Genomic DNA, 202,500 nt, shown 5'->3' with positions numbered 1-202,500 from the left:
ACACACACACACACACACACACACACACTCGCTCCTCCTCTTTCTTTCTCTCGTTGCTCTGCCTCCCAATTATTGTGACCATGGCAACTATCTTCAAATATGGCCTGTGGATACATTCACTATTACCAGGTCACTGCCTTGCAGCCTATCTATCGCGCAATTGACACACACGCACACACACACACACACACAGACACACACGCGCACACACACACACACACACACACACACACACACAGACTCCTTCTAGCTGCTGTCGGCTCTAATCATCGGCCACTGAGGAGGCACAAAGCTTAAAAGAGAGAGGAGAGAAAAATAACCATGGCAACAAATTTGAGGCAATTTCAGTAATAATATGAATTAGGTGCCAAGCTGAATTATGTTGGACAGGGAAGAAAAAGCTCTCAGCTCTTCTTTTGAAGTGATAGGAATAAGAAAACACTGCAGCGCCTGTGTCTGTGTTTGTATTTGCAGTTTTACGTGGAAAAAGTGAGTTTTACTTTGTCTTTGAAGTGGCCCTGATGATAACGCTCCGCTATGATGACACTGTTTCTATTTTAAGCTGGATGCCACATTATGCTGGCCAAAATAGGACACACACACAATCTCTCTCTCACACACACACACACACACACACACACACACACACACACACACACACACACACACACACACACACACACACACACACACACACACACACACACACACACACACACACACACACACACACACACACACACACACACACACACACACATTCACACACAGTCACTCATACAGAATGAATGTCTGAGCATAAATGGCAGCTGGCAAAACAGGCTTAGCCAAGCATGAAAATCAACATGAATCCCCACTCGGCTGGAGCTCGATGCCCTGATGTGGCGCTGCCTGCGACCAGTGTCCACGTCCCCAGACAGCCCTTCACACAGCGGAGTGGAGAGCCATGCCACTTCATGGGGCGGAAATAATCTTAGAGCGTTTGAGAACAGAACGGATCTCAGATGACGGCAGTATATGTGAGACAATGAGCAGATAAACTGAGCTTCCCTCCATGTCCGCCACTAGATTTTATTTATATTCGAACTCGACATCCCTTTTTTTCTTACGTATTATAGGAGCTTCTGAAAATGCTGCATATTTGTGACTCTGTTTAATTCTTTTGCTTGTTTTACTTAATGTTCGATAAGAAAAGCTTGCAGTTTTTCAAAGAGGATGGAAGCAAAAAGCAACAATATTAACACAAAATGTTTTACCTGCATGAAAATAGAGCAGCTTCACTTTAAGATGAAATCTAAAATATATGTGAGTATTTACATTTCGTTGGTTGTGCTTAATATGAGAATTTGAAGAAGTTAAAACAAATTTATTGAGGTTTTTATAAGAAATTTAGCCTTTTAGCCAGGTTGCTTGTGTTAAATCTTGCTGTCAACGAGAAAGCCATCATCTTACTTCTTGAATAGTTGTAAATAAATTCCAATACCAAATAAAAAAATATATTTGATCAAATGATAGGCAATGTAGTGGGGAAAAGGGGGAAAGCTATCACACTGACTGTGTTTCTGTGACTGTCGGGACGGTGAAAACGGTCATATGCACACTCTACACTCAACAAACAGACCTCCTCCTTCTGCTCTCCTGTTGAGTGATGCAGGTGCATTATGGGGGGTAAAACGGAAAAAGCGATTCCCATGAGCGGGAGTTCAGCCGGCAGACACACACATGCAGTCAGGAGCAAAGAAAATCACAACAGTTGTGTAATCATTTCACATCAGTGAGTCATCTGTTGTTTTTTTCCTTCTCTGACTGCCAACAGGAGCATCAGCTGCAATCTAAACACAGTGCGCTGTTTGACAGGGAGAAACGGTTTCCATGTACACTGAAGAGCTCAGTGCAAAACTGTGAGCTTTCAGAGGTATCCGCTGCACAGACACATGCAGAACTGATCAATCAATCAACAGAAAATAATCTATTTCTCATGAAAACGCCCAATTTCAGCTTCATAGACATTGATATTTCTGGTCTATTTGGCATTTAATGGAATATATTTCTCTTATTGTGTCGATAAGACCGAACAAAACATGTCACACTTGTCTTCAGAGAAGCTGTGTCAAATATTTTTCAACAATTTTCTGACATTTTGTAGAGCAAAAGATAAAATTAAGAGATTAATCGCCAAAGTAATCGATAATGACAATGATCATTAGTTACAGCCTTCAGGATACATGAGTTTTTGTATAGCAAAGTGGGTATTTATACATTTAAACATTATTCAAAATGAAATATAAAAGTCAGTTTTCTCTACTATTCTACTACATGAATCTCCAAATTTGTTGTTTTAGATTCTAGTTGTCTAAACAATTGAAAGATTAAATGGTGAGACGTACTTCTTAAGCTACACAGATGATCTAACCTACAGAATTACCTGAAAAATGCATCACCAGTGCTGCTTTTCTTGGCTTCATGATTTTCACAGGATTGCAATGATACATTTATTTAACTTTTTTAAAAAAATGTAACCTTTATTTAACCAGATAAAAGACCCACTGAGATCAAGACCTCTTTTACAAGGGTGACCTGGCTAAGAGCGGTAGTAGCAAACATCAAAGTAAACAAAAAAACAGACAGATGACAAAAACAAAAAACATTAAAATATGAAATACAGGCAGTTAGATACATAAAATACAGGAGTTATTTCAGTAAAAATTTAAGAACACAGGCACTGTTCGAAGGATTTCCGTTGTCGATATCTTAAGATAGAGCGGAAGGCTTCCAATGAAACAAATTTTGAGACCAGGAAGCTAAAGTTGACAAAATAATCAAACTGAATTAACATCAGTGGACAAAACTGAAGCTCAAACTATTTCTAAAGTTGTAATACTGCACAGTAATATAAAGTTGTATATTGAGCTTTACACACACTACTCTAAAAGCTTAGTAAGTCCCAACACTTGAAAGATTGTTAAGATAGTTTGCATCAATATCCTTTCAATCAATTTGATGTTATTAGCAGAGGTAGAATAAACCGAAAAGATGCTGTTGCTATTCCTGTTTGACGTTTGCAGAAAAAAGACAAGGGGTCAGTACAGGTTATAGCCCGGATCTGTTCTGTCTCCTTTCCTGTCTGGGCCAAAGCAAAGTGTTTTTGTTCAACCTGCCAGTGTGCCATTTACGCAGAGCCTCCAAACCACTCCTCCCCTCTGCCATTTAAATCACACTGTGAGCTGCGCTGCCTTGGGTCAAAATTGTCCTTTTCGTAATTGCAAGAGAAAACGGCTCTTTTAATAGCACCTCGCTTCTCTTACCACCACTTAAAGCAGCTTTGGAGCACCGCACTTGAGTTTTTCTGTGAAGAAAGTTTCTTAAACTACTTCTATCAGATGAATTTAAAATGTGAGCAATTGTACCACTCTGAAGTCCATTTTATGAAATTAAAGAAATAAGTGAAATATCAAAGGGGGGACACTTTGTCAGCCTGCAGAATCTAGTATGCAACTTCATTTGTAACATGATCATCTTCTTCTCCTATAAAAGCCCATCATTTATAGCTGCTGTTCAGAAAATTCAAAATGAAGCATTCAGATGGAGCTTTTCACCCTTCAGAAAGCACCAGCTGTAGGAGAAAGCACTGACAGAAAGTGGAGGAAAGGGAAAAAAAAGGGAGATGGAGAGAGTGAGGGGGTGCTATTAATCTCTCTCCGTCATTCAGCCCTCTACAATGAATTGCAGCTGTGGCTGCAGATAAAAACTGAGTGTTTTTTTCTTTCTTCTTATGGGGTGATTATCTGCAGTCAGGTGCCTGGGTGGAGGTATGATCACAACAGAGCGAGAGAGGACACAGCCAGGGAGGGAGGAGGAGAGGAAGAGGAGGGCAAGTGGCGGGAAATAGGAGGATGAAGTTAAAATAATAGAACAATGGTGAAGGCTGAAGGACAGAGGAGATATGACGGAGACAAAGAGAGAGAAAAAGAGAGTTCACACCGTATGAAACTCACACTGTTCAATAGCCAGTCCCTCGACAATAGAAGCGAAATTTTTAGTAAATTTGTATTGGACATTAAACTGGATTTTCTTTGTCTTACTGATATATGACAACAACCACTGGAATATCGCTCACTCATACTGATCACACCAAATGGATACGTCAGCAGACCATGTTCCAAAAGCTAAAGCGGTGGCATCAGCGGGATACATTAACAGGACATATAGACCTGCCTCATATCCATCCCATCTGCTCCGTCATTTGAACACCTGGCTTCCAAACCCTCTTAGCCTACACTCCTAGTTATGACTGCTGTCGACTGCCCTACCAAACCAAACCCATCTTTCCTTTCTGACTTCCTGACTCCACTCTGCTCTCTCTCCCCTTCTATCCTTCTCCTTGGTGACTCTACAGACTCCACATCAACCATCGACTTCATGAAAATACTCAACTGCCTCAACTTTGCTCAACATGTCAACCGTCTGTTCCACTGGTTTCACTTTACATCAACTCTCCGGCTCCAGTCTCACTGTTTCTGACCACCTAGACCCAGCTGCTGCAACATTCGTCTCTACGGTACATCATCCGAAATACTCAAGAAACTTCAATACATTCAGAATTCTGCAGCAGAATCCTCAGTTTACTCTCCATATTCATTTAGATGCATCTATTCAACACTGCCTACAACTCACAATTCCTGCTTTTATAGGCTCCTTTCCCCGTTTTATTTATTTTTTGCATCCCTGTCTACTTTGTAAAGCTTCTTTGAGCGACTTGAAAAGTGCTAAATAAGTATTATGTATTATTACTATAAGTAAAGAGGCAGAGTTGTCAATGACTGTCAGTGGCCAATGATTATTTTCATAATTGGCTTATGCGATGATTCATTTTTAAAGTAACTGCTTAGTCATTGGTCCATTGGTGATTTTGTCACATTTCTTGTATTACACAAACACTGCAACAGACTAAGATATTTGATTTGTAGTAAAGTAAGAAAAGAAAAGCAACTAATTTTCACATGAGAAGCTGGAACCAGAAAACATTTGTCTCTGTGGCTCGAAAATGTAATTGAACCCTTTCTGCAGTAACCCTGGTGTGTCGATGCTGACACTTACAATTCGTACATGTAAAGCAAGTTGCTCATTAACGAAAACAAAGCCTCTGTCATTATATCTACTGGTGTTTTGTTATTAAAACTGAATGCATTTTTTAAATTATAGTCTTGTGCATCACATGTACTTCAGAATCCTAGTATTTCTTCGTACTAACTTGAAACTTGGTGCACTTGTGGATAGCAAGTGCAGGAAGCAGCAGTTAAGAAGTTTGATGGGTTTTCTAATTTATATTTGATGAGGTTCACTGTAAGACAACAAAAATGTGCAAAAGTGCAAATTAGCATTTGAAGTGTTTGTAATATCATTTTATGTAATTTTTTTTAAACTTTCAGTGTCTTACATCTTTCCTGTAAATTAAATAATTTATGCTTAAAAATGTAATGCTGACAGTGTCTTTTTAAATTTCAAACCATCAACCACAGTTGAGAAATAAGCCCAAAAGAGATACTTCAGAAAAAGTTTAAATGATTAATCGATTATCGAAGTCTAAAGAGTTGCCAATTAATTGGATCAGGCAGGAAAATTAACATTGTAAAGTGAAAGACTGTTCCAACAGTAGCTCGTCCCACCATCCATGCATCTACAGGGGGTCCTCGGTTTACGACATCCTCGGCCTATGGCGTTTCATCTGTACGTCGGAACTGGTTTCGTGGAACTAGTTGGCGAGCAGAGCGGATGAATTCATCATCACGCAGTGCTATAAGACAGCTTTGTTTACATCCGTTGGTTGTACGCCGTCTTGGATTGTGCTACATTTGCTAACTTTTTGCTCTTCATTATGGCTTCCAAACGTATTATGTTATCTTCTTGTAAAATGACTCATACATGCATGAAAAGTTATTGGTATTCATGACTTTTCCAAAGAACTGATCGTGATGCACGCAACGGCTTCGTTTACATTTTCACTGGAGTTCCGAAATCGACTTACGTTGGGCCATAGGAAGGGATCTCTGATGCAAGTCAACCCCCGTATTCATTTTCTGCTTACCCGGAGTTTGATCACAAAAGCAGCAGGGCAGTCCACACACCCTCTCCCCTGTAATGTTTTCTAGGTCCTTATAGGGAATCCCAAGGCGAGATGAGATATGTAATCCCTCAAGCTTCTTCTGGGTCTACCCTTAAGTCTCCTCCCAGTTGGATGCCTAGAGAACCACCAAAGGAAGTCGCCCAGGAGGCATCTTAGTCTGATACCTGAACCACCTCAGTTGGCTCCTTACAACACAAAGGAGCAGCGACTCCACTCCAAACGCCTCACCTATCTGTAAAGCTGATCCCAGACCTTTTTCAATAGTTTGTATCTGCCAATCTCAATCCTTCAGTCAGTGCACAGAGCTCATGACCAATGGTGATGGATGGACTGTAGATCAACTGGTAATCTGTGGGTAATTGTGGTGCACATAAACATAAACTAGAAGTGTAGCAGCTCTTTGGGGCTGTCGTGTTGTGCTTCAAGCTAAATGCTCACAATGATAATGGTAACATGCTGATGTTCAGTAGTTATAATGTTTACAAAGGTCTTTGTTTAGTGTATTGGCATGTTAGCCTTTCCTAACTGACTCTTAATAGAAAGTGCAGTTGACGCTGAGGGAAATGTTATTCAGATTGGAGGTAATGAGTCATAAACCAAACTATTAGGGAAGTTTAATATTGGCCCGATGGTGCTACATGGAAATGTTGAAGATCACCAGCATTCATCCTGATGGAAACATGAAGATCGGAACCAAATTCCTTAGTAATCCTAACAGTTCCTGACTAGGTATATTTTAAACTTTTGCAAACACTCTCTGATAAATCACAGCAAAAATTTATGACTCAATAATCTGGCAAAATAACCCATCTTGTCAAACACAAACATCATGTGACCAAACCCAGCAGGAGTCATCCTCTGGGGACAATGAATGTCTATTTCATGGGAATGTATCTAGTAGTTGTTGAGATTTTTCAGTCTGACCCAATCATCTGCCCAAAAACAAGAGGTGGGAAAAGGCACACTTACTGGACACCCAACTACACCAACACTGGTGGGAGATACTACTAAACACAAGGTGGAGGGGAGCCACTTAACAGGAGAATACAGAGAACCGTGAGATTGAAATGCAATAAGGCAGCAGTGAGGGTGATGGCTGGATTGTGTGAGAGGAGAGGAAGGGTAAGGAGCAGATACAGAGGTGCTTAATATTGTTTGCTCTTTATCTCAACTAAACAGAAGCGCACAATAGAGATGCTATCTCGCTCACCAAAGGGGTGAGATCGCAGTGGAAATGTGATACACTACATTCGAGATTGAATTAGGCAGAGGAGCGATCTGATAGCCTGACTTGTGTTGCTGCAGAAATGGCCTGAAGAACATTTACTTGTTTTTAAAGGAATGCGAAAGACACGATGAACTGATGAAAGAGCAGAAGCGCTTTATATCCTGTGAATTTTAACAAATAAAGAGGATTCAAACAATACAAATGAATTGCTTTAGAGCACTAGCTTACCGTTTTTATCTTATAATCTTGTGAAAAAAAATGTAAACGCAGCCTCACATGTGCTACTGTCTGCATGCAGGTTTGTTAGCTGGGAACCAACAGTCCACTGGAGACCAGAACAAGAAGCTGTGGTCAGACTGATTTGTGTTTCTGTCGAAACCCAAAGATAGAGGGGGTGAAGAAAAACGAGTGTGGGAATGGAGGCGTCCTGCTTTGCATATCACAGGTCGCAGATATTTTAAGCCCGTGACAGACAGTAATCACTAAAATCAACCTCCCTCTATACATATCTATCATTTCCCTGTTGTCATTTCACCATTAATTCCTGCTGGGATCTAATGCAGCGTTGCACATTTATCTGTAAATGTGAAATGTTGGTGCAATAACCCAGCAAATGTACGGTATTTTGTACTAAATCAAGTGCATATTTTTCATTATTCTGTGGTCTACATACAAACATCTATCCACTAACTTTTAAAGGACTCTTTGGAGGCGTAGAAAATTCTCAAACATCTGAAAATGTGTGTGTGTGAATGTATGTTCCTTGTGTGTCTGGTTTGCCCTCTGCAGCCGTGCATGTGTTCCTCAATGTTCTGCTTAAACAGTACAAGAGGGAGATCAGAAAGCAATCGGTGGCGAACTGTAGCCACACGGGGAGGAAACGCCTGAGGGCCGATGTCGAGGGGAGTCGCAGAAGTTGAGCTTATTGACAGGTTTGTATGAGACGTGTTACTGCAGTCGCCCTCAGGGATGCAGCTCAGTGGAACACAGCTCAGGCAGAAAACAAAAGGATAGATTAACCTCCAGTGTGTCAATGAAGGTGAATGAAAGATGCACTCAAGAGAATGACAGAAACACAAGTGTGCGAGGTATTGATCAGTGCTGGTTTTCACAGTCTTTCAGTGTAACTTCGTTTTCTCAACTGGCTGCTGTACTGCTATATCAAGTTTCACACACAAGTTTTCTGAATTTCTTTCTTTACGGTGTGCTGAACGACGCCCAAACTGTGTTTTAACGTTACACATTTGATAAAAATAATCTGATTAGGTGCTTATTTTAACTTTGCTTGTTTCTTATGATTTATTTTTCATGTTTTAGAGGAGAACTTAGAAATAATTTGTGAATTTTTAAATGGCTGAATGGATGAATACAGTTTGATGAGTCTGTTGTGTGTCAGAAATTGGTCTACATCCGTTTCCTCTGCTCTGACATAAAACTAAGGAGGCTGGAAAACATTTAACACCTCAACCCTCGTGTCGTCCTGCAGGTCAAAATTGACCCATTTTAAAGTTTGAAAATGGGGGGAAAAAATATATTTTCATAGTGAAACTTCTGATGTCCACATTTTTAAAATTTTTGGGAAATCTTTGAACATTTTTTGGTGGGGGGGGGAAAGAAATGTTAAAAATGTTTCTTAAGAACTTGTTTTTGGTAAGATTGGTAAAATTGTTGAAATTGAGTGTTAATAGCCTTGGACCCTGATAGTAGGATGAAATTTCAATTGAATTTATGAAAAATCACCAGATGTCTCCTGTAAAGCCTTTAAAGAAAACTATATTTTATAGAAGTCAAGATGTCTGGCACAGAACAGACCGTTTCCATCAGAATATTTGATTTGTGAACTCCACTTTGGCTCTACAGAAGGCAGGAGTGTCATATTAATCTGAGGACTGGTGTGATGTAGCGTTTCTGTGTTCTTCACGGCTGTATCGACCCCACGTTTAAACACAGAGCCAGTCATTGGCCTGGTGTTGCAGAACGATTATAGCTCTCGAAAGACAAAAACACCTTTTGTGGCCAGGCTTCTGTATTTGTGCAACGTCTCGCACATCAGCCCAGAAATCAATAGTAACATCTATTCTCCTGGTGTACGTTTTTGTGTTGCGTTCCTGTTTGTGTGCTTGTGGGTGCTGTAGCTGAGCTCATAATAAGTGCTGGAGTATTTTTTTTTCCTCTCTCCTGCTCTTGATTGTGCTGCTGACAATAGCAGTTAATGACATCCCAGAGTGGCTGCACGATTTGACGGTGGGGGATGGGAGGACGCAGAGGGAAAAACCCATTTTCAAAGGCATACGTGGTTTTTATTCATAAACCTGGATGCAACATGGCCGGCAGTTGCCTTTTCTTTCCAAGCACTCTCTGTGAGCGCCATGAGTTTCAATTAAATCAAAGCTGTTTGAAGGCCTGCCGACATCACAGGGACAGAACAAAAAGCTTTCAGCAGGTTGTGAATGTAGTCAATTGCAAACAAGATGTGCATTTCAATGAATCATTCAGACTGGATGGGGAGAGGAAATGGAGGGGTTACACTAATAAAAACACAGCGAAGCGGTAGAATAAACAAAGCATCACGGCTAATTCGAAAAAAGGGATTCCCTGTATTGCTCAGCTATATTTGTTTCATCTCATCTTTTGATCCAGCGTTTAGTTAAAAGACTTTATGCAAGTAAAAGAAGCACTTGTCGTATTTTTAGAAACATATAGGGTAGGGAATGCAAGCATCTCAAGGGAATTACATATGGGCCTTTGAGAGATATGAAGACTTTACATGCAGATAGATGCAATCAGTATCCTGCTCTGTGATTTCAGTCTGTACTTGAGCACCTAATGGGTCACAGTTTTAGCTAATTTTAGGAACTTTAAAAAAAAAAAAGAATAGACTAAACACACCAATTTACAGCATTAAATGTGCACCTGGGTGTGAACAAAACCTGTGAAACTGTAAAGTTCAGACATTAGTGATGACTTTTACCTTTAGAAACGTTAAACGGGAGCAAATAAAAGCACTAAAACATTTTTTTGCATTAGTTTTTCAGTACAAACTATATTTATTTTATTTATTGGGCAATAAGTGTCACCTGGATGACTCAGGTAGGGCTGAAAATGAAATATTCCAGGTTGTGTGAGAAAGTAAATATCGCAAGTGATGAACTTCAGTTGCTATGTGTGCTTTGATTTGTTAAAGAAATAATATGACAATAAATAGAATAATTTCTTTGTGTGCCAAGAATTAAAGACGAGGACTGAAACTAATTTAATGCCAGCATGGTATTATAGCTAGCTTAGCATAAAGACTAGAAACAGGAGGACATTTCTGACCTGGTTCTGTCCAACAGAATCTGATTATTTGCATCCAAAGCTCACTAATTTATACACATTTTTTTAAAGTAGTTGTTTTGTTACTTGATTTTTTGTTTGACAAAGTTTAAGTGACTTTCCCGCCAGTTCAGCTTGGCATCATTAAACACACCATGGCACTTTGTGTGTTAGCAGAACGCATTTTTAGCATTTACTGTTTTATTTCAATACCTTACCCTAACCTTAACATCTCATGTGTCATGTACAAGCATGAAATAACATGCAGATATCATAAAATGTATAGAAATGACACATTAAATCTGCTAGAAATGGTGCGCAATTTATACACTGTTTCAGGATATCGCATTTTTAGTCTCCATGCTAAGCTACGTTAACTATCTGCTGGCCATAGCTAATGTAATGTAGTTATATACACTACTATTCAAACGTTTGGGGTCACCCAGACAATTTCATGTTTTCCATGAAAACTCACACTTTTATTCATGTGCTAACATAATTGCACAAGGGTTTTCTAATCATCAATTAGCCTTTCAACACCATTAGCTAACACAATGTAGCATTAGAACACAGGAGTGATGGTTGCTGGAAATGTTCCTCTGTACCCCTATGGAGATATTCCATTAAAAATCAGCCGTTTCCAGCTACAATAGTCATTTACCACATTAACAATGTCTAGACTGTAATTTAATGTTATCTTCATTGAAAAAAACGCTTTCAAAAATAACAACATTTCTAAGCTACCCTAAACTTTTGAACGGTAGTGTGCAATAACATAGAGATATAATAATGCATAGACATAAAAAGTGCCTCAGTTTTCTTATCTAACTCTTGTATGTTTCAGAAAATACCTAATTATTCCTGTAAGAGCTCACTATCTTTGTTTAACAGTGTTGGATGTACATTTATGCCTGTTTTTGGATGCATTAGTTCCATATGTTTGCCTGTGCGCCTATATGCAAACACATGCTTTTTTAAGGGTCCTTCTGCATGTGTGTTTGTTGTTTTGACTTTGACTAAGGTAGTAAGTGTGGTGGGCTTTAGGATGTATGATAACTGCAAAAAAACACCAAACAAAATTAGATATTTTTGGCCGTTAATTCACTCCAAAAGATGGCTACATGAAAGCAAGTCTGGACTGAACACTTGAGAGGTCACGACTACATGACCTGAGCGTGTCAGACAGGCCTGAACCCCTCAGCATGAGTGCTGTACTGCAGGATGAAACAACACTGGGAACCTCTCAGTGTCTCTCAGTCAAAGCGCAGCCTGATTCAACGTGGGAATCCCTGAGAGAGCTGACAAGATGTCGCAGCTTCCATGACATAAAACTTTAATGAGAACAAAACTGTTACACATCAGCTAAGCAGCCGCCAAGGTCTGCTCTTTTATTGACTCCACTCTGGGTGACCACACACACACACACACACACACACACAGGCACACACACAGTTATACATTTACACATATGCAGACACACACCATTGCACATGTTCTGACTGACACAATCTCTAACACACACTTATGTCTCCTCTATTGAATATATGAACTGTTTGTTCACGTGCGCGCACACACACAAACACAAACACAAACACACACACACACACACACACACACACACACACACACACACACACACTACAAATGGCAGCAGTTTTTACTGTAGTAGATTAGGTGTGATAGATACTGCTTTTCCATCACTTAAAGCTCTAATCAATACAGGAGACATACATCTTACTTTGCACTTCCACCTACATTCTATGTCTCAAAAAACAACAACAAATCCTGTTTTAAATCATCAATAGGCCACTTAAAGTAATAATTATCTCTCTCTCTCTATGCGTGCTATTAGACTATTCATTTATTTGCCCTGAGGTTAGTGTCAGATGTACACCAGACAGACTGTTCTCCATCATCTGCAGACTTTCAGCTACAAAACGCGCATGTCCAGGTCAGGCCTGTGTATGTTGATGGCTGAGATAGTTTTTTTTTTATGCTGGCAGTGTGTGAAAAATCGATGGCATAGCTTTGTGCCAGCCCCGGGCCGTGCAGGTCCCCGCGGACTGGCTCCGTTTATTGTGCTCAAAAAAAAGGCAATTACAATGTTAATGTGTCGCAGCAGGAGAGTGAACCCGACCCGCGTCGAGGAAGGAAGGCGGCGGAGGTTGATGGAGAGAGCGGAGTCACCGTGGGTTAACAGCAAAACGGCGTCTGGGGAGCGTTTTGTATCAAACACAGCGGAGGAAAGTCACCGAAACGCACAGTCTGGGCGAAATATGGTGCTAGTTTGCATAGATAGATGATAGATTGTGATTAAAATGCGCAGATTAAGAACTTTTACGCACGATAGATAGATCGATAGATAGATAGATAGATAGATAGATAGATCGATAGATCGATAGATAGATAGATAGATAGATAGATAGATAGATAGATAGATAGATAGATAGATAGATAGATAGATAGATAGATAGATAGATAGATAGATAGATAGATAGATAGATAGATAGATAGATAGATAGATAGATAGATAGAGTGGAAGAATGTCTCCTGCTATTTGTCATTGTTCTCATGCACACAGACGCCACCATGCAGGACTAATACAAACCTCCTCTCTATGGAAGTCTCTCGGGAGCCCATAATAAGCCATTAAACAGGCGCATTAGGAGTAATGAAAAGGCTCTTAGTGGTTTACCACTGCGGGCCACCTGGATTTCTCTCCGTGGAAGTGGGCGGCGGCTGTGATTCTGCCAGCGAGGGGAGGAAAATGTATGAAAATGTCTGTATCTAAGGCTGTTTTTGAGGTGTAGTTTTCAACAGTCCAGCTCGTTGTTTCACTCTGGAGTGGACGAAACGTGTCTTTAAAAATGTGCCCATTCGCCTTTCAAATGTGGGTCTGATCTGGCACAAAGTTTTAGATTGGATGAAATAAACCTTATTTGTGGTTCGTAATGCAGTCAAATTAGACCTGTTTTGTTGAGGACCTCCATTCAGACCATTAACCCACTTTGGAAACCACTTGTCCAGGCCATCAGCTGAGATGATTGCTGGTTCTGGTTTGTGTATTTGTGTCATTAAAATCTCAAAATTAAAAAAAAAAACCCAACTAATCAACCCTGAATTTTATTTTACATCTATTGTCTGAAATGCTATCTAAACACAAATCCTGGAGTCATATACAGTAAACAACTGAAACTAAGAAATCGTGGAGACAATCAGCGGATGTGCATTTTCTGATTCACAAACAGAAATGTAAATGATCTCCTCACATCTCTCACTAGGATAAACGAATTAGTCTCTACTGCACAACCCTAAAAGATATCACACTTTGAAGTTGTGGAGCTGTGAGTCTTCCATTTTTGAAGTTAGGTTATCATCTGTCAGTGATGGGTTGCTTCCATGTTTGCTCATTTTAAGTGAAACAGAACAGTCAGGGTTACAGGCTGACAAAGGACTATGGTCACAAAAAGGGACTTGGGGCATATAAGCTATGGAGAAATTCACTTCTTAGTGTGGAAAAACATGTGTCAGAGTTTCTTACATGCATTCAACCCTTGTGATAGGAGCCTATTTACACTGAGCCAATGGTAAAATAGCTGTTACACGTTGTATATGATTTGTTATTAATAAGCTGTCATCCTTGTTCTTCTCCGAAAGACAACAAGAAGCTTGACAGATTTTCTCTCTTTCCAAGCAGCTGGATGAATTTTCAAAACATAGTGTTTGGTTTGTTTGTTAATGTAATCAGAGGCTTGGCAGTTTTTCTACAACAATATTGGCATTACAGTTTAAAAACACTGGAACAAAACAGCAAACACCTCCAACAACTGAGGACTTTGTGTTCCCAATGTCAAGAAAAAAAACAGAAGCAGCATGGATGGAGCTGGAGGCCCTTTGGCTGAACTCAGACTCTGTCCGTGGTGCTGAAATCTGGACTCAACGCCCTCAACTGTATCTGAAATATTTTCCCCTCTGCACCCAAACCGCTCCTCGCAGACGACATACAACCTAGTCGCTAACACAGTCAGCGCGCTACCTGTGATTGTGATGCAAATGTTAATGGACTCTGAGATCCTCCGATTAGCCTGATGCGGGCTAATTTCCCTCCTCTCCAGTCCCCAGAGAGCGCAGAGTGCCTTTTCACTGTCCCTTCTTAATTGAGGAGCGCTGGGTTGGCATTTTCTGCTTCGCTGGGCCGGCAGAAAGACGCAGCAGGCCAGACAATCACGGGTTAAATTGCAGGTAATGTGGCGCGGGATGAGTGCCTCAGCTTCCAGATTTTTTTTTTTAACCATTTCTTCACCAAAAATCCTCTTGCAGTCTGTGCGTTTCATTTGCACTTAATTCCCTGCCTCAGATACTCTCTTATCTTGGCTCGATCTGGGTCGTGCGTCAAACGATTCCAGTAACGCACTTCTTTTTCACTGCCTCAAACACACAGAGACACACACAGAGACTGCCATGCCATTACCTTGTCTCACTGAAAGCATGTAATGGGTGAGGTAAAGATAGCATACGAGGAAAGGCATCATTTCAGTGGAAGACGCCATGGAAACATAAAACCCAGTTGTTCTTGAACACTGAAGTCTACATTTATTTATGTTCCCTTTTCATGCTGTTGTGTTATTTATGTTAATCACTGAAAAGCAGATGCCGGTTTGTCCAGCTCTTTATTTTATTAAGCTGTGTTATCAGACTGCTCTTTCCAGGAGGGAAAAAAATATCCCTTGCTTTCGAAAAAAATATTTTGTGAATCGAGGAAAAGATTGGTGGTGGAGGGGTTGGATTGCTGGCGGAGGGAGTGATGTGGAGGTGGTGGTGGAAGAGTGGGGGGGTTACATGAAGGCGGAGAACCTTGTGCCAGCTCACCCATGTGTGTAATGCGAAAAAGGAGAGCCGGGGGGTGAAATACTGAGAAGAGAGGAGGGGGGGAGGAAGGAAAATGTGCGTGGAGACAGAAGGGGGGAGAGTGTGGGCACAGAGGAGGAAATGAATTTGAGGACAAACTGATCTCACAATGCCATTTTAGATTTGTCTACCCACCCCAAAAAAGCAACAACAACAAAAAAAGCCTCATCGCACCGGTGGGTCAAACAGAAACGCACTGATAAAGAGCTTGGACTGGTCATATCTGCATGGACAGAGATGAAGATCCTCCTGGGACGTGGCGCCCTGACCCCCTGATGACTCTCAGGATGGGTGATAAACTGGGAAAATCACTTTCACGAAGGTTAACAATGCAGCTCCCATACATGAGAGACGCCCCATGCACGATGATAACGCACAGAATGCAAAGAGTGTTGGTGTGCATGAAAAAAAAAAATCTGTAAACCTGCAGATTCCGCCAGTAGAAGACATCTTCTATTTACTATAATATGGAACTCAGCGCATTTTAGTATGAGAGGCTTTTATACAAACACATTAAGACATGTTATCCTTATGCACATGTGGGATTCGCCATTATGATCAGAATAAGGCTACATCTCATTGCACATTAATGAACTTTTATGTTATTATTATTATTGTCTCATAGCAGGTCGTGAAAAGGTCTGCAGCCGCTGTAACCTGCTGGCTGCTGGTGTCAGAGCTGCTCTTTTCATCTTGCAGCACACTCCATCAGACAGCGCAGATCAGAGTAGGGCTGCAGCCCGCTGATAACAGCCTCTGTCATTAACTCTTTCATTCGAGGCGCAGAATGCAGCCATTTCCATCCCCACAACTGCAAGTTTAAAAAAACGCACAAAGCAAAGGCGCGTCGGAGGGAGCGGTTTATTTGCCTCCTTGTTTTATGATTCAGCGCGTATCTGTGCGGATGGTTGATGCAGGCCTGATACAGCTCGGCCTGCACTCCCACCTGAGCCTGTCGGTGAGATCATCGTGATGCAGTTTGGATTTGGGGTGAATGTAGCTTCAGATCATTCAGTTTTGTAAAAAAAAAAAAATAATAATAATAATAACGAACAATACAACAGACAGCGTTTTCTCTCCGTCTTTGTGTTCATTTGCCAGCAGACGCACGTATTAATCGTGGGATTAATAATTGTTAAATGAAGAGTTACAGATTTAATATTTTTAACAGAGCCAAACAAGCACTTAGAGTTTATTTGCAAGATTTTGGGGGCACTTAAAGTTATCCAAATTCAAATGTTTCATTAATTAATGATCATCTCAAAAGAAATGAAATGATACTTCACCAAAAAAAGAACAAACACAGCAGAGTTTCTGGTCTCGCTGTTTGCTGTATCATGATGTCTCCCATCACTGATCAGGTTACAGGCTATTGAAGAAACCAGACTCGGAGCTTTTAATAGGTCATATTAATATTTTTTTTCCCTCTCTAGTTCTAAGCAAACAGCGTGAATGGATACATCGTCATACTGTATGTTCGTTCAGCCTATTTTATTGTACTGCAGGCCTCGGTTTTGTGTCATAGTGATGAACTCTGATACTGCTGCCTGAGGAAACGCTGAACATGGTGGAGGCAGACTACTAGTGACAAGGCAATGTCAACAAACTGTTCACAGCGATTTGGGCCTTTGTTACTAACTCACTTAAAGCTGCATTTAAACAAACAAAAATGACCGCAATTAAAGCTTTTTTTTATTGTTGTTATTCTACAAAGACAAATAAAATGTGGCAGGGACACCATGCTGCTTGAATATGTTCGATTCTTCTCTAGCAAAACTATACTTTAAAACATCCTAGTCAATGTATATTTTAAGTATGGTTAATGTGGTAAAAACAAAAGCTAAAATACATATTTTGGACTTATATTGAATAAAAACTAGCACGAGGAAACATGTCCTGTGTCCACTTTTCTTCCCAGTGTGTCCTCTACATTGTTTCCCCCTAAAATAATACATGTCCTAACATAATAGTACAGTTTTTTATCCTCAACAGGAATACCGCCCTGGGTCAGACTGTCGCATAATCTTCACAGATACTACCACAGTCATGAATGAGTGAATGAATGCGCATTCCTGAATGAAGCCTCACAACACAGCCGCTGGAATAAAAGTAGATCGAAGTTCAGTTTCTACGAAACAACAAGCTGCATTCTTTTTTTTAAAAAAATGCGCAATCTATATCTTACCATAATTTAGCAAAGATAAAATTCACGAAAATATTTTTCTCCCCCTGATCATCAGCAAACCCAACGCAGTTATCAAACCCGATCCGCGTAATCCCAGAGGCGGTTTGGTTACTATCGTGATGCTCCACGTCCTCTTCTTCTTTCTTAAAAGAAATAAATGGCGCAACATTAGATTTTTTTTTTCTTTTTTAGAAAAAAATAATAGCAAATCCTAAACTGTTTGTTATATAATCTGGTCCAAAGAGCTTGGGTTTTCGTCAAAATTCAGCCTCCTTTTATACGCGTAAAGTTATGCAAGACTTGAGGCCCCCGGAATGTCATTGGATGTTAGAATGAGGTATTATAGATTATGGGTTGGGGAAGAGATGGTGGGGGTACTGCAAGCACCTCCCCTAGAAATGCAGCAAATCTCTCCCGTTTTCTCCTGGTGGGGCACTGGGAGGGCTGGAGACGTGCTTTGCATTGGCAGGCTGATGAGGACACGTGTCTCCTCCCTGCCTCCCCCTGCGGGCTCCACGGTACCGCATTGGCATCAGTAAACGCACCTGAAAACCGACAAGCAACTCCTGGAAACGCTGCCTGCCACCTTATAACCCAAAAAGAAAGCGATAGCACAGGCCCCGCAAGAACCTGTGGCTCGCCTTCTGTCGTGCGTAAAGCTTTTGCGCACACCGCCGAACCGCCTCAGAGACTGAATAGGTGCGCTACTCGTCGAGCATCAGAGCGCAGTGCCAAGATGCAGAAACGGAGCAGCGACGTCTGAAGGTGACATGAACCTGGGGATAATCGAGAGCAGCAGGCGTACAGTGAACAAGAAGTGGAGATAGCAACTGAAAACCGTCGGTGTCTTGAAACTTAAAAAAAAAAAAAAAAAAAAAAAAAAAAAACTTGCGCTTTTCCTTCGTGGCTTTATCTAATGCAGAGAACCAAGAGCTGCAATCCAAAGTAGCCTCATTTTTTTACTGACTTGACTGGAGGAGAGAATCTCTAATTAAGCTGCAGACAGGTTAAGAGTCGACAGAGGAGCGAAAAATGGCGACGTTAATCAGAAGCAAGCTTTCTAATAAACTGACAAATGCAGCCAACGCTGTGTCCAACAAATCCCAGGCAAAGGTGAGCGGGATGTTCGCCAGGATGGGCTTCCAGGCCGCCACCGACGAAGAGGCGCTGGGCTTCGCCGCCTGCGATGACCTGGACTACGACCACCGGCAAGGCATGCAGATGGACATTTTGACATCCGATGAGATGGGAGGAGAAGGGAGCGGAGATGGAGGCGTCCTGGACGGGGACAGCCACTACCAGAGGGACGGCACCGGACCACCGCACTCTGCCTCAAAGGACGGAGGTCCGACGAACGAGTTGTCTGAAGTCAGACCACAAATCACCGCTTGGGAGGCGGGCTGGAACGTCACGAACGCAATCCAGGTAAAGAGCACTTCACGGATTAGAAAACGGGCGGCTCCGGTGCTCGGTTCTAATTGGCTGAGCCGCCTCCGAAGCGACTGTGAAATTCGAGATAAATGCGCACCTGCGACCGCGTAAAATGTTCATTAAAATACTCATACATAAACCAAAAGTCACCCAGGCGTTGTCCATTTGAAGCAACTTTGTCAAGTTGCTGTTTAAAAAAAAAATATGAATGTGAAAAAATATTCCCCTTATTGTTTTTGACAGAAAATGTATTTTTAATTCTGATAATATTGTCATCATATCTTATCAGATCAATGCAGAAATTTAAGAGGCGCTTAGGTGTTATAATGCGCTGAAAAAGGGAGGTAGTTGATGCCCTGTGCCCCCTCCTCCCATAAACACACATTCTTTGTCTGTGGTGATGTCCAATGTCACCGATGAACGTCCCTGATAACTGGTAACATAATACTCCGCATGGCAATGAATAAATGCATAAGATTCCGTAGCCTTTGAGTTTATAGGAAGCCTTTATGTATTAAAAACCTATTATTTTGGAGTTGGCATTCAACTGCTAAATTCACCTAAAATATATTACAGCTACAACATGTGGGGAAATGGGCTAAGCTGTCTGGAGACAGATTTGTACGCAACATATTATAAAGTCACATATGCTCCAATATTGCAGCAGAAACGTATCCAAATATGCACAGACAATCTTGCCTGCGCGCGGCTGTTTCCCCACCAAAAATACGGTGATTTTTGGATGTCAGGACATCGCTTAAAGTGCAAGGATTTTTACTCGAGAGGGGAGTCTGTGTGTGGAGACTGCGACAAAAAAAAAAAAAAAAAAAAAAAAATCCCTAGACGCAATCCCCTTTATGCCTTATCAGGGCTGTGGTCACGGCAGCCACCCTGACGTCACAGTGTGTCTCCTCCAGCTCGTGATGGCGTCAGAGGCGGGCGGATGCGCTCAAAGCGAAGTGGAAAACCCACATCATGAAAAGAAGAGTGACATCCATTCAAGCCGAGCAACCCCAAAGCCCGCATTATGATATGATCCGGTTACGCAAAGAATAATAAAAACCAGAATATATTCAGAAAAGCATAAATGATTAACACTTAATGAGCATGTTTTGGCATTATGGGGCAAATAATATTCGCAATGTGCTCTTTTTTTTCTGTGTTTGTAGGGGATGTTTGTTCTCGGGTTGCCCTACGCCATCCTGCACGGAGGATACCTCGGACTCTTTCTCATTATTTTCGCCGCCGTGGTGTGCTGTTACACGGGGAAAATCCTCATTGCCTGCCTGTACGAGGAGGACGAAGACGGGCAGCTGGTCCGTGTGAGGGACTCCTATGTGGACATTGCCAACGCCTGCTGCGCGCCCAGGTTCCCGTCTTTAGGAGGCCATATCGTGAATGTAGCCCAAATCATAGAGCTAGTGATGACTTGCATCCTGTACGTGGTGGTCAGCGGGAATCTCATGTACAACAGCTTCCCCAGCATGCCAATCTCCCAGAAGTCGTGGGCCATCATCGCCACCGCCGCTCTCCTCCCCTGCGCCTTCCTCAAGAACCTGAAAGCCGTCTCCAAGTTCAGCTTGCTGTGCACGCTGGCCCACTTTGTCATCAACATCCTGGTGATCGCGTACTGCCTCTCCAGAGCGAGGGACTGGGCCTGGGACAAGGTCAAGTTTTACATCGATGTCAAGAAGTTTCCCATCTCCATTGGGATTATCGTGTTCAGCTACACCTCGCAGATCTTCCTGCCGTCTCTGGAGGGGAACATGCAGAACCGGGCCGAGTTCCACTGCATGATGAACTGGACTCACATCGCTGCCTGCATCCTCAAGGGCCTGTTCGCCTTGGTGGCCTACTTGACCTGGGCCGACGAAACCAAGGAGGTCATCACAGACAACCTGCCCCCGACCATCCGAGCCGTCGTCAACATCTTCCTCGTGGCCAAAGCTTTGCTGTCGTACCCGCTGCCGTTTTTCGCCGCCGTCGAGGTATTGGAGAAAACGTTTTTCCAGGAAGGGGCACGCGCGTACTTTCCAGATTGCTACGGAGGCGATGGACGCCTAAAATCCTGGGGACTCACTCTGCGATGCGTCCTCGTTGTGTTCACCTTGCTCATGGCGATCTACGTGCCACATTTCGCCCTCCTCATGGGTCTCACCGGCAGCCTGACAGGCGCAGGCCTTTGCTTTCTGCTTCCCAGTCTCTTCCACCTCAAGCTTTTATGGAGAAAGCTGCTATGGCACCAGGTTTTCTTTGATGTCGCCATCTTTGTAATAGGAGGTATATGCAGCATATCTGGTTTCATCCATTCAATGGAGGGGCTCATAGAGGCTTTCAAATATAACATAGAAGAGTAGATGCAAGCCATTGCTGGAAGTAGATGTTAACTGCAAATCCCCCATTTAGTGAAAAAAAAGAATTAAAAAAAAAAGCAAACGACTTCCCAGCGAGCGCAGCCCCTCTGCTTAATTCATGCGTAAAAGCGCGCACACAGCACACGTTTTTCTCATACAGTACTTGCATCTACACACGCGCGCGCGGTGAGAGTGAGGGAATCTAATGCATCCACAACAAACACACTATACGGACAAATACATGTTGTATAAATATGCGAACACAAGTACGTATACATATCTTCCAGTGGAGTGAACGTTTACAATATTGACAAACTAAATTCGCAAAAAGTGGCATTCTGCCTTTTCGTCTCTCTTGTGGTGCTTCACCACATGAGACTTCACTTCATGTAACGCTCGAGTTTGTGATGGACGGACATAATGTGACATAACGATGATCAAGATTTATTTTAAAGGGAAAAAATAGGAATAAGAACTCAACAAATGCCACTTTCTTCTAGGTAATTTGCAATATGACGATGGGCTCTGAATGTGGAGTTAATCCCCAGAATAAAAAAAACATGACAGAAAATAACACAGTGGCAATAATAGGTAGAAAATCCTTGACTTGCGTTTAGAAATATTTTAAAGAATAGTGGAGTTTCGCTGGAAATGAGAAAATTGGACCTTTCCCCCCCGATCAGTTTTAAATACTGGCAAAGCAAAAATATCAGACACACAGCAGCTATACAAACTATGCATTGAATGTATGATATTTCAGACACACAAACATAATGAAACTGGGAAGTGAAAATTAAAAAAAAAAAAAAAAAAAAAAAATCTTCGAAATTGCGGTTCCTCTGCGTGATGCTTTCATAGGCCTTTTGTTTATTTGTTCGATATTTGGCATTTGTTCTTACTTTTCAATCGGCAATAATCTAAAAAAAAAAAAAAAAAAAAAGAATCACCATGAGTTCAGCCCCAAATTCCAGCTAGATGGGGACCCCAAAATGAAATAATTCTGCACGTTCAATTCTAACATAATGCATTAAGATAAACACACATGGCCTGGTTTTAATTTGAAACGACTCCTGTCTCGAAAATTCGGTGTCTGAAAATCTTCTTTAAAAAAAGAGATCATTAGAGAGGAAAATGTGCATACAGACATTTTTCATTCTGTGCAATCCAATGGGTCCTGTGGAAATGTTATAAAACCGTATGTGTAGTGTGTTATTGTGGTTTCAAAAAGATGGAATGTATATCTCAAAGTCGTTCTCATATATCGTGAAATTAATATTAAAGAATAAAGAAATAAGTGAAATTATATTGTAAAAATGTGTGTGGTTTTATGTAAAACGAAAAACGGTCAGAACATGTATTTTTTTTCTCTCTATAATAAAAGACAAAAAATGATGGATAATCGCAGTCATATTTATTTATCTATCTATGGAAACTGAGGTGAACTGACAGTGAAAGGCTGCACAGGCCCAAGGCTTGGAAAAGGAATAATGTGAGAATATGTGTCTGGGGTGTGAGGAGGGAGGGATGGGGGTTCATACTGTCTGCTGAAAATCCGATTACAAATTGTGCTGTATTCATTCCAGGCCTGCTGGAGAGAAACTCGGAGCATGCGTGTTTTTCCGCTGGGCCTCACATTCCTGCATGCTCACGTCAAAAAAAAAGGGGGAAAAAAGCGTTTCAACAGATTTTCTGCTGCAGGCTGCATCAGGCCTTATGGCCGACCTGTTCATCCACTCTGTTGATTTCCTCCTGCTCGGGCAACATCTGGACAAACTATTTATTTCCGAGTGGCATCATCTGAAGCTGAAATAGGGCGCTAGCAGGTGCAAAATGAATACACGGAGGTACCTTAAAGCGCAGTCCACCTAAACACTTCTCAGACTTAAGGGCCAGTTCTGATGCAGTAAAACTGCAAACAGTAATGCGAGAACAGCACTTGAACTGCTGCATAAAATTCACTGCAAAACTTGGGTAACACGCAAAATAAAGCTCATCTGGACTGAAATAACTCTATTTTCCTAAAAGCGTCAGTATGTTATGTCAACCTCTCACAGTGAGAATTTTATGGACATAAATCAAGGCATTTTATGCATCTATTTTTTTTACCTAAAGCAACGAATTTTGGTATAAAAACGAGTCCTGACAGGATTCTTTTCCTCCCAAAAGAGTTTTTCTCCATATCATTGTGCCTGGGGAGGCACCTAGTGGCTAAGACAGTTAATTGTATAAAACATTTAGGCCTACTGGCAGGACATTTGTACCTAATGAGATGATCTTAATTATTTTCACAACATAATGCTCGTTCTGTTTATTTCCTTCAGACAATTTCCCTCCAACATACGCTTGAATAGTTGATGTTTGTAGGTGTATTTCAAAGATTTATTGTTATAGTCAATGTGTGTTCATTGAAAGTCCACAGCTTTTATGACTATCACTGTTTAACCCACATTTCTCCACTTTAAAAACCCAATGCATATTATTTACTCTCCTCTAAATACAGTTTTAACTGCAGAAACAGACATTTAATCCCCGCACCTGCTTAAAAAAACATTAATACTAGACTGGATAATCTCACTCTGATTAACTCCCACAGGTGTTCTTACTTTATCCCAGGGTACAACTTTAAACCATACAGCAGCTTTTAAACAACCTCAACCTGAACATATAAAAGTAACATTTTCCAATTTAAATACTCTTATTTGTGGGGCAACTCGTTACATTCAAAATACAAGAAGTTTAAGACAAACAGCCCACCGAAAAGTATTACTTTCTTTACAGTCTAAAATTTTATTTTGCTAGCAGAAAATCATTTCCAATTCACTAAAGGTGTAGCATAATCCCAGTTCCAGAGGTTTTCTAGCGCCCTCTGCTGACATCTCACCACTAGAGGCTCCTGATAAAACAGTAAAGTGATGGAAGCATCTCACTCTACCAGCATTAGTGCAAAGTCCGTTTTACCAAATGCTACAGACCACTCCCAGCGTTTGAAATGCAAACACAACAAACAACAAAAACTGATGAAGACATTTAGGTTATTTTCAAAGTGACGTATTCGATGAACGATCATTTTTATTTCAAGTAATAGCATTTTAGAAAAGCTCAATAAAATATTCATAATTATGCAAAAACGGTGAAATATTTACAGGCTGGACTATGCCATTTGTAAGAGAGGAACTCAAAAGAGAAGAAGGTAAAAGAAAACAAATATAACCAAGTGGCTCAAGATGTCTGCAGACAGAAAACATCCACGTGAAGTGATTTTGTAGTCAGATTAGTAGAGGCAGACTCAGCTGCACACCGGTGTTCATGTTGCATACCTTTGTACAGCCTGCACTCGGCAATACTCCACCCTCTCATGTACAGCCCTCAGATGCTAAGTGGAGAGCAGTCCCTGGCTGAGCTCTTCGTTGCTCAAGGTTGTGGGCTTCTTGGTGGAGTTTTCGACCACCCAGGGGTGGGAAATGACCCCCTGGATGGGCAGTCTGTGCATGGGATTGTGCTTCAGCAGCCTGGCAACCAAGTCTTTAGCTCCAGCACTGATATTGGACTGTGCAGGGTAACTGTACTCCACCTGGATGATAAAGACAGAAAACACAAAGATTTAGGCTGCGTTCAAGTGCTACAGCTTCTCATTCCAAAATGTGTACCGATTCATGTGTACAACGGGGACAAACTGCTTTGTCATAAAATTGCACCTTTCCTCACATCTGTTGCGGTTTGTAGGACAAAATGAGCTCTCATGTGCCTGTGCACTTTCAACAAATCAAGCTTGTTTATACCTGCGTGAGAGACAGTGATATAGCGGAGCAGACAATTATGGGTCAGAATGGTCAGAAAACTATATTGGCTTACAAATTGCCAAATCAGACTGGCTTACATACAAGAAAAAAATAGTTTATGCGTATTACATTTGACATGCTTTGTATGGGACATACAAAATCTTTTTGTGACAAGGTATGTAGCATGGTAGTATGGATACTGGAACAAGGGAGTACTGCAGGCATAGAAACTCTAGTTGTATGAAAAGAGCAAGCAGCTCTATGTTAAATGCTTGTTGTCGTGGGGTCATACCCTTGAAATCCTGCGGTAGGTCTCCTCGTGAGTTTTTGCTTCAAAGGGGGGTTTTCCAACCAGAAACTCAAAGCAAAGGACACCAAGACTCCACAGGTCCACTTTTTCATCGTGAGTTTTCCCCTCAATCATCTCTGGAGGCAAGTAGTCAAGAGTTCCACACAGAGTGGATCTCCTAAATGAGAAAAGAAGAGGACAAAATAAGGCATTGTGTCATAAAACCAGGGGGGAAAAAAACAACTACCATAATAATATGTACCTACTCACACAAAATTTTGAGTACTGCAAAGCTTGAGCAGAATTTGCAACCAACAAGTAAATTGCAGATGCAACCCGAAACATTCTTCTCTCAATGTGAGAACAATTTTACATAAAGATTCCCCAAATACAACACTTCATTACAAGGGAACAAACAACAACAAAAAAAACAAGATTACAAAGGTGCTTTACAGGTATATGCACTTACCTGGAGGAAGGGGTGTGAACTGACCAGCCAAAATCCGCAATCTTTAGCTCACCATTAGCCCCCAGTAACAGGTTCTCGGGCTTGATGTCTCTGTGGATCACGTTCTTGGTGTGGCAATAAATGAGGGCATCTGCCAGCTCCATGATGTACTAGTACAGCACAAAAAGCATAAATCACTGTCAATACAACACACCATACTTATGTCAATATCCTCAAAGTTTTGCAACGATCAAGTCTTTGAAGGAAAACTACTGAACATTTGTCTGCTGGTTTATACACTTACATTAATTTTAGTAATAGTTTGCTCAATATAAGCACATGCATACATTGAAATTGTGGATGTCAATTGGTAATTAATTAGAATGGTGATTTTTGTAAAAAGGTCTTAAACTGGTGCACTTACTGTGGCACTTTGGCTCTCTGGAAAATGTCCATTGCGTTGCAGCTCGCTGTACAGCTCTCCTTTGGGTGCAAACTCAAGGATGAGATACACACGAGATGCATCATGGAAGTACCCATAGAGGCGCAGGATATTAGGATGCCTGTCGAACGCCAACACAGAGGACTATTCTCAGAAATCTTCTTGACATACCCAACTTTTAATTAGAAACAGCAAATACTGGCTGAACTAAATGACTATCTCCATTTAAAAAAAAAAAAACATCTAAGACTCAAAAAAATGCAATCACTCCAGCATGAACTTTTATACTACAGTAAAATCTTGATGTATCAGAAATCACATTTTCAGAAAGTGGCATGGGCAAAACAGATATTAACATACAAAATAATAAATATAAAAAAAACAACAACAAAAAAGATGTAGCCACTGCCAGTTAATAAAAAACACTGTAAAGTATGCTGTCTTGGTCTTGCTGCTTTGCAACACTCCTACCTAATAAAGTGGTCAGTGAGTGTAGGTATGCAGCATGTGGTTCTGTTAATCTCTATTACATCAAATTGGGGGTGCCTCAGTTAGTTAGAATACCATCAACTGATATAAATCAGATGGATAAGTGTAATAGTACAATGAGTGCAATACTATAAATAAGCAGCAGCAAAACCTTATCCTGCTGACATCCAGTTTTGTACTAGCGAACATTAATCAAGTCTGACTCACATAAATCTTTATAACTGAATATATTCTGAACAACATTTTACCTGAGGTGAGACTGGATCTCCACTTCTCTCCTCAGCTGGTGCTCCACCCCAGCCTTCTCCAGCTGCTTCTTGAAAAGCACCTTCAGGGCCAAGATGAACTTAGATTGTCGCTCTCTGGCCAGGTAGACATTACCAAACTTCCCCTTTCCTAAGGGACGCCCAATGTCAAAATTTTCCAGACTCCATTTCTGTCTGCACAAGCACAGTAGCACATAGTTACAAACAATTGCAACATAAATCATTCATCTCAGGGAATGTCATATGAATAGTATAGGAAATCCCAATTGACATACTTTGATGAAGATACACGTGCATTATCATTCTTCGCTGGTTTGTCTGACAAAAAGAAAAACAGAGACATGTTATAGCATCTACAGATGAACACTATGAACCTGTTTGCCTAGTATAATCTTATATTTACTTTGTGGCTTCTCCAGCTTTGCTGATTCTGATGTTGATGTGGTCGACTCTGGTTTCACCTTGGGCACATGCGTTTTTGGCTGGTGTTGCTGGGAAACAGATTTGGGCTGTGGTGCCGGATTCTGAGTAGCAGGGTTCACGTTCTGATCAGCAGTATGCGTGGACTTGACAGCAAAAGGGACATGAGATACTGGTTTCTGATGGCTCACAGGCCGCTGAATGCGTTGAGGTCCATTTGACATGCCTAGGACCCGCTGATGCTGAGTTGGTGTGACCACAGACCTCTGAACCGTCTGTGACTGTTGTGACACAGGAACCCGTTTCGGCCCATCGCCATTTGACTGCAGTTTAAAAAAAATGCGAAAACACTTAATAAACTGACTTTTAGGGGTCTTTCTGATCATTTTTTCACAAGCTGGGTAAACACTAAAGCTGTATTGATTTTATTATTTATTATTCTTAGCTGTATGTGGGCAACTTTACCTCTGTGTATGTATACATGTTAACTCTTAACTTATGTGTCTGATTATCTCTCTAACCTGTAAAACGCCCATAGTGATGTGCTCTAGAAATAAACAGAAGCTCAAAGCTAAACAACAGTGTCCAAAAATAAAAGCTCAGAAAAGCTAGCCCACAGCTGACAAGTGATCTCACATTCAACGTTATGGGAACACTGTATATTACCTTCACTTCAGGCCTGAAGGCTTGAAGTTTCGTCCCCTTTGGTACCTTGACAGAAGAGGCCATACCCTGAGAAAAAGCAAGGAGGGTTTTAATGAAACAAATCACACTTAATCGAAAAATAGGCCTGTATAAATACGTAAAATTCCATATTCATTGAAATATTTTAGTCGATTAGATTTGCTCTGGCTAAATTACCACACTATTAAAACAGTTGAGTTGGTAGCATTATCGCTTTTACAACAAAGTATTGGAAAAACGGTTGCACATCACTGATGCATTCTTGTATTATGTAAAAGACAAGTATCCAAAAATTTATACGAACTAAAAAGTATACAGTCGCATTAGGGGGTCAAATGTTAGCCATCGTCCTCTCGTGGCTAACTAACGTTTATAGACAACCGCTAATATTAGCTTGGAAACCAACTCAACACATCACACACAATACTCTTTTAGTTGGTCTTAATAAGAAAACATGACTTACCTAAATATGTTATTGCACAATGACCGAAAACAACCACTGCTGGATAATTTATCACAGTTTGAACAGGTCGAGAGCTGCTCTCAAGCAGCCAACGTTACCCCAGCTAGCTAGCAGCTACGTCGGCCAATTGACGCTGATATTTGTGGCCAGCTACATACGTAAGGAATATCCACGGCAACGTTACGATGAGGCTTCTATTTCCACCACGCTCTAGCCACACAAGTCCTGTTGGTGTTGTAAACGGGTCTATAAACCTTAAAAAATGTGTAAATTCAAGTTACAGAAAGGTAGGAGTTCTGACTTTAACTACAAGCGGCTAAGTCTTTTCCTAAACGCTGCCTGTTAGATTTCAAACGTCCCTCCGTTCACAACCTTTAAACTCACCACGGGCTCCAATTGGCTGAAAGAATGCTCCGTTCTCGCTATTCATTGGCTGATGCGAAGTACGGTAATGACGACAAAGGAAATCCTCCAAAATAGAAGAGGGCAGCGCATGCTCAGTACCGACATGAAATGTGCACATCAAATCTTCTTCAGACATGAAGAGTAAACACAACTAAAATCACTGTTTAAATAGGTTGCATTTTTAGGAGATAAGAACATTTACTATTAGATCAAATTTGTAGAATTCCCATATCAATAAATAACTGACTTTACTAGCACGTTAACTTTTGAGCACAGTAATTTTTTTGCATGGTGCATATTAATATTATGCTTCTACGGTCTTTTCTAGCATGTATCCAGTTTTATGATTTTTTTTAAGATTTAAATTTGCTATAGTTTTACTCTATTATGCTTCATTTTATTTTATCATATTTTTTGTCTTTTGTGCAGTTTTAGAGTGTGTTATTTAAATACCACTGTGGTTCTTTTTGTTTGCTGACCGGTTTTGTTGTCCTCAAATTTCCCCTTGGGAATAACAAAACCGAAAGGTCAGAAAATGCAAGGTACCTCTGACACCCATCTATTAAATACTGTCTATCAACTGGTTATCAATGTGGCAGGACTGAAAACAAAGTCTGCTGTATGAATGGTTGAAATGAGAAGGCGAAAAAGATAGACACTGCTTAACAGTAATTGTGATTACTGTGATGAAAACATTTTTGGTAGAACCAGACCAATAACATTATATATTCACTGGTAATTAGCTTTACAAGCTTACAATTTCTCACAAGTTAAATAGAAGCACAGCTTGCTAAATCAATAAACCTATAGCAAACACATTTTAAAGTCCCTCTCTGGTTATTAATTTAACCACTGAAAACCCTCCACCTTTTATTTAGCTCATAATGTGTCTTCTTGCACATAACAAACACCAAATGGACATGTTTACTAGGGGGAAATATAGATTTTCACTGGAGGACATATTTAAAACAAGTTGCCACAAGCTTTGACAGAAATCCAATTCAATTTAAAACATGGGGTGAATATTCAACTGGACACATGTTCACAGGTAATCAGTAAGTGAGATAAGATAAGAAATCATGTTAATGTTTATTTTCAGCCTAAAATATAGACTGCTAAAATAATATCACAATACTCTGAAATGCTCTAAAAAAAGCAAGTTGGACATTAAAATGCAGATGAAAATCCTTTTAGGAGCCAGCTGTTCTGCAAAATATATTAGTACTTTACCTTCTTTGCGTCCACCGTTAGTTAACTGCATCATAAAGCTTCACCGCTCTGTGGCTACATCATCAAAGTGCATCTTTACATACAGAATAAGATGATTTGTGTTTTTTTTTTCTTTTACAGTAGATTAAAACAATGTCCTGGTGTTGCACATTTCACATTAGGTTTCAGAAAGCAGAAACATGCCAGAAGTTCAGGACAGCAGTCTGATGTTCTGAAGAGTTCAGAGGTCACATGGATACTTCATCGAGTTCAGAGCTGAGTTGTCACCCAGGTCATCATGTGATTCAGGTCAAAGCGTAGTCACACGAAGAGACTGATACGGCTGCTGCAAACTGCAAATCAATGCCTGGATTCTGAGAACTTAGAAAGTCCAGTCCCTTCAGTGTCCCAGTTGTGGAAAGACATCTGCTGCTGTGGTTGTAAACCAGGACAATGACATCACAGTTACACGCATGCAGCTCCTGAACCTGAAAGGATCAAGAAATAACACTCATTAGACACTGTGGGATCAATGATGGCCCACATGTAGCTTTCATACAGTTAAATAAGCATTTGTTTATGAGTACACGTACGCTGACATACTTTTCCCTCAACAACTTGTATGAGGCTAGCAGCTGCTCCTTGTTGACTGTCTTTGTCTGAGTCCTGGACAGACGGATCTGTTTCCGTGGTTCTGTTCACATATTCATCAGACGATGATGAGTCCTGGCTCGGACCTTCCTGTCCCTGCCTGCTGCACTCAGAGTCAGCCTCCTCAGTCCTATCTTGATTTTGTGTGACATCTGGAATGAAGATAATTTCACAGAATATGCGTAAAACCATCTTTTTCATGTTGAGCTCATCAAGCAAAACATAGAAAAAGCTCACCACTGATACTCTAAAGTATTAGATATAAAATCGTGATGTTGAAATAATGCTTACTTCTTACTCTCCCACCTACTTGCATTTTCCCACATTTTGTACACTGATTTTTTTTATCGCTTGTTTATGTGACATATTGTGACGACATTACAATATGGTTTATAACTGTTTCTGTCCATGAAAAAATAAGTATCTCTGCCTCTTTTAAAACTACCCTGTAGGACTATACTAAAACATGAAAGACATTTGAGAAGATTTTTTGTACATTTCAGCTCTCTATTTCTGCTACACAGGCATGGCAACAGCAAATTTTGATTTCAGCTGAAAATGCTTGGTATACAATCTTCAGGGGGGTCCAGGGGGGCGCAGCCCCCTGAAGCCGAGAGGTTTTCAGTAAAATAGAGGTGATTTAGAATGAAAAACATGCATAGATTTACAGAAGACTAGATTGTAATGAATAAGTTAATTCAATGAAAAGTTAACTTACTTTTTCTTCAATGTTGTCTCTGCATTTAGTCCTACAATTTTTACAGTTCTATAGGTCTTTTAACACTATTTACACTGGAGTTCTACACTGGTCACAAAGTCACTTCTAATGTCACAGTTTCCTCTATGGAGTTAGCTGTGTCAGTTTTTTTTTTTTTACATTTCCAGAACACTCTTTAAACACTATCAGGGATTCATTTTGCCCTGAGTCATGAGTCAAATACCCAATGTTTTGTTAAATGACTCAAATGACTTTTCTCTCAAGCCAATTCCATCGGAACTTGTTTTTGACACTTTTATCTATTTCTAGCACCGATGACTCTTGATCTTTCGATAAAAACCTCATGATTCCACCGAAAACGATCCCAATAGCTCAAAATTCCAACACGAACATGCCGCCATGAATTGTAACAAAAGAATGCATCAAGCAATTTGATTGGTCCAATCGTTGGCAGCTAACCAATTTCGACCAATCGCAAGGCCTTTTACAATGCAGCAGGAGCTAGACTGGTTCTTTGTTTTGCAGTCTGTCAGATGTAAAGGTGTTCAGTGAAGAGTTGGGTATTTAGTCTTTTCCTAAAGACTGAGAGACACTGCAGATCGAACAGAATTTGGTAACTCGTTCCACCATTGAGGAACCACAGAGAAGAAGAGTCTAGCTATAGACTGGCCTTGTTGTGGTGGTTGGACCAGGAGCCTTTTGTTGGCCGAGCGTAGTGAGCTGGAGGGAGTGTAGACCTGAATGAGAGTTCAGCGGGCAGCAACTGGAAGCCAGTGAAGTGATCTGAACAGTGGGGTGACATGCTTTTTTTGGCTGGTTGAAAATCAGACGCTCTGCTGCATTCTGGATCGTCTGCAGAGGTTTGACGATGTGTGTCGGGAGAGCCTGTACCAGGAGTTGTGCTGCATGTTCAGACAGCAATGGTCTGATCTTCCTGATGTTGTACAGGACGAATCGACACGACCAAGCAACAGAGGCCACATGAGCCTTAAAGGTTAGCTGGTCATCGATGATGACACCCAGGTTTCTGGCAGACTTTGTGGGTTTCAGTTGGGTTGATTCAAGCTGGATGTTGATTTCCTGTTGTATAGAGGGACTGGCTGGAATGACAAGGAGCTCAGTCTTGGAGAAGTTTAGTTGAAGGTGGGTTTTTTTTTTTCATCCATGCTGAGATATCTGCAAGTCATGATGAGACTGGGGGAGAGACCATGTGATTGTCCGGGGGGAACATCGTGAAAATATGGGTATCATCAGCATAGCAATGACATGAGAAACCATGGGGGTGGATTATTGCACCAAGTGGGGTTGGATATATTGAGGAGGGGATTGAGCACTGACCTTCGAGGAACCCCTGTGGATAGGCTGTCCAGTTCAGGCACTTCTCCCCACCAAGATACTCTGAAGTATGTTCTTGAGAGGAAGGGCATGTACCAACAGAGGGCTGATCCTGAGATGCTGGGTACAGAGAGTATGGACAGGTATACAACTAAGAACTGGGAGCTCAGTATAAAAGCTTGGTTTGTATTTCATTCTGGTGTACAGTGGATGCTGCAACAACATTTATGCGGTTTAACCAAAAACTGAAAGAAAGACATGACATTATACATTATACATTATAGGGCAGCATTTCTGCAACAACATTAATATTTTTTTTAAAAAATCTCTCACATGTGCAATATGTATAATTCTGAAGCCGTCCAAAATTGCATAAAATCGGTGAGTCTTGGAATACGAATACAATGTGTTGAACAGGAGATAAGGAGAATGAAGATCGAATAGAAGACACATAATGGCATCATGGTATCTGTTGATGTGTAAAAGTAATGCCTGGTGACTCGTCGATGGTTGAGAAGGAATCGCCCCACCGCAAACAAAACAGAAAGTGCTACCAACACACACACGCCAAACAACAAAGACCCCAAGTGAATAAACAAAAATACGAGCTAATTCCCTCCCAAGCCACCCCGTGTAACTAAACCCACTAAACCAAAAACTAAACACCCGGGGACATCAATAAAATAAAACACGGTGCAGAGAAATTAGGATTAGAACAAACCAATTAAAGTAACCGAATTGAGTTAATCAACAGCCAACTGAAATTCTAAAACCCCAAAACACTTTAAAGCACTCTAAAACAGTAGCAGGCTAAAATCTGTGGGTTAAAAGAGACAGATGTCAAAACCGATTGTAAATAGTACTAAAAAAACAAACAATTTAAACTTCCATCTCACCGTGTAGATTAAAACCACAGATCCAGGGGATAAAAGCTGCCACCGGAGTATCTCTGCACTAAACACCAGTTAAAACCAGACTTTAAAAAAAGCATAAAAGGAGGGAGAACTAAAAACACCTACCTGCCTCCAGCCAGCCCGAGTTGAGACCGACTGAAGGCAGCGGGAGCTATTTAAAGGCCACTTCCGGAAACAAGAGGGAAGTAATGCTACCCTATGTCTTGAGTGAGTGGGGACCCCTACTGGCCGCTACAAGTGCATCCTGTACATCTCTGTCCTCCTCCTCTACACCTTGTGCCACTGCAGGCTCATGTGCTGCTGCTTCAGGTAAATCCCATGAAGTCTCATCAGAGAGCATCTGAAACACATACACAGCATACATAATAGCGATAAACTGCAGCCATTACAGGGTCGTTCACAGGACTGATACACGATAGCTAGCGAACTAGCATTAGCTTACCCTCATATGTCGTCCAGTTCATATCCTCTTGTCTTCAGCTTGATACTGCTGCATCGCCTCCCAAACTCTCCTGTGTGTCTCCTGAGTGTTCCGACTCGCCACTCTCAGCTTTCTCCGACTCTTCTATTACTTTGAATCTGACAGAAAGCCACAGACTGAGCAGCAGGTGAACCATCGTCTCCGTTATGTTGCGTTTGTGTCGCACGCAAATGACGTTAAGGGACTTTCGGCTCGCTGCGCTATGACGACTCCACCCACGATGAGGCTATATGGAAAAACAACTAAACCGAGACGAGCCGAGTCAGATACAATAGTGGCGAACCGTACCGCGCCGAGTAGATGCTTGTGAAATCGCGGCTTTTGTCTGTTACGCTGCGGGAGAAACGCCGAGCGCTTCTCAAAAACCGGGAGCAAGAGTAACAAAAACATACCTCACCTCCCCTAAAATTTTCTCAACGGATTTGGACGATTCACAGAAATGATCAATTTGAAAATTAAAACGGCGGATTTCCGCGGAACGGCGGAAAATTGCCATGCCTGGTTACAATATCAATGTAACAACAACACATGCTAACATTTTCCCTTAGTCTTCAGCTTCACGTATTAGTTGAAATCATAGTCAGTGAACTGATATTAAGCTCACTTCTGATCAGTGAAGTTCTCTTTGCATTAGCAGATTAACTACACTGCTTTTTAAAGTAGAGCTTTTGGATTACTGTAAGATTGTGCACAACACACCAAGTGACAAAACATTAGTGAAATCATGACCTGCTTTAAAAAAAATTACCTTCAGTAGAAATTCTTGCATTTGATGCAGTAGAGCATGACTTTTTTGCCTTTGACTGCCCTTCATCATCCCTCTTCTTCTTTCGGTTCCTGGAGTAAATCCAACTCTTTTACCAAAGAAAACAAACAATTAGTATACAGTTTATAAACAAAAACAATGCAAGATGCTTTGACTATCTGTCAGCAAACTTGTCCACAGTATATCAAACAATGTATAGTTGCACCTTTGACATATCTGTGTTAATATCACTGAAATGCTCCAAGTAAAAACTATTTAAGTGTGTACATAGTTGTTTTTTGGCAATAGATCATGCTGACTTTTACCGTCATGATTTTATTTCTTAATCTGAATAACAAGGGGCAGCAGTGTGAAATTTAACAAGTCTATTATACCTTTATTCTCTCATCCACAAGGCCTGTTGCCACAGATGCCTGCTGGATTTTCAGTTTGTTCTCATCTGTGCTGCAATTCTGCATTCCCTGTGTCCAGAGAGATTCAAGAATCCTGAAACCGCAGCGGCACACAGGGATCAATCTCTCTTACTCAAGTGAAGGGTAGTTAAAATGTAAATAAAGAAACTGTACAGTAATAATCAGCTATTTATACAGCTTGAAGTTTGTGTGGGCAGATTTTAAAATACGTTACTAAAAAAAAACTGTGCAAACAGTTACAACTTTAGTTACTTGTAGTCATGATAACGCAGCTAAATTTAATGCAGTCAGACACCTTTTTCTGAGTGCAGAGTAACATTTTGTTAGAGAGATACTACTGTGATACTACTTACCAAAACATCTGAGAATTTGTGCAAATTTATGTAAACTACAATATCTTGCATAATGGAAAATCCTATTTAAAAGCATGATAAAATAAGTCAATGCATGATTTTTGAAATCTGTCAAATTTCTCTCGTTGTTTTTAAATCCTGTGTTTGGTGACTTCCTCACCAAAACATCCAGTAGTTTCCTGAACAGAAAATGTGGATAAGAGTGGAACATGAACTAATGGGTGAAAGTATTCTGTTTCCATAAACAGGTTCTATCTGTTGAAAACTGGCTTACAAACACAAAATTACCTAAATAAAATCTACATATGGTATAATAGATCAAAATCTCATTATGATGTAAATGGTTTATGAATTGCACTCTACTGACTGAACAGTTTCTTACAGTTTAAAGGTTTTGTTGAGACAATAGACATTAAAAAAAGCTTGAACATGTCAAACTTGCTTCGTAGCACACCACTAGAGATTTTCATTTTCCCTGCAAAAGCAAACAAAAATGTTATATCGATGTCATCGATTATTAATAATCTGTATTGGTCCTGAAACAAACAAACAAACAAAAACATGTAGGCCAATTCCTAATGCATATGGTAGCTTGTTAACATCTAATAATTTCCTTTCTGTCTCAAAAGAACATGTTGTATTTGACTTTGAATTTGAAGGATTATTATCTTTTACAAAACTCTGCAATAGACAGTTCAGTTATTGGAATATTTGAGGTGAAATAGGGTTAACTACTGAGGAAGTAACATATGGGGCAGACTTATTCCACTGCAAGATGTTTTGGGCCTCTGTTTATGAAGAATGAAAGTCAAACAGAATATGCTGAACTGGTGATGAATACTCAGTACTGGGGACACAATAGTAGGTGGGGTTAAAATAAGTTGAGTCAGTTCAGCAGCATGACACTAACACCTTGTCATTGTAGTCATGCACATTTATCCGTAATGCTTTTTTCTAGTAAATGAAGAACTTAATCAGCCCCAGCTTTATGAACCTGCATGTAAAGCTGTAAGAGTTGTAGTTCATGCGGATAAATTCACCGCCACGCATCAATAACAGCAGTTTTGTGACGATACAAATAGCTTTAAATTCTTGCGAAATTATATACTTACTGCAGTGTTTCGGGAGGGTAGGCGTATTTCTTCGGCATGTTGTGATTTCAACGTGTTACCGCCGCTGTTGGTTTGGTCTGAATTGTGTCTCCATTCAGTTCCTGATGACAGACTTTGTAATCTCGCGATATTTGCAGAAGATGGCACTTTGGTGTGATTTCAGCGGATTTCTACATTCATTTGTAGAAACTGTTACTTTCATCAGTCAGAATTAAACGCGTGTCCAGTCCAACTTTTTGTTTTATGAACAAGCTGTTCATTTTTTGTTTATTTTTTTTGTGTGCTTATTTCACTCAAACATGCTAAACTATCAGTCCCCCCAGGATGAGACACCATATATGCTGTATTTACTTTGTACATGTTGAGAGCTTTAGCAATCTAAACTCTATATTTGCACATTTTCTGACCCTCAGTTCATTCCTTTACCTGGATTTAAACTCAACGTAAAGTGAGATATGGAGGCCTCGTTCAAAATGTGTAATGAAATGATGCATGCACACATATAAGACAAGAATAACAATTAAAATATCAAAAGGGGGCATTAGTAAAATAATATCAATCAATCAATCAATCTTTATTGGTCATTGCACACTTTCATATACAACGAAATTTCATTTCATTTGAGCTGCATTTGAGCTGCTAATAACAACATTAATTAGAGAATTTAATATTTTAAAATCAACTAACCACATAAAGCAAGAACAGCTGGATGTAATGAAAGATAAAATTAAGTAAGGGTGAAAATGAGTGAAGCTTTAGATGGTTTTACATGTTTTTACAGGTCACAAATGCACAGTGAGTAAAATGCATTTTCCAAGCTCAGTGAAGACAGCCTGAGCTGCAGCGTAACCCAATCATACACTGCATGCACAATTATTAGGCAAGTTGTATTCTTGAGGATTTTATTTTTTTATTTTTGAAAAAACACAGTGCTCTCAGTCAATCCAAAATGTAAATAAACCTCAAACCTGAGAATTTAACAAAGGAAAGGTGAATTTTGGGTTTCTCAGGAGAATATCTATGTGTGCACAATTAATATCCAACTATTAGTGTGCAGAATTATTATGCAACTAAATGAAAAACAAAAAAACCCCATCTCATTTTTTCATTTTCCTTTTAGAGTAACTTTTTTTTCTGATATTTCAACAAATATTCAGTGACCAATATAGCCATCCTCCTTTTCAATAACTGTCATGAGCCTTTCATCCATGGAGTATGTTAGTTTCTTGATCTGTTGATGAGCGACTTTTCGTGCAGCAGCACCTCAGGTTCAAGAAGGGCCCAAAGTTCTCCGTAGGGTTTAGATAGGTGAGGATGTCATTATTCTGTCATATTCAAGGTCTTTGCTGGCTAGCCATACAGTGGAGTACCTGGATGCATGTGATGGAGCATTGTCCTGCATAAAAATCATGGCCTTCTTGAATTATGTAGACTTTTTCCTTTACTGCTGCTTGAAGAAAGCATCTTCTAAAAATAGGCAGTAGGCTTCGGAGTCCATCTTCAACCGGAAAAGGTCCACCTAGCTCATCCTTAATAATAGCAGCCATTACCAGAACCCCACCTCCACCTGTGGAGCTCTGTGCCCATTTGTGATTCATCCATCCATCCATCCATCTGGCCCTTCAAGAATCACTCTCAATTCATCCGTTCATAAAACCTTCGGAAAATCTGTTTTCAGATGTCTCTTGGCCCAGTGCTGACATTTCAACTTGAGTCTTTGTTAGAAGAAAATTGAGTGTTCACATGATCATATACCTCTGTGCTAAGTTTCAGTAGTTTTCTACTTGCCTGTACACTCGCAAGAATGTATGTTGTAACCACATTGCCACACATGCAGCTTACAGTCACAGCACACACACACCTCACCTGTATGACATTAAACATTCTCATGAGAGAATTCTTCTTCTCACACCACACATATGTTTTGTCTCAGAGCGTGGGACCGCCCCACCCTCTGCTGTTCTGTAACCTATGCTTTATTATAAATAAAGGAACAAGGAACTGCTCGGCGCGTCTCTGCCTCAGAACGTGAGCTGAGCAGGGTGCCCTTGTACAAGAAATCTCTTTGCATGTGTTTGATCTGTTTCTCTCCTCTCAGTTCTGTGATCTAGGTTGGAGTCAGCCCGCTGGAGGCGGTAATCCTCTGACAGTCTTGTTCAGCTGTGGTCGTGTTTCAGCCTTCCTTACCTGGGCCATGTCTCTGAGCACCAAACCTTGTACTTCTGGACCCTCCAGGTAGGTTGCTTTTCTGGAATATGGCAGCACTGGAGGTTAATGAGTTCCTTGGAGCTTCACCTTTAATTCTTCTCAAGCCTTTAGCAGTTAATTTGCATCTTCTTTTTCTCCACGTTTCTTGTGACTCTGTTGACTATTTGCAACAAAACGCTGGATTGTTCGGTGATCACGCCTCAATAGCTTCGCCACATCAACAGTGCTGCATCCCTCTGAAAGGCATTGTACAATCTTTGACTTTTCAGAGTCTGTTAAATTTCTTCTTCGGCCCATTTTGTCCAAAGTAAAGAAGCTGCATAATAATTATGCATACTTTGATATAGGGTGTTGATCACTTTAGGCCACAACCTCCCTCATTACAAAAGTACACATCCCCTGAAAATGATTAAAACCAATTAGCATTCAAGTTTATATTGCTCTGAGTTAGAAAATACACATGAAAACGATGATAAGGTCAAAATACTCACTTGCCTAATAATTGTGCATGCAGTGTAGTGTGTATGGTAAGAGCCCATGTTAAAAGACAGTACTAAAGTGATGTAATGTGTAAATAAAATAGTCAAGGTCTCATAAATAAATGAGCCCCAGTTTCTGTCACTGCTTACATAGAGTTAGGGCCACCTAGCCTTAGTGTTATAACATATCATATCATCACCTATGATCATTTGTAATGCAGAGATAAACAGTGTCTAAGGGCTGATGCATGCATGAAGAAAATGTCACCATAATCCAGCACTGATAGAAAAGTTCCCTCAGTAAATGTTTTTCTACAGTGGAGCAGGAAACATGATATATTCTGAGAGAAGAAACTTCACCAGATTGGACACTATTATTTAAACGTCAGCTTCTTGTCAATGTATTTTGACTCTGTGACTCTCACTATTTGGACCACACACAGTAAACATGACAGAGTTGTCCCAGTCCCAACGTGTGACAGCGACAATCATGTCCAATAAAATGCACTTTGTCAGCTACAATCACAAAACAACGGCACAAATAACTGACACATTTTTATTTTTAACCGTTCATGTCACGTGGCTGAGCAGTAATTTTAAAAAGAGAAGCATTTATTTCACTTTTTCTAAAGATGAAGTTGCAGGTCTGGCATTTGGCCACCAGATGGCATCATGTGGCTCCTGCAGTTCAAAGATGCAACATTTATGCATCTTATCAAGTGAACAAAGTCACTTATGTCTGCAGAGTAACAGCCTCAGTGTCTGAACTCTGATATGATAATATTTGCATACATTCATGAGTGTTTGTCAAGTGAACCTCCCAAAGACAGTCTGGTGACTTGAAAGCACATTGGACATTTTGTAACTTAAATAAAGCAATGCTGGAATTAAATATCTAGCTCCATATTAAACACTTTATAACTTGTCTAGAATGCTTACTCAAGACAAAAAAAGCAGCTGATTCCATAATACTTTATGTTCTATTTGACATGCTTAAGCTTAATTGAATTCCCAGGGTATATAAGAGGCCATTTCATGTCATAAGCTGCACTGCACATGTAAAGGCCTAGAGTGGTTTCCTGTTCTCACATAATACCTAAAGCAAAAGAATTATGTGAAGCCACAAAGGCAGACATCTTGGCACTGCTGGAAATTGGCATGAAGGAGAGACAGGTAGCGAAAAAAATGAAGATCTCCAAGACGCCGTTCATTACACCAAGAAAAAACAAGCCAAACATGGTACTATCAATTTGCAAGCTGGTCGTGGCAGGAAACATCTTTCTACCCAACGAGATGATCGTGCACTCATCCGTTCCTATGTCAGGAATCGTGGTCAGACCTCTAGGGACCTTCAATATGAGTGGGCACTGTTGAGAAACGGGACTTGTTTGGCAAGGACAGTTGGAAACCAACTTCTTGAAGCTGGTCTGAAGTCACACAGGACATGGAAGAACAATGAAAGGCAGAGGAAAGCCCGGTTACTCTTTGCTGGAGTTGGACTGCTGATGATTGGGCTAAGGTTCTCTTCAGTGCTGAATCCAATTTTCAGTTGATGCCCACTCCAGCCAACTTACTGGTTAGGAGGAAGCCTGGAGAAGCTACAAACCAGACTGTCTGCCCCTACAGTAGAACATGGAGGTGGATCAGTGATGATCTGGGGTTGTTTCAGTCTGGATGGATCAGGGCAAATGCAACTGTGTGAAGAGCGAATAAACCAGGTCATGTACAGGACTACTCTTGAAAACAGTCTTCTTCCATCAGCTGGAAAACTCTTTCCTGCCTCAAATGACTGGATTTTCCAACAAGACAATGCCCCTTGCCACATGACAATGTCAGTTAAAGCCTGGATGGAGAACCAGAACACTGGAACCATGCCTTAATCACCAGATCTAAATCCAATTGAAAACCTGTGGAAAATCATCAAACGCAAAATGGAGAATCACAAGCCCAAAAACAAGCAAATTTGTGCAACAGGAATGGGCTGCTGTGGCAGCAGAACAATGTCAGCAGCTGGTGGAGAGCATCCCAAACGCATGGCTGCAGTTATCAAAAACAATGGTTATGCAATCAAGTGCTAATTCCTGTGTGTATGATGAGACTCAAACAGACAGAAAAGAAAACACGGAGTGTGTGAAAGCACTGTTTTTAGCAGTGCAATGCCACAGTTATTGATGTAAGAACTTAAGTGATTTTGGTTATTATCAAGAAAACCATGGAAAATGGATAGATATTGGCTCTTAACCCTTTGATGCACAACATGGGTCAAAAGTGACCCAAATCCAATGGAAAATGGGTATCTCCTGCCCAATGCTGCGAATCAAATGGTTAAATTAAACTCTTATGAGCTATTTTTGTTGCTATCATTTTTTTTTTGTCCAAACAAATGTACCTTTAGTTGTACCAGGCTTTAAAATGAACAAGAAATTGAAGAACACAAGGGTGGTCTAATAATTTTTTTCCATGACTGTGTATCTCCAAATAAAACTGATTTCCTTTTTAACGGTATCCAGGCTCATTTTACTGTAAAGTATACATTAAAAAACAATCACCAGCAATTCTTGACAATTTAACAAGTTAAAATATTGTATTTATTGCCACAATCTGCATTTGCTGAGAACATTTCTTCCTCACAGGCACCCAGTCAAAACGCACAAATTACACTTTCTGGCTGAGCATGTGACATCACATTTTTTTTAACAATCAAGCAAACTCATAGCTCAATTCTTCAAAACAAACCAATTCCCTAAATAAATATTCCTTTTACAGGTAAAAAAAAAAAGTTTATATATTAAAGAAACTAGTGTTTTCACCATCACCACGCTGCTGTCCACTGTTTTAAAAGACCCCCTCAAATACACAGTGTAACCACTCAAACAGTAATACCCACATCTTCATGTTATCAGCTACATCAGCATGTCTAGCAGCTTTTCTTTGTTAAATTCTGTTAATTTGAGTGTGCAAGTAAGTCACTGCAGCTGTACAGTGACAGCACATGCTGACAGGATTATGAGGGTGTTGATAAAACACTTAAGTGCAACAAAGATGTTCGGGTTCAGTGTGTAAATAAAGGTTTTCACGATTTTTCTTTACATCAGACAGATTTATATCTACAGTAATGCAGCATTTGTGAGGGTCTTTTATATCAAAAACATAAATATGGCAAATATTTTTGATCCCTTCATTTCACTTAAATACCTTAACAACAATATTACTTATGACATAATAACAACACAGTTCAGAATCAGGCTTGTGTATGCTGCCTGTTACAGTGTCTTGTTATCACGGAGGTCCCACAGGAAAACATTGTTCAGATGACTCTCATACCCAAATAAACCCGACTGTGAAACACATCATTGACATTCTGCGGTCGTTAAACCAACCATTCAGTCCGACCTGCTGTCTTGTACCCTTAACATGTGTTGAACTTGACCCCTGCCTCAACAAGGTTATTGTTTTCTTTCCTTACATGTGAACATGACTATTCCTCAATTCTCACTATCACTATTTTTTTTTGACTCTGAGTTCACACCAGAGGAGACTTGCTGGCATTCTGAGGTCTTCTGCCAGATGAAAACTGGCAAAGGTGTTTGAAAGAGGCCGGACAAAAAGCAGCATCTGCTTTGGCACTTTTCTGGTGTTTCCAGCTCGTCTGTTGCCTCTGATACTTTTGTGCCGATGCTACATGCTTCCGTGCACACAAATGATGGTGATGTTTAAACTTGTCTGAGCGTGCCACCCGCTTTTCAGCCTCAGATCCCCCGCCACTGCGGCCCTGCCAGGCAGCGTCCTCAGAAAACAATCAACAGATTCCCTTTATGCTGCAGTCTGCTGCCTACAATATATCTAATGTAGATAGTAAATCATAAGAGATGGTGGGATTTGACCCTTAAATAATACAAAAACCCAGAGCACCGAAGCAGCAGCAGAGCATCATAAAGGGAGGCTGGTTGTACTGATGTGCAGCCTCTCTCAGACTGTCCTGAACGGCAGAGGCGGGTGTCATTTCTCGGTTACCGCAGCAGCCATCGGGGTGCGTATGGTCCCGCGTGCCGTCGCTGCCAGCTCCTCGATCTCAGCGTTCAGTCGCCTGATTACCCATTCCATGGCTTCACGACCCTGATCGAGGACAAAATGAGACCTTAGCCCAGAGGAAAAGATTTATAACAAGTAGAATATGCAACAAGGACGAGTGCGTGAAAGCAGTGCAACAACACTTCGTGCAGCAACTGGCCAGATGTGCAGTGAAGAGAAAATGGAGATTTTAACTTCTCTCTTGCACTTTTCAAAGATTTTTTTTCTTTTAGGATGCAACTTCTGGTGCATTTTCAGAGTACAAACAAGTGGCAGACATTGGTATATTTTACGTGAAGTATGTTGGGAACAATTCAATTCTAAAACACAGTTGTATTATTTTCTTAATTGAAAAAACTAAGCAGATTTCATAATTTACATCTGAAAATTAGGTGAACAATATGACCAGTTGTACCCTAACAGAAAACGTAGCTCATCACTGTGGAACTTTAACAAAGAGGTTTGACAAATGTCTGCTCAAAATACACTTTAAACTGATCTCTTACCTTCCCAGCATTCGTAGAGATGGTGCTGGCCATAACTCCCTCCAGGTAACTGCTGAGACTGACCCCTTTCACAGAGATGATAGCCTCCTGAGTCAGTATTGTTCTAGAAATGGCAGGTTTAAAAGGAATCGGTGGTCAAAATTTGCCTTGAACATTATTATAGCACTTAAAAAATAGCAGTGCATTAGTGCAACAACGATGTAAAAACGTACCTGTTTGGATCTTCAGGGTGGGGTTTGTATGTTAACCTTTCATCCACAGACACCATGTTTGTGAACGTGATCTGAAAAAAGGCATTACAAATGGTGGATCAGTAAATGTGGAGACATGTACAGGTCAGGTCTGTCACAGTGAAAGCTGTCGAGACCAGGTAGACAGCAGCACTGTAAACACTCTGTTGAAACACGAGCTATTGACCTGCGTAACAAGCAGAACCTCATTCGTGGAACAGTTCACCATAAAGAACATTGAGTTATGCTTTCAGTCAGGTGGAACTCTGAGAGTCAAAGGGTTGTAAGTGTTTGTAGTTGACACATCCAAAACAGAACAAGTTTTGTAAACACATTCCATTTGAATGTCTGTATGTATATGTATATATGTATATACAGTCAGCTATCCCCGGTTGAGATAAATTCCAAGGCAGTTTTTTTTTTTTAAAAGCCATCTCTGATAAAGCACAAACCCATATTTACATCATACACAGAGCTCTTTCTGGTGGCTGCTATTCATCCATTAACAGTTAGATGTCGACATGAACCCTGAAGTATCAGTGTTTTGTTTTAAGTACTCACATTTGAGGATTGAAGTTCAAAAGTTTTCTCCATGGGATCCACAACCGAGTGTTCCTGAACATATGTGTACGTCCGTGCATTGCCAATGATCTGAGGAAAAAGAAAGAAACACACTTTATTACACACTGAAATAAAAACAACTTACAAATATTGCTCCTTTGAAATGGTGCCTTTGTGTATGATACACGTGTATGATAGCTCTTTGACCCTCTCCAGCAGACCCTATTTGGCTCGTGTGGCCTTTGTGTATTTGTCTATTTCTCATAGTTTATTGTTGCCTCTGAAAAGGCATTAAGTATACAACTTCCTATTCTGCATACAACAACTCATAAATTATCTGGAGACCTTGTTTATTTTAGACAAAGCCACAACTTCATGTTAAAAAAAAAAATTACTCAATCCGTGTTATCAGTAGAAACAGTAAGATTGTAGTTGAATAACATACAGAGCAGATGTCATGCTCACAGAGAACTGCTACTTAGTTGAACAAAGTCTCACACATTTTCTATTTGAAACCTTGAAACTTCATCTGTTTAAAATCTGATCTAAAATTGCATTTAAGTCAGATTTAAATGTAAGTTTTAATCACCCATATGCAGCTTTTTCAAGCAGGCCTTCATGTAACAAGATGGAAAACATACCGAAGTCATGAAAATTAACAATCAAATGGTCATAAACACATCTAAACAAGCTTCTCTTCTGCTAGCTTGAGCTTTAAAATGAAACAGGGATTTTCTCTCAGCATTTCTTCTCAGTGTGCCTCATCTAAAGTTCCGATGAGGCCTTGACAGCATCACTTTGTCCTAAACCAACAGTACAGAACTAAACAGACGTCACAGGAAGATGTCTGCATGATACATCTGGTTTATATGCAAATGCTGAGGCTCAGAAGTGATTTGCTTTGACACAATCTGATTAAGGGCTACGTTAATATGCTATCAATCACGGGGACAGTCTGTGTCATAGGTTGCCCTTGGAATTAAAGGGGCTATTCATAGATGTCATCAGCAACTACAATCCCATCTCCAAATATATGAGCAAAGGTCAGCGCTAAAGAACAGCAGCTGATTGGTCAATGTTTGCAAAAGTCAATACAAGACAGATTAGGATATTAGTGTTCTTCAGCCTTATCATTACTCAGTTCAGGAATTCACAGATACAAGGGTAAAGTTCAAATGACATGTTCCTGAATTACAGAGGCCTCACTGCTCTGCATTCAAGTGACCTCTAGATTCAACTGAGCCGACTGACACGGAAAGTTACATCACACGCCGTCATGGGTTACATCTCAGCAATGACAGAAATGGCACTACCGTGTTCAGTACAGCACGAGCCAGGGCACATAGCCATGAACTCGACTTTGCTCCGGTCAGTGACCAGGACTGCTGCTGCTGCTACCCCTGGACAGAAATAGCCCTGTGGGTTAAGGTCATGTTCGCTGAATGGAAAGCATTAACTTCTCACTGGTGATGAACTTCTAAAGACTATAACTGGATTCTTGTGTTGTGTTTCATAGTCTGACTTTTAAAGTCATTTTAGGTCTGTGTTTCACCACAATATGAGAGGATGATGCGTTTAGGTTTTGACACTTACAGATTTCACTATAGATGGAAGACCCCACTCTGTGCTGAGCAGTCTTTTACTGTGGAGGCGTCCCTGCTTGTCAATGCCTCTGTCCAGAACGTCCACGCCGATGACACTGGGGTTCATGGGGTTGGGGTATTTCTGCATAGCAGCCTTGGTCACCGTCTCCCAAGGGTGGCTATTGAGGCAAAGTCAAAAAACACCACTATTATTGTAACATAGCAGTAAAAACACACTACTGTTTATTTTAAGTACATCTTTGGCACTTAACTAACATAATTTCAAGCAAAAACAATGTAAAAGATATTCAAATAAGATTACTTTTTTGTTTTCAATGACAAAAGCTCCATTCTGATATAACAAATCAGCTATGTATAGTTGACATACAATGAAGTGTTGCACTTTTTTTAGTTAATACTACTTTACACTTATTTTATGCTACATCACAGGGAAATATAGTCTTTACCCTATTACATTTACCTGACATATACAGTTTCAGCTATTTTACAAATTACAATTTCACACAGGTTACAACACAGCAATCCAAAAATATGTTATAGATTGAATCATTGAACCATCTGTAGCTCCACTGAGGTCCACTGCACCAGTAAGCTAGTATTTAAACATATTAATCCATTAATATACTACATAACAGTACAACGCTAACAGTGGCAATCCATTCTGTATTGAGTACTTCTACTTTTGATATGTACTTTACACTGTGGGATTGCTGTTATGACTTAAGAAAATGAATTCCTAATAAAATAAATAAATCATTTGGCAATTATTTGGAATGGTTTCAATGATTGTAAAGAGTCACAATTGGTCATTTTTAAAATTTGATTTTCCACTGAAAAAATACGAAATGATGATGTGATTTTTGCTGTGGTCTACAGGCATCCTCCCTTGTGTCTGGAGATTATAATTTGTAGGCCAGGGCATCTCCATAGCACCACAATGTTTAATTTATTTATATGGTATTTGTGACACATTTTCACTGTGTCAGAAAAATGCCACTCCTGCGACTGAGATATTGGGATTTTGATAATATTTCAATTATTTGTTCAGGTCAATCTTCAAATAAGTATAAATCGTAACAGTATAAAACACGTATTTTTAAATGAAGATGGTGGATAAATCAATTAGTTCATTAGTCAGTTATCAAAAAACGAATAAACCATGGCTTGAATATCTTGTTATAAAAAACAAACAAAAAACATCATTAAAAACAACTGTAAAAAGGCAAACATCTTCGTTCAGACACCAAACTGAGGTGCTAAAATTGCCGAATTAATCTGTCAAATATTTTCAGGAACTCTAAAAATCACTGCCAACAACTCCGATTTTTTTTTTTTTTTTTTTTTTTTTTTTTTAACATAAATTCACAAGAAGCGAGTTTATAGCTTAATTTTTGGTTAACGTCACTAAAAACCCAGACTTCCGTGTTGGAGCAGAAACGCGGCAGAACGTAGTGTTGAATGGTTGCCACGGAGACGCGTGAACGCGCCGGCGTTGCTCGGTGACGCAGACAGCTACGATAGAATGTAGGGGAAAGGTCGCGTGCCGGGGATTGGACCTGACCGGCGCGTTACGCAATTTAGAATAAAGAAATGTGGAACCAGACAAAGAACTACATTCATATTTGTTAGTTTTTACGCTTGTTTTTTTTCTTTTTTAGAGCACATTATTGACATTACTGGCGTTTGAATGCCTGCTTGCCGTGCGCTATTCATACAAAAAAGGACGCCGACTGGTAGCATCCGTCTGCGTTTGTAGTTTCTGCTGCTAGCATACAAGCTAATGACACTAATGTTTGAACAAGCTGCGTTTTCTCGTTAGTTTTCTGTCTCAAACCCTGCAGTATGCTGCTCGCCGGATTAAATAAGATGCCAGTTGGTGTTACATAAGTGTCAGTGGACCTCTGACAGTCGGGCTATCTTTAAACGCGGTGTACAATTTGTGTAGCGAGAAGCTGTACTCACTTAAATATGTGCTCGGAGGTCCAGATCTTCATGGTTTCGGTAGCTGATCGGTGCGGGTGACAAAGGAGGCGACGCGTGGATAAGCCGGTAAGTAAGTTGGCACAGTCACACTGACAGAAATCACTGAAGCGCCTTTCAGACAACCGCGAGTCTCCTCCCCTCGAGCTGAGCAGTCACATGAGCGCATTACGCACATCCGCTAGTCTGGGACATGCCGCATCGGTCGTCTGACCCTGAATAGAAGTTATATTACGTTGTAAAAGTCGAGAGTTGAGGAGCAAACCTAACTAAATATAGCAACATATACGATTGTAGCGTTTCAGCTTAGCATGCAGCATTGTTCCTTTGATTGTGCATGCAGCGCTGCGTGGCTGCAGGAGAAATCCGCCATGTAACCTTTGGTGAAGGTTGCAGGTTCTCCTGAGCTGACGCAACATGGTCACATCTCTGTCAAACTAACAGCACCTTGTCAGTACTGCCCTTGGTTATGTCTCTACAGGTTCTTTGGGTGCAGTACTTAATGATTATTATTTTTCTTTCTGCAGCTATGAAGTTATAGAAACATAATTTGATGGTTTTCAAATTATTAGTTCCCATAAAGGGTGACAAGACAAACCTGGGGAGTCATGAGATAATAAAGTAGAAATCCAAATAGGAAAATGTAACTGTTACAGAAAATTCTACTTTTTTTTTTATATTTGCCTGTTGTTTTTTTTCTTATAGACTTTGGGAGAAAAAATACTGATATTGGTCACAATCTGGAGGTACTATACAGTGCGTGATGAGGGGTCACAAGTACACATTGCTTCATTTTAAGTCAAGACATGTTTCAAAGGTTGGGAGTCACAGTCCTGCTCAAACTATCGGAAGGCAAAAATAATGACTCTCTTTGTTAACAATTTGTAAATCATACTAATTTCACTTCCTTAAATTTGAGAACTTTTTCCTTACTGGCCTCATTGCTACCTTATAATGTGTAATTTTCCTTTATAGGGCAATGCTGTGTTTGTCACCATACCCTATATTCACATGTGAGTTACATGCATCTCCTTTAACCCTGTACATGAGTCTGGCCGACTTTGTCTCTGTCTGAGTAGTGCTGGGACATCTCCACGTCACGTGGGCTTATCTCAGAGTGCAGACACACTGGCCAAGTTATGTATAATCTCTGTGTCCCAGACTCGTACAAGTGGGAGGAAACTGTGACAGCCTTGAACGGTATCGCTGTGAGTGTGCTGTCAGAGTAATGTCCATCACTGCAGATAAAAGTTTGTTTCAGTTTAACTTGATGAAAAAGGACATTTTAAAAAAAATGTAATAAATAAACCCTCATTTGTTTAAAATCGTCACTCTTTGCATTTTACTCTTTTTAATTACCGTCATAACTTATACAAACAGTGTAAACATCCCAATTTTATTTTTAAAGCTGTAGATTATAATAAGCTGGTAAAATAATGTAATATATATGTATATACACATGCAAAAAAGTTCCTGATCAAAAATTTACTGTATAAGAAGAACTATTTCTCCAAATCAAACATATAAACACACAAGTCATCTGAAGAATACAAATTAGACAATTAGCATTATTGAAATATGATGCACTATTTTTAAAAAATAACTAACTACAAATTAAGAGTTCTCTTTTTGGACCAACGATCCCACATATGTTTTCTTCATCCATGCCACAAAAAGTCACACCAACATGCCACACTGTGCCCCTTTGTTTTCTACTCATCTACAGTTTCTGTGATCGTTTCTGTCACTGTTTCCAGTTTAACCTCCACCTGAGACTGACCCTGTCTGGTCACTGATGATGAGGGTCCCTCTTCCTCTTCCTCCTCTGGTTCCCAATCTAGATCAGCAGTGGCGTCTTGGTACTGCTGGTACTCTGACACCAGGTCGTTGAGGTTGCTCTCTGCCTCAGTGAACTCCATTTCATCCATACCTTCCCCTGTGTACCAGTGGAGGAAAGCCTTGCGTCGGAACATCAGGGAGAACTGCTCGCCCACTCTGCGGAATATCTCCTGAATGGCTGTGTTATTGCCGATGAACGTCGAGGCCATTCTGAGGCCTCGGGGTGGGATGTCACACACGGCAACCTTCACGTTATGGGGGATCCAGTCCACAAAGTAGTTGCTGTTTTTCTGCTGGATTGCAAGCATCTGTTCGTCTACCTCTTTGGTGGACATCTTACCACGGAAGACACCGGCGACCGTGAGGTAGCGCCCCCGCCTCGGGTCGCAGGCCGTCATCATGTTGCGGGCATCAAACATCTGCTGGGTGAGCTCGGGCACAGTGAGGGCGTTGTACTGCTGGCTGCCACGTGCTGTCAGAGGAGCGAAGCCTGGCATGAAGAAGTGGAGGCGAGGGAAGGGCACCATGTTGACAGCAAGCTTCCTCAAGTCTGCGTTGAGCTGTCCCGGAAATCTCAGTGAGGTCGTGACCCCGCTCATGGTCATGGACACCAAGTGGTTGAGATCGCCGTAAGTCGGTGTGGTCAGTTTTAACGTGCGGAAACAGATGTCATACAGGGCTTCGTTGTCGATGCAGAAGGTCTCGTCTGTGTTCTCCAGGAGTTGGTGGACTGACAGCGTAGCGTTGTACGGCTCCACCACCGTGTCAGAGACTTTGGGCGATGGCATGATGCTGAAGCTGTTCATGATGCGGTCGGGGTACTCCTCACGAATCTTGTTGATGAGGAGGGTTCCCATGCCGGAGCCAGTGCCGCCCCCCAATGAGTGAACCAGCTGGAAACCCTGGAGGCAGTCACAGCTTTCACTCTCATTCCTCACTCTGTCAATCACCTGCTCCACCAGCTCGGCTCCCTCGGTGTAGTGGCCCTTCGCCCAGTTGTTCCCGGCTCCTGAGTTCCCTGTAAGCCAAAATCAAGGTGTGTAGGTAAGGGAAATATGAAAGACAAAAATACATAAAGCACATATTTTGTGCCATTTCTTGATTGCTGTGCTGGTTGCCTATTAATCAGGGAGGTTGGTGGTGTCCTTGTGGAAGACACGGAACCTAAAGGTTCTCCAGAAGGCCTTACTCGGCATCTGTGCTGCAATATTTGTGTGTGTGTTTTTATGAATTGATGAAGGAGAACATAGCAAAGTGCTTTGAGTATAAAAAAGGTAGAAAAACTCTATTTAAGAGCAAAACATTCACCATTTACTTCTTTGCATTAAATTTTCTCAATTCCATGTTGCCAATAAATACATGTTCACAGATTGACATATTCCATTTCTTTTGTGTGTTATGATTATTTTCCACACTCATATTTATGAAACATTTGCAACCTTTCCATTAAGTGTGATATATGTTGTACAGCTGAAAACACTCATGTTTTCTCACTCAAATTTTTGCATTACAAATATAAATGCGAACTTTTAAACCAACATTGGGAACTCCGATTTGGAGCCATCTGTATCCAAAGCAGAAAGTATATAGATGTGTAAATCATCTTAATATAACCAGATAAATATGAAGCAGCCTCATGAGATGTTTGAAAGCATGAACATTTATCTGTCTCACCATGGATGAAGTTGTCTGGTCTAAAAAGGGCCCCAATGCGACTTCCTCTGACACTGTCCATGGTGCCAGGCTCCAGGTCCACAAGCAGGGCCCTGGGGACATATTTACCACCTGCGAACACATTGGAAATGTGTTACTAATATAGCAGGAAATGGACATCCTCAACTTACCTATGTCCCTTCTTTGTGTCAAACTTTAAGAACAGCACTTAAAAAGAGCAGTAATGATTAACTGACGAACAACATCTTAAGACGTCCGGACAAGCAACGTAACTTCTTCATTACCGAATGCTTCATTGAAGTAGACGTTGACCCTCTCCAGTTGGAGGTCACTCTCTCCTTCGTAGAGTCCTACTGCATTGATCCCATGTTCCTCACTGATCACTTCCCAAAACTACAAAGAAGGAAATCATCACTGAAATATCAACAGAACTCAAGCTGTTTGCAGAAAAATGTGGGTTAGATCAAGTGCTAAAAATTTTGCTGCTTAGAGACATTGTTGGTGATTTCCCCAGAACAATGATACTTATCTTTTTCATCTTTACATCTTTATATGATTAATTCTCAGTAAACATGACTGTGGCTACTCATGATCTCGTGCTGATCAGATGAATGAATGAGTTGTTGATATACACAATAAAATATCTGAATTATATCTGAAATAACCGCTAGATTTTTTTTGACCGCCATATTTTCCAGTATCAAAAACAATATGTGACTCAAGCTTTGGCTGAATTATCTTGTGGTCTTTCTCTCTTGTTTTGTGGTCACAATGATAAAAATGTCCCACCCATGCCGCTCTCGCTTTGGCTCTTATCTTGTCTGTGAGTGCTTGACAGGGAACACCCTGTGTCACTAGCAACTGTTGGTGGCAACATTCAAAAAACCAGTATACACCAAAATATACACCACAGTGAAAAACACTGTAACTAAGTAGCCTGTTATACGCAGTTAAGACATAAGTTACAAGATTTTATTTCAGCCAATGTGACAAACGCTTTAATTATAATCAGAAATGCTCATAGTAGCTTCAATTCAAATAGATGTGTCATTAACCTTTTTCTCAAAAGTATGGAAGCAGTTTTGATATGAGTCAAGGAGACAGAACATTTTTGCACATTTTAACTTCAACAATGGAGAAGGGTTTAGTTTTATTACCTTTGAGCCGATCTGGTTGCCACATTGTCCAATTTGCAGATGTACAATTTCACGCATGATGATCGGGCTACAGTACGCAGAACAGCTGGGGGTCTGTGATAGTCTTCAGTCCGCTAACTGGGCTTTTATACCGGACCAGAAATGATGTCACCAGCGATCCTAGGGAGCCACCCCAGTTGTTAATATGTTGGGGACACGTAATGAATAATAGACATAAAAATAAATAGAGAAGCAGGTTGTAAATATTGTTTCAGTGTATTATATGAGTGAGTTTTCATTAGTTCCTTTTACTTACTTCCTGTTTTATTGTTGTTGTATATCTGTATGTTTCACTTTGAATAGTGTATTAGTTGTAAATAATGTACAAATGCATCAAAAAGTATTTGTTCAAAATGGAAAAAGCACACAGTAATTCTTATCCTGTAAAATTGTGCAAACTTATATCAGTACTACATGATTCTCTACCGTCATAAATGAATGATCTGCTGGTACAGATAAAAAAAAGCAGTTGGTGCAATGATGCACAACAAAACAGCATCATTATGTTGGCTGTACAATGGCCATCTGTGAGCAGTGAAACTAAGCAAAAACGGGAAGGAAATGTGCAAAAGGGCAAAGATGAATGGAAGCTGTTTGTTTCTCTGGTCAGTGTCAGATAAGACTCGTTTCTTTGACCACATCATTATGACTACCTTTTTACACACACACATAGAGTTTAATCATGTTGTCTGGAGTCAGCTTATGTGTTGTAACAATAGTTTTAAATGGACAAATATTTGGAGATTATGTAGACGAGATGCTACCATCTAGAGGACTAACACTGGCATAGCATGGTATCCAGTTGGATTTTAGAATATGGTGGTAGTTGATTAAATTGGATCATTTTAAGTTCTTCATTTTTGGGATTTTTTAGGAGATTGAAATTATAGGTCAAGTTGTTTTTAAACTCCAAAAGGATGATATTCAAAACTGTGTACTAATCAAACTGATGCTTATGCGTGCTGCCCAAAACTTACTGAACTCACATTAAAGTCCAGGAATGAACTGCTGTTTCATTTTGGATCAAGCAATAAAGATAGGAATGTAACTTTCACAAGACGACTCAACAACTTTTCACTGTCTAATCCTAACCCTCCCCAGTCTGGAAGTATCCGGACTAGGCTGCATCTGTTACTGAAATGAAACTTTATGCCACAATCAAGACTGGCAGGTATTTCTAAAATTAAAGTGGATGATATGCTTTTACTTGGTAGATTCACAATTGTCATAGAAGGGAAAGCACGAGTGTTAGTAATGGCGACAGAAGCATCTCTTGTACTGTGATGAACCGGCATAGGACCTAAAAACTGAAGCGGCTAAATAGAATTCAGTGTACCTTCTTAATATAATATTTCAAAATGTCTGGTGTTTGACCACACATGAACTGATTTTACTCTGAAGGGTTTTTGTCAGTGTTTGTGTGCTCTGTTGCCAGGTTTAAAGACTATCCAGGGTATAGGCTTACATCCTGGGTTTTGCAATGTAGTCTTGTTTTCAAAACTTGCCTCTAAGTGTTTTTTTAAATTTCTCCTGCAATGAATACTGTAACATAATGCAGTTAATTATTTAATATAAAAAGAAGTTCACGAGTTCACTGAGGCCTCCAGTTTAACCTGACATTCCTGTACCTGCCTGAGTGATACAACACTGGCACGATATAAAGACAAAGGATCTATTGCTCGCTCTCACAGAAATACCACATGCAGTCACATGATTATCATTTGTCAGTATGATCATGGTAATATTTTCCACTACCACCCGAGCTGACAGTTAGCAATCATTGCACAAAGGTCTGATGTATACATACCAGTATACCAGTGAAACTGTTTGGGAATTTACCAGATAGCATGGCTTTTAGAAAATAAAAAAGACCTACTTCCTGGCCTGAGCGCACAAAGTTTATTTAGAGGAAACTATGGTGAAGTAAAGAGGAGCATTGTGTTAAGAGATTGGGATTTTACTGCAAACTTGTTTCTGGGATTTAGGTCATTAGTTCTTTCTTCAGTTGTCTGCTGGGGTTCATTAGAACGCCACAGTAGCATTTAGTTGTCATTGATGACCTTTATGTGTTTTGCCCTGAGCTTCTTTCCCCTGCCTCTTGACGCATTTATGGAGGGGAGGTGTTTGGGTGTGTGTGTGCGTGTGTGTGTGTGTGTGTGTGTGTGTGTGTGTGTGTGTGTGTGTGTGTGTGTGTGTGTGTGTTCATGCCAGTTTGTCTGCTAATGTATGATTTGTGATGCACACAGTGTTTACATGAATGCATGTGAGAGCTGAAGGGCAAAGAGCCCTTTAGATCACCATCAGGTGAGTTGAGATGATGAGATCTGGCATTCATTCTGTCTCTCAGGCTGTGCTGAGGTAATCATTCACACTCGAATACTACAGTCCTCTATAAAAGCAAACATTTTTGGAACCGAGAATGAGTGCGTCAAGTTTTACTTATTTATTTTTAACCGCATCTCGTGGCCTTTTTTCAGCTAATTAAAGCACTCAGTTGTCATGGAAATGGTTTAGTTTGTTATCACATCTTCTAAAGTTTTGGTCACACGATTAACAGTGATAACAGTGCATTTGTTGTCAGTAGAATGAAAATTAGACGTTACTGCAGTTTGCTCTTGTTGGATGCATTACTTTATACATTTTGCATGACTATGGGTTTAAAGCTACAGCATCCTGTTATGACATAAGATAAAATGGGTATATTGTGATCGATGCCACAAGTTTTAATGTTCTTTTTGGCCTGTAAGTCGTGACAACCCCTGAAAATTAGTTCAGACCTCTTTTGGGCTTGTCTGTTCACAGAAGGACACTGAATTAAAGGACACCCAACTAAACATATATGAAAAATTGAAGTTTCTGAGGTCTGCTGGAGGGGTGACCAGCTGAAAGAATGTATATTCTTCTTGTGACACCGTCTAAATCTCATTAAGGTGTTCGGTTAGTTTGAGATTTGGTGACTGTGAAGAGGAAAGGTTTAACATCAATTATCAAGCAATTCAGATCCTTGTGCACTGTGTGTGCATTCACGTTCGTCAAATATCCCCACTAATTTTTCAGGTTTTATCCAGCTTTTAAAAATGTAGTAACATTTGTTTTACAGTATATGAAATATACCACAACTAGACTGTTTCCTCATTGTTTTTGGCCCACACTGAAATACCTGAAGATACTACCTTGACTTTTAGGATTCTTCATTTATTGTGCTGTAACTTTTTATTCTCAATACTTTATGGTCTTCTTTTATTCACACGTCTTTTACCCATTGTGTTTTATTGTGTTTTTGTGGTCTTCTGACTCGTGACTTTGAAGCGAAGACATCCTCCCCAAGTATTCAAATGTCTGCTATAAAAGGAGCTGTTTTAAACTTTTGCTACAAGGATTCAATGCTCTGAATTTGCATTTGATGAAAATGTCTATGTACTCTCATGTGATAATCTTGCTTTAGAATGTTCCACATGCCTTTAAAAATAAGAAATGAAACAATCTGAATCAATTATTTCTTCATATTTCCTGACACCGTGCTTATACGGTGCTTAACGACCTGTGTAGAGCTTGAAAAAAAAAGTTCATACTTGACTTAGGACTTGTTATTTGTGACCTGTGGCTTGACATCAGCCTTTAGAGCAAAGGAATATACTTAAACATTGGTTTTAGCCACCTGAAGAGGTTTGGTGAACAAGTTTCAGTCCTCCACCAGTTACTATCAGTTCTATTAGAATATTACTAAAATTTGTAGTGTTGCTGTTATTCAGTATATGTGATGGAATTCATTCTTTCTGTTTACACGTGCAGATGAATTTTAAAACTTGTTTTAGATTTTTTTTTTCGTCGTTATTGATCAATCTTTTAGTGAGAGGAGGCTGATAATCGTTTAGCTTCAAAGAGGGCGCCTCTCCCGTTCTGTACCTCTGCTTCATGACGCTCCGGGCAGTCATGTGATCCGACCTGCTTCATTCCAGAAGCGTCAAGTTGCAGCAAAGCAGAAATCTGAAGCGCTCTGATCTCAACTTCAAACTAAAAGCATGAATCTCTCGTCTGGGCAAGAAATGATCCATTCAAAACTGTGACTTTGGGACTGGATTTTTTTTTTTTTTTAAATCTGTATATATTCTGCTGTCATTATGTGCTGCGTTAATAATGTTTCTGACATGTTTACAGTGACAGGGATGTTTACTTAAAACAGTTCAGCTTTGACACCACTTTAATTCATAGCTATAGCTTCATACCAAACCACTCTCTCAAGTTGGGGGCTGCAACCAATATCGTTGCCATTACTACTGGATCCACTTTAGGCATTTGAATCTGACACACTTTCTACACTATATGCATGCACATTGACTGCATAGTGGGCTGGATTCTTTTTAATTGTTATTATTTCATTTTATCTACTTATGTACACCAATCAGCCACATTGATCATCTTGGGAAACTTTTGATTCTGCCATTCATGTGGAAGTTACTCTGACATATACTACCAAACAAAACATCAACTCTCCAGCAGGACCACACTGCAAAGTGGCACGAGGAGCACGGAAAAGACCTCAAGGTCTGGTCTACAAACTCCCCAGACCCCAATCTGAACCAGAATCTGTGAGATGATTCTTGAACAGCCCAATCTGCACATGGCCCACCCTGCAACCTACAAGACCCAGAGAATCAGCTGCTTAATATTCTGGTGTTAGACACTGCAGAACACCCTCCTGTGTCCACACCCCGGTGGGTCAGATCTATTTTTGCAGCATCAGGGGGACATACAGAAGTTTAGACAGGTAGTTTTAATGTTTTGATTGTTCATTTTTTGAGTGTTGCTTGCTGTTTAAACTCAGTAAAATTTACTACCTAAAAAGGACAGTACTTTTAACACCTGGCTTATAGATTGGTTTGTGAGTTGCTCCAGACTAAAGGTGCAATGATCGATTATAACTGTCTGCTATATTATTATTTGTTTTTTTGTTTTTTTTAAAAGAAAAAAAGTCAAAGTGTTAAGATTAAATTTTCTTAAATTCAAACACTTTCCAGTTTATTTACTCTTATGTGGCAGTAAACAGAACATTGTTGGGTTGTGGCCAAAACAAGACATTTGAGGACGCCATCTTGGGCTAAAAGAACCACTGATCAACATTTTTAACCATTTTCTAATATTTAACAGATCAAACAACTAATCAATTAATGAAGCATCAAGTGGGTATGTATTAAAACTTCTCTGCCCCCTACTACACATCGAGGCCTCTTCAGCCTTTAGAACAACAGTTTTTAACAGTTCCATGATCTAGTGATTAAGGAAGACTGTGGCAGCTACCATAACTTTAGATAAGCCTTTGTCTTTCAATCAGATATTACATCTCCATTGACATTTGAAAGAAAAAATCTCAAGACATACATGTTGTCAATGGCTTTTGGTTGTTCTTGCTTATCTGAACATTTTCATATTATGTTAGTTCAGCATTTGATCTTACAAGCTGTTACCCTGTCAAGCCTGTTTTTTCCCCCATGGATCAGATTAGATTAGACATTTTATTGTCATTATGCCGCAGTGCAAGACAGCAATGCAACAATATTTCGAAGGCACTCCCTGAGTAAAACAAGTTCAAAACAAACAAAAACTATTTGAAAAACACAACAACAACCTTTGTCAATCAAAGTGTTATGCATGGTATACGACAGTCAGAACAAAAATGTGTGCAAAAAGCAAGACAGGATAGACTAATGACTAGCAAATGGCCTATCCTGTATATGTACAGGATAGGCCTGCCCTATGTACACTACCAGTCAAAAGTTTGGACATACTTTCTCATTCGAAGCTGTTTATTTATTTGTATAATTTTCTACATTGTAGATTAATACTAAAGATTAACACTTTTTTGTTTACAACGTAATTCCATATTTATTCTTTTATAGTTTTGATGTCTTCAGTATTAACCGATAATGTATAAAATAATTAAATAAAAACCATTGAATGAGAAGATGCGTCGAAACTTTTGACTGGTTGTATGTGTCGCTTTTAAAGCGACATTATAATGTTATAATGTGGCTTTAAAAGCAAAGGAAAAGTGCATTTCTTCTTATTTTTTTAAAAATTATTTTATTTATTTGTCTTTATGTTTCTACTTTTATTAGCCTTTTCTTTTATGGATTTAATTTTTGGCTAAAATTGCTTTATTTTGCCACACTATTAATTTTTTATTTTATTTATAACCACATTTCTTCATATTTATAAAAATTATTTTATTTATTTGTCTTTATATTTCTACTTTTAATAGTTTTTTTCTTTTATGGATTCATTTTTGGATTAAAATTGCTTTATATTGCCACATTATTTATTTTATTTTTAAGCATATTTCTTCTTACTTTATAAAAATATTTTATTTATTTGTCTTTATGTTTCTACTTTTATTATCCTTTTCTTTTATGATTTTTTTGACTAAAATTGCTTTATATTGCAACGTTATTTATTTTTTATTTCATCTATAAGCACATTTCTTGGTATTTTTAAAAAAATAATTTTATTTATTTGTATTTATATTTCTATGTTTATTAGCCTTTTCTTTTATGGATTCATGTTTTGATTAAAACTGCTTTATACTGACACATTATTTGGTTTTCATTTTATTTTTAAGCACATTTCTTCTTATTTGACAAAAACATTTTGTTTATTTGTCTTTATGTTTCTACTTTTATTATCCTTTTATTTTATGATTTTTTTGACTAAAATTGCTTTATATCGCAACGTTATTTATTTTTTATTTCATCTATAAGCACATTTCTTGGTATTTTGAAAAAACTAATTTTATTTATTTGTCTTTACATTTCTACTTTTATTAGTCTTTTCTTTTATGAATACATTTTTTGATTAAAATTGCTTTATATTACCACATTATTTATTATTTATTTTATTTATGAGTGCATTTCATCTAATTTAGAAATTTTTTCATTTGTCTTTATATTTTTACTTTTGTTAGCCTTTTCTATTATGAATTAATTTTTGATTAATATTGCTTTATATTGCCACATTATTTTTTAAATTTAATTTATATGTGCATTTCATCTTTTTTTAAATTAGTTATTTGTCTTTATAGTTCTACTTTTGCTAGCCTTTTCTTTTATGAATTATTTTTAAATTAATATTGCTTTATATTACATTATTTATTTTTTATTTTATTTATAAGCGCATTTCATCTTGTTTTTTAAAATTATTTTATTTATTTGTATTTATATTTCTACATTTATTAGCCTTTTATTTTATGGATGCATAATTTGCTTAAAATTGCTCTATATTGCCACATTATTTTTTTTCTTTTATTTCCAAGTGCATTTCATCTTATTTTTTAAAATTATTTTATTTGTCTTTATATTTCTACTTTTATTAGCATTTCTGATGAATTATTTTTTTTTATTAATATTGCCACATTATTTATTTTTTATTTATACACGCACTTTATCTTTTTTTAAATTATTTTATTTATTTGTATTTATATTTCTACTTTTATTTGCCTTTTCTTTTATGAATTAATTTTTGAGTGATATTGCTTTATATAGCATCATTGTTTATTTTAGATTTTATTTATTCTTCTTTATATTTCCATTTTTATTTTTATTATTCTTTTATAGATTTATTTTTAATATATATTTTAGCACTCTTGCTATTCCATACATTACAAAAGACTTTCAAAAAATAAAATAAAAATCGTCACTCTGAGCCCAAAGCAGAACTCAGCCATTTGTATTTGGGGCATGAAGCCTCCATTCGTGCTTTATTGTGACAGTTGCAACCAGAAGTTGAGTTCGTGGAAAACTTGACAAGGTTTTTCGTTCCCAGGGTTCCGTGAGAGCCGTTTGCCCCACCCCACCTCTTCAACGCTATCTATCTCAATGTACAATTCTGAGAGGAAAAAAGGGGGCAAAAATAATTCAGAGTAACACTGCAAAGGAACGATTCTCAGCTCCCCGACCGGTTCATCGGAGCCGCCGCGGCCTGTCGGCGGTCCAAAGAGGTGTCTCGCCGTTGGACCAGTGATTGAAAACACCGCGGTATGTTCATGTATCATGCACATGTAACCATAATCTACCATACGGATTCAAAGGGAATACAAAAAGCTGAGAGACTTGACAGCGGGCTGTACCTGCGCCAAACGGGAAAATAACGGAGGATTTTCCACCAATATCGCCCGGATATAGCGTTATATTCAAGGACATCCAGTTGCCAAAAAGCGCCTTTGCTCGGCCCAGAGAAGCTTTTCCGATGTGAGGAGAATTACAAATTACGGAGAGAAAAAGGACGGAGAAGGGGCCTTTTTCTTGGGTCTGATCAAACCCTCCGAAAAAAAGCGAGCACCAGCATCTGTTGACGGAGGGGACAGGGAATCGTTTTGACATCGGCTAAAAGCAGGATATTATCGATAAGGTTGCTAACATCTGCGACGACGACGACCCTGCGGAGAAAAAAACGGTGTATAATGTGACGGATTTGAGATAGAGAAAGAAGCCCCGGTGCAGCCTGATGATTCACATGCCGTCATTTTAAGAGGAAATATTTATTTTTTAATTTTTTTTGTTGCCTTCTTCCCACCCGCCCTCTAATGTGCTTTTGGCTAGAACGAATCGCATAAAAATAATAATACGAAATTTATATTTAAAAGGGGGGTAAAAACGGGGGGTGTCGAGCAAAAAAAAAAAAAAATCAGGCTTTTGGTTGTGAGTGGAAATGAATTGAATGGCAGTGGGAGATATCTGCCGAAGATGGGCTCCGGAGGAGACATTTACTGAGAACATTTAACATCAAAGCGTGAAAATATACGTGTTATTTTTTGTTTTTATTTTTTGTTTTTGGAAACAAAAAAGCCAGCCTTTGATTTGACGCCACCTTTAAAGGAAACTGGACCACCGACGTTCATTCATGTGCGGCGAGAAGCTGGAAATTTCACATCCACTCTCATATCAATGTTGATGACTTCATTGCGGATTTACAGTGAAAAACACAGGAATCAAGCGTCTGAGAGGGCGGCATCGTTGCTCTGCTCCTTTTCTCGCTGAGCCCTTTGCTGATAAATCGCCAGTAAATACCCACATCCATCCCATACATATCGTGCCAAAGCCTGGTGGAGGCCAGCTACTACCTGACATCTGCTTCATCTGCATCTGGCCACATAAATGTCACCCATTTTGAGCCAGGTGTGGGCCAGTCTAGGAATTTAGGATTGATTGATTCTTCTTTTTTTTTTTCCTTTACCCCCCTCCCCTCCTTCGTAATCAACAACCCTCCCCTCCTTCCTCTCTTTCCTTACACCCAAACCGACCAACCACCCTGCCTCCCCCCTGAACCTATCGCGGGGTTTTTGGGAAGATGGGCTGTCTGGGCAATAGTAAGACTGAAGACCAACGAAATGAGGAGAAGGCACAGAGGGAAGCCAACAAAAAGATAGAGAAGCAGCTCCAAAAAGACAAACAGATATACCGGGCGACTCACCGGCTACTACTATTAGGTAGGTTGTGTGAAATTTCTCATTTATGCATGTGTGTGAAGGCCTCGAGGCCCATTTTGTGGCCACAAACTCAGCATTTTTCCACTGTTTGAACCCATGTGATAACCATTGTTTCAGATCGTACCCGTGAAGAAGTGTTTTACGACCACTTCCTCGGCCTGCAACAGTCAAGCATCAACAAATGATGCAATGACATGATGTCACTACGCCACCGGTTCACAGTGTCTTGACACGAGACGGTTGAAAAGGCAGGCCCGTCTGCATTCATGGGTTATTGTGGAGCCAGATTACAGAACATGTGAGAGTCGGGGGAGCGGGCAGACACCACCATCTGTGTGAAGGCAGCACACGCAGGCACCGTGCAGATAGGCACTTTGCATGGTCGTGTTTCAGCTCCACACGCATGTAAAACCTGTGACCTGTCTGTGTGCAACCTGGATGCCTTCACCTTGACTTATTAAAGCCTGTTTTCCCGACTCCTCGCTCACCCAATCCTCCCCACGCCAGCCGCTCTGGATGGGAATATTCTCCGATCGGCCATTGAAAACTCTGCTATTTTTGTTTTGATAAAGCTATTTTTGGCTTTATCATGAGGGCCTCCATGTCATGATACACTGTGAACCTTCAGGCTAGCGCTAGTATCCTGCTAAACCTCTTGAAGAGCGGAGTGTAAATTAGGATTACTATTGGGATTACTAGCTTCCCCTCAACGCCTCCTGCCTCGCTTATTCTAATCTGAAATTGATCCGAGATTTGTAGGCTCACGCTCTGGCTCTAAATAGTAGCTTTGTAGCCTAGCTAGCTCCCAGCTAGGACACATTTAGGACTGTTTAGTCATGCCAGAATCGTAGGACAGGATATTTTCTTCATTCTTTATATCATAATCAAACAGTTTTTGTCCACAAGTACACATAGAAAAAAAAGTATTTGTATATATTTAAAGTGGATTCTTCCTCTCTTCGTCTCTGGTGCTGAGAGGCCTTTGCACATCTGGAAGCAGATACAAATACAACAGTGTAAAAATATTCCATTACTAGTCTCCTGCATGAACCTGCTCCTTAAATGAAAGTACAGCAAAATGTAAAAGCAGCCACGTTATTAGATGGTTCAGACTGATGCATGAATGCACCTGTAGCATTTTACTGCTGCAGCTGGTTGGAGTGGTTAGTATAACTTTATGTTGAGTTAGGTAGTTTCCCCCGGTGGTTTCCAACACAGGGGTCAGGGTATCTAGAGCGGGTCACAGAGTAAATCTGAAAGATCATGGGATAAATAGGAAGAAACAACAAAGCTGCACTCCACGGTGTTTTTGCTTTTTGTGAAGTAATGTATCTGGAATTGTCATTTAAATGAGAAGTTTATAAGGGAAATGACTCTTTGGAGGAACTGCTTTTGTAAGAGGTCATAACCCAGAACAAGTGGGAACCACTGGTTTAATATTTAACAGCACATTGTATATTGTAAGTGTACCGTAGCTTTTTAAAATGTTAAATCCGCAATGCAACTAGTAAGTACATTTGTGACACATTTACAGTGAAGTGAAAACCACAAATTTGTCATCCAATGTAGTATAATAGTGTAGAGTATAAGTGAATTGGAGCATTAAAATGGAAATACTTATATAAAAGGAAAATCTCTTGGTACTTAAATGCAGTATTTGTGAGCAGTGAAGGATTTCAGCCTCGCTCTCCTCTTTGATTGGATGTATTGAGGTCTCACCATTGTGATCGGAGCTGTATTGTTTCTGTGTCTCGTAAATACAGCAACTAATAAAGGTTTGTTAGTTAAGAAACCATCCATGCTGCATTGGGCAGGACCTCTGTGTGTACGCAAAACACTTAAACCTGCGTCCTTCGCTGATCCATCCGGGATGTTTTGATTGTTGCCTTTGATGGAGGTTTGTACCACTTTAATGAACTCTTCCTTGACTTCTTTTTCTCTGCTTTCTTTGCTTTCAGGGGCCGGTGAATCCGGGAAAAGTACGATAGTGAAACAGATGCGAATATTGCACGTTAATGGCTTCAATGCAGAGTAAGTGTTGCTGGTTTCCCTCCTGCTTTATTCTGAATACCTAAATGAACGCAGAAGGTTTCAGTGGGTTTATTCTCCGCATATAAATGATACGTAGATATTTGCTCACCATATATCCTAATAATGTTTTGTGGTGCACTAGTAATGAATTAAAGAGATACAAATTGAAGAGGAATTGGATTCAGAACTTAACTGCAACTGCATTTGTGAGGAACTAGTTATATTTAAGTTAAAAATGATTTAATTTTACTGCTGTGTGACAAGAGCTACATTGCACCACTGATGAAACAAAGATTCAAATAAGTCACTAGTCAATGAGCAGAAAACTTAACTCAACTTTTTAAAATGTGATTATTTATATAATATTTATTCAGTGTATGTCTTAGTAAGCTACTTTTCTGTGGGTTTTACACAACTGGTCTGACACAACAAAACATTTAACGGCATTATTTTGGGCTCAGAGGATTTGTGATGGGTTCTTTTCAGTATTTTTACGCTGAATTGTAATTGATCATTGGGGAAAATGATCAACAGATTAATCAAGATTGAAAATCCTGTTATAATCTTGAAGCCTAGTCAGTATTTTGGCCTCTACTTCACTGTATTCTTGACAACGAAATTCTCTCACTAGCTGTAATGTCACAATAAAAGTATTTTTAAAAATCCCCTAAAATGTTTATTAGTTGTATAACTGTAATAAATTTGTGTTTACTTAGACAGTATTTATTTTAAATTTTAACACTCACTGGCCTGAATATCTGTCGAGTCAAAATTGTGCCTGTGTGTTATGAAAGGCATCGACCCTGATGGTACAACTTTTGGAAACACAAAAACCTCACGATTCAAATAGTATAATCTATTTTAAGATACCAAAACCGCAGCAGCAGCAGAAGTTCTTTACTTTGTAACAGGACTGTGCAAACACAAAAAAGGTAGCTTCATACCTTTTGTACCTTCTGTCTATAGGAGCACATTGTTGAATCGCAGTCTGGTGGACAGTTTTTGTGCTGCAGTAGTGCAATAAAAACATTTTGAGTCCTGTTTATTAAAAAATCAAAAGCACCAAATTACTGTTTGCAGGTGCTTTTTGTTCGTATAATAAATTAAGATATTTTTAACTTTTTGTTTTTTTATATTCTTCCTGTCAAGTGACTGCTTATTGTATTCAGAACTTTCCTCTTCAGGCAGGAAGAAGAGAAAAATTAATTCTGCCCCGATTAGTAACAACACATTAATACTAAGTTAGTTCTGATTATCAATAAGACAAATCAGGAGGAATTTCTAGATGAGTCTTGCTTCAAACGGATGGCCAGGCTAATGTGCAAATATTTATTTTTGCCGTTTCCGCTGGCATTGAGGGATGAGCTCTTGTCACTTGTTTTAACAAACCGTCTCGAGGAAAATATAGTTGAACGTTTTGGGCAGATGTTTGTGATACTGGGAGTGGAGTAGTGAAGTTACATGCAGCGATATTTGCATGATACAGGAAGAGTGCTCAGGTTTTCATGGAAACACTGCACTGGGTGTTTTCAGCCACTCTCTCTTGTGAATTTCCTAAATCTTAATCCAAAGTAGTTGATGCAATGGAAACAAAAGTCACATTTTTCTATTCTTAATCATTTGTTTCCTAGAAAGGGGTTTTGGGGGTAGGAGCATCGCCGTGTGCTTATTTTTGGGTCACGTCAAACAGATGCTCTTCACAAACCCAGACGCTCTGGTGCGCTGACAAATCCACAGTCAGCTGCGACTCTCCGGCCTGCTTTTAGTTGCTGGGTTTGTTTGAGCCTTTGGGTCTCGTTTTGGTTTTTCCCCTCTGGGTGCAGGGCAGTGCCAGTCAGTGCAAGGTGCAGGGAGGATGATGATGGTGAGTGACACAGTAGTATAAGAGAGGGAGAAGAGGAAGGGCAGTATGGCTGAGGTGAGATTGGTGGGTGTGGGTGTTCCGTTTTTTTTTTTTCTTTTGTTTTTTTTTTATGTGGAGGTCCCAGTGTGAGGAATGTAGTCTTTGTCTTCTTGGCCGTACTTCGCTCGATCTGAATGAAATAAAAGGACTGAGAGGCCAAGAGGGAGGCAGATTAAATTTAAAACTCTCCACCCTTTGAAGAAACAGTCACACTCATGAGCGTTTTTTTGTTTTGTTTTGATAATTTAATTTTGTTTAAGTGCGATCACCAGTTTCCCTAAGTCAGACAAGTTAGCTGAGTCGAGTCGGTGCTGATACACAGAAAGGCTTCGTCCCAGCGGCTGTAACCAGACACTCACTGTTTCCTACCGTCTTCATTTCCAATGCACAACTCAGAGCATCTCTGTAGAGAATAGAAATCTATTTCTGCTTTGGTTTAACATGTCATATAATGAAAATTGTCCAAGACGATATCTTTATGTTGCTCGCTTTGTCCGACCAAAAATCCCAAATCCAAAGTTACAAAACTAGCATTACTCTTCTTCCCATATGAGGAGGAGAGTTTATAACATTTTTATTATTTTTTTTTGTAAATTCTGTCTATTACATTTTTTATTTGTTTTTAAAAAACAACACAAAGCAGTACACAGTAAACAAACGTCGACATTACAGGAACAATGCTGCGAAACTGGTCCATATGATGGAGGAGCTGGTGGCATTAATAGCACAGACTGCACTAGGCTATATCATGTGGTATAATATAACAATAAAAATAAAATATAAATCAAACACATGCTCTGAAAAATATGGCAGTTGACCATCATATTACAAATTTTAGTCCAGGTTATAATCAACTCCCAAAAGTTTCAATGGTTTCCTCCATTTCTGCAGGAAAAAAATAGTTCTTCCATTAATATAATATCCAATGTTTTCCAGAGTGTTTACAAGAGTTTCTAATAATAGTAGAAAATTACATATTTCAGAAAAAAAAGTGAAAAATATTATGAGTAGCTTCAAAACAGCAAATACATGACGCATTTTAAGGAGTTTCTCTGAAGTAACTGAACTAAGTAATTGTTTACTCAAATTATTTCCCATTAATATATTTATATTCTGCCTTTCTGTAAATGGATTCATTGGCTCATCATTTTATCAGCTGAAACTGACCTTCCGAAAGAGTTTCAGGTCCAGTCTTATAATTTTCATGATTAAATTTTCTTGAATAATTAAAATAGTGAGTACAGCATCAGATCTGATGTTGATTAAAAATGTAGCAGGAAAAAAAAAAGATTCAGTTTCTAAACTTAAATTATGGATATGATATGAACCAAAGTTAATTGTTAACTGTCAATTAGCAACAACTGATGACGCTTCATGTCGATTTAAACTGTGTAACTGTGAGAAGCTGCTTCCTGGATGTGCTGTGCCCTGTTATGTCGCAGCTAATGAGTAAATAGAAATGAGACGTAATGGATTTGTTTGGGAATTTAGTTTTTTGTTGTCAGAGCAAATCAAACAAAAATGTGGCTAAATAATTTTTCAGATCCGCAAACTGTATTTTTGCTTTTGAATGCAACATTTGCTAGGTCAAGGTGGACAACATACAGTAGAATACAATAATGCATGGGTTGTGATATTTTAGCCAATCCGATGTGCTCAGCTAGCAGCACATAACATATGGGCTTAACAGGTGAAGTAGTGCAGTATGTAAAAATACTGTACAATGTCAGGATGCAGTATGAAATATCAAGGATTTCCACTTTTTAGAAAAAATATATGATCTGGCTTGGCTGTAAGGACTAAGTGATGAAATTTTCTAGCCTTTTCTTTGATCTTAGTTTTCATTTTCACATTTTATTCATCTTGGCAATCTGTTTCAAATGTTTTTTTTCTCAGTAGCTGGTCACAAAAATGTTCAGTAGCAGTATGTAGAGCCTGCTAAATGTTTTTTTTTCGCGTCATTCAAAGAAAAATGTAGATATACAGTAAGAGTCATCAATTCTTTAAGTAGACCAACAATTTGTGCAGCACTTTTAGTTTTGAAGCTTTGGAGAAACATGGTCTGGAACAAGTCTAACGTCTATTTCAACATGCAAATCTGTTTTGTTTTTTTAAAATGTCAAAAAAAATCCCAGAAATGTTTTACGTGATCAGCATTGCGATATTGGTTTAGAATTTTGAGTTATTTCTCTTCATCACCCAGTAATAACTGATGATTAAACGCTGAGGAAGTGTCCGTTTTTAAAAGGCATTTCAAAGCTGAAACTCGGTGTCGTCCTCCACAGCATCCTTAGTCAGAGGGAAGGTTCGATTACAGCAGCGTGCTGGGATGCTGATAGTGTTTTTTCACCAAAGTCACTTACGACAGGACACATTTGTTTTCATTAGATACATATGTCCATGCTTTAAATTTGAAACATTTTGCCCAACCCAAGCAGCGCAGGCCTCATTTTAGGGCTGAAATGTAGCCTGTGCTTCTGACATTTGTGGAATTTCAGTATCAAATCTGAATTTCGACAGCCAAACTTTTGTCTTTTGTCCGGACATTTGAAAGAATTGAACAATTGCACTGGCAGACCTGGTTTCTGAAAGACCTGTGTGATGTTAAAGCTGACCTGCTGCTATCAGCGGAGCCACAGATTGCACAAACTGCCAATGCTGTGTGGTGATGCTGAAATTCTGTTTGTCTTTGTAGCAATGAAAGAACAAAATAGGGGAGCCTATCACTACGTTTGCTAATACTTTGGATTCCGCTCGGTGCCCATGATAGGTGAAAACTGGGCCTGAAACTTAAAATGCCCAGTAATGTTCGCTCTGCTGGTTAATAAATGCCATCGTCAGAATTAAAACAAGTTCTGCTGTTCTCATTTGGTTTTCTGCAAGTACACAAAATTCAGGAGTTGCATTTGGTCAGCAAAATAAAGGTATCTGTGTGTCTGGAGCAGCCATAATACTGATGTCAGATATAATTTACCTCCAGGCCGACAAAGATCCCGGAGAAGTTTGTTCCGCAGCACATTCCCATAGAAGAAACAAACCATCTCTTTACAGTTATTCTGGAATATTTACTGTTTTTGAAGCTGTAGAACAAACTATCCCATTGTGTTGTTGTTCATATTTTTTGGATTTATAGTTGAGATCTTTTCAAATAACTAAAATAAAATCGAAATAATCTTACTTTTTTAGTTGGCAGAGTGAACAGTTGTTCAGACTCACTGTTAACCTTCATGTTTAAATCGCATGAGGCTCAGTTCATGTCATTTATATTTGTATTTGAAGGGGGAAAAAAGCTCACACTAACTGTTGTCTTCTGTGTTCTTCACAGGGAGAAAAAGCAGAAAATTCATGATATTAAAAACAACATTAAAGAAGCCATAGAGGTAAGAAGTTGATCTTGAACCCCTTTTTGAAAATGGTCTTAAGTTTGTGATTTTTTTTAAGGCTACTAAAAATGCATGCAATAGTCTTATGAGTATAAAAGTCACAGTAATGATGAGTAATTACCTGGTGACTGTTTTCTGAACACCTTTGAAATATAAACTCAACAACACTACGCAATGGTCTTTAGGTAAAGCAGCTTTAACTGCAAGTAAATTCTTTGTTTTCAACTTTTTAAGATATGATTATTTATATAATATTTATTCAGTATATGTCTTAGTAAGCTACTTTTGTGTGGATTTTACACTACTGGTCTGACAAAACAAAACATTTAACGGCATTATGTTGGGCTCTGATGACCCTGTTGTGTTAAATGAATGGTCGTATTCATTCTTCTTGCTCTGATCTGTCCGTCCAGACGATTGTGGCTGCCATGAGTACACTCACACCTCCCTGCCAGTTAGCCTGTCCTGCAAACCAATCCCGGATCGATTACGTCCTGAACCAAGCAAACCAGAAGGATTTTGAGTTTCCGTCGGTAAGTCACTTCCTTCAGATACGTCGACTCTTCAGTAGCTGTTTGTTTCCTTCTGCTTTCAGTTGCAGAACATATTCTATACCAATATATGTTGGCGAACATCACTAAGGTCCTTAAAAAAAAAACACTGTGCACTTTCACCACATTTGTTTTACACTGAATCATCTACAATGAAACAAATCTTTAAGTGTAATCCTGCTAATTGCTCTGACAGTTTGTGGACAATAATTTAAAGAAGTTTTTAAAAGCAGATATTGGGATACCAGCAGCTGACTTGTGTGTTTTATTTGCATTTGATTAAATTAAAGGTGAAACAGTTGAATTATCGACAAGCCAGTCCACAGAAAATTATCAGAAGCAATTTTGATCATCAGTTATTTGGTGGTGTGCACAAAATTCTCTGGTTCCAGCTTTTTAGATCTCAGTCTTCTAAATGATTTTCTTATTCAATACAATAAACAATTAATAGTGAAAATAATCAGCAGGATAACTGTGATAAAGTTGATCATTGATAATTGCGGACTTTTTATTAATTCACCAAGCGGATAAAGCAAATCTACTTTTTCATGCTTTTAATAGGTTTTAACTGATCTAATAGGTATTTCCTTCAGTGTTTTATTGTGAAATTGATCCTAAAATCTTGCCGTAATGCGTATAAATGGCATTTTAGTTTCAAATGTCGCCTGCTGAATCCTGCAGGTGCCCTGGCTAGTTGTGCCGTAGGTGAGTAAGGTGCTTCCCTCGGCAGCCTTTATGAGTTGGCCTGCTGTGTTTGCGCCGCGATTCAGTAATTAGCAGGTGTGCTTCCGCTTGGGAGGCTGTCAATTGAATGAGCCTCTCACCTGAGAGATCCACGCCGCCTATTAACACTGATTGTCTGTAATAAACCTAAATGTGTCTGGAGGGACGTGTCCTCCAGAAACACAGAGGCTCCAAGGGATTCCCCCTGAGCTGCAGTCTGCTCCCGGCGGCCTATCGGGAAGCTGCTGTGGGTCCCACGGCTGGACCATGTATTTATTTATTTATTCATTTAAAGACATCTTCTGGACCAGTTTAAGCGTTTAAAAATGATGTTACAAATCAGTCGATAAAACAAAGTTTACTAAGTAGTGCTCATTCTACTTTACATTTCAAGGCATGCAGCCTGGAGCTGCAAAATCTTTTTTTGTTGGTCTGTTTGTTGTTGTTTTGAAATTATTTACTCACGTGTTGTTCCTAATTTCTGATATAAAATGCGTGTGATTTATAACTAAAGCAGGTCCTATAGATTTGTTAGTAAGGAGGTCCCAGAAGATTCATGGATTTGAGCTCATTAAGCTCCTGCATACAAAAAATTTAAATGTACTCCTATGGAACAACATACATTGAAGAATTTGCTGCTACATATGATAATAAGACCACAACTGAGGCCCATTGCAGTGAAAAATGATTCCTTCATCTATGTGATGCTAACTATAAAAAATGAACTCTTTGATTTGAGCCGAAATGATTATTCGAACAGTCAATTACTTGACAGAATATTCATCAAGAAAAGCACTCAGAGAGCGGGCTGCCCAGTTGTTGACGTAGTGTTCACTTGTTGTCATAGTTACAGTGATGCTGTGCCACCATCTTGCAATGATACAGAAATCTTTAACAAATCCATGGATCTACACTATAAGCCGCATCACTGCCAACATCTGATCACTTGGTCCTTGTGTCATTTCTGACCTTCTCTGAAAATTTCATCCAAATCCGTTTTTCCGCTTTTGAGGAATATTGCACACAGACAGATTAACAGACAGAAGGACAAATGTATGCCGATCATCACATGACTCCGTTCTATTTATTTTGAAGTGAAAATGCTACAAACATCCTGGTTCCAGCTTCTTAAATGTGAGGATTTGCTGCTTTTCTTTGCTTTATATGATTGTAAATTGAATAGTTCTGGTGTTTGAGTCACTGTTTGACCACAAGACATTGATATACACAGGATCATGTTTGAGTTAAAAAACTGTGCCATTTTCACTTTTTTTTGAGATTTTGTAGACAATGGATCAAGAGATGATAATCGACAAATTAATTGATAATAAAAAGTATCTTGAGTTGCAGCTCGATTTTTTTAAAAAGTAAAATGGTCATTTTCAGTATTTTAGCAAAAAGTGCTGTTTAGTGCTTGAATAAATGTAATGCAAATGATTTTTAATGTTTTTAATCTCTCAAATCAAGTTTTTTTTGAAAGACTGTTTTCAGAAAAATGCTGATAAATGATGTGACATATTTAGAAATTTTTACTTGTTAAAACAGTCAAAAATGCTTTATGGTTTTGTTTATTCTACAAATGTAAAGACTAATTTTCTGTTTAAATTAAGCCTGTCTTTGTATTTATTGCAGTGTGATGCTACTTCAGTTGTTCAGTTCCGTTGCGGTTGTTTTGTGTCAGATGAACGGTTACGTAGAGGAAGAACACTGTCTTCCCTGTGTTTTTCCAGTGCTACGGCCTCTGTGTTTAAACTGGTCGTCTCTGTCGTGTACATTTGTCATTTACAGTTGAGTTTCCACTGAAGAGTGAGCGTATTTGTATGTAAGCAAAAGGAAGTCTCCTGATATTGTCTCTGTTGCGTCATGGCAAATTTAGTATGTGGGCCTATCTGGAGCTGACCCTTCCCTCGGGCTGTCAGTCCAACACTAGACTTCCACTGCAGGCCTGCCGGGTCTCGATGGAGGCAAAGACTCGTATGCTCTTTCATGTGGGGCGTGGAGGATTAGAGCAGGTACAAACGTGGTGATAGTGTTGGTTTAAAGAGTGAATACAGCACAATGATAGCTGGTGACATAAAGCAGCATTTAAAGAAGCAGCAGAAAGTTGAGCGTAGTTACGGCCAATCTGCCTGTTGAATGTGTGGCTGAACAAAGCGAATAGATTAGAAAACTATCTGATAGGCCCAGTTTCTTTTCCTCCTCCTCCTCAGCTGCCTACTCCTCCTCTTCCCGCTCCCCTCGCCTGGCCTGAGGGCCTACTGGAAACCAGTTGGACTGGTTGACTCTGCCTTCAGCAGGGGAGGAAGAGAGAGACAGAGAGAGACAATAAGCACAGGGCCTGCGTTGAAAATCTGTAGTCTTTTCTTGATTTCCTTTGGAGCTCTATGTCCAATCAATAACCGATAGTTGTTATTCAGCAAAGGTATTTTCCTCTCTAGAATCTTAGTAATAAAACAGACCACACCTTTATGAAACACTGACAGTATTCACTCCGGCCTTTAATACTGATTGTTGCACACCTGTATTCAGGCTTCCTGCCTCACAGGACTTTACTTGCGACAGACAACACACTGTTCTTAAGGTCCTCTATTTTATAAAAATCCTTTGATACCATCAAAGGATTTTTATAAAATAGAAAAGAGGCAGAATGTCCATGAAAACAACAGACAAGGGGTCTCTTCCAGGATTGTTTTTAAATTCTTGAATGTTCTGTTGGTTGTAGTGAATGTGCAGATATTTACTCCGCCAAGGAATGCGACGGAGTTATGTGACCATTGGCGTATGGTTGTCTGTCCGTCTGTTGTTCCGTCTGTGTGCAACATTACTCAAAAACAGACCAGCGGATTTGGATTAAATTTTCAGGGAAGGTCAGAAATGACACAAGGACCAATTGATTTGATTTTGGCAGTGATGCGGCTTATAGTCTGGATCCATGGATTTGTTCAAGATTTCTGTATCATTGCGAGATAGCGATACAGCGTCACTGTAACTATAACTACAAGTGACGATCCCATGATTGTGATCTTACTACGAATCGATCGCTGCGAACTTATCAGGACTTGTCCGTTGGAAATCATACAAGGAACAATTGATTTAATTGTGGTGGTGTTTCGGGGTCTCATCGATTCCCGCCGCCCACTACATATTTAGGTCACGTGATTCGGTATCCGTACATAACATACACATGCATAACACACACCCTGTGCTCAGCGCAAGGTCAATTTGTTTGTGGGTACAGCTACACTACCGTTTAGAAGTTTGGGGTCACCCAGACAATTTCATGTTTTCCATGAAAACACACACTTTTATTCATGTGCTAACATAATTGCACGAGGGTTTTCTAATCATCAATTAGCCTTTCAACACCATTAGCTAGCACAATGTAGCATTAGAACACAGGAGTGATGGTTGCTGGAAATGTTCCTCTGTACCCCTATGTAGATATTCCATTAAAAATCAGCCGTTTCCAGCTAGAACAGTCATTTACCACATTAATAATGTCTAGACTGTATTTCTGATTCATTTAATGTTATCTTCATTGAAAAAAATGCTTTTCTTTCAAAAATAAGGACATTTCTAAGTGACCCCAAACTTTTGAATGGTAGTTAAATTAAATGGCCACATTCTATGTTGCCATGATTTCTAATCATCAATAACTAAAAAATAAATGTTGAAAATCTGATGATGCCATATTGTGGAATGAACAGCCTTGGTGGAGTACTGCGCTTTTCTTGTTTGTAAATGCAATGTCTGAAAAAGTTAAAAAACAAAAAAAGAGATGTCAGCAAAATGCATGCAGTGTAAAAACAGTACATATTAATACACAGGGTAAGTGATATTATAGCTGCGCTGTGTCAGCTGGTGGATTACTCAGAATCCTTTTCCTCAGTGTAATTCTATAAATACAGTTTAATTCTAAGTAAATCATATAACTGTGCAGCACTTTACACAGGATCTCAAAGTAGGTCTATCCTCAGGTCACAGCCATTCCTGTTCTTAAAATGAAAACTCTGCACACAGCTGAATACTATAAAAGGCATCATGAAATAGCTTTTTTTTTTTGTCACACCCCTCTGAATTTTACATGTAGCCATGAATAAACTTTAAGATGGGAAAACTTTTCTTCTAAAACTCAAGAGGTTATGAAGAGAAAACTATAGAACAACCTGGAGTTGACCCTGATGAGAATCCACCACATGCTCCATGTCTGTATTAATTTTACCAGAAAATTAAAAAAAAAAAAAAAGGAAAAGCCACATTTGATTTGAGCTGTAAATAACTACTATTTTCATTCTCAATTCATTTGACAGTTATTTTCAGCGATTTTTAAGTTAAGAAATTACCTATAAACATTCAATTCAAACTCCTCGACCCCAGTGTGACGTCGCCAAATTGCTTGTTTTATCTGATTGAGAGAACCAAATCCGAAAATATATTACAGGTAAAGTCATGCCAAATATATAAAAGCAGCAATTCCACTGCCAAAACTGATGTTAATTCTTGGAGTTGATTGATTAGTCACATCTTGTACAGTCTGGTCCTTACTGTACATTTACTCTCCTCGCTCATGTCTGTATATTAAACCACAAACTTTGAATTATCATCATCTGTAAGATGCTGCCTATCTGTCCCTTAATTTTACTTTTACTAGTTGATTCTCATTTTTTTGTGCATTAGAAAAAGTGCCTTTCAGTGACATGAAAACCTTCTGCTCTGGCTGCTTTTATATAATACACAGCTAAAAAAAATCACACATGAAAACATACGGCATGCGTACACCCACTTCTTCATGTGTTTGTGCACAAACTGACCTGATTGTAATCTTTTAAACACCGTAAAGTACACATAATGAATACACTCAAAAATAAAAACTTCATCAGCAGCTGCATAACTTTGATCTATAAAGTGTAAGACCAGTTAGTTCTCAGCTGTCTTCCTGTAACGTCACGTGAAAAAGTAGACAACCTGGCTGGTTTGCATCCTTGACTTTACCCCGTGCCCTCTTCCTGCAGCCGCTACTATGGATCTCTTCCAGGTGTGACAGCTGTCTGTAATCCTGGATGCGTGTTAACAACCCTGTTAAACCACCTCCGATCTTTTTGAGGCGTGTCACCAAACTATGGCAGCTGTATGCATCACTCGTGAAAAAAAAAAAAAAAGGTCTATAATACTGCAGCAGTGAAAATTCCCCGTGGTATCTGAGGACATTCAGCCCCTCACAGTGACATGAGTTTAACCTGCGCCGGGGATCTATCTGTCAGCAGACCCTCCTTCCCAACAAGGACCTGACGTGGGTTGATTTTTGCATGAATAGGCTCCTCGTGTGGACTGCTGTTGCTGGCAATCTGGTGGAATTGTTTGAGCGCAACAATGATCACAATAGAAAAACGGCAAGAAGAGTGTATTGGCCAGGTTCATACCTCAGAGTGGAGATAACATCCACTTTTAATGACGTCACATGCAACAGGAACGTGTGTGGAAACACTGTAACAGACTTGTGACAATGCAGGTTTGACCAGTGTCCAACAGTACAGTATGAATGAATACAACTCCCACTGCCAAACCTTTGTCACCACCAGAAGTAAGAATTATCGGTCTAGTTCAGACTGTATGTTAGCCCAGTAGGTAAAGAGGAATGGTGGATGTTATGCCTCCTGATTGGGAATTGACAGCTCTCTCTATCCCATATTTGTCATGAATTAAGCAATCACTGTTTTGTCATTACACTCAGACATAATTGTAAATGAACAAAGTGTAGAGGGCTTAGTCAGCGTCCCTGTGGTCTGCCAGATAAAGAAAAAATAAATCATAGGTCTAAGTTGAAATAACAGTTTTGTTGACATGCTGGTATTCAAGGCAGAGCTTGCATCTATTAAGCAAAGCAGTCTTACATACTCCAAGTGTTTTTCCCTGAAAAAGAGCAAGAACAGAGTAAACTGCCTTCAAATTGTACTTTGGATCCCCTCTTTTCTTCTGATTTATTTCTTTCACTCGTCACAGGCAGTTACTGTGAGGATGTAAATGATAGTATTGGTGGTGTCAGTGATTATTAGCGTTACTCCAGTTTGACAACTTTATGTTGTGGTTAAAACAAAAAAAGCATGACGAAGAGCACTGCAAGGTCTAAATTAACATCACCTCGGCCATCGTGTCCAGTTTGTCGGACCTATTTGGGAGGCAAACAAGACTTCAAATCGTGCTCGCTCTCAGCTGTGTTAGGTATTTTTAAGAGTTAACAGTTTAACTCAGTGGCGCATAATGGCTTATTTGTGTTTGGCTGCATTGTACGCGACCAAATGAAGATCGTCGTGAAGAGATAGGCCCCTCTGCAGTGACAGCCAAGCCTTGTGTCAGTACAAAGATCTCCGTTTCTTCATGAACTCGGTGAACTCTTCTGTTTCCTGCCTCTGTCAGAGTCGACTCTCCGAGCCGGCCTTTAACTCCAAACTAAGTTATGGAGTGTCACCGCCTCCCTCCATCTGTCCTGAAACGCTTTCACCCATCGGGACCCAGGCGACAAATACGGTTGGAAGCCAAGGACTCATGCTTGTCCAAAAATACAACTTTTTCTCATAAAACCATCCACCGATGTGTTGTTGATCATTAGTTACTTGCCGCATTTAGCAACAAATCCTCAAATAGTGTTTCAAAAAATTATTATTCGATTCTCAGAATAGTTGCTGGTTAAAGTTCTGCTGATCAAATTGTAAAAAAAAGCAACACAAATTCTTTTCTCTTCTTGAAAAAAAAAGCTATAAATAAGAATAATTGCATTTTGTTAGGATGCTGTATTTTGAATCAAAGCTGCATTCTTGTTTTACTCACGTGCCGGACGCTTTTTGTGGGCTATAATGAGAGTCTTGACTTGCAGTTATTTCTAGGTGTAGTATGTTGTTGATCAAGACCCTTCTTTTTCTTTCTAGGAGTTTTATGACCATGCAAGGATCCTCTGGCAGGACGAGGGTGTGCGGGCATGCTGGGAAAGGTCCAATGAATATCAACTCATCGACTGTGCACAGTAGTAAGTCTTTGTTTCCTTCCCCTTTAGTTTTTTCCACTTCTATACATGCAGTTAAACATAAACGCATTTCACCAGTGCTTCGTTTTTCTCTTTGGCTTTAAGTTCACACATAGATACAAACATCCACCGCTCAGCGTGCACTCTGTAGGGGGGTTTTGGGTGTGTTCCCATGTGGTTTTTGTGAGCGCAAGGTGTCAAGGATTGTGAGGCGACAATGAAAGCAGACAGTGTGTTTATTCTGACTGGTTGGTATTAGCATCAAGTTGACAAGAAGTTCTCATGAAACTGAGGGTTAAACTCTGGTGTACTTTAAGGGACACGTCTTTTTTTTTTTCAATCCCCTTAAGATGTAATAACTTTAAAATTCATCGACTACTTTTCTATCGTGTATTTTATGTTTAGTGCTACTTAGCAACCTTACATAAGCATTGTCATTGTGAGCATGTTAGCATTTAGCTCAAAGTGCTTTGGTGCCTCACTGAGCCGCTAGCGTGGCTGTAAACTTGACAGACTGTAGTTGTTCATAGGTTCTGTTAATTGTTGGTTTTGCTCAGAGATGTTAACAGTCAGACAAATGTTTAATATCAGCTGACTCATCCCAAACTTTTCGTGATGCTTGAATGCAGATTGTTCTGTTTGCACTTCCGTGTATGAGCATATGTGTGTTTCCAAATAAGTCAGATTTTTCTGTCAGGTGACTTTCTAGTTAGTCTTGCTGAACAACCAAGATACAAACTTTGCGGTGATGGTATCTGGTGGCTTGATAGCATCTCTGTGCGGTTGCTCACATTCAAAGAGTTTGGCACAGCTCCATCTTGTATGTTTTGATTGACATATCTAAATTGTTTGTCACTAATTCTGAGGCCTTTTAGCTTCACCTTCCCTTCTCAACTCAGTTCTCCAAACATGTTTTTGGTTGTTTGATCTTGCACAAGCCTTCGTTGTGAGGCACACAGTGGTCAAATGATGTTAGAGTTTTGGAAGTTTGAGGCTGATGCTCTTTTTCATGTGCACATGGGTGTGCTGGTGTGTTGACTTATGTTTTATTAATATGACCATGTACAGATTTTTGGTGAAAAAGTATACAAATCCTTTACTAAAGTGAAATTAGCAAGGAATTAAATTTATACTTGAATAATTTTTACCAGAATTGACAAAAGAAGCAGCCCTCGGTCTTCAAAAAAATGGCCTCTGTGACGGATATTAGTACATGAATGTATCATTTTACTGTGGTCGATGGTTGAGTTGAAGTTAATTTTACTTTCTTTACATACATTTACGAAAGGTATTCAGTGGTTCTTCACTTTGGGATTGACTCCCTCTAAGGGTTAAAAAATTAAATTGAGGGCGTAAGATGATTAGTGGGATAGCAGAAAACAAAAATCAAAGTTCGGCTACATGAACATGTATTCAAAATTGTGGAGGTTTTAGGTCACGTGATTCTGCTACATATTTATGTCACACGATTCAGTATCCGTACATAACGTACATATGCATAGCACACACCTGTGCTCACCGCAAGGTCATTTTGTTTGTGGGTACATCTATTTTAAATAGATGTATATTAATTTAAATTCTATGCGCCAGGATTTCTGTCACAAATTTTCTCAATTTTTTCAAGATTTCAGCCGTCCGAAAAGATGCAGTGACTGAGCACTCTGAGTGCTTTTCTTCTTTTATTGTTGCTGTGGATGTTGGATAGTCATTTGAATGAAATCAGCTATGTTTAGAGGAGAAATCACTTTTTGGTGGAACTGCTTGTTGGGGCCCCAAGTAGTCACTGCTTTCATTTAAGTGGCCACAAGCGAAAAAATGTAAAATTGTAAGTATATATTGCATTTTAAAAGCTCATCAATTTCTTTTTTTTTGTAAAATCTCCATCTAGGAACTGTAGCGATCTAATAAATGCGTCCAAAAAATGTATTAAATGTACAAGGGCAGGAGTATAAAGTAGCATTAAATAGTAGCATGAAGTTGAGTGTTCTTGTCATTGTGGGTGTGTGTGTGTCTTTGTCCTGTTGCATGCATGGCTACAGGTGTTTGTTGCTTATGTGTGTGTGGTTCTACGTGTTTGTAGATTGTCGGAGGCCGTCGGTAAGACGATGATAAGAAAAGCTTTGTTGGAAGAAGTGTGATTGTAGACAGAGTTTCAGGCAACTGGAGGAGAAATATCGAAGAGAGATACTTAAACGAAGACAGGAGAGGCTTTCCCTGCATTGTGGGACCTCTCCTCTCATCTTCTCTTCCTCCTCCTCTCCTCTCCTCTCCTCTTCCTCCTCGTCTTCCTCCTCGTCTTCCTCCTCCTCTCCTCTCCTCTTCCTCCTCGTCTTCCTCCTCGTCTTCCTCCTCCTCTCCTCTTCTCTTCCTCCTCCTCTCCTCTCCTCTCCTCTTCCTCCTCGTCTTCCTCCTCGTCTTCCTCCTCCTCTCCTCTCCTCTTCCTCCTCGTCTTCCTCCTCGTCTTCCTCCTCGTCTTCCTCCTCGTCTCCTCTCCTCTTCCTCCTCGTCTTCCTCCTCGTCTTCCTCCTCCTCTCCTCTTCCTCCTCGTCTTCCTCCTCGTCTTCCTCCTCCTCTCCTCTCCCTACTCCTCTTCCTCCTCGTCTTCCTCCTCCTCTCCTCTTCCTCCTCCTCTCCTCTCCTCTTCCTCCTCGTCTTCCTCCTCCTCTCCTCTCCTCTTCCTCCTCGTCTTCCTCTCCTCTCCTCTCCCTCCTCGTCTTTCTCCTCCTCTCCTCTCCTCTCCTCTCCTCTCCTCTTCCTCCTCGTCTTCCTCCTCGTCTTCCTCCTCCTCTCCTCTTCTCTTCCTCCTCCTCTCCTCTCTTCTCCTCTTCCTCCTCGTCTTCCTCCTCGTCTTCCTCCTCCTCTCCTCTCCTCTTCCTCCTCCTCTCCTCTCCCTACTCCGCTTCCTACTCCTCTTCCTCCTCGTCTTCCTCCTCCTCTCCTCTTCTCTTCCTCCTCCTCTCCTCTCCTCTCCTCTTCCTCCTCGTCTTCCTCCTCGTCTTCCTCCTCCTCTCCTCTCCTCTCCTCTCCTCTTCCTCCTCATCTTCCTCCTCCTCTCCTCTCCTCTTCCTCCTCCTCTCCTCTCCTCTCCCTACTCCTCTTCCTACTCCTCTTCCTCCTCGTCTTCCTCCTCCTCTCCTCTCCCTCCTCCTCTTCCTCCTCGTCTTCCTCCTCGTCTTCCTCCTCCTCTCCTCTCCCTACTCCTCTTCCTACTCCTCTTCCTCCTCGTCTTCCTCCTCCTCTCCCTCCTCGTCTTCCTCTTCCTCTCCTCTCCCTCCTCCTCTCCTCTCCTCTCCTCTTCCTCCTCGTCTTCCTCCTCGTCTTCCTCCTTCTCTCCTCTTCTCTTCCTCCTCCTCTCCTCTCTTCTCCTCTTCCTCCTCGTCTTCCTCCTCCTCTCCTCTCCTCTTCCTCCTCGTCTTCCTCCTCCTCTCCTCTCCTCTTCCTCCTCCTCTCCTCTCCCTACTCCTCTTCCTACTCCTCTTCCTCCTCGTCTTCCTCCTCCTCTCCTCTTCTCTTCCTCCTCCTCTCCTCTCCTCTTCCTCCTCCTCTCCTCTCCCTACTCCTCTCCTCTCCTCTTCCTCCTCGTCTTCCTCCTCCTCTCCTCTCCTCTTCCTCCTCGTCTTCCTCCTCCTCTTCTCTCCTCTTCCTCCTCCTCTCCTCTCCTCTCCCTACTCCTCTTCCTACTCCTCTTCCTCCTCGTCTTCCTCCTCCTCTCCTCTTCCTCTTCCTCCTCCTCCTTCTCTCCTCTCCTCTCCTCTCCCTCCTCCTCTCCTCTCCTCTCCTCTCCTCTCCTCTCCTCTCCTCTCCTCTCCTCTCCTCTTCGTCCTCGTCTTCCTCCTCCTCTCCTCCCCTCTCTCCCACACCCAGCAGCCCCAGTGTTATGGATCAGATGCTGGGCTGGGTGGCCAGACCGGAAGTGCTCCCCTCCCCCCTCAGTGTGCTTATGTAAACGGAGAAGCAGAGAAAGAGAGAGGGGAGAGCTATTTTTAACCCAGGCAGGCTGCAGAAGGAGAGAGAATGAGCGAGTGTGTTCGGAGAGAGACAACTTCAGCATTATTGATGAAGGTTGTTAGCATTAAATCAAAATGTCAGCCCCGGATCGGCATGGAAAAAGTCAGGCCCACCCCACGAACGCCCCAGCCGCCTCTCTCTTTAAAAAAAAAAAGAATAAAAATTTTTTAAAAATGACATCACCCAATTCATATCATGATGAAAATCAAAAAAGGGAAGAAGAAGTTGGCCAGGGCGGTGATGCTTTGTTGTCTCTGTGTGATAAGAAGGAAGTCACTGAAGCTTCCCCGACTGTCTTTTTTTTTTTTTTTTTTTTTTTGCTCCGTCATGCGCCTCTGTGATGTGTTCTTCTTGTTGTTGTTTTTTTATTAACACTTCCTGATGCTTTATATGGTCACGGATTTGCGAGGATGTTGTTGTCCTTGGTTTCACGTGGCTGTGTGGAGTTGAGTGGCCGTTGATCGGGCTGCTATAACTGTATTTTCACATATGAGGTCCGCACAGTGCGACAGTGTCCCCTTACAGGGCTGAGGCGGAGGGTTTGTTCTGTCTCAGAAGGCCTGTTTGTCAGGTTTCTGTGGTTTCATCCATACAGAGATCATGGAGTTGTAAACTTTATCCTGAAGTATTTGCAGATTGTAAATCACTTCGGAGATCTTGTGAAGAACTGTGTTTATTACCAGAAGTTATTCCTAATATGTCTCTACATGTACACATTGAAATGAAAGTCTCTTAAAACGTTAATATATGACATTTAATCCTTAATCTTAATTAAGTGTGCTGCTCATAGTAGAATGGATAGTTAGGAAACCCCATTTTAAAAATTGATTATAGCAATTTTAGCATGAATAAATATAGAAGTTCAGTATTGCTTTGGAGTGATATAAAAGATGATGGCCTGGTTTGGAAATATATGTGACAACAAGTGTTTTTACACTTTCCATAAGACTTAAAGGCAAGTTTTGGGACACACCGTTTTCAGTCTAAGCTGAGCTAACTTACGCTGCTTGTCCTCTGTCCTGCTTGGTGGCATTGACTTCATCCTCTTATCACTACTAAGCCCGTTCCTTCAGATTCTGAACTGTTCCTTAAACTGAGAAGATTAAATAACATGTAAATGAAATGTGGCTTAAAGAAAGAAAATGAATGCAATCATACAGCCCAAAAGAACTCATGAAAAAACAAGCCAATCGTTAACACTGCTGACCAATTAATAGTTTAGAACCAGCAAACAAAGCCATGCAAAAGGAGTCCTTTCCATGTCGTAGTTTCCTTTCTGCCTCATGCACCGTCTCTACATTTTTGGGATGCAGTAACACATAAGTATGTTTATTTATAACGCAGCGTGTCAATGATATAGAAATCATCCAATTGGTGTCCTTTTGGTTGCCTCATTGATTAACCTATCGACTATTTTATTAGTTAGTCAGTTACTCTATATAATTCATTTTCCTGAAGTCATTTCTAGATGTGGAACTTTGTATGTCCCAACACGCCCAACACAAGCGACATTTACACATTTTCTGTCTTCACACTAATAGGATTTTTAAAGTAGCAGCTCTCCCTACTGATGAATAGACATTTTTCTGTCTTCCACAAAATCACCTGTGTGTGTTTTCTTGTGTACAAACCACATTTTTGCTTTGTGATAACTTGAAGTACTTTTTAAAAAACTTTTGAGGCCTTGGATTTTGAAAACTTTTGCTTGGACTCTGGTATAATCGAGTTGTACTCTGCTGCCGCTGCCACTATTTTCTTAAACTGTAGAGCTTAGTGTATTCGACCAATGACAGACATTGTGATGCAGCTATTACGTGGCGCTACTGAAACAAAATGTGTTACACTGAATTGAAGCATTTAGAAAAAAAATTTAAACCTAATCTTTGGATTGACAGCTGCCCTACTTGATGTCAGATGTGGATTGAAGTGAGATGTCCTGTCTAGTCGGGCTTACTTGATTTGATTTAGATGGAATTTGGTGGCATGCCGCAAAACCTAACTTTATCTAAGATTTATTTTTTGATCTGTTTAGCCTTTATTTGATAGCGTCAGTGAGCTCATATGGTATTCATTCACTTTAATCACTTGGCTGTCAGATGTCCATGCAAAAATTAAGTTTGGATGCATTTTTTTTTTTTTTCAAGACTGACTGCAGCTATGGGAAACAGTTATATATTAACAATTACAAAGGTAAGCTAAAAGAAGAGAGAGCGCTGGACTTTGATCCATCAGGTGGCCAGAAACATGAATTCAAATGAAGTTGAAGTGTTGCTCTTTATGTGCTAAATCTTTAAATAAGCAACCGTTAGCTGACATGTTTAGCACATCAGCTTAAAAAGTAAAAATATCTTGTGCTCTTAGTTTGTTTTAGTGAATCCACAGTTAATTGCCTTAATTAAGTTTGATCCTCCTCTATCACACTAGATGTCATTTTTAATCATATTTCAGATATTTACTGTGCTATAGTAACGTTTCTGTATAATATTAAGAGTCATATAATCCTTTAAAAATTCTGTGCTGTTTCAAAGCAGGTGACCATAGATTTGTAACGGTGCATTACAATTCAAAAGTTATCTTACTGTGTGTGACATAATATCACGGTAGAATTGATTATTCATGGTTTGCTGTTTTCTTAATCCCTTATCCTAACCCAGATACACTCAGAAACTGTTCTTTTCTTTTTATAAAAAGTTGTTCAAATTCTTTGGAAACTTGCAGTGCATATATGATATGGACGTAAATATAGAGGAAAAAATCAGCTACTTGGAAAAACTTTATTCTATTGTAAAAACAATGATTAGGTGGTAGATATTTGGGATTTTTTAGGGCTGAGACTTTAACGCGTAAATTGCAATTCATTAATTGCACAAAAAATAACGCATTAAAAAAAAATTAATTGCATCTTTCTCAGTTCCCTAATTTCTGGCACACTGGTTACACTGATGCACACTCCAGCCCAGCAGGAGGCAGTAATGAACCTAAAGTCTGTTTGCTAGCCATGAAGAAGAGTGAATCAGCGCAGAAACATCGAACCAACATGGCTTGGTTGCAAACTTTCTCTTTTATTACAGAAGCTGTTCAGCAAAAGTATTTCAGAAAGCATTTGAGGACATTTGAAGCTGCTGAATCTGTCCTCGTTTTAGTTCGACGGCTAGTTTAGACGTTCAACGGAAGTTTTGTGATGCGTCGGACCTCCGCTTCCTGCGCCACATTTGCATAAATAACACTACTTTATGCAAATGAGCTCCGTGGCGACGCCCCATACGTTAGCTATGACAGTCCCGGTACCGGCAAACGGTGTAGCCATCCCATAATAGACCACTTTTCAAGACACTGAAAGTGCTTGAGTTTACAAAAAGTCTTAAAATGTTGAATATAATCGCTATAATTGCACTTTGAGTTTGCAGTAATCTGTGAACGTAGTAGATGAAAAATGCAGATAAATATAAATGAAAGATAAACATTTTTGTTGTTCAAGTTCACGTATATGTCTCAACCAAATTTATTTGAACTGAAAAACTTAAGCTTATTGTTTCAAATATTGCTATTTACAAAGCCTCTAATTAATTAGATACATTTTTTAAAATTCTGTCCTACCTCTAATTTTTTTACTTCATATGAACACAGCTTTGGGAAATCTTTAAACCAAGTTTTAATCAAAAGCTTCAAGGGGGTCAGAATTCATATAAATCTAGATCTCTGTCTATCCAGATGTTAAGAGAAAACAGATGAATCTGTGGTTTGGTATTAATGTGAAAATGAGGGCAGCAGTGTGACCCAACGTCTCCATACGTTCTGTGATAGTGGCCGAGCGTCACCGCTGTGTTTATCTGTCGATTCTTTGAAATCTTGTCCCAGCGTTAATGTCCCGTCATGCGCCGGAGTCCCCCTGAATTACTGCTCCGGCCTCCCCCTCTCCTTCCTCCCCTCTGTCTCCCTCTCTGTGATGTGTGGTGGTGTTTCTGCAGGGACAGAAAATGGCTGGGATTGAGTCTCTGACTCATCGAGAGGTTGGGGGGAGGGAGTGAGGGGACGAGAGAGCGAAAGAGGGGAGAACGAGGGATGGTAAAAGACAAACTGATTTTCTAGTTGAGGTGGGGAGGGAGGGCATCGTGTCGGTGTTGACTTGAATGTGTTTGGATGTGTTTGAAGGAATATGCAGGTGTGTGCAGACGGCAGATGTTGCCGCGGCTGAGGGACATTCGAAAGAGTCGAGCTCGGTTGGAGTCGGCTTTGGGAAACTTTGCTGCTGCTGCTGCAATCTCACTGTATTGTGATTTTCTGAATGCTGTGTGTTCAGGTTGAGCTACTGTTCAACAGGCCGCCGTGTCCCCAGTCAAAATTTACTCTTTCTATCTGCGTTTCTTTTTCACAATTTGCATTTTCCTCTTGGTCTTGTAATTTTTTGTGAAGTTTCTTTTGTTCTTTTTTGTTTGCTGCCCGGTGCTCTTTTTATCTTATATTCATCAAATATTTTTTGTCTTTCTTTCTCTTTTTCTCTCATTAAATTTTTCTGACTTTCTGGCTTTTCTTCTTTTTCTATTCTTTCTTCAGTTCATTTTTGTCTCCCATTTCCTTCATGACTTTTCTCTTAATCTTGTACTTTTCTGTTAAGTTCTGTACTTTCTTTTGGTCTCTTGCCCTTCCTTTAATTTGTCCTTAATTTCTCAGTTTTGCTCCTTCTTTCTTCATGATTTTTCTCTTGGTCTTATAGTTGTAATATACCTATTTTTGGTCTTTCTGTCTCATCTTGTCGCACATTTTCTTCATGGCTTTTCTGTTTTTGACTTCTTTTCCGGTCTTGGGGGTGCTTATCCCCTTATTTTTGTTATTCATTTACATGTTGAAGACTTTTCTGTTTCTTGTAGTTTAAGTTCTATCCTTTCTTCAGGTCTTATGCTCTTAACTTTTGTTTTTCTTCCTCATTTTGCCTCCTATTTACTTTATGCCTTTTCTCTTAGGTTTTGGATTTTTTTGTTGTGTTTCTTCAGTATCTCACTTTTGTCTAATGCTCTTCCATTAATTTTTCTTTGTCTCTTTTTATTCCAAACTTTTCATTAAAGCTCCATTTTCTTAATCAGATGGTTCCTTTTCTCCTTTCTGTCTTTCACCTTTCACTTTGTTTGCGTGAATTCTTACATTTTTTTGCCGCTTTCTTTTCCTCTTGTGTTAATTTTTCTTTAATTTGTTCTTTTTTCCTGCACTTCTCCCCCTCTGCTCTCTCTAACCCACTCCATTCCCTGCATTTCTCTCTCTCTGTATCTCTTTTGTTGCTCGCTCTATTCCTCTCCCCCTCTCCTGTCGTTCTCTCTTTTCCTTCCTTCGCTCGTTCTTTCTTTCTTCCTCTCTTTCTTCCCTCTCTGTCTGTCTCTCCCTCTTTCTGGCCTCTCTCCAGTAGCACAAGATTTGGAGCCGATTGTCTATTTATAGAGCCTGTGGTTCTGTCGCCATGACAACCAAGCTGGAGGCCAGGGCGCCAGGGAGCTATTTTTGGAGCAGCGCTGTAATGTCAGACACAGCCTTCTCTCTCTTTTCTTTCCTCCTCTTTCTCTGCCTCTCTCTCTCTCTCTCTCCCTCTCTGGATGCAGTGTGTGTGTTTGATTAAGGATCGGCCGGTGAAGCCTTCGGTTTGGTCGGCTCGCAGTGCGAAGCGTTAACGTACAAAGAAGCAGTAAGCCCCTGGAATCGCTCCGCTCAGCGGGGCCGTGCACCGTCCTTCTCCCCCTCCACCCCTCCTCCAGGAAGACCGTTTTACTGACTTCAGCTTCGGCTTTTCTCTGGTGCACGGATTGATTTCAGCGTCCTGCAATGACAAAAAAATCACGTTCACAATTTTGCAGTGCAGAAATTTGCAGTTTCCTTTGAATTTTGAGGTTTAGCCTCATATTACCACCCTGAGAACTTAAACAAAGGTTACGTATAAGGTGCTCATTATACTCTTTTTATGGTGTAATTAAATAAATCTATTATATATCAACACTTTAAGTGTCAGTGCCATTAACAGTAAAATATTTTTAAAGTCAATGGTCACTCTAATACTAATGTTCATTGTTTTAAAGCACTTTATTTGCAGATTATAGGCAATTTCACTTTTTTCTTTTTTTTACATTTAGGTGTTTAACCAATTTAACCGAGTTCTCAGTTCGACAGAAATATTTCTTTGCTTTCTTTGTTAATAAACAAGTGTTTGTCAGACTTACTGAGCTTTCTGAAAAGCCGGTAGACGTAAATAGATGAGAGCAGATGTGGAAAGAGGCGCTTTTTAGGGACGTTATCCTGCTCGCTACTCGTATGTGTGTGTCGCCCGGCCGATCAGCAGAACCGCTCGGATGCGGGGCAGAGTTTTCCAGATGTTGTGTAATTGTGTCACAATAAGCCATAAACCCTGAGAGTTACTTACATGTCAGAAAATGTACTTAAAAATTATTCTAATTTTATTTGCATGTGGCCTCACAGTTAGTTTAATGATAAATGCTGGCTGTTTTTGCCATTTGTAAAAGTTAATATCAAATAATGACAACATGATTTAAACATTTAATATAAATAACTAAATAAAGCCTACTCCACAGTATCTTGTTAAATTTATTAGGTGTTATTTTTTAAGTAAATTAAACTAATAATTGAGGATATTTTGCAGGCCAGCTGTAAGTGTGCTGGCCGGACAAGTCAACACAGGTTTGCAGCTTAATCCCGTGCAGAGCTGAGGATGTATACCGGCTCATAATCTGGGTAATCCTTTGTCCTAATACTGCCACTTTAACAAGATGAATGCGCTCTGAGAGTGTTATCAGCTTTGCCAGGACGGCACGCTGCTGTTGATGGTGTGGCCCCTTCATTCTCTAAAGCACACAGAGATCTCAGTTTGATTGCGGAGCGAAGAGGAATTCAAAAAACAACAATTCAAAGCTTCTGTGCAGAGCTCCTTTTTCAGGTGTGGTTTTATATCAACAAAGGGGATACAGTTAGAACACTCTGCTGCTTATTTATATATTTTCATAGCAGTTAATTATTATAAAGGAAGTTTTTTAAGTATTGTTTCAACAAAAAGGAAGAAAATTGCAAAGATAGTTTTTTAGTTTATTTGTTTTTGGAAATTGTCAAACCAGGGTTTTGACTGAAATCTACCTGAAACTTATTTTTATTCTTGAAGTTTCTTTTAAATTTCACAACCATTTAATAAAACATTTTGCAGAATCTAAAGAATTACAATTTACATTTTTTTTCTTACAACTCCCTCTAAACACTAGATTAAGTAAAAAGTATGACAAAAAAAGAGCAAGTACTGTTTAAAAAAATGTGCTCTATCTTTTTTTGTAAATAGTGAGTTATTTTCAAACCAGACAAGTGTCCTGTGTGTATTTCCAGAGTTTAAGTCAGCCCGTCTGCTACCCCAGAATAACCCTGACAGGTTATACATAACACCACAGACCTCTCTGTTACTGGGGCAGCCACTATTATTTAGTTCAACTTACTAGGCACGGTTATTATTGGCACTTCTCCTATTAATAGGGAGAACTGCTAAAAACTGAGCAGTGTGTTTGTCCTGGGCGTGTCGACGCCTCAGACCAGAGCAGTGGATAAACAAGAGTTTGGTCTCGGCAGATGTCGGCGGCAGCCATGTTAACTCTGTCATCATCAGAACTGCAGCTTTCGGATTCTGTCGCATCCTTATTATTTATGTTTTTCTTTTTTTTGTTGGGGGGAGTTACGGGAGGGTGAGGTTACATGCTTGAGGGTCTGAACTGTGGATACGGGGGCTTGCTTGGCTCTGAACATTTGTCCGCTGAGAGCTCTGGGTGTGCTGGCACAGCAGAGGCACTGTGGTGTGGGAACAGCTGAGCCACTTGGCCCCCGCAGAGAGCCGATGGTACCAGACCGGTTGGCTGCTTAATAGCCTCCGTGTGTGTTTTTACATGAACATCCGTGCCACTGTGCGTTTGTGCGAAGAAATGCACACGGGCCGCTCTTTTTGTTCCACAATCTGACACTTCTTTCCTCTTCCTGACTCGGTTTCTTTTCGTCCATACGTCTGTCCTCCAGTATTCTGGCTTCCGCAGGCCCAGCCCCCTGTTCCTCTCAGTGTGTTACCTGCAGCCCTCCTGTCACATTTCACCCCTGCCTGCCACATTCCTTGTTATCTCAGAGGGGGCTACATACCTGTTCTCCGAGCGTCTTGCCTTTCTAGTTAGAAGAACGGAGTGCAGGCAGCCGGTCAAAGCAGACAACCGGACAGGCTGAGAATTAAACACGCTAGCTTGTTTGTCTATGTTTTAACAAGTACCCAGGAATTACTTTAAAACGGAATCCTCGCAGAGTTTATTTTTTGCTCAGGAAATTTGCTAGTTGAGGTTGCAAGCAGGGTTGAATAAAAGTAAATCTTCTGACATTAGTAGAAGCAATTTTTATTTCAGGTGAGGTGGGGCACCTCCACTATAATACACTGCAGTAAACCTTGTCTTTAAAAATGAATCTTTTTATTCTGAATCCATTGTTAGCAGTTTTATTGTAACCAGTTTTACCTTTTCCTTATTTTATTTGAATACTTAAAGCTCTGAAGAAGTTGTATGTGTTTTATCTCGTTGGATAGGCAAATAAAGTAGTTGAAACTGACCTTCCACCTGATTGGCACAGTATCTCATTTATGCTGTCTGTCCCCAAATAGGGTCACACTGGCACTCAGATTGCATCAGGAATCTTTAAAGCTTCCTTTGGCCCCTAAAAGTATTACATTTTATTAATATATTGTGGTTAACACACATGAGGCTCTCCTGCAGGAGCAAATCGGTGATCAGATGCCTCACATAATGATCTTGCATTTGTGAAGTTTTTCTTCTGCTTCCGTAGATGTGCTGTTTCTTCACCGTTAAGAGGAATTGTTGTGGGGAAAACCTGTAGCCCTTGTGCTTGATCGATGCAGGCTAGTGGGACACTTAGGATAGTTGCCACTGCAGCTTAAAGATAATCACCAAATTCCTCCCAGTGCAGCAGAACGGTTCTCAGTTCAACCCAGTCCACTTTCCACTGCCGCTGCTACTTTTCTTCCTAAATAATGTTTCTTCTGTACGTCTGAAAGCACTGTCAGGACAGCTGGGATGTTTAAACCTCCGTCTTTTTTTGGTGTGTTTTGTCCATATTAGTCTAAAAGACTCTAACATGACCGTGTTATACACATGCATCGTGGGACAGCGGCCTACACACGAGGATGAATGAGCAGTCGGTTGTTTTTCCCCCCTCTGTTTAACACAGACACTTAAACTTCTCCAGCCTGGGTTACACAAGAGACGTTCAGTCTTGATGGACGCCCATGTAAAAGTATCTGTGGTCTTTTCTGTTGGTGCAGCAGACACCTTCAGCACGTGACCCTGATACAGTCATCGCGAAAACATCAGAGCGGCTCACACACCTTGAAAAGCGGCAGCAATGTAGGGCAGCTCGGCACAACAGTTAACACGCGTCTTTTGGTAGGCACTGTGCAAACGCGCTGTAGGCCTGCATACCCACCCACGCACATACACACTGCCACATGCGCACAGACACACACTTCTCCTCCTGTGCAAGTACTACTACAGCAGCTCCATTGACGAGGCTTCTCCGGTCTGACAGAGCAAACGGCTGCTGGTGACTCAGACTGGCTGCCTCTGATCTCACTGTGAATTAAAACACACGCCCCCTCGTGGTCGCTCAAGGAACGCCGTCCTCCATCTTTCTCTGATCTCACTACTGTACTGCTGCGACTGTGTGTGTGTGTGTATGTGTTGTGTGGTCATACTGTTCCCACATTAGCACATTATAATAGGTCTGGATTTTTAAGTTACATTCACATCTGGTAGATGTATCGCCAGGGAGCATTTGTTTTGATAATTACTAAAAGCGTGCAATTCAAATGCCCCAGTCACTGTGAATATATTACACGTTATTCTGCCATCGTGTTATTGAATTACTGTTAACTGTTATGACGCTGATCTAACTGGCTGTATTTTCTGTTCTCTTTGCAGCTTCTTAGACAGGATTGATGTGGTGAGGCAGAACGACTACACACCCACCGATCAGGTGAGATGTTCAGCACCGTCTTCATATAGGTTTAACACGGGCCTTATTCACTGAACTCAATCAACTACGGAAAAGGCACGCTGTAAATAAAATAAAACAATGTCAAATTAATGCTGGCTGAATTCCACGTTGCAGCTTCAGTTTCATTGTCCTACATGCCGGCTCTCTGTCGCACTGTCATGACTCACTCAGCCAACATTAATGTCATTTTGTCACGCCGTCACTTTTACTACTATGGCAAATCAAAAAACTGTGTGAAACTGCTCAACCAGAATAAGACTGAGGATGCGTACATACAGTGCACAGAATGAGCTCGTGCAGTAGCGTGCTTGCTGTTCGGGTAGTCATCATAGTCTCAAATTGTGTACAGATGTTTGCAAAGGCTCTAAGTTGGGCAAATGACAAGGTTTACATCAACCCATGTGGACGTGGAAACCATGAACTGACCTCTCTTTCGTTCTAATTTTGCATCATCACTGACAGCTGTAAAGCTAGGCCGACCAAGCATATTCCTACTCAAATAGTGGTTGGAAATTTATGATATCAATTTATTTATCTAAATATATATATATTTTTAGCGCATCAGAGAATGATTTAAGTTGCAAGGCTGAGAAAAAACATTATAAGAAGGCAAATATTGTTACTACTCTGATACAAAGTTGCATTGAATCATAGGAGCATTAGAAATATACATATTATTATTATTATTATTATTATTATATTGCAACTGCAAGAAGACTGAATATATTCTAAATAAGCCTAATCATGTAGTAAAAAAAAAAAAAAAAAAACAGCCAACACTCCATCCTTAGCTATCACAGAAACTATAGAACCTTAATGCTACCATCAGTCTGTCCATCTGTCAAGAAACACACCTGGCAGCTGCACTGGTGGTCTAGTGGAGCTATAAAGGTTTTACCAGCCCTCTGTTTTCCTTCACCTGCTCCGCCTATGTTCCTGCCATACAACGTGTGTGTTAGTGCTTTATTGTTTGTCAGTGAGTCGCCAGGCCAAGCAACTTTGCTGACAGAAACCCTGAGTTTGTATGTCATCTTCCTGAGGTCATCCACTATCTGCAGCCAGTCAGTCAATCAGAACTGACCAAAGTTTGGTCAAATATTAGGCGTCAACAGACACGCTTGCATGTATATAATATGACGCGAGTCCTTGTGGGATGTTTTGCAGGAAGGTGTGTACAGATACTATGTTTATCATTTTATTATTAGAGTTTTTAGGGAACTGTGTTTAAATTATACACATTTTCAGACACTTCGACATAAAACTATATAGCGGAGAGTAAGTGTAGTCCATTTTCTGCTCTTCAAATATTACAACGTGACTGAATATCTTGGGATTTTACACTGTTGGTCAGATAAAACTGTGAATTGGTTCTTACTGTTGTCTTGTGCTAGTGTTCGTCTAACAAAAGGAGCCTCTTTGTTTAATTGTTTTATTTATTCTGCTATTTCGTACAGAAGGAGAATTTGAGCCTTCACTGACATTTTCTGCTCCGTTGTCTTCGTCCTTTCTTTCTCTGCTGTTGTCCTCTGCTTCTGACACATTTACATCCATCTTCTGTGTGCTCCACATTCCTCTCCACTTCTGTTTTCTTTAACCCTCCTCTTCCTTCTCTCTTTTTCAGGACCTGCTGCGATGCAGAGTACTGACATCTGGAATCTTCGAGACAAGATTTCAAATAGACAAAGTCAATTTCCAGTGAGCTGCCACAAACTTTTACTGATCACAGTGTTGGATGATGAATAAAGAGAAAACATTCATTCAGCTGAAAAGGCCCTGTTTCTGTTCACCATCTATCACATTTTTAGCCTGTTTTATAGTGAGAACTAAACTTTAAACCTTCTGTGTCTCACAGTATGTTCGATGTCGGAGGTCAGAGGGATGAACGCCGAAAATGGATCCAGTGTTTTAATGGTAGGATGATCGGAGCTTGCCCTGCTTAATTGATATGATGAAATCATGATAGCTTAGCTTTGCAGTTAGTTATTTATTCTATGCTAATTTACTAAATCATTTTTAATTGTATTCAGGAACTTGCGTCTGCTTTAATCAGATGAATCTCCCTTGGTTTATTTAGGTTTCAAACAAAGAACAAGTGCTTGTATCTGAGATTTTTTTTGGTAGTTTTCTCCATATTTCGTGTGCTAATTCCAGTTTGTTGTGTGTGTGACACAGATGTGACGGCGATCATCTTCGTGGTGGCGAGTAGCAGCTACAACATGGTGATCAGAGAAGACAATCAGACTAACAGACTACAGGAAGCCCTCAATCTTTTCAAGAACATTTGGAACAACAGGTCAGAGACACTTTGGATTTGTCCATTAATCGTTCTTTTGTGGGACCAATTTCAGTTTTGTGTCTCTCAAAGAACGAAGACAAAGTTGGAGTTATGGGAAAAAATAGGATATATTCACACACACACAAAAAAATGGCCTAAAGGAGTACTTTATGTTATCGGTATATCACTAATCTGGAGCCAAATAGCATAAACAACCCTACATTTTATCTAATTTTTTACTACAAAAGTGTGTATTCTGGTATTTATTGTAAAGAAATGTTTTCCTGTAGTAGTTTTCTGTTTGAACTATCAGTGTACACATGATGAGAGCTCTATTCTTTTTGCGTCGACACCCATAAAAACACAATTTTATTGTAAAATCTTTAGCTTACTACCATGTCTTTTCTGCTCAGGTGATAGTTTTTCTTCTTCTACGGATGTCTTGATAAATTAAGTCAGTGTTGACGTAGAGAATTCTGTTAGTCCAGCGTATTATGTCACAGAATCTGTAGCTGAAGCGTTGTTAGCATATAGCACAGTGTGTTTTGGGCCATGTCACGCTTTTGTCTACCATCTTTATCTGTGTTTTTAACCTGGTTTAACTATGTTTTAGGTTTTTTAGGTTTTCAACATAATAAATAAATAATTTATCTGCTGGTTTATAAGACTAAACCTGATTTCAAATTACATTTCTATAGAGACATTTCTTGTTTAGTTTAGTGCAGTGTGAGTGTCTCTGCATCACTTCAGTGAGATTTAATGCTGCAAGACTAAAGACACTTTTAACTGAAGGTATGACAAAGAAGCTAATTCAGTGTGTCAAAATTGTCTAAAAACCTGCACAAAGGTAAAGTTCCTGCTTAAAGGTGTGTGTGTGTGTGTGTGCGTGCGTGCGTGCGTGCGTGCGTGTGTGTGTGTGTAGTGGGAGGAAACAGTGACTGGATGCTGAGTCCTTCTCTGACTCTTCTTTCCCTGTGAGAGCATATGGACTGTTTATGGCAGAAGCTCTAAGACCTTTTCAACCCAGAACTCCACAGAGTACATTATTCCCATGTTCTTTAGCCAAAGCCTATTAAAACATAATACTGCTTAAAATATGGGGACTCTCCAGCAGCAGACCTGTAACATATTTCAGGCCCTGGGCTAACGGAGTCGAAGGGAACCTGGCACTGAACTCGTCCATTTCCCTCCACAGGTGGCTACGGACCATTTCGGTAATCCTCTTCCTGAACAAACAGGACCTGCTCGCTGAGAAGGTTTTGGCAGGGAAATCTAAAATTGAGGAGTATTTCACAGAGTTTGCACGCTACACTACACCTGATGATGGTAAGACCGGCTCTGATATTCGGTTGACTCTGACTTGCTGTCAGTCACCACAAGTCTTTTCATCATGTCTAGCACAAAGCTGTCCTATCAGTGAGTTAGGTATCAGTCCCTGTGACTTTATGGTTTTAGTTTTTGGTGAATGCAAACTAAATCAAAACTTTAAGGCAGTGACGTAGAAAACTTATGTTAGTGTGTATGTGTTGTCTGAGCTTCTCTATACATGTTGAGATCCTACAGATGTAGCACACAGGAAGAGCACATCCTGGACTGCCTGAGTATCTAAATGGCTTAAATGTGACCAGATTTCTTCTTCTTCAACAGCAATACCAGAACCAGGAGAAGATCCCCGTGTTACCAGGGCAAAGTACTTCATACGGGATGAGTTTCTGGTGTGTACGAAGCTCAAATTCAAGCAGGTAAAGCTTGCTTTACCTGCTTGAATTTGATCACTTTCCTACCGCGTTTCTTTATCCGACGGTTTTACAGAACATTGTAGCATGAGGCAGGATAATCCAAAACTGGACTTAACAAAAAGTTTGATTCTTATCGTAATCATAGAGCTGAATTACATGGGATGTGGATTCATCTTTCATCAACCACAGAGTGATCTCATCTGATTTTTCTCAATTATATTTCAAGCGCTCATCTAATTAAATCTACATTTCGCCAGTTAAAGTGTCCCTGACAGCTTAGCACCAAAGATATTGCCAAAGTGTTCACACAGGAACTTTGTCTGAAAGAAGTTATGAATAAACTCCAGTAGCTTACTTAAAACAATGAATTAAAAGTTGGTGTAATTGGCTAGAAATAATAGTTAAATGGTCGAAACATACAGCTTCAGCTACTCTTAAGTGGTAGTAGCAGAAATACAAACATGATCAAAAAGACCCTCATAAGGGTTATTCCATTTCAAATCGTCTGGGGTCTTCTGCTCGACCATCTCTATTTGCTTTTTATCTTAAATTATGGATATTTAAAATAGTACCTGTCAAATTTTAGAGTGACACAGCAGATCTGTTTTCATTTTTTAAAATAATATTACCCGTCCACTCACTTTAAGCCCATTTCTAGCACATTGAAATTTAACGCTAGATATGAATGACAATATCTTAGGAATTATTAAACATCAAAGCCTGAAATATTCGCAGTTATTTTTACTCTGCCTTGGCGGAGTTATGTGATGATGAGCGTACATTTGTCCATCTGTCTGTGCGCAACATTACTCAAAAACAGACTAACAGATTTGGATAAAATTTTCAGAGGTCAGAAATGACACAAGGACTAAGCGATTAGATTTTGGCAGTGATGCGGCTTATAGTCTGGATCCACGGATTTGTTAAAGATTTCTGTATCAACAAGTGAACACTACATCAACTACCTGCTGACGATCACATGATTGCGATCATATCACACATCGACTGCTGCGCACTTATCGGGACTTATCTGTCGGAAATGATACAAGGAACAATTGATTAAATTGTGGGGGTGTTTCCGTGTCCCTTCAATTCCCGCTGCTCGTTACATATTTAGGTCACGAGATTCGGTATCCATACATAACGTACACATGCATAACACACGCCTGTGATCAGCGCAAGGTCATTTTGTTTGTGGGTACATTTATATTAAATGCTCACATTCTATAGTGGCGTGATTTCTGCCTCAAATTTTTTTCAAGATTCCATCCGTCGGTAATGACACGACGACTGAGCAGCCTTGGTGGAGTACTGCAGCTCTCTGAGTGCTTTTCTTGTTTAATTATACCATTCATTCAGAATCTGTAATATTGGAGAAGCAGGTCAAATGATTTGTTACTATGAATGAGTTAAAACCTGAAAACAATCCGTCAGAAAAAGTCCCTCTTTGAGCACATATTAACAAAAAATGTATATAATGCAGAAGTCAAGTAATGATGTTTTCTGATCCACATAAAGCTGCATGTCAGAATAATACAAAATAAAAGATAAAATGCTTTTTGATACATGGTTACAAAAATGAAAAGAAAGATGGGATTTTTCATGAAGGCGTGAACTTTTTTTCATACTTTAATTTACACATAGTCAAAGAATATTTGATTTACTTGTCCAACATTGCTGAATTAACGGCATGATGACAAATAACTGAAAATTTTGAGATATTGTCATCCAAACATAGTGTCAGTAAGCAAGCTAAAACTTCACAAATTTCTATATAAATATATATATTTTATGCCATAAAAGCTTCAGGCAAATCAGACACGGTTAAGCAGAAATTTTGTCAAAAATGGGACGATTTGAGATGCAATGACCAACAAATGAATAGTTGTAAGAAAAAAATATTCTACCTTTTTCCACTTCTGTGTATTTAATAGTGATAAACTAGCTCAAATCAGCAGCATTACTGTGTCGGTGTTCATCAGACAACAGCGTCATGGTCTCTGTTTGTGTGTCTCCTGCAGAGGATCAGCACAGCCAGCGGGGACGGACGACATTACTGTTACCCTCACTTCACCTGCGCGGTCGACACCGAAAACATCCGCCGTGTCTTCAATGACTGTCGTGACATCATACAGAGGATGCACCTACGGCAGTACGAGCTCTTGTGATGGGCAGCAGCAGCGTCTGGTCTACTTCTCTACCTACCAACCTACCTAGCTACCCTCCCCTCCTCCCCCATGACCAGTTAGCCAATCACCCCCCTCCACCTCCACCAACTTCATCCAACCGAGCGAGCAAGCGAGCGACCGCCTGGCCTCCCCTCCACCCTGATACAACTTCTCCTCCTGTCAACGCACCTTTCAGAAAAAACGAACAGTGGAATGACTTTTTTTTTTTTTTTTTTTTTTTTTTAAATAAAAAGAAAAAAGAAAAAGAAGTTACGGATACACACCAACAACAGTTTCATCAACTATTAGCCTGGACTGACTGCTGTACTCGGCTACACTTTGACCCAGGACTGAGGGTTGAGACTGGAATCCCTCAGTGTAGGCGATCTCTCCTTTTAGCTCTCTCTCAGATATTTGAACACAAACACACTCGCAGGTACACACACACACTACAGAATAAGAAATTCAGACCCTTAAATAGGTTTTAATATCACACACACACATACACACACCCTTTTAAAACCAAGTCCTCCTGCTTTTCACAGTCGGCAGAGGATGGATAAAATAACGTGTTCTGAGAGAGAGGAGTTTATTCACCGCGTGCTGAAGATGAACGAAGGAAGAGAAGAAGCGAACGACGGACACGGAGGGTGGCAGACTGATACAGAGGAGGGCAGTAAGCCTTTCTGTGCCCAGGGACAGACGGACAGACAGACTAATTGACTAGCGGCTGCCTGTGGATGTGAGCGTGACTCGAACATAAGACCACACGGCTCACATGACCTGCTCTTCAAGAAACCAGTCGAGGAGGGATGGCAGAAAACAACAACAAACAAACAAAAAAAAAGGATTTAAAATTTAAAAAAACAAGAAAAATATCATACAATGCATAGATTCATGCATACCAGTGAACTTCATGCAGTGCAAAAAATCCAAGCTATATATATAGATATTTATATATGTGTGTATATAAATATGTATATATATAAATATAAATATTATATATTCCTGTAATAACACAATTCAACTTTTAAGTTTTTGTTAGTTTTTACCCCATGTTGTGTGTTGGTGTACACTGTGTGTGTGATCTGCCTTTGTGCACCATTTAACCCCCCACCCCTACACACACACACAAACACACACACACACACACACACATGGATATACATCCTCACCCCTCTTGCCCCTGCTGCTATTTGACAACTATTCAGCATATGGAAAATAAAGGAGAGGTTTTATTTAATAAGGAGAAAAAAACAAAGCAAAAAGGAAAGCATGAAGTTACAGAAATGACTGGATGCAACATTTTTACCTGGGAGCACACACACACACACACACACACACACACAAAAGCTCCAGCCCTCATCAGACCCCTCCTCGTCCACACAACGACCTCCCCTCACTCCCTTCCTCCCCCGCCTCCCCTCTCGTCTTGTTCTCTCACCTCTCCCCACACCCGCTCCCACCACCCCACCCGGCTTTAAGTACGTCTGTCTTTATTTTACTGCTGGACTATTATTCTTGTACAGACTGTAAAATGTATTATTTTGTACAACTTTATTGAAGAAAAAAAAATAACTTGTAGAAGATCCCTGTGCCTTGATCACGACTGTACGTGTAAAAATGAGCTAATATGTAAGTTATGTTTCACTGCGCTGTACAGCTGGACGGGTCTGTCCCACCTCGTCCGAGCTAGCTCACCCCTCCGCCGGGGGCCGAGGGAGGGGACGGGCATCGGATCGGGGCGGAGGCCTTTCGTCTGTTGCTTAGTTTTCCATTTATTTTTTTTTTTTGTTTCCCCACATTTGTTTGTTCGTTGATTCATTTGTTTTGCTTTGACTCTCCTCTGGTTTATATAATAGGATTTGAAAAAAAAATGAAGGAAAAAAAAAAGATAATCAGACACACCACCTTAATGCTGTGTAGTGGAAGATACTGAACCGTAACACAATTTAATATATATATAAAATATATTTCAGATTTTATATTTTATATATATGTACTGTACACTTATATCTATCTCCCTTGTGAGCTGTCGCCCGGGTTTCCTTTGCTTTCTGTCAGTAACATCTGCAAATATTTTACAGAAGGTGGTCATTCTGGGTGCAATGGGGTGGGTATTCATTTCTTTTTTTAAATTTTATTTTAGCTTTAACTCTTTTGAAGGAGAGGGAAATATCCAATTGCAAAACATTGCTTGTTTCTACATAAACCAAATTCTTTTTGCTTAAACAAGAGGAAACAGTTGTATTAGTGTTTGGTTCATTCCTAGGTTCAGGATATTAGATCCTCACATTGCATAAAGTGTCAGTTTATCAGGTACACTTAGCTTTAATTAAAGCAGTCCTGGAATAAATCCTACCTCCATGAGGGTTAGAATGTTCACTGATTAGGTGTAAAATTCATTAATGTTACAGAATCGAGAAAGAAAACTGAAAAACAGGCACATAATCGTACAAACATACATCTTATATATGTATATTATACATATATAAATAACACATTCTCATCAGCAACATAAACTACATCAAAGTTGAATCAACAACTTTGTAAAAAGGTTTCAACATGATTATTATGACCTTGATGGAGATAAGATTTATTACAAGATCAGTGATCAGACTGTAGCAGTTTTAGCGTGGTGCACCTAATAAACTATAATCTGTTTATAGTTTGTGACACCCATCAGTCAGATTTTCTCAACAAGAAGCAGCTTGGGCAGCAGTTTTCAACATGTGATGATGATCCTCCTGTGGCCTAAACAGACTTCACTTTATGGTCTATGAAGGTGACACCAGGGTCTTACTTCTCAGGTCTCTGAGTTGTTTACAGTCATACACTGAACTTTTCTCCGGTCTCAAAGTCAAAACTGAGAAGTGATTTGAGTTCTCGACACCTGACGCGATCAAAGTACGAAACACAGCTCACTCAAAGGCCTCCCTGGAACATATCATCATTGCTATTTTCAAGTATTTTATTATTTGATTTGGTTTCTTAACAAATCCAAATCCCTGGGTTCTTTCCTGTGGCAGATCTGCAGCAGTGACAATGTGAGAAAAAGAATTCCTACACTGTTTATTTCTATGTCAACACCTCCTCACCTGTGTAATGTAACACGGGCTGCAGCAATAAGAACGTTTAATTTTAGCTCAGCAGGAGGGGAAAAAAACACAGCTGGCTTTTTTCTATTTTGGCATCGAGCGATTTCAGTATTCACGGGTTTTTCCATCTGTTTAATTTTTCCTGTACATTTTGTTCAATGTCAGAGAGACACAGGTGCGTAGGTAAACGTAGGTGGATACATCTTAAGGTACACAGGAGTCAGAAAATTAACGTAGCGTTTGATCATTTGTCAGAAAACTACAGTGTTACTGCAGCCGGACAGGCGACCAGTTCATGTCCTGTCTATTGTTGATGCCACACGGTGAATTTCAAAAGAGTTCCCTGATGAAATGCTTCACAAAGACATCTGAAGATTTGTTAAGAACCTTCTGGACACACCTGAGAAGAAGGGACACCTGGTGAAGCTGGCATTTACTCCTTCAACCCACTGACACCTGCAGGGTCACACCTCACAAGGAATCACACTATGTTTCACTCCTCATTTGATTAGTGCGTCGATGCAAAGTACAGAGAAGTGAGATGTGGGTAAAAACAGTTGAAGCCCCTCTAAATAGCTCAGGTAAACCTACACCAGATAACAGAAGACACGGGGAGGTTTTGCAACCTGCTGCAGCTGACAGGAGATCTGTTTCAGGTAGTAAGTCACCTGATGTGTGAAAGAGTTATTAAGTGGTGCTAAAAGTTGAATCACAGAGAGAAGAACATGCTTCATTTTCAAATAAAACATATGATCAAAGGTATGTGGACACGTAAACGTCTCATGCTAAAAACACAGGAGTTAATATTCTGCTGGATCAGCTTCCACTTCTGCAAGATTCTGAACCCTGGCTGCAAGGATTTCGTCGCATTCAGCCACAAAAGCATTCAAGAGGCCATTGATTGATGTTGAGGAACAATGGTTTTGCCCACCAACACCAGTTTCATCGTGGGATGCAATGTCACATCAAAACATAAAAGGTCAGCAGCACACATTTGTCTAAACCATCAGGAAGTAAATGAATATTAACTGTGAAAAATCATGATTTACTAGACTTACTCACACTTATAATAGTGCGTCTCACAAGTTTCTGCATGCACGGTATCCTGTATTTCAATATAATCTACTCCTATGATATTTTATTAATAACTTATTTAAGATGTGAAAGCACATCATGTATTGTTAGATGCAATGAAATTGAATATCATAGGCAAGTAAATACCAGATTTTGAGATTTTGTTACTACTGAATACTCGAACACTTTATGGCAGTAAAATACTGTCTTTATAAACTGTTTACCTGAATTTGACACACATTTGTCTGATCAAGATTCAAGATATCAAGATTTTCCTTGATGGCAAGTTAAATAGCTGCAAAAAACCCAAACAAAACAGCCCAATAGTTTGTAGACAGAATCTCAGATTAATGTTTAAATTTTACTTAAGGCAACAATCTGTAACGTTAAAACAGCTGTCTAGCTGTGGCTACAACTGCATGCATAATAACACCAAAATCTTTATATTTATGTATAGCCTTTTCTTTAAAATCACGATCTTGCTTAAAGTGTGAGTAAGTCAAGCAAATAGTGACTTTGTAGAAAAGTCTCTAAAATCATGACTTGCTTGAAACAAAGATACGAAAAAGAAATGATGCAATGAAATGTAATTTTATGGGCCAGTAAACATCAGATTTTTAAATTTTACTATTGCTGAATATTTGCTGATGTAAAACCTATTCAATACTGCATTTATGGCAGTGAAATACTGTCTTTGAAAACCATCTACCTGAATGCATCAGAATCAGCTTAATTAGCCAAGTATGTGACACAATTCGACTCCAATGTTTTCTACACTAGCAAAGTAGTTACACAAAATAGATCACACATGCTAAGGCAACAGTTTGCAGATGGAAAATGAGGGTTTAACTCAACAGTTTAGAGCAAATACAGTTATTAACGATGAAGACCGCCTGTGAGGCAGGTGGACTATAGAGAGCAGGTTCCTGGGATGAGATATAAACAGGTATGTGATATACAGTAGCTATAAACAGGGCTAGGATTCAGAATGAATTGTTCCTGACAGAATTAAATATTCTTTCTTCTCTACCAGAGATTTGTAGCAGGTTGTCTATCTGAATATGGTCTTTTTTAATATTTCAAAAACAAAACAATTTTTGGCCTCTATAGCAGGGGTGTCAAACATGCGGCCTGCGGGTCAAAACTGGCCCTCCAGAGGGTCCAATCCGGCCCATGTGAAGACTTTGTAAAGTGTAAAAATTACAGAGAAGACGTTAACTGCAAATTGCAAATCTGTAAAACTATAAATGTAAAAATAATTTCGAGACCATGACAAGTTGTTTTGAACATAAAGTAAAATATTGTATTGCTCATTGTTATTTTGTGTCTCGTTTGTGTACTTTTTTGTCTTGTTTTTGTTTTTTTATCATTTTGTGTCTCCTTTTTGTCTTGCTTGTGTTTCCTGTCTTATTTTTGTCATTTTGTGTTTTGCTTTATTTGTTGTTTTGAGCATTGTTTTTTTTAATGCTTTTTTGTCTCGCTTGTGTTGTCTATTTTTTTCTCATTTTGTTTCTCGCCTTTGTCATTTTTTGTCTCGTAATTTTTTGTCATGTATTTGTCATTTGTCCATTTTTTGTCACTTTGTAATTTTTTTGTCTATTTTTTTGTTTTGTTTCATGCTGTTTGTCTCATTTTTTGTTATTTTGTTTCTCGCTTTTGTCATTTTGTGTCTCATTTTTGTAATGTTTTGTCTTGTTATTGCTGTTTGTTGTCTTTTTTTGTCTGACCTTTGTTGTTTTGATCATAAAGTAAAATACTATATCATTCAGTTCCAGATGACTAAATGTTTTGTCTTTGTAGACACTCTGTGATCTTTAAGTTGTAATGCGTAAATGATAAACTGAGGCATAATGTTGCTGAAATTGCACTTATTTTTCTTAATAAATGTCTTGTAAAAAGATAATTCCTTAAATGTAAAACATTTTTGCACTAAAACAAAGGCAAAAATTCGAATTGTGATTATCTATAGGTTATTATGCTGCGATTTTACTGGTCCGGCCGTCTTGAAATCAAATTGGGCTGAATGTGGCCCCTGAACTAAAATGAGTTTGACACCCCTGCTCTATAGTGACCAGGTATTATTTCAGACTGCAGTTGAAGCCAGTATTTTCCGCCGCTCCACAAGAGGGAGCCAGAGTCTAAAAACAAACATACACAAAAAAAGAAAAACTGAAAAAAGAAAAAAAAAAAAAAAAAAAACACGTGGCCCGAACCGGACGACAAAATGTGCTTCCTCTCTCAGAAACCCCTCCTCCCGGTTTCCATGCATTGGCGCGCTTCGCCTGTGTGGCCGCGGCTCTCTGCTCCTCCCCGGGTGCTGGACTCACTGTAGCGGGCTGCGAGTGAAACCACAGCAGGCATGAGTGCGGCGGGTCACGCTCGGCCCGGTTCGGCCGCCGGCCCCGTCCAGCAGGGACTGAAAGAGGCTCTGATCGAGACGCTGACGGCCATCCTGTCCCCGGTTCAAGAAGTGCGCGCCGCCGCGGAGGAGCAGATCAAAGTGCTGGAAGTGACAGAGGGTGAGTGCTGGCCCGGTTCTTAGCGCCGCTGCGGGGGAGTTAACGGAGGCTAGCTGCCCGGTGGTGTCACTGATAAACGGCGTGGGCCTGCGCGCAGAGCCGCAGCGTGCTGACTGCTGCCTCTGTCCGAGCTAACTTTGACTGTTGACGAAGCTAACAGTGGAAATGTTAGCAGGAGGTTGTCTCGGCTCCCTGTAGCTAACAGTAGGCCATGTTTTCACAAGTTAGTGGCGACTAAGTTGGTCTGAAAGGCCATAAAAAGCGCACTCCTTACCCGGTGAGGCGTTCAGGTGCTGTCGCTGCCTTGCTCATAGTGTCGTCATTAGCGTCTACCTAGCTAACTAAGTTGTATTAAGCACATGGGGAATGCGTGGAGTGGAGCCCGGCCGGCCTCCACTGCACAGCAGCTGCTGGGGTGGACTCTCGGGTTGTTCCTCTGCTTAAAGTAAAAACCAAAAAAGTTTGGTGTTTTTATCGGTTATGTGGAAATTCCAGTTCATATTTCCTGAAACGTTAGCTGCGTTAATTTCTGCTCTCGAGCACACTGGAATCCAATAACGTCACCTGGCAACGATGAACAGATAGCAACAGATCCCAACCGTCACTAACCGCTGCTTATTCGTTAATACTTTTAAAAAAGTACCCGCAAGTACGATGTCAAACCAGCCAGAATCGACCTTACCCTCAAACTCAATGATATTAATTTATTCTGCGGTCGCTATGGCAACCGTGTAATGCCTAAATGACAGATTTTGCCGCGAAGGCGTCTCACAGGAGGGGAGCTTCTCCCGCGAATCCCGCCCAAAGAGATGCCAGCTTCCTGCATCCTCAGGAGCATCAGGGCTCAGACAAAGAGCAGCCTCCCATGCATCCTCTGAGGGGGTTGTTTGAACACTGAGCAGGGATATCTGAGCACCAGACACTTCATTTTCAGTAGTCTGGTGGATTTAAAAAAAAACTCTTTTTGTTTTAACAACATGTATAAGAGACACGACAACCACCAGAACAACACATTTATTACAACAAAATAGACATCATCATCACTGGCAGTTGTAATGATTATCTGTTGTAGTAACAGCGCCAACTACAAAATAGTGTAGTGTTTAAATATTTATTCTTCTGTGCATCAGCTTTTCTCCTTTAATATTACGCCTGCTGAGTCAATGGGCATATATGCTTAATGTCCTCTTTTGTGTCTTTTGTTTTTGGGAGTAACCTGTTTAAATGTGCACCTATTTACATCAGTGATAAATTGATACATTAAACCCTGGACATAAATAGCTCGTATGTGTTTCAGGGAGATTTCTGCCCATGTTCAAAGCAACCAAACAAATTTGGAAGTTCCAGCATTTAAGTTTCATTCATGTGCTGCTACACACACTTATTTGATGCATCCCTCTTTTGAAATATTGTGTCAGCACTCAGGGAGGGACATGAGTAAAGTGGTATTCATCAATATTAAAATAAACAATAAAAACAGGCAAAAGCTGAATGAACATCTTGTTGGGTCTTTTCCGTCCATTGATTTAAACCCTAATAATTTATCTCTGTGTAACAAAATGTAATGTTTAGAAGTTTTTTCTCTGACAGTAATCACTTCATGCCTTACATTTGCTTTGATGTAACTCTACACCGTTGCTGATAAGTTGTAATAGTGGAGTATTTTAGCCGTACATACTGGAACTGGAAAGTGGTTCTGAAGAAGAATAACACAGAAAGCTCCACCCTGCAACTAGACAACAATGGTTCCTTTGATTAAAGATTTAAGACCTTTATTAATCATGAACACAATTATACACAGTATAATGCTCAGTGAAATGCATTGTGCACCTGTTCCAAGCCGAAACAATAAGAATAAAGAAGAAAAACACACGAGATATTTGAAAAAAAATTTACATTTGGCTTGTTATGTATGAAACCCTGAAAATCAGTGTTTTTGAGGCAGTCAGCCATTGTATTGACTGCTTATCTCATTCATAATGTGTCTTTTAGCATAAAAAAACACCATGAGGACATGTTATCAAGGTAAAAAACTTTATTTTCGCCAGAGGGGGTCTTGTAATTATATAACTGAAAGCCTGACATGATCTTAAATGCAGAGATGCAGTGCATGCAGTTCACTTGTAGTCTTATATTGTGTGATTTGTTGGCATCTCTAAGGCATTTAAGCACTCTATCTTCTGATTGACACAGCTGAACAATACTTTTTCTGTTTTCTGTGACAGAATTGGTTTATTTTCTGACTCCCAAATATAGTTAATTAACTTTGTAGTCACCTGCTAATATAGCTTCTGGAAAAAAAAAAAGTTTTTTGGGGTTAACAATTCCCAAAACAATCCTCTGTTTTAGTTTTAAAGAAGAGCTAAAAATAAAAGGGCCAGGTGGATACAGTAACGAGAGGCTGTAGCTTACACTCCACCAGACTTCCCATTGTCTCCCCTGCAATCCTCGCACCGCCGGTGAAAGGCTAATTGTGCGCGCTGTCTGTCGGCCGTACTGCGGCGTCCCAGCAAGGCTGACCCTTTCCGCTGGCCCCTCTCTAAGGCTGCCACTCTGCAGGGTTGTCAGCACTAACATTGTCTTTTGGCGCCTGATGTCACTCTTGGTAAAACCCAGCGAGAGAGGCAGGTCTGAGGTTGATGCTGATCCCGAATTATGTGTTTGATCTCGGCATGCGGGCCACGCCAGGTTCAAACCGCTGTGTCTGTTAGCTTTGTGCAGTGTTAACCAAGTTACGCCAACGTTGTCGCTTATCTCGGTACCCGGGCTCATAATGAAATACCTGCTCAAGTCAGCAATTATGTGAATGGACCCTGAACAGATTTATTAATTTGTCTTTTTTCTGTCAAAGTGTTCTGAAAGAATATGTACGTCATGCTTTGAATCTGCTTCTGCTCTTTATTCTGTAGTAACTTATTCTGTCCTGATGTGTTGTAGAGTTTGGCGTCCACCTGGCAGAACTCACCGTTGACACTCAGGGAGCGCTTGCTATCCGTCAGGTGAGGAGAAAATAAACAGAGTAGATTATTTTTTCTTAGAAGTCCTGCTCACACACATTCATGCCAAACTCAGCACTTTTTCTGGTGTCATGTTTGTTTCCCTACTTGTGTTACACATGTGCGGCTTAATAAATATCTGGTTGTGTCTGTTTGCAGTTGGCATCAGTCATCCTGAAGCAGTATGTGGAGACTCACTGGTGTTCCCAGTCAGAGAAATTCAGACCTCCTGAAACCACAGATCAGGTAAACCAGTCTTCTCCTTAGGTACAGTCCCTTCAGGAAGTACTCAGACTCCTTCACTTCACGCCCACTCTGTTGTGTTGTAGGTTATGAATCATGCGCGTCTTGTTCTTGCGTCATTATCCTTGTTATGTGTCTAGAAGTTGATTTGAGTCCACTTGTAACAAATAGAGTTGATTGAATATTGTCATGAAAGGCACACAAATGTGTTTTTAAGGTTCCACAGTGACTGTTTTTTTTACAGATATGTGGAGCATAATAAGTAAACGCTGCTTTATGTTTAGTTCTAACTCTAGGGGCTGAAAGCAGACCAGGACCTGATGACCTCAGAGGTCCAGATGGTTCATAAAGTGACAGCAGATCAGCTATGTATTTTGGGCCTAAACCATTTAGCGCTTTATAAACCATCAGCAGGATTTTAAAATCTATTCTCTGGCAGACAGGAAGCCAGCGTAGAGATCTAAGAACTGTCCTTGTTAGGACTCCAGCAGCAGCATTCTGTATGAGCTGCAGTCGTCTGATGGACTTTTTAGGGAGTCCTGTAAAGACACTGTTATAGTAGTCTAGCCTGCTAAAGATAAATGCATGGACCAGTTTTTCTAAATCTTGCTGAGACTTTAGCACCTACGATTCGATTATGGGTCCTAATTTGACAAATTGCTCCAACCCAGGAGTGTAAAACCTGTAGGCGATTTGAAGTTGTACCTATGTAAAAAAAAATATGTAAAAAATGTAAAAGATCCAAATACTTTCTAAGGCAGCTGTACCTTCCTGTTTCCTCAGAGGAGCAGAAGTTCCATCTTCCCAAAGTGTTCTCGCACACAATGTTAAATTGACCTCTTAGGGATTGAAGTCAAATGTCGAGTTTCCGTCCTCCTCCTCCTCCTCCAGGCTAAAGCTGCCATCAGGGAGCTGCTGCCCAGCGGTTTGCGGGAGTCGATCAGCAAAGTTCGCTCCAGCGTTGCGTACGCAGTGTCGGCCATCGCCCACTGGGACTGGCCTGAGGCGTGGCCGCAGCTCTTCACCCTCCTGATGGAGATGCTGGTCAGTGGAGATGTCAACGCTGTGCATGGAGCCATGAGGGTCCTCACAGGTATGTAATAAGTTACACAAACAGTCAGGCACACTTAGGCTTTTGAGGTTTTTAGGATGTAGCGGTAATGATAATATTTACAGGAATTCTTCTAGCGATACTATCAGAAATTTGACATTTGAACAGTTACTTATTTGCATGTTAATCCCTCAGATTAAGGCAGGTTTTTGAGAAATACATGTGACACTTCTTTATCTCTTCTCACTTGTTGCACCCTCTGTTTATTCTCACATCAAAAGAAATGAGCATCCCCTTAAAAAGTGCTTATTAAAACGTATTTTTCTTTTATGTCACGATCTGTTGCCTCCAGAGTTTACTCGAGAGGTGACAGATACGCAGATGCCGCTGGTGGCTCCAGTCATCTTACCTGAGATGTACAAGATCTTCACCATGGCTGAGGTACTGCTCCATCTCCCACCTGTACTGCTCAGCAAGCGTGGTACAGTATATTCTGGCATGATGCAGTGTCAGACAGCTTTTTAAAAAAAAAAAAGTGATGATGCCCGTTGTGCAGAAGCCTTTTTGAAGAGTCGTGCCATCTGTGTTCCCTTCCTCAGTACAAAACGCTGCTTCATCTCACAAGCGAGCAGCGTTCAGATGCAGCATGAAGCCAGTTTTCATCTCAGTTTGAACAGTCGCTCCAACAGTAATGAAAAACCAGCAGTAGTTAAAGCTGTTGCACATTCTTTGCATTAGCATGAACACATCACTATATTTTTAGGATCTCTCTGGGTGCACATTTTGTCAGCTGTCAGTGGAAATGGCAGTAATTATTCTGCACTGTGTTTATTTCAGGTTTACAGTATTCGTACACGCTCCAGAGCCGTGGAGATATTCACCACCTGTGCCAACCTCATCTGTGCAATTGAAGAGCTTGAAAAGGTGAGATTTATTTGATATTACAGTGGTCAGTCGCAATATTGCAGTTGACTTTTTGGCTCACTGTATCACGGATTTTTTGTTATATCGCAGGGTTTTGCCATATATAGGTATTTTTATGTTATTTTAGTTATTTTTTGCAGTAAAATAAGCATGTTCTAGCCTCAAAAATTGAAGACAATATAAACAATTATAATTGAAGCATATTAAAAGAATATTAAATCAAAATAAAAGCGACCATAGCATCAGTCTCCTCCGTCTCCTGTGTGTGGCACATCGTCAGCATCTCGCCTTGTCTATTCTCACTGTGCAGTACATTCATCTCATCGTCATCAGTACTGCACAGCTAATTCATCATCATCTTCTTCATCATTTAAGTTGTAGCATATTCACTGGTGAGTACCCATATAGAATTTTATATGTTGTCAAAATTACATAGGTTTAAGAGTGTAGAAAGTGTTTAAGAGCATAAGAAAACAAACAAGCCAATATCGGACAGCCCTGAAAAATAGCAATTAAAATTTTGAACCAGTTTTGTTAGTTGGCATTTCATTGACTCAAGCATAGTATTTTTGTCTGTCAAATGGTAAGAAATGACAGGAAAGACATCGATTTGTGTCTATTAGCTCATTGGCTTTACTGTATGTGAACTTATCATGCTTAGTGTCATGTGCAGTCAACCCCCTGAAAGCATTTTCTTGGTCAGGAAATCATTTCACGATCACATTTATATCTCAGCACAGTATGAAGAAGCAGCTCTGTTGTACTTGTCAGCACTAAACTGTTCTGCTGTTGTTTTAAAATAATCACTGTGTAATACTGCGTTTGGGTGTAGGGTGCAGCCAAAGCGTTGATCTTCCCCGTGGTGCAGCAGTTCACAGAGGCGTTTGTGCAGGCCCTGCAGATGCCCGATGGACCCTCGTCTGATAGCGGCCTCAAGATGGAAGTCCTCAAGGTGAGAGGCCAAAGATTCAGCAGTAGTTGCTTAGCGTGACCCTAAATGTAGGTGCGGAGGAGAGAATGAATTTGCATTTGCAGACTTTATTGTCCCAGAGTAAATGTCAGTCATTTTCATAGTAGCTACAATTAAGGCTTTAGATCTGTGTTTGATCCTCTTATTCCTTTCACAGGCAGTGACAGCTTTGGTAAAGAACTTCCCCAAACCCATGGTGTCCTCCATGCAGCAGATATTACCCATTGTGTGGAATACTCTGACTGAAAGTGCAGCTTTATATCCTTGACAATGCCAGCAGTGTGGTCGCTACTTCCTTGCTGGGATAATCGCTGCTGTCTGTGCGGTACAAAGAACATTTTTGATCGACTCATTTGATGGGAACTTTCTGTGGTTCTAGCTCGTGGTCTTCGTCTTTTAATAGAACAGCTTCTCCAATCCAGAGAAGCTGTTCTATATATACATATATATTGTGAAAATAATGTGGTGTATGCATACAGTGAAATTATTATCAACTGGAAGTATATTTTAATCTGATTGATTACAGTGAACAGAAGATAAGAGCAGTTTGTACAGAGGAGAGCAAATGTCCACATAATATTCCTGTGAGGAACAACAAAACAGAAAGATACAAAGACGTTTTTTTAGTACATTATTCCTTAACCAGATGTTCACTTATGTAAGAACAGAAGTCAACTACACAGAGGAGGTGGACGACCCAGTAGACTCAGATGGTGAGCAGGAGTTTGGCATCAGGACTCATGTGCTGCATTTATTTATCTTCTGCGGTTGATTTTTTAAAAACATTTTTGCAGGTGAGGTTCTGGGCTTTGAGAATCTGGTGTTCAGCATCTTCGAGTTTGTCCACACGCTCCTCGAGAACAACAAGTTCAAGAGCACGGTGAAGAAAGCGCTGCCCGAACTCATCTACTACATCATCCTGTACATGCAGATCACTGAGGACCAGGTGAGGAATTACTGAAAGAGCTGCAGGGAAGGTTGAGCGTACAGATGAGAGTGTACATGCTGAATATATGTGTTTCTAGTGAGGCGCTGGCCTGATTGTTTCCCTGTGTCGGTCCATTAGATCAAAGTGTGGACGGCTAACCCTCAGCAGTTTGTAGAGGACGAGGATGACGACACCTTCTCCTACTCTGTCAGGATCTCTGCTCAGGACCTGCTGCTGGTGAGATAAACACACCCATCTGGGAACAACAGAGCGAAATAAACATGCAACTTTTAAATTATCAGGTTCTCCAGAGAAGATGAGACAGACACTCTGGAGACTCTGATGGTTGACAATAAGGTTTACTGATATCAGGAAGTGATACAACAAAGCAGCACATTCATGTGAGCATTGCCAGCATCGATTCTGAGGATTCTCTTCCACCTTGGGTATATATTGGGTTGGGAGGAATGACATATTTAGATTACAGCTTAACATGGGGACAACTTGTCAAAGTTTATTTGTATAGCCCTTCACAACAGCCCAAAGGGTAACCAAAGTGCTTCACAGTAAAAAACAAGAAAATAACTTAAAAACAGGACAAACAATCACACTCAAACCAACGGGCAAATGTAGAATAATCAATTAACCTTAGCATATTTTTTGCACTGTGGGAGGAAACCGGAATACCCAGAGGAAACCCATGCATGCACAGGGAGAACATGCCATCTCCATGCGGAAAGATCCCAGGAAGGGCAGGACGCAAACCGGGGATCTTCTAGCTGCAAGGCAAGACGTGCTAACCACCACGCCACTGTGCAGCTCATAAAATATGCAATAAGACAATAAAATAAACAGCACTAAAATATACATCTAAAAGAAATTAATAAAATGTCACCATGCCGCTAGGTACTGAAAGCCATTTCTAACAGGGAGGTTTTGAGTTTTGATTTGAACTTATCTGCTCAGCCACCCCAGACTAAACAATATGTAATCCAGGCCAAGGACAGCAGTTGTCTCTCTCGCATATTGTCTTCTGTAGCATCTGCCTTTCTGAGGGCCATATTAGAAAGAGAGACGGTCTGAGCATGTTCACAGCCTTAGTTTTGCAGAAGTGAGTAGGAACAGGGTTCAAAAGTGATAACCCGTAGGATAATTTGAGGTGACCTGGGTCAATATATAATTATGGGTCTTTTTGCATCATAGTTGACGTTTTTGCTGTTTTCAGGCCTAAAATCAACATGGCCGCCTACAACTAAACACCACATGGCATTTTTAGAGAAAGATTCTCCTAAATATTCTATATACAATTGAGTAAAACTCAGAAAGCCTTGGAGTCTTTCAGTCTTTTCTTCAGGAGGAAATGACATCATGTGGAGCAGGTCATGTGATCTGGAATTAACACACTTCCTTGAGAAGTGTTTTTGTAATGAGTAACTTAGTTGAAAGTGATTTCTCAGACACAGATGCAATTTATTTTCCATATAACATTTGATATATTTCCAAAAAAGAAATATCTGTCATGATTGTCTCAATACAAAGAACACAATCAAAACAATTTCTGAATAAGCTCAGTTTATTATTGTTTAGCTAATTAAAAGGTGGTTGTTATTAAATTTGGATGGTTACTTAGTTGACTTTTTAGTGATATCCAGTCATTTTTTTTATTAGTAAATGATTGTTTCCATAATAAATAATTCTGGAATTTGTAAAGACATGATCATAATGATGCAGTTGACTGATGCAACCTGCATGATATTCTGGGATGTCTTCAGCTGCCAGCTGCAAGGAAATACCTTAGTAAGGGGAAAGAGAGTAATTGTTCCTTCACAAGTTAAATAATTTGTGATTATGTGGAGGGGATTTTTTTAATCAGCTACTAACAGACCACAGCATTCACTAAGTGCCTTGATTGCCAGCAACAAGAACACTGACGGGTTTTACCAGTTTTCTTCTGCTTTTTTTGGTGCAAGATCACAGCAGACAGCAGGAGCGACTTCTCATTGAAGACATATTGCAGTTCTATAACTGCACAGTGAGCCTTTTTTAAAAAAAAAAAGACTATATAGTTGAATTTTCTTCCCCAGAAAATGGCCTGAAGCTCATAATATATTTGAAGCACCTCTAAAAATTGAGTTTGTGTGGGTGTTGTTCCCATACTTGCATTAAGTGCTTTTCAAACCATTAGGTAGATCCCATTTGTTGTCTCATGAGTGAATTAATGTTGCAGATTAATTAGTGCAGGCACGACATATTTATATAATTAGCTGTCCACTTTGAAAGAATTCAAAGAATTTAAAAAATTTTCAACTTTTCTCGCAGAGGATGGGAGGATGTTCATGTCTGCTGGGCAACTGTATTTACACTTAGTCCTGGAGAAATCCTGTAGCTCTCGCATTGCTTCTCCTACACACACAGCCTCCACAAACACTGCAGGCAGCTGTCAAACAATGTAGCTGGAGTCTTCAGTTAGTAAACGGTTGTTTACTATTGACTATGTGTGTGTTCTATATGTATAGCACGCATGAGCACCACAGTCAAATATAAAACAAGGCAACATTGTTCATCTTTTGCGAGCATAACTTGCTCATCGGCTCACTTTTCAGCCTGCGGTTCACTTGCAAGTGTGTGTTTAATGATGGTAACCTTTGACCTGTGGTTGCAGGCTGTTGCTGCTGAGTTTCAGAACGAGAGCGCAGCGGCGCTGGCAGCGGCCGCGACCAGACACCTCCAGGAGGCAGAGCAGAGCAAGAACAGTGGCAATGAGCACTGGTGAGGACAGACTGCATGTTCAGATATACTGACTGTATTCTGGCTCAGTGGATTTGCACACACTATGAAGGCGAGGCGAGGAAATCGAAAATGTCTGATGTGTTTCTTAACCAGGTGGAAGATCCACGAGGCCTGCATGTTGGCCCTTGGCTCAGTCAAGACCATCATCACAGAGAACGTGAAGAACGGTCGTATCCAGTTTGACATGCATGGTTTTCTGGCCAGTGTCATCCTGGCTGATCTCAACCTGGCAGGTGAGCCTTAAACAGACCCAAAAGTATGGAAGCCATCATGTCAGTAGAAGAAAACTCCAGATGGTTCAAGACACAAGCACTTGTACAATCTCTAACAAGACTGATCCTCAAGAAGCTTCAGCATTAGTCTAAGCAGCAAAGCTTGTAACTTCAGCTATATTTCTCTTCTCACATTATCTAACTAGAAAAGCACTCGGAGAGCACAGTACTCCACCAAGGCTGCTCAGTCTTTGTATCATTTCCGACGGATAAAATCTTGAATAAAAAATGACCTTGCACTGAGCACAGGCATGTGTTATGCATGTGCATGCTATGTATCAATACCGAATTGCATGTAAATTACTTTTATAAAGGTCTGTTGATCAGTTCATCACTTTCTGCAACCTTTGCTAGTGTTAATAACTGCTTTTATTTTGAAGGTGTATTTTAATATTATGGGCTTTTATTTTGTCACCATTCCAGCGGCACAGGAAGTGTATATCTAAAAAGCGTTTCTTGACATGACAAAGACGCTGCCGAAAAGTCCGAAAATTCACGTAAAGGTAGAAGGAAAATGGTGACGCACTGTTGCTGTCTATCAAAGGATGTGTCTAAACTTAGAAGCACGTAGCTGGAATGGGGACAAGCAATATGGTGTTTCCAGAAAGGAGTGAAGGACAGAAAGGTGAATTTTTGTTCAAAATAAGGCTGATGGCTGAACATAAATAAAGGCTTTGTGAAACATCAGGAGCTTCACCATTGTCTGGCTGGAGTTTGCTACATCACATGACCTAAATATGTAGCGGGCGCCAGGAATTGATGGGACTCAGAAACACCCCATAGTTTAATCAATTGTTCCTTGTATGATTTCTAACTGATAAATCACAGTCAATTTGTAGTAGGATGGCAATCATGTGATTGTCAGCAGATAACTGACACAGTGTTCACATCATGGTTACAGCGACGTCGTGCTGGCAGCTATATCTCCCAATGGGAAATCTTTAACAAATCCGTGGATCCAGACTATAAGCCGCATCACTGCCAAAATCTAATCACTTGGTCCTTGTGTCATTTCTGACCTTCCCCTGAAAATTTCATGTGTTTGAGTAATGTTTCACACAGACAGACAGACAGACAGACTTACAGACAAACGTACGCTGATCGTCACATAACTCCGCCACGTTCCTTGGCGGAGTAACAAAGGTATAAAATAGGGAAGTATCGGACTGATATTGGAATAAAAATGTAATAACGGTCAGTATCGTTATCTTTTTTTTTTTTTGGCCTGTTATGAAAACCGATAAAATATTGCCTGGATTTCGCCGGCATTTATCGCCGCGCAAATGATCACATCAAACTCCGTCGTGAAGCATGTAAACAAGTGTGGCTGCAGTAACAAGCTTGTTGTGCCGGACTAACAATATGTCTGTGGTTTGGAATTATTTCCAAGCCCACGTTTATCAGTATCGGTTGATATCGGAATTTGAGAGTTGGACAAGGTTGGCATATCAGTTATTGACAAAAAAGCCAATATCGGATATCCCTATTATAAAATTCCTCCAAAATCATGAAAGAATTAGCATGTTGAGTCGCTGTAACAGAGCTTTTTGTTGTCTAAGAAACAACTTGCAGCATAACTGAGTAGCCTGTGAGATGTTTTTGCAATTACACATTGTCTGTTTATTCAGAAGAACGCAAAAAAAGAGACAGTAAAATAGTACTAAACGACATCACATCATTTCTATATTGTTATAATGTCTTGTTTGTGTTTTCTCTGCTCCAGCGGCGTCACCGTTTCTCCTCGGTCGAGCTCTGTGGGCGGCCAGTCGCTTCACAGCAGCCATGTCTCCTGAGCTCATCCAGCAGTTCCTCCAGGCCACCGTCAGCGGCCTCCACGACAGCCAGCCGCCCTCCGTCCGCATCTCCGCGGTCAGGGCCATCTGGGGGTGAGTCAGCCACGTTTTCAATGGTTACCAACCTGCCACCACCCAAACACAAAAACCTTAGTGTTATTGTTCTGATCTAAAACAGTAGGCGTCTACAACTTGTGTATCAAACCAACTGGAGTTTCAGTGTTATTAAAAAGCAAAAACAGGGAGTCAGCAATTAAGAATCTTCAAAAATATTTGATCATGGACAAATATAACAAGGCAGAACAAGGCTCATGCTCGAAGCAGTAGTTTGACATTTTGGGGAAGACTCGGAGGTCGATACGTCACTCGTGTGTACAGTAATTGACTGAACACAGCAGGAAACTGCTTCCCTGGTTCTGTCCAAAGGTGTCAAATGTTCCTGCCGGCACCCCTGAACCTTTACTTTCAGGAGTCTTGCTGTCACCAAGGCAACCAGCAGTGATGACGGAAAGTTCCTGCTGCACAACTAAGGAATTAAGCATATAGCCCCTCACAAAACTGCAACTTGTTATTTGGGTCATTCCAGAATTGGAGGACATTTGGGCTTCAAAACTTTTGAAGAATAGACCTTCTCTTTTACAGTTTTCTGCTCCATATTCATCAATAATAGGTAATAAACTGTCAAAGGCTGGACTGGCTCAGCTTACACCTAAGTGGTACCATTTTTATTCCATGTTTTATTTGCTGTTTGCTAACCCTACTCTAATCACAGTAACAGAGTTGCTAATCCATGCTAATCTTAGCTTTTTCACAGGAGTAATATTGTTATTATTATTACGTTTATTTAACCAGGTTTGTCCCATTGAGATCCAAAATCTCTTCTACAAGAGAGATCTGGCCAAGAATGGCAGTACATACAGTTAAAAACAACAGTTTTAACACACAATCACATTTAAACATAGACATAAAAAATACAAATAATTAATTTTACAAGATTGTTAAATTAAAACATTTGCTCTCAATTTAAAAATTTGTACTTCAAAAGCCTGGATATGATTGGATTGATCATAGCCTTAAATGCATTCAGAGATACCAGAATTTGGAGTTTGAGTTCTGACTGCAAAATCTTCCATGTAGTTGGAGCAGAAATCTAGAAGTATTCTTCCCCATTTCCGTTCTGACCTCAGGAACAGTGAAATGCAGAAAGTCCTGCGAGCGGAGGCTGTAGGCCCTATTATTCCTGATTAAAAGAGATGACAAATAAGATGGGATAATCTCAAGAATAGCCTTATAAATCAAGACCTACCAATATTTACGAGTAGAAGCTAGATATTTAGCTAGCTGTTCCTGCTGACCAGGAGGACAAACTTACTGATGGAAAACAGTAAAGAAAAAAGCAAAAAGAATTTGTCTTATCCTGATAATATGCATAACAAGGTTGCATGAGGTAGAGTGAGGCATTCAATCAAGGCTGACAATGTTATGAAAAAATGAAAAATAGAAGAGAGGACATAGCTTTGCTCTACCCATTCTTTTGGAAAACTGTTTGATGATGTTAATTCCAGCGTTTCATGTGATTCACTGTTTTCTTCTTCTACCAGCTAAAAGGTTATGCTAACAGGGTTGTTGTGGGACACATGTTCCATGAATAATAATTATTATTTATAAAATTATGTATGTTTAAAAATGTTTTTTTACCACAATTACAAGAGACATCAATGAAAAAAATAATACCAGGAAAAGGAGATTTAAATTTAATTTAGTAGTTTTGTTTGAGAGTCAATTTGGTAATCTTCGGGGTGGGACAAGAGAACAATGGCATTTTAGCGGGAACTCGAGACTTACTTGTATTTTTAAAAATATTTTCAAACATTATTTTCTCCTATTTTTTAAATTTGGTCTCAGGACAAGTAAATTTGCACAACAACTGCATGTTTTAATATTTTGTACGTGGATTATTTGAAATTTGATGAATGGGACGTACAATGTCCTTCAATTCTGGAATGACCCTTTTGTACACTTACATTTTTGCACACATTAAAAATTTATAATGAACCTGGTAAATACTGAACCTGCTAGTAACCAGATTTTCTTACTTCTGCACAGAGATCTTTATGTTAAGCTGAGGTAACCTGCTGGTGGCTGTAGCAGACACTAATAATGTCAAACTTGTAATGTAATCCTCTGAAAGAAAGAGAATAACTGTGTAGAATGTGTTATAACGCGTAGATGTGTTAACACATTTCATATTTTAGGTTTTACCTGCCTTTACTTTACCTCTGTTATGGCTCTTCAACTAGATCAGGAGTGTCAAACTGATTTTAGTTCAAGGGCCACATTCAGTCCAATTTGATCTCCAGTGAACCGGACCAGTAAAATCACAGCATAATAACCTGTAATTTATCACAACTCCAGATTTTTCCTTTGCTTTAGTGCAAAAAGATACGTTTTGAAAATGTTCACATTTAAGGAATTATCTTTTTACAAAACATTATGAACAACCTGAAATTTCTTAAGAAAAATAACTTAAATTTCATCAATATTATGCCTCAGTTCATCATTTACGCATACAACTTACAGATCACAGAGTGTCTACAAAGGCATAAAACATTTAGTCATCTGGAACTGAACAATACAATGTTTTACTTCATGATATGTCAGACAACAAACAACAAAAGAAGACAAAAAGCAACACAAACAAGACAAAATATTACAAAGACACAAAATGGCAAAAACAAGACACAAAATGACAAAAAATGAGAAATGACACGAAACAAAACAAAAAAGAGACAAAAAATGAGACATACGACACAAAATAATACAAAAAAGAGAAAAAAAATTACAAAGCGACAAAAAAATGGACACATGAGCCAAACGAGACATAAAGTATGACTAAAGTGAAAAACAAAACGACAAAAAATAGACAAACAACACCAGCGAGACAAAAAAATACAACACACAAAACAACGAATGAATCAAAACACAAAATGACAAAAATAAGACAAAAACACAAGCGAGATAGAAAGGGAAACACAAAATAACAAAAACGAGAAACATGACAAAAACATGAGACAAACGGCAAAAGTCAGAAAAAAAACAACAAAAACAAGACGAAATGTTACAAAACGAGACACAAAATGACAAAAGAGCAATCTAGTATTTTACTCTATGATCAAAGTAACTTGTCATGGTTTAGAATTTATTTTAAATTTTTAGTTGTACAAATTTACAATTTGTAGTATGTCTTTGTAATTGTTACACTTTACAAAGTCGTCCACGGGCCGGATCGGACCCTCAGGCAGGCCGGTTTTGGCCCGCGGGCCGCATGTTTGACACCCTTGAACTAGATAATGGCAGCATGCTTTGAATGCTACTTGAAGAGGTTCTGCAGATTTAAAAAATGTCATCACAGATTCTAAGGTTAGGTTTAAAAACTTCCAGTGATCGTGTTATTCTAGATTTCATCATCACTATTAGATCTTGATGACATAAAAATGCTGGATGGAGGCCGTGTGTTCATTGTCTCCTACGTCCACGTCTTTCTGCAGGTACTGTGATCAGCTGAAGCTGTCAGAGAGCACGCATGTCCTTCAGCCCTTCCTCCCCAGCATCCTAGAGGGACTGGTCCAGCTGGCCGCCCAGTTCAGCTCCGAGGTGCTCACCCTCGTCATGGAGACGCTGTGCATCGTCTGCACCGTCGACCCGGCCTTCACCACCAGCGCTGAGAATAAGATCTGCCCCCTCACCATCGCTATTTTTCTCAAATATAACAATGGTACAGATGCTGCACCTCGACTCTCATCCTCTCTACATTCTCAGCATGATCTTTACTTTTTCAAGAATTCCTCTTTGTATGTTACTTGCCTTTTACGTGTTGAAGTTACGTTTCACCGCTCGTCTCAGGCATCGGTCACAGAGTGCTTCCCCTAAGAAGACATAGACGTTTGAGTAAAAAAACAGAGATTTGATCAGCGTCCTGTCTTTTCTCCTCTCTTCTCCTCAGACCCCGTGGTGGCATCCCTGGCTCAGGACATCTTTAAGGAACTGGCACAGATCGAAGGCTGCCAGGGCCCCATGCAGATGCGTCTCATCCCCACACTGGTCAGCATCATGCAGGCTCCTCCTGACAAGATTCCCTCTGGACTCTGTGCTGTAAGTAAAAGATGGCTGGAAAAAAAGCGCTTTCCAGAGTAGTACGTAGCACAGTTTGTTGAGTCATATTGATTGTGAGTTCAGTTAGTCTGCTGGGTTGTTATGATCCCAGAAGTACTCGTTTTTAAATGATTTTAGGAACTTCCTGGTCTTCTGTTCTTATACTAGCATCAGGTCAAGCTTTCACTTTTACCTACAAGCTAGTCCATGACAGAGTAGTGCAAACGCAATACTGCATTTAGACGTGAAAAATTAAATACTCAATAAATTATTTTGTCAACATTAAGCTAAGATTGTAATCTTGTAAACATATAATATCCTGTAATGTGTAATAAATGTAAATGGTACTATAATGGTAAAAGGCTTCCCATCCTTACCTCCTGAGGACAAAGCAAGGTGCTACAGCAGACATGAGGATATTTTCATTCAGCACCCAAACACAGAAGTCAGCCAGACATAAACAGGAACTATCCCAAAAAAATCAGACCAGTCCGATCCTAACATCCTCCTCCCTCACTGTTTATTTCTTACCACAGAATAAAAAACGTTTGTTGTTGTCTTTGTCCAGATGAGACCTTCTGACAGTTTTACAATGTCAAGCCCAAATAATAATTTCTGCTCAGAATGATAATCACCAGTTTTTCCTGAGATTCCCAAAAGATTTCTTGTGACCTGCTGCTGCTTCGTCCACAGACGTCCATAGACATCCTGACCACGGTGGTAAGAAACACTAAAGCTCCTCTGTCAGAGATGTTGGTGTGCCAGGCGTTTCCTGTGGTGGCTCAGTGCACCTTACGCACCGACGACAACACGATAATGCAGGTAAATAAAAAAAATTAAGTTATTTTTGTTTGAATTCTCAAGCACTTGTTCTATACAGAAAATGTAAAGAATAAAAATAACGGTGCTGATTAAATACAAAAGTATGTAGTTGATGATTTAGTCAGTATTTGTCTGAGTGTTGCCTCTTTCCTCCTCTCTCCAGAATGGTGGGGAGTGTTTGCGGGCGTACGTTTCTGTCGCCCTCGAGCAGATTGCCCAGTGGAGGGACGAGCAGGGCAACAGTGGCCTCTGGTACGTCATGCAGGTAGTCAACCAGCTGCTGGACCCCCGGACCTCTGAGTTCACGGCCGCCTTCGTGGGCAGACTGGTGTCCACTCTGATCTCTCGGGCGGGAACTGAGCTCGGCGAGCAGCTGGACCAGATCCTCCGAGCGATTCTGAGCAAGATGCAGCAGGCCGAGACTCTAAGCGTCATGCAGGTAGGAAGGAGAGGCGGTAATATACATAATTTATATGTCGAGTGTGACTGTACACATATGGGCTGTTTTCAGTACGGGCCTTTCGATTGAATGCAGCCACTGCTTATGGACAATATTTTCGTGCTTTCTGACCAAGAGCACAGTGCAGCCTCTGAATTACAGTAAACACAGACCAACTAGAGCTTAAAGACCCTCCACTGTAATTAAATTCTGCTGCTTGGGAGCATTACGAATTCTCTGATAACTCCAGTGACGATGGACACAGAAAACGAACAGCACAAATATTGCAAATATGCCATCATACACTGGTATTAAGAGCAAAGGTTTTAAATCCACACTGAAAGCGATCAGGCCCTGTTTGAAGTTCTCTCTCATCTGCATTTCAGCCAACAAGTCGTACTATGAACAAACATATGTTCACCTTTTATAATGGATCTGCTGTTGAATACAAGTACACTCCAGTTTAAGTACAGGTCTTTTTTTAAATGCCACTCTTAACCCTTTAAGACTTACCATTGTGCAAGTCCGCCAGGATATATTCTTACATTTTTACATACTGTACTGCAATTTTTTTTTGAGTATTTTTTTTCTCTTTACATTTGCTTTACATCAATATAACCCTTATATCCCAAGTTTTAATAATATGTATTGACTTATGTCTTAACTACTAAAATAAATTGCTTAAAAGTGCAATGAACCTAAAAAAAAAATTTAAATCGTTTTTGGTTGTTTCACATATATTTCAAAATACAGAAATTGCATAGGTGTATCCCTCAAATTTGTAAATGTAAAAAAATTGCATAATATCCTGGGTCTGGTTTATAAAGTTTTTTGTTATGTGCGCTTTATTGCGTATTTTTACAAACCCATCACTGCAACGAAAAAGCTCTCTGAGACCTGGTGAATGTGTGAAATGTGAGTGCAATTTCCCAGTTTTTATATGCAAAAGAATGATCGATCTATCTTATCTGGTTTCAAATCTACTGCCAATCAAAAATGAATATGCAGTCGTAGCTCTATAAGGTTAATGAATGTTTAATTAATTTTTTTATTTATGAGTGAATATTTTTATTAATTTGCTGTTGTAAATGAGGCTCTTTCTATTATTAGGCAGCAGCCAGTTAGACTTTTTTGAAGAAAGACACGGCCAGTCTGTTCAATAAACCAAAAAATCAATAAAAAATAGGGAGCAGTGTAATGTTTTCTACCTTTTTGCTTTTTCCTAACGAAACCGTGCCACATTGTGATGTTTGTGTACTGTACTCCCCTAATCAGTGTGTCACAGGATAATGCCAATAGGACAGAGCCTGAATCATGCTGTCTGATGTTGTACAACCCGGGTGTTGTTTTTTATTTGTTGCTGTATCTGTTCCCTCCACCACCTCACTTTTTCTCCTCCTTATCTTCTTCTGTAGTCCCTCATCATGGTGTTTGCACACCTGGTTCACTCTCAGCTGGAGCCGCTGCTGGAGTTCTTGTGCAGTCTGCCGGGACCGACGGGGAAACCCGCCCTGGAGTTCGTCATGACGGAGTGGATGAGCAGGCAGCACCTTTTCTACGGGCAGTACGAGGGTAAAGTCAGGTCAGAAGATTTTCCTTTTATCATTTTATATCTAAATGCTAGCGATTTACATTGTTTGTCACGAAAGCCAGTGCTATTATATTTGCATTGCTCATTTAGACTGAAGTAGCTCAGTATTACTACCTAAGCAAATAAAATAAAAGCTATTTTAGCACATATTTCCCTTTTACTATTTAGTTTTACATCAGTTGTTAATTTGAGTGGAGGAGAAAAACTGCAATTAATCATTTTCCACTGGTTTTTGTAACTTTCTTAAACCAGCAATTCCACATTCACACCCACTTCACACAGTGATTGACCATCTGTCTTTAAGAAGGATTTGTACTTTCTCAGTTCTTCAGTAATTTATACAATTTGTGCACTGTGCAAACGCTCAAATATGAATGCCTTTCAGAAAAGAATTTTAACCCTTTTCCTGTATTTAACACAGTAGTGCATGTCCTTCTCCTCTATAACAACTGAAGAAGCCACAAACACTTAAGCCACCTAATGAGTTGAGGCGACATATCCTATAATAACCTGGCATCACCCAGCCCCTCTTCCTAAACTGTGACTCAGCAGATCGTCGACACTGGCTGGGTCTGGTTTTAGAACTCCTCGTCTGTGATAATGTCTGCTTTTACAATGAAAATGTTTCTTTCACTTCTCTGCTGTGGCCGCACTTATCACATATCTGTCGTCTATATTTGTCGTTTTATTCCTGCAGCACGGTGGCTCTCTGTAAGCTGCTGCAACATGGTCTCAATACAGATGACAAACGTCTCCAGGACATCGTGGTGAAGGGAGAAGAGCTCTACAGCCCGGAAGATGGCATCCGAACACGCTCTAAATCTGCCAAGAGTAAGACTCTAAAATATCTCCTTTACTTGACCAAGCTGCTCAACAGAGTGCAGTGTAGAAACTAGGGCCTGACCGATATGGATTTTTGGAGGCCGATGCCAATTCTGATATTTGGCAGAAAAAAAATACCGATAACCAATTAATCGACTGATTAATGTAAAAAAATATAATGAATAAAATAACCTGTTTTTGGTCCCTTAATGCTTATAACAACAAAGATATGAATTGCAGGCAGAACATTTTACTGTTTTACAATATTTTGTCCTTTCGTATTTGTTCAACGTTACAACAGAGAGGAATTTTCAAATACGAAGACATGTAACAAAGCATTAAACCTCTGGGAAATTATATAACCTTAAAGTAAATCTATAAATGAAAAGACATCTTGTCTTGTAATTATAGGTTGTGTATATATATATATATATATATATATATATATATATATATATATATATATATATATATATATATATATATATATATATATATATACTGTATCTAAGCAACATAATGAGGGAAGTTACTGGCAAAAACATTATTTATGCAGCCCTCTGAAGCCCTTTAACGTTAGATCACGTTTTCTCTACTCCATTATTTTCTTTGCCATGAAGTCAGTACTCATATGAACCAAAACAAAAACCAGAGACGCCTTTCTCAGATGTCAAAACATGCTAATTAGACTCCCTGTAATGGTTCACTGAACGAACACTGACAAATTAGTGATAAAACTTTAAGCTCAGCAGCAGAAGTGCTCAAAAACCGCAGCTCGACCTTAGATTCGTGTTTTACAGAGTTATTAATGTTCAGTTTGTACTCAGATTACGCTACTACAAACATAAACTGTATTGATTGTTATTATTCATGATGCCTGATAAATTAAATGCGCTACTTCAGGTCTAATGCAGCCTCCTCTCATTCTATCATCACTCTGTAGTCTCTGAAATGTCTCTCCAGCAAAGACTGCAAAAACCAAACAAGAAACACAAGCCGATGCCACAAACCAGGAAATTGGCTGCTTCCACAGTGGCTAAGGCTATGCTAACAGCTAAGTGAGAAGGCTGTGACACATTACTCTAATGCGTTAACATATGGATTTCAGTGGACAATAGTGACAAAACAGTGAAATATTAAGAAAAAAGAACAGCAGACATAACTGCAGTAGAACCAAGACAAGTTAAACTGAAACGGGAGACATTTTGAGTCATTGTTCATTTCACATCGTCGTTTTAAACTTACCTGTCGGCTCAGCCCACTCCTGTAATGTTGCCTGGCTGTAGCTTCCTCCTGTACATTACTGAGAAGACAGCGATGAGACTGAATGGAGTCAGAGCTCACATTGGACAAGCGGCGCAAGGACATCATTCTGCGCAACTCCAACACTTCACAGCATTTACTGTTTTTTCAGAAATTAAGAATATATCGGCCTTTAATCAGCAAAACTCCAGCTGATGACTATTATTTTGAAAAGGGCTGTAATCACCCAATTAAATCAGCCGGCTGATAAATCGGTCGGGCCCTAGTAGAAACTCAACGTCAGGCCGAGAGATGGTTGAATGTCTAAAGGTTTCAACAACTAGATTACAATCTTGTGTCTGTTTTTATGGTCTTAATGGTGTTTTATATTTCAACAGACCCAGAGCGTTGGACCAACATTCCTTTACTAGTGAAGATTTTTAAATTGATTATTAACGAGCTGTCGACGGTGGTGGAGGCGAACGCCAGCAGAGCGAGCGCAGCAGACTGGAGCCAAGGTGAGCAGAAATGGGACAAACAGCAGTTCCACTCGTTTAGCTGATTCTCTTCTGTCAGGTCCATGTATCGATCTTGTGAGGGACACCATTAACAGGATCAACCATTGTCTGACCCCCACTTTTGTGTATTTGTTGTGGGACATTTATATGATCAGATCTATGTCGGGTTTGACTCCTAACAAAATGGGATATTGGGATAATTAGATTTTTAGAAGAAGCCCTGATGGTCTTGTAATATATTAAGGGAGAAGAGTTGGTCTCCCACTGACTACCTGGAAAAACTCGTCGATAAGAAAGTGTGATGGTCACTCTTGGTTTGTGTGAATTAAATTGTCCTATTTGGCAGATGAAGCCCGCTGACTCGCTGTCAGATCGCAGATTTGTTGTATTTCCAGTAAAAACTGCTCAGTCCCAAGCCTGTGAAATAAAGACTGGGCTAGCAGACATTTCAGTAACCAGCTGTTGTTTGTGTTCTTCAGATTCCGGTGGTATGTGGGAGGAACAGGAGGAGGACGAGGGGGAGGATGATGATGAGGAGGATGAAGGGCTGGCAGGGCAGCTGCTCTCTGATCTCATCGCCTCCAACAAATACGGTACTAGTATCTTCCGAGTGTCTCAGCTATTCCTGTATTCATATATACAGTACTTGTTTCTTAGTGTTTACTCTGCATCACTGTCTCATCACAAAATGAAATTTTCCTAATGATCCTTTGCGTTGTGTTTTTGTTTTTACAGATGATGATTATTACGAGGATGATGAGGAGGACGATCCAGATGCCTTGAAAGACCCCATATATCAGATTGATCTGCAGGTAAAGCCTCCTAAACTTGTGTGAACATTAGTGGCACAACAAGGTGGGTTAATGATAGGTACTTCATGTGTGTGGTTTGGAAATGCCTCTAAATTACCTCACTTAAAACAGGAGCAGCTTTGGTAGCATATTAAACAAAAAAGTATCCCTGAAAGAAGAATAACACCCCATCTTTCAGTTTCTTGTGCTTAGACCTTTGCTCCTTTTCTCTCTCTGACTACCTGCAATCTGTCTGCTGTTTTTTGGGGGTTTTTTTGGCTCCGGCTGCATCTCTGGCTTTTATTTCCCTCATTTGCTCCTCTGCTTTGTTTCCCTCCACCTGGTTTGTGACTTTGTTTGATTAAAGATCTATTTTTATTACGTGATGTGATGATCGGCGTATGTTTGTCCGTGTGTTTGTCTGTCTGCCTGTTAGCAATATTACTCAAAAACGGATTTGGATTAAATTTTCAGGGAAGGTCAAAAATGACACAATGACCAAGTGATTAGATTTTGACAGTGATGTGGTTTATAGTCTGGATCCACGGATTTGTTAAAGATTTCTGTACCAATGTGAGATAGCGGCACGACGTCACTGTAACTATGACAACAAGTGAACACTACGTCAGCTGCCTACTAACGATCACATGATTGTGATCCTACTACAAATTCACCGCTGCGGACTTATCGAGACTTATCCGTCGCAAATTGTACAAGGAACAGTTGTGGGGGTGTTTCCGAGTCCCATCAATATTTAGGTCACGTGATTCGGTAGCCGTACATAATGTACATATGCATAACACACGCCTGTGCTCAGCACAAGGTCATTTTGTTTGTGGGTACATCTATATTAAATGGACACATTCTAAAGTGCCATGATTTCGGATCATCAATAACTGTTAAACAAATGCTGCACTTCTTAAAGAAAAAATCAAAAGCTGCATTTCTGACAATGCCATACAGGGGAATGAACAGCCTTGGCGGAGTACTGCGCTCTCTGAGTGCTTGCCTTGGTTCTTAACTGTTAGCCATTAGCATAGCCTTAGCCACTGTGGAAGCAGCTAATTTCCTGGTTTGTGGCATCGTCTTGCATTGTTTGGTTTTTGCAGTCTTTGCTGGAGAGACATTTCGGAGACTACGGAGTGATGATAGACAGAGAGGAGGCTGCATTCGACCGGACAAAACACATTTAATTTATCAATAATCAGCCAATAAAAATAACAATACAGATAATCTACTACTACTAATACAAGGAACAATTGATTAAGTTATGGGGGTGTTTCCGAGTCCCATCAATTCCCACCGCTCGCTACATATTTAGGTCACGAGATTTGGTATCCGTATGTAACATACACATACATAACACACGCCTGTGCTCAGTGCAAGGTCATTTTGTTTGTGGGTCCATCTATAAATGGCCACATTCTATAGTGTCGTGATTTCTGCCATGATTTTTTTCAAGATTTCAGCCATGGGAGATGATACAACTGAGCAACCTTGCCGGAGTACTGCGCTCTCTGAATGCTTATGTCATTGTTTTTGTGCTAGCTAGCATGAAACTCAAACCACTTAAGTCTACCGTGTAATGTTGCGAGATAGGTGACCGTTTCTTTTAATTCATTGGCAGTCAGTAAGGAGTGAAATAAAATGTCAAATATATGTACTGAATCATATACAGTGTAAATGCTGTGTAATCATGCAATTACTTTCTGCCATTTTACACTTGATGAGCTCACAGCGTTTGTGCTGGGACATTCTGTATGCAAATTATAATGTTCCTATCATAACAGCATGCCATTTGCTTATCTGTTTTCATTCATTAGTGTTGTAGAGTTATTAATGTATTGTTGTAGCACATATGGGGGTTTTTCAGAGTCGCCTCATATGCTTTCTGGGAAGATCCAGCCTTCAGAATAGTTGCTGTCATCGCTGCAAGATGCAGCCGTCGTCTTCACCAATGTAAGAGAGCATTCCCTGGCCTAGAATGTCAAGTCAGATCAGAAGATGCTCCAATTATAAAGAGGCTTTAGGGTGAAATAGTGCCAGCCTAAGTGGATTAGCCTTAAAGAGTGAAGCATGCAATTTGCACTTACAGCTGCTGATAAACAGCTGTTATTTGGATGTGCAGTATTGCTGTCTGGATGTTGTTTGCACTATTTGTCCTGGTGAATAAAGGCAAACTTAACAACATGCTTGGAGTTTAAGCATATTTAGGTCAACAACTTAAATAGGTAAACTCTCCTCAAGAGAGAGGGAACAGATTGCCAGGAAATCAAGGCACACTGAATACTACAAATACAAACTTCAGTTGCAGGCTAATTAGACTCCCTGTAATGGTTCACTGAACGAACACTGACAAATTAGTGATAAAACTTTAACCTCAGCAGCAGAAGTGCTTTTAAATACAACTCAAAAACTACAGCTCGACCTTAGATTCGTGTTTTACAGAATTTATAATGTTCAGTTTGTACTCGGATTACACTATTACAAACATAAACAGTATTGATTGTTATTATTCATGATGCCTGATAAATGCGCTACTTCAGGTCTAATGCAGCCTCCTCTCCGTCTATCATCACTCTGTAGTCTCTGAAATGTCTCTCCAGCAAAGACTGCAAAAACCAAACAAGAAACACAAGCCGATGCCACAAACCAGGAAATTGGCTGCTTCCACAGTGGCTAAGGCTATGCCAACAGCTAAGTGAGAAGGCTGCGACACGTTACTCTAATGCGTTAACATATGGATTTCAGTGGACAATAGTGACAAAACAGTGAAATATTAAGAAAAAAGAACGGCAGACATAACTGCAGTAGAACCAAGACAAGCTCTGAGAGAGCGCAGTACTCCGCAAAGGCTGTTCATTCCCGCATATGTCATTGTCAGAAATGCAGCTTTTTTTCGAAGTGCAGTGTTTGTTTATTCGTTACTTATGATCAGAAGTCAAGACAACTTAGAATGTGGCTATTTAATATAGATGTACCCACAAACAAAATGACCTTGCACTGAGCACAGGTGTGTGTTATGCATGTGTACGTTATGTACAGATACCGAGTCGCGTGGCCTAAATATTGATGGGACTCGGAACACCCCACAATTTAATTAACTGTTCCTTGTATGATTTCCGATGGGTAAGTCCTGATAAGTCCGCAGTGACGGATTTGTAGCAGGATCGCAATCATGTGATCGTCAGCGGGCAACTGACGTAGTGTTCACTTGTTGTCATATTTACAGTGACGCAGTGCTGCTATCTCGTAATGATACAGAAATCTTCAACAAATCTGTGAATCCAGACTATAAACTGCGTCACAGCCAAAATTTAATCTCGTGGTCCTTGTGTCATTTCTGACCTTCCCTGAAAATTTAATCCAAATCCATTTGTACATTTTTGAGTAATATTGCACACAGACGGAAAAACAGACGGACAGACAAATGTACGCCGATAAACTGAGGAGAACGTCCTAATGTAATCTCTCCTATTTCTGTTTTACATGTTCAGTTTTAGTCACCCTTGTTAATGAAGAAGTTTAGTTATGAATGGCAGGTTCTCTGCTGTCACACGCTGGTAAAACATTACATTTAAAGCATACAGGTTCCAAATATCAGCTATCGGCCTTTGTCGATGACCGATAATCGACATCTGTATCAGCCCTGGGGAACTCATATCTGTCAATGTAAACATCTTTCTCTGGTTTCAAAGACCTGACTCATCCTGATTTTCTGAAAAATATATCTGCTACCTGGAATAATCCAGTAGAAACTGAACATTCTTGTAAAGATCATTGTGTCTGAGATGTGGAGAAATTAAAACCAACACATGATCAGAAACCTGGATACTGTCATATCTGTGTATGCAGAGATATGAATAGTCAGGTTTATGTATTCCTTGTACATATTATATCCTGAATGTGATCAAGATACTAATGGGAATGTAAATGCTTTGATTGTGTCAGATTCCATCGGATGCATACCTGGTTAATTTGCCTGATATTGTTTGGTTGTTTTAAAACTGTAGATAAATTATAAAAATACAAGAACTCCCACTTAAAAACAAGGAAAAGAAAAAATGCTGTAACTAAGTTTAGGAACGAAAAATGAAAAAAATGGATAGGGGCACAAACATGAAAATAAATGTATTTTAAAAACAGAATAAATGTAAAGGCACTGAAAATACAAGTTAATACATTTAAATTAAGAACATGAAATATATGTTCAATTAAAGATTGAAACTATAATAATTTACCCTCCATGATATGATGAGGCTTTTTAGCTTTTGTGCTTTGATTGAATTATTTTTGAGTGGGAAATGTTTTCCCTCACATATGGACAGTGGTCTCCTACCTACCTGATCCAAGCTAGTCTTTCTGCTGCTCTCCTTGTGCGCTGACTGACCTGATGGAGGACTTTTCCCCTCAGGCTTTATCACCTGATTCCACTGATGGCATCATGTTAAACCTGTATCATCTTCTCCTCCTCAGGCCTACCTGACGGATTTCCTCACACAGTTTGCCCAGCAGCCATGTTACAGCATGTTCTCAGGCCACCTCAACACCGCTGAGAGACAAACCCTGCAGTCTATAGGCCTCTAGCCCCGCCGTCTGCCACTCCAACCACATGATCTTCCATCTACAACACCCCAAACGCTCTTCTACCGCCCCATCACTTAATGCTGTCACGATTGCGAACGGAAAGGAGAAAACTTGGGATGTCGGAGGAAGTGTGCGGGGTGGGAAGAGACTGACGCACTTATCGTTTACCCCCGTTTCTTCATACGTGTGACGAGATGAAGGTCGCTGCAGACGTTAAAGTGAGGAGGAGGATGAGACTGCACAGGTGTGAAGGTTCAGAGGTCACGCTGTTATAGAGGAACTTCAAACTGGACGAGAGGATTCAGTGAAGATGTCGAGGCTTCACAGAGAGGGACAGGTGAACCAAGACATATGAACGGACTACTTCGCCACGTCCCGTTTGTAATTTAGCTCATTATTTGTGTGTTCCTGTATGAACAGAATGAACATGGAAGACGCTTCCGAGAGACTTTACACTGATTGAAGAAAACAAAAAACAAACAAGCATCCTGATGTTTGAGAGAGAAACATTGGCGGCCTTATATTCCATTAAACATTAACTGTTTCTGACAGGAAATGAAAGCTCTTAGACCGTCATGTCTCGGTGTACGGTGGGTATTTGGGAATTCACACTGTTGCCGTGGTGATTCAGAGCCTTGTCATTTCCTTGTAACCATTGAATTTGCGATGGAAAAATTTCTAAATAAAAGTTCCAAAAGGACGATATTTCCAGATCGATTTTCGGATTCCTTTTTTTTGTCCTCACACTAGGAAAAATATATGCGGTTCTTAGTTTATTTCTCAATAAAATGGGATATTTGTAGCTGAAAACTCCATGTTATAGCCACACTGAGGGGATGTGATCACTCTCAGTGATGCCTCTGACTGGCTTTTGACTGTGCTGTAAATTTTACACCTATTGTGGGAAAATAAGCAGCATATTTACTATACGGTGCAGCTAACTGGTGGTTAAACTTGCTTTCTGGTCATTGATTTAACCTTTAAAAACATGTCCATAAAAACATCTAGCACAGTGGATTGGTGGTTGGTACTTTCACCTTGCAGCTGGAAGATCCCAGGTTCGCGTCCCGGCCTTCCTGGGATCTTTCTGCACAGAGTTTGCATGTTCTTGTGCATGCATGGGTTTTGTCCAGGTTCTCTGGCTTCCTCCCACAGTCCACAAACATGCTGAGGTTAACTGATGATTCTAAATTGTGCATAGTTGTGAATGTGAGTGTGATTGTCTGTATATGTATCCCTGTGATAAACTGGTGACCTGTCCAGGGTGTCTCCTTCCTTCACCCTCAGTCAGCTGGGATAGACTCCAGCCCCCTGCGACCTTAATGAGGATCAGGCGGTGTATAGATGATGGATGGATGTTCAAACTAGAAACAGATTCTATCATAATGAATAATTGTCATGAGAATGACATAGAAAGTCCTGCAAGTTGAAGCGATTGGTTGTTGAGGTTTGATGCATATGAACCCCTAGATGTCTAAATCTGTGTTTTTGAGATGTCATTGAAGTGCTGCAGGATCAAGATGGGAAATGTTCAGCCATCACTTTGACTGCTTCTTTCATTCATGATGCATCTTCTAGCATGTAAAAAACACCACACAGATAAGTTAACAAGGTGAACAACTTCACTTTCACCAGAGGTGGCCTTTAACTTCAGCATTAACTTGGATATTAAAGCTCAACTGCAAAGTCTTTTCAGTAAAAAAATAATAAAATATTAATCTGAAACGCCAAAGTTTGCAAAACCAACTGAGGCTACTGAGGTTGTATGTTGTCATATAGGTGATATGGAATTTCTGAATGATGTTCACCAGATGTGAATGCCTGACAGGCTAGTTGGATTGAGAGGATATGAGGCAGTGATTGGTGGATCAATTGATTGGTTCCTGGCTGATGACAGCCCAAAACAAAAGGAGTGCAGGAGGATCATTGATCTCCCTTCTCTCCTAAACAGCCTCAGTCATATCCAGTCTGGCCACCCATAGATTTAGCCAAACATGTGGTTTGTTAACCCGTTTGTACTGGTGGACAGCTGCTCTTTTTGACAATGTTTTCTCCTGCTAATGTTCGACAGGTAGGTAAGATCTTGTATTGTAGTTTATTCATGTCAGGTATGTTGACTTGTTCCGTTTGCTTTAGAGCAGGGGTGTCAAACAGATGTTCTGTTGTAGAGATACCATGTGTTGAAATAACAAATACTTATTCCAGTATGTTAAATAGAATGGATAGAATTTAGCATTTACATATTTGATTAGTATGTATTGTAATTAAATACACCATAATCAAATCTTAACAGTCTGTTTCTGTGGCTGCTTGGAACCTGGAGAAGATCAGACACGTTAAAAGGGAGAGACTCACCACCCAACACTCCCAAACAGAAATGTATAGGCGATTTTTTTACGCCAAAGATGGCAGTAGTATGACATATGAACCTTCCTCCTTCTTGAAAAGCCGATTATCTGCTTTGTAACGACCAAAATGGGAAACATTCGGCCAAATATGTTGTTGAGAAACTGCATATGAGGAGTAGGAGTACAATTTGTAGATAATACTCTTCAAAGCTCATTCTGGACTGAAGTCACCAAACTCAAAATGATTATTTTATAATTGATTTTATTGTATACATGTAGGTTTTATGTCTTCATGACATTTAAATTGGATCCTAGGCTTATTAAACTGCCTGGGCTGTTACCAAGCCGGCAGCAGTGATGAGTCTAACCTCAAAGGCAAAGACTGAGAATATGGTTCACTTTTGTGTTGCGTCTCAGCCACCATTAGGTGGGCCGTATCACCGACAATCATCACTCTTAAGTTTGAAAAGCTAAAAACTGAAGTAGATCTAGTGAGCTGCTTACTTTTAACAGTGTTTTTGTGCAAAAATGTAACTATGCATTATAGATATTAAGTCTGTAGGACAGATGATGACATTTGCTGGCTTATAACGAGACAAAAACAGCATGTTTAATGTGCCTATTGTCTTTACTTCCAAATGTTTAATGTCTCCCAACCCATCAGGTGCAGCAAAGAGGCTCAGACAGGTGAGTGAAAACACCTGTATGGGTCGACCATGAATGTGTAATAGTGTTTTTGACTGCACATTGTACAGATATTTTTCATTTTTACATGGGAGATACATTCTAATGCATGCAAATGAAGGACGTCTAGCAAATTATTAGATTTTCCAGAAGGGGGAGCTGGTAGCAGCTGCTAATCCACAAATGTACTGCCTTTTTCATCACAGCCAAACCCATCACATTGAGTTTATGTGGCCCAATTTTAATCTCTTACAGATAACAGATTTTTTTTTTTTAATTTATGATCTGAATATGATCTTCCACTTCGTACTCAGTGTTTGACATGTTGAGGCGCTGCTGTGTTTCCAGGTACACGATAACATTCACACTGAGACAAATCTTTCTTTCTCCATCAGGGTGGGGCGGAGCAGGAGGGGGGTGATGCATTCAGGGCTGTTGTAAAATCAGCGCACTTCGTACGCTACTCAAAAAAGTAAGAAAAACACACTAATGCATCGACAATTACGATCTGATAACATATTTTGCATTTTTCTGAAATTAATTATTGTGCATAATGATTTTTAATTTTTTTTTTTGCAATTTTTTTTGGTGCCACTATTTTTGTAACTTCATTTTTTTTCTGTCAAAGACTACCGACTAATGTAGTGGAAAGACTTCCACTGAAGAATAATGACATTTTTTCCCCCGCAAAATATCGTTTTGAACATCACTATAAAATGTACACAATAATTATGCTTCAGTGAGGTAATTTAGAGGACAGTTTAATCATACCTTATAAGTCACTTTGAGCAATATTAAAAATATTTTTAAAAAAGTGTTACTAATGCATGAGATTAACCTTATTGTCAAATGTCGATATTGCACATACATAGACTGTAAAATAAAGATGTGCACATACTGAAAATGGCTTAGATTTTTAAAATAATTTGACTATTGCCAATTCATTGATAGTGGAGAGGTCTAGGAAAAACATAACTTTATTAATATTAGTATAATGACGTAAAAATAATGCTAAATAAGCAGGGAGTTTTTACCAACACTAGCAAAGAATTCAAGATAGCTAGCTAGTGCTAATGTAGCACTAACACTGTTAGCTTAGCATAAAGTAAACAGACGGATAATAATAGTAATAATAATAATTATAATAAATGGTTAGCTATATTGGCTAACTTGCCAGTGATCTAACATTAGCAAGGGTAGAATTATTTTGAAAATCGTTGATGTCAATAGGGGGCTTCTTACCCTCACAGGCGTTTTTTGTTTGTTTGTTTTGTTTTGTTTTTCAACCCAGTGGATAGCGTGACTTATTTTAACGGTAACGAAAAGTTTGTATACGTATTTTAAAAACGCACACTGAGGCTTATTTTGTAGTGCCAGGATATTACATCAGATTATCTAAAAGCATTTCCTTTAATTCCCTCAAACCAGTAAAATGATTTGAATACTGTTTAAAGATTAATAAGAAAAGAAAAGGCCTGACATTATAACTTCTTAAACCAATTTATGCTAGTTGAATGGTTATATTTTTCCGCTTGCAAATCCTCGATAATAGACTGATGGCTATTAATTCCGACTCTGCAGGCAGCACGTGAAGGCGGCATCCTCCTCGTCCCGGGTGAACGGCGTCACAGCCGCGATGTGTCATTTCGACGGATAAATTACCGACCGTCGAGCCCGTCCCGTCTCCCGTGCTGTTCCCACGCCAGGATAATGCCCGAGAGGGACCGTTAGCGGCGACCATTTCTGCTCGTTCCCACCGATGAAAGCACCTGCTCAGTAAAACAGCCTCTCGGTTCGTATTCAGGATGGGGATGGTCTCTCCGACGGGCAACATGTCCCTCATTTCGTTGACTTTGGCGCTGCTGGCCGTCGTCCTCTGCACTTCCCCGGGTAAGATTACGGCTCTGCATCCAGGCCGCGCCGCTAACTAACGGTTTCACGGTTCATCCCGGCTGCTGGTTTTTATGCCTACCGGAACGGCGGCTGTTTATTTGCAGCCGTTTATAACCGCAGGGCACCGCCAGCTAGCAGCCCTCAGCAGCCGCCGCGGTCTCTTGCTGCTTTCTGGTTGTTCGCTGCCGTTAAAAGCCCAAACGTCGGTGTTTATTTCAGGCCTGGATAACTACAACTAAACCGCTAACCGTTTACTGTCCGGCCACTTTTGGCTTCCAGCGGTGCCGTCCTCTGTCAACTAACTCTACCGGCATTTCTGCAGTTATTTAAATATCTTTTTAAAAATATATATATGTTTATCGTTATGTCTTATTTAGTTAAGCTAACGTCAACTCTGTAAACAGGATGCTAGCTAATATTAACATTAGCCTAACGGTTAGCTACCAGCTTTGTAGGTTTCTTTATTTTACAACTCTGTAGCTCAGGGGTGTCAAATTCATTTTAGTTCAGGGGCCACATTCAGTCCAGTTTGATCTTAAGTGAGCCGAACCAGCAAAGTCATAACATAGTAACCTATAAATTACGACAACTCCAAAATGTTCCCTTTGTTTTAGTGCCAAAAAAGTACATATTCACATTTAATGAGCTGTCGTTTTTACAACCTGCATTTTTTAAAGAAGAAAAATAAGTGCAGTTTCAACAATATTATGCCTCAGTTTATCATTTTCACATTACAACTTAGAGATCACAGAGTATCTACAAAGGCGCAAAACATTTAGTCACAGGTATCTGGAACTGAACGATATAATAGTTTACAATTTGTCTAAATCGAGAAATCATTTTAAATTTCCATTCATTTCCACATTTATGTAGTAATCCTGACCACCTCAACTGACACACCACACAAGCTAAAGTGGAAACTATTATGGAAAAAGTTAATTTGTCCTCCTGCATTGTAAATATATAAAATGTGTACATAAAAATGCATAAAAGTTCTGGCAGTACATCAACAACAGGGTTCCGCCAAACCAAACTCTGTCGTACTCAAGCTGCTGACTGACATTATACTGCACAATGTTCTATGTCTTCAAATATTTTCACAGTAAGGATTCATTTTTACTTTGCAAAGTCGTCCTGTGGGCCGGATTGGACCCTCTGGTGAGCCGCTTTTGGCCCGCAGGCCATTTGTTTCACACCCCTGCTCTGGCTGTTACAGACATTAAATTTGTATAGTAGCTTTACATACAAACTTGTTTACATTTAACTGATAAGCTGATAAGAAGTACAAGTACAAACAGTACAAGAATGGGATTTATACAGATAATATAAAAGTAATGTGAGACATATGTTTAATAAAGGAGGCTTGTTTATTGACTTTGTTGCACCAGTTTTTGCTTAAAAACAGCAATATGTATAGTAAAGTCATATCACAACACAAGTTTACGTCTAAATTTGAGTTTATACTCTCACTAACCAGTTTGTTAGATCCACCCCACTTAAAATGACCTTACCCTCCTGCAATAAGTCTCATGTTCATTTAAGTTATAAAGTTCAGGTTTTGTTGCAGCAATTATTAAACTTCATGAATATTTTCAAGGCTGCAGTTTGGGTGCCATTGAACTGCATTGCATACAGAGGATAAAGCTGCAACCATCATTTGATTAATTTCCTGCTATTAGATTAAAACTACTTTCATAATCAAGTAATCAGTGTGTCTTTAAATTTTTAATGAATCAAAAGACAAGATGTTTTCTGATTCTAGCTTCTAAAATGCAAAGACTTTCTATTTTCTTAAGTCTTCTATGACAGTAAACTGACTATCTTTTGGTTCTGGAACAAGCAAGACGTCTGATGATGTTATCTTGGGAAAACACTGAGTGACATTTTTCACCATTTTCCGACATTTTTTCATCCAAACAACTATTAAATTAATCAAGGAAATAGCAACAGATTCAGCTTCAGTGGAGAAAGGTGTGTCTGTTACTTGGCCTACCTGCTTTCATATTTTGGGAGTGGAGTAAACAAAACAATAAAAACCCGTGCCAGTATCTGCGGCACACTCGACCACTAACTACAGCCTCTAGAGTGACGATAACATTGAATCCACGCCTCTTTAAAACGGTTTCGCAAACAACCACTGCAGGGTTGTTGCGTTACTTGTCAAATTCAGATGTCTGACAAAGACAGCAATGTGACACACAGTAGTTGAGATGCATTTTGTGTGTTTACAGCAGTGCACACGAATAAACAATACTAATATTAGTCAATATTTGCTTTTAACTTGTATCAAAGTGCAGAATATGTACTGTAGATGCCAGCACTTAAAGGTCGTTGTCCAAATTTAGTGTTACCAGGTTCAGGAGCCAAGTCTATATAGGTCTTGGCTCAACACTGAACAGCCTCTGATGGATTTTCCATCAGTTTAATACACTCAGCTCAACAAGAAAAGCAGCTCTCTGAGGATGATGAATAATATTTCCTGAATTTACACAGATTGTGTGGTCTAAGATGTCATGCATCATTTGTCACTTTTCTCCCAGGTTTTAGAGGAAAACCTCCTTAAATATACAAAACAGCTTGGCTTTTAGCAGCCTGCACACATGCGGTTGTCGTCAACAGGCTGTAATTTAATGTTGCCTTAAATTATATGTTGTGGAAAACATAATCATGCATGCAATTTTCTGCTCAAATAAGAGCTCACAATATGTTTATTTTTCAGTCAATGCATGAAATATAATCTTTCAAACCCCCAATCTTTTCAAACTGCACAAATGAAACATTTGAGAATTTTTTTTTCATTTGTGTTTTTCTTAAGGTAGATAATTGTGGATACAGATTTTCCTTTACACTGGTTAAAAAAAAAAAAAAAAAAAAAAATAGAATAGAGCAAAGTTGCAAAATTCATCAGTTGACAAAAAAGTAATTAATTATTTTGATATTCAGTTAATCATTTAGGTAATTTTTCAAGGAAGAATACCAATTTTTGTTTGTTCCACTTCCTTAACCCCATGCAAAAATATTTTATTTTATTTATTTTTATTTTTTTATATATATATATATATATATATATATATATATATATATATATATATATATATATATATATATATATATATATATAAAAACCCAAATATAGAAAAAAAATTTGCAAAAGAATAAAACTAAAAAATAGAAATAATAATAATTTGTAGACCCAAATATAGAAGTAAATGAGCAAACATTATTTATATATATATATATACACACACACACACACACACACACACACACACACACACACACACACACACACACACACACACACACACACACACACACACACACACACACACACACAATAGAAAATTATATTTAAAAAAAATAAAATTGACGTGTTTCTGCAACAGTGTTTTTTTTACAGGGCTAAATGTGGTGGGATCTTGCTGCTTTACCTTGTCTTATATTGGTTTTGGGCTTTTATAGAGTTTAGCAGACAAAATACAAAATTATGAATATCATCTGGGGCTGTATAAAGTTGTGGCAGGCATTTTTTTTCTTTTATTGCCCACAGAATCAGTCGAACAACATAACATAATTTGCAGATTCATTGGTAGTGAAAATGATCCTCAGTTGCAGCCCTGTAAGTCCTTTAAATCTCATGGGTGACTTAGGATACCTGAATCTGAATCAGTTTTCAACCTCTGAGACGGAGAAGTGTTGAATAATACATTGTGTCTGTGGTCTCGAGTAAGAAAGATGTAAGTAAGAGGCACCAGTAAATGTTCCAAATAAACATTTCTTTTTTCCTGAAGGCAGAACAAAGCTGTAGCTGTAAGTGAACATTCAAGACTCCTCTCACTTTGAAAATGTGACAAAACAAACAGCATGTCAGTAGAAATGAAAGGCAGTATGAGGGAGAGTAAACACTTGTGAGAACAAGCTGAAGTCGACCTGCTGTTTCCTTCATTTTGCTGCTTCTTTCTTTCCCTCAGGCTTTTTGATCATCTTCACTGTTGTGTCATCCCGCCTAACGCTTTGTGTCGCACTTGTTTTGCAGTCAGCGGGAACGAGGACTGTCTGTGGTACGTGGATAAAAATGGCACCTGGCACAATGGCTTCGACTGCCCTCTCATCACGTTCTGCTGTGGGAACTGCCACCGGCGCTACTGCTGCCTGGACGCCTTCAAGATGATCACGGAGCGGGAGCAGAAGCGCTGCATGCTCTTCCAGTTCAGGTGAGGGCGGACGCGGCATCAACAGAGTTTGGATTCAGTTCATTAATTATTCATTTGCTCAACGCCAAGAGTCAGTGTTTGGGTTTGTGATTCAAGGCTATCACTGCAGGATCCCGTATCCTTCATTTCCTAAAAGCAGGCTGATGCTTTGTTGCTTTTCAGGAGGAAATTTTCACAGAAATCTCTTTCCTGTAAGATAAAACCTTGGACATTTACATATATAAATCCATGCGTAAGAAAAAGCCCTGAACTCAATGTTTTTTTTTTCTATGTGGTCGAGATGAATCTAATGAAATAATTAGCCAATTAGCGGAAAGTTAATCGATATCAGTTCTTATAATGACTTAATTTTTTTGAAGTTTATTATCAAGTGAAAATACCAAAGATTTAATGGTTTGAGCTTTATTGATGTGAGTATTTGTGCCTTTTCTTTTTGGACTGATAAAACCAACAATCTGAAGATGTGACGTTAACAGTTTCTAATATTTTTCAGACAAAACATATACAGACATACAGCACCATACAAAAATCTGTGACCAGTAGAGTGAAATTGATGTTTGTGCGCCTTAAACTACGTTCCTTTAACAGTAGCTTGATAATTTGCTGGACTACTGACTGACTTTTTGTTGTGCAGACAGGGCTAACATGTCATTCCAAGACATCCCATAGGTGTTCATTTGGATGTAGATCTGGTGAAACACAATAGCATGTGTTTTACATTATTTTAATACTTGTCAAACCACTCTGTGACCCCCTGTCCTGTATAGATGAGGGCATTGTCATCCTGGAAGTAGCCACTCCTATAGGGATAGAAAGGTTTCATTGCAGGATAAAGGTGATCACTCAGAGCAACTTTGTATTGATTTGTAGTGACCCTTTTCTCAGAGGGAACAAGTGGATCCATACCATGTCAGCAAAATGCCCCCCTACGACCACAGTGGATCCCCTCACTGGAGAAGTGGAGGACTTTTCCTGTAATTTGCCTCTGCTTGTGTCTCATTTTGGTCTCAAGCTCAAATAGCAAAAACAATAGTTTCCACTCCTTCTAGTTTGTGCAGGGTAGTATGTGTAGAAACTGGAAATCAGTGAATAATTAAAACAGCTGTTAATTGGAACCATTTATTTCAGCTAAAGACAATTCATTAAACAGACAACAAAATATTGCAAAATAGAGAACATTAAATTCAGAATTGTTTTTTAATGAGTTGCTGTATCACGTAGTAAAACAAGTGGAGTACAACATACTACAGGAGCCCATCTTGACTTCTGTGGGACAGAATAATTGTAATTCCTGAGGTCCACTTACTAGCTTTTTTTTGAAGCTTTCAGCTCCTTCTCATTGTCTTTATCAGCTCAGAGTCATGTGACCGAAACTAACAGCAAGAGGTGATTGAAAGAAGCTTAGAAATTTTCATTTTCTCCCACAAACTCTTTGCAACATCATGACTTAACTTCAAAGTTTTACTTAATGAATTTAGGAATTTATTTTATTTCAATAAAACATTCACATTGAAATCAGGTTTAGCAATTGAATATAAATTTTTTATCATGGAACAGCATGAAGTAAAATCTAAGCAGGAAAACTGAAGTGTCACAGTTGCAAAAGCAAGGATGCTAACCTTAAAATCTAAAATGGTATACGTGTTATAAGCACCTACTGTATACAATATGAAGGATGAGTCAAGGGAAATATGAACTATTACATATATTTTACATGACTTATGCTGTGAGGTCTAAATAGTCACAAATGAATTGTAGAGTTAAGGGAGTTGCAATATATATTTAAATGCAAAAATCTTAAACTGGAAGTAAAAAGTTGTATTCTTTATGATATTTAGATTATAGGGCAATAATAGTTTCTATAGAAAGTGATTTAGATAGATAGAAAAATTGATTGACATTTTATAAACACATATAGAAAATATGTCATTATACATTCTCCAAGAAAGTCTTTGTAAAAAAAACTCTAAACTCGACGTTGATACACAGTCCTGTTCCCGTAGTTCAGTGGCTGCACTTGACTAAATCACTGTAATATGTTCTCATTAGTGGTTCTGTCACATCAGCCATCTGTACTTTCAGTGGTGTTTAAAGCCAGGATCTCCTGTGAGGGGATGTGATAATGCTGGAGTAAGCGAGCTTGTACCTGAGAGGCTGCAGCATGGCAATTCTCCTCCACAGCGCTGGAAATCATCCATCACTATCCAGCAGCGAACAGACAACTTACAGCTTATTAAGCCTGCTGGGACAGCAGATCAGTGGGTGGCCGAGGCTGAGATGAAATAGAGAGCTTTGTTACTTTCCTGAGATTATGAGGTGATGGAATCTGGCGGAGGCCAAGAGAGACAGGGTGTACATCATTTACTTGGATGTGATATCAGGGTCAGTCTTTGGTAAAGAGGGTGTCTGATTCAAAAGCCTCACATCACAACCATCACTCCTTTCTTCCTCCCTAAAGTGAGTCATAATTAGCAGGAGAAAGGGGGAGGAATTATGTGAGGCAAAATGATCAAAGTAAGAAATGGAATGCATTGCAACTTAAATTCTTCTCTCTCCGCTTCCTCTTTCCTCAGCCCCACCACTTTAGCTGGAATTGCCTCCTCCATCCTCCTGTTTGTGGCCATCATTGCAACTATGGTCTGCTGCTTCATGTGCTCCTGCTGTTATCTCTACCAGAGAAGGCAGCAGAGGGGAAGGACACCTTATGATGGTAGGACCTCTTCTCTTTATGTCTGTACAGGCTACCATGAGGTTATATTTCCCCTTCATAGCTGACTGTACTTCTTTGACCCACAGCCCAGCAGATCCCCATGGCAAGCTACCCAGTAGAGCCCATGTATGATGCTTACGGAAAACCGCTTGGACCCACCGAGTACCCACATGCAGGTTATCCTATGGCGCCTCAGTATCCTGGCATGCCCCCACAATACCCAATGATGCAGCCCGGTCCTTACCCACCACACCCGATGGATCCTATGTACAGCCAAGGTGAGAGCAACATAACTTTCCTCACAGTTTGAGGAAGAAATTGGTAGAAACTGGGCTGTAAGGTTTGGTGGCCAAGATATTTTGTCTACATTTTGTGTGATTGTCTGTATCAATATTTTTTTTTTGCTACATGACAACAAAAACATGTTAAAAGAAATAGTCTTTTGCACTTAAATCTGTAACTTTTTTCATTAATTGCACTGTTGTGCATAGGGTCTTCATTTAACTGCCCCAGCACACAAATAAAGATTTCACCATGCCCTTTGTCACCAAATTAATAAGAGTAATTAGTGGACTTCTGTGAGTTGTTATGCTGTGGCACACCATGATCGTTTGGAGGTGATCTGTGTAAGAAAACCCCACCATGTAATTAGCTGCCACCTCCAGCTCCTTTCCCACAGGAGAAGAGTATAAACGGGTTGAGAATGTGTACCAACAGTGGATGTTGAGCAGTCAGCAGGGACAAGTGATGGGTTTATTACTGTCTGGTCAACAGTGCATTCATAATTACAGGCTGCTACTGGCCTGCCCCTCCTTTAGCTAACAATCTGCTGGATTTGCAGCAGGCGTATCAGAGGAGATAATATTGTGTGACAGCATGAAACAGCCAGAGCACTGCAAGTTAACAAATATATGTAAACACCGTTGCCAAAATGTGTTAACACCAATAACATGCAAAAAGGACATTAAAACACCCAAAAAGTCACATTGTAAATCACTGTTATCTCTAATAAGGCAAAATTGACTCGGCTAAACCAGCATGAACGTATGCAAGTAATATATGCAGTTCTCAGCTTGTATGCCCTATAATATCATGAGGCTGTAAGCAGAATGCCAATCTGCAGCGACGTGAACTTAGAGGTCGGCCAAAACCTATAGAAACACCTGTGAGTCACGCTGGCAGAAGCTCACGCCACACAGAGTTGTCATCCTGCAACTTACAGGTCTGTGATGTAATGCAGAACGTGGGTGAGAAATGAAAATAACATTATAAACACAGAGAGAGACCTGCTAAAGTCAGGCACATTGTGACGACCAATAATAGATTGATTTGCAGTTGGCAGATCTTAAGTCCTCATAAATATCACCTGATAAAAATCTGCACCCTGCAGAGCTGCTAGTTTGACTGCTGTCTCTCAGTTATTCCCACGACCAGTCAGGCTTTACCTGCAGTTGAAATGTCAGTATGCATGTGTGGTTCTTGTCTGTTTCAGGGCCAATGTCAATGCCCTGAGCACTCATAATTCATGGGTTTCTCTAATTCTGTAATTGCAGTAGCATAAAATTGTATGAAATTACAGCAAAGATAAATACATTTGGCAGTTTAATATTAACTCAATGATAGTATACTGAAGATTTGAATTTGTTTTCTGTTTTTTCCTGCTTGTGTTGCAGCCCCACCACCGTACTCTCCACCTCAGTATCCTGGTCACTGATGGGTTCATCTTCACACACAAACACAGTGGGGAAACAACTGCAACTGAGAGAAATGACTGTTACAAAAAGGAGAAGGCAGCAACACACATACATACACACACACACACACACACACACACACACACACACACACACACACACACACACACACACACACACACACACACACACACACACACACACACACACACACATACATACACACATACAGATACACGCATAAAGTCAAATAAACACTCAAACAATACAGCTTGACTAGCAGTGGTTTGCCTGTGAAAGAGAACAGGAGGCACTTTAAGTTTTTTTTTTTTTCTTTTTTTGTTTTGTGGTTGTTTACAGCGTCGTCCTACTTCCCCACTGTACTAATGTAAATCAGATTCTGTCCCGCAACCTGATGCCCGACTGCCCTGTGCGGGTTTCACAGCAAGCGGCGCATGATCCTTAAAGCGACGAGGTATCCGTGTCTCGACACTGTGCTGCCACTTCTGCTCTGGCACACTCACCTCAATGACTAAAGAGAGGCCTCATTACCTTACAGAAAAGCGAGCAGAAGGGATGATAATGCACTCCCTCTTTATTTGTGAAAGGGAAATATGCTTTGCTTCATACCTTTTCTTAAATTTGATGAACTGATTACTGCCAATGGCTACATTCCAGGTTATCTCTGTGACTGATCCACATTCTCCACTAATGATAACTTCTGTCTTTATGTCTGTATTAGATGTTTCTTTCACAAAATGGTAAAAGGTAAAATGCGAAGCAATTTTGAAATGAGGGATGCATGTTCAGTTAAGACGGCGACATGTTTGGATCATAGGCAAACGGCTTTTGGTTTTCTGGTACCACCAGTGCTGTGCAAGAAGCCTTTTGTCACCCGTTAGTTTGAACTTTGTCTCGTCTTTTTTGTATCCGACTTGAGTAATTACTTCAAGGTAGTTTATTAGTAACCACTTTTCTCATGTACCATCTCAAACTTCAGCATGCTACCCAGTCAAAGTTACCTGTCCTCTTCTGCTTGTTTTTGTGGTTTTAAATAAATTAGAGATGAATCTTAAGATTAATCCCATTATACCGGGTAGGATGCCAGTGAAATTAATGTTCAATGTTTATTTCTTGTAACATATCAGATTAGGGGAGCTGCAGGTGACGCTGCTTGATTAAAAACAAAATGTCCCGCCTTACAATAATTAACCATGGAAAAGAAGAGATTAACTATTTACATACCTATTTTGTAAATTTCTTCTTCAGCTAAATATTTTATGATATTGTAACAAGTTATTTTAAAACTGTGTATTGTTATTGTAACATAAAATATGATGTTTTGGCATCTTTCCATTTAGTATTTATTATTATTGAGGTTACCTTTTACTGTGAATGGGTTCTCACCTTCTGGACTAAGCTACAAAGCCAAAAATGACTACTGTTGAAAATTTTTGTTGACCACCTCACTATAACGGATTTGTGTGACATTTTGGGAAATACGCATTCTAGCAGAGAAGATTGATCACTCTCTTACATGTGTGCGATACAGTGTTGGACCTATGTTAGTACCAATACAATATAGAAATATGAAAGACTGAAGTAAAAAGTTCTAGCTGCAAAATGTACCAAAAGTAAAAGTAGTCATTGTGCACAGTGGTCCATTTTAGAATAATATATATATATGCTATTCTACTAAATTAAATTATTGATGCGCTAATGTTCCAGTTGGTAAAAGTAAGCGTAAATTAGAATTCATATAGGGATTATTTTACAAAAATGCGAAACTGCAACCCAACTAATAAACTGTAAATGTAGTGAAGCAAAAAGGTGATATGATTTCCCCCACACATACAGTGAGCCAGAAGTTTAAAGTAGCATCAAATGGAAATAGTAAACTAGTCACAGTTGCACTTGCAGCCACTGGGCCTCACTTTTCTAACACTTTAATGATAATAAATATATAGGTGCAACCAGGAGCCTGTTAGCCTAGCTTAGCATTAAGAGTAGAAACAGGAGAAATGGCTCATCTGGCACTGATTAAATGCAAACATCCTACTAGAGCTGAGAATTTGTTCTAAAATGTGGAAAAGAATGTTGTGTAGCCACTTTATCAAAAATATTTAGCTGGAGAGGAGACTTTGGTTGGGTTTAAGAAAGAGCCAGATGCTGTTTCAGTAGTTTGTGCTAAGCTAAGCTAATGGCTCGTGTTAGAGTCCAAGGCTTGGGGGAGATGCTTCTTCTGACCATAACCTCAGTAGCAGAAAGCCGATAGGTGGATTTCCCAAAATGTCAAACTATTCTTTCAGGTGTTCCCTTGCAGTTTGGGCTCTGGTGAGGTCAGAGCCTGCAAGCTGTAATGGTGAGTGTAGTTTAGCTTCCTGGACAGACAACAACAGCCCTGAGCCCTTTGTAAGAGGTTTAAACTGTAAGACATGATGTTGTGTTGTCTGTCTCCTAAGAGGTGATTCCTGGATTATTCAGGTTTGGTGTATTGAACAACTTTAATGTCAAATGAGGCGCATATTAAAAAAAATAATAATACACAGCTTATCAGAGAAGCACGGGCCCTGAGACTTACTGCTGTATCTTGTCTCACTTCTCAACCGTGCAAGAAATCAGACGAGAACTATTACCGCTAGGTTACAGCGTAAATGATTCACTCCGATGGCGGCGTCCACATGTACAGATTTGTTGAGCCTTTGTAAAGCACAAGGAGAACGCTGGGATTTTCTTTGTACACATGTAGTTTGACATAACATTTGCTCAATGATGTTTCTGTTCATTTGTGCTTCTAAACCAACTCCATGAGTGTGTTTTAACGAAACTGACATCAGGTGGCGAAATAATGTGTCTAGATATGGCTTTTTGTCTGTTGTCATATGGATTGTATGACATTGTAATATAAAGTGATTGAAAAAATTTTATTTCTATTAACATAAAATTTAACTTTGGAATGTAAAATACAATTGTCTCCAGTGTCTATTTATGTTTGACGGGCTTTGAGTCCAAGAAATCTAATTATATAACTGAGTAAAACACAAGGTCAGTCTGAATTTATGACGAGGAATTAATGATTTTGGCCACTAGATGTCCATGTTAACCTCCAAACTAAGTGTAATGTCATCAGATGTTTACCAAAATGTGATTAATTTCACTGTTGTTACACAAAAGCAGCATATAAAGAACATATTTTGCATTGTATAAAAGTCACATTTTACATTATACTGAAAAACTGCACAGGCAGCTTACACACTGCATGAGTATACACTACCATGAGGTACATTAAACATGTAATTACATTTTTTAATACCCTTTGTGCATTTTATTTCTTCTTTTTAATATTAAAAATCACCATGAATCTCTATTTTTAATTCTAAATTATAGCATATACAGTTTCTGATCAAAAAAACACTCAAAACATTACAATAAAAAACAATGCAACATAGCACAAAGGTGTCAGCTGACCTTTTTGATGCTTTGCTTTATACAAAACACAACTTATTTGACAGCAAAAATAACATAACAAATCACTCTATCCCTACTATACCTGTGCTAACATGTTCTCCTGACTATATATTTTTTTATTCCTCTTTTCAGTTGTTTAAATTTTCAATTCTTCACTGTAATTGTTCCATAAATTCAGCCTTTTATCCAAAACACAATGACTTTACATGATTCCTGTATACGTTATTCATGTATATTCTTCTCAAATCTTACTAATTTTTAAAGCTTTCTTGGAGTGATTTATGCTCTTTTAAAATCTGGTTACAAACAGTAGGATACAATCACCGTAAAATTCATCTTCTTCTTACCTCGTTGCCTGACTAGTTTTTAAGTGCTTCCCTCCAAAATGTTGTGAATATGCTTTTTTGTTAGAAAACCAAACAACATTTACAAATAAAATACTGACATTTGTCGCTGCCAGATATTGTAAAGTGAAAAGTACCTAAATAAACTACCAGAAACTGGTCTCCAATATAAACACAAACTGTGTAATAGGAAGTCTGTGTAAGTCTGCTCTGGCATCTCTGTAAACTTCAGCCCTTCCCATTACCTTTAAAGGAGTGTGTACCCTGAACTAAATATGGACATGCACTTTCACAGGATTTCGAAGAATGTCCCAGCCTCACAGTCCACTTTGATGATGCGAGTCTTTTGCAGTTCGTCACTGGTACCCCTCGCTGCAAGACTGTGAGTGCAGCCTCTTTGCACTGGGATTGATGCCTCTGGTGGCTTTTTGGTGAGTGGGGCGCGACAGGACAGCAGGACATCAGCTTCGGCCCACAGGAATACTCGGCTTCTCACCTCAGCAGAGAAATCACACAATATCCTGACTGAAAACAAAAGGATTTACTTGCCAACACCATCACCGCCTCCAAAGAAGCCAACTTTCACTGTTCTTCTCCACGGGCGTAGCAAGTTTTTTAGGCAATCATGTCCAGGCGAAAGGTGAGAGGCCTGACCCGTACGGGCCGCCAGGTCAGCGAGGACCCAGACCTGGACAACCTGCTGTCAACTCTGTCCCCCGAGGAGGTGGAGGAGCTGGAGAAGGACATGATGAAGGTGCCAGACCTCAACCCAGAAGACGGGAAGATCATCTTCCAAGGGGACAGTCAACCCGGCCAGCCGCCCATCAGCAACAATGTCCGGGACGCGACAACGCGAAGTGATGCCAAAGGGAGGCTCAGTCAGAGGGAACAGTCATTTGAGGTTAGTGAGGACACAAAAAGCACTTTAATTTGCATGTTTTTAAGACACATGACTCTCTTCCTGTCTTTATAATTGAGCTTCTTCCATCAGTTTTGAGCTCAGATTTGAGCTGCGGTAAGATGACTTTGAAAAAATATATATGTGACTGATAGATTAATGTGTTACATAAAATCCACTGTTCCAGGCTATTCTAATCACAGCTTTTATGTGCTATTTTTTTAAATTTCGCTTGAAGCCACTGAACTTCATGCACCCTGAGTCCGTCAGTTCAAAAATAGTGGTCCCCAGAGTTGGCTTCTGTTCCAGGAAAAACATTGTTTTACCCTCTGAGGCTTTCTCACATCCTTAATCATCTTTTCACGAGCAGAAACACTCACAAAAACATACGCAGGCATCTCTGTTATTCCTGTGATATGCTATGAAGGTTATGTTGCCAATAGAAATAGAAAGCTCTTCTAGTTTGAATGTTGGGGAGTAAAATTTCAAGAAGTTTGTGTGTTTAAAAGAGAGGCACTCCAGTGGATGGAGCAGCGGGCCTGCCGAGCTTCTTAATCCAGGCCTGATGGAATTCCTTGGTTGATTGCTCCTACGCTCACTGCCTTTTAAGGATACATCTGCCAGGGCCATGGCCTCACACAGCAAAACAGATGGAGGCTCACAAATCAAACACTTAGCAAACTACTCGCTGCAAATGTATCCCTGCGCTTTAAAAGACGGTTCCTTGTCCTTTTGCTGACTGTAAACACACATGCCATATTGTGTCACAGAGGATGTGTGTGTTTACAGTGAGCAGATGGACGAGGAGCTGATATACAGTGAGGAAATACAGTATATGCTCAAGTATTTGTACAATTAGATGTCATACATACTGTATTACACCATACATGTCATTCAGCATAGACTGTGTGTCAGTAGGAGCAGCTTCTGACATGTAAACTGTGTACTAATTCTGTACAGATGCAAAACACTTTCGATTAATCCTTGTAGTTGTATGTTTGTGGTGTTGTCATATTTGTGTGTTTACTCTCTCCATGTCACATTCTCTCATATTTGTTGTTCTGCAGGTTGAGCCAAAGAAACAGAGCCGGAAGCAGGAATACCTGAGGAAGATGGGCCTCAGCCAGGAGGGGAACGACGACATTAAAGTAGGATCGCAAAAACAAGCTGGTGTCTCAAGTGAAAGCGATATCAAGGTGGAAGACAGAAACAGCAAAGGCCCTGAAAGTTCGAAAGAGGAGCGAAGTTGGAGATCGAGTAGAAACTGGAGGCAGGAGAGCAAGGAGAGCGAGACCAATGAAAAAGAGAAATGTGACGACAACAGGTTAAGAGACAGAAGAGAAAACAGAGAGAGTACTGGGAGCAAAACGAAGGATATGATCTCCAAGTTGCAAGAAAAAAAAGATGACAGCAAAGAGAAGGAAAGGAAAGACGACTGCAGGAAAAGAGACGACAGCAAAACCAAAGACATAATCTCAAAGCTAAGAGAAAAAAGCGAGAAGGATGCGGGCAAGGAAAGGGAGAGAAAATCTGAGGGTATCAGGACGCAAGGGCTGGTCTCTAAAATGCTTGAGAAGCAGAGCAAGGCATCAGAAAGCCAGGCTCAAGAGTGTAAATCAGAGGAGAAGAAGCCTAAAGCAGAGGAGAAAAAAGCTGAAGACAAAAACAAACTCGAGCGACAACCATCCGAGAAGGGCGAGGTGCAGGTGAAACATGACAAGGCAGAGAAGAGAACAGATAGAGAGGAGCTGGTGAACCACAGTGACCATGTGAAAGAGAAAGATAAGAAGGTAGGCAATGAGAAGAAAGCCGAGGAGAAAATGGAAAAAGAGGAAGAGAGGAAAGTTAAAAACGCTGGGGAAACTGAGAAGCTTGGAAACTGCGTGGCCAAAAACAGCCCCAAAAGCAAGGCGAAGGAGCAAACGGAAGAGGACGAAGACTCGAGCATGTTTGATGAGCTGATGCAGCAGGTTCGAAGCAACGACCCCACCCTCACTGAGCTCAATGTCAACAACTCAGAGGTCATCAAGACCAAAACACTCATCGAGTTCGCAGAGGCTTTGCACAACAACACCCACATTAAGGCGGTTGCGCTGGCCAACTGCCGTGCCGATGACCACGTAGCTTACGCCATCGCCGGCACGCTACGGAGCAACAAGACAATCACCAGCATCAACCTGGACTCCAACCATCTCACTGGCAAGGGCATCCTGTCTCTTATCCAGGCGCTGCAGCACAACGCCACGCTGACCGAGCTCCGATTCCAAAACCAGCGCCACATCTGCGGAGGGAAGACTGAGATGGAGATGACCAAGATCCTGAAAGAAAACACCACCCTGCTCAAACTGGGCTACCACTTTGAGTTAGCAGGACCCAGGATGACCACAACGAACATACTGAGTCGCAACATGGACAGACAGAGGCAGAAGCGCCTGCAGGAGCAGAAGCAGGCCCAGGCCAACGGGGAGAAGAAGGGGACACTGGACGTGCCCAAACCTGGAGGTGGAGGATCTCTGAGGAACTCACCCAAGGCTTCCCCTAAACCTTCTCCCATTCCTTCACCCATGCCTTCACCAAAGCTGACTCCCAGAAGAGGAGCTGGGGGTCCACCACCACCTCCACCTCCTCCTGGCGGTGGGCCTCCACCTCCTCCACCCCCTACGCTGGACGGCGACCGCTCAGGCGGCAGTAAGAACTCAAGGGACCAACTGCTGGCCTCGATCAGAGGAAGCAATATTAAACAACTGAAGAAGGTATGTTAGAAGAAGTTTATGAAGAGCTTTGCTCGGTTGCACTGCATTCAAATAAATACTTACCTGTTTTTCTCCGCAGGTGCCGGTGCCGAAGTGGCTGCAGTAATATTTCCTGTTGGAATATAAAGTGACAAAGAAGAGCGAGGGAGAACAGACATCTCACCAGGTTCAGGTTTTCTACGAGATAAACTCTACACTCCCACGGCCTGCTGGAGAGCTGTGCTGTGGGACAGATGGAGAACGTGAAACATGAGATGGTTGGATGACTAGCCCTCACTATGAGTTCTCCCCTCAAACACTGGACCAAAAGGACTCTGTGGAGAATGAGTGATGCAGGGCTCTCTATAAGAGAGAGCGCCTTGAGTTAGTGGCTGTTTGTCTTACGCTCATATTGACGCTTTGCTGGTTATTTGCACTAGATAATATAAAGCCGATCATATAACATGTTGGCTTGTATATGCATCTGAATGTGAGCATGGTGGAAGAGTGCTTAATGAGAGATTCAAATAACTCTTTATAAACTTCTTATATACAAAAGTCTATCATTGATATAGTGAACATTAATTTGACCATTTATTTATTTGTGGAGAGGGAATCCACCTTATACGTGTCATTTGTAATTCTGTTCAAACTGGGAATTCTGAAATGGCAGAAATATCAGGGAATTAACTAACATGGCGGCCTGACTTAAGAAAATCTGGGTAAGACAAAAAAAAAAAGGTCAAGTTGGTCTTTGATTGTGCGTCTCATTGTCAAATCTCAAGACATCTCAGGCAGGTTTGGAAAGCAGCCCAGTGGAATCCTGGTGCGTGACGAAGGATTTTTAGCATGGAAATAATTACATAATGCATTTTTATCAGGAAGTGCAAATGGCTGTCCTTCAGTATCTGATGTTGTGTTTTGTACAGAATCGTTCTAGCCTGGGTGTTTGAACATTTTACTTAACTTCTATGTAATTCAGCTACATGTCTTAACCGTGAGGGGGGGGGGTGTTGGAAACCAGGCCTAAAGCAACCCTCTGGTTGATTACTGCCATACTTTTAAGTGAATGTCATTTCTAAAGGAAATTCATTGTGATAAACAAAAATCAGAGTGGTGCAATGAAGGACACACGTCTTGTTACACATGTCTTTCTTACGGAGCCTGTATGTCTTCAATAAAAGATTCTGATATGTTTGCATGTGCAATGTTATGTCTGGTTGATAGCAAAAGGGGAATGGGTGCAGTGTAGGCAAAAAAAAAAACACAGCTGGTTTTTCAGTTTTTTTTCAGTAAATTAAATCAGGTTATGTGTGTGTTAATCCATCGGCCTGCCATTAATTTCTGCTGGTTTATGGTCTATATGGAATCGCACACTGTGAATAATATACTGAGGTATTTCCACTGTGTACATTCCTCTCCAGATGTAGTTGTTGCTAGGAAAACATAATAGTTACAGAGCCATATATAGATATGTATCCATAGCCAACAACCAACCTGAACTATAAATTATATTTTAAGGACTTGCAGTGCTGTGTGTAAATCCTGCCACCTGACTTACTTAAAATCCCAAAATGTATTTGCCTATTGTTACTGTGCCAAATGTATTTCAGAGTGTGACAGTATAGAGGGATGTTTTCATTTTTAGACGTTCCTTAAATCTGAGTTTAACACGTGTACCTGCAAGTTAAACTGTGACATCACAACTAGTTTGGAGGCCAGCTGTGGTTCAGTGTGCAACTCGTAGTTTAACTTTTCAAATGAACAATATTTCCATATTACCAGATTTCTGATTCTACAACAGGGACTAGATTTAATTTGAAGAATTTTTGGAGGTACATGAACATTTTTTAGAAGAAAAACATGTCGGTCACAAATTGTTCTACGTAGAATAGCATTTTAAACATGTTTGGAAGGTAGTTGAATTAATTTTAACAATTCACCATCATCCATTACTGTCTTCCCACAGCAGGCGATGAATAACTTTTCCAGTATCTGTTGCTCTTTACATTACATGTTTAAAGCTGCATGGAATCACTGGAAGCTTTCCAGCATCTACCCATCAGCTGGAAAGGTGGCCATCATCCTGAGTGTTCAGAGAAAAAGAGGAGAGCAGCAGCAGGTCAGTTTATCTCACCATAGCCTTGCCTCAGTCTCTGCATCCATGAAATGCCTATATTTGGTCATTTCTAAATGAAGGCTTGCTCTTGCAAGTCATTCCTTTCTCCTTCCTAATAATGGGCTGCAGGCCAGCCGTCTTTCTCTCAGCTGTAGCTGCTCTTCTGACCAACGGCACTGATCTCAGATGGAGGAAAAAGAGGGGAAGGAATGAAAATATTGAAATTACTGGTTATTTGGTGCCAACAGTGGGGCTCTCAGGAGAACACGGTCATCGTTTGTTTGCAGGAAAGAACTTGGTTGACAAAGTTTAACATAGTTTTAAATGTGTCTTATGGCTCGCTGCCCTTGGTTGCATGGCTGGATTATTTAGCGTGTCATCACTACCCTTTCCTCGAATAGGACATGAAACCAGGTTTGCTTTGTGGCAGTCTGATTCAGAAGAAATGATCTGAGAACAGACAGCACATAAGGAGCTGATATGATTTTGAACCACAATCAGGAAATAAAGCTGCATCTTTACCTGTAAAATGATATTTTACTTTTGCCAAATAAATTCACAGTTAACCACAGTACAGCAAACCAAATGCCAAACTTTGAGACTGGGTTTTGATGACAAACTAACTGCTATTTGATCAGTCTTGTTCAGTTGCTTCTTTGTTCACAAACTATTTTTGTATATATCGATTCCACAGTTTTGTACAGGGAGTCAAGTCAGAAATAACTGGTTGAAGCCTAAAGCAGACAAATATGTGCCTTTAAATAATATAGCACTCATCAACCACTCCTTCCAAAAGCAACCAACCAAATAAACAAACAAAATAGATGAATATAGAAGGAATGAATAAAATCAAATAATACAACAACAGTGGGCCTTTTTCTTACTTGGAACATTTATGCTTTTTGTCCAGGACTTTCAAAAGAATTTCATGAATATGCTACCTGTTTTTCTTCCATTTTTTTTTCTTTTTTCTTACCCCAAAGGATGTTTTACAAACTGTAAACCCATCGTACAGTCTGGCTATCTCCATCACAGATTCTGGCACAACTGATGTTGATGTTATCACCCAATCTTTGTTATTTCGCTGCTGTTGCTCCCCAGATCTGGAACAGCCTTCTGCAAAGTATCATGGAGGCCAAACCAGCGGATATCTCAAGTATGATATCAAGTCTTAAATCCTACTCGTTTTCTTCCTTTCCTCTGACTTCGAAAAGTGATTGCTTGCCTGGTAGATCTAATATAGGAAGACCAACTTTATATTTAATTGTGAAAGCATGCCTTCTTTGACACACAGGTTAATTTCCATGTTAGGGCTACAAAAAAATGATTTTTTTCAGTTTTGATTAATCAATTTGCTTTTTTTCTGGATTAACTGATTAATTGTTTGGTCTACAAAATGTAATTATTTTTGAAATTTCATCAGTGTTTCAAAAGCCCAACATGATGCTTTTAAATGTATTGTTTTCATCTATTTTTATCCATCTGCCAGCAATGCTTTCCAGCTCCTTCTGGGGACCATGGCCAGATGAGAAATGTAATACCGCCAGCGAGTTCTGGGTCTCCTCCCAGTTAGCCTTCGAATGGTTTATTTTGAACCAAGGATATTTATTTTACTGTCACAGAGGAGAAAAACACCAGGGAATATTATATTTTGAGAATCTGGAAAAAAAGTGGAAAGTCAAAATAGTCGGCCATTAAAGTACTAGCTGAAAACTAATCAATACTTGTGGGACTTTTGGTTAATGGAAATTAGCCATCACTACTTCTGTGTAAAGCAGTTTTATTAAATTAATAAATGAACATTCCTTTTAAGTTTATATGAAAGGAATAATAATGGATATTAAATGTAGCATTATAAAGTTAGTAAAAGTAATATTTAGAAAAATATCCTACTATTTATTTATTTATTATCTAATTTATTTACCAGGATTTATTTCATATCCATCTTTATTTGTTTCATTCAAATAATTTATTTGTATATTTAAAAATGGAATAAAACGACATTTTAAATATTTAACCTAAGGCGTCCGTACTGTGACAAGTAAAAGTGTCTTTCATGCCTTGAAAATGCTCTATGATACCCGTTCGGTTGTTTTAATCTCTGACCCCTGCCCACTTCTAATCTCTGACCCTTGTCCACTTCACTGACATTTGTTTGTTAATGTTTGTTAATAAACTACTGGTGGGGAGTACGGAGGCCGCGGTGTTCCAAAAATATTGTAAACTCACATCACTTACCGCAAAACAAAATAAAAAGCTGTTTCATCGTAAAGTATTGTCCTCTGAAAAGACAGGTTCTCATGATATAGCGCGCTAAAATGGATCTTTTACGTGGAGCTTCTTGAAAAACACACGAAATGCTCCTTTAAGGCGGCGCGTTGCGTTGTTACGTCAGGTGATCTTGAAGCGTTACGTCAGTGGGAACAGCGAAAGAACAAAATGGAGGAATATGCCAGAGAACCATGGTGAGTCCTAAAAATAAAACAAAATATCCATTTTTAGCAGTATTTCAATATGTCCTGTCTGTGACTCATTTTAAGTAACTTCGGTGTGAAGTGTGTGTTGGTATTTTGTTATGTTACAACACGCGGCATGATCCTAAACACCTGAAATCCGGCTAGCTGACTTAGGTTAGCAGATATGCTAACTATACGTAGGATTGCATTGGAACTGCGTGTTAGCATCAGACCCGAACGGCTAAATCACGTTGTTAGTGACCTTGTCGGCTTCCTCGCCCACATGTGGCACATTCAGTTTACTTACGCCATTGTCTGAGTTTCTACAAAGTTATAGACGATCTGTAGTGAATGCTATGCGCCCGTATGACAGTTGTATCTGGTCGGGAGAAGTTAAGTCAGTCTGCCCGTGATGTTGCTTTAGCACATTGGTAAGCTAGCTGGATTAGCAACCTGTGTGCTATCTGTTGGGACAGCCTGAGGAGTTCACAACAACAGGAGAAGGATACTTCGAAACAAGTCCAGTTTATCGGGAAACTGAAGCAGACTGTAGTAACTGTGACTATAGTGTAAATGAGGAGTTATGGTAATTTATTTTGCCCGTAGTTTCACGCGCAGGTTTACTTATTACCTGTCCAGATGTTACATAGTGTAATATCAAGCAGATGATTAAAGGGAAGTTCAGAAATCTACTCTTTTTGAACCAGGAACTTGTGAAAATCAGATAAAAATACAATTGTTCTTCTATTTATTTAGTTTTAAGCAGTTCAGTATGTGCTCCTATGCAGTAACTTCTCCCGACCAGACACATTTATAGTCAGAAACAGTGTTGTGATAATAGATTTACATTTCCAAACTGTGTGATAGTGGACTTGCCTTTTTAAGTAAATAGTAATATTAGATATCTTGAAAGTTAGGTGATGGAAATATGCAGTATCATGTTGATTTGGTCATATTGTGTTTCATGATCTTATTGTCGAAATGAAAGGGAACTGTAAAAACAAGCTTTTAATCCTGTAATTTATGTATATAATGCACATACATCTTATGCCTAACTAGGACTGAACAGTTAATCAAAAATGTTTTTGAAATCACAATATGGAAAACTGAAATATCCAAACCGCAGGATCCATTTCATAAACGTGAAAGGTGTTGAAACATACCACTGTAAATATAGCATTGTAGTGCTACAGAGATGGCCTGGCCAATAAATCATATTTTACACATGTAAAACAGCAAGTGTGTTTGGTGTTGACTGCAGAAGTGCAAAAACTATCATACCCACTAACATTGTGACTCATATTGCAATATCTGCCATAATTATTTTTGTGCATCCTTCAGCTCTTCCGCTGGACGCTGAGCATAACATAAATAGAAGACAAGACTTTGCATATATTTGCTATGTCCTGTATATATTTGTATTTGATAATATTAAGCAAGAATAAGCCAGTACATGTTCCTCTTCCATTGCCTGTGGTTTCCCAAATCATCTATATATACAAAGAATTTTCAGATATTGTTATATTGGCACATGTATCTTTATGCCATGGACAGTGTGGGATAATAACTTCTCCTAATTACTGTAATCTGCTTTCAGCCCCTGGAGGATTGTGGACGACTGTGGGGGAGCTTTCACTATGGGAGCTATTGGAGGAGGAATATTTCAGGCAGTAAAGGGTTTCAGAAATGCACCCTCAGTAAGTTCACTCGTGATTTAAGAATGTACTTTGCTGCCTGAAGACAATATTTATGACATCCTTCTACAAATCATACTAAATACAGCATGTGACGGGTTTGACACCTGTACAGAGCATGCGCTATCTGGCAGGGCAGCCGTTCAAGGGACTAAGCTAGAGGTTCAATGTCTTGCCCAAGGACAATTTGGCATATGACGTCAGGGTTTGGCTTAAACTGAGAAATAGCTTTTTAACACACATGACACTGGAAGACTTCTGTTTTTCTGGTTTAGTACACTTTTGAAACCTCCAGGATTTATTAGTGACCTCATCACAAAAGTTTCTATTGACAATGAATTTCCATTGATCTGTGTTTACATTTGTCTCTTTTGTAGGGGATGAGCCACAGAATGAGGGGTAGCTTGACTGCCATCAAAACCCGAGCCCCACAGCTTGGAGGTAAGAAAAAAATGCACAACTGCTGGGTAGATCATTGTCTCTTCACTTGTGATGGGCTGTAAATCAGCTTGGCATCATGTTGTTTACAATGTTTTATAATTCTGATGTTGATAAGTTAATTAACTTTTAGTTGATCAACTAAGCTATTCAGTCTTTTTTGCTGTTGTCTGTATGATGCATATTAGTATATTGCAACCAGTCATCATTCAGTCAAAACATGGAGAAATATACTACTTTGGAACCCTTTCTTTAAGCACAGACAGAAACTGTTTTGAAGCTTTGATACTTTTTTCTACTGTGAAAATATGGTGCGATTGGAAATCCTTTGTAATGTGAAATAAAGTCACGAATCCTAGTTGACAAATTTTAATTGAGATAACAGTCCCAGTTCAAATGCCACAGTTTGTGAGTGCCTAACAAAGTGTAAAACATGTCTTAACTGTTTGTTTACTTCTGTGAATCTTTTTTTTTTTGGGTTGCAGGTAGCTTCGCAGTATGGGGAGGCCTCTTCTCCATGATTGACTGTGGTTTAGTAAAAGTCAGAGGGAAGGAGGATCCCTGGAACTCAATAACTAGTGGGGCCATGACAGGAGCTATTCTCGCTGCAAGAAGTGAGTAAACACAGAGGAAGCTGCCAAATGACAATGAACAGAAAGCAGATGCATGCCTCATATAAATGGCAAATGTTGTTGCTATTGTACACTGTATAACTCAACTTATTGCAACTCCACCGGCATGCATCCTAAAGACTAGTCATCAGCTGAGGTTTCTGATTAGATAGGCAGAGCTCACACATGCATTGTATTAACACTTGATGATGGCTGTGTTTAGGAAAGTGCCTTTGCTGGCTCAATAACATCATCAACTTTCCATCTCAAGCATAGTGAAGCAATGGACCAGCAATTCAGTGCGACATACCCTGACGTCACCCCATTCAAAGTGAATGAGAACAAGGCCTTTAAGACTGACACGCTTCTTACTTCTAAGTCTTTGCTAGTCACATTTCGATGTTATCTGTAATTCAAGAGCGCTTTCACCTGCCTTTTGGTGCAGCTTCTTCTTGTTTTAATTTGGTGAAGATGTATTACAGTGCTTCAGCTTAAAATCAGAAGTTCTTTTGAATTATATATTCCATTTTCACATCAACCTCCTGTGTGTAAGATTTTTAACCTTCAGACTTTCGTGGGTCCTTATAATAGTTTCAAAAAGACACAGTTGCAAGGTGCAGGGTACATTTCAATATATACGTATAAATCATATAAATTCAGTTTTAGCCATGCAGTTTTAAAACATCCAATGTTACCTGTTGGACTTTGTAGAAATACATTTTATACAGCCAGAATGTGACTTTAGTAAAAGCAGCCAAGCTGGACGTGGACATGACTGGCACTGCTGACTGTAGAACATTTAAAGTTGTCACAGAAAAGCTATTTTTTTCAGATTTTCCTTCAGTGAATTAGAGGAAGTGGAGTTTGTGAGATGTGTTGTGGCTTTGCTCCATAATTCACTTTTACTCTTTCTAATCCATTTTTAATGGCCTCACAATGCCTAGCAATTACCAACATAGGTGTTTCTTCTTTTTTGTCTAATCATTCCTCATCTCAGGACTGTGTGAGCACAGAACAAGCATGATTGGTGTCTTTTTTTTATTACTCATCTGTTCATTTTATTGCAGTGACAAATGTGACAGAACGTACAGCTTTTTTGCTAATGGACTTTAGTGACTTCATGTAATTACCAGGAACTCTGACAGAGATTAAATTAGAAAGAATAAGTGTACGACATCCGATATTTGAAGACATAGTTAAAAGAAGTGGAAGGTGTTTAGCATACAGTAACATCTTGGCTTTTTTTTTTCCACAATATTTTTATTTTGTTTTTCACAGCAATGGAAACATCTTTACATTGTATATAAAATAGAATACAAACTGTTTTGCTGCTTTTAAAAAAACAACAACAAAAACACAAAAACAAACAAAAAACCTAACAGCAAACAAATAAACAAACAAACTGCTTCTCTCCTCTATAAACTTTAGTGCAAGTCCAGTTACAGTCTATTTCAAAGATAACACAACAAAATCAGCACTTAAGTGCCCTTATATTAGTACATAAGTCATTCAACATCTTGGCTTTTACTGTTGAATTTACACCTTATTTGATATGCGGATAGTAACGTACTGTGTGTAATTTCCCTGTTCCTCTGTAGATGGACCGGTTGCCATGTTTGGGTCTGCAGCCATGGGAGGTATTCTGCTGGCATTGATAGAGGGCGCTGGAATCCTGATTACTAGATTTGCCTCTTCACAGTTCCCAACTGGTGAGTAAACTGACAAAGACAAAGATTTTATATGGAAAAAGAACACAGTGTGATAAATTACTATATTTAAATCTTCCTCCTTCATATAAACTGATTAAATAATGTTCGTCGGGTTAACTCCTGTGGACAAAGAAACATTTTAGCAGAAGGCGGGTATACACGTGGTATGCCAGTTAGTGAGAGTGAAAATCATTATTTTTCACATTGGGTTCAGAACTAAGTAAACCATCCAGGCATAAATGCTTCCTTATTTGAAAGATGATGTCTGCTGTGGTAATGAAGAATACTGACTGCACAGCAGCTTCACCTCTGGTTGTCATCCACCTGACCTGTTTGTCTTTGTTGACTGTTGGGTCATTAGTCACATCACTACCTGCTAGCATGCTTTGCACTAAAATAGCATCCAGTCACCATGCACATAGTAACATGAATTATAAATACCAGATCTAATATGTTAACTGTGACAAAAGTCCTGCTTGACCAACATGTATATTCAGTTTAACCATTGAGTTTACAAGCACAAGTGGAATTAATGGCCTTTCTAATAGAAGTGTTCTATTTATGTTTAGCTATTGTGCTTTTCCTCCTATAACAACTCACAGTGTCTGCTGCATTAAAGGTCCGTTCAGCAGCAATAATGTGTCCCAGTTTGATAGCACATTTTAATTAAATCCTAGTTTATAAACTGTATTTGCTCAGGTAATAAAACACAGAAAATGTATTACATTAGAGGACTGATACAGTGTTGTGTTAAAGGAACCTATGAACACATCTCACCAAAAAAAGACCTAAATCATTTGCATCCAAAATCCGATTTTGTGAATGAATTAAAGAAAAGAAATATATTAAGACAACAGACAAAATCAATTGAAAAAAGATTGAAAAACATCAGTTGTGTTTTACAACAATAAAATAAACATGAAATAAATGTTTCGCTTGCTTAAAGCAGGTACAAAATATGTATAATAAAATATGTATAATAAAATATATATTTGCTAAAGAAATATGAAGAGAACTGTAATGTGTGCAGTAATAGTTAAGAGTGCTTGCAGTTAGTATACAAGAAATCAGTATTTTCGTATGTCCTCTCTCTCACATGGCTTTGTATTTCCATTTCCACCTGAACTACACAATGAGACAGGATATGTTTTTTCAAATTTTTACAATCAGTTGTAATTTTTATGGCACTGTGCAGCTCTTCCACTGCCTTTGTGTTTTAGATAGTGGAATGATGGTGCACTTTAACATCAGTTCATCCATTTTAAAATCAATTAGATTTTCACCTGCATACTTTTTTTCATTAATTATATCAGAATTATCTTGCTGATTGACAAAAATATCTATAACACTTCTCAGAAATGAATACAGGTAATAGTAAAATGTAAACAAAATCTGAAGTTTTGCAGAGTTTACTTTTCTGTAGCAAATTGAATATGTTTTTGACTGGTCAATCTGAATATGCCGTTTGGCATTTTAAAAAATATATTTTGTACGCTAAAATAGACTGAATATTACGCCATGAATGATTGCAGCCCTACTCTGCATACTCAAAATCTGCTTAGAAGTTAAGTTAGCATTAATGTATTTATGCTTTAGTTATTCTTTTAGACCTACGGTTGACTCATTTCATTGTTTTTTTGTTTTTTCCTTTTCTCCAGGGCCTCAGTTCGCAGAGGAACCTGCCCCTGCCTCTATGTCTGCCCCTTCCTTTGGAGACTACAGACAATATCAGTGAGATTACTCCCCACTTCTTTATCCACTAGGCCTTTTTGAATTCCTTGCTGAAGTTACAGAGAAGAAATGGAGATGCAAACAACACACACGAGTCAAAACTGCACCCGACTTTATGGACTGTCTGAGAAGTGAAGGACAAAACACATCTTCATTTTCCTACTTTCAAAAGCCATGTACAGATCTGCCTTTTGCCATTCTCAGCCTTGTCATGTGCACCAGTTTCACCTAACAGTGGTTAAATACAGACATGTGGTGAGAGATGCTTGATATGTGTGGGCTTGTGGGGACGAGGTGTACTTTCTTATTTTGCTGACATACAGTGTGTTCTGCATGTATCCCGACAGTCGAGCTCTGGTAGTGTTGAATATAGCAAAAACTCACGTCACACATGGAACGTAATGAATTATATGATGCTTATGTCTATATACAGTCAAGGCTTTCCGCTTGTATTCAGTTATGTTAGTCTTTATTTGCCTTTATTGTCAAATATTAAAGGCAGCAACCCTTAGCTGGCTTTTGTATTTGATTTTATTCAGATTCATGAAGGCAAACATCCATCAGACACAACGTCATTCCCTGATTATTAGTTTGTTTTAAAGTGATTTATTTATTTTGTATTGTAAAGAATTGTATCAGATTGTTCTATTTTATGTGACAGTGATTTTACATTCAACAAAGGTGTAGAAAAGACTGCGTAATGACAAGGGATGGCACAGGCAGTTCAAACGAATGGAGAAACTCAAGCAAGGGATTGATCCATACTGTATAAAATCTGTATGTCAGATTGTACTATGGTACAATAAAGAAGTATGTTGTAAAGTGTGTCTGTTGGAGCCTTATGAATTTATTAATACCATGAGTAATGGTCTGGATTCTGGGCCCAAAATTCATGCTGGATGAGCAACATCGACTGTCCCCACTAGAGGGAACTCCTTGCAAAAACATCCAGACCGGTCGTGCTCACTTTCCTCGCCTGAAATTTTGCAGCTGACTCCGCAGAGATGTGTTTACAGAAGACACATAAGGTAACACTTTTCTCTCACATTCCTGTATGTTTGTGTCGTGCACCTGCTATCTCTTAACTCTGTGCACTTATAGGTGAAGGACACTGGATGAAAAAGTGGCCGTAAAAGGACCGTGATGCAACTTCAGCCAGTTGATATATGTGAGGGATCAGGGACTGTTTACTCACGGCAGAGCTGTACGCTTAAGTCACTACAGTGAGACAATCCTCTAGTTTTGATGTCATAAATTCCCAGAGCAATAAATAAAGGTTAAAAAAAAAAAAACTGCACCAGCAGATGTTCACTGCCAGGTCTAGGACTGAATTATTATTGTTTTCTTTATGAATGAATCATTTGGTCTGTGGATTGTAAAAAGATTTGTGTAAGCACAGCCATCACATGCTTATTTGGTCATACAGTCTCAACGCCACCCAAAATCAGAATATTTTCAGTGAAGAAAACCGCAAATGTTCATACTGGAAAAGCAGAAGTATATTTTTGACATGGTTGCCAATGAGAAAAAAAATCACTTCCTGAATGCTAAATCGGTGTTCAGACTTGTTAGTGGTTAATCAGTTGTGTCTCTTGTCAATAAAAATCAATATAAACACATTTGAAAGAACTTTAAGAGAAGACATGAAGCTGATTTGAAAGTTTTTTTACCCAGACATGTGACTTGACTTGGACTTGTGCGATGACCATACATATTTAAATTGAAATTCGAAACAAATATGCACACGTGAGAACCTGAAACTAGCAGATGTTTTGGTTTTTTGCTTTAAATAGAGTGTTGTGGTTTAATAATCAGACTTGTTGGTGACTAACTGTATCAGCTCTAACTAGGTTCTTGCTTTGCAGTATTCAGGCTTTTGAAAAACGTGCTTGCTTCATGCGCAAACACACCAAAATCTAAATATATTCAGTATAAAGGATTGAGAAACTAGTAAATGTTCTGATTAGAGGAGGTGGGACCAATAAATGTAGAATGTAACTAATTGTTTAAGCCCATTACCATTTGAGTTGTAACTAAATAAGTGTAAAAATCAGCATGAATAAATGATTCTTAGGGGGACTTTTCCACAAATGACTTAAAACATCTGCAGTTTGTTATCCAGATGACTAGTGATCACTTACCGTAACAAAAAAAATCATTTTTTAAAATTCTTTTATAAGTTTGAAAATGTGGGGGGAAAAAATATTTTCACAGTGAAAACTTCTACATTTTCAACATTTTTGGGAATTTTTAAAAAAAATTTTTGGTGCAAAAAAAAAAGAAATGCTAAAAAAATGTTTCTTTGAGGACATTCAGAAAAAAAACAAAATCCAGCGAAATTTCGCTGGATTTTGGTTGATTTTTTTCTGAATGTGCTTACAGAGAATATTAGAACTTTTACTGGTATATATGGAATCACTTTAGATATTTTTAGGATTCTTTTGGAAGATTTTTATTCATTTTTTGAAAATTACATTTTCAAATTTTTAATTTTTTTTATTTTTATTTCTTGCAAAATTTGGGGATTAAAAAAAAACTTTTAAGGGAAACTTCTAAGGAATTTTTGGAATTTTCTTCCTGAAGATTTTGCAAATTTTTATAAATTTGGGGAATTTTTTTGCTGAGTTTTTGGATTTTTTTCAGACAAGGGAACATTTTTTTGGTGCCCGTAAATGAAGACAACAGGATGGTTAAATATAAGTCGTGGAAGAAATGTGAAGCTGCGCAAAATAACTACTAATAATAAATAAATCCGGTGTATTGAGTGCGTTTCTGGTGTCATTCGTCGGCCCTGTGCAGCCCCGTTATCATGCAAATGATGCGGGACGATGTGTCATGGCCTTTTAAGAAAAATGAGAAATAGGAGTGACGTCTGCTGCGCACAGAGGCCGGAGGCAAACTGACACTTGCGGAGCGGCGAGAGACAGCGAGCAAGAGACGGTGAGTGCAAATGCCAAACTTTACTACGTGCTAAGTGCGGTCAAATAAGTCGTTTTGCGTGGGACCACGTAGCGTCCACACTTGCGGGGCGGTAAGTGGCCGCAGCACAATGCGCGGCGTGGGTTTTATTTGTTGGATAAACGAGCAGAATTGTCCGCAAGTACAAACCGGAGTGTGCACTCCCATTTTAGTCAAGGCCAGGCGGAAGGGCAGGTAACGTTAGCTATGGGCTGTGTCGTTCCCCGAGAAAAATACGTCGCGATTGCGGGTTGATTTAAAAGCTGCCGTGTCCGCTTGACGCTTGAATTGTGAATTGAGCTCGTTTGCGGCGCGTTTCTGACCACCTAGCTGTGTTTTGGTGGTACGTCGAGGAAAGGAATGTGTCGGCTAGTTAGCTCGCTTGCTAACGAGCCGCCACGGCTAGCGGTTTGTGAAGTGTCGGCGGCCCGTAGCAGCAGTTAAAGCTAGCTAGTTAGCGGAATTTTGCTAACAAGCTTGATAACGGGACTTAGGGTAGTTGCTGATTTGAAGCTAGATTGTTTATGGGCAGATGCTGGCCCCACTTGCCTGGATTATAGATTATGGCATTTTAAGGATTTATCTGTAAGCGGGCTTATAATTTGAATAGCGTTTGATTAATGTTATGATGGAACGAGAGCTAATATTGTAATAATCACACATCGACGGAGTGTTGGCTACTGCCCTGTGGTATTGTCAGAGCCACAGATTGCAGGGACTTAGCATGACCTGGAGTGATAAGCATATGCTACTGCCGTAAGCAAATTAGGTAGATTCACAGTGAGATAACCCAAGAGCTCAAGTGACTTTCTCTTGTCTGGGTCCAAGCTTTATGTGAGCCACAAAAAAGGTGTGTTCCCCATCCTTAAACTATTAACACACAGCGGGTCAGCTTTATTAATAACAGATTATCACAGTTTTCTAGTGAAGTAGACCTTCCTGCAACGAGGCCAAAGGTGCACGCTTTTTACTCTATGTGAACCAAAATGACACATTTGCCTCATCCTGTGTCCTGAATCTCACAGCAGCCCGGGTGTTAAAGATGAGATACTGTTGAGGTGTAAGCTATTAACCTCCCTCCCTCCTTCTCTTAGCAGTCCAGCCTGCTGTCTGGAGTCTTGAACAGGAACAGAGACTGGAAGAGGTTATTTTAGTAGGTTGCTACTCCTTTTCCATCCTATCAGCATGAATCCTTCTTGCGCTTCGGAAAGAGGATGTGGTTACAGGTCAAGGCCTCAGCAACACAGATGCATTCGGCTGACAGTGTTTGTCAGTTACAGGTCTTTGTCATAATTAAGTCACAGCGAAGTTTTGTGTGCCTAGTTGCAGTTTTGCTCTGACTCATGAGGGGCATTTAAGTTTGCGGTGGATCTGAAAAAGGCATGCAAGAACTGACTGATTCTTTCTTATTATGTGTAATTTTAATAAAATAAGATAATTGGAAATCAGTTGGCTTTGGAGGTGAAGAAATCTTAATATAATAAGAACGTTTCCATTCAAGGCTGATATCAGAATCATCTTTGTGACTCAGAAGTCTTGATTTCCTAAAAGGAAATTAGTACGTGCTGTATATCAGACTTAAAGATCGTCTCTTACGGAAGCACCATTTCAGTAGTTACCACTGTCAAAACCTAGCATGTCTTTTTGTTCTTTTTTTTTTTTAATCTCCTGTGGTAATGGTTTATTTTACAGCCTTGTAAATTCCCATTTTCCTAGGAAAGGTTCCCTAGAAAGAACTATTTAATTTGGCACTAATTATAGTAAATTAAAGACAGAGTTTAACAGAAATTCACATTAATTTAGTCCGATTAATTGCTAATTTAACTTTTAAACAGCAACACATGTCACATGTGCAGTTTCTGTACAGTAAGACAAGCAGTTTAACTTTTAGAAGGAATGAAATATCTTATGATAAATGGACAATGATTTTTTTGTAGTTTAAATAGAGTTGTTCTTTCAAGGAAATTCTTTTTGAGCTCTGCTGTTGTGTTTTAATGTAACAACTAAATGAGATGACTGAATGCTCTCAGGGCTGTTTTTCACTTACCACAGTGAGTGTTAGGTAACATAGCTGTCTCCACTAATATGTATTTTTAAGAAACGATAAGAATTCTCTGTAGTCTTTACTATTACCCTTTCCTTGACAGATTTTCTGCTGTCAGTAGCTTCAGAGTTTTTCCTCTGAGACAAGTGGGGATTTTGCTCATTTTTGCCTGAGCTCAGTTTGAGTAAGTGATATGAACTGCGGTCTTGGTGAAGGTAATGAGTAACCAGAAGCTTATTGAGTTTTTTTCTCTACCCCTAAACCTCAAGTAGACGTTTTCTTAACAGTGTAGCTCCTGTAATTGGCATGTGGGTCAACAAGAAGCAAGTACATGCAAGAGTGGGTATCGTGCTGCTAGCTTAACCAGCGGATGTGTGCATTTTCACCATCCGCACAGGGTGCAAGATACAGAGGACGGCTGTCAGTCATCCCATCCTGCTGACTCAGTTGCTGTGACAGCTTCATTGCTGTCAGATTACTCTCAGTAGACCAGGAAATAGTGTATCCTGAATGTTGCGGTTTAGATGTGAAGCCTCCTCTCCTCTACATTTAGTTATACAGTTTATCCAGGCTCGCATTCGCTGCATATTCTCGCTACCAGCGCCACCTAATCCAGTTTCCAGCCTTAGATGGATGCATACCTTTGGCTGTAGAGGGTGAGTGATGCAGTGATGTCATGGAGAAGCATGTTTTCTGTGGCATGTGGCTTTCCCTCGCTCCTTATTTGCTGGGGTTACTACGAGAGCAGAGGAACAGCAGCAGCATGTTTGTTTTGTTGGGAATGACAGTGTGTAGTTGAGGGCAGTGGAAACGGAGAGAGGTTCACTTTTAAAGACTGATGGCCTTAAATGGCCTTGTGTTTGTGTGCATTGTGAGTGTTTTGGCAGGCGGTTGAGAGAGTACAGTGTTGTGTGTAAGACTTCCTTGTATAAAAGTTTGTATGCAGACACGGGTAAGAGTATTCACTCATTCTGGTTTGCCCTTTGGTAGAACAGGCTGTAGTCATGTGTGGAAAACTCAATAAGAAAGGAGACAAGTGTTGCTGGCTAATTAAATATCAAGCAAAAATTGTTTGGGCCATAATCAATAAAGTCATTTCAGATAGGCAGTGTGGTATTTGTGACTTGGCAGGCATCAAGCTCAACCACTTTGCCAGTCTTGAGTGCATGAATTAACACACTGGAGCTGAGAAATGTTGTCTTTCTGTCCTGCTTGAGCCCAACAGGACACCAATGCTCACAATCTCACTGATGTGTTTTAGCTTCAAAACATGACTATCTTTATTTGTATCGGTTTCCCAGCACAACACCTGAACATCTTCTTGCGGTTTTATTGCATGACGGGATGGACATGGCTAAAGTTAAAAGGAGAGCAAAAGACGAAACTAATGGTTCCAACGTTGCTTAACACTTAGACAGGAACTGGAGAAGAGAACCCACTAAACCTGATGACTGTCACCCATGTATGTGGGTTTTTTATGTTGCTGTTTTTGCTGTGGCAAGCAACCACATTTACATAAAGAGAAAACTATATATGTTGGTCCTCCTTTCCCATGGGTAGCTGGTTACTGAACATGTGCAAATGCCAGTAATATCACACCAAACTCCCGTCGCCAGTGTCAAATGCAAGTTTTACACATAAAATCTGTAAACCTGGGGCATATGTACAGCTTATATTTTCTATCTGTATTTAACAGAACATGGCAACATGACTGTATTTATTTGAAAGTGGCGATGGTGAAATGGAATAAGATGAGCAATAACAGTTTGCTGAACTGCAAGTAGTAGTTTTCTAATCTGATTTTGTGCATGCTGTCCTCACAATTTCCCCATTACTTTCCATTTTTTTACTCTGGTGATCAGCCTTTGGTTGCAGCATTTCATAGTAAAGGTACCATCCCTCTCTTGAAATAAGCTGTGCCTCCAATAATGTCAGAAGAAATAACTGTGCAGTTGGTCCTTTTGCACAAGTTGCAAACCAAGATCCTTATTTATACAGAAAGATTGATGCATCACAGTGCCAGATGTATAAAAATGGAAGTGAATAGCTGGAGCAACTTTTGCAGAAACAAGCATTCTCCATAACAAACTCTGAATCAGTCCCATAATAATCCAACGGCCTCTGTCACACATTAGTCTCTTGATGTCAGCTGTCATACCAGAGTTCAGTCCAAAATGTTCAAACAACAAGCATGACGTGTTGACATGCAGATAGGTGACAAGTGAAGCCCAGCCTAAATCTAAGTATGACATTGTCTGTATGACATTGTATATGTGACACTGTGCATGCACTTGACTCTGCTTGAATGTTTACATGTGAGTACAACAGTGTGTGTTCGCCTAACGCTCATGCAGCCCTGTTCTGTTTCTCCTCCATACCATGTCTCCTCCCTAATCGTGCAAGGAGAACTTCTCTTTGTGTGTCGAGGATTAGGAAATATGAATTATTCACAGTCCCGGCTTCATGTCCCACATGGTCACTGCTTGTGATTGAAGCTGGAGGTCCTTAGTCCTTTGCCCACCCCTCTAGAGAATTTCGATGGAGTGTGCTGTAAAAAGAACAGTGTAGGAGGGGATCATCTGCTTCCCAGAATGGCTGATGATTAGCTTTTGATGGTTTGCAAAAAGGGTTGATTATCAAGCAAGTCAATGCCGTCGTCTTTGGGACCTGATTTTAACATAAGCCACTTTCTGATTTTCAGCACAGTCTTGATGCCACTTTTAAACTCATGATCCAAGCATGCTATTCTCTAGTGTCAAGTCCAAGGGTCATTAAAACGTAAGCTAGCAGTCCTCTGGGGTGTATTTGAAGAAACCAGTTGTTAAAGTGTGTTTTTGCTGAAAAAATTGGAGTATAGCATGGCCACAGCTCAAATTTTTAGCAGTGATTGTGGGTCTAGAGCCGGAACAGTTACTTGATAAACAGAAAACATTTTTGTTTCAATCATTTTCCAAACAAAAACAAGTTTTGATTTGACTGATCTTTCTGTTTTTTTACTGTGTTAGACATTTCTTAGCCCACATGATTTTTTTGACAAGTTTAACAAATACAACTCAATGTGTAGAATAATAATATTTGATTTGAAGTTAGGTTAGTAGACGAAGAATTAGAAATCCCCTCTTTGCCCAGCTACAAGTCAACTCCAGCCTCCCTGTAACTCTGTAGCCCAGCCTGTAGTGACCCAGTTGGCTAGCCCTACTGACTTTGCGCCACAACGTGTGCCAATGATTCGAAGCCTCCACATCCCTTAAAGGGATATTCCAGTGATTTCACAATTTCCCCCATTGCAGTTTCCACTTCCCTCAGCTGTTTTGTCATTAGTCAAAGAGACAGACACCATATTGCGTTTTACAAAAACCAAAAATGAGAGAGTGACTAACAAACCTGACAGCAGGGTGTGTTTTGGTGTGTGAGTGCCAGATGATTGTGTCATTAGGAGGAATATCTGCCAGATCCATGTATCATCTCCCCTTCAGTTCCCCCTACACTCTCACACACACACACACACACACACACACACACACACACACACACACACACACACACACACACACACACACACACACACACACACACACACACACACACACCACAGCTGGTTTCTGTTAGAGAGGGGTCACATACTCTTCACCTCCTCCACCCTGAAGCAGCTCCACTTATGGGTGTTCCCTCCATTGTTGTGCTGCTTCTTGTCCATAACCTCCAGGAATGAGTAGAATCCTTCCTTTCTGGAGTGGAAAAACTCAGAGACCAGACTGGCTGGGAAAATTCCTTTGTTTTGCTTGAAAAGAAAGAAAGTCATTCTGAGCAGAGCTTAGATTTTGTTTCACTCTCTTTTTACACATTTTCTCATTTTGTTTGTCCAATTTTTCTTCTCCCTGTCTGTCCAGTGCACTGTTGGGCTGTCCAGTGAAGCAATCCCGCCATGCGTGAATACAAGCTAGTGGTGTTAGGCTCTGGAGGTGTGGGCAAGTCCGCTCTGGTGAGTATGCCCTCCTGAACCCCTTCCTGCCCCCCTTACCTCTAACACCCCTGCAGAGTGTTTCCTAAAGACTTGGTAGATAATTGTCAATGAAACAGCAAGACGCTTTGCTTGCTTTTGGAAGAAACTGTTAAAAGAAGGCAAGGCAAGTCAAAGATTATTTTTGTGGTAACAAACTAACACAGATGGAACTGGTCCCTTTTTTTAAGTTACTGCTTTAAATGTGCTTTTGTTTCCTGACAAGTGTCCACATCTGTGGTCATATTACCCAATTTTGTATAAATTAGCTACCTCTCTGTATTTTGACGAAGATTTAATTGGTATGCCATTTCTAAGCTTGTTCGTGGTTCTAGCTATAGAAATTATAACAGTTTATAGTAAAACAACAGAAACACAAATTCCATAAATGCACATTTAACTTTTCCTTTCTTTCTGTTCTCAAGTTTGATGAACAGAAACAAAAAAAACCAACAAAACAAAATACAAGGGATGCATCTAATTACAAATTTGTCAGGAGACTAGGGATGCCTGTGAAATGTTGTTTCGCCTGCTTAGGTAACTTTGACCAGGTGCTGAAGTCAGGTTAATCCCTCAACAGGCAGGATTAAGATGTTATCAGATGAACTTGGTCAACTCCTGATGTAAACCTGTCACGAACCACAGTGCTTTATAAAGCAGAGTCCAAATTTTGACTTTATATTTGCACGTAGGCACACATGTTAGTGAAATTGAAGCACTGGAGTTGAGTCCTACTCTTTCACCATCTTTTCTGGACCACCTTCATGAACATCCTCATCCCGGATGTCCTGTCTAGTTGGGATGACTGTAGACAGACGTGGTGCTCAGAAAAATGTCACTTTGACTGTATTTGCTGTTCTGGATGTTTTGTACCTGTGGCCAGGAGGTCACATGGATCTGACGTCTGCTTTCCCTGTGTCTTTTCTCACAGACAGTTCAGTTTGTACAGGGAATCTTTGTGGAAAAATATGACCCTACAATAGAAGACTCGTACAGAAAGGTGAGTGTCCCATGAGAGGGGAGAGGGAGAGGCAGACTGCTGGCTTGAAACAAGCTGATTGTTAGCAGCTGCTCTGCAGGTTCATGTCATGATATTGTGAATTCTCTCATTCAGCTTCCCTCACCACTCTGTTCATTTCTCTCACATTCTTAGTTTTCTCTCTGTCCTTTCATTTCTGCCTTTATGCTGTGCTCTTGGGTCTTGATTTGTCTTTTCTCATCTGTGTTAGTCCTCTTAGCCTTTAGTGCTTGGGCCATGATGTGCTCAGTGACCCGAAAATAAGCAATACATTATGTCATTCTGTTGCCATATTTCTTTTTCTTACAGCAAGTGGAGGTAGATGGGCAGCAATGCATGCTTGAAATTCTCGACACAGCCGGCACAGTAAGTGAACTCCATGCCATTGAAATCTATGTCAATACCCAGCTTTGCTGTGTATAAACACTCCTCTGTCACTTTATTGATCACTAACATTTGTGGCGATTTGGGAAACTCTGTCTTCCAGAGTAGTTATTAATTTTGTATAAAGATTAGTTATATTTAGTACAAGATATGATTGTATGGCAGATGTCTAAAACAACAAAATATGTTTTATTTAAATGCTGAATGAATGAGCCGGAATTACATTCAAAGGTTGTTTTTTATGTTAGATGTAGTCCAGTCACTATATGTTTCTTGCCCACTTAAATGTAGCATGTCCTATTAATACCGCCACAGGAGGATACATTATCCTAAAGTGGTCTGAGTAAGGTTGTGTTTGTTGATGGTGCACAAGCAGCAACCATGTTCATGTCTGTTTTTAGTTGAAAATCAATTGGTGCTTCTGTGTGTGCAGCCAGCCTACACTACACAATACTGTGTACCTTGGAGAGATCCAAGAAGTGCGTTGCATCATGTTGATTCTGTAGCTACACAGGCCTTTTAATCTTTTAACAGATAAAAAACAAAAAGAGAAACTTTATCTTTACCAGAACCAATGTGACATTTTCAAATTGCATTAATTTGTGAGAAACAGTCCTAGACCCTAAATAAAGAAAGGCAAGCAAAACATTCATCTCTTATACTTGTCCAATTTTTTAATCAACTGATCCTTACTTACTATTTCAGCCTGAGCCTCCAGTACATGTACTGTATGTCTGATCATATGGACTTCAGTAAATTGGTAATCAGCATAAACAACATACAAAACGTCAGGTGTGAGATGGAACTCATGGCCTCCCGATCCTGTTTTTCCTCGTATTTAGGAACAGTTCACAGCAATGAGGGACTTGTACATGAAGAATGGCCAAGGGTTCGCCCTGGTATACTCCATCACAGCACAGTCCACCTTCAACGACCTCCAAGACCTGAGAGAACAGATTCTACGAGTAAAGGACACAGAGGATGTAAGTATACTGTGTGTACATATAGGCTTACAAGCATGTTTTTATCAACTCATTTTAATACGTTTTTCATGGTTGTAGCAGCAGATGCAGTGGAAAATAGTACAAATAAACCTCTGTACTATTTTCACGCCCTATGTCCGTGGCTCAGCCGCCTACATTGTTCAGGGACCTGATCACACTGTTGCTATGGATACCATTCAACACTGTAATCAGTGCCAGTAATTACAAATTTGTGTAACCTCAACGTAATGCAGGTGGTGTCATTTGTGTTGTCTGAACGACGCTCTGTGCAGTTTAGCATTGCTTATATTAACATGACGCATGTCTGTGGGATTTGTTAATTTCATTAGGGTTTAGCACAGACACAGAGTACTGGTACTCATTTAGCTAAGAGTCCGTTAAAAAGTAGATGAGTATCTTTGTCTCATTTGGAGATGTTGAACCCTTACTATTGGTTTTTGCACGTACAGTGCAGTTTCTTTCTTCAAGCCTGCTACTCAGCCTGGATCTATAGCACTGCACAAAAGGGTCTTCTCATTATTTCCAAGTTTCCTGTTTCTGAGCAGCACATTTCTATTTTTTTGTATCTCTGGTAAATTGTGGGGCTGCTGGAGTCAGTAAGCTCTCCATCCCCTTTCTGGTGGAGCCAATAGTGCGTCAGCAGTATCTAAGATGCCCTTTTTTGGTGATCTCTGGAGGGAGCGAATGTTACCATAACCCTCTCGCTTGCTCTTTCCTTCCCTCTCTCTCTCTGTTCCCCATCAGGCGTCTATAAAGCCCCTCTGTAGAATGATGCAGAAGTTTGTGTCAATCTGTTCTTTCGTCCTCTAGCTAGCTTTTGTCCATGTCTGTGCCAGTATACTCTTCTACTTTTTGATTTGAGTAGCTTTCTCAACGCCTGTTGCTTTGTGTTCCCCCCCCCTCTTCTCTATGGCCAGCCTTGTGGTTTTACTGTGGTCTGGCACTCTGTGTGGGTGATTGCACTGTCAGGGATGATGTGCAAGGATAGTCTCAGCTCATCTAAAACACACTGGATTGTGAGGCTGTGGTGCTTTATTAGAGCATCCGTGGTTTGGATACTGAGGTTAGCCTCAGGCTAACAGATGGATTGCAGGATCAGTGGCCCCTCAACATGCAAGAAAATGGCTTTTCTTCTGGAAGTGTGTTCCTTTTGAATACATTCTCCAGTTTAAACAGTTTTCCTTATCTGGCTCTTAAGGCCACTCTGTCAGCTATCAGTTTGGTGATGATTTCAGCCTTTACCTATGATAGCCGTGACATCTGTTTATCTTTCTTTGCCCTTCGCAGGAATGCACAGCCAAAGGAAATGCTTAACGTGTTTTCTTCTTTTTTTCATCAAAGACCACAGATCTTATTTAGAGAAGGCTTTCAAGCTATTGCAGAACTGAAGCAGACAGTGTAGTTGCTGTTACAGCTGTTCCTTTTCTCAGCTCTGCGACGGACCATTTACTGCAAAGCTGGAAAAATGTACACTTGCACTTAATGCTGCCAAGCTCAATTAAAAGGCCTTTTAATGACTGTACATTTAACACAGCGGGGTCATATTCCATCTCCGTAAAGAAGTCATTACGAGTGAAAAATAAGTAAGTGAGCACCCACCAGTGTATTAAAAGCTCACTTCTCTAACTTCCTTCTACATTTCTTATGTAAGAGAGGTCTTATGACTTTTCCGGGACATCTCGGTCTCTGCTTGTGTGACTAGAATGGTACTAATGCCTGGCTCCATGCTTGTGACTCACTACTCAATTTGCAAGGATTGGCTGTATTAATTTACGCTATTCTATACTCTCCTGTTCTGTGTTCCCTACAACCCAATCTCTAGCATGCCATTGTGGGCGGGATAGGACCTGTCTGTAGCATGTCAACGTCTCAACAGAGTCTCTTTGGGCTGTGTGGATTCTTCAAGACGGCTAATGCTGCCTCGTGTGCTGCTGACACTGAACATTTTTTTTCTTCCCTTCATACTTCCATCCTTCCACCCATCTCACCATTCTTTTTATCCCAGCTTGGCTCAGAGTTTGTGTTAGCAGGGCATACCACTGGTTCTCCCAGGACCCCTGGGAGAAATGTCGCTCAGCAGTCCAGTGTGAGGGCTTGTTTGGATATCAAACATCAAGCAGCAACCTCTGTGGGTTTAATCTAAACATTTCAGTTTCCTGTCGTCTGTCCCAAAGAAAAAGAAACTTTGAATGCTCAGCCTATTCCTCACAGTGTCTCAAGAAGCGTGGCCACACTGCTCAAATAGCAATCCCTTTACAGTAGATGTGAGGATGAAAAAAGGTCTCAAGTGTGAGCAAGTTGGCACATGTCAGGATGTTACCGTCTTGCTTACAAATATCCAGTTTTTCCAGATCCACAAGACATGACTGGGGTCCCTTTCTGGAAAGAAGGGAGTGAAGGCAGGATTTCCCATTCATAGATTTATTTGTTGCAGGCTCACCACAAATAGATTTGCCCAGCTGATGTTATTGGCGCCTGTTGTGCTGCATGCAAAACTTTCCACTAGTTGATTATGTTTGTTGCTTGCTAATCTGTACCACAAGTACAAATATCCTGTGAAGCCTGTGACAAAAGCCTGAACTCTTCCTCAGACTTGCTCTTAAGCCCTTCTCTGGCGTCGCACACTTTTACAGTGAGTGGTCTATTAAACCAAATTTAAATGTGGAAATGCGCTGCACGCCAAATGAAAGCACACATGAACACACACAAACAGTCTCGTGCTATCATAATTCCAGAGAGCAGCCGGAGCATGGAATCCAGCTGAAATGTTCGAAAACATTCAGGAAGGAAAGCGATGTTATCCCGGCTGGGCGGGGCCGCCATGACTTCCTCCGGGCCAGTATTCTCCCTAGATAGCTGGTCAGGAAACAGCAGGCAGGATGAGACGCATCCCGACACCCTGACAGCCCCGGCTCTTGCCCACTGGTGACAGTCAGGGCTCAGGTTTTGCCCAGAATATTCTCTTCCTCACGAGTTTTTGTTTTTTTTGACCTTGGTTATTAAAATATCTGACTGAAGGTTCAAAAGAAGAAGTGTGACATGTTTGGGAGATTCCACAACCAGCTGCACTTTGTGGTGCTGGTTGTGCTTAGAAATTATTTCATTTCTAAAGAATCAAAACCGAGATGAAATACATTCCTTGCCTGTTCATATTGATCATTTAATCTCTTTTGTCACTGTTGTGCAACCTAAATGATTTTCTTTGCTCTCCCACAGGGAGAGATTGATTTTCTTGATCGTCTTTGTGACCCTCCCATCCAGCCGTCAGAGTGAAATTAATAGACTTCTTAGCTGTTAATAATCTCCACTCTTACTTTGGGGATGCACAAATGCATACGTGAGATGCATAAATTAAGCATTTGTTAGAAAATGTTGTCTTTTTATTCCCAAGTACATCCTTTGCACTGAAACCTCACAGATGTTAATGTTGCAATTCTGTACAACAAAAAGTTGTAAACAGGGCTAAAACTGTAAGTTTACTTCTGTTGTAGTTTAATGGTTTCAACCTAAAATCTGAACTTGAATGTTTTAGATGCTAGTTATGGTAAATTGCAGGAAGGAGGGAGTGTTGGAAGGATTTTATGGTTTTGAAGGGGCTGTAAGTGAGGGTAACCAGGGCACCTGCTTGGATTCAGACTGAAAATGCTACCTGGCATGCATGCTATAGCCAGTGTGAAAACAGAATATAGCATCAGTTTATTGAAACCAATTTTTTTTTTCAGCTTTTATTGCATCTTCTGTTTGACACCTCCTGCTCCACCCCAAGGAATCATGACTAATAGTTTTTTGCACTGCTTAACATTTCTGGGAAATTCTTAGTTTTTTCCACACACATTTTCAAAAGCATCCTTGTGTGAAGATTGTCTTCTCTTGAAGTCCATATTCAATGTCTCTTTCCCATTCAGAAGCCCATTCTTTTATTAATATCCTTTGTAACTCATCATTTTCCTCTTTACTTGACCCCCCCCCCCCCCATTTCCTCTTTTCTTCAGTTTATTTTTCTGTGCTAACTTATGAACCTCTGGACATTATGTAATGTGAGAAACATTTGATTAGCCTTTTTTCAAATGCTTCACATCTGTAGTTTTTGCTCTCTTAGTGCTGATACCTTTGCCTTTGTTAATGTATTCATTTTGCCACAATGTTGTGTAAATAGTATTATTTTTGTATTAGTTGGTAGAATAGTGTAGAGCAAGAAAAATTGAGCTATGGGAAGGATTGAGGTTGTGGTAGGTCCATCTTATGCTGTTGAACTGCTAAATTCTCTCTCCTTTATGCTTAGTTGTTTGAGAATCCTAAATTCCTGCCTCATGAGTGTGTGGTTTAGATGGAGTACCCGTTGCTACGTCACATCAGAAGTGTGTCAGTGAAGCTTTAGCATAAGCCCACCCCCGCCTCAGTGCTGCTCTGGCAGCTTATGTAACTTATGTAGTCTTCCAGAACCGTCTAGATGATGGAAATTTGCATCAGATATGGCTGAAATTCTTCTTTGCATTATCAGAAAATGAGGTGCAGAACCTAAGCTAAGGGCCTCTGGCTAAGTTGTTGAAAAATTATTTTAGCTTTGTTGGGTAACTGAGATGTGAAATTGAAATTCTGAAACATGCTGTTGGAATATCAAATGTGCAATAGAAGGTTTCTCTCTTTCCAAATCAGGATCGCAGTCAAGTTCCCTAGACCACTACACTTTTGTCTCAAGCTGCAGCCATTACTTGATTATTGACACATTTTTAAAACGGACTGAAAAACAGTTTCTTCCCAGTGGCAATCAAAGCTTTAAATATTGCCATGAAATCTGTGTAAACTCTCCACCATCCTAAATATGCAAATAAATCTGCACTATTGAGGATTGTGCAGTATCTTTTGAATGTAGATACCTGGTTGGGTGTGTCTGAAATGTGTGTTTTTTATATTATATATTTTATATGATGTGATATTTATTATAATTATTTTTATTCCATTTTAACTTGAACTCTTCTTTAAAGACTGCACTTTATTTCATTGCACAGGTTGCAATGAGAATAAAAACACTGACTGACTGACTAAAATATACTCGTTATTTCTCAAAAAGGACACACTATCAAATCTTCAATAAAGAATGATTAAGTTTCTGTGTACATACAGACTTAACTTTGTCTTGTCTGTCCTCAGGTGCCGATGATCCTGGTAGGGAACAAGTGTGACTTGGAGGATGAGCGTGTGGTGGGGAAGGAGCAGGGCCAGAACCTGGCCAGACAGTGGAACCACTGTGCCTTTTTAGAGTCCTCTGCTAAGTCAAAGATCAACGTCCTTGATGTGAGTATAGCAGAAATAAAGCACAGAGGACCATGGCCATATTGTAAATAAACAGGCTCAAACACCAGCCAGAATGTTACATTTATCTCTTGGGAATTACTTAAAATCGCAGTTTAGATTTTTAACAGTTGCAACTGGATGCATAAGTTTTGCCTTTATCAGCAGAAGGATAGTTGATTTAAATTGTAGGCAATAATGAGCTGAGCTGGACTATACCTGTTAAACCTTGTGTATGTAAATGTTGACATAAATCCATTTAATAAAGAGGTTCCCTTTGAGAGTGATAAAACTGCTTTGCATGAAAGGGGATGGATGAGTTCGCCAATGTGACATTGCTGATTTTTCCTCTTTTTGTCTTCTCCCAATTAGATCTTCTATGACCTGGTCAGACAGATAAATAGGAAAACACCAGTGGAAAAGAAGAAGGCAAAAAAGAAATCCAACTGCGTCCTGCTTTAAAGACCCCCTTCCCCCTCGAGCCCCTGCAGCAGCTCTGAGCCAGGTGTGTGTGTGTGTGTGTCTACAATTTCAAAACACATTAGTCATAAATACCCATGCAGCGGGCGTATTCATGAGGTCATGACTCATCGGCAAGCTGTCAGGTTAATTAGTGTTATGTAATAGCTTTGATCTGCCTGTGCCATCTCACATGATGTTGACTACATCAGTTGTAGTTTGTCATTCATCACAGTCTATTAGGAGTTTGTTGTCCTACAGCCAGAGTCAAGTCAATTTTAGTTGTATGGCACAAACATACTTCATCAACAGTGGTACTGTCCCTTCTAAAGAGCCTGAGTGCATGAAGAAAATTGTAAAACCTTGGGAGATGCAATTCAGAGAGAGAGCCCCCCCTCCAGGCAAGTGGAGGTAAAACGGGCTATATGTGGAGAAAATGGATTATAGAAATAGTTTCTACAATGGAAACAATGTAGTGTAGCTGATCAGGTGTCAGAAACACCTGTTCAGGCCCTGATTCATCCTGCTGGACCCATTATGAGTAAATCTTATGTAGTTTTTGCTGCTGACTGACTGTGATAGGATGTGTCTTCTGCACTCAAAGTGTAGTGATATTCCGAAGAGGAACTGCTCCGTGTGACAGCAGAGGGAGGGTCTAGTTACCTTCTATAAACTACTGCAGTTGTCATCCTGTGTCAATAAATAGAATTTCAGTGGTACTGATGAGACACAGGGCCAGTAAATGTTGCTCAACATGCTGACATTCCTGAGTCACCTTTTAAAAGTGTGAAGTGCTGTCATGAGCACTTTTTTTGCATCTTTATTATTGTTGAATGAATGAGTCACAGTATGAAAGCTGAATTTCAATTTCAGACTTCAGCAAACTGCATCAGCTGTTTCTGTCTGAGAAAATCCTGACCCGTCATGCCATTTCCCAGAAAAATGAGAATCGCTTCTTCTTTTTTTCTTAGTTTTTTTCCCTAGATTTTTTCTTTTTTTTTACAGTTTAGCCGGATTTCTGGTAAAGAGGAAGTCTGAGAGCTGTCACACTCAGTGAACCAGACTGTTTATTTTGTTGATTATTCTGAGCCGAGAAGATTGACCGCCATGTAATAATTAATCTTCATGCATAATATATGTTGGATTGCAGCTTGAAAGTAGTCTAGAGTCATGAAACCCTTTTTGTAAACACTCATAATTGCATTTTCTGTTTTATACTGTCAAAGTTAGGAATTTTTTTTATATATAATTACTTAAATATTACATACATAATTTTAACTGGAGCTGGCACTGTAAAAGGTCTTTAGTGCAACATTACCATAAAGCAGTTATGGTTGTATTACTATTATATTAATTATGTAGCTACCTCGCTATGAGCAGAGTGGGAAGCTCTCCAGGCATGTATATATAACATATTCATGTTTAAATATACTTAATACTATCTTATTTACAGCCCAACTCTTAGGTCGGAGTTCATGTTCACTCTGAGCTCCTGATAAAACTGAACCCCAGGTAACTCATCCCTCAGCAATTTAGAAAGTCAAAGTAAAGAATGTTTCCACCCTGATGTGGAAAGTTTCCTTCAGAAGATGTCTTCAGGTTAAGTCAGTTGAGGCAGTCTTGTGAGATCTTATGATGTGCACACACCCTCACATGGAGATTACTGAGACGGGCCTCAGTGTTTCCAAACACTGAAGGTAGTGAAGCCTAAAGGATTCAGTGTGCTTGAAAGAAACTGGGCTGTGTAATGTGTCATTTGACCTTCTATTAAAGGCCTACTCCAGTTCTGTTAAACTGTTTGTGCCTGCCTTTGTAGGCGTGAATAAAGGCAGCATCTCCTCAAAGGCACTTGGATGTATGCGCTAAAGCTGTGCGGACAGTAAGAGCTTGACAAAAGCTCAAATCCTGGCCAATCACTTTGTTTGGAGACATAATTGTCAATTCTGTGAAGTTACAAATAATGTTGTACAGGAGTCTCTTCTGAGACTGACATTGCTGGCAGCGTTGTTTGATCACTGCTGTATTTGTTCAGTGAAAGTGATGTCGCACACGAGTAATGAGAATTTTAGAACAACATACTAAATGTCAACAAAGCTGAAGCTTCCTTGAGCAGCACTCTGAACCTTTAGATCAGAGAGTTTAGGCTTACTACCCATTTCCTGAAACAACAAATAATCTCCTCGCAAGGGTTCGTACGTTTCCTCCCTACTGCCTGCTCAAAATTATTAGCATTTTACCTAAATATATTTCCAAACAGTAGCTGCTTCTGCTCAACGCGCTGCAGTATGTCTGTGATTTCCAAACACATGAAAAATAAATCACACATTAGACTGTGTGATCTCTTGTGCATTGTGCTTGCAATTAAGAACTGGTGGAATGGAAAATAAAACACAACATACCTAATTATGTACAAAAATAAAAAGCTTAAACAATTTTTTATCATTCAAAGTTAGTTCATGGTGTTACGTATATGCAGACATACTTAAAAGTGTACAGATGCAACATGAAACAAAGTGTGTTCAGTGCCAGTAGTATGACTTCTTTGTTGTGTAGAAATAAAACGGGGTGTAGCTGAACAACCCAAAGTTTACAAGACTGTTTTTTCAGTGTTTTGGTCAGAGTTCAGCTCCTTGGCAGGACTTATGATCTGTTAACACATTTGGGCAGTGCCATTAGGGGGAAAAAGAAAAAAAAAAAACACTTGCCAGACCAACAAAGAACAGCCAAACAGCAGAGAATTTACATCTACCTTCTGTAGTTACTTTTATCTTGCGGGGTGGGTGAATGAAACTTTGATATTACCGATAACACCGGATTAGTGAAACAGACAGGACCATTGTGCCCAGCCCAGACAGCACGGTTGCTGAACCACCCACTGCGTTCCTCGTCTGAATCCATCTGTGCTGGTCAGTTAGAGGTCCAGAGCGTATGAGAGTGGGGCCTCTGTCAGCAGGCCCTGGGGCGGCGTCTGCACCCCCACCCCGTTCACACGCCGGCCAGCCCAATGAACCAGCACTAACGGGATTTCAGCCTCACTGTTCCACCGCTCACAACACAGCAGCTCATACACCACAAGAGACAGAGAGGGGTTACAGTGCCAGCCACAGACAGGACGTACAGAGGAGGTTAATGGGACATTTCCCTCTGTGACCATTTTCCAGCATGCTGACCTCATGAGCTATGAGCTACTCCAGTTTCAGTGGTCACCGTGCACCGAGGCTGTAACATTCAGGGAGCTGATATCTGATATGAAGGTTTATTGATTCACAGACTGTTAGTACTTGAACTTGTGTAGTTTTTTTTTCTCTGGTTTGTGGTCAGTCTTTAAACCGTGGCTATGTTGGACATGTTGTATACGGGGAGTGTTTTTGGGGTTTTTTTTGTTTGTTTTTTAAGATTCAGTTGATTCACTACAAATTTGATAAAACGCTGAACAGTTTTTAAAAGTACATTTCCAGATCTTGCTGCTACAGCAGGCTGCTGTCAGAGTGTGTTTCTGCATAGTGCTGAGCCAGATGTGCCCACATGTTGTTTTATTACAGCAATATGTGTTTGTAGACTCAGTAATTGAGTTTTGGGTTGTCTTTTAAACTTTGAAACCTAGAAGTTAATTTGGATGCTTCCCTGGAGGGGAGCTTTGCAGTGTTTCCTCTAGGATTTTTTTCAGCAGTGGTGGCAGGCTCCCTGACGTGACGTCACTTACAAGGCCGCGCTCTCGCGAGTAATTAACGTTGTATTCACCCCTCAAAGAGTAAATACTGAGCAAGATAGTTATCTGTAGTTTACCTTAGTACTCGCGAGTACCTGACACAGTGCAAGACTGCTGTGAAGGTGGAGACATGTGGCGGTGGTGTATTTGCGACAATTTAAAAAAAAAAAATTTAAAAAAAGAAATTTGAAGGAGCAGCGGCTGGGATTTCAGCAGCGGCGGCCCGCTGTAAAGGAAACCCTGAGCTTTGTATGTAACCCTCTAACAGACTTCAAATAGGCCGTTATCACAGCAGACAGTTCAAGAAAGTGTACAGTTGTGCTCATAAGTTTACATATCCTGGCAGAATTTATGATTTCTTCGCCATTTTTCAGAGAATATGAATGATAACACAAAAACCTTTCTTTCACTCATGGTTAGTGTTGTGCTATAGTTTTTTATTATCAAACAACTGTGTTTATTCTTTTTAAATTATAATGACAATAGAAAATACCCAAATGGCCCTGATCAAAAGTTTACATACCCTGGAGGTTTGGCCTGATAACAGGCACACAAGTTGACACAAATAGGTTTGAATGGCTACTAAAGGTAACCATCGTCACCTGTGATCTATTTGCTTGTAATCAGTGTGTGTGTATAAAAGGTCAGTGAGTTTCTGGGCTCTTGACAGGCCCTTCATCTTTCATCCAGTGCTGCACTGATGTTTCTGGCTTCTAAATCATGGGGTAAGCAAAAGAATTGTCAAAGGATCTGCGGGAAAAGGTAATTGAACTGTATAAAACAGGAAAGGGATATAAAAAGATATCCAAGGATCTGAAAATGCCTATCAGCAGTGTTCAAACATTAATTAAGAAGTGGAAACTGAGGGGTTCTGTTGAAACCAAACCACGGTCAGGTAGACCAACAAAAATTTCAGCCACAGCTGCCAGAAAAATTGCTCAGGATGCAAAGAAAAACCCACAAATAACTTCAGCTGAAATACAGGAGTCTCTGAAAAAACTGGTGTGGCTGTTTCAAGATGCACAATAAGGAGGCACTTGAACAAAAATGGGCTCCATGGTCGAGTCGCCAGAAGAAAGCCGTTACTACGCAAATGCCACAAAGCATCCCACTTACAATATGCCAAACAGCACAGAGACAAGCCTCAAAACTTCTGGAACAAAGTCATTTGGAGTGATGAGACCAAAATTTAACTTTTTGGCCACAACCATAAACGCTACATTTAGAGAGGAGTAAACAAGGCCTATAATGAGAAGTACACAATCCCTACTGTGAAACATGGAGGTGGATCGCTGATGTTTTGGGAATGTGTGAGCTACAGAGGCACAGGAAACAAGATGAATGCAGCATGTTATCAGAAAATACTGGAGGAAAACTTGCACTCATCAGCCTGGAAGCTGCACATGGGACATACTTGGACGTTCCAACATGACAACGATCCAAAGCACAAGGCCAAGTCCACCTGTCAGTGGCTACAACAGAATAAAGTAAAGGTTCTGGAGTGACCATCTCAGTCTCCTGACCTCAGTATCATTGAGCCACTCTGGGGATCTCAAATGTGCAGTTCATGCAAGACAGCCCAAGAATTTACAGGAGCTGGAGGCTTTTTGCCAAAAAGAATGGGCAGCTTTACCATCTGACAAAATAAAGAGCCTCATCTACAACTACCACAAAAGACTTCAAGCTGTCATTAATGTTAAAGGGGGGAATGCACGGTATTAAGAACTGGGGTATGTAAACTTTTGATCAGGGTTATTTGAGTAGTTTCTGTTGTCAGTATGATTTAAAAAGAGTAAATACAGTTGTTTGATAATAAATGGTTTCACCCAACCACTTACCATGCGTGAAAGAAAAGTTTTTGTGTTATCATTCATATTCTCTGAAAAATGACCAAGAAATCATAAAGTCTGCCAGGGTATGTAAACTTATGAGCGCAACTGTATATATGGTAAATGATTATTCTAGCTGGAAATGGCTAATTTTAATGGAATATTTACATAGGGGTACAGAGGAACATTTCCAGCAACCATCACTCCTGTGTTCTAATGCTACATTGTGTTAGCTAATGGTGTTGAAAGGCTAATTGATGATTAGAAAACCCTTGTGCAGTTATGTTAACACATGAATGAAAGTGTGACATGAAATAGTGTGGGTGACCCCAAACTTTTGAACGGTAGCGTATATATATTTATTGCATGGTCCTGGACCTGAAACACAGCCATCATTAATATTGTTAATAGCAACTGTAGTCCATTAATTCACCACCCTTCCACCCAGATACCAGTCAAACTGCCTCGCTGCCTTCTCAAATAGTATCATGCCCTACAACTGAATCACAAACCTGGTAGTCAAGGTGTCACCTGGTCATGCAGTGGCAGGACTATGGAAATGTTCCGTTGTATTCTCCCTTCTGTAATTACAAGGCTCAACGCAGCACAGGTGTTTGAACCAGAACAAAGATGGCACCACCACCATTAGCAGCTGCTGCGCTAAGCACAGAATGAACTACAAAGACTGATATTTTCCACCACTGTACTCTTCAAGCAACCCTGGAGGAGCTCAACACACTCCCTCGTATGCTTTCTTTTAGTACCTGTATCGGTGTATGTCAGCACAAAGGGTGGTTTCTTTGATTGTGACTCAAGACAGCTGATCAGAAGTTATACACAAATTAAGTGATGTTCACTCAGAGTTTTCTTAAGCTTCATTTTGCACTGAAATCATTTCGGAGGTAAAGGTCTTGGCTATCTCGTGCGCTGCTGGCCTCACTTCCTGACATTAAACACATGGAAAGACATTAAAAAGCAGGTGATGGTCAGAAATGGGTAACAACCTTTAAATGTAGTACATATTTGTCTATTATTTTCACATGCAGATAAAACTTTTCATCAGTTTTTTATTTAAAGCCTTGGCTGCGATGCATAAAACTGGAGATAAAAGCATTAAGTGCAACTTTATTAAAGCTCTAAGTTGGACTTTAAGTGCTATCTGCAATGCCTGTCATCACAGCCTTATATACACATTATAATAACCAGCACCTTCACTTTTATTGCTACCATAAATATGATTTCCCTTTTTGCTTACATTTCCACCAATTCAGGTTTGTGCAGCCGGATGTAATGCTATTCTGTGAACACTAGAGGGCACTGAGAATTTGCAGGTTTTTCTTGAGAAGGTAGGCGCACTGATGCTTCAAAACGAGGGCTTAACCAGTGTGCTGTCTTGCAGAAATGCTGTAATGAAGAACTGTTGCCCTGATTGGAACGTGCCAGCATTCCAACAGCCCCGCCCCCTCCCTCCATCAGCCATAAACGGTGAATCAGCTGACTGAACTGCTCCTATCAAAGACGAGGATGATCCGCACAAGAGAATGAAAGAGAGAGAACGAAAGACAGTAAGAAAGAAAGAGAAGACTCTGGTCTCTCGCCTCTGAGGACCTTCCTCTGTGTCAGTTTCAGTGTGAACCCTGAACGGACAGTCTCCACTTCTGCACCAACAAACAGCACCACAAACTGATGATGATAAAATGCAGCAAAGCTTCTGAAAGTTTAAAAAAAAAGAAAAAAAAAAGAGTGTCCATGAGCCGCCTACGTGGCCAGAGAACAGCCCCTTATTTTCATTTTTTTGACAGTTTAACAAAAAGAAAAATAACAGCGTTTAAGAAGGAAAAGCAAAGATAGAACTTGGTTTCAGTATTTTTCATCTTTTTCAATATTGTATTTGAAAGACATGGAAGTTGACCTCTTTAGTTGTATGATTATAAATATTCTTCAAAAACGAGCATGAAAAAAATGCATCAGTTATTACGTGTAGATGTTTTCAAGTGAAATCAAGTGGAAAAGTGAGAAATTTTTTATAGCCATACACCTATTCTCCATGCCTGTCATGTCAGTGATGATAGATCAAGGTCTATAATATGTATTATTATTTTTATTATATATTTTTTTCTTTGTTCGCCCTGTTGTTCATGGACTTCTCTTCTGCAAATAACTCTCTCTGATGTGACTTAATTTTATACTCAGTCACTGGGATTTCATAGCTCCCATAATATATTCTAATGCCATTTTTTGCATAATAATGCTTCAGAAAAAATGGGTCTTTTATAGAAGAAATATGGGGGAAAAAGGATTGATTTCTATGTCTCTTGAAGCTGAAATATATTATACTAAACCAACTCTAATAATGCTTCTTGTGTTTTTCTGTCAATGATGTTCCAGCTTTTATGGATTATTAAAGTACATTTTAGTACATTTTCATTATACTGGTCGATGTATTTTTGTGAATTAAACTTTTATTCAAAGTGGATTTGACTTATTTGAGATGCAAAAGGGGTAAATTAAAAGTTTCGTATCTTTTAAATGGTTGGAAACTGCATAGAACAGAAACTGGAAATGCATGTGGACGTTTTTCTTCGCATCAGTGAATTAAGAATTGATTCTGTACATTGATTCTGTACAGTACACCAATCAGCTGATGAATAGTCATACGGCTGTTACATTATATGTATGTTCTTTGATGACCATTAGGTGTCAGTATAAGAGCAGAAATGGGCACACATGGCAGCTAAATGTCAAAGTGTCACTAATTGAAAGCTGCATTCCCAGCAGCAGATTAAAGTTACATAATGCCGCAGTTGTTCAAAATCAAAATGGTGCATCTTTAACATAATTCTTCATACTGAAGATGGGCACTGGGCAGCACGACATGCTTCTCCCACCGTGTACACTGAGCCCCTGCAGCTTGCTTTGTAATCCTACTTTCTCACCTGAAAGACAGGATTTTCTGTAATCTCTTCTCACTGATTTCCAGTGCAAAGGAAAGCGCAGGGATTTAAACGTCAGAAGAGATGGAAGGTTAAAGGCTACACTGAGGTGAAGAAACGGCATGAGAATATTTATTTCATAAATGTTAAGAAAACAGCCAAGCGAACGCTTGAACCACGGTGATGTGCGCTCTCTAGCTGTCATGTTATATAACTGCTTACAAACCTAAGCTTGACTTTTCCAAGCAGGAAATGCAAAGGTGATTTGGGACTTTCAGAGAAGGAAAAAACACACATCTGACATCCTTTAAATGAAAAGTGAGTTCCCAGTGAAACACTTTTATTTCCTCCTTTGCACTCAGAGGTTTTACCTGTTACAGCCTTACTTGTTCTGGTAGTTACCTATTATAGTTAAAGGTAGTTCATGTTTTGCTAGATTTTGCTCTGACTACGCTGACTGTTAGCCACACTATTTGTGTTTATCCCTTGAGGTCACAGTGGCTGCTGTTTAATAAAAAGCTGAACAGTATCCACATACATTTTTACATCACGGACGGTTGCGACCACTTAATTTCATCAATTAAATTGCCGATTTTTTCACAACTCAGAAAACCCAAGCTAATGTCTTGAAATCACTTTAGCCCAAATAATCAAATTTTTACTGAAGAAGTAACTTAAATGAGTAATAAACTGTCGCAATTGTCCATAACATGACCAATTTGTTCAGATTTTTTGGCAGATTGTTTAGGATATAACAACCAACAAATCCAAACAGCCTGCAGGCCATAAGCACAAGCACTCGCTCAAAGTTGTTTTTTTTTTACCATGGGAGAGAAAAAAAAAATGCTGCATCATCTAAGCTCCTTATGTCTTCGAGGATGATGTGAGTGTCAAGCAGAGGAGGATGCTAAAAGTCTGCTGGTGAGGACGGTGGTGAGGGGATTAGAGCGTGTGACTCACTACTTCTTCTTGTTTTTGACTCTTATCACCGATACTGCAGCCTTGATCAGGCCCTTAATCCCTTTAGTGGCTGAGAAGCGCAGTAATACCAAAAACACTTTTGCATTCGTTATCCTCTTGGTGAAATAATGCTTGCCGTCATCCTCATGACTCTTCCGGTCTGAGGTTTCTTGAGCTTCTGCGAGTCCCCTTGAAAAGACAGAAAGACTGTTATGGTTCCAGGTGGGCTTTAGTCAAATCAAAGCATTCTCTATTTGATTCCCATAAAATGCGATCAGCTTTACAGTGGATAACTTTGTTAATTTGCATAAAACACAGTCAGTTACATTACACTACCGTTCAAAAGTTTGGGAACACTTAGAATGTCCTTATTTTTGAAAGAAAAGCAGTTATTTTTTTCAATGAAGATAACATTAAATGAATCAGAAATGCAGTCTAGACATTGTTAATGTGGTAAATTAATATTCTACTTGGAAAAGGCTGATTTTTAATGGAATATCTACATAGAGGTACAGAGGAACATTTCTAGCAACCATCACTCCTGTGTTCTAATGCTACATTGTGTTAGCTACATTGAAAGGCTAATTGATGATTAGAAAACCCTTGTTTAATTATGCTAGCGCATGAACAAAAGTGTGAGTTTTCATGGAAAACATGAAATTGTCTGGGTGACCCCAATTTTTAAACAGAAGTGTACATGGACATAATATGCCTGTGGTTGAGACTCATTGGACTCCTCAGTGTTGTGCTTCTACCTTTGTGGCAAAAGTGTGGTGACGAAGATCAGCTGATTGAAACCAGATGTGCCTCCGTCTTTGTACTTGGAGATGTCATGAAAACGGATGATTCTCAAACACATCCCTTTTGGCACTGGCAAAACAGTGGTCTAAAAACTTTAAAGGTTGTTTGCACAGTGTGGAGACCATTAAATGTTGATATGCGGAAAAATACAACCGGAAGTGATACACCTAGAATCAGCTGACACACCTAATGCTACTCAGCTGCTGATTCCGAACACCTCTACCTGCTCCTAGCGATGCTTCTAAAGTAAAACTGAAGGCTTGAACCTTTGTGTCAGTTGTTCTTTTGGAACACCTCCATTTTCATATGTTTGAAATAATAGTGCATAACCAGCGATGACCTAAGCCTAGACTAAAAGCAGATTTCTTCATATTATTCCTCAAAATGTCAACATACTTTTCTTTTTTCATGATGCCATGCACCTGAACAAGGCTCCCTGTGCCTGAGGCTGCAAAACAGCCCCGCAGCATGATGTTCCCACCACCATGTTTAACTGTGAGAATGTTGTTCTTAGGGTTGAAGGTCTCTCCCTTCTTTCGCCAAACATAAGCAACATCCATGTGCCAAAACAGTTCCAGTTTAGTCTCATCAGACCATAAGCCAGACTTCCATCTCCATCATCTCTGATGTGCTGCTCTTTGAGTAAAGGAGTTCTTCTGGGATGGTGGCCCTGAAAACTCACCATGATCAACAGCCCTCACAGCTGTGTTCCTTGAAACATCAACTCCACAAGAGGCCAGGTCAGCAACTAGGATCTTGACAGATAATTGGCTTCTTGCTGACATCTCTGACTATTTTCCTCTCCAGAGTTCTTGAAATCTTGTGCCTTTGACCAGGCTCAGGTTTGTTTCTTGCGGAATTTGTCTCCTTGTACTAAACAATGATCCAACATACAGCTGTTCTAGAGACTGTAAAATGCTGGGAAATGGCAGTATATAGGCTTCCCCCTTAATATGAGCCTCCACTATCTTCTTTCTGAGCTCAAGACTGATTTCCTTTGTCTTCAGCGTGGTAAGAAAGAGCAGTCCCTCTCCATAATACAGGGTTATTCAAAAAGAATCAACTGATTTCATCGCCCAATATTTTAATAAGGAAAAGCAATAGAAAACTCCAGCCAAGTCACAAGTATTCTACTCACAATCAACTTTTATTTGATATTTAAGGTCATCGAATGACATCAAACAACGGCGATCAACTGTGGATCGTGACATGCTGATACGCGTCTGGGAGGAATTCTCTTATCGCATTGATGTTGCCCGTGCTGCAGGTGGCGGCCACATTGAACACGTGTATAACAGAAAATAAAAGTTGATTGTGAGTAGAATACTTGTGACTTGGCTGGAGTTTCTGTTGCTTTTCCTTATTAAAATATTGCATAATGAAATCGGTTCATTCTTTTTGAATAACCCTGTATGTTCAAGTGCTGTTTGGAGTCCCTTAAGTAAAGCTCACTGCTGATTGAATGCTCAGGTGTTGTTAGGAAGCCAGTTGACTGCACAGGTGTGGTCTGAAAGCTGATTGGTTGATTAGGTGTGTTTTGAAAGCAAAAAAAATCACAAGGAGGCTAATGTTTTTGACCACCCATTTTTCACTGTATTTGATATAAAGCAAGCCTTAAAATGTATTTTATTTTCCAAAATATACCAAAAGCTAACAACAGCACTGTTGAATGTTTGATTATATCAAGTTGTAAACATTGGGCAGAATTTTAGGAAAATGTTCCAGAATTCCTGGGGGGCTAATAATTTTGCCTTCAACTGTATATGTCTGAGCTTGCCTTATTCTTTGAAGAGCTGCAATAGATTTCCAATGCTTGAGCTCTTTAATATACAATGGCAGTGCACTGAGATTGCCCACAATAAAGTGGTGAATTCTTAAAGAGGGATTCCAAACAACAGCAAGCTTTCATCCACACAAGGTCCCTGAACCCATTATGAAAGATTATATATTTCTTCAGTAATGTCATCCCTCCAACCCCCATCCAGTGTGCACATACACACACACACACACACACACACACACACACACACACACACACACACACACACACACACACACATTTCTGGTTTCTCTCGCCAGATCAATTAACAGATTAGTGGTTGTGTGGAATAGATTGAAGGCGCAGGTCCAGGATATCGTCTGTGTCTAATGCATTTTTGGGAGAGGGAGTGAACATGAGCTTCACTGTCAAGGGAATATTGACAGTTTGGAGTGCAAGGTTATGTTCGCCCTCCAAGGATTCATCATCTGCCATTTCCTGTCTGCAGTTTATTTATTTTGATAATGTACACTGATGGTATACTGATGCTCAGGTAATTCTATTATATACCACATTTAAAGCCGAATTTCCCACTTTGAAGTTGAGAATTTTCTGCTTGTGTTTAACAGTAATGCACACGTAGGCGTAACTTCCCATTCTTTTCCCTTTTTTTTTTTATTGAACTAGAACACACTAGTATTCCATATATATATTTATGTACTTGTGGTTGAATCTTCTTGATGGATTCCATTTTTACAACCAAGTGCACTCAATAACCCATAGACTAAATCTTTGCTCCGCTTTATTTCCCTCCACGCATATCATTTTTTCTATTAGCATGGATAGTCTGTGTGCCTGTGATTGCAATCACACAGTTTTGTAATTAAAATGAAGGGCTTCACTTCCCATTATCAGGCATGTAATTGAAAATGGATGGTGATTTTCCCTGTGGTGTTCCTTTATATTTGCATAAAGAATAAGAGGCAATTTGTTCACAGCAAATTCCACCTGTATTTACATAGGCAGCCGTGCAGCATAGTCTCTGTTTACACACACAAACACACACGCATCTTCTCCACCAGGTCTGGTAACAAGAATCTCCTCAGTGTGTAATAACAACTAAACTGAACTGATGTTTCTGATGGCTGACCAGCTAATCTAGAAGGATTCACATCTGTATAAAAAATACTAATACCACACAGTAAAAATACTTCAAAGTCCTACGTTGATGTTGTAAAGAGTGGCCTTATTTTAAATTGGTTTCTGCTCTTTTCAAAATATAAAACGTGCAACTCTTTGCCTGGTAAAGTAAGGCTCATTCAGTATGGCCTGATTCATGGCCTGTGCAGTCTGTGATGACAAGAGCGCACTGAAAAATCAATGGTAATGTGTTTAAGGACCAGAGTGGCAGCCGATCTTCAGGGACCTTCCTCTGTCTGCTGGCTTCAGTTCCAGTCAATTACTCTTTGGTCTCAGCAACTGTGTGTCTGACTGTAGATTAAACTGATGTATCACTGCTTCGGACTGACAGTGAATGAAAACTAACTCACACTGTGTCACCGATTGAAGAAGTTTCATCACATGCACCAGACAGATGCAGCTTTCAGGCAATATCCAGTCCCTATTTATAGTAAAACTAGAGGTCGTTAACCTAAGCATGTTCTATAACACTGACTATAGCTACGTAACATGAACAAAAAGGATCTTGTAGGAAAAGTGAGGTGATCACCAAACTCAGAAGGATTCACAGATTTATCCTCTGTAAACTGTGAATATCTGAACATAGATTCATCACAATACATGCAGTAAATGTTGAGATATTTCACCCTGGATGAATGTAAATGACCAACAGACTAATAAAGAGCAACACTGTTTGTATAGCTAACAACCACAAATGCATGCATGACCTAAAGGCTGATGATTGTGCCACAAACAGCATGTTTTCTCAGAAATTCATCAAACTAATGAAAATGCACTATATTCTCCAACAGTTTCTGAAAAGAAGCTACATAAATCCATAGTTGGGTTAAGAGTGTTTTAACGTATGTACAAAGCAGTCGTCGGGTTTTAAAAAAAAAACAACACAAAAAACTGCAATACTTGTACTGTAGAGTTCAAACATATTTGCCCTTATGAGATTTTTAATCAGAGTGCCGTTAGTTTGGATGTATATTACATTTTTACAACATTTTGGGATTCAGCTCCCGTCATACAGAGTTCATATTATTATCATCTCATTATATCTACCTCCTCCATGATGCATGATTTAGTTATCGATCCCTCCATGATTTCATTTCTGCTACCTGACCCTCTGCATTTGTCTTCAAATGTGCTTATTTTAAGCGTATACTAGTGAATCGGTAAGCTTTTGTCCTTCTTGTATTTACATGTCGGTGTTTGGAGCATCCTTTAAAATCAAATCCTGATTATTTTCTCACAGGCGAACCACAGTCTCTTGTTTTTCCAATCCAGCCTCTGAGCATGCACCCCATAAGTCATCATCTGAAAATGTCAATAGCTCATTAGACGAGGCTCTCCGCTCTTCTGGCTTTTCCACCATTACCTCATTCTCCCTCCTGGTCGCCAGCTCCCACATGTCCGCAGCACAATGTGTGTGTGTGTGTGTGTGTGTGTGTGTGTGTGTGTGTGTGTGTGTGTGTGTGTGTGTGTGTGTGTGTGTGTGTGTGTGTGTGTGTGTGTGTGTGTGTCTCTGGCCATTATAGAGGAGGTGACGGCTGCAGAGGTGTTAGTGATGTTTCAATATCCATTCACTCCATGGCCCTGCTCTCTGAGACTCCCCCTCTTTGCTAACCTCACCTTGTCCTCATCCCTCGTGATATAGTAGCAGATCACTGGCCTGCATAGTGTTTCATGGAGGTGGAGGAGAGAGTTAATGGATATTTTCTGTCGCCACGTGTGTTCAGGGTTTTTAATCAGCAGCGATGTTATGTGTGTACGTGTTTATTTTGGTCATAATGTATACATTCTTCTGGATGTTTCTAATTTTATGTCCAAGCTTTAAAGCACAGAGTGGAGGTGGAGTTTGCTTGGTATGGAACTCACAATATGTATTTATTTGCAGTTATTCTATCTTGTCTTGCTGCGACTGCACAGCATGTTCGCCGAAAGTGATATGTTCCATGAAGCGGTGGTAAAGGCACAAAATGAGAGTCCCCGGGTTCCAAACAGCCACAGAAATAGATTGTTGACCTGCAGTTCGTGGCCCACCAACCTCTTTAGTTTTTATTGTTCTCCAGCGTGTTTTGTCTGTTTGTCTCTCCCCTTCAACCAAGTAGTTTCCTGGAATTTTCTGCTCCTGTCACATTTTTACTCATTATACATTAATTTTTACTCCAATTTTAAGTCCCACACATCTATAGAAGCATTACAGTGAGACGTAGAGAACTCAAAAGGCTCTTTTGTGCAGCATGACAATCTTTTAATGTCCTAAATCAGTTCAGTCTCACCAATACTTTTACAAAATGTGACTGTAGTTATGATAGCTATTTAGCAACCTACATTAAGAATTTGATTCTATGCTTGTTTCCTATCTGCTCTGTGTAAATCTTGTCTGCAGTTCAGCCAAAAAATGGCTCCACGATTGTGCCAGAACACAGAATTTTTTCCTTGTTTTAATGAATCTGGTTCGACCAAACACTTTATTTTTGAAGAATGTTGAAAAGAAACATTTGGAATAAATAGATTTTAAAGAACTATAGTGAATTTCTGTAGCAACATCTGTTACTGTAACTACCTCACCGCAGGGCTGCCTTGATTGGCTTTTACACAAGAAATGTACAGAAGATATATGCAAAGGTTTTTATTGCAAACTACACTTTAACTGCAGCCGTCTTGAACTGAAGTGTTACAAATAATCTAATAACAAAATGTCTGATAGATAATAAGCTTAATTCTGAACAATATATCACAATAAATTGATTAAGAACAGTAGACAAAACTAAACCAGTTCTTTCACTTACAGCAGAAAATCTCAACTAAAATAAGTCAAACCAATAAAATCATCTTGCTGGACCACTTTTGGCAGATGCTTTGCTTTTTTGCCTCCACTGTGTGAAGTGATTGTGCTGATCAGAGGCTTCTAAACATACTTCACCTCAAACAATGACCACTAAAATTAGTTTTTATTATTTATTAAAGAAAAATAACACATAACATGAACAACAATTCTATGAGTTAATAATAACGTACATGAAAAATGCATTTATGCAGCTGCTGAAAGAATCAAGCTAATCAAATAAGCTTTAAGCCTGATTGTGGCAGTGAAAAACTGTGTGTAAAGGTACTAGATGAGGCTTATACACACGCACGTATGTTTTTTAAAAGAGATGTTAAATTGGCTATATATGTATTTTGGAAATAATGAGAATATTGAGTAAGGCTGAGTGTTCAGTCTGACTATTACTGTAAAAGATCACCACAAAATTGATGGAAATAATATGCGACGGATGGATTAAACTACTGTTGTTGCTGCTATGAATGAAAATAGGATTTTAGTCATAATCAAATGTCGTATTCAATCCCATCAAGGCAGATAAACTGCAGTCATGTTGTTAGGTCAGTTGTTGTTTTTTTTGTTTTCGGAGCACACATGTAGCCTTCTAGGTAGGATTTGAGCTCTGATCGTGATGTGATTCTCAAAGACAGGAGCACGATCTTCACGAAACAGCTGCTGAGAGCCAGAACACAAAGTCCTTTAGAAGATTTGATAAAAAAAGAAGAAGAAATTGAAGTGACACATTCTATAACAGCAACAGAACTATGCATGCTGCTGCAGGAAAATTGGTAGAGTGTTTGTTGAGTCTCAGTGCCATTATCCACCAAGAATTGGAGTCAGGGCTGCATGGCGCTGATTTAAAGCCCTCACTGAGGAGCAGGGGGGAGCTCACATTATCACACGCCTTTATATTATAGAGACAGAGGAGTATTTTTCCTCATGGATGAAAACACATTAAGGGCACAGCACACCACACACGCTGGCAAATAGAGCTCTTGTCTGGAGATGAAACCCCATCCTTCCCCTCCTGGCAGCTCGTGGAGGAGAGGTTCTCCCACTGGGTGTGATGGCCACTCTCTGCCTGCAGTCACGTTTGTGGGCCCACATCGAGGAGAAAAAAACAAAAAGGTGGGACAATGGAAAAGCAAGGGTGGGGGTTGGTAGGAACGGGTTTCCGCAACCAGGAAAATGCAACTTGGAGCATGAAATCAGAGCCACTGGAGATGGCTGCTCTCTCATTGTGTCCTTCTCCTGTTCTGCTGACTTGGAGGTTTGCGGCTGTAATGGATATCTTGCCTGGGATTGCGGAGGCTTCCCCGGGCTGCTCTGTATTGAGCTGCAGCTCAATGTAAGGTAGACTCTTTGACTCCGCAGATGGATGGTTGGATTTATTTTTTAATTTTTTTCCCGTTCTCCCGCGTGATGAAATTCATTGCTTGTGCAAACGGGCTTTATTGTGCACTGGCTGGGTTTCCTAATCTGCTCTCAGTGCACAGTGGAGATAAATCAGCCCCCGAAGAAAATCTTTTTGAGCTATAATTGCTTAACATCCAGTCCTCACCTGGGGTTTTCCATTTAGTTACACTGTGCCTTTGGCGAAATAAGAACAAAAACGCCAGCGAATGTGTAATGCAATAAAAAATATCTATTTACTTTATGGGTGTTATTGATTCATGAGTGTTTACCCTTCGGGGTATAAGGGTTGCTTTCAGGATTGAGAGCCCGTTTTTTGACAACCATCAATGAGAGGCTCTTTAGCAATAAGGAACTCTTTCATTTCGAACGCTCAACATGTTCTTGACTACTTTCAGTTATTGCCTTGAGCTGTAAAACTCCGCCACCACATGCTCCAGTCTCGTGTGCAGTCATAATCAGTTTCCAGGCTGGTGTCTTTCCAAAAAGAAGGGCCACAAGAGCAAAACATGAGCTGCCAGTGTTAAAATATCCTGATAACTACCTCCACTGACTTCAAGCGACGTGAACATTTGTTACCAGGTGGCATTTCAGATTATGTTAAGAAACTCCTTCACAGCAGTAGATCCATGATGCAAATACAGCATAAACTACATCCTACTGTCTCTAAAATGTAAGATAAGACACCTTAGCTGGTGAGGATGCTAACTCTTTAGGAATCAAGTGCATATTTAAGAACCTTTACTGGGTTACTATCATTTCAAGAAAAGTAGGCCGGGGACAGATGAAACTAATATTACCTAACATATCTCCTATATTTGCTAATTTTATTTTCACTTCTGTTACGTACCACTGAATGTACTCACAACTTTTAAAGAATGAATTTTATTCTGCAGAGATCCTGTAAAAATAATGATTCTCAATCAAGTTTGAAACATCCCCATTCCTTCCCCATCAGTACACTTTACAAATGAGATTCTCAATATAATGAGATCTTGTAATTATGGAATAATTTTCTTGTGAGATACTAAATCACAGGGTCTCCAAATTGTTTTTCTCTTTTCACTGAAATGTGCTCCTGCTGAAAACAACTGAATTTCATAACAAATGAAGTGAAAACCGAACAATGTTTTTCATTATCAGACTGCAGTAATCCGTTTATATTAAATCTGTGTCTGGACTCTTGTGTCTCTGTCACTTGTCAGAGGATGGGAGGAGGAAGAGGAGGTTTCGGCCAACTGGCTTCTCATCACAGACATCCTTCTTCATCACTACTCCTCCACACACACACACACACAATAACTATAATAACTGTCCCCTCATCCCCATGTGGTTCCCTACTACACACTGAGTGATGACTGCACTGAATACTGAGCAGCTTATTGGAGCACGATTGCACACCAAAGGACCCGCAGCTAAATATCACCCAGATGAACAGCCATTCCCCCACAACAATAGCTAATTGAACACAGTACCCTGCCTTTCTATGCTAGCGCTGGGGCCCATTGAAATGCTGCAGGTTGATATTGCTTTCAAAAGAGACTCTCAAGAACTGAGTATTCACAGCTGCTGTCTGCGTTAAGTGGCCCGAGCGGCCCTAATTTCCTGCAGCGTAGCGAAGACTGGATAAAACGCTGCTGTTTCATCACTTAGGAGTTCTGAATTGGGAAAGATTTTCATAGATGATCGTTAAGAGTCGCATTGCTATGATATGCAATATTGCTTCCAAAAAGCACTTGTCACATTATGATTGGTTGAAAGATCAAAAATAAACAGGTACAGGTTACAGACATATGCAGCCTCTCACAAACCATGTGTGTCCAGAAAGGAGGGAGCAAACAAATACAGTGTGTGAGCATTTGAAAACAAAAATTTAAATGCGGGTTAAAAGACATTGTAGTGTTTTGGACCTCTGTAACAGAAATCAAACATTGTGAAATCATGCTACACAAGAGGTGCAATATCATGATGCAGAATTGTTATTGAACATGCTATTACTCCACCAAGGAGGGGGAGCCTCGATGATTGACATATGTTTGTCTGTCTGTTTGTCTGTGCACAACATTACTGAAAAACGGAATAACAGATTTGGATGAAATTTCCAGGGAAGGTCAGAAATGACACAAGGACCAATTGATTAGATTTTGGCAGTGATGCTGCTCATAGTCTGGATCCACGGATTTGTTCAAGATTTCTGTATCATTGTGAGATAGTGGCACGGCATCACTGTAACTATGACTACAAGTGAACGCTACATCAGCTGCCTGCTGATGATCACATGATTGCGATCCTACTGCAAATTGACTGCTGCGGACAATGAACTTTTTAAAGATTTCATCCACTGAAAATCAGACAGCTGAGCAACCTTGGCGGAGTACTGTGTACTCTGAGTGCTTTTCTTGTCGCCACATAGGTTTCTTCTAAATGGACCTTAAAATACACTAAAAATGCAGATTAAATTTTGTAAACTATGACCATATAATTGAAACATACATAAAGATAGATGAAACTCTTCATGACAGATTCTTCTTCTTCAACGTGGACTTACAGAAAAATGCTCACGTGTTTTGTGGTTTAAAAATGCCAAATATTGACCCTGTTGACATTTTACAGTGCTACAGGAATGTGGTAATCTACAATTAACATGATATTATGTTTTAGAATACCCTGATTTCAAGGAATAAGAAAATTTACATTGAGACTAATATAAACTACAGATGCTTTATCTTGACAACGTTACAATAATGCATTTGACTTCAGTGATAACACGCTCCTGCTAGAGTCTCATGGAGATTTATCTCACCTACTCCGACCCCCTGCTACAGTAACACAGCTCATTCAGTTCACCTGTTCGTTTATTTGATTATTTCAGGATTGTTTGCTGTATTTGACTTGCTAATTGTATTTTTCCTTTGAAAAAGGTAAAAATACAGACAGATTCCCATCTCTAGCTCCTGTGGGAGCTGTCAGCGATCAGGACAATGCACATTTTTGCACTTAAACAGTGAAAAATCATGACAGTGCCTGTCAGAGTTGCAGCTACCCTTTCAAAAACAGAGCAGGATGGAAAGTAATATATCAAAACTGACAATCTCAACATCGAGGAGAGAAATCAGCTGTCTAATACTCTAAACTCCACTGACAAAACCTAAAATCCCAATTTAGAAAAGATACTACCATTTGGATATTTAGATAAAGGCCATCTGATTCTGCATGTGTTGTTTTTTTTTTAAATTGTAGGCTACCCTAAATGCTGCCTTTGGTCAGGTAGTACGAGAAGGGTGGGGAAAAATTAAGAAACCCCAGAGCAATGCAATATTTTCCAACGCAACAAGACCACAAATATGTGTCTCTGTAATCACCACAGAATAGACTCACATCCTCTCTGACACAACGAAAAATCCTAAAGATAAGCATCACCTTTGAAGTACTTGTTGCAGTGCTGTTGCTCAGGATTGCATAACACTGGTGATGCAGTTAATGCATCCTGCTGTCATACTGTAACTCTCAGTTACTAACAGCCATCCAGCTTGGATATGAGAGCCCAGCAGGAGATCTGAATGTTTGGACACATTCCACTGAGGTGCAGCAAATCTCCTTCCATGGAACCGACCCGCCAACATCAGGCACCCACTCTGAGTGTGTAATAATTCTGGAGATCCCTGCTGTGTAGTGTGTG

General features: G+C 39.8%; 11 protein-coding genes across 14 annotated transcripts; 7 read left to right on the top strand and 4 right to left on the bottom strand.

Annotated features, from left to right (window-relative positions):
- The first annotated feature begins 18,189 nt into the window (after nt 1-18,189).
- On the top strand, nt 18,190-22,944 carry slc32a1 (solute carrier family 32 member 1). Its single transcript, XM_023294471.3, has 2 exons — nt 18,190-19,185; nt 20,361-22,944. The coding sequence occupies exons 1-2, from the start codon at nt 18,793-18,795 to the stop codon at nt 21,546-21,548; spliced, it is 1,581 nt and encodes a 526-aa protein (XP_023150239.1). The 5' UTR covers nt 18,190-18,792; the 3' UTR covers nt 21,549-22,944.
- A 1,633-nt stretch (nt 22,945-24,577) lies between these two features.
- On the bottom strand, nt 24,578-29,199 carry aurka (aurora kinase A). Its single transcript, XM_023294463.3, has 9 exons — nt 28,826-29,199; nt 28,345-28,410; nt 27,662-28,001; nt 27,534-27,576; nt 27,241-27,432; nt 26,486-26,624; nt 26,083-26,231; nt 25,617-25,791; nt 24,578-25,116 (listed from the first exon to the last, which is right to left on the bottom strand). Exons 2-9 carry the CDS (start codon nt 28,405-28,407, stop codon nt 24,919-24,921), a joined length of 1,299 nt encoding a protein of 432 aa, XP_023150231.2. The 5' UTR covers nt 28,408-28,410; nt 28,826-29,199; the 3' UTR covers nt 24,578-24,918.
- A 1,101-nt stretch (nt 29,200-30,300) lies between these two features.
- Nucleotides 30,301-37,289, bottom strand: LOC111585092 (uncharacterized). Of its 3 annotated transcripts, none has more exons than XM_035941041.2 (6): nt 37,183-37,289; nt 35,679-35,790; nt 35,287-35,392; nt 33,147-33,263; nt 31,043-31,242; nt 30,301-30,927 (listed from the first exon to the last, which is right to left on the bottom strand). In XM_035941041.2, exons 1-6 carry the CDS (start codon nt 37,218-37,220, stop codon nt 30,745-30,747), a joined length of 756 nt encoding a protein of 251 aa, XP_035796934.2. In that variant the 5' UTR covers nt 37,221-37,289; the 3' UTR covers nt 30,301-30,744. The 3 variants fall into 3 exon arrangements, with proteins under 3 accessions (XP_035796934.2, XP_023150235.2, XP_035796938.2); XM_035941045.2 differs by having other exon boundaries at nt 30,788-30,927; nt 31,033-31,242; XM_023294467.3 differs by lacking the exon at nt 33,147-33,263.
- A 5,145-nt stretch (nt 37,290-42,434) lies between these two features.
- prelid3b (PRELI domain containing 3) lies at nt 42,435-48,964 on the bottom strand. The gene is made up of 6 exons (XM_023294466.3): nt 48,804-48,964; nt 46,831-46,999; nt 45,238-45,327; nt 44,659-44,729; nt 44,447-44,549; nt 42,435-43,985 (listed from the first exon to the last, which is right to left on the bottom strand). The coding sequence occupies exons 1-6, from the start codon at nt 48,833-48,835 to the stop codon at nt 43,869-43,871; spliced, it is 582 nt and encodes a 193-aa protein (XP_023150234.1). The 5' UTR covers nt 48,836-48,964; the 3' UTR covers nt 42,435-43,868.
- Nucleotides 48,965-50,155: 1,191 nt separating this feature from the next.
- Nucleotides 50,156-53,640, bottom strand: tubb1 (tubulin, beta 1 class VI). Its single transcript, XM_023294460.3, has 4 exons — nt 53,492-53,640; nt 52,619-52,727; nt 52,335-52,445; nt 50,156-51,678 (listed from the first exon to the last, which is right to left on the bottom strand). The coding sequence occupies exons 1-4, from the start codon at nt 53,546-53,548 to the stop codon at nt 50,534-50,536; spliced, it is 1,422 nt and encodes a 473-aa protein (XP_023150228.1). The 5' UTR covers nt 53,549-53,640; the 3' UTR covers nt 50,156-50,533.
- Nucleotides 53,641-61,345: 7,705 nt separating this feature from the next.
- LOC111585083 (guanine nucleotide-binding protein G(s) subunit alpha-like) lies at nt 61,346-101,128 on the top strand. 2 transcript variants are annotated; one of them, XM_023294457.3, is made up of 13 exons: nt 61,346-61,557; nt 62,870-63,008; nt 64,967-65,039; nt 70,268-70,322; nt 70,739-70,858; nt 78,523-78,620; nt 92,621-92,675; nt 94,318-94,391; nt 94,549-94,607; nt 94,869-94,989; nt 96,167-96,297; nt 96,619-96,686; nt 98,732-101,128. In XM_023294457.3, the coding sequence occupies exons 2-13, from the start codon at nt 62,870-62,872 to the stop codon at nt 98,876-98,878; spliced, it is 1,140 nt and encodes a 379-aa protein (XP_023150225.1). In that variant the 5' UTR covers nt 61,346-61,557; the 3' UTR covers nt 98,879-101,128. The 2 variants fall into 2 exon arrangements, with proteins under 2 accessions (XP_023150225.1, XP_054866566.1); XM_055010591.1 differs by lacking the exon at nt 62,870-63,008.
- A 4,153-nt stretch (nt 101,129-105,281) lies between these two features.
- ipo9 (importin 9) lies at nt 105,282-133,217 on the top strand. Its single transcript, XM_023294456.3, has 24 exons — nt 105,282-105,569; nt 108,507-108,568; nt 108,725-108,811; nt 109,700-109,901; nt 110,212-110,300; nt 110,697-110,783; nt 111,616-111,735; nt 111,911-112,011; nt 112,408-112,466; nt 112,548-112,699; nt 112,820-112,918; nt 115,344-115,450; nt 115,565-115,704; nt 117,467-117,629; nt 121,085-121,311; nt 121,540-121,688; nt 122,382-122,510; nt 122,674-122,949; nt 124,365-124,531; nt 125,238-125,371; nt 127,003-127,122; nt 127,602-127,715; nt 127,858-127,934; nt 132,390-133,217. Exons 1-24 carry the CDS (start codon nt 105,410-105,412, stop codon nt 132,498-132,500), a joined length of 3,132 nt encoding a protein of 1,043 aa, XP_023150224.2. The 5' UTR covers nt 105,282-105,409; the 3' UTR covers nt 132,501-133,217.
- Nucleotides 133,218-137,131: 3,914 nt separating this feature from the next.
- Nucleotides 137,132-148,585, top strand: shisa4 (shisa family member 4). Its single transcript, XM_023294469.3, has 5 exons — nt 137,132-137,422; nt 141,462-141,639; nt 144,213-144,349; nt 144,436-144,627; nt 146,023-148,585. Exons 1-5 carry the CDS (start codon nt 137,338-137,340, stop codon nt 146,061-146,063), a joined length of 633 nt encoding a protein of 210 aa, XP_023150237.1. The 5' UTR covers nt 137,132-137,337; the 3' UTR covers nt 146,064-148,585.
- Nucleotides 148,586-150,190: 1,605 nt separating this feature from the next.
- Nucleotides 150,191-154,686, top strand: lmod1b (leiomodin 1b (smooth muscle)). Its single transcript, XM_023294464.3, has 3 exons — nt 150,191-150,756; nt 151,821-153,506; nt 153,586-154,686. Exons 1-3 carry the CDS (start codon nt 150,481-150,483, stop codon nt 153,610-153,612), a joined length of 1,989 nt encoding a protein of 662 aa, XP_023150232.1. The 5' UTR covers nt 150,191-150,480; the 3' UTR covers nt 153,613-154,686.
- Nucleotides 154,687-158,005: 3,319 nt separating this feature from the next.
- Nucleotides 158,006-165,068, top strand: timm17a (translocase of inner mitochondrial membrane 17 homolog A (yeast)). The gene is made up of 6 exons (XM_023294465.3): nt 158,006-158,069; nt 159,658-159,757; nt 160,132-160,195; nt 160,678-160,806; nt 162,402-162,512; nt 164,171-165,068. The coding sequence occupies exons 1-6, from the start codon at nt 158,044-158,046 to the stop codon at nt 164,245-164,247; spliced, it is 507 nt and encodes a 168-aa protein (XP_023150233.1). The 5' UTR covers nt 158,006-158,043; the 3' UTR covers nt 164,248-165,068.
- Nucleotides 165,069-167,115: 2,047 nt separating this feature from the next.
- Nucleotides 167,116-189,367, top strand: LOC111585086 (ras-related protein Rap-1A-like). The gene is made up of 8 exons (XM_023294461.3): nt 167,116-167,183; nt 173,136-173,227; nt 174,177-174,245; nt 174,573-174,629; nt 175,490-175,630; nt 180,803-180,946; nt 181,316-181,448; nt 188,340-189,367. Exons 2-7 carry the CDS (start codon nt 173,171-173,173, stop codon nt 181,403-181,405), a joined length of 558 nt encoding a protein of 185 aa, XP_023150229.1. The 5' UTR covers nt 167,116-167,183; nt 173,136-173,170; the 3' UTR covers nt 181,406-181,448; nt 188,340-189,367.
- The last annotated feature ends 13,133 nt before the right edge of the window (nt 189,368-202,500 follow it).

The sequence above is a fragment of the Amphiprion ocellaris genome, chromosome 5 (genome assembly GCF_022539595.1).
Source record: "Amphiprion ocellaris isolate individual 3 ecotype Okinawa chromosome 5, ASM2253959v1, whole genome shotgun sequence".
NCBI classification, from domain to species: Eukaryota; Metazoa; Chordata; class Actinopteri; family Pomacentridae; genus Amphiprion; species Amphiprion ocellaris.
The sequence above is the reverse complement of the archived record's forward strand: the minus strand, read 5'-3'. Positions and strand labels throughout refer to the sequence as shown.

Bases quoted from the DNA above. Each gene is read 5' to 3' on its own strand.
- slc32a1 (XM_023294471.3), top strand. From the start codon at position 18,793: ATGGCGACGTTAATCAGAAGCAAGCTTTCTAATAAACTGACAAATGCA. The intron at 19,186-20,360 runs GTAAAGAGCACT...CTGTGTTTGTAG, and splicing joins ACGTCACGAACGCAATCCAG to GGGATGTTTGTTCTCGGGTT.
- aurka (XM_023294463.3), bottom strand. From the start codon at position 28,407: ATGGCCTCTTCTGTCAAGGTACCAAAGGGGACGAAACTTCAAGCCTTC. The intron at 26,625-27,240 runs GTAAAATGTTGT...GGCGTTCGACAG, and splicing joins GAGATCCAGTCTCACCTCAG to GCATCCTAATATCCTGCGCC. The intron at 25,117-25,616 runs GTATGACCCCAC...TTTATCATCCAG, and splicing joins CCTACCGCAGGATTTCAAGG to GTGGAGTACAGTTACCCTGC.
- LOC111585092 (XM_035941041.2), bottom strand. From the start codon at position 37,220: ATGCCGAAGAAATACGCCTACCCTCCCGAAACACTGCA. The intron at 35,791-37,182 runs GTAAGTATATAA...CTGCGGTTTCAG, and splicing joins TACCCTCCCGAAACACTGCA to GATTCTTGAATCTCTCTGGA. The intron at 33,264-35,286 runs GTAATTTTTTTT...CTCTGTACCCAG, and splicing joins TGCAAGAATTTCTACTGAAG to CATCTCAGGATCAGCCCTCT.
- prelid3b (XM_023294466.3), bottom strand. From the start codon at position 48,835: ATGAAGATCTGGACCTCCGAGCACATATTTAA. The intron at 45,328-46,830 runs GTAAGTGTCAAA...CTTTTTCCTCAG, and splicing joins TTCCATCTATAGTGAAATCT to ATCATTGGCAATGCACGGAC. The intron at 43,986-44,446 runs GTAAGAGATCAG...GTCCTCGATCAG, and splicing joins TCTCTACGAATGCTGGGAAG to GGTCGTGAAGCCATGGAATG.
- tubb1 (XM_023294460.3), bottom strand. From the start codon at position 53,548: ATGCGTGAAATTGTACATCTGCAAATTGGACAATGTGGCAACCAGATC. The intron at 52,728-53,491 runs GTAATAAAACTA...CCTTCTTTGTAG, and splicing joins GCAACCAGATCGGCTCAAAG to TTTTGGGAAGTGATCAGTGA. The intron at 52,446-52,618 runs GTAATGAAGAAG...ATGTGTTCGCAG, and splicing joins CTACTTCAATGAAGCATTCG to GTGGTAAATATGTCCCCAGG.
- LOC111585083 (XM_023294457.3), top strand. From the start codon at position 62,870: ATGGGCTGTCTGGGCAATAGTAAGACTGAAGACCAACGAAATGAGGAG. The intron at 63,009-64,966 runs GTAGGTTGTGTG...CTTTGCTTTCAG, and splicing joins TCACCGGCTACTACTATTAG to GGGCCGGTGAATCCGGGAAA. The intron at 96,687-98,731 runs GTGTGTACGAAG...TGTCTCCTGCAG, and splicing joins TCATACGGGATGAGTTTCTG to AGGATCAGCACAGCCAGCGG.
- ipo9 (XM_023294456.3), top strand. From the start codon at position 105,410: ATGAGTGCGGCGGGTCACGCTCGGCCCGGTTCGGCCGCCGGCCCCGTC. The intron at 121,689-122,381 runs GTAAGTAAAAGA...CTTCGTCCACAG, and splicing joins TTCCCTCTGGACTCTGTGCT to ACGTCCATAGACATCCTGAC. The intron at 127,716-127,857 runs GTACTAGTATCT...TTGTTTTTACAG, and splicing joins CATCGCCTCCAACAAATACG to ATGATGATTATTACGAGGAT.
- shisa4 (XM_023294469.3), top strand. From the start codon at position 137,338: ATGGGGATGGTCTCTCCGACGGGCAACATGTCCCTCATTTCGTTGACT. The intron at 137,423-141,461 runs GTAAGATTACGG...CTTGTTTTGCAG, and splicing joins CGTCCTCTGCACTTCCCCGG to TCAGCGGGAACGAGGACTGT. The intron at 144,628-146,022 runs GTGAGAGCAACA...CTTGTGTTGCAG, and splicing joins GGATCCTATGTACAGCCAAG to CCCCACCACCGTACTCTCCA.
- lmod1b (XM_023294464.3), top strand. From the start codon at position 150,481: ATGTCCAGGCGAAAGGTGAGAGGCCTGACCCGTACGGGCCGCCAGGTC. The intron at 150,757-151,820 runs GTTAGTGAGGAC...GTTGTTCTGCAG, and splicing joins AGAGGGAACAGTCATTTGAG to GTTGAGCCAAAGAAACAGAG. The intron at 153,507-153,585 runs GTATGTTAGAAG...TTTTCTCCGCAG, and splicing joins ATATTAAACAACTGAAGAAG to GTGCCGGTGCCGAAGTGGCT.
- timm17a (XM_023294465.3), top strand. From the start codon at position 158,044: ATGGAGGAATATGCCAGAGAACCATG. The intron at 159,758-160,131 runs GTAAGTTCACTC...TCTCTTTTGTAG, and splicing joins GTTTCAGAAATGCACCCTCA to GGGATGAGCCACAGAATGAG. The intron at 162,513-164,170 runs GTGAGTAAACTG...CCTTTTCTCCAG, and splicing joins CTCTTCACAGTTCCCAACTG to GGCCTCAGTTCGCAGAGGAA.
- LOC111585086 (XM_023294461.3), top strand. From the start codon at position 173,171: ATGCGTGAATACAAGCTAGTGGTGTTAGGCTCTGGAGGTGTGGGCAAG. The intron at 174,246-174,572 runs GTGAGTGTCCCA...TTTTTCTTACAG, and splicing joins TAGAAGACTCGTACAGAAAG to CAAGTGGAGGTAGATGGGCA. The intron at 180,947-181,315 runs GTGAGTATAGCA...TCTCCCAATTAG, and splicing joins CAAAGATCAACGTCCTTGAT to ATCTTCTATGACCTGGTCAG.